The sequence below is a fragment of the Equus asinus genome, chromosome 19 (genome assembly GCF_041296235.1).
Source record: "Equus asinus isolate D_3611 breed Donkey chromosome 19, EquAss-T2T_v2, whole genome shotgun sequence".
NCBI lineage: Eukaryota > Metazoa > Chordata > Mammalia > Perissodactyla > Equidae > Equus > Equus asinus.
The window spans coordinates 21,983,312-22,271,669 of NC_091808.1; the positions used below are offsets into that span (position 1 = coordinate 21,983,312).

At 42.9% G+C, this 288,358-nt stretch overlaps 4 protein-coding genes across 9 annotated transcripts; 2 read left to right on the forward strand and 2 right to left on the reverse strand.

The window, feature by feature from the left end:
- Window positions 1-3,320: 3,320 nt before the first annotated feature.
- Window positions 3,321-95,248, reverse strand: XRCC5 (X-ray repair cross complementing 5). Of its 5 annotated transcripts, none has more exons than XM_044751257.2 (21): window positions 94,968-95,248; window positions 91,425-91,538; window positions 88,665-88,848; window positions 87,734-87,782; window positions 86,682-86,804; window positions 83,562-83,753; window positions 80,384-80,498; window positions 79,046-79,184; window positions 75,867-75,979; window positions 71,823-71,885; window positions 67,924-68,061; window positions 66,976-67,066; window positions 64,549-64,682; window positions 59,259-59,455; window positions 51,165-51,249; window positions 49,642-49,711; window positions 25,368-25,477; window positions 23,665-23,761; window positions 21,787-21,854; window positions 4,302-4,376; window positions 3,321-3,545 (listed from the first exon to the last, which is right to left on the reverse strand). In XM_044751257.2, the coding sequence occupies exons 1-21, from the start codon at window positions 94,986-94,988 to the stop codon at window positions 3,531-3,533; spliced, it is 2,193 nt and encodes a 730-aa protein (XP_044607192.2). In that variant the 5' UTR covers window positions 94,989-95,248; the 3' UTR covers window positions 3,321-3,530. The 5 variants fall into 5 exon arrangements, 4 of the variants coding, with proteins under 4 accessions (XP_044607192.2, XP_044607191.2, XP_070345868.1 ...); XM_044751256.2 differs by having other exon boundaries at window positions 94,809-95,101; XM_070489767.1 differs by lacking the exon at window positions 94,968-95,248 and adding an exon at window positions 94,060-94,177.
- A 7,649-nt stretch (window positions 95,249-102,897) lies between these two features.
- Window positions 102,898-129,572, reverse strand: TMEM169 (transmembrane protein 169). 2 transcript variants are annotated; one of them, XM_014843574.3, is made up of 3 exons: window positions 129,481-129,572; window positions 107,744-108,108; window positions 102,898-105,374 (listed from the first exon to the last, which is right to left on the reverse strand). In XM_014843574.3, exons 2-3 carry the CDS (start codon window positions 108,012-108,014, stop codon window positions 104,752-104,754), a joined length of 894 nt encoding a protein of 297 aa, XP_014699060.2. In that variant the 5' UTR covers window positions 108,015-108,108; window positions 129,481-129,572; the 3' UTR covers window positions 102,898-104,751. The 2 variants fall into 2 exon arrangements, with proteins under 2 accessions (XP_014699060.2, XP_044607427.2); XM_044751492.2 differs by having other exon boundaries at window positions 102,907-105,374; window positions 129,485-129,559.
- Window positions 129,573-129,612: 40 nt separating this feature from the next.
- PECR (peroxisomal trans-2-enoyl-CoA reductase) lies at window positions 129,613-154,729 on the forward strand. The gene is made up of 8 exons (XM_014843575.3): window positions 129,613-129,833; window positions 132,389-132,522; window positions 133,052-133,217; window positions 137,857-137,938; window positions 142,989-143,085; window positions 144,959-145,069; window positions 150,772-150,883; window positions 153,885-154,729. Exons 1-8 carry the CDS (start codon window positions 129,641-129,643, stop codon window positions 153,968-153,970), a joined length of 981 nt encoding a protein of 326 aa, XP_014699061.3. The 5' UTR covers window positions 129,613-129,640; the 3' UTR covers window positions 153,971-154,729.
- A 32,320-nt stretch (window positions 154,730-187,049) lies between these two features.
- Window positions 187,050-242,145, forward strand: MREG (melanoregulin). The gene is made up of 5 exons (XM_014843576.3): window positions 187,050-187,561; window positions 204,153-204,312; window positions 238,175-238,265; window positions 239,515-239,678; window positions 240,466-242,145. Exons 1-5 carry the CDS (start codon window positions 187,467-187,469, stop codon window positions 240,598-240,600), a joined length of 645 nt encoding a protein of 214 aa, XP_014699062.2. The 5' UTR covers window positions 187,050-187,466; the 3' UTR covers window positions 240,601-242,145.
- Window positions 242,146-288,358: the final 46,213 nt, after the last annotated feature.

A 288,358-nucleotide genomic window follows, 5' to 3' on the forward strand; every position in this document is an offset into this window, starting at 1 on the left:
CTAAGCAGGGACTATCCACTCTGAGTAGGTGAACTGACCTATCCGGGGGTGAAAGTATGGGGGAGGAAGCCCCCTCCCCACCACCCACCTAATATTCCCCTGCCCACTACAGGGAAAAGGACTTACAAATTTGACCGGTGACTGGGCCATATTTATCAGGTGCCATTAAATAGGTTATACGTTAAACTTCAAATGCATTTCTACTTTCTGCTCCATGCTGCCAGCCAGGCAAGGAAGCCAAGACCTACTCTTTCTGAGCAGGCCCAACAAGATGCTCTTGCTCTGCCCCAGGCTTGGCAGCCAGTTGGTGGCAAGATTTGGGTGTGGGAGGCGGACTGCAAACCGAAGCCACGAGCTGCAACCTAGCTGTTCCAGGGATCTCCTAAACGAGCGGGTACGGAAGCACTATGCTGGTTCCCCTTCTGCTGTTTGCTCCTGTGTTTTCAGCGCCAGCAGGGAGTTAACAGGGGAGGGCTGGCTGACAAGGCAGGATATGGCCATTCCTGGGTTCCTGGCTTTGATACTCCATTTAACATGATCAAAACCTAGAGGGGCCGCATAATTTATCACCCATATCAAGAGGACACTTCTGAGAGTGAGAGAGGACACTATTAATTATGCCAGCACAACTCCCACGTAAACGGGGTGTGCGGTCACTCATCGAAAGTATCAAAACCCACCTTGGGCCCTAACCCGCTACCTTGACCACAGAGAGACCTTAGTTTTCATATAATAACTAGATAAGGAAACCTAAGTGCAATAGCAACAGATAATTATGAAACTCAGCACCGCAACACTCAAGGTTCTAAAAGAAATAAGACAGCAATAAAGACAGGGAGCAGTCCCATTAAAAAGTTCTGCCCATGCCTCCTGTGTGGAGTGTTCGTAATACCACAATGCTTTATTTATGTAAAGCCTTTGTAGTTCAAAGTACTCTCAGGGACACGCTCTTCCTTAACAAGCCTGGGAGGCAGGTACAGGTTCAGCATCTCGACAAAGGCCACAAGCAAGCAGCAGAGGCAGCACTCGAACCCAGGATCTCGGTGAGCCTACTGTTCTTTCCGCTACCCACACTGCATCCCCTCACAGCATCTACTCTGAATGGGCTACGAGCTTGTGTTCTGCACCTACGACACCTGGGGAAGAAGAAAGGGACAAGAAAAAATGGGGCCAATGGGAGACAGTGTAGCAGTTTCTGTTTCCTGAATCAAAATTAGCTGCAAAGTCAGTCAGCAGTACTGTGCCTATTCAAAATGCAAGCATATCCGTGCCCATCTATTTCCGAAACCATCCACGACTATGTAATAACCTGCCTATCCCCAACATGGTTTTCCGAGGAAGTTTCCAAGAGTCTAAATTTTATATGTAAATTACCTGGCAAAGGACCAAAACCCAACATTTCAAATAGTGGTTCGTAATAGGGGGCGGCACATACCCTTGAGGGGGCATTTGGGTTGTGATGGGGGTGGGGCCCTCCTTTATCTCCACCTTCTCTATAAGTCAATACATTTTGGTGACGTAGAAGACCAAAGGTGACAGGGCCGATAGTCAGTGACTCCCAATTTCCACACAGGCCTATCATTTGCAGGACTAACAGGCTCCTGAGGCCCCGCCTGTGGCTGACTGATAGCCGAGCGCAGCCTGCTGCTCTCCTGGGCCCCAGAGGGCAGAACACCTGGGAGTCCTATAGATCCGCAAATCTCACTTCCTGGAAATGGGGCCTGGGTGTGTTCCTGCAAAACACGATGCCCTTACTCAAAATGGCCTGCTCTGACCAAGTCGACACAGCACGTATGTATACTGTGCCTGCAGGAAATGGATTAGAAATTACACGGCTAATTCAGTCCTTTGTGTCCCTAGCCTGTTACATTCATTTCTTCCTTCAGGTATTCAGACAACTGAGGTAAAAGTGGGGTTAAGGAAGCATGAATAATCCCAGCATGTACAACATAAATCAAAACATATCAGAAGTTCTAAAGGACTAACTTGATTTAAACTTTCCCTGGTTTGAGAGAAGAAGTGATGTTTCCAAGCGGGAATTTCCCAAACTGCCAGAGACAAGGGATGCTTAACAAGGCCATACTCACTGAACTGATTCCTTCCGCCAGGAGGATCTGATGAGAATAATGTAGGATTTAGAGAAAAAGTTGTCCTCTTGATTCTATGAACTGCCTTGGTTTTATCCTAGTCATAAACATCCCTTGGGCTTTAACTATTGCATCAGACTTTAAGATATGGCATCCTTCGTTGGGGCTGCTTTCAAAGGGCACCTGCATGTCAAGACTAACTCAAGTGTGCAAAGTATCAAGGGGATCACTCTTCTTTTTCTCTCCTCAGCTGACTGAACGATGTTCTGTCGTGGAGCTCCATTTTCAATCAAAGCACAGAGGATCTGTAATTCTCAGCACAGTACTGAAGAATTCTTTTGCAGACAATTAGTAATGAACAGTGATCCACAGGAGGAAGGAGTCATTTATACCTTTAACATTATGTTTGGAAAATGAAGTGAATCAGTAACATTTATGGAGCTGCTGAGACTATGGGAGATGGGGCATCACAAAGTTTGTGACACCAAGGAAGGAGAAGTTAGAACCTGGGGAAGGAATGAGGATAGGAAACAAAGTAATGGTTTTGCTATTCCTTATTTTTGGAAAGGAACATCATCCAGAGGGAGAGGAAAGGAGACTTGGGTAGAGACGGGATAGACTGGGAAATTAAGACATGCTTTAACACAACCAAGCTTTCTCTCGGTGAGACCTGCAAGTGGAGAGCAACAAAATGATAAAATTCTAACTACTGCTGGTGAATTTCTCACTTTCTGTTTTTGTTTTTTTTTAGGCTTCACTGGTATATCAGAGGCTGGGCCAAAAGCACATCTTTTCTTCATGTGAACACCACTATAACTCACTGCTTAAAATGGGTATGCAGGGCCACTGTGCTCCCCCTCCCACCCTGCTGAGGGAAAACCACCTCCACATACAGGCAAAGCCATGTGGTGACTAAAAGGCTTCACTAAAAAGAGAAGTGGGTCAACCTTTATCTACGATTTTCCAAAGCCCGCTTTCTGTTGGTAGGGGACAAATGCCATCGTCTGATCAGCCTAAGTTGTGGTCACTGTTGGAGACCAGACAGCGCATGACCCCTCCTGGGAGGACTGGGAGACTCGCCAGTGCCCAGGCCTGAGCTCTGGAGGAGGGAACTTCATGAGGGCTGCAATCCACCCACACACCAGGTCAGGATGAAATCCATTTCCCAGAAACTTGAGAGCACGCACATAATATCCTGAGACCAGTAAGACCACAGAAGTAGTAACACACTGATGAGAAAAGAACAATGACTTTTATATACTCATACGGGGTCTAACTATCCCTTACACATGCGTACATTCATCGCACGAAAACTGGACGATCCACTCCCACGTAACCTGCAGGGACAATCTTCAGAGCCTCGGCCGCCTCCAGGCTGATCTGTACAGAACTCCCAGCACAAGAGTGATGGCAACTCTCGTAGTTTCTCCACACATCCACGACCTATATCAAGTCCAGCTGCAGACAGGAATGACATATTTAGAAAGGAACCAGGGCCCTTTCAGACTGCTCCTTTTCTGGGGAGAGAGTTCAGTGACAACAGCTCCCTTCACTGGGGGCATGCACAGGCCTGCAGACCCACTCACTGCCCACGACCGAGCGTCTCCTCATTACAAGACTAAGAACTTCTCCACAGACAGGCTGAAAGTGCTCACTAGACAGCTGTCACGTGAGGTTTGAAGGTGGGAAGTTTCCAAACGTGAAGGATGCGTATAAAAGCCAACACGTCTACACAGCCTCCCACACAGATGCAGTGTGAGGTCCAGCAATCTCCAGAGGCCTAGCAGCCTATTCTGTTTACATTTAGTTAACTGAGAACATTTAAGAATTAGGCTTCTTAAAGGCTGTTTTTATTTGTCAACCCACACAAATTGCATGTTCTATCACTTATTTTGGTTGAGAGTAATTTCAGTAAATTATGACATTTTGCTACTTAAGGAATAGCCTCCCCAGCTCTTTATAGTCCTTCAAAGGAGAGGATTAAACTGAATGAACAATATAACTAAAACCACAGAGCACAGAAATTTCCATTATGAAATTACCTATCTGATTAAATTTACAATGGCAATAAATAATTGTGTAGGGAACGTCTGGTAGGTTAGAAATTAAAAGACAAATAAGAAACCAGTCAATGACAAGCAGTCTTTGTAGCTGTATTTACAGCGCAGGCGAGTTCATTCATCAGAACAGCTGGTATATATGAAAAGCACTTACCAAATCATCCACATCACCACCTTCTTCAAATATGGCTGCTGCGTCTTCTTTTGGGTTTTCTCTGGGGGCCAGAAACTGTGAATAGAAAATTAGGCAAGACACCAAAATAACATTTTTGCCTCTTTTGATGGAGGGAACAATCTGCTAGCGTTGCCACAGGCAAATCTAAGAAGACTTGCTTAGCTAACTCTCACTTCAAATAGCCCAAAAGAAACATCACTTTGACGTACGTTCCTTCATTTGGCTCTGGAAGAGAGGACCAATTTTGAGGTTGAATAGTCCATACTAACCAGTCACCAGAGAAAGCTCTTATACAGAGGGAGGAAATGACATGGCTCACCGAGGCAGTGACCACGTGGAAGGTCCCACGTCAGACACTGAGGACACTTGATACTCACATTCGTGCTTCCACAGGGGAGGGGATATTCGGGCTCATTCAGGTTAAGAAAAGAACCAAAGCCCCAAACCCAGTAGGTCTCAGTCTCTTCTGAAGGGAGCATAAGAATCAAGGGTCTGAACTTAAAGATTATAATTATCTATTCTTCAACTCCACTGAGGACAAAAGAGTTTGTAAAAGGAAGGACTTACTGTAAGAGATGTGAAACAGAAATGCATGAGCTTGGGAAGTGTTCAATTTCTTTTCTGGAAATCCTTCAATTAGTGTTAGGAATTGTTTGGAAACAGGAAGGTGGACGAGAAAGGTTCTAGCGTCTGTGTGTCCAGCATCAGTGCCCTAGACCCGGAGCCTCTAAAAGGCAGATACACAGAAAAGCGAGGGCCGGAGTTGAAGTCTGCAAGGATGCAGGAATGAAGCTCACACTTTAAAAGGGTAGTGAGCGCCCTTGAAAACTATCTGCACACTCCTCTTCTCCATCCGGTCCCTCTGAGAGATGGCAGTGGGGACGCTTCTCCTTTAAGGCATGTGGTGACCGCATCTAAGAGTTGGGTTCCGTAACCACTTGTCCATCCTAACACTGGAAGGTGAGGTGGTAGCACAAGGGCTTAAAACGGGAGCAGAGGCGAGCCTGAGGGAGCGAGCGGGAGGTGGAGGTGGGCATGCCTCTGGGTCAGCGTTCCAGGCTCAGTGTGCACGGACTGAGTGTGTGCTGAGCGAGCCTTCCAGTCCACGTCTGCTCTCCTGCAGCTGTCTCCCCCTGAGAGGGAGAGGTGTAGTTATACTCCTCTCACCTTCTCATAATGAAAACACGGCAACAACTGCTTTCCCTACACATTCCTGTTATTTATGGTACAATGGACACAATCAAGGGCTGTGAAACGTAAGGTTTAGAAACAGACTAAAATACGTCTCCTTAACAAATCACCAAAGTCACCCTTTATACAGGCTGTGTGCAGCAGGTCTCAGGAAGCGGGCACTGCGCCTCCGTCCACTCCTCAGGCGTGAAGCCTCACACAGTAAACAAAACAGCACTGGCGGAGGCCGTGTCAGCAGAACTGGGCCCTGCCTTGGTTGGTGGCGTGGACACGGCCACGACGGTTTGTTTGGTTTTGACTCAACCTCCCCCCTTGACTATGTTTTCCTCAGTCAAAACCACCTCACCATTCATTAACTTCCATTTTGACTGAGAGATCAAGGATTTCTCTTCTAAGGACACTGATGGATCTTTCCACAGCCCTTTGTTGACTCTAAACTGGACTGCATCGAGCGCTAGAAATCAATGGTGTGAGAGACAGAAAACGCTAGCAATGGGGGCACAGTCTGGAGCACAACTGTAACACAGGTTCTGCAGTAATTCTATTTATTTATCCTGGTTGATTATTAATAAAGATATCTGAGGGCCACATGCAGATAAATGAATGAGAAATCCACATACATATTTGTATATGGTTTATGTCTAAAGATTAAACTCTGTTCTATCCTAGATTCCCAAATTAAACTTTATGATTCTCCTATTACCACTATTAAAAATGATTTTTATTTCATTCCTCTCCTCTCCTCCTCATTGTCATTAACCCCCACATGATTTTCCCTACGTCAGGAATATATGGATAAAGGATAAGCCGTCCAGCTGGGGTGAAGAGAATACAAAGCAAAGCTGTGCCCTGCCATAAACCACGGTGGGGCGACGAATGACCTGCACCTTGCAAACACAGACACATTCCATGGGCTCAAGGGACATGGCAGGTACTTTTGATGAATCTAGAAAACCCCTGATGTTTTGGGCACACAGCCCTACAAGCTCCAATCTCCGTCCTCCCCAGCTGCAGAGCCCTTCACACTGCAACTGCAGGATAAATTAAGAGAGGACCGTCTGCACCGTATGATCGTGGTCTTCACAATTAAACACAAACGGCACATCTCTGAGACTACGCCCGATTCCTAGGAAGAGCGGAGCAGCAGCAAACACACTTTCACTCCCATCAAGCACTGAACATCTGCCTCTGACGTTCCTGACAGATCTGCTGCACGTCTCTGCATAAGCAAGTTATGGCTAAGAGCTGGGCTGCCAGCCATCATCCTTCCCAAAGCCCCAGGCAAGGCTGATCTCTTACACATATCGCTCATCATCTGAGTTCTTAGCTGCAAGTCATTTCCAGGCTGTGCAGTGGCGGGGAAGCCAGACACACAACACAGAATCCCATGATGGGCCTGCCTCCTCAACAAAAGCAACAGATTCTCTGACAGCAGCAGAAAGGGGTAGGAGTCAATTCTCGTCTTTTCTTGTGTTCTTTCCCTCTGCAATATGCTCAAAACACAGAGAATAAAGAGAGGACTGTGACTGTGTGACATACTCCCCCTTCCTCAAACCACCGTCATTCTGGGCTTACCAAGAGCGAGCCTCCTGACTTGGAGATCGTTATGGAATGGATACACTACCACCTTTCAAGTATATGAAGTATAATCCTGGCCACAAGCAGAGGAATGGAAACAATAACCTCTGTACAGAAACTTCCAGCCCTATCCCTCCATAAGACTAAAAGCTTGGCTTGTGCTCCCACCCTTACCAATCCCCAAATTAAAAACACAAGGCTTCCATTGAGCTGATTCTAGCACCATCAGGAGATTCCAGAGAATGACCCAGAATCCAGATGGTCAAAATTATCAGGAAGAATAAAAGTCTGTGTGCATGTATTTCATCTAAAATGACATAGATTTAGGTTTCATTAATGCCACCTGTAGCTTCTTTCATGCTATAAAGGCAACATAGTGCCACAGAGAAATCCTGGAACCCAGTGTGGGAGAACAGAGCCATAACCTCAGCTCTGTCGGGTCCTCAGTGACCCTGGCAAGCCACTTGACCTTTCTACAACTAATCTCCCTCAAAAGCAAAATGGGAATACTACTGCTTACCCTCTCTATCTCATGGGCTGCATTGAGTCTCAGATGAAATAAAGTATACAAAAATGCTTTGTGGTGCTGCAGGTTTCATGTTCCAGTTCCTAGGAATGTACCCAATATATGCTCGCCCAATGATATGTACAAGAATATTCGTAGTATTTTTACTCATAATTGCCAAAGTTTGGAAACAATCAAATGCTCATCATCAGGAGAATGGGTGAATAAATTGTGGTGTACCCATAAAAGGGAATACTACATAGTTATAATAAAGAATGAACAACTCTGACATCATGGATAAATCATAAAAGGGATGACTCCAACGATATGGAGGTTAGAACAGGAAACACTACTCTCAAGTGTCAGATGACGGAATAGTGGTTACCTAGGGGGACGAGGAGGTCTGACTGGGAAGGGTACCAGGCAGCCTTCTGGGGTGATGGAAATGTTCCATATTTTAACTTGGGTGGTGGGAACCCACATATATGAATTGCACATTTAAGATTTGTGCATTTACTGTATGTATGTTCCACCTCTATAAAAATTTAAAAATTCTATCTTAAAAGAATCAAGCTCTCAAGCCAGCCCTGATGGCCTAGTGGTTAAAGTTCGGCATGCTCTGCTTTGGCAGCCTGGGTTCAGTTCCTAGGTGCAAATCACACCACTTCTTTGTCAGGAGCCATCCTGTGGTGGCAGCTCACACAGAAGAACCAGAAGAAGTTACAACTATACACAACTATGTACTGGGGCTTTGGCGGGGGAAAGAAGAAAAAAAGAGGAGGAAGATTGGCAACAGATGTTAGCTTAGGGCAATCTTCCCCTGCAAAAAAAACAAAAAAGTATTAAGCTCTAAATAAATATAAGGAAACACTGTGACATTCTCACTATTGCTTTTCTTGTACAAGCATATGGAACAACACAGGAGATGTAAGGCAGAAAAGCAAAGTGGAAAAGAGCGAAGGAAAATATCATGGAGTCCAACAGGGCCCAGCAGTTAGAGAAAACTGTTCTCAAGAAACGATTCTTAAATTTTATCTCATAATCCTCCACATGGCTTTGAGATCTCTTACACACTCACACATAGAAATCTGGTTGTATTCTGGAAGAGGGAGCTTGAGCATCTTTCTTTATGTAGATGTGGCTGGTGGCATTCTAAGGTGGAGGTATGGAGAGGTGGTGTCACGGTGTGGTGGAAATATGACTGTAGTAGGAATGAGGGGTCTGGATTCTAGTCAATTCTGCTAGCCACACCCTTGCTGTGCAACACTGAACAAATCAACTTCACTTCTCTAGACGGCATCTGTAAAACGACCAGATCACTAAGCTGGAGCATCTGTGACGCTAAGGTGGAAAATCAATACCTGTCAACAGCAATAAAGGAGGCTAGATTAGGCAGCGACAAGGAAAGTAAGTACTAGAAAGACGATTCTTCCCCATAGAGTTTATATCAAATGATTACTTAGACAGCTCAGCGTCTTGGAATCCCGTGAGAAACAATATCCCACAGGGGAAAAATCCTCTTTCCCTCTGCGTTCTTAAGATGGAGTAAAAAGAACAGAGGACTGGGGTCAGTCCTACAACTGGGTTCCCGGTGACTTATTACAAGCTCTCAGACGTGTCATTTTACTTCTCAGGGCCCTGAATTTCTTCATCCAAAAAAGAAGGAGTCTGGACTAGACAGAGTTTTTCAGGCTTTGTTCCTTGAGGTCCTGAAGGTTCTTCTGAGTCCCCTGGGCATGAGGAATCCCAATCGATCACTCCACTGCCCATCAACTGAGCAGCGCCACCTTAATCTATATTCTATATAGGCTTCCTTTTAAGCTTCTGTTTTATAAATAAAAACTCAGCAAGAAGAACATTACTATTCTTTCTAGCCGAATAAAATTCTAGACAACGTAAGCCAATGTCCTCCGCCTTAGTTAAGGATCTGGTTTATTTAAATTCTTCCAACCCAGGGCTTCTCACTGTGTCGTTATCAATACTTTGGGCCACATAATTCTTTGTTGAGGGGGCTGTCCTGTGCACAGTAGGACGTTTCACAACATCCCTCCTCTACCCTCTAGGAGGCAGTAGCACACCTTCTGTATTAACCACCAAAAACATCTCCAGAGGGGCCGGCCCCGTGGCCAAATGGTTCAAGTTCCACGCCCTCTGCTTCGGCAGCCCAGGGTTCAGATCCCACGTGCGGCATCCCACATACAAAGTAGAGGAAGATGGGCACAGATGTTAGCTCAGGGCTAATCTTCCTCAAGCAAAAAAAGAGGAGGACTGGCAACAGATGTTAGCCCAGGGCCAATCTTCCTAAAAAACAAGTCCCCCCAGACAATGGCAAATGGCTCCCAGAAGCAGAACGCCTCCTGGTTGAAAACTACTGTTCTAACCCTAACACAGGGTAGCAAGAAGAAACCTGAAAAACACAAACCTTCTTGACAAAGAAGATAAACTTCAAGTGAAGAATGAGCACATCCTGGCCTCTACAAGTCACAAGTAGACATAAAAGAACATGACTACCTAAATTTATGTCATGGAGGAACTTTCTATTTCTGCAGCAGGGTTGACTTCCCTATATTTCTCAAAGAATCAAAAAATGCACACGTTTCTAGAAAAAAGTGGAGGGAAATGGCTCTCCTTCAGATATACAAGTGTAAAGTTATGATTTAATTTTTATTTAAAATGGACATCCCTGGATAATTATTTCCTTTTAAATCATCAACATTTAATAGCAAGAATCTGACAGCTTGCTAATTCTAAACAACTTATGGTAAATACCTCGAAAGAGTTTAAATGGACTGTGAGGATGGTTCTTCCATCTCTCTAATTATAGTGAAGTTTCCTTAATTGATTATGTGGGAAGTGACCAAACTTAGCTCTTGCTTGGACGGCAATGTCAATGTACATTTCAGTGCACAGTCAAAAACGACCACACTTCCCTAGCTTGGCTGAGAGAAAGAGCTGAAGTATGTCTCTCCTATAAAAACCACAGGAATCGGCTTCCTCGAGCCAGATCTCGTTCAGTAATTCTCCCCATTATCATCTGTACGTGAACTCTCCCTTCTAAACTTCTCTCGAAAAATCAACATGGACCATTTAAAAACATTTTTAATACAAAGGATTAAATTTTCACAATGAAAAACAAAATCAGGGGTTCGTGTGACATTGAACAGACACAAACATAATCTTGCAAGTCAGACATGACAGCGTGTGCACAGAAGGTGAACCAGAGTACCAGACTCGACTCTACTATGTTTACTATGTCCTCTCCCTGGTCAAAGACAGTGAAGTGTCCAGAGTTGTCTTAAACTACAACTACTGAACTCCGTCCTGCTGATATTACAATCACGTAAGGACATCACCCCATACTTAGTCATAACTGAAATTCCTCTCTGTAGCTTAATTACCAGACATTAAAATTCCTGATGGTTAACATGATCATCTCAATAGATGCAGGGAAAGCATTCGACAAGATCCAACATCCATTTATGATAAAAACTCTCAATAAAATGGGTATAGAAGGAAAATACCTCAACAAAATAAAGGCCACATATGACAAAGCCACAGCCAACATCATACTCAATGGGGAAAAACTGAAAGCCATCCTCTGAGAACAGGAACAAGACATGGGTGCCCAGTCTCACCACTCTTATTCAACACAGTACTAGAGGTTTTGGCCAGAGCAATTAGGCAAGAAAAAGAAATAAAAGGAATCCAAACAGGCAATGAAGAAGTGAAACTCTTGCTGTTTGCAGATGACATGATCTTAGATATAAAAAAATCCATCGGAAAGCTACTAGAAGTAATCAACAATTACAGCAAAGTTGCAGGGTACAAAATCAACTTACATAAATCAGTAGCATTTCTATACTCTAATAACAAACTAACAGAAAGAGAACTCAAGAGCACAGTCCCAAGAAAAAGAATAAAATATCTTGGAATAAATTTAACTAAGGAAGTGAAAGATCTATACAATGAAAACTACAAGACTTTCCTGAAACAAATTGATGACGACATAAAGAGATGGAAAGACATTCTGTGCACATGGATTGGAAGAATAAACAGTTAAAATGTCTATACTACCTAAAGCAATCTACAGATTCAATTCAATGCCAATCAGAATCCCAATGACATTCTTCACAGAAACAGAACAAAGAATCCTAAAATTCATATAGGGCAACAAAAGACTTCAAATCGCTAAAGCAATTGTGAGAAAAAATAATAAAGCTGGAGGCATCACAACCCCTTACTTCAAAATATACTACAAAGCTGTAGTAATCAAAACAGCACAGTACTGGCCCAAAAACAGGCACACAGATCAATGGAACAGAATTGAAAGCCACGAAATGAAACCACACATCTACAGACAGCTAATCTTCGACAAAGGAGCTGAGAACATACAATGGAGAAAAGAAAGTCTCTTTAACAAATGGTGTTGGGAAAACTGGACAGCCACATGTAAAAGGATGAAAATAGACCACTTTTTCACGCCACTCACAAAAATAAACTCAAAATGGGTCAAAGACTTAAACCTAAGACCCGAAACCATAAGACTTCTGGCAGAAAATAAAGGCAGTACACTCTTTGACATCAGTCTTAAAAGGATCTTTTCAGACACCTTGTGTTTTCAGACCAGGGAAAGAACAGAAAGAATAAACAAATGGGACTTCATCAGACTAAAGAGCTTCTATAAGGCAAGGAAAAACAGACTTGAAACAAAAACACAACCCACCAACTGGGAAAAAATATTTGCAAATCATATATCCAACCAAGGGTTAATCTCCATAATATATAAAGAACTCACACAACTCAACAACAAAAAATCAAACAACCCAATCAAAAAATGGGCAGGGGATATGAACAGACATTTCTCCAAAGAAGATATACAGATGGCCAATAGGCCATGAAAAGATGCTCATCATCACTGATCATCAGCGAAATGCAAATCAAAACTACAGTAAGATATCACCTTATACCTGTTAGAACGGCTAAAATAATCAAAACAAAAAATAACAAATGTTGGAGAGGTTGTGGAGAAAAAGGAACCCTCCTACACTACTGGTAGGAATGCAAACTAGTGCAGCCCCTATGGAAAACAATATGGAGATTTCTCAAAAAATTAAAAATAAAAATACCATATGACCCAGCCATCCCACTACTGGGTATCTATCCAAAGAACTTGAAATCAGCAATTCAAAGAGACCCATGCACTCCTATGTTCATTGCAGAATTATTCACAATAGCCAAGACGTGGAAGCAACCTAAGTGCCCATCAACTGATGAATGAATAAAGAAGATGTGGTATATATATACAATGGAATACTACTCAACCATAAAAAAAAGGATAAAATCGTCCCAATCACAACAACATGAATGGACCTTGAGGGTATTATGTTAAGTGAAACAAACCAGATAGAGAAAGATAATCTCTGTATGACTCCACTCATATGTGGAAGATAAACAAACATGTGGACAAAAAGAACAGATTAGTGGTTACCAGGGGAAAGAGGGGGCACAAAGGGTGAAGTGGTGACCTATAACATGACTGACAAAGAATAATGTACAACTGAAATTCCACAAGGTTTTAAACTGTCATAACCTCAATAAAAAAATAAAATAGAAAAAAAAAATTCCTGATGGTTAGGTTCTGTGCCTTTAAACTCCAAAGAAGATACTGCATGTGCAACACAAAACAAACCTCAGACAGCTTGCAAGAAGCACATTATCCCTTCTTAGGCTTCTTTCCTCTCTAATATTCTGGATTCACTTAGTTGTGAGACCTTTGGTTAAGATGCACTGCTAAGAGGAAAAACTACCTTTTAGATCAGCGTTCCCCTCTTCCTCCAGAAATAGTAACATGGACTCAACCCTCACTTGGATGATAGATCTTTTTTTTAAACACAATAATAACTAAAATTAAATTATTAGTTGACTTATTTTACTTGTTTAGCAAAAATGGATTGATAAGGAGGGTGGATCCAAGATGGCACCATGAGTAGTCCTCTTTGTTTCTCCCCCTTCGAGTCTACAACTATTTGGACACTTATCGCTTGACAAAGGATATCCAGACAGCATCTCAGGACGTCTGAGAGACCCACGCGACTATACATCAGAAGGCGGACAGACTTTCCTCCGGGAGGATGTGGAAATAGGTGAAAACTCTCCGACCCCGACGAGCAGCCTAGTACCCGCAAGCGGCTTTCTTCCAATGGACGCCCCCAGAGGATCTACACACATCTAGGGCAGGAGCGAGCACACAACAGAGGAGCGACGGTGGAAACAGGTGACCAGAACCCTACCTAAACCCCCCGCAGTTACTCCTAAACGCAGAGGTAAACTTTGGAGTTGCACACCTGAGCCCGCGGGGAGAGTCTCCTGAGCCATTGGCGGGGAGATCCCGCCTGGTGTTCGCGGCGCCCGGAGGGTCCCAGAGAGAGTCGCTGCCGTTGCCCGCCCTGAGGGAGTAGGGATTGCCGGAGATCTCGGAGAGGACCGGGGCTGGGGGAAGTTTCAAAGGCCGGCTTTGCGACCCGGAGGGGAAGCGCCGGAGTTCCGCCCAGGCAGCAGACAAAATCTCTCTATCTGCCTTTAGCAGAGGGGACACGCACAGCATTCACGGCTCCGGGAGAGGCCCGGAGAGAATCCCAGAGGGCGGGGCGACCCCCAGCTGCAGTTGCCGGCCCCGTGGGACTAGGGATAGCCGGAGATCTCGGAGAGGACTGGGGCTGGGGGGAATTCCAGAGACCCAGCTTCGTAGCCTAGGGGGAAAGCCTACAGGCTCACAGCAGCCTTAGGGAAAGCCTCTGCACAGCACCAGTAGAAGGCACCCAGCCGCCAGCCATAAGGCTGGAAGACCCCAGGGCAAAAGCAGCATAGCTAGGTGAACTAACCACAGACTGTAGAAGATGCCAATAGCTCTCCTGCGACCCATAGAGGACAAGTGAGATTTTGTGGGTGCCGTCAGCAGCGGAGAGACAAATATAAGTGATCCCACCCCTGGCCGCTGGAAAAGCCCATAACACCGTTGCAGACCCCAAGGAGAGAGCACATCTAGGTGGGCTGCAACAGTAGGCACCAGCAGCCTGAAGCCCCCCTGTGACGGCCCCCACGGCAGAGGAGGGAATCCAAAGGGCCACTGTGGCTACGAGGAGGGGCCCAGGCCCAGTTAGCAACTGCGGATAGAGTTCCTGGTTGGTGCAGTATAAACAGCTGCTCCCCTACCGCAGCAGCTGAAACAAGTGAAAGGAGCAACTAAACTCTATCTCCATGCGGAGGCACAAATCAACAACATCAAGCAATATGAAAAAATACATTAAATCTCCAGAACAGAAAGAAAGTAACAAATACACAGAAAACAACCCCAAAGAAAATGAGATATATAACCTAAATGATGATGACTTCAAAACAGCCATCATTAAAATTCTCAATGAGTTAAGAGAGAATTCTGACCGACAACTCAACGAGTTCAGAAGCTATGTCACAAAAGAGTTTGATACGATAAAGAAGAACCAAACAGAAATATTGGAAATGAAGAACACAATAGAGGAGATTAAGAAAAATCTAGATGCTCTGAACAGTAGGGCCGATAATATGGAGGAAAGAATTAGCAATTTGGAAGATGGCAATATAGAATTGCTGCAGGCAGAGGAGGAGAGAGAAGCAAGACTAAAAAGAAATGAAGAAACTCTCCGAGAATTATCAGACACAATTAGGAGATGCAACGTAAGGATTATAGGTATACCAGAGGGAGAAGAGAAGGAGAAAGGGGCAGAAAGCCTATTCAAAGAAATAATGGCTGAGAACTTCCCAAATCTGGTGAGGGAGATGGATCTTCAGGTGACAGAAGCCAATAGATCTCCAAACTTTATCAATGCAAGAAGACCAACTCCACGGCATATAGTAGTGAAGCTAGCAAAAGTCAACGATAAGGAGAAAATACTAAGGACAGCCAGGCAAAAGAAACTAACGTACAAAGGAACCCCCATCAGGCTATCAGCAGATTTCTCAGCAGAAACTTTACAGGCTAGAAGAGAGTGGAATGATATATTCAAAAATCTGAAGGACAAAAATCTACAGCCGAGAATTCTCTACCCAGCGAAAATATCCTTCAAATACGATGGAGAAATAAAAACTTTCCCAGATAAACAAAAATTAAGGGAGTTCATTGCCACAAAACCTCCTCTCCAGGAAATCCTCAGGAAAACCCTCATTCCTGAAAAATCCAAAAAAGGAAAGGGGCTACAAAACCAAGAGCAGAGGAGATAAGTAGAAGGACAACAACAGAGAGTAGCAGCTCTACATCAGAACAGATTAAACCATGGGACGAGAAACAAAGGAAACTGAAGAAAACCGGAAAACAAGACACAAAATGGGAGTGGTAGGCCCCCACGTCTCAATAATCACTCTAAATGTAAATGGATTGAACTCCCCAATCAAAAGACACAGAGTGGCAGGATGGATCAAAGAACAAGATCCAACAATATGCTGCCTCCAGGAAACACACCTCAGCCCCAAAGACAAACACAGACTCAGAGTGAAGGGATGGAGAACAATACTCCAAGCTAATGAACAAAAGAAAGCAGGTGTCGCTATACTAATATCAGACAAGGTAGATTTCAAAGCAAAACAGATAAAGAAAGATAAAGAGGGACAGTATATAATGATAAAAGGGACTCTCCACCAAGAAGACATAACACTTATAAATATATATGCACCCAACACAGGAGCACCAAAATTTGTAAAGCAACTCTTAATAGAACTAAAAGAAGACATCAACAACAATACAATAATAGTAGGGGACCTCAACACACCATTAACACCAATGGACAGAACATCCAGACAGAAAATCAACAAGGAAATAATAGAATTAAATGAAAAATTAGACCAGATGGACTTAATAGATATATATAGAACACTTCATCCAAAAACAGCAGGTTACACATTCTTCTCAAGTGCACATGGAACATTCTCAAGGATTGACCATATTTTGGGAACCAAAGCAAACATCAATAAATACAAGAGAGTTGAAATAATATCAAGCATCTTTTCTGATCATAATGCTATTAAACTAGAAATCAACTACAAGAAAAAAGCAGAGAAAGGTGCAAAAATGTGGAGACTAAACAACACGCTTCTCAACAAACAATGGATCATTGAAGAAATTAAAGAAGAAATCAAATTTTATCTGGAGACTAATGAAAATGAGAACACGACATACCAAATCATTTGGGATGCAGCAAAAGCAGTCCTAAGAGGGAAATTCATCGCAATACAGGCTCACCTCACTAAACAAGAAAAAGCTCACATAAGCAACCTCAAATGACACCTAACAGAACTAGAAAAAGAAGAACAAACAAAGCCCAGAGTCAGTAGAAGGAGGGAAATAATAAAAATAAGAGCAGAAATAAACGATATTGAAACAAAAAAGACAATAGAAAGGATCAATGAAACAAAGAGTTGGTTCTTCGAAAGAATTAACAAAATCGACAAACCCCTAGCGAGACTCACCAAGAAAAGAAGAGAGAAATCGCAAATTAATAAAATTAGGAATGACAGGGGAGAAATCACAACAGATACCAATGAAATACAAGAGATCATAAGAGAATACTATGAAAAACTATATGCCAACAAATTGAACAACCTGGAAGAAATGGACAAATTCCTAGACTCCTACAATCTCCCCAAACTGAATCAGGAAGAAATGGAGAATCTGAATAGGCCAATCACAAGTAAGGAAATAGAAATGGTAATCAAAAACCTCCCCAAAAATAAGAGTCCAGGACCAGACGGCTTCTCTGGAGAATTCTACCAAACATTCAAAGAAGACTTAATACCTATTCTCCTCAAACTGTTCCAGAAAATTGAGAAAGATGGAGAACTCCCTAACACATTCTATGAAGCCAACATCACTCTGATCCCCAAACCTGACAAGGACAACACAAAGAAGGAGAACTACAGGCCGATATCACTGATGAACATAGATGCAAAAATCCTCAACAAAATTTTGGCAAACCGATTACAGCAATATATCAAAAAGATTATACACCATGATCAAGTGGGATTTATACCAGGGACAAGGGATGGTTCAACATCCGCAAGTCAATCAACGTGATACACTACATCAACAAAATGAAAAACAAAAACCACATGATCATCTCAATAGATGCAGAGAAAGCATTCGACAAGATCCAACACCCATTTATGATAAAAACCCTCAGTAAAATGGGTATAGAAGGAAAGTACCTCAACATAATAAAGGCCATATATGATAGACCCACAGCCAACATCATACTCAATGGACAAAAACTGAAAGCCATCCCACTGAGGACAGGAACAAGACAAGGGTGCCCACTTTCACCACTCCTATTCAACATAGTACTGGAGGTGCTGGCCAGAGCAATTCGGCAGGAAAAAGAAATAAAAGGAATTCAAATAGGTAACGAAGAAGTAAAACTCTCGTTGTTTGCAGACGACATGATCTTATATATAGAAAACCCCAAAGAATCCACAGAAAAACTATTAGAAATAATCAACAACTACAGCAAAGTAGCAGGGTATAAAATTAACGTGCATAAATCAGTAGCATTTCTATACACTAACAATGAACTAACAGAAAAAGAACTCAAGAACTCAATCCCATTCACAATCGCAACGAAAAGAATAAAATACCTTGGGATAAACTTAACCAAGGAAGTGAAGGATCTATACAATGAAAACTACAAGACTTTCTTGAAAGAAATTGACGATGACATAAAGAGATGGAAAGACATTCCTTGCACATGGATTGGTAGAATAAACATAGTTAAAATGTCCATACTACCTAAAGCAATATACAGATTCAATGCTATCCCAATCAGAATCCCAAGAACATTCTTCACAGAAATTGAACAAAGAATCCTAAAATTCATATGGGGCAACAAAAGACCGCGAATTGCTAAAGCAATCCTGAGCAAGAAAAACAAAGCCGGCGGAATCACAATCCCCGATTTCAAAACATACTACAAAGCTACAGTGATCAAAACAGCATGGTACTGGTACAAAAACAGGCCCACAGATCAATGGAACAGAATTGAAAGCCCAGAGATAAAACCACACATCTATGGACAGCTAATCTTCGACAAAGGAGCAGAGGGCCTACAATGGAGAAAAAAAAGTCTCTTCAACAAATGGTGCTGGGAAAACTGGACAGCCACATGCAAAAGATTGAAAATTGACCAGTCTTTTTCACCACACACCAAAATAAACTCAAAACGGATCAAAGACCTAAAGATTAGGCCTGAGACAATAAGTCTTTTGGAAGAAAATATAGGCAGTACACTCTTTGACATCAGTTTCAAAAGAATCTTTTCGGACGCTGTAACTCCTCAGTTGAGGGAAACAATAGAAAGAATAAACAAATGGGACTTCATCAGACTAAAGAGCTTCTTCAAGGCAAGGGAAAACAGGATTGAAACAAAAAAACAGCTCACTAATTGGGAAAAAATATTTACAAGCCACTTATCCGACAAAGGGTTAATCTCCATAATATACAAAGAACTCACACTGCTTAACAACAAAAAAACAAACAACCCGATCAAAAAATGGGCAGAGGACATGAACAGACATTTCTCAAAAGAAGGTATGAATATGGCCAATAGACACATGAAAAGATGTTCATCATCGCTAATCATCAGGGAAATGCAAATCAAAACTACACTAAGATATCACCTTACACCCGTTAGATTGGCAAAAACATCCAAAACCAAGAGTGACAAATGTTGGAGAGGTTGTGGAGAAAAAGGAACCCTCATACACTGTTGGTGGGAATGCAAACTGGTACAGCCACTATGGAAAACAGTATGGAGACTTCTCAAAAAGTTAAAAATAGAAATACCCTATGACCCAGCCATCCCATTACTGGGTATCTATCCTAAGAACCTGATATCAGAAATCTCAAGAGTCCGTTGCACCCCTATGTTCATCGCAGCATTATTTACAATAGCCAAGACGTGGAACCAGCCTACATGCCCAGAAACTGATGATTGGATAAAGAAGATGTGGTATATATACACAATGGAATACTACTCAGCCATAAAAAAAGACAAAATTGGCCCATTCACAACAACGTGGATGGACCTCGAGGGTATTATGTTAAGCGAAATAAGCCAGTCAGAGAAAGACGAACTCTATATGACTCCACTCTTAGGTGGAAATTAGTATATTGATAAGGAGATCTGATCGGTGGTTACCAGGGAAAAGGGGGGGTGGGGGGAGGGCACAGAGGGGGAAGTGGCGTACCCACAACATGACTAACAAAAATGTACAACTGAAATCTCACAAGGTTGTAATCTATCATAACATTAATAAAAAAAAATTTAAAAAAATGTATATATTAAAATGTATATTCTAATAAAAAAAAATGGATTGATAAGCCTTTACCCTATGTGACGGCTGATTTTATGTGTCAACTTGGCTAGACTATGGCGCCCAGTTGCATCAAACACCGGTCTAGATGTTGTTGTGAAGTTATTTTGTGGATGTGATTAATATTTACAATCAGCTGACTTTAAGTAAAGATTAAAGATTACCCTCGATAATGCAGGTGGGCCTCATCCAGTCAGTGGAAGGAGTTCTGCCTCAAGACTGTATCACAGAAATGCTGCCTGAGTTTCCAGCTTGCTGGCCTGCCCTATAATTTCAGAGTGGCCAGCCCCCACAATTACGTTAGCCAATTCCTTAAAATAATCAACCTCCCCCTCATTCCTACACACACTCTCACACACACACACACACACACACTCTATTGGTTCTGTCTCTCTGGAGAACCCTCAATGATACAGCCCAGTTCAAGGGGGAACTGCTACTGTGCCATTGTATAAAGTAATAAAGAGAAATAAAACCAAGCAGTTAAATGACATCCTCACAGTCCTGACTGCGGCAGAAGTGGGCACAGACAGCATGGGACCCCTCCCAAGACAATAATTGGCATCTTAGAGTATGCTTCTAAAATTCCAGGATCTTCCTGAAGGCAGGGACCATCTCGGCTCCTTAACAAAATGCTTTTGCCGGGCAAAGTGCTTAATAAAACTTCTACATTCTGACTGACTTCTCTCCCAACAATACTATGGTTTCTGTCAAATGTCTTTATTGAGTTGAAAATTGAAGGCATTTTAATTTGGCCTGAATTTAGCCATAGACTGAACATTTCCAGCCTGTTCCTGCCATGCCATCCCTTAACAGATTCCTGTCCGGCAGCCCCAGACCAAGCTGTCCCTCAGCCGGTGCACAGTTACCTTTGAGTCTCCAGCACCTCCCGCTGCTACCTTGTAACTGTCGTTTGCGCTTCTAGAGGGCAGGGACGCTGTCTTATCACCCGATCTGCAGTGTCCAGCAGAGAGTAGAGGCTCAGGACACAACTGACAGCTGCCAGTGCCAGCAGGGCGGGATCAGTCAGCGACTGTAAGTTGAGGCTGAATGCTATGCACATGCTTTCGAGCTATTCATTTCATTAAAATTTCATCACAAACCTGAGGTATAGTGAAGGACTACCGAGCTAAACAACCACAGGTATTTGACTCATAGCTGAATCCCATTCAATACTTGTACACCAGACAGACAGGCCTTAATCTAACTATCTGTGTTGACCTGAAGCTCATGGGGTCTGCATACATGGGGTCTCTTACTGAAAATGCCTGGATGCACCTCATGCTGGAACACTAGTGTTTCTCTACTTCGCCACATATTACAATCACCGGAGGGGCTTTAAACATTCAAAACCATGCCAAGGACCCATCTCAGACCAAGAGTCTATAGGGGAGGGGGAAGGGGGCCTGGGCATCAGTATTTTTTAAAAAAAAAATAGCTCCCCACATGACTAACGTGTGGCCAGGGTGGGAATCACTGGGCTGCAAAGACTTCATAGTCTTTCCCAGGGTCTGGGCCAGGCTTGGTATGCTCTGTGGACTCCCTGAGCTCTAGAGCTAGGCAAGCTGGGATTCCAGGTGAGTTCTAGAACCATGACCATGGCCTATGGAAAACTGAGATTACAATTCCTCCCATGAGGATGCTACAGTTGAAGCAATTTGCATGTTGGCTGAAACTAAGAATGGGTACACTAAATTAGATAACCTTAAAATTGAACTTCTCAAGGAAGACTGGGCATCAAGAAAAGAATATCCATTGCGCTAATTCATCTAAAGACAGGGAGTTATTCCTCAATACCTTTTTGGCTTCCTCAGCTGTGACAGAGCTTCCTGAGGCTTCATCTTGGGTGATGAGAGTAATTCCATCTAAAAAGTAATTCACAGAGTAAAATCCAAGTACAAAGAATCAATTGCAACCCACTTTCCTCTCACCACACCTCTGCCCATCTCTGCACTGGAGAGTTTAAAACCAAAAGGTACTCTTCTTCATAAAAAATATAAAATTATAAAGGCACTTAATTTACACTGTTCCTTCCATCTTACATTATCCTTTCTCCTATTTTTGCTTGTGTAAAATAAAGGCCACGTCTTAAATGCTACCTACAGCATGAAGCCTTCCTTACTTAAATCCAGATAGAAATAATCTCTCCTTTAGAATTCTCAGATCAGTTTGTTTATTCCTTTGAAATGGCTCTCATCATATCTTATGCAAATATAACTATTTGTATAAATTTTATCTCTCCTAACAGGACTATACTTTTCTCCAGGGCAGGGACAAGGTTTTATTCATTTTTATATTCCCCTCGATCTAGTGCACAGCAGAAGCTCAGTAAATAAATGATAAGTGAATGACTGTATACTTTGGCCCAAATCCATTAGGCACCCAATATGGGAATCTGCAGACATTCTGACTTCTAGTAGTGTTATTGGCTATTGATGGAACAGCAAGAAGGCTGGGGTCGGGAGGGAACACGCGCTTATCATGGCCATGTCTATCATTTAGTACACTCCATCAGTTTTAGCTCAGTGAGAGCAAATCACAGAAGGAAAATCTACCCTTCAGTTTTCTCTTCTTACGATTTTCTCCTGCATCAAGTGTCTGACGCATGAAATGCTTCCAGAATAGCACATGCATTTAACATCTGTTTGTACCTATAAACGGCATAGGTCACGTGTATTCTCAATAGGATAAAAGCTCTCAGAAAATATCTATCTTGTATATGTCCTGTAGGTTTCTTTTCAGCAAACAATTATGCTGGAGGGATTCAATAAATACCAAAACCAATCTCTTGCATCTACTGGGTTGGCAGCAGAGACACAAAAGTGATTTCAGTAAGCCTCATTCACCACCTATTCTAATTGCTGTTGCTCCCCAGTGCAGAAGTTAAAGGGTTGAAAAATGAACTGTCACAGAAATGGTTGCCTGTGTGATGAAAAGCTGCCTGCTAGAAGCTGGATAGATAGGCATGGAACTCCTTTATACAGAATTTGCACAGAAGGAGGCTGAAACTAATTTTGGGACCCTACTTCAAGTGAAAAGTTTCACAACTTTTCAACATCGTTTTTATGATATGTATTTTAATAGGTAATATCTTATACTTGGGTTCTGAAAGAAATTCAAGTCAGGTTAAAAAAAAAATAAGCAAAAAGCATGAAGGAAATCAAACAGCAAGCCTACAACTGAAAGAGTCTGTGTGGCCTTCTTTCTAAGCGTAATTTGCATCGGTCACTGTGAATAAGCAAGGCATGAGTGGCACTGGTGCATGAAGATGCTGGTCTGCTGATACGAAGCCCAAGGACATGGTAACGAAAGGCAGCAGGAGGGCAACGTGGGCGAGGTCAAGACAGTGTCGTGCACCCAGCAGGACTGAAAGGGTCTAACCATCTGAGAAAGGGGGCACTGTTGGCCTCACAGCTTCTTGCAGTAAACAGAAAGGCGCAATCCTGGAAACACGTCACGCTGCTCAAAGCATTTAAGATGGGGACTTATATGTTTACTTATTACTTATCATTTTCTCTTTATGCTTCTTAAGCAAGATTTTTAGTTCACTGAATCCTGAGCATTTCTCAAATCCACATGGAAAGTCATCAGGTCGCCCATAACACATCACACAATATAATTTATATTTAGAAAAATAGCATAACTACTTGAAGAAAATGACAGATGATACCTTACCCTGAATGACAATTTCCCAGAAGTGATGTAACTGTTTAGCTTCCACCCTCTCTCGAAGGGCTCGCAGGAAACTGTTGAAGCGCTGCTCTTCTGAGGACTGTGGGGCGGAGGAGGCGGCAAGTCAGGCACACACAACAACGAGTCACCCCCAGACCACAGTCCTACATACCCCGAATCCATCGCATTTAGAAAACAACATAAAATGCTCTTCTCTGGTAAATGGGGAACTGGCACCTCAAATTTCAGCCGTTTGCTGGGAGCTAGAAACCCTTCCATCTGTGGAAGGTACAGAGCTTCCCAGAGCCACACGGCTTTTTGGCGGGTGGTACTTTGGTTTTTAACCTTTAATATGGACAAATTCAAGGAAAGACAGAATAATTTAGTAAATGCTCATGTGCCCTCACCCAGCTTCAACGATGACCCACTCACCCAGGCTTGTTTCAGCTACACCTGTCTTCCCCCACAGCCCTCAGAACGTTTTGAAGCAAATGTCAATCATATTAGCTTACCTATAAATATTTCAGTAGGTAACATCTAAAATACATAGAAACTCAAAAAACAAAACCAACTCACAAAATATGGGAGCAAATAACCAGTCAGAATTCACATTTTCCCAATTATAAAACTTTCTTTTTGTTTTTCTTTCTTTTTTCCCCTACATTTTTACAGTTAAAAAAGGTCTCTACATTAAGATTGAATGATATGTCTCTAAAAGTCTCTTTTGATCCTCCCCCTTTTTTTTTAAACAAACCCAGGGACCTTGTACTTTGAAGGACATGTGGTGGCAAGAGTGCACAGAGTATTACCAGATACTCCATCTAGCCCAGGGCAGTGCTAAAAAAGCAATGCAACGTCGCCACCGTCTCCATCTTACCAAATCCTTCTCCCCGTGACTGTGGCTTAGTCTTACGCTGACTTGACTGCCAAAATTCTGTCTTTTATCTGCAGGGTCTTTGGGTCATCTACTTTTGAATATTTTATTCTATTCTAATTTTAACAATTTTCTCATTTTCTTATCCTTCTTTGTTAAGTACCTAAACAATCCAAGAATTAATTTATTCACTCAGCAAATATTTAATAAACACCCACATAGAACATACACTACAAGTATACCCACATTAAAAAATATACTTTTTAATTTAAACTTGCTCACTTTTTCCTAGAGTTTATGTATAAAAGCCCAGAAATGAACTGGAAGATTTTTATAAGTATTTTCTAAAAACTCGTAACACAAACAAAAACCCACACAAAAGATGGAGTGGGGTGCCAAGTAATTAATTTTCAGTGTTCTTTTTTTCTGGCATTCAGATCCCTACTCCTGTCTTCACAAAATTCTTCTCAATAATCACAACAGTATACATTTTGTATCAATCTCCTAAAATAGCCCATCCTTTACAATACTGACTGGGCCACCAGAGGTTACAATGGAAATTTCCCTGGTTCCCCAAATAGGAATCATACAGCCAGGGCCAAACGGTAATAAAAAGCTAACTCCCAGGGGTAAAACACCCCACTCAACGCCCATCTCTCCTCCCCCTAATGACACGGATAGAAATGCGTTAGTCGTTTCCACCTCTCTCGGCACACACGTTATTCACAGTGACAGCGGTTCCTTCCCAAGCCCAGCTGATGCGTGGAGTGTATTCTCTCCCTGTGACAGTGCTCCACTGCTGAGGAAGAGGGTTAGGCCAGGACAGCGTTACCTCAATGGCTTCTTCCCGGAAGACTTTGATGCAGTCCATGCTCTTCATAAAATACGGTGTCTCGTTAGTATCCAAAAACTGTTCAATGTGCTTTATCAGCTGGTGACTCGCTAGAACATAAGGAAATACATTTATCTTTCTTGACCTGAGTGATGCTCGTTAGAGAGTGTCTGCTTGTGTGCCTCTAAGTACAAGTCACGGTTCACGAGCCTCACGGGCAGTGAGCACGGAGCCATACTTCTCTCAGCAGGGTGGGCAGGAAGGGGAGGGGAGATGCAGAATGCTGATTCCAAAAGTCTGTATTTGACAAGTTTGGGTACTACTTATTGACACTTGTCAAGAAATAAAATTTAAGGGCTGGCCAGCTCACGTAGCAGTTGAGTTTGTGTGCTCTGCTTCGGTGGCCCGGGGTTCGCCAGTTCAGACCCTGGGTGCAGACCTACACACTGCTCATCAAGCCATGCTGTGCCAGGCGTCCAACATATAAAGTAGAGGAAGATGGGAAGAGATGTTAGCTCAGGGACGATCTTCCTCAGCAAAAAGAGGACTGACGGTCGATGTTGGTTCAGGGCTAATTCTTCCTCAAAAAAAGAAAAAATATTTTTTAAAGATTGGCATCTGAAGTAACATCTGCTGCAATCTTTTTTTTGTGTTCTTCTTCTTCTCCCCAAAGCCCCCCAGTACATAGTTGTATATTCTAGTTGTGAGTGCCTTTGGTTGTGCTATGTGGGACGCCACCTCAGCATGGCCTGATGAGGAGTGCCATGTCTGCACCCAGGATCTGAACAGGCAAAACCCTGGGCCGTCGAGGCAGAGCGTGTGAACTTAAACCACTTGGCCACGGGGCCAGCCCCGATAAATAAAATTTAACTTTTAAAATGTTTAGAATTATAGCTAAATGTTCCTTTTGGAATTTCAAACACTAAGCTGTTTTTGTTTTTAAAAATTGTTGCTGTTGCGTTTGACTTTCCACCCAGAATTTAAGGGCCATTTGCGTTATTCAAACTGCCTTTCCTGATACAGTCATAGAAAACAGACCCTCTTGACCCTCCTCTAATTCCACTCAGGATAACTGTCAAACAGTGCCAGACAGTGAAAAGCAATGAGCCAGGGATATGCCATCTTCTACCAGTCCCAGGTCAAATTAGCAAAGACCAACCCTCACCTTAATTTAATAACATCCCTTTAGAATGAGAAATCCTTGCTACACATCTTCTGCCCTTAGCTGAACCTGAATATTCCCTATGTCACTCAACACTCTCCAAGCAATGAATACTTAATAAACAATAACTGTCAGCAAGCAATGTCATAAACGCTACAGAAAGAGGAAAAATATTAATAATGTTACTGTTTTCAAGGAGGGTTGTAACTTGAGGCTGCCTCACAAACAAGCAATTCTTCAGTATGACAAAAGGCAGAGGAAAATAGAAACATGCAGGCATCAGGGAACTTAGGCTGCTGAGCACATCAAAACTGACCCTTACAATCTATGCAGAAGAAAAACCAAGGAGATGTGCACATTCATGGCCAAAAGGCTCCCTCTTACTTGTCCTCTGAAACCACTCGCTAGCTGGCTATTCAGCAATTTATGCTGAATGGTCAAGATATTCTAAGACTGCATGTCCGTCACAATCATGGCCTCATCTGAGCATTCTAATAGTTATGAATGTGTGTGTACACAATACTAATGAAAATCACTTTCAAGACTCGCCCTCAAAGGCCACTAACTGAATCAGTGACCTGAGCATTGCTCAATGCCTTATGAAAGACATGAAACTCGGTGCCATCAACTTATTTCCCAAGGATTCTGCAGCATGTAGAAAGGATTAAAAAACTGGATGAAGTATTTTCTAATATGATAATTTTGCAGCAAGAGAAAAATATCCCTAGTAACCACTTCATCTCTTCTACCAACTAGGAGATTAGGATCTCCATTATTATAAAGTACTTAACAAACCCAAGGGATTAAAGAAAGACAACCTTGAAATTTCAGAAATCTTTACCAATGTATCCTGCATCAGGAATTAATACCCCACAGCCATTCGAAAGAGAGAAAGAATGTTCAGATGGGTCTTTTTAAACAAGGTAAATAATACCACCCTGATTAGTAGGCAGAGCAGAAAACCAACAAGCTCAAAGCAACAGAAACTATCTCCTTTCTTCAGCCTGGAAGGTGAAGTAACAGGCATGCTTGATATTTCCTATACCACTTATATCAGCCTACTTTCTCAGATAGTTTGATAGAAAGCTCATTGAGAGTTACATATCTGGGCACAAATAAGAGCTTTTACACGCCAATGGTAATCCCAGAGACTCCAAGTTTCTCATTTCCTTTGAAGTAAGAATGGGGAATCTTAGCAAACTATAACATAAATGTTTCTCTTTGCTTGATTTAGTGATTTTCATTAATTTATCCTAGTATATATTTATTGTGTCACTGCTACATAAAAGACACTATGCTATGTCCTAAGGGAGATACAATTAAGGTGAAGATAAGATCCTTGCAACTGAGGAGCTTACAGTCTCATAGGGGATATAACACACACACAAAAGTAAGAACAGGAGGTAAATGTGAAGAGGCCCATGAGTATTATGGAAATATGTCAACCGACCTCAATTTTTAAAAATCTTTGGTGATTATAAGAAAGCTTTATGAATTAACATGGCTTTTTTGGCTGGGCAATGAAAAACAGAATTTGCCATCATACAGCAGAAACAGAATGAGCAAAAATATGAAGAACTGAAGTGGGAAAGCACAGGGCGTGTCTGAAGAAAAGCCAGTAGCCCAGTATGTGGAGCCCCTGGACAGGAGTAGGGGAAGAAAAAGGAGCAGGAATTAGTCAGGAAAAGGCTGGAGGGAAGGGGGTTCCAAGAAGAAAGAACAGTATGTGTGAGGGTCCTGAGGCAGCATGGAGCTTGGCTCCTTAGCAAGTGTAGGAAAAAAGGGTTCAAGACCAAGCCTTCAAGGAGCTGCAACACTTAGAGGCTGGGCAGAGAGAGGCAGGGGAGCAGACAAAGGAGGCGAAGGAGGAATGGTCAGGGAGACAGGAGAAAACCAGGAGGACATGGGAGCACGGATACCAGGAGAGGAGATTACGTGAAGCGGAGAGCTGTCTGCTCTGTCACAGAGCATTACATAAGTCATATCACCTACCATTATTACATAAAGACTGCAGGGAAGAGTATGAAGAACACAAGAGATGAAGGACTGAAACTTAGGGAGTCCTTGGACCTGGGAGGCCATGTGGCAACTGAACAGGTACTGAAATGCTTTGCAAAAAACACAGCTTCCTGACACATTTTTATCTTAAAATAAGATGGAACATACACACACACACAGTTGCCATCTTACAGAGAAAAATATTCAAAAGAGAATAAAATAAAGCAAATGCAAAAGCCAACAATCGATTTGCAGTAATGACGTGGGAAAGAAGGGATACAAAGAAAAGGAAGCGGGCGCCTCAGCACACAGTTTCTATTTAAGATCGAAGTCCTTACGTATCTGTTGGCCTATCGGGATTTAGTTTTCTTATGTACATGTTAGACTGTTCTGTCCTTTCCTCCAGAAGGTTCAGGAACACAGGTAGATAAACATATCCAAACCGCCAACAAACCCAATGAATACAAAGAACCAGAATTTGCCCTTTTAGGAATAATCAGTTACATGGCCTGTGCATCTGGCCCATGATTCTGAATTCTGTCCCTCTGTCTAGACTATTTTGTGGTTCACTGACTGTAATGAACTATTTAACACCAGCAAATAGCTGTGATGGATTATGCTTTAACATACCGAATATGAGAATGGGATGTGCACAAGGGATTTCTCTTCCAAAGTTTGGTGGCATTTCACATTTCCCTGCCATTTTTAATAAAAGTAAAATGCAGAAATGGCTGACAAAAATAATATTCTACTTTGGCTGGATTACACTTTTGACTCCCACTTCCTCCTTGCTCCCCATAAAGGAAATGCTCATCATCAGGGTGCTTTCCTCTGCTTCTACATCAATTACAGAGCTAAGGAATGGCCTGTCAGTCCTCAAACTCAGTAAATCACAGCCCCAATTATAACTCACCAAAATGCTTTTCAGAATTATTCAGAGGCTCAATAATATTCATTAGAAGCTAATATAAAAAATGGCCACTGGAAGGGCCATCCATCTTGGGATAGTAAGTCAAGCAAGGGTCATCACTTATCTCAAGGAGTCTATTCTGGATTTCAGAAACGTCTGCTCTGGATTTTGAGGTTTTAAATATGGGCATTATATACCAACCTAGCATCTTACCTGAGTACAGATTGCTGATACACAGAATGAGTCTCGATATAATAATACTTCAGTATTATACCAAAAATGCAATCCAGATTCTGAAGTGTTATGCAAGACTAAAATGGGAGAGTTTTCTTGGTTAATCTGAAACATTCGCTTTTCCTTTCCAGAGAAAACATTCGACAGCATCCACAGTCTAGAGAATGAATCACCTCCCTTCTTGCTGCACAGACACAGCAGCCAAAACCCCCAAGGCCACACGCCTGTCAGCCCAACTTCACACTTACTTACTACTCCCCCTGTCCTCTGCAAAGATGTTTCCAACAAAGTGAAAGGAAGTCATTTATTGCAGGTTTTTTCCCTCCATCACACAGAGCCAAAAAAGCAGTAGGTTCACTCATCTGTCACATAGTATGTAGAAAGGATTGGAAAGCCATCTCAAACGATTTTGCTGAACCCAGGCATCATTCAAGATGTTTCCCAATTGAAGTCTTCTCACTAACTCAGTGCCTCGTGTGAATTTTACCTCATGAAGAGGTGCACATTTTGCAGATGTTAGCAGTTAAATTATTTCTAAAATGTTAGGAACAGATTTACATAGCCAATGACAATGGCATCTTTATAAAACAAAATAAAAAAGTGACAATAAAAATCAAGCACTTAAATAAGTATATGGTCAAGTCAGTCATTAAGAAATAAAAAGGAATACTATCTATCAGCAAACAAAACTCTAAGCAAGTAGTCCAGTTTGCCACCAATTAAATCCACATGTAAATTATGATCACCGTTTTAAACTAGAAACTTCCAAGAAACATTTGCCTGATAAGAAATCAAGTCTGTGGTTTAACACAGACAACTGAAACAGAAACGGATCACAAACAGGCTTCCTTATGTCTCTTTACTCTAAGACATAAATCAGCCATTGTGGGTAGAGGCTATGTGTATATCAGTCAGGGTCCAACCAGAAGAACAGAAATCTCTCTGAATATTTAACACAGGAAATTTAATGCAGGCAATTGTTACACAGGTGGTGAAGAGCTGTAAAGCCAACTGAGAACAGTGCTGTCACCCAGAGATCAGCAACAGCGAGCAGCTCTTAGCATCCCTTGGCAGTGCAAGGAAAGGAAAAGAAAAAAGAAAGGCATAACCAGAGCTCAGAGGGCTGTGATGAGAGCTGCAGCCCTGGAGGACCAGAGATACTGCCCAACACAGAAATGGAGAAAGAGAAATACCCCGGCTTCTGCCTCCCTCCTTATTTCCCACCAGGGTCTCTCATCGGCTGAACCCAGCAGGAAGTCAGGAGATGTGAAAGCCTGGGAAATGCAACTGCAGAGACCAGCTCTGCCTCCCTCCTCCCTGCAGATCCAGTGCACACAGGGGAAGGGCGAGGAGTGGACCAGGGGCCATGGGCACAGTGTGCTATGATGAACCTACAGAGGTGGATGCCCCATCTTATGCACGGGAGGGATACTTCCAAGAGATAGAAATGAACAAGGTATTCTTTAATTTAAATAATAAGGAACGATCAAATGCATAGGTTTTCTTCTTTTCTTCTTTGTAGTGAGGTAGGATACAATAAAATTCAATTCAAAGTCATTGAAAAGGTTCACAAGTATATTTAAAGCTTTTCCTAGCCATTTAAATTTTTTAAAAGTTGTAATTCTATAAAAACAGAATTATGTAAAAAACATAATTTTCACTTCTACTTGAAACATCTTCAGAGCTACACACATTTCCCCTTCCTCAGGTTTAACACAGTGAAGCACCGCACACAGTGCCACACAACTGTGTGGACCGTGATGACAAAGCAGAGGAACCAGACGTGAACGAACCCTTCTCACAGTGCTCATGTCCTTTCAGATGTCAAATACACTTCTGAAAAGTTAAACGCAAAAAGAAGGTATCCTAAATATTTTTCCTCTAAATGACAAAAATACGTTGATTTATTTCTTAAAAATCCTTTCTGATTCCACTTTCAAAAGAGTTCGGATCTAAGATCCCAGGAAGAACCTGGCCTGAATGTCTGTGCTCCTTGGTCTGGTATTCCTGTTTTAAGTTTTGCAGTCTTTAGCGAAATATTCTTGTTGGGGAAAAAGGAAATCACTGGGTGGCAACAAAAGAAACCAAGAACTTGGAAAAAAGTATAAGGTTTATGAACCTGAAAATGACACGAAATGTTGTCTTGCTTTTCAGCAGCTGGCCTGTGAAGCAGACACAGTTCTGTTCTGTGCTTGCCTCCTCCCTGTCCTGCCCCCTTTCAAAAACTGTTCCGAGAGACCCTCTGCCCCAGACTTCCTCATCTAGCAGAGAGAAGCTGCCTGCCTCCCTTTCAAGAACAGAGAAAGTCAGTAGATAAGACACAGAGGTGAACACCACCGCCATAACATGATGCGTGAGCAGCAGCACAGGAAATTGAACTAAGGTACATAAAGTGCTGACCACCTCCAGAGACACAGCCCGGGCTGTTTATTATTATTTTTCTTACCAGTAACTAAAAAAGTCAATTAAAACCTTACTGTTAAAGCTCCACAAGTTTAGTCACAGCCCATTTTTTCATGCTTAACGATTTTCTCATTAAATGTAGTAATTTCCTACAAATTGCACTAATAAAAGTAAGTCCTGCTGGGTGTTTTCCCCCCTTTTTAAATGCTGCCTTTTCATTGATGTGTTAAATTAAAACCCCAGGCACAAGGAGCAGAGCAAATGCAAAGTCTTTATTGGCAGAATCCATTCCTGCAGACTATAAGATCTCTCTCGTTTTATTTTTGTTTTTATTTGAGCTAACTGTGTTAGTCCTACTTTGTAGCCACAGGAAGAATGACACGGAAGGTCTCTTGGTCTTAGCTCACTCTAGAGAAAAGGTGATAGCATTAGCTAATGAGAATCTAGAAAAATGGCATCCAGTTAGCCCACTGGTTGCAAACTCAATTTATGTAAGAGAACATTATGACATGTCTTTTTCATTCTGGATGAATAATATTTCTCATCTTAAATAACGTGGATGTAAGACCAGATCTGTTCCCCAGTCAGCTGGAAAATTTTAAGTGTCCTGTTCAATGGGTGGGTTCCGTGGCATTCTATGGTCTTTTAACTTTTTATCAAAACATGCAATTTAACCCACTAAACATGTCTCACAAAATCTGGAGATTATCACTTAATATTTACAGGGCATACAGCAATTAACTAAAGACCAAAGAACATCCACTCAGAGTAATTTCTCCAATTCCAGGAAGGAGTGCACTTAAAGTGCAAAACTGAGACATGATGCTAACATAAGAAAGAAAACTAAAGAAAGACTTTCTCATCAAATGAGAAAGTGATTTCTTTGGCTCGCTTACGTTATATGTCATACTCTTGGCAGTATGTGTTGGGGTGGGGGTAGGGAGAGAGCAGAAAAAGAGGGTCTCCACAATTTTCAAAAGACCTAGAATTCTAAAACTTGGCACAGCTTACTAAAATAAAAATGATATAGAAGAATTAAGAACCTTACCATCTAGACTTGATCCCATTCCAGATAGGCAGCAGGAGGGAGGCAGAAGGCAAGATGACAGTGTTTGGTACTGTAGCAATTTTACAGTATCTGTCTAGTTTCATACCTGGGTGGAAGTCATCAAAGGAATGCAAGAAGTGAGCAGAAGGAACCAAGTAGCCATAGTAACAGTGCAGCCAAGAGGAAACACTCTGGAACAGGAGACCGATCTGGCAATGGGATCCAATTAAAAGTTGGTAATTGAATGGAACTGAAATTCACGTATCACTTGAATAGATACAGTGAGTGGTGAGGCAGAGTCCTCAGCCAGGAGAGAAGCAGGTGGTCACTGGCTAACGTGCTTTCGTAGATGATGGAGGAGGGGAGGCAGCACACAGCATTTTACAATGTCTCAAGAATTTGAGCCATTCTTAAAAGGAAATACGAAGTACCAGATATTTCTAAACAACTGTATTCCATGTAATGAATCTTTCTAAAAATTGATAAATAATGATGCCGCCTTGTGTTTATACGGTATGTTTCCTTAAGGACCCCTCAGATCTTTCTTTTTTTCCCATTTCACTTTTTCTTCCTCTATCTTTTTCTGATTTTGTGAAGAAAGTTGTATAATATTCTAGGGCTCAAAATACAGAGATACTATTTTTCTCTACTTATTCTTTGATGGGGCTAAGATTTATGAATTGATCCAGTGAACCTGAGAATTAATTCTGTTGTAATTCAAAAATTCAAATTGTTATTATTCCCAAGCGCTACTTTGTAAAAGTCAACAATGGAAACAAAAAAATTGCTATTACCCAGCAGTATTCAGAGAACAAAAACAGATGGAGATTACGTGTCCCACTGATGGCAGACTAGCAGCAGCATCTCTGGTGATAAATCGTACTACAACAAAACCACTACTGGGCATTGGTATCCTAGGATATACTAGCTCTTAAATCACAAGCATCTCTCTAGAGTAGGACTGGGGGGTGAGAAAAAAGAATGGACATGCTTTGTGGAAGGGATATCATGAGCAAACACAGAGGCAGGAAAGCCAATGTCACAAGGTTATCAGCAGGAATACAGTTTGTTTGAGTACAGGGTTCACAGAAGGGACCTGTAGAAGATGGGTCAGAATGGCACGGTGGGACCAGATTGTAGAAAGCCTTGAATGGGGACTAATTTCAAGGACAAGGGAGTGATTAAGAAGGGCTGACCCATAATCAAATCTGCTAACTCTGTACCAACATACATGATGAGTGAAACAAGGAGAACTCTGAGCACAATTAAGATAGGATGCTATGCCTGTCCAATGGTGAAGTAATAAAAGCCTGAGTTAGGATAGTGGTAGTATGGAAAGGAAGAAACAAACAGATCTAGAAAATGATCAGAAATTAGAAGAGAATTAGAAATGGGTACAAAGTGGGCAGAAATGCTCATCAACAGTAAACTTCAGAGGCAAAACAGCAGCGACAAAAATCCCTTATTTCTGACAGAAGTCCCATTCGCACCCCAGCAGAAGCACGCCCCATCACTTGGGCTGCTGCCTTACCCAGGATCCCTTTCTTTGGGCCTTCTCCTATCCAGCCTTTCACGGCTCTGGTTATGCCAACCTCCTCCATGAACTCTTCCTTACAGTGGCCACCCACTTGTCTCTATAGCTACATGCTGCCTTCATGAACTATCTGTGCATCTACCTAGGTTATCCTGTGCTCTAGACCCCACAACTCTCCCTTACTCAAGGATCTCGTCTAGTCTCCTGCCTTTATAGACTGTCTCTATGGTGACTTCTCCCAGATTTGTATTTATAACCCAGACCTTTTTCCTGAAGTCCAGACCTGTTTAGCCAACTCAATATATCTTCCCCTTCTCAGCGAACAGCAATTCCTTCCAGATAAGGCCAAAAATCTTGGGAGTCATCCTTGACTTGTTTCTTTCTCTCACATCTTACATTCAAACCATCAGCAAAACCTGCCAATTCTACTTTCAAAACATATCAAAAATATGACCGCTTCTCACTACCTCCACCACTACCTCTCTCACTTGGATTACTACAATAGCCTTCTAACTCTAACTCATCTGCCTACTTCAACCTTACCCAATATCAGCCAGAGTACCTTTTAAAACAGAAGTTGATCAGATCATCACCTAATTAGAACGCTTCAGTGGTTTCCCATTTCACTCAGCATAAAAGCAAAAAGGTCTAAGAGGCCCTACGTGATATGTGCCCCAGCTACCTCTCTGATCTCCTTTCCTACTTCCTTCCTCCAGCCACACTGGCCTCTCTGATGCTCCTGGATGAAGCCAAATACACTCCTGCTTCAGATGAACATGATGCTCCCTCTGTCTGCAAAGCTGTCCCCAGAGATACCCACCAGGCTCTCTCCTCCACTTTCCTCAATTCTCTGTTCAGATGACACCCCAAAAGTGAGCCTTCTTTGATCTTCTACATAAAATCACAAGCCCATCTCCCCAGAGCATGCACTATCCCACTAGCTCGTTTTAATATTTTCTGTAGTGCTGTCTTGAGATGAACAGTGTTTCACCAAAATTCACGTCCTTCCCAGAACCTCAGAATGTGACCTAATTTGGAAACAGGCTCTTGCAGATGTAATCAAGTTAAGACGAGGTCATCAGGGTGGGTCCTAAACCAACATGACTGGTGTCGTTACAAGAGGTAAATCTGGACACAGACGCACAGAGAGAACTCCATGTGAAGATGGCGGCAGAGATTAAAGTGACGCATCTGCAAGCCGAGGAACACCAGGGACAGCCAGCTCTCACCAAAAGCTGGGAGAGCGGCATGGACTAGGTTCTCCCTCAGAGGAACGCATCGTTCCGGCACCTTCACTTTGGACTGCTAGCCTCCAGAACTGTGAGAAAATAAACTTCTGCTGTTTTAAGCCAGCCGGTGTGTGGTACTTTGTTACAGCAGCCCCAGGAAACTAACACAAGTGCTTATCACCGTTTGACATATATATGCTTATTTGTTTACTCTCTCACACAGGAGGATGCTGGCCGTTTGCTGAATGGACGGACAAATGATCTAGGCTCACTGGTTCACTCCTCTGAAAGCCTACGCAATGAAGATGACATTTTGTGGTCCTTCACTTCATACCCATACACTGCATATTCAGTATTGGTTATCTCTAAGGGGAACGGAAATTCTAGAACTTTTTAATCACCACTCCTCACCTTAATTTTACAGAGATAGAAATGGTTAAAATAAAGCTCTACAGAAGGGGGAAATACATAGACAAAGAGTAACGGGCTCTGTAAGAGACGTGTGCAGGTCCATGTGGAGAGACGTCATTTCCAACACTATCACGACTACGCGCCCGCAGGCACCTTTGTTGTTGTTGCTGACTAGGTATGACTTAGCCCCATCCCATTTTCTTTTAGTTCTTTTTTCTCCTCTTAGATCAAGTTGCTTGATCCCACTGGTAAAAGGGGGAGTTCTCCCAAAATGTACTGCCTATTGGCTATAACTCCAATTTACCATGCCTTAAAACCATTAACCATCTTGACTACAACCTAGAAGATTAACAGAGATTAACAGGGTTATTCCTATGAAGAGAAAGGGAGAAAGCAAGATAGATAGAGAATGCGTATGGAGAGGGTTCGGAAGAGAGGTGGCCAATGAAGGAGGAGACTTCTCCTTTTTAATTTCACATACTACCAGATTACCATTTAATTTTTTCCAATGAGCATGTACTTATTTTTTAATGAGGAGAAGCCTAAGGAGCAATTAAACATGTAAGAGGCTACCATATAAGTAGACAATAAACAACTGTTTCTATTTCTAACGAGTCCTAAATGGAAAGATTTTTTTTTATGGGTTGGATTTACTGATAGTAAAACTCAGAATATTTCTATGCCATTGACTCTCTTTTATTCTTTCTGCATCTCTACTTCTTTCTGTTTATTACTCATATACTTAAAAGGCAGGATTAAAAAGGACCTTAGAAATTATTTAATCTCACCTACTGTCCTCAGGAAAGTCTACTAATGTGAACCAGATTTGCTGCAGGCAAGTCTCATCTTTGGTTTGTAGATTCAACCCTCCCTATAACTCCATATATTTAAAATTCCAATGTATAAGTCTTGCTGACTTCATCATAGTCTACCTAAGAGTAGGTAGAAATGGGGACAAGTATGGGATAATTCAACCTTAGTTATTCCATATATTTTCTTCTCAATGTATGAGACAAATAGCGACTCAAACAAAACAAACTCGTGCTTGAGAAAAATGGCACCAAAGAAAAAACAAATGAAAGGAGGGAAGAGTGAATCTATAAATGTTCCAAATCTATAAACATTGACCTAAGACTTGATATACTAAAATTCCTATTGTCATTGACATGTAAATTGGCTTTCAACTCTCACAACTAACTTGTGCTCTAACAAGTTCCTGAAATCTGACAATTTTTCCTGTACTGAGTAAGCTTTCATTTCTTTTCATTTCATACTAATGTAAATGAATTCCTCCCACAAGCAGAGGATTCTGAATCACAAACATAATCCTGTGATACATGCATCTAAGTTTATTTTTTTTAAAACTTCAATACTTGAAGACCTTTATTTAAAATACACTCCATTGCCTGAACGGACAATGTTTTCTTTATTGGTACTCTGTAGAAATTCACTTGGCTCTCTAGTTTTTGCTTAGCTAGGCGAGGCAAAAATAATAAAGGTCTCACTAGCCCACAGGGTCTCAAGGTGAAAAACTTTCAAGACTCAGCACACTATGGAGAACATCTGGATAGAAAATCAACAAAGATACAGATCTGAACAGACTATCATCCAAATGACATGACATTTACAGAACCCTCAACCTAACAACAGCAGAATACACATTCTTTTAAAGGGCATATGGAACATTTGTGAGAACAGACTATATGCTAAGCCATAAAACAAGTCTCAATAAACTTAAAAGGGTTAAAGCCATTCAAAATATGTTCTTCAATTACAAAAGAATTAAATTAAAAATCAACAACAGGGGGCCAGCCCAGTGATAAAGTAGTTAAGATACTGTGCTCCAATTTGGCAGCCCGGGGTTTGCAGGTTTGGATCCCAGGCACAGACACACACACCATTTGTCAAGCCATGCTTTGGCAGCCTCCCACATACAAAATTGGCACAGATGTCAGGTCAGGGCCAATCTTCTTCACACACACACACACAAAAATCAACAACAGAAAGAAATTTGGGAAATCTCCAATATTTGGAAATTAAACAAGACACTTCTAAATAATCCAAAGATCAAAGAAGTAAACACAAAAGAAATTAGAAACTATTTGAACTGGACAAATATGAAAACACAATGTATCACAATTTATGGTGTGCAATTAAAGAACTGGCAAAGTGTACAGCTTTAAATGCCTACATTAGGAAAGAAATGACGTTTCAAATCAATAACCTAAGCTTCTACCTTAAGAAAAAGAGGAGGAAATTAAATTCAAAGCAAGCAAAAGGAAGGCATAATAAAGATCACAGCAGAAATCAATGAAATGAAAAAAAAAAAAAAGAAAGATAACGGAGAGGGGCCAGCTCCGTGGCCGAGCGGTTAAGTTCGCACGCTCCACTGCGGCAGGCCAGGGTTCGGATCCTGGACACGGACATGGCACCGCTCGTCAGGCCACGCTGAGGTGGCGTCCCACATCCCACAACTAGAAGGACCTGCAACTAAGATATACAGCTATGTACAGCGCGGGGGGGGGGGGGGGGGGGGGGGTGGGGGCGGCGTTTAGGGAGATAAAGCAGGAAAAAAAAAAAAAGATTGGCAACGGTTGTTAGCTCAGGTGCCGATCTTTAAAAAAAAAAAAAAAGGAATACAGGTTCAAGTTTAAAAAAAACAAAGATAACGGAGAAAATCAATAAAATTACAAGTTAGGATCTTCTATAATAGATAAACAAAAATCCTGGGGGCAGATCAGTGGTGTAGCGGTTGAGTTCGCCATTTCGGATCCCAGGCGTAGACCTACACACCACTTATCAAACCATGCTGTGGCAGGCGTCCCACATGTAAAGTAGAGGAAGATGGGCATAGATGTTAGCTTAGTGCCAATCTTCCTCGGCAAAAAGAAGAGGACTGGCAGTAGATGTTAGCTCAGGGCTAATATTCCTCAAAAAAAAAAAAAAAAAAGATGAAATCCATAAACCTTTACTTCTATTGACCAAGAAGAAGAGAAGATAGAAATTATCAAAATCAGGAATAAAAAAGGGGACATCATTATCAACGCACAGAACTTAAAAATATCATAAGGGAAAAACATGATCAATGTTATGCCAACAACATAGATAACTTAGATGAAATGCATAAATCCTTATACAGACACAAATTACTACAACTGACTCAAGAAGAAATAGAAAATCTGACATCTGAAAATCTATAAGTGAAATAACTGAATTAGTATTAAAAAGCTTCCCATAAAGAACCCAAGCCCAGAAGGCTTCACTGGTGAACTCTAACACATATTTAAAGAAGAAATAACATGAATCCTAAAGAGGAGGAAAGAATACTTCCCAGCTCATTCTATGCAGCCTGTATTTCCCCAATATCAAAGCCAGACAAAGACATCGGAAGAAAAAACTACAGAAAAGTACACCTCATCAACACATATACAAAAATCCTAACAAAATATTAGCAAAATGAATTCAGGAACACACAAAAAGGATTATATACATGATTTACTAGAATTTATCTCTGCAAGGCAAGGCTGGTTTAACAACCAAAAATCAAAGACTATAATATAGCCTATTAATAGAAGAATAAAACCCACATGATCATCTCAATAGATGTAGAAAATGCACCTGACAAAACTCAACACCCATTCAGAACAGACACTCTCAACCAACTAGGAACAGAGGAAAGCTTCAAGCTGATAAAGGGAATCTGAGAAAAACTTAGAACTTACATCACACTAATGGTGAAAGACTGCAAGCTTTCTCCCTATGATCAGGAACAGGAATATTCACTCTCATCAATTCTGTTCACCATTGTTCTGGATGTTACAGTCAGTACAATCAGAGAAAAGAAATTAAAGGCATATAAGTTAGAAGGGAAGAGGTAAAGCCACTTTACTTGCAGATAACGTGATCCTGTACGTAGAAAATCCTAAGGAGTATAAAAACAACTAGAACTAATAAGCAAGTTCAACAAGGTTGCAGGATACAAGATCAACACACAAAAATCAATATTTACACATGCCGGCAACAAACAATCCGAAAATTAACCTAAAAAATTCCATTCACAATAGCAATAAAAAGAATACTTGGCAAAAATTTAACAAAAGAAGTGCAGGACTTGTACACTAAAAACTACAAAACATTATGCAGAGAAGGTAAATAAGATCTAAAAAATTAGAAAAATATTTCATGCTGATGGATTCGAAAATTCAGTATTTTTAAGATGGACATTCTCCCTTAATTATTCTATATACTCAATGCAGTCTCTATCAAAGTCCAAGTGGGCTTTTTTGTGTAAATTGAAAAGCTGATCCTAAAATTTATACGGAAATGCAAAGGACCTAAATGAGCCAATACAATCTGAGAAAAGAACCGAATTGGAAGACATACTACGGTATTTCAAAGCTTATTATAAAGCGAAAGAATCAAAACAATGTATTAGTGAAGGACAGACAGAGATCAACGTAACAGAATTGAAGAATACAGAAATAAGCTCTTACATTTATGGTCAAGTGATTTTCAACAAGGTGCCGAGGCAGCTCGATGGGAAAAGGACAGTCTTTTCAACCAACGCTGCTGGGACAAGTGGTTACCCCCATGAAAAATACGGAATCTAGACCTCTCTCTCACACCCATTTACAACAGTCATCTCAAAATGGGTTATAAACCTAAACTTTCAGGAGAAAACCATTCTGACTTGGGCTAGGCAAAGATTTCTTATAATGACAACAAGACAACAGGCCGTAAAAGAAAAAAATGATAAACTCAGACGATTAAAATTAAGAATGTTACACTTCAATAGACGTCATTAAAAAGACAAACCACAGACTGTAGAAAATATTTGCAAATTATGTATCTGATAAAGGACTTGTATCCAGAATATATACAAAACTCTCTATCTCAATAAGACAACCCAGTTAAAAAATGGGCAAAAGATCTCAATAGACATTTCACCAAAGAAGATATATGAATGGCTAATAAGCACATAAAAAAACTGTCAGCATCGTTAGTCTTTAAGAAACTGCAAATTAAAACCACAATCAGATACCAACACATTGCCACTAGAACAGCTATAACTGAAAAGACTGACAAGACAAGTGTTATCAAGAATGTAGAGGGGCCGGCCTGGTGGCCGAGTGGTTAAGTTTGCATGCTCTGCTACAGCGGCCCAGGGTTTCACCGGTTTGGATCCTGGTGATCAAGGCACACTGAGGCAGTGTCCCACATAGCACAATCAGAAGGACCTGCAACCAGAATGTACAACTATGTACCGGGGAGCTTTGGGGAGAAGAAGAAAAAAAAAAGATTGGCAACAGATATTAGGTCAGGTGCCTATCTTTTTTTTTTTTTTTGAGGAAGATTAGCCCTGAGCAAACATCTGCCACCAATCCTCCTCTTTTTGCTGAGGAAGACTGGCCCTGAGCTAACATCTGTGCCCATCTTCCTTAGGTTTTGGTGAGGTCTCTCTTCCTGGCTTGCAGACAGTTGCCTTCTCCTGTATTTTCACATGGCAGAGAGAAAAGAGATAGAGAAAGAAGAGAGAAGAGAGAGCACAAACGCTGGTGTCTCTTCTTATATGCGCACTAATTCCATTCTGAGGGCTCCACCCTCAGGACCTCATCTAAACCTAATGACTTCCCAAAAGACCCACCTCCAAATACCACCACATTAGGGGTTAGGACTTGAATATATGAATTTTGGGAGGACACAATTCAGTACACAGCATGGCCTTTAATCATAACTATTTACCAAAGATTTTTCTCCAACTGTCTATAAGAAACCACACACACACACACACACACACAAAGGTTAATTTTCCTCCTGTGTTCACAGACATCTATGGTGATAATATTCTCAAGCCCTGCTGAAACTGTGCTCTAGCTGAACCAAGCTCTCTTCCTTTTTCTGGCCTTAGAAACAAGCATGCCATTTTTTAAGTTTTATGTTGACAAGGATAACAGGCAGGACTAACTGTACCAGATTATACTTGCCACTTCTTCCTGTGTCAGCATATTTTTTGCCTTGGGCTTGCAATTTGAAAGGGGAGGACCAAAACACTTTTATTGCATTTAAGTAGGACTCCAAGCTGTTTCCAGGCTCCTCTTAACATATTTCAGCTGATTAGTGACTATTTTAACAAAAGCCTAACATCTCTTCCTAAACATCTTAATTGGTTAAGAGCTTCTGTCGTTTGCCAAGAGCAGTCACTTGAAGTCATTGATTAAAGCAGTTTGCATATCAGCACAATCTGAAATCAGTTTCCTTTTTCAACCAGCTGGGCTTAAGAGCAATCTTGAAGACAGCCCAATTCAAGGAGAACCAAGTGCAATGCCCTGCATGACAATGATCTACCATGCAAGGAAGAACTGTAGAATTTGTAGGAGGTAGAAAACCAAACTGCCACAAGTACCCGCTTGCCACCTCACAATCACTCTCATTAGCACTCACTGCAAGGGTGAGCTCCAGCAGCAGGCTGGGTAAGGTTTCCTTTCTCCGAAGCACCCAGTATTAATTCTGTATTTCCAGCAGGGCCAACTGTGGGCACCTGTCTTGTCCCACTGCTGGCAGAGGTCATCACTGCAAGCCAAAGGTCACTATGTTGAATGCAGGCTTGAATAGACTGTGCTCTTGCAGTTGCTCCAACGCAGGAAAGAGTTCATATGAGTTCCACATTTTTGGCCAGAGAAAAAAATATAACTTCCATTTTTAACATAAAAAGGGAAAAAATACCCAGGAGGTTTAAGGCAAGCAACTTTACCACCTGGCGGGAGAAAAGAAAACACTGGGAGAAATCGGAACGCTGTCGCCTATCACAAAGAGACCTCCTTTAATGCTCTCAGGAAGGAATCTTCGTGCTCACTGGGAACACGACAACAAAGAGGCTTTCATTTTTATGCTATCAGTTGTGTCTCTTTCTTAACGGAGAGCCAAGCTTCATTTTCCAAGAGCCACAGCCTGTAATTAGAGATATTCTGATCCACAGATTGACAGAAACTTGAAAGGATTTTAGAAGCTAAGAATGGAGAAGCCTTTTAGGGAGAGTTGCTGAAAACTGAAAACACTTCTCAAGTGGTCATGTGTGTATGATGGTCTTTGGTTTTTATGTCATGTCTTTTTTATTTTTTTGTCTTCATTTTAATGATTTCATTTTAATGATTTGGCTGATGAGTTTTGTTACATAAACATGTAAACTTCAGGGTACTGCTGTGCCATCTAATGAAACGTATGCAACCAACGAAGACATTTAAGCCGAAAGAGACCAAGAACTGGCTCTCTGGAGTCTGATCCAGTGTCTTACACACACGCAGTAATCAGTGCAAAGTCACCTTACAGCTCCACCACGTGCAAGATGACCCAGACCCTAAGGGACCCTGAGACACAATCACCATGTCCAATAACAACACTCCTTTTCGCAGGTATCCTTTCGAATTCCAAATAAACTGATTTTTGTTTTCAAATGAGATTGTCATTGATAAATGAGGCATAAAATAAGCCTGGATCATCAAGTTCTGGGGTTTAACAATTTAAAACTAAACAAGTCAAAGGAATCCAGTGAAGAACAAGTGAGATAATTAGTAAAAAATAAAAAGTCTAGGCTCATCCTCTAGAATCTGTAATGATGTATTTTCTCTCTCATGATGAGAAACATCGCTGCTATTTTGGGAAAGGACTAAGTATGTCAAACAGTTAAAAAAAAACACCAAAACTTTTATAGGGCTAAAGATGTTTACTGTTTGTATTTAGTATTCTTCTTTCAAGATGCTCAAGGTATGTAACAGAACTTGTTTTTCTTAAATTTACCAGCTCTGTGCAAAACAACAAATAAAGGCCATATTTTTATCTTCCTATCTTTATCTGGAAAGAGCGATGAAAGGTTACATAATTCATACCCAAGATTAAGTCAGGGCCCATTAAAAAAAGAAAACACACATATGAAACCAGCAAAGAGTTAGCCATTGATGATTAAGTAGCTAGGAACTAAAGTTTTTTTTCCTTTTTGCAATTACTGATTATAGCTTTTAGCTGTTTAACCCACCTATTATTAACTGTGCTGTTTAGGTAATATGCTATCTGACTCCCACTAGGTTCCTAGGGAGAACATCTTCCTGGAGCCTGGGTCACCATGGTAATAGGCATGTCAGCTGTTCTTCAGGAATTAGAATCCTTTTGTCCACTTCAGGCTGGTTGAGGCCACCAGCTCATCAACTGGGCCTGTGCAGATGTCCAATAGGCGACCTTTTGACATCAAGAGGCTAAAAACTCCACCCCTCAGATCATGCTAACGACACCATTTTGTGAACATTGGTCCTAGGAAGAGGCATGGAGTCTGACTACGCTTGCGCAGATCACCAAATTCCTCACCTCCCATCACCTCTCTCCATATCTCAGACCACCTTGTCCCCCACCCCATAAGTATGCCTGAGTCTCTATTTTCGGGGAAGCAGATTTGAGACTCATGCTCTCGTTTCCTCACGTAGCTGCCTTGTGATGACACCCTCTCTCTGCTGCAATCTCATCATCTTGGTGTTTGGCTTTCCGGGAAGTCGGCAAAAACGAACCTGGTTCAGTTACAGACACACAGGAAATTTCTCCTAGATCTCAACTCTTGAGAATCCACGGTTTAGGGCTTGATTCAGGGCAGAAAATCATATAATGTATATAAGCAAACTGCTGTGCAAATGGGCTAGTGCTTTGGGATAGAACTGCAAAAATTGTTTATCTGACTTTGATGAACGACACAATTTTATTAGCAACTGTACCACATTCTATGTAGTGTTGGAAGGTCTTGCAGAAGTGAATTTTAGGAAATATCCTTTAAAATGGAAAGGATGTTTTATGAGTGAGAACAAGGTAGGTTGGAGAACAAAGGCAAAAGACTTGTGGATGAGACGTGATCCAGAGAGGAAACAGGTACGAGAAGAATGAAACACCTCAGGAGCCACAGAATAAAGTGATCATCACTGAATGAAATGGCTATGTGCACATTACTGCTCACTTGTACATAAATCTAATTTAAATATCAGACCCCAACTAGGAGTCCAGACCATTTCTCCCGAGGATGTCTTCTCTTGACAGGTTTGTTTTTTTGAACAATCATGCTCCTGAGAATTCAGTTTGGTGGAATGGAGCTCCGCCACCCTGTCATTACTCAGGCCTAATACAGAACCTGTAATCTAAGTGGCAAAAACAGCATCCATGGAAGAGAATCATCTCATGTTACAAAAAGTTACATTCCATTCTTTTGTGTCTCCATATACCTGTCTTTTCTGGCTCTAAAGGTCCTCAGAGAACCTGTTTTTGCCATACCAGGTACATTCAAGCTATTTTACCTGATAATCTGATATTCGGTGGGAACCTATAAATTGAGACCTATCTCAATCACACAAGAATTATTTGGAGGATTGCGGTAACATGGCTTTTGCTGTCTATCTTTTGACCATTTTAGCATTCTTCCTAAGTAAAAGTAGGGAAAGGTCAAGGAGTTCAAAATCCATGGTGCTCCTCCTTAGAAGCTCTGCGGAACGGCTGGTGGAGGAGTCTTCACACAGATGAGTAGCCTCGACTTGAGGAGCCCAAGAATTCGGTGGCCTCAGGCTCTAAAAACCCACAACTACAAACGAGAGACATCACACAGATGATGGCAGTGACGCGCTTATGAATACCATGTGAGGGAAACAACCCTACTGTCACAACTGTGAGATGACTGTCACACATACAGCTGTGGTCAAGTTTTCCTATTGTAAAACTGCAGTGACAGAATGGTGAGGTGGGTAGGGAGGGAGGAGAAAAGGGGCCAGAAAAAGGACACCGGAGAGAGAATCCAAGACAGCCTACAGCAGCACCAGCAGCCAGAAAGACAGCCTCCTGGGGTTCAGGATTAGTTACTCCTCTCTGCCAGCAAGCTTAGGACGGGGATCATCCCTCACCCCGAAACCACAGGGGAAGAAAACGTGTGGCTGCCTACAGACTGCTCCTGTCCAGGGAACTGGCTCACAATGCTCCCAGTATGACTACGAGACTATTAGGCCAGACAGGAAGGAAGGAACACCCACATTTTAGTTTATAGCAATAGGTGAAAGGGCTGAGTTCTAATTCAGGCTAAAACGATCTTACAACTATCTATCACTGATCATGCCTTTGGCGACTGAATTTAAAAAATGGATATACTGGAGAAAAGAGAGGGGCTTCACCCTCCCCTGCCCAAGGCGGAGCTCTCTAGAAGGGATAAAGGTCAAGACCAGGGAGGCAGCTCAAAGTTCAGAGGCGTACTTTGGGATTGCAAGGGAAGTGAGTCTTGGCTCACAAAGGGTCTTAGTAAAGAGATGCCCAAGGAGAAGAACAAAGGTAGGAAAAGTAACGAAGAAACAAATTTCTGGAGCTTGAAGCAAGAAAGGGAAGGATAAAAGGGAAGCCAAGTTAGGACCATGAAACAGAACTAGCTGCTAACAAGTGGGCAGTCTCATGGTCCCCCAGCTCTGCAGAAAGTCTGCTTTTGTGAGGTCACTGGAGAGCTGTGACTGACCAAGTCCTAGACGGAGGTACAGAGGGACATCCACCATCACAACACTAGCAAAGTGCCAGGACTCAGTCACATTTCAACACAAAAGGATGGCCTACTCATCAAAAATCCCATCTTATAGGCACAAAGGTTTGAGATACATGACCTTACAACGTTTAAACAAAAAACAAATGTGTAGGAAAGGAGGACATTAGGAACCAAGAGAAAGAGTACGGCTAAGTAGTAAAGTCCAGTATTTGAAAGAGACATAGATTTGAATCCCTGTGTGATTTTGGGAGAAGTTCATCTCTTCCAGTTTTATAGTTTTTCCCTCTGTAAAGAGGGGATAACATTACCTATTGTAACCTATATGCCATCGAGGGGTCACTTGCCCTTGTTATTTCCACAAGACTGCTTCAAATCCCCAATTCCAGGGTCTAGGGAAAACATTATGTTTTCCAAAGATGTGAGCAAATTCCCAGGAATTTGTGCGTTCAGGTCCTTTCTTGGCTCCGCTTGAAGTAATTCCAGCCTCAAAACTCTGCCTCTTCACCAGGTTCCCCAAATAGAGCACTGAGACCAAGCATTCCACAGGTTTACTGACACCGAGCATTACAGTCATGAGCCGGAACATATTGTAGAACGCTGAGCCCTAACAGAAATTTGTTCACTTCCTCTCCCGCGTACTTCTTCTCCTCAGCCCCTCCTCCTGACCTAGCTCCAGTTTTCCTACTTCTATGACGCTAGCAGCTTCTCCCTCCTCGGAACGCCGATACTGACCAAAAACGAAGCCTGGACACGAGACTCAGTCTCTACCCCAAGCACCTATCTAAGTATTTTTTCAATAAAAACATTTCTCTTTTTCAGGAAGTCCTGGCACCAGCTGTGAAAGCTCTAACATTTTCTCCACTTGCTCACGTGACTCTGCAGGACTGCCACGTGGGTAATTGAGACAAAGAACATAATAAGGTGCTAGTAGGACTTGAACACAGCAGACACTGACTGACTAGTGGAGGCCTTTATGATGGTGACGATGCAGATGTAGGCCCTGAAGAGATCACGCCGACCCCAACCTGGGAGGCCAACCGCTTCCCAAGGGAGGACCTTTGACTCTGGCCAAGGTAATCGACAACATATAATTGAAAACTGAGAAGGCCTCAGTCTTTCTTCAAAACCACAATAATCATGATAGACCATAGAGTTTACTGACTTGTCACAGTAGTGTTTCTGCCACCTTCCAAACACACAGCCACAATATGCAGCCAAACAGACAACAGCACAGGTACAATGCAGAGAAAGCCTCTTGTGACTACCCCAATATGTGAAGGAGAGAAATTCTGAAGTACTGTTCCCACCAATCCTTCTGGAAAGTGGTCATCCTAATCTTAGATTTCCTTCTTCTATTCAGATGTAGTTTTGTTCTGTGTTAAAATTCAAAAGCTTTTCTCCTACATGGAAATTCTTGGGCAAAAAGCTCTTCCCTGATGTTAAAACACAAAATATACATACCCCACCTAAAAGAATGCAGATTATCCCGCTGGTGGAGCTGGTCCACTTCAGGAAATGCCCCTGGGCTTGGCCTCTGGTGGTCCTGCCAGCAGGAATGGCCTGGGAGATGGCATGCTCCTCTCAAGGCTCAGCTGGTTAAGGCTGCCTTAGGGCCACAGCACAGCAGGTCCAGGCAGCTGGCTAGGATTCTCAGAATCTAAGGAGTAAGGTACCTAGACCTATGCTAAACACGACAGATCACAAAACTAATAAGTTGTAGTGTTTCTAGGCATTTAGGAGCCACTTGTCCTGCTAAAATGCCAAGAAGCTGGAAGAAAGAGCTGTGCACTCAGAACATAAACATTCACACAGAGGGCAGCTCACAGACAGCCCTGCCCCTCGGCAGCAGTAACGAATACAACACAGTTGTATTCTTGTTCTGTTAAAAGCTTCCTCTTTTTGTTTGAGGAAGGTTGTTGCTGAGCTAACGTCTATGGCAGTCTTCTTTTATTTTGTATGTGGGATGCAGCCACAGCATGGCTTGGGGAGCAGTGTGTTGCTCTGCGCCCAGGATCTGAATCCGCGAACCCCGGTGTGCCGAAGCAGAGCATGCAACCTTAACCACTGTGCCACCAGGCTGACCCCTGTAGGTCTCCCTTTTAAGGAAGCTGCGGACCAGAACCTTGGGGGTTTCAGTTCTACTGCATTGAAGTTCTTTGGGGTCTTGTGAGTGAGCTTAGAATAAAACACTGTTGTGTCGTATTTTCCTATTTTCAGAGATGCATAATGTTCTAGTCCTTGTTATAAGGGTCTGAGCCTCTTTATAGTAGTCCCAGCGAGACCTTGTTGCTGCCCCTAGATTTGATCCTTCTGAAATTGACTTCATCCTCGCATTTTTCTTATCATTTATAACGTAGAATTCCATTTAGGCTTGGGCTAGTATTAAAACAGCTTCCAGGAATGGACAGAGGGTCTGGGACCAAGGTTCGTTCACTTGCTTGCCTTCAGGTTCCTATTCATTTACCCTCTAAAGAGTGGCACTTGGCAGTTGTAATCTGGCAGGTTTGTGTATGGCAACAGTTATTAGCTCAGGGCCAATCTTCCTCACTGGGAAAAAAAAGGGGGAGAGACCCATAAATGAGCTCTATCTTTGGGCAGACCTGTGCTGGGTTTACCCTGAGTGCTCCTATTGTCGCCTCAGTGTGCTCACTAATAAGGGACAATCACAAAGATCTTTCCACTAGGAAAGAAAACTGCTATCTAAAGCAGTACAACAAAATGCTACACTTCTTAATCTAGACTTTAAATTTGTTACCCTTATTACACACCTTCCCTTAAATGCAGAGCCAACGGCATTCCACTCACCTTCCTCAAAGCTGGCATTCTTCTGCCTCACTAGAACACGGAAGTTTTCTGCAGGATTCACGCTTCCAACCTAGAATATACCCACAGACAATAAACCTGCACATTGCTTCTCTTTTGGCAGCAATACAAGATGGCTTAATGTAGTAAGTGTGATCTTATAAAAGAAAACCAAAGACAAAGAGAAGGCCCTTCCTACTCATTTTCATTTCCAGGGTTCTGTTAAAAGCTAGCAGATTCCTGTAGGCAAACGGCTGCCTATCCTTTCACTTACCTCTCTTTATGCAAGCTCACTTCTTTCCAGGGAGGTCAGAAGTACTACAACCCGAGCCACCGGCCAATGCAGCCTGACGGCTCTGTGGCAGTATTGTGACACCCACCCAAGGAGGAGGGGAGGATTCTGCGGTGTGGAGTCAGTCCAGAATGTACCTGCCCACTAAGATGACTTGAGAAGCAGAAGCCTGATGCTTGATTCACTAACTGCTCTTTTAGGGGACTGCTGCTGACCCTTTGACACTGAAGTTTTGGCAGAATGTACAAACATGCCCAAAGTGAATATGTCCCCCAAAAGTAAAAGCAGATCCTGTATAAAGATTCATGACAGTATGAGGTGGGAAAGTCTCAAAGATGAAAATCTCTAACACACTATATGGCACTTTCTGGTCATACTTACGCCTTTAATCTTTCGGTCCCAACCTTAATAGGGCCTAGGTATTATTCAGCTCACAGGAGAGAAGACAATGGGCTCCATTATGCCTGGTAAACTTTGGTACAAAATGTACTCGAGTTCCCAGTTTGCTTTGGTATAGCAGTCAGAAAAGCTCTCAGAACAAATAAGGTCATGATTTTTTCCTTTACTGTAAAACACTGAAATAAAATCCAAATCATTTTTCAGATGTTCAGTTATTCTGAGAGCATTTCTTTCTGAGGTGGGGAAAAGGCTCACCCTGGCGTTATCCTTCCTAGTGTGTTTCACTAGCAAGGGGCAACTTTTAAGATCCACTGATTCCAAATAATTCCACTTAAAATATGGCAATATGTTCAAGTTTCAAAAACCTTCTCATTAAATAAAGAATATCTCAGGTCTCAAAGGATTCTTGGTTTGGGGACATGCAGTTGTATATTAGAAAAGAAATAGGAGAGTTATACTCTTAAATTTCATATATTTGGAGATTAAGACTCCTATCATTAACCCCCACTTATCCTATCATTTTGACGAAACAAAAAGCTGCAAAACGAAGACAACAAAAGTTCTCTACAAAAAGTGCTACCACTGAGATATTCCATGCTCTATATATTATATAGTGCTCTGCGTACTACAGATCACACAGGTAATTCTACAGGTAATTCACTGATAATAATTACCTAAAGGAAGAAAAGAGGAGTGTGGAGAGGACCTGTACGGTTTATGTATTAAACGGACCAGAGAAAGTGATATGTTAAAGGACTAATATAAATTGATCCAATCTCCGCCAAGCCCCAACCTTCCTGAAAGGGAGCGAGCACACTGGAAAAGTGGAGCTTACACTGGTGATTCTGCCTTCAGCCAGGCTGAGGGAGACTTCCGCTTCCTCAGTCTTGAATTTTTTAGAGGTGGGTCCCTCTTCATGGCTGGAAGAGAAATAAATGGGTTTTCCACCTTAAAACACAACAAACAATGCAAGAACCAGAACTGCTGATGTGAAAAACATAAATTTATCTTTCAAGCAGCAAAAATAAATAGTCACACTTGGTCCTTCTTTACAAAGAGCCTGGCTCCTCTCCCAGCCTCAGAGCTCCTGTCGGCCTGACTGGAGCAGCCTTGGCACGTTTCACAGCAGCACGGGAATGACAAGGAGCAGTCGCATCACAAAGCCCTCTCAAGGGGAAAGTGCAGCACAGGTCAGCATTCCAGTAAGAGACCCATTTACTCTTCAGATAGTACTTGCGAGTTTCTGTCTCAGAATTCATGGCTATTAGCTTCCCACGTACACAGAAGACCTTTCCGTCTAATAACCCATGTTCTCCATCGTGTATGTGAGAGCTTTATAAGCTTCTACTTATAGCTGTCAAAACTAGACAATCCTTAATTAAATATGCAAGAGCTTGCTCTTCGAGAAGTCTTAAACTATAAAAAACCTTTCAAAAGAAAACTTTTAATTTGTTCTTTTATAAACCTAATTCTGTCTTGGACAATATGCTCACAGAGTCCAATAACGTCTGTGTGGTAAGGCAAAGCTGACTCCAAGGACATGTATCAGATATCTTGCCTCAAGTAACACGCTGGCTTGAACAGCCTGCCTTAGAGTCAAGAGGAGGTCAAGTTAATTGCAAAGGAGAAGAAAATCAAATGCAAAGACTCTGCCCGTGATCCCCTTAAACTGCTGAACACAGAGATAGGAAGATTTTTTTCCCTCAAATAATCAATCTGGGGCAAAAGCAGCTGTCAAGAAATGGATGAATGAGAAAGGAAATTAGTAACTAAGATTTAGTATTTCTAAATGTGATGTGTTTTTGTTCAAAAGCCCAATTTTCAGAAGTGAGGCTTGCAGAAGAAGTTATTCTAAAAATAAAGCAAAGAAAAATACGGCATAAACTGGCTTATTCAATAATATTTCAATAATGAATCTCCTCTTACAGTTATATGAAAGGACTGAAGTAATCATTAGGGCCTTTCAAATATGAATTAAAAGTTTTATTACTTGACATCTTGCCCATTCACCACTTGCCTTTTTCCCTTTGAGAAACAAAGAAGTGAAAAGTAGAAGACAGAAGGATGGGGACCAGGAAACATCAAAAGGGGTGAGTCATCCAGAGATCGTTCTTTCAAGGAGACTAAGAAATAAACACACATGGCCTTGATGGCAAAAATGGAGGGAAAATGCACAAACCCAAGGAAGCACGAAATTCCATCAGACTATGAGTCTGTTAAAAAAAAAAAAAAGTCGCAGCCACTTCAGTTAACCTTTGCCAGCTCTTCCCAAAAGACAGACAACACGGTACTGCTGAAGACGGGGAGACAAAGATCTGGATTCTAGTCTCAGTTTTGCCACTGACCAGCCCTGGAATCTTACACCTTCTCGAAGGTACTGACTGCAGATTCAGTTTTGTATAGCTAGAGTTTAGTCTTGTAAGTTACTCTCCTCTCTGAACTGTAGTCTGCTCCCCAGACTGAAAACACTTAGGAAAACACTATGATGAAAAGTACCATGAGTATCTCAACTGTGCACCTGTTCTCTTCCACAAATACACATTAACTCATATAGTGGTATTAAGAAGATTTAACATACAAAGCATGATGCTGAGTTCTGTGAGACTATGAGGTTGAATCACATGAAGAATTTCTTAAACCCTCCAAAATAAGATTCCAGGGAAGGAAGGATAAGGAGGCATGTATACCAATTCTGCAGAACTGGGCAGGTAAAGGCAGGCCCAGGAATAAGCAGAAAGTAGTGAAAATTTAATACAGTGAATATTCTCACGACTGAATCATTTAATGGCATTACTAGGAATTTTACGTATATTAAACTCATAAGGTCTGTCTGAAATGGGAAAAGGCAATGATTCTCATCCCCAAATTATGTATGAAAGAGCTAAACCCTGGAACGTAGAAATTATCCATGCTAGATCACAGCAGACATACAAATGTTAACAGCTGCTGCATTTGGATGTCAGAACCATAGGTAATTTGTTGTTCTTTCTCTTTTTATCATTTTATTTCTTTAATATGTACAAATTTTGTAATTCACTTATTTAGCCAAACATTTACCTAATACTTACTACGTAAATAAATATTAGGCCACTAAGCCAGGCTCTAGACTCTGAGTATACAAAAATTAATACACAATCAACAACTTCAAGAAGTTCACGCAAATAAAAAAAATTACACAAACAAGCAATTAACAAAATATTGTAGTAAGCAACATATCCCTTTGAGAGGAGAGCAAGCAGCTATACTAGGCAGGGCATGAGGTATGAACCAGGAAGTAATGAGAGACGAGGACAGAAAGAATCAAATTGTAGACAGAGAAACTGAGGAAGGAAAGTGGTTCTCTAGGTAGCTGGATTATGGATAGATACTTCTCTTCTTTCTGCTTATCTGGATTTTCTCATTTGTGTAACAGAATTTGATCTTGAGCTGAAGGTAAGAGAAAGCTATTAAAGCGAAAGTTTTTAATCAGGAGTCCGAGGATGGCATGAAGAATTTGTGAACCACCTAATTATATGCGAAACTTAGTATGTTAGGGCATTTTCCTGGGGAGAGGGTTCGTAATTTTTTATAAGATTACCAAAGGGTCCAACACACACACACACAAACATCTAACAAATTAAGAATGACTGCTTTAAAGAATTTTAAGCAAGGGAGTAATGTGATCAGATTTGTTTTTTAAAATCACTCAGGTAGCAGAATGCAGGGTGGACTGGAAAGGGATTAAGACTGGAATGAGGGAAATCAGATAAGGGGTTATTTCAGGAAAGGAGGCCCACGTAAAAGCCAGCCAGCCCTGGCGGTCTAGTGGTTAAGATTCCGCGCTCTCACCACGTCAGCCCAGGTTCCTTTTCCAGTCAGGGAACCACACCACCAGTCTGTTGGTTGTCACACTATGGTGGCTGCATGTTGCTGTGATGCTGAAATCTATTCCACCAGTATTTCAAATATCAGCAGGGTCACCCATGGTGGACAGGTTTCAGCGGAGCTTCCAGACTAAGACAGACTGAAAAGAAGGAACTGGCCATCCACTTCCAAAAAAACTAGCCACGAAAACCTTGTGAATAGCCACGGAGCACTGCCTGATAGAGAGCCAGAAGTGGAGAGGATGGTGCAAAAAGACTGGACAGGGTTCTGCTCTGCTGTCCACAGGGTCACTAGGAGTTGGAATCCACTTCACGGCACTTACAACAACATAAAAGCAATGGTAGTGGGCGATGCTAATAAGAGCTAACTTTTTTTTTTAATGCTTACCATATCCTAGTTACTATGCTAAGTATATTTAAAATGTCTCACTTAAACTTCACAACAACCCTATGAGTCAGCTATTACTATTGTCCTTTCATAAATGAGCAAACCAAGGCTAAAGCATGTAGTTAATAAGGGGTCCACAACTAATCCTGGGCTCTCAACCACTCTCCTGTCCAGCCCCTGAAAGGCAGGTATTTGTTATCACCGCTTGCCACAGAGCAACTGGCCAATTTTAACTACTACCGAGGGAAATGCTGGGTTTTGATCCAAACCCCCTGACTCCAAAATCAATGCTATGAGCCACTATACTAACCTGAAACGAAAGTAGTGGATTGGAGTAAATCTAATACAACTTGGTAAACCAATTAGATATGGAAAGTAAAGGAAAAGGATGACTCTTTGGAAATTAGGTGTCATTCACTGAAATAGAGAATAACAGCATGAAGGAGGGTCTGAAAGGAGCACAGAAGAAGAAAGAAGAAGTCATTTCTGGACACACTGAACTTGAGATATCTTCAGACAGTTAAGATACTCAGTGGAGAGGATGGAAACGCATTAGGATGGATGGAGAATTTAGTAGTTTTTAAAGACGTACATGTGAAACAACACAAGGTCTTAGGACATCATCGCCAAGGCAGTATGGCATAATGGTAGAGCGTAATCTCTGAACTCAGTGCTCCTGCCTTAAATCCTTACTCCAATACTTAACCAGCTGTGATCCTGGGCAAGTTTCGAATCTTCTCTAAGCCTGAGTATCCTTAGCGTTCAGATGGGGTTAATGAAAGAACCACTTCACAGGACTGCCAGGAGGATCCACACAGATAACGCATGCAAAGCCCTCAGCACACACCTGTGTCCAATAAATGACAGCTCTTTCTGAGGAGAACAGCAACATTGAAGGTTGGTGGGGAAAGAAAAGCAGCCCCTAGAGGAATCTGAGAGGGAGCTGTCAAAGGTTTAGAAGGAAAAATCTGGAGAAGACGAAGTTAAGGAAGATATATGAGTTCCAAGACAGAAAGTATAATGGACAATGTCAAGCTCTAGAAAGAGGTCAAGAAAGAAAAGGACTGTCAAACTGAAGTACATTCAGTGGTTAGTGTCTTTTGGAAGACCAGTTTCAGAGAAGCAGTGGGGGCAGAGGCCTGAGACGAGTGCTGGGGAAAGAAGCAGTGTAGACTACTCTGACAATAAGCCTGGCTTATGGGAGGAAAGAAGGTGATAAAAGGTAGAACGAGAGGGAGGAAGCTGAGGGGGTTATTTTATTTTGTTTTAGAGAAAAGAAATAAAATGTTAATGTGTGGAGGGAAAGGAGATGGTACAGAGGGAGAAGCTGAAAATATAGAAAGAGGGAAGAAATTATTAGTGGACTAAGGTACCAGATGAACCAGAAGACGGTACCCTAGGACACAGGAGAAAGGACTAGTTTTGGATAGGATGAGGTACCCTCTTCCACTGAGACAGGAAAGAAGGAAATGAAGACAGATGTAACACAGATGTTTTCAGACAAGATGGGCCAGAAAACTGAGGAGTTCCCACCTACTGGCCTCTATTTTCTCCATGAAATCATCACCACCATGATCATCACTGCCATAGTCAAAAAAGTGCCAGGGACGTGACTAGGATCTTGTAAATCATTTCCTCACACTGTATTCTTACCATGTGTTAGGCACCACGCCACAGTGGACAGCATGTTACTCTATTAACCCTGAGGACAACTCTGAGACAGAAATCCTATTCTTGTCATTTACCCAGGAGGAAACTGAGGCTTGGGAAGGTCACACCTGTGCCTAAGGTCACACTGCAGAGCAAGGAACCAACTCACAGTGACTCTGGAGTCTGAGGTCTTAACAAGTAACCAGGTGAGGCCGGCCACTGACAGTAAGTGAGGAGGAGTCTTAGGGAACCTGAAAAAAGTAGAAAACTTTAGACTATCTGTATCATAGAGACAAAAAGAAATCAAGATCACAGACAAGTTAGTTGCACAAGCAGGATTAGACCTGAATGTCCTAATTCTCATGCAAGTTCCTTGTCCAAGAGATGACATTTTCATTTCAAGCGTGTTCAGCAACATTAAAGGAAGCAATGTTTTTCTATGATAAAGGTAATATTTAGTACATTTTTGGACTAAGACGTCAGATGGTGCTCTTGAAATGAAATGAAAAAATCACTTCTAACACTAGGGATTCAACAGGTTCAGCATGAATAGTAGCTCTTCTCAAATGTTCAGTGTTTTTACTTATTTATTTATTTTTTTTTTATTTCATTATTTTTTTTTTTTTTGAGGAAGATTAGCCCTGAGCTAATATCTGCTGCCAATCCTCCTCTTTTTGCTGAGGAAGACTGGCCCTGAGCTAACATCCGTGCCCATCCTCCTCTACTTTATATGTGGGATGCCTACCACAGGGTGGCTTGCCAAGCAGTGCCATGTCCGCACCCGGGATCCGAACCGGTGAACCCTGGGCCACCAAAGCGGAACGTGCACACCTAACCACTGTGCCACTGGGCCGGCCCCCAGTGTTTTTTATTGATAATACTGTTATTGCTCCAGGTTTTGACTACTGCCTTCCGTCCAGAGTTCAAAGTGCTTTAATATCTGTGATTTCATTGTTGTAATACTTCTTGAGTTGAGACTGTTTTTAGAAGGAAAAACTCTCATAAAGGTATAATTATTTAACCAAAATCAGATCAAGGGTGACAAAGCTGTAATGAAAACTAGTGATGCCCAGCTCAGGGCTCTTGTCTTGGCCTCTGCCACTCCGTGAACAGACACGTGCCCACTCCCCGGTCTAGCCCCTCACCCCTACACTGGAAATACACACCCTGGGTGCAGGGTGCTAGATATACACAAAAATACAGTTAGTGGTTAGCTAGTTTCTTTTCCCTTTGGGAGACCACTTCTAAAGCTGGTGGGAGTCTTATCATAAACACTGAGGGCTTTGAGAACCTTGCAGAAGGGACTGAGTCATTCTTGAATACAGGAGGCACTCAATAAATATTCGTTAAATGCGTCATTTCTGCAGTTCTTAAACACTGAGATTTCTAAGAAGAAAAGGTAGAGAATAGGAGCGTGAGTAGGTGTGTGTGAGTGAGATAATTCTCAGGCCCCAGGCAGATAACTTGGCTGTGTCGCAAGCAAACCATTATGGGAGCCAAGAACAAGCCCAGCACGTTGCAGCTTCTGGAAAGAGAGGGGTAGGAAGAGAGCTTAAGGTGCAATCCCAGCAGGGAGCAAACCACACAACAACAGCCTTCTGGGGCTATGTGGTGGGTTTTTAACCAGCTAATTTACATTTTAATCAAGGGAAGGAGGGGAAAAGGGCCCATTTCTTTCCCTCAACACCAGAAGGTAATCAAGATCAGGAACCAGAGCTCTAATCCGCAGACAGAATAGCCATACGACTGCAGCGAGTCTGCAGCACGGCTGCCATGGGAGGAGAAGACTCAGAATTTTATTGAACTGTTCTAACACACGAATCCAGAGGGATATAGGTAAATGAGGATGGCAGAGAGAAAGAGGACTTTTAGTGACAATCTTCCTATGCAGAGGAAGGTATGACAGACTACAAAGAAATGCAAGACTCTCCAGGATGTGCTAGGCATGCGCACGACAGAACCCGTCAATCCCATGATTCGTTTTCTTTTTCAATTCTGACAAAGCTTGGGGTATTAACCTCTAAAAAACACAGAAAATACAAAGCTATCTATTTAACTTGGAAGATAATTCACTAAATTAACAATTTACAGAACATTGTGAAGGTTTTTGGAAATTAATACTCCTCCAATGGGGTTTTTACAAATAATAAGCTTTACTTTGTCAATAAAGATACAGCCGTGGGAAGGAAATCAAAGAAAAAAGAAAAAAAAAGTCGTCTAAAACTGATCTTAGAATGCAACATAAAGAAATGATTAGATCATTTTGATTTGGTGGAGAAAGTCACCAATAATCAAACCTAAACCTGGTAAAATCAACATTACACACCCAAATGACTCCAGATCATCAATAATAACTTCTTACATTTTGTTTTGCTTTGAATGGAAATTAATACAGATTCTGAACAGAATCTGAGGGAAAATATTTAATAGCTGCCTGAAAACGTGACTTGATTTCAGGATTATACGATAAGCATTTTGCAATCCTTAAATGACAAAGACCTCATTAATGGTATAACCAAGTACACCACTGACACAGTAATAACAGTAAATAGTAAATAGCTATCTAGTAATAGCTAAAGAAGGTCCACATTTTTCATTCTCCTTCCCACTTTTTCTCCAAAAATTTCAATGATATTCTCCTGACACCTAACGTCCCAACCAAAAAACCTTATGACCTTCACTCCTCTCCTCTCATCCGGGCACCCTACTTTAAAAATGGTAAAATTTAGTCTTAGATTTTCAAAAACTGTTTAGCCTGCCTAAATCACCAAGAATGTGATGCTGATCAACAAGTCAACAACCCACAAGGCAGCTCTAAATCCCAGGTGAAGGGCAGGGATAGAATACATCTACAATGAACAGATAGGAGAAACCAACACTGTCAACACAAGGGTCAAACACTGAAAGGTTTCTTCCTCCCACCTTTGTGCTTCCACAAACCCATAGGCAGCCCTGTAGTCCGGGGCCCTCTAGGACACCACTGATCGTACGTGCTCCAACACCGAATGCAGCCACATCAAGTACTTACTTGTCTGAGAAGATGTCCTGAGCAGTCACTTGATCCTTTTTCTTGATGGCTTCAGTCAGAGGGAAAAGGGTCTTTATTTTAGAGAGAGGAACCTGACATTTAGTTGTCACCTCAGTAGGGGGATCCAGCATATTCAGAATATGCTGCTGAATTGGGGGCAGAGGTTCCTGGGGATGTAAAGCTTTGTGCAGCAGACACTGTGGAAAAGACACAAGGATTTAAAATGCAGATGTAGATATCACAGACGGCTTCGTGATGCTTTTCTGATCGGGGATCCTCTACCCTTAGCTTGGGAGGGCTATAGGATTCCTAGCACATGGAAAAGAGAACAAAGAGGGTGGACTCAGAACCACCTAGCCTACTGGCAGGACGTTGGTGATGCCTAAAACCAACTGTAAAACAGATCCAGGCCTAGCAGCACTGCCAGCTGAAGCCCTCCTGGAAAGGAGCCTCATTTCATAGAAAGAGGCTGCTCCTTTTACTTGGAGAATATTCGAGGTTCCTAAGGCACGTAATTCCCAGAGCCCCTGACAATGCGGGATTATAATCTTTTGGTTAAAATCCTTTTCCCTCCCTTCAGCACACTGTGCTTTCTCCCCTGCTTAACCTTAGAAGAGGACATGTGTGGATGAAACTAAAGGGCTAAAGGGAAGCTGCCCATGTTCGGTGAGTCCAGGGAAGAAATCTGCGGAAGAGATAAGACCACGGGTCTGTCCCAACCTTGCCGGGGTGCTGAGTTTGGGCTGTTCTCCACCGGTCTACTCACTTCGTCCGTCTCCACTACTGTCACTCTTGTGCAGGTACCATCACCTCTCGTGTGGGGCACCACAGTCACCTTCTAGCTGGTCTCCCTGCATCTATTTTCACTGTTCTACTGCAACAAACATCGTCTTAAGCTCCTTACTATATCCCGAAGTCATACAGAACGCAGCCCCTGCATACCTCCCCTATCGATCACCACCCGCCCTCCTCCTCACGCACAACCCAGCCAGACTGGGCTCTTCCATTTATTCCCGCCAAGCTCACTGTGGCCTCGCGTCCTGTGCTTAGTGCTCCCTCTGCCTCTTCTGCCTTCCCCGAGATCTCAAAAGCGGGCCGTTTTTTATCATTCTGTTCTTTGCTCAGATACAATCTCCTCAGAGAGACTTTCCCTGACACTGTATGAAGAAGCCCTCGTCCCCATCCTACCACCTGGTCATTCTCTATCATTACCCTTGTTTTATATTTCTTACAGCATTTATCATTATCTAAAATTATCTTATCAATTTTCTAGTTTATTCATTATCTGGCCTTGTTCCTTGAAAGCAGAGATCTTGTTTGTTTCGTTTACTGCTGAATTCCAAGTACTGAAAATAGTGCCTGGCACATAAGCACCTCACAGACAGTGGCTGAAGGGATAAAGCGCTCTTTCTCAGGACTCGAGTTGCTGACAGAAGAGTCAGGAGGCAGCACCGAGAGTGGGGCCCAGCTCAAGCCAGGGCAGGTTCTCCACTGCTCACACAAGTGGGAATCTGGACAGGAGGCCACTTCCATCCAGTCCCCTGTACAGCATTCAGTCTGCTAAGCCAGGCCTTGGCAGCATTGGTATCTGCCTAGGAGAGTAAATACTCTAAGAGATTACAGGAATGTCAGCAATAGGATGGATACCACTGAGAAAAAAAGAAAAAAAAGAAAACTGAGTTCTTTGACCTTTTCCTTCCCTTGCTAGAGAAGAATTCCAAAATTAGATTGGAGAACCAGGCTCCTGCTGTTCTCACCTTCAAACAACTTGTACATTAATACTTTTGAAGAAAAAAACAGGGAGCTGAATAGCTCCTGCCATTTCAAAATACTGTTTTACACTACAAGGTGCATGATTCAAACTACCCCATGGTTTGTTTCCCTATCCGGTAGAAAATGTAAAGTAGAAGTCTCACTTCTAAAATAATAAAAGATACTCAGACTTAAATAGTAAACAGTATCCTGGGTGCGGACCTGCACACTGCTCATCAAGCCGTGCTGTGGCGGTATCCCACAAGAAAGAACTAGAATGACTTACAACTCGAATATACAACTATGTGCTGGGGCTTTGGGGAGAAAAACAAAATAAAGAGGAAGATGGGCAACAGATGTTAGCTCAGGGCCAATCTTCCTCACCAAAAGGCATATATTTAAAAAAACCAATTCCATCAAAAATCTCAATTCATTTAAAAAAATGAAGTTATTAGAAAGTGACACTTTTTAGTGCCGGAGAAGCTGAGAAAACAGCCCTTGATCTACTTATTTCTCTTTTAAGCAACTGTTGCTCCTTGATGTGATTTTTACAATTGGAAAAAGGCCAGAGAAAAAACTGCAGACCACATGGCTAACTCATAAGTTACTAATATGTTGATTTTAGCAACACTGTATCAATCATTTAAAAGGCAGTTAACTGTACACTTGACAAAAGATTACTTTTTGGCATTTCTTCCCAAAATTAGAGTTGAACCTCTTGCCAACAAACTGTCTCTCGCTCCTTCTGCCCCTACTCCCAGCTCATTTGCCCTCAGGTATAAATATTTCATTTTGGGTCCCACATCTCCTGTAGCTTCCTGGGTCCCCTCTCTCTCCCTTCTCCTTCATCAGTAAAGCTTTCTCCTCCAGCACTGTAGCCTGGCTCCCACGCCATTACTCTACTGCCGCTAGGCCCTCAGGGCCATCAGAACTTCACTGCAAACCCAAACGCCCTTTGCTAGGCTCGCCTTTCCTCACCAACGTGCAATGTCTGATTCTTTCCTCTGGACACTCCTCTTCCTCTGCCTTCCAAGGCACTAGCTTCTCCTAGTGCTTTCTACCTCTCCGACCTTCTTTGGAGGATGGTAAGAACATTTTGTTTTGTTTTTTAATAGCTCTTCTTCTCTTTCTCCTTAATTGTTCACTCACGTGTTGGTGTTCAGGACTTTGTTCTTTGCTTCTCACACAGCAGACTCTCGCAGGTGATCTCATTCACTCTGTTTCTATCTAATTGAGGAGGACTCTCAGATCTGTGTATTTAGTCCTGAATTCTCTCCTAGACTCTGAATCTCTATTTCCAGCTGCCCACTGAGTGTTTGTAGTGGGATTCCAATAGACAGCTCAAATTTAACACGTGCAAAAATACATGAATTACCTTTTCTGTTCATTCTATATTCCTTATCATAATTAACAGGGACATCATCCTTCTAGTCATCTAAGCTAGGATCCTGTTACCTTCCTCTTTCTCTTCAATGCCCAGCCAATCCCTTAAGTTCTATCTACTCTATCTTCTAGTGAAGAGATCTCCTCCTCTTCACTCCCTTGGTCACTGCTTTAATGCAAGCCTTCCCATAAGCCACTGTGTGTTTCCTAACTGGTCTCCAGTCCATCTGCTATGCTACCATCAGCGCTATTTTCTAAAAATCAGGTTACCTACCTGCTGACAAAATCCTTTAGTGATTGCCCACTGCCTAGAGGATAAAATCCAAACCACTAAGCTCCTCACGACCTACCTGCCACTTATCTTCCCTGCCACTTTTTCCATCATTTTCCCACAGAGCCTCTTCGCCAGCCAAATGGAACTATTTGTGGATTCCTAAATACAGATACCGGACACTTCTTCATATTTTCGTGCTTCTGGATATGCTACTTCTTCTGCCTGGCATGCCCTTGTCACAACATGCATCCCCTTTTATCCTCAGTGAAGCCTTCCTGAAGTCGCCCACTTGCAAGAATCTCCTCCTATTCCCACAGCATTCTGCACCTACCACTGCTGTACCTATCGGTTTTACGTCTCTCTACTCCTCTCACTCCTCTGGACGGGTCCTTTCAAGTAGGGAGTTTATAGTATCATTAGCACATGGTGCATTGCTCGTGTTTGATAAATATTTATTTTAAAAAAAGTGAACTCAATGTCTAAATGCCCTAGCAATGATACTTCTTTATACAGATAAGCCATACTAAAAACTCTTCCCCCACAAAAGAAAACAATGTGGGTAAGTCATAAAAATCAAAGCTGCCAGTGCTTGCAGCTTTGAAAGCTAGCAATCTCCGTTTATGGCTTGTACCTGTTCATCAACCAGATAAACATTTATTGAAGATAAACAGAACCCACCCTAGATAAATCTGCCAAGTATCAGAAGTTTCTAGTTTTCACCATAGTGACCTGTTTTTGCAAGCTTTCCACACCAACTGGTCTGCTCCTCCCTTCCCCACAAATGGCAAAGGCCTTCAGGTCTTGAAGTCCACTCGTCAAAAACACCAAAGGATTTTTACAAGTAATTTATACTTGATCACACTTAGAATACTAAAGTTTTCACTGAGTCAGGCCTTTACACGTTAAACTTCATAATTCTAATTTTAGAACAAAAGATTTTTTTTCACTAAAGGAATTACAAGCATCAAAAAAATTAAAAAAAAACAGTTTCTTTTGAGTAGAAGATTCCTCAAAATTACAACAGGCCCCAATGTGGACTTGAGTTAAGGATGCTTTGAGAAGTGAGTCAAAAGGGAAATCAATGGTCTCTCCATCACAGAGCCTCCCACCCCTCCTACCCGCCTCCCCACCCCCCGCAGGAGTACGCCCTCCACGCCCCTGCAGGTAAGAGTTTGCCTGAAGAAGCGGCTTGTGATGTTGGTTCAGCTTTGTGGGGTTCAGAGAAGCCTACGCTGTCACAACCCACAGAGGGATCCTTCCCCCGAGTCCTGGTCCACCCCTCCCCTTCCTACCAGCACGGTCGGCTCTCTTGTCAACTTCCCCAGCTTCCTTAATCCAACCTCCACCTTCCAAGTCCTCTGGCCCAAGATTCAGAAACACGGATCTTATATCTTTCTGTATTTCAGTTACTCTTTAATAATTCCACACGAGACCCTCTTTACCTGACCTCCATGCTACTTGAGGAAATTTCCAACAAACGTGGCACTGGAACACTTCTTCCCTAGGAGCGGTTATATTCTTACACAGTTCAGAAAAACTCTCCTACTATTTGCATATAAAAAACAAAGGAAAGTCTCATTCCCATAAAATAGAGGAGAAAAGCTTGTAAAAAGCATAAAAGAAAGACCTCCTGTTTTTTTTTTTAAAAAGAAACCAGCCTTCCTCCAGAAAAAAAATTAAAAAGCATCCTAACTTCTTTCTAAAAGCTCAGAGTTTTTTACCTTTTTTAACAGGAAGAGGAAAGCATTGTTCTTCCATTAAACAGAGCAACTGAGGCTCTCAGAGGTAAACAGGTTTTTATGGGAACAGCCAATTAACCCAACTTCACTCGGCTCTCTTGCATTTAAAACAAATATAACTGGTTCATCTTTCTTCTCTCACCTGAAATAATCTCTGAAATTCAGGATTTGGGATCTTGGTGGTTGGAAACAAGTCTTCAATGGTGTTCTCCTCTTCATCTTTCTTTACTAAGCTCATGGAGTCAATCAAAGCACCAACAGCACTTAACTGCGCCTCTAAAACAAGGACAGAGAGGCAGAAGGAAAAAAATGATTATCTCCATTATTCTCCACTCAAATAAAAGCCTCCATTCACAGATACTCATAGCAATATTGGCAGGTTATACAGGCCTGGCTCTGCCAAAAATATTCTCCAGTTATGCAAGTCATTTAACCTGGGTCTTGGTTTTCCAATTTGTAAAAAGAGCTATTTAGAGTAGCTGGTCTCTTAGGTCCTTTCTCTACCATTTAGTAAAGTTTTACAGTGGAATATAGTATCAAAAGCAAAGAGTTTGTCCAGAGGATGCACTGTAGCCACACAAAACCCAACTTCCATATGGTGATTCAAAATATTCAGTATTCAATGAGTTAGCAGTCAAAAAATTGGTAATTAGCTAGAGGAGAAAAATATTTTAAAAGAAAGAAAAGAAAAAGAAAATTCCTTTAGTAATGAAACATTAGCTTTATAGGGATTTAATATAACGTGTATCAGAGCATACCAACTTGACAGAAAGACACCACTGGACCAGAGTGAGCAGATTCCTCCACAAGCTCCCCAAGTCAGAAAGGGCTCTTTCTCCTCACAAACCTCATGGCACTAATCACACTCCGCATATATGCACGTTTGCGTACTTGTCTTACCCACTCCAGCCAAACACTAAAGATCCTTGAGGGCAGAAACATGGCGTCCTCTTCTTTACATCTCTGCTAATACCTAACAGAAAGCAAGCGCTCCTCAATAAAAATCTACCAAGTCAACAAAAATGGCACAGCCCGAAGCAATGCGGATGAAAGGCAACTCTCCCACAAACGCTGCTACCTGGACTACCATGCGTAACTTTCACTCTGCTGATTCATACAGCAGCTCAGCTCTGAAAAGCTGAAGCGCTGTTTTGGGATCATTCGCTAGGCAAAAGTTTTCGGAAAAAGAGTAAGCGGTTCCTAAAACGTCCATCATGCTTCTATTCTTCCCCTTTTCAAACATCCCTTTTGTACAGCTACCGCAAAATGACAGAGCATACAGATATTTATCATGAGACGTTTCCATCCCATTTTTGGACTTTCTGGGGGAGGTTTCAGGCACTGGCACAACATTACCACCCTAAGTCGACCACCGCAAGTCCACCTGGCAACAGGTAGGAGGTGGTACCTGTACGTGTGAACGTTCAGTGACTTTCACCTGCTACTGTAAGCTAGTAGCAGGCCAGATCGCTCTGGCATTGCACACCTCTACCTAAATGCTGACTTGGGAAATAAGCCAAACAGTTTTAATGATCCATTTTTCCAAGGGAGAAAATGCAAACAAAAATATGTCAACTCACAGAAAATAAATCAATAGACCGAAAGATATTTAATGTTTTAGATTCTCACTGAATTTCTCAACAAAGTTCTCATTTTTAAACGTTCTATTCCTTTCAAGTTTGGAATTGTTAAGAGGTAGAGACAGAATACTGTAACACGCCGGTGGCTTCTATACGTTCAAGTCCTTGCCTGGCTCCACCATGACGCAGAGGGATCCATTTCTAGAAGGTAAGGGTGCAGCACTAGGGGCCCACTTGACTCTTGGCCTTTCTCCCGCACACTGCTCACAACGGGTCTAACCAAAGAAACACGCAGAGAGAAGCCAGTTCTGAGACTCGCCTCGCAACTCCCTAACCCTACAGCGACATGATTTAAACGTGGAAGCTAGAACATCTACTTGGCACTGAGTGTTATTTTTACGTTCTGCACATTTGGCCCACTATTATGTTTTATTACCACTGTCTTACGCTGTGAGCTGCGACCATGAGAATCACTCTGAGGAGCACCCTGACCTTTGCAGCCACATGCTTAAGAGAGGCTTTTTTCATCAAGCGCAAAGTGACTCCTGGAAATAAGGAACAAGACTTGGACTGTTACTGTAAACTACAAAGAAAGAGCGAACAGCGCAGTTAATCTCCAGCACCGCCACCTTTCGTTCAACATTACATTGTGTTTTACATAGGACACTGAAGTCCCAGGTTTGATACTGCACGTCAATTCAGCAGAGGGCAAACCTGCTCACAGTAGAGAACGTACGTCCATCTCCAGCAAGCTGTTCCCTAGATACAAGCTCTAAGGCAGAAGGGGGCAACTAGAGGGGGCTTGGAGAGTTTTGGGCAAACCTATCCCGACTATTGGAGAAACACACGATGAATTCCTACGAGTAGATCTGAGTCCAACTAATTCCACTAGGTGAAATCCTGGCCCCAACCAATGATGCAGACAGGTGATTTGCCAAGAACAGCCTGCATTTGGAGCCAATTAGCGCGGAAAATGGAAACAAACTCACCTGTGGGAGTGCATTTCTTATTATTTTTCAAGGGTGAAAGCGTGTATTGCCGCAAGTCTTCCATGAACGGCAGCTGCACATAGACCAAACACTACAGAGAAATGGAGGGAAGCAGAAACAATCAAATTAATGGAAAAATATGAAGCTGGTCCCAAACGCTGCGAAAATGGTACAACAAAAGTATTTAAAAAATCAGACAGCTCAACTCTGGAACACAGAAAGTAAAGTGTTTTGATTTCTGTTATTAGCTGTACACAACTGCAAAGAGCACAAGAACATTAAACATATAAGAAATGTTTAAAAGAAAGAGTATCAAAGAATACCCACGAAATGCATGACCTACACAACAGATGAGGAGTCAAGGTGACCGAAGGCTGACATGGAAGTCAAGGTATTTGCCTTCTTTTTTTTTTCCAGTTCTGCCACAGAAAGTTCTCTGAGCAACAGGAAATGGTAAAGAATCTAGATCTGTATTTTAAATAGGAAGGCCCTGAATAAGCTGAATTTCACACGGATCACAACAGAATCACATCCTCAACCTTTATCCAGAGCTCACTTGTACAAATACAGGTAATCTCTATTCCCATCAGGTTCTGAGAAGTCAAGAAGGATGAGAATCAAGAGAAGGTTACTGGATTGGGCACACAGAAGGTCACGGTCAACCTTACTGAGTGATTTAATAAAAAGTTCCTCATAGACTTTTATAATTTATGTTCTTTCGTTGCAACTGAAGGGATGGTTCCCAGACCAGCAGCATCAGCATTATTTGGGAGTTTGTGAGAAATGAAGAATCTCTGGTCCCACCTCAGAGCTACAGAATCAGAATCTGCATTTTAACAAGATCCCCCAAGTAATTCCCAGGCACATGAAGAGTTGAGGAGCACTGTTTAGAACACAGGAACTGAAGGAAAGAAAAATTAACATGAATAAAACACCTGTGGGCTTTACCTCATAGGTGTCCTTGATGCAAGGAAAAGCCACGCCAACTTGAGGATTAGCTCTTCTGTCATAAACATATCGAACTACGGCCACCATGTCTAGTTCATCCAAAGCATGAATCAGGGAGGAGAGCGCGACTGCAGCTGCCTAGTAAGAAGGAGGCACACGTTTACAGGCATCCAATGCGCGAGGGTTCTCACAAGAAAGCTACAGACTTAGGATTAGGAGACAGACCCACTTTCTCTCTGCTCCAGAGTTGTTTTTAAAGCGCCCTTCTACCCATGTCAAGGCCACACTGTACACTTGTGCATTTGATCACATTTACGGTACCTCTTCTGGAACGTTATTATTTAAACTCCCTCTCTTATCACTTCAATCGTCCTTCTCCTTGTGCTTAATCCCCTTGCCTCTAAATAAACTCAAGCCTCAGCCTTCCTAAATAAAATCTTTCTTTGTGCCCCCCCTTCATAAATTACTATCTGTATCTTTCTTTCCCTTCACCTCTAAAGTTCATGAAATAATAGCCTTGCTGTTTTCACTAGTTAGGACACGATTCTGTTTCAAGCTAATCCAGCTACTGACCCCACTTCCTCACTGGAATTATCCTCTGAAGTCACCCATGACCTCCTAATTGCCTGGTTCCCATGCTGTTTGTTTGACTTCTCAGCGGCATCTGCCATCCCCCTTTCTCTACGCTTCCTCCTTCTTTGACTTCAGAAACCCCTCCCCTGACTACTCTCCCTTGTGGGCCACTCCTTCCCCAGTTCTTCTCTTCTTCCGACTAATCTGGAAATTCTGCTCTGGGCCTTTCTCTCCTCCAGTCACTCTAAAACTCTACTTGGAGATTATTTATCTAGTCCTATGAGTTGATGAATCAAAAATCTGTATATTCAGCTTTAAAACTCTCCTAAGATCCAGACATATTGCTTACTAGCTGGCAGATAGCTCATATGGTTAGACCTCAGGTATCTCAAGAGGGTTAGAAGCTAGAGAAGGGCCATTTTCAAGGCCCTCTCCATTTCAGATTTGCTTTTGGCAGCTCTCTCCCTCTCCATCACTCCCCAAACACTCTGTCTGTACTCTTCTCAGTATTATAGTTAACCCTTATCAAAGTTAGCCATGTATACGCCCATTTCCTCCACTAAAAACCTAGGACCTCAATACCGTGCCATCAAAATCCTCTACAGATTTCATGATAGATTCATTACCTTTTCAGTTCAACTCAAGGAATATTTACTTAATGCCTATTCTTTGCTAGGCACTGTCTTAGGCCTTGTAAGAAAACAAAGATAAGTCTCTATCTAACTGAGCTAATATATTCTTTACTAGCAGAAACGAGACGTGTACCAAATACAGAATGTATATATTCTAACAAGTCCCATAAGACAAACCAGATAAGCACAATGGGAGTCTGAGGAAGACATTATGTCCAATTTGTTGGCAAGTTTTTATGTGAGTGTCTTCGATAGGACTGATTGGGATATTTAAAGGAAGGAAGGATGGGGTCATGAATGACTGCTACATTGTAACACAACACTACACCTGTGGGAAACGCAACTAAAACTCCATTTCCTTCCCTTTCTCTTCTCCCCTTCTCTTCCACACGCAGGCCAATCAGCACATAAGTGTAGATCTCTATATAAAAAAACAATTATATGCTAAGGACCAGAGAAAACATATGTTTAGGAGGAATTATTCACAAAATCACAGAATATTTGAGTTGAAAAGCAAGAGTATTCATCTAGTTTAACAACCCACATGATGAGAGAATTCCCTCCGCAACACGTGACTGGTGGTAACAAAGACTCTGCTTAGAAACTTACAGGAACGGGGATCTGACCACCCCACAAGGAACCAATCCTTTTGGAGATGGTAATCCTTGTGGACAAAAGGATTCTGCATCTGAAATAAAACTACTACCCTTTGGTTCCAATTTACCCCTGGTAGGAAGCATGGTTTAATTTCTCTTTCTTTTTTTTTTTTTTTTCTGCTTTATCTCCCCAAATTCCTCCTGGTACACAGTTGTATATCTTAGTTGCAGATCCTTTTAGTTGTGGCATGTGGGACACCGCCTCAACGTGGCCTGATGAGCGGTGCCATGTCCGCGACCAGGATCCAAACCAGCGAAATCCCAGGCCATCGCAGTGGAGAGCGTGAACTGAACCACTCGGCCACGGGGCCGGCCCCTGGTTTAATTTCTGCTCCACACGATAATCCTCTAAATGCACAAGGAGGGCGATCATTTCTGTCATCCCCTACTCTCCAACTCACACATTCCCCTCCGTGCAATCTTTTACTGAAGTCCGCACACAACATAGTTTCCTTACTCCCCTGCTTCTCTCATAAGTTCTAATTAGTTAATAGTACTCTCTGACTATGACATCAAGAACTGACACCAAAGAGCAGTCTTTTGCTATTAGTAGATGAAACTTTTTTTTTTTTAAGATTGGCCCTAAGCTAACACCTGTTGCCAATCTTCTTTTTTCTTCTCCCCAAAGCCCCCCAGTACATAGTTGTATATTCTAGCTGTAGGTCCTTCTGGCTGTGCTATGTGGGATGCCACCTCAGCATGGCCTGATGAGCGGTGCCATGTCCACGCCCAGGATCTGAACTGGTGAAACCCTGGGGCACTGAAGCAGAGTGCACGAACTCAATCACTGGGCCATGGGGCCGGCCCCTGAGATATTTTTTGAGTGACCTCAAAGTGACCCCATGATCTATAGAGTCTGTAAGAGTCTGGATCTAAATTATGCAGGCCTGTGAGGCTGCCCTTAGCCAGGAAGTGTCTATAATCACATGTGCCTCAACACAGCTTTGTGATATGATACTCCTCACTCCACACCCAGCAAGCACACAGAGTGATCTGAATTTTCTTTAAAGGGACAATAAGTAGGAGTTAAAACTTCAGCAGAAGTTAAAAATGCAACTGTGTTGACAATACATACCACAACTGCATGATTCCCATCAGGATTTGACTCAGGAGAATCCATGAACTAGGACTCTCAAATTTGAGGATTCACACATGCCTACTGTGCTCTCACGAATCCATTCAGTACTGAGTGGAAGCCAGGTAGCTGCTTCTCCTACTTTTAACTGTTCTAACAGAATAACGGCATACCCATCCACTGGATCAGCAGCCTGCTACCCTTCAGAGGTGAGGAGAAAAAGAGGCCTAAGAGGCCCAGATCACTTAGACTACCACTCCTCCAACCCCAAACAAGCCTTCTGCATTCAGTTTACTAATTTCAAATGCAGATATTTCTCGAACTTGGAGACCTGCTTAAGTGGTCTTAGACACAAGACTGTGATCTTCTAGTCAATATCAGTATTTCCAAGGAAATAACAAGTTCTGACTTGGGAGCTACATAGAAAATATTTACAGAGAGGGCAGGAGTGAGTGTAGAACCTAAGAGTCATGAGCTGTTAGCCAGAAACCAGCCTGAAGACAGAATCTCTTAGGGAGGTGGGAAGAGAGCAAAGAGAGAGGGAAGGGCAAAAAGAGAAATTTCTCAGTGCGGGAAGAGGTCCACTGAGTCAGTGAAGCTCCTCTCCAGGATGCTCGGGCCAGCACTAAATGTTTAATGTATATGAAAATGAAAATGTCAACCTGACCCCAACCCTCCTGAACATTTGACCATGAGATTCCCACACCTAAATGCATTTGTTCAAATGTTTTTGTTTTCAGTACTCACCTGGCCTCCAATTGTAGGACTATGTCTTCAAGCCTTGTCCTCATGCTATGACAAATTCATTTATCATTTTTCCATTTTCAAAGTTAAAGGTCAGTGAATTTTCCCACTGCTGTTGTGAGAATTAGTGTCATTTTAAACTAGAAAAGCCCAAAGCAACTCACTTAAAATGACAATTCAATTCTGTGGCACTACCTCAAAGACCTACGGTCAACTCACCTTATCATCCCTCGCTGCAAAGACCTTTAGAACTTGATTTCCCATAAAGTATCTCCTGTGGACCTGCAAGAGTAAGGGAGGAAAAGAATTGGTTTTCATCCAAAATAAGTAACACATAAGACCATAATGCCACATTTTACTAAAAAATTCTATTCAAAACACTTACTGAAAAACACTGACAGGTACTAGAAACAACTTATTACTTGAGGTTCAATTCAATTCAAGACAATAAATATCTCAGCACCCAGTATCTGCCAAACACTGTTTCTGGGGACTATAAACACAATAATGAAGAGGATGTAGTCTTGGCCTGAGGAGCTCAGGTAGACAAACAGGAAATGAAGTGTAGTGTTACAAGAACCAAGAGTACAGTACTACAGTGCAGTCCTACAGTTCAGTGTGACAAGAGCACATAAGAAAGGCATTCAGGGGCTGGCCCCGTGGCTGAGTGGTTAAGTTCGTGCGCTCCGCTGCAGGCAGCCCAGTGTTTCGTTGGTTCGAATCCTGGGTGCGGACATGGCACTGCTCATCAAACCACGCTGAGGCAGCGTCCCACATACCACACCTAGAAGGACCCACAACGAAGAATATACAACTATGTATCGGGGGGGCTTTGGGGAGAAAAAGGAAAAAATAAAATCTTTAAAAAAAAAAAAAAAAGAAAGGCATTCAGTTTGGCCATGAGGGGTCAGGGAACGCTTCTGCAAATGGTGACACCTAAGTCACGACTGAAAGGATGTTTGGAACTAAGATAAAAGTCTGGGCACAAGTGTCCTGGGCAGAGATAATAATGTGATAAGTCTGCAGTGACACAAAAACATGTACATTTGGGGAACTGCTCTTGGAGTAGAGTAGTACCAGAGTGCAAGGGGAAAGGTGAAAAAGGTGAAAATTCGATCAGCAAGCTTAGCAAAGACAGATCAGAAAGTCTCTTATGAGCAAAGGTAAGTGGCCTGGACCTCATCCTAAGAGCAACAATGAGGCACTGATGAATTGCAGAGAGATCAGAGCAAAGAACTAATCTTTGGGGCAGGAGTGGAGGACGGAAACTAGTTAAAACAAAAGTAAGTGCTGCATGTCCTTTCGCCCCTTTAAGTTACTTATCTAGCAGAGTATTAGAGTCAAAGACTAGAAAATGAGTATTGAAGAGTTCCTAATATCATAACCACCTGCATCTACTGACCAAGATCAACTTCTCTCTGATCTATGTGATTGTAAGCCTGGAGCTTATTATGAAATATGCCATCTGCCACCCAGGGCAATGCTTGTCAAATGTTTTTTCTGCCCTCCCCCTCTAAGGCCAAGAAATCATGGGCACTTTCACAGTAACAGCAGCTCAAGAAGACTGAGTCTCAAAGGTGTGGGGTGAGGCCCATGTAATTCAAATACCCTCCATCTCCACTTCCATTCCTCATGTGAAAACCATTATTTGAAGAAATATGGGAATAATCCTATACGTTTAGTTTGCTACAGACAGTATTTGCCCTCCTATTAGAATCTGTAACATTCTTGATTGATTAAAGAACAGTTAATGATATCTTTTCCTAAGGCATCTAAATGACCACTCAAAGAACAGCCAGACATTTAGGGGAAGTTTTGGCTAAATTCTTTTCTAGAACACTGACATCTTGGAGGAAGTCAAATTGAACGGACTCTTGGAAATTTAAAAGAGAAGGGTATTCACAATTCAAAAAAACAAAAACAAAAAACCTATTTTATACAATGAAAAGTTTCACCTCAATCCAGAAATGTTAGTTTCCCTCACTTTAAGGGAATTTGGAAAAATATGTGATCTTATGCATTTACATGAAGGCATTACTGTAAAAACTAGACTATTCAAAACTGAGCCTGTCCCTCCGGTGGGCAGACGACAACTGACTAATGGCATACACAGGCTCTGGAGTCAGAGAGACCTGGTTTAAAACCCACCTCTAACATCTTCCAGCTGGGTGACCTTGGCCCAGTGACTTAACAGCTCTGAACTTCTATTTCCTAATGTATAAAACACATATCATGGCGCCTCCCTAAGAGGGTTGCAATAAGAGTTAAATGGGAACTTATATACAAAGCTCCGTGTACTGACTGGAATATTATCATCACTCAAAAAATGGTAGCTATTATAATTACATTCATTCTATCTGTCTCAGATTGTACTTAAGATAGAAATAATTGAGAGCTTAAAAACAACAAAAAGTTAATTAAGAGAATAATTCATGACTTAAAAGTTAATTTTAAGTTAATAAAAACCTTTTGAAATAAATGTCCTTTTTGTTCAGCTCGCTCTTCCTTGGCTAGTTAACAGGCCCTGGCTCCCAGCCTGGCACAGGTGACTTCCATTTTTTGAGTCCTGCATGATACTTGCTGGCGCTTTAGAGAGGGCTTCTTTGCCTGTCTGGAACCAGGCAGACCCACCGCCCACAGGCAGTTGCTACAAACAGGTCTGAATGAAGGCTCTGGTTCACTGAAGAGACTCATAAGCACCACCATTAATAACCAGAAGGTTTAGGTTTATATACCTCCCAAGGTGAATACTTTTATTTTTAAGAAAAGCATATTTTGTTAAAGAATTGTTAGACTCTCAACTTCCAAAAAGTATTTCTTCTCACCATTAAACTCATATCGACTTTAAGTAAATAGTCCCAATTTTTGGCTTACGAGTCTTAAAAACGCATCTAACAGTATAGGCATATCACGAAGAACATTCTCCCTAACCTCGCGGGATTATTCTAACACTGAACGACACAAGGACTATACGCTAGAGCAACACGAGGTTCAAATCCAGTATACCGGGCATACTTATTTTTATTCTAATTCTTGCTTGAGTTCTTCTAGAAGCAACAAAAATCTCTTCATTCCAACAGAGCCTGAAAAGATACACTTTATGCTTGTTCATCTTCTTTGGTTGCCCACCTCAAGAACATTTCATCTAAGGTCTCCAGGAATCTTCAATAACCCTTTCTAGATAGTACATGGTATCTCACAGCCTTCAGTGAATTACTGCATTTCCCATTGTGTCTATTTTGTGTGTCTGCAGTGGTGTCTTAAAAAAATATGATTTATTTTTAAGTTTCACATCCTAGACCTCTTCGTTGGGCACTGAGAAGGGTAACTGGCATAAATCAATAATACTTTAAAGAGGTCTATGGTCATTCAAAACCCAACTAGACCTCCATTCCTATGAAACAGTCCATTATACAGTCATGGGCCACATAAGGATGTTTCGGTCAAAGACAGACTGTGTATAAGACGGTGGTCCCATAAGATTAGCACCACACAGCCTAGGTGTGTAGTAGGCTATACCATCTAGGTTTGCATAAGTACACTCTGTGATGTGCACACTGCAACAAAACAGGTTAAGAATACACTGCTCAGAACACATCCCCGTCACTAAGCGACACGTGAACTATACAAAGCATACCTTGTTTTTTTGTGCTTTGCTTTATTCCACTTCCCAGATACTGCATTTATTACAAGACCCCCCACCAGCAAAAAGATTATGACTCGCTGAAGGCTCAAACGATGGTTAGCATTGTTTAGCAATAAAGTATTTTTTTAATTAAGATACATATATTGTTTTTTAGACATAATGCTATCGCACACTTAATAGACTATAGTGTAAATATAACTACTATATGAACTGGAAAACCAAAAAATTCATGTGACACTTCTTTACTGCAGTGGTCTGGAACTGAACCCACAACATGTCCAAGGTATGCCTGTACCTAAGTTTAGAGAAAGCCATACGATAGCAAAGAACTGATGCTGTTTCTTTAAGGCTACCATGAGTTAAGACCGACAACAAAGCTAAGAAGTGACTTTTAATTGAAATCTATTCTTCTGATTCATGCTGACTTCTCTACATCTTGGTTTTTCTCTTCAAAAATCAAAGATAGCAACTCTAAGCCCTAGATGACACTTTAGAAAAACTAGACGTGAAATAAATATATATTATAAAGAAAAGGGCCAAATTGAAAGCACACCATCTCAAATAACGAGGATAAAGCTCATTTATTTCATTTACAACTAGTAGAATAAGTGCTGTACCTGAGAAGATCTACAAAATCCCAAAACAGAGAAGCACTTCCCCTCCGATTTATATTTCATTTGCTCCTCGTCAACTTTGGAGAAAGGAATGATATCACTCCCATAGCGGTACCCTAGAGAAGATGAGGAGAGCAGCTGTTAGGCACATGGGGCCTCGTCTTCCACAAACTGAAATTAGCCCAACGCATACATTAACAGTCCACGCACACTCCAGATCAAGGTTCCATACACTATTCCCTGGAATCAAATTACTGCCCCTAGTGATCAACAAGGAGAAGGAAGAAGCAGATACACAAACGACATACAGAGACGATTAAAATCTAATCTCACTTTTAAAGTAGCATATTCTGTAATCTAGTCATCTTATGATTATCCAGCCTAGAAGAAAGAATGTAGCAAATGCAATGTACTAGCTATCCTCCAAGGATAAACCATGGTTGACTCAAGTACAATCATGATTTGTAAACATAATAAGAACGTATTTATTCAGAAACCTGGAGACCCACAGAGAAAAACACTCATGGGAAATTTTCAGGACAAAAATGTTCTCAAAAATGCACGCTGGGATAAACAAATGCCTAATGGAAGAAGCCAAAACTGTTCTATTCAGAAACATGCAGTTGATAAGCTGGATATGTTTCTGCATTTATTTTATTTCTGAGATTGGACTTTTTTCTTTTTTTTTAATTACTGAGGTTATTCATAAAAATACAAGCTCTTGGCTACTTAAAAAACACCAGCCCCGTGCCAGGGCCTCTGCTCTAGGGAAAGTCATGCCCTTGCTATATATAGTCTTTATGTTTGGCGGGAAGAAGAATCAAAACCCAAGGATTCTGGTCTTGGGTAAATGGAAAGGAAAAGCACGTGTACCTTTACTCCAAGAAACAAGAAACCTGTGTGTCTGGGCGGCAGATTCTGTGATCCAGTGTTTGTTCCTGTTAATCTGTTGCTGTCATATATTTAATTAAAAAGAAACACATTTCCATTTTCATATATATCTTTTTAAAAAATTCCAACAAAAAATTAACAGGAAACCTACAGCATATGGTTATGAGCGGTATCTAAACCAAATGTTTTTTCTAACTTTTCTCTGTCATCAGACATCTTATTTGAATTGTTTAACAGTAAGTTGAAAATTCTAATTAAAATTGTCTTATGTTTTTGGGTTTTTCTATTTAAAGGGCAAATCAGTAACTTTCATTTTTGTACATGGCAAAAAAGTATAGAATAGACTACAACATCAAACCATATTCCTTTGCCCGGATGTACTAGCCCCTCTGTCTAAGATAACAGTGCGTAGAAAGTGGGGGACAAGCAAAGGAGGCATGTGGGTACCTGCAAAAAGGGAAGAGAGAAAAGCTGCGTGTCTGTGCTCTTTGAACTCAACCATCTTAAACTCTTCCCTCTCCATTCCTCCAACAAGAAATTTCCTTTTTGCCTAAGATAACCAGAGCTGCTTTCTTTGCTTGCAACCAAAGAATTGGCACCCACATCTCCAGTCCCTTCTTCTTCTGATCCACCCTAGACGCAGCTGTCATATTAATCTTCCTAAATCACAGTCCAGTGACACCCTGCTCCTCAAAACTATAAACGGCTCGGGGCTGGCCCCGTGGCCGAGTGGTTAAGTTCGCGCGCTCCGCTGCAGGCGGCCCAGTGTTTCATTGGTTCGAATCCTGGGCGCGGACATGGCACTGCTCATCAGACCACGCTGAGGCGGCATCCCCCATGCCACAGCTAGAAGGACCCACACACAACGAAGAATATACAACTATGTACTGGTGGGCTTTGGGGAGAAAATCTTTAAAAAAAATAACTATAAACAGCTCCATGCTGCTTTCAACATTAAGAATAGACCCTTCAGCTTATCATGCAAAGCCGCTCCTAATTCAGAACAGTGTGTAGGAACACAGACTCTGAGGTAGGACAGTCCTGGGTTTCAGTTCTGCTAGTTGTTAGCTATGTGACTTTGAATACAGTAATGAATGCCTTTTGGCTTCAATTCCCTTACCTGAAAAATGGAAATAACAAGAGCGCCTGCTTCATTAGATTGTGGGAAGATTAAAAATAGAGCTTGTCTATGAGATGCTACCCTCGTGCACCAAGCTGTATATTCCCAATACACCAACCCAACTACTGAGATCACTGAGGAGGCCCTCTATTTTCCTGGTCTTATGCCTTTAATTAAGCTATTCCTCCCACTATAGGCAAGTCATTATACTAGGATCAAATGATTAGCAAGTGATGGAGCCATGATTCTGACCCAGGTCTGACTCCAAAATTCATGTTCTTAACTATACTATACTACTGAAATGAATTAAAGAATTAGTAGAGATTAGAGGGTATTATTTACATTCTACAAATAATCTATCAGGAGAAAGAACGGAACCATAACCATCGCCACCTTTAACCACTCTCCTGTCACTTCCTACAACACATAAAAGCTACACAAACATTGTAATACAGTGCCACAGATGAAAGGAATTTATTTCAAGGCTTGCAAATTAAAACTACACTGGGTAGCACATAGTCTGGCAATAAATTTATATAAAGATCCTTGTTCTAAGTTAACCATCATTTGGTACATCATAATTTTTGCTCTTGAACATTCAGACACTCTCAGTTTCTAAGCCTGTAGTGAGATGCCATCTAGACAGACTATACAGATCAGATGAGTATAATACATGAAGTACCACTTTAAAGATCCTAGTGAACACACAGCTATATAACAAACACAAATGATTTTTTCTTATCTCCTGAATTACCTCAACAGAGCATATCTGGCAGGATTTAAGACCTAAAATTGGCACTCAGAAAAATAATCACTATGGAAGTAAAAAATAAAATAGAGGAAACAAAAAACTTGCTTCAGGCACATTAATAAAAGTATTCGCCCAGGTAGGAAGTTTCAAACGTTAAAGCAAAGACTAGTATGAAGTCCTGTCACCTGACATTTACATCTCAGAGAAACAATCACGCAGATGCACTCCCGGGCACACCCTGCCGCAGACCCAGCAGAGGAGCTAAGGACCCGGCGTCTCACGACTCCTCAAACAGGTGTGTCTCCAGAACCCAGAGAATGTCTCTAAGCAAACAAGAACACAAATCCCAAATAATACAAATTCATGTCACCTTGACGAAAGTCCCTTTTAGGCAAAAGTGAAAACTCCTTATTGGCATACCTTGAATGGTCTCTTCTTTCGGAACTTCAGTTTCATCATCGTCATTCAAGCAATATACTGTTTCTTTTTGTACATCTTCTTTTTTTACGGTTCTTGCATCAACAACTGTCCAAGACTTTTTAACTTTCTCCTGTACAATCTTAGTTTCAAAGGAAAAATCAAGGGAAAACAAGGAAAGCTAGGACTCCAACTGACAAAAGATGAAAACCTAATATATTCTGTTTTACAGAAAAAAATCCAGAACAATTCCCCCAGCTAAATGGTTTTGTTTGCTTTTGCCTATTGTGAAAATTTTAGTTTATTTCATAACTCTGTCTACATTTCATTTTTCCCCCATGGTAATCCATGGATAAAAATTAATATTTGTATATATTCAAATACTTTCTACACAAAACCCTCAGACCATCTAATAAAAGAGGATTATACATTGTTACCACGGTTTTCCAATTGAGAAGGCAGGGAGAGCAGTCTATAAGTAGTCAGAAATCAGTAAGAAAGTTTGAAAAGAAAACTAGAAAAAAGAAGAAGGAAGGAGACTGTATTTCCATTCCCAAGGACACTATTCTAGGCCTTGATGGAACCTGAAACAGAATCTCCAAGGTCTTCACGGATGTAGAGTATGTTTTGGAATTAAGACCATGAATATACAAAAAACACTTGAATATATGAAAACACCTTTTCATATATTTTGTATATCTAAGTGACTTTATATATTTATTTTGTACATTTAAAGAAAAAACGCAAGGAAGATCACATGTGGAGGCAGGGATCAGAGACTTAAACTGGAATTTCATCAAATAATTAATTAAAAGCACCTCATTTTTGAAAGTTTGCTATTACATAAAAATGTACATATATTACAAAAGGTAATTTCATAGTAACAAGTCAACATTTCTTGATACCTCATAACGCTGTTACTACCCTATCATTAATCACTGAATCAGGTGACTGAGTTTTCAAAACTCTGAACTTAACCCTGGTGTATACCTATACTTCTGCTATGACACTACAAAGACACAATTTAATGCATTCCATTTTCTTTCTTTACAAAGAAAAGAGAGCAAGAGAAAGGCCTGGAATTGATGATTAACACTCAATTCTCAATGGAGAGAAGAGAAGGAAGAGGGAATCAACCTCTATTATAGACAAATCTTGAAACGTCCTCTCCTACCATGCCTTTTACATAAAAGCTAAATGGAGATGAAGCGAACAGGTAGAACAGTTAGAAAAGCAGTAATTATGGTACTAAGTAGCCCACACGTGAACTGTCAGTTCCTTATATAAGCATATCTGTCCGCCTGGTAACATTTCTTTAAACAATGTGCAGCTACTACTTACCGATTTATAAGCCACAATCTTTATAGACAAATTGGAGCCAATGGTCAGCTGACAGGCCCAGGGTATGGAACGTCTCTCAATTTTCTTAAAGACACACAGTCGTCTCAGACTCTCACTTAACAAAGAAAAATGTATAATAAAAGCAACAATTTTAAAATGTTAACTTGTGCTGGATGATGCGCTCAGTTTTCTAAATGAGAAGTGAGCTGTTGTTGATCGTAAAGAGAGAACAGCAGCGGAAGGCAGGAAAATGACAACCACAAGTTGGGAGAGAGCCAGGAGACAACTGGGTTGGCTTAGAAGGAGCTGAATTACTTTACTGACAGGTGACAACGAACATCTCTATCTTCCCCTATTCAATCTTTTCTTTCAACTCAGCCAGTTGTTCTTAACATTCTTTCAGGACCAAGGACATTTTGAGGATATGATAAAGCACACTCATAAATGCATCTACACACAATATAAAGGGTTCACCAACTCCCTGAAAACCATGGACCTGAGGATAAGAACCCCTGCTCGAGGATATCAAAAGGTGATATAAAGCTCTATGATGCTTTAGTTAATGCCAATCTTCCTAAATAAAAAGCGCATGTATATGCACATAATGGAGAGAGTTAAATAAAGACTCTCCAGAGGATAAAAGAATGTAGCAGCCCATATTGAGTCTCAAGGTAAAGCCGGTAACTCTGGGTTTCTGACTGGGGAGGTGGGGACTTGAGGCCACAAACACAATGGAGAATGCTACCTCTTTTGAACGTAAGTCAAGAATCAATTCTACTGCATCTGGTCCCTAATCAAAAACAGAGAAGATTATAGGAGACAGGTGGAATTGGCGGTATTCACTAAAAATAAAGAACAAAGGAATTAATGACCAAACACAATCAAGGCATACAGTCCAGGCTATGACTGATCCCCTTGGTACACATGAAAAACACATCTAGAACGAAGTAAAGAGAATTATCTGACGTTATCCAGAATTATGGACAAAGAGGCCTCAAGAGACTCAGAAATAACTTTCAGAAATAATTTACAACAAATAGTAGACATTCTACCTGACACGCTGCTTCCAAAGCTTACAGTACACCTTAGCTCTAGATGTTGGGGGATGAATATGAACTAGGTCTAACCTGTCTCGTAGTACATTCCCTGTCCAAGTATGAGTCACATCTAAAACCAGCATGAGGTTTGGATTCTGTTCCAGGGCAAGTTATAAGGACCAGCATCTAAAAGGTAACATCTGAGAACAACTGGATCAATTCTGCAATAGATTTGAACCTTCTCAAGTAGAAGTCGAGTTATCTTTCCAAGGTCTTCTAGATGAGGATGAGTCTAGCCCAGTGCTGTCTAGTACAACTTTCTGCGATGATGGAAATGTTCTATTCCTAACTGTGCCTGTCCAACACACTACTGAGCACTTGAAATGTGGCTAGTGTGACTAAGGGACTAAATTTTAAATTTTACTTAATTTTAATGAATTTAAATAGCCACATGTGGATAATGGCTTCCGTATTGGATGGCAAACCTTTGGTCTACACCTTCATGGCAGACCTAAAATCAAAGTAGCTTCAAATTGCTAGGACAATACATAGTTAGTAATTTCCTTCCTTGCTGGGCTATAGGAAAATGAACTCTTTTTTTTGAGGAAGATTAGCCCTGAGCTAATATCTCTGCCAATCCTCCTCTTTTTGCTGAGGAAGACTGGCCCTGAGCTAACAGCCATGCCCATCTTCCTCCACTTTATATGTGGGATGCCTATCACTGCATGGCTTGCCAAGCCGTGCCATGTCCGCACCCAGGATCCGAACCTGCAAACCCCGGGCCGCGGAAGCAGAACGTGCGCACCTAACTGCTGCGCCACTGGGCCGGCCCCAGAAAATTAACTTTTTTAACAGTAATTTGTATTGGCCTATAATTTTTCTTTATGAATTCAAAAGAGAAATAACTTAGGAACACATATTTGCACATATGATTACACCACATATTATGACAAGAAATATCACTTTACAGGATTTCTCACTGATTCCTTTGCCAATCTCTTGGGCGATTACAATTCAATTTCCAAAATTTCCATTTACCTATAATTTTTCAAGGGTGCCTATATTTAGAAAACCAGGATGTACTGCTTGTCAATTATAGCTCAGCAGAAATATTTAAAAATTGTGGTTGAGAAAAGAAGTAAGAGTAGATATACATTGTTAACTACTCAAAAAACATCCTAATTGTTGAACCTTTACTTCAGTTAAGAATTCTGCTAAAAATATCTGTATTTTGTGTATATATTGATAAACTAGAATTAACTGGCAAACATCAAGTGGTATTATCCCTGAAAATTTGAAACTGCACAAGACATACTTCATGATAAAGTATTCTATTTCCACTTTTACCAAATCAGGCCCCTCAAACACGTACTGTTCTAGATGCTACTGACGACTTCTCCTGAGTTCTTTGCTCTGAACAAGTATATGTCCGACTCTAGCCGAGAATAACACAAATAGAGGAAGCAGTCTCTCCTACAATCTCTAGCTGGACGGTGGAAAAAGCAGTTTGCTTTATTGTTATATGGTACTTCAGGGAGTTCACATTTCGTAAATCATTTTGCCTTTACAAAACCCACATGAAATGAGTAGGTTATAAATTCTTGACATTTTGGGGTTTTTTTATTGTTGCTGTTTCTTGCCAGACCAAACTATTTTGTCACCAAAAGGTCTTTAAAAAATCACTATGCTACAGTATAGTGCCTTCTAAAACCTAAGTCAGAGGATAAGAGGATACTGAACAGCTCAGATATGACACCACTTTTTTACAATTAAGAATGTTTTTAGTAGGTGTATGAAAAGGAAGGACCCAAGAAATGTGCCCCAAGTTTGGCATAAAAGAAATTACTAACTCGTCTTTTACATTCTGACTTATTAAATCTTTTGTGGTACCTACATATTTCCAAACTTCACTGACACAGTCCTGGAAATAAACATGAAATCTTGTGCCAATCACACAAACTTAAAAAAGGGGATTTGGGGCTGGTACACCATTTCTTTAATAAAAATCAGAGTATTTATTAAAGAATAATTGCTAATTCAAGAGTGGCCCACAAAAAGAAAAACACTAGGGAGCCCTCTGATCAAAAGAGAAATTTAGATGGGTACAACTGTAAATTGTAATCAATGCTTTCACTTCTTACCTGAAGGAATAAATTTCATCCAGCCCCTCTTCACCTTCTAAAGACATCATCACCTTTTTCACCATCCGAATACCTTCTTTTTGCTGCTCAGTAATTCCTTTTAGAGGAAAGTCAAGTCCATGGTGGTCCGAGCCCAAGTTGCCATCTCCTCTGTCCCCAGTTCCATCTTCCTTGCCAATTGGGAAAGGCAAACTATCAGGAAAAGATCAGCAGTAGTTAAGAAGATAAGCTCTGAACCCAAATAATAAGCTGGGTTCCAATCCTGTGACTGTCATTCTCTAGCTATGAGAAAATGGGCATGTCACTCAACCTCTCTGAGCTTCAAATTTCTCATCTGTCAAATGGCACTTATCTACCTTGGCCAATATTCTATCAGTTTCAAGTAACCAAAGCTGCTTTGATTTGGTAGAAGGGGAAATTTACTGGCTTATATAACCAAATAATTGAAAGGGCAGGGCTGCACATGGCCTTAGGATAATTAGACCAGTCTCAAACGCCACAAGGATCATTAGACCTCCTCACTCTCTATCTCCAGGTTTCGTCTCATTTGCCTTTATGCTGGCTTCCCTCTATGACTGGCGTCCTCCACATTGCCTCTGAACACATTCAAGCTCACAGTGCCTACTCCCCACCAAAGAGGGACTGAGTGCTTGACCCTCTACTCTCAAATTCACACCAACCAGGAATCAGGGGGAGCCTGGGGGCCAGATCTGGGAGATGCCAGCCTTCACCTAAGCCTTGAGGCTAAAGTTTAGGAAGGAATGCCTTCTAAAAAAGGCTAGATGATATTCTAGGCAGACAAAAACAAATAAATAAACACCCATTAATGATCCCTCAAAGTTATTATGAAGATTACATAAAAGAATGTGTATAAAATACTTAAAACTCAAATAATGTTATTATTACTGTAGATATAGAATTTCTATTCAGAAATCAGTTAATTGTTAGAAATAAGTAAAACCCATTTTGTTTTTGTGTTTCACTCCAATTGTTTGACTGAAATGAGACTAAAACTAGATTGGGATTACCAGTCATGTGAATATTCAATAATCAATATACAAATTGAAAAATCAACAAAAAAACAGATTTTATGATAATACTATATGGCACTTAATGAATGCTTGCATGTGAACAATATCATTTAATCCATATACTTTAGGAGGATAGAGATTTCTACCTCTATTTTCTAAAAAGAAACTGACGCTACAGAGATGGAATAATTTGGCCAAAGTGGCATAGCATAAGTGAGGGAGCCTCAGTCATCTCACTGAAAGAGCAAGGTTCTTTCTACCATAGCATATCACCTCACTTTGCCCCTGGAAACCTAAACAACTGAATTCAGCAATCTTTTCAGTTCACTCAACATAACCTGTTGGTCACCCTACATAGATGGTTATTTTTAAAGCGATTTCTCTATCACTTTATTTGCTACAGTTAAAACAGGGCTTCCTGCTTACATTTTTTCTACATATTCTTAGCTTGACTGATTTGTCTGTCCTGTATTACGTATCAGCTAAAGAGCTTCCAGGGAGCAGAGTATGCCACATAGGGTTTGCATCAGGTTCCTGCTCTTTCCATAACATCGACCAGAAAGAAGGGAAGAATGACATGAAAATGAAGAATCAGGAAATTACCCTGGAAAATGAAGTTACAATAACAGTTCTTTCTGCCCTGCATTAGCCAGAAATAAACCTTCTCAGGCGTCAGAAGAAGAAACTAAAAACGAGCCTGCTCGCCACGCACTGCTTCTTTGGCCTGCTGTTATTTTTTTAGTCCAACTAGAACAACCACTCACACATGGGATACACCAAACAATAAAACCTAAAACTCTACTTCATATGCTGGAGGTGTGTAGCACAGGAAGCATATTACCCAAGAAAAAAATACAACCGGACAAATAACAAGCAAGGAGAAAAAAAGGCTATGTTCCCTCTTCAGCACGCTTTACAGTATTGCAAATACAAAAAACAGTAGCTCTTTCCAATGACACTGACAGAAGTGCAGTATGCTTCAACCGTGGAAAGGCATCCTGAGGTTATGAACAGGGAACAGAAGCTGAGCTGGGCTTCTGAAGTGCTGAGAAAACCTCAACTCAATAAGAAGAGAAGCATCACTTTAAAAGCACTCAATTTCTCTGAAGTACCTTCTTAACAAGTACCCGATTGATGGGTTATTCTGAACTATTTTTCTACAGTTCCACAGAAAGGAGATGCCCCTCACTAGTCTTAAGAGGTACATAACTTGCAAGAAAGGTTCTTAACTTTCCTGGCAGACATTTTAAAGACACCAAAGGCTTACCACTCTGAGCTGGAGGCCTCTCACTGTAGCCCTCAATCTGAAAAATGAGTGTCCCCATAAGACCAAGAATTCAACATCCCATACCAGCACTCTGCTTTTGGCAAAAATAGGACCGAAAAAACAGGTTTCAGACGCAGCAGAAAGGATTAGTACAGTGAAAAGAACTTTCTGTTAGGATGTAAGGTAAAGAAAGCAAATGCCTGGAGGGGCAATTCAAGTTATTGAGGGAAGAGGGACTTTCTCCCCAACAAATTATGAGATACATTTCCCCCTTAAATGTGTGTATCTCCTAAATAAACAGAAGCAAATTATATTTTATATATGTGTTTGTATCCTTTAAATCTGAAAAAGAGTTAAAAATAAGCATTATGTATGTGTTTAAAATGATTCCCAAGTCGACATTCCTCTCTACCCTAAAAACATCTGTCTATAAGACGATTCTCGAGAGCTGTTTGGGAAGACACCATCAATCTGGTAATCGTTTGGGTCAAGTCCTCAGGGAGGCACGAGATGAACAGAATGTCCTCAAAAGATCCCTCTAATTCCTCAATGCTTTGAGTCCAAGAACAGTGAGCAAACCATCTGCTGCTGAGCTAAATTCCTGTGTTTCCCTGTGATGTTCATCCCTTTATCACCAAAACTCAGACAGGTTCCTGGAACACAGGGAGTAACCGGGGCAGGTGTGCTGAGATCAGCCATCTGAGAGCTTCTGGCTCAGAGCACAAAGAGAAGACCCTGGAACCAAGTGCTCTCTCAGGGGCCCCACTCACGGTGTTACGAGAGCACAGGGTTCATCTACAAACATTATTCTTACGGTCTTACAAGAATTGCAGGGAGATACTGGATTTCTTCAAGTTATGAATTATAATATCCAGCTGATCTTTGCTGAACGGGCTGCTGAGGTCAGTGAACACTTCAATATGCTTCTTCTCAAACTTCTTTCCTCTAAAAGAGAGAGTTATCACATGAAGAAATCATTCTCCTGAATTATTTCCTACGAATTCAAATGCATTTGGTCAGTGAGCAGAAAGAGGGAAAGGAATGAGCCCAGGCAGAGTTAACAAATGTGATTACATTCTAGAAGTCCACATATTGTTGATGCTTGGCTAAGTTCCTACTAAGCACATAATCATCTGGTTATAATTCATACTTTTAACATCTTGGACAAAATTTCTGAGCATTATGGAAATACCATGTCCATGGTTTCCTAACTCTAACTTCAGTTAAAGATGTGGTCACTATGATTAAAAAGGACCCCTGTCCAGCCTCCACATAGGCAGAATGTAAACAAGGAACTCCCCCAGAGTACTACAACTTCAGCCTTGCAAGAGTTCCCTTTCCAAACACCCTGGTCTGATTCCATTTACAAGGCTAGTGGCAGGATTTTGCAGAGGACGTACAGAGAACTGAGAAATGATATTATAAATTTAGGCCTAAGATTTGAGGGCAAGTGTTTTTGCTAACGGTCAAGGGATGTGTGCATGTGTGTATTCAAAGACACACATTTTAAAGGCACATTTATTAAATAAGTAATGAATTAGGAAGCTGGCCAGAGTTACTATACATCCAATTTCACTAACATATGGACCATACCACTTAGTATTTTAAAAAATTCCTAGTAATTAGCTTAAGTCAAATAGGAAGGAATCTGAAATAAGCCAACCAACACTGCTCCCAGAGAAATTCTCACCAAGTACAGCCCACCTTCTTTTTAAACTTTTAAAAAGAGAAGTTGAACTGAACCATTGCATTCTATCAAATGTTTTTTCAGCCACGCAAACATGCGGCTTGGTTAACAGTCACTCAGTACACTGAACACATCAACCCACACAACTTTTGCAGAGAGGCTCACTCTCTTCAGCTGAGATACTTACACAGTTTCCCGTTGAATCACATCCATGCACACGACGAGTGCATCCAGGACTCAGCTAGTTAAGGGCAGAAGATATCACCAACAGTCCCTTTATGCCAAGAACATGCAAGTTTTTTCCAGTGAAGTCCACAGTGCTGGAAATTGTGGACACCGGACTGACTACGTGATGACTTAAAAGGACTTGCCACTAATGGATATTCACATATGCTATGTATCAGAGAATACATCCTGAAACATATAACCAGGAAAAATAAAACCAAAAGGTAAGGTAATCTAACATATTCCATTCATTCAACCAAAACTGATGATGCCATTTTATAGTATCTGGAACCCGTTTTTATGTTTACAGTCCATCCTTAAATACGAAGTGAGCCATGATGTAGCATTTGTAAGCCACTCCCAGCACGGCAGAACCTCCCAGCAATCAGGGATGGCAGTACCAACTGTTTAGAAAAATGAGTAACCCCTTAAAATTAGGACACCTGTGGAAGAAATTGGAAATCTCAGTTTGGATATCAGTCTGATTTGGGGCACAAAAATATCCTCCGTCCAGGAAAGCACAGAGCATGCTAATGCTAGACTCTTCTAAAAATATCTTCTCTATGTCCAAACAGTTTTGTTACCACCATCTAACCATCCGCACGTAGCCAACACACACATATACCCCCTGGTAGCTTCCCCCTCCGATGCCTCCCAACCCGTCAGTATCTGGTGCAGAGAAGGGGCAAGTGACTGGTGGGCCTGGAGTCCAGGCACCCAACCCAACCTGTTTAATTTCACATTCAATCCTAAAACATATCACATCCATGAGCTCAGAGCCAAAAACGTCCATATACTCAGAGAAGGGACTCTTAGAGAACCTCACCAAACTAGTATGATTCCCTAGATGAAAGGAAAATTTTTAAGAGCCTTCTCTGGCTGAAAAAGGATACAGTCAGCTTGCCGAGAACCAGGTTGGATTTTGCTTTCAATGTCCTCCAGCAAGTCAAAATCTGGTAGCATCAGGTGTCTGTGCACTGTGATGTTCTGATACTGATCCTCACCAGCAAGGGCATTCTTAGTGCCATCTGTACCAAAAAGGACTAATGCGATTTCATCCTTGCTCTCAGCAAACACCTAAAGAAGAATGTGAGAAGGTTGAAAACCATGGAGTACCACCTGGAAGCCATCAGATGCCTAACCTTCAGAGAGCAAGACAACCATGCCTCCCTATGACAGATCCCTGGGGCTACTGTCAACAACAGAATATTGGGTTAGATAGCCCATGGGACAATGACAATCCCTAGGGTCCAAGCAGACTTTTCATTGACTATAGGTCCCCCTCTTCATTTCAGTACAATTTAGGGTGGGGAAATGGGAGGGTAGTTACCACTCTTCACGACCTCCAGCCAAATCAGACTCTAATTCTCAATGAAAACTAATTATGGATAATTTGGAGAGACTTTAGTCAGTCTTTCTAGAATGAGTATTTAAGGTTTAAATTTTCCAGAGATTAAAAAAAAGAATGTTCTGGTTCATATCCTATATCCCAACAATTTCACTTACAGTATATTACAGTATTACAGGTATAGAGACCATAGAGAAATTCTTGCACATGTACACAAGGAGAAAATAGACAAGTTCACTTCAGCACTGTTTAGAACAAGGCAAAACTGGAGACAAACTATCCATCAACAGGAGAATGCAAAAACACATTGCAGAATAGGTACACAATGAAATATTCTATCCCAGTAAAAAATGAATAAATCTGTGCAATGTTTATCAACATGAATAAATCTCAAAAACATAAGGTTGAGAAAAAATAAGTTGCAGAATTATATGCGCCATATAATATTACATACACTTTTGAGAGCTGCATACAATACTAAATCTTATTTATGAATATACTTATATCCAAAAGTATAAAATATGCATGGTAATAATTACGAAAATTCTGAGGAAAGAAGGGGAAGAAGAGGAAAAAAGAGGACTGGGAAGGGATACACAAGGGGCTTCCAGTTTATCAGTAATGTTTTATTTTTTAAGGAAAAAATCATATGAATATGGTATTACTGTAGCACTGTATAGAGCCATATGACAGGAAAATAGCTTTCCATTAAATTGTTCTCTGTATTTGCCTCCATTATGAAACATTTCGTAATATAACATAAAAACAAAAAATAGCATCTGACACAAAAGGAAAAGGAAATCGTGTTCCTACCTACTTATAACACATTTCCATCAATGGGAAGAACCCTGCATGAGGAGAGGGTGGAACTCTGTCCTACTCCATTCTTGTTTGGTCTGTTAAATTCCCCAGTCTGTTAACAATTCTAGTTACAATTTCCAGCTGTACGTGGAGACAAGGTCCCAGGTGCTGGGGTTCAAACCTGTCCAGCACACCAGCTGGGGCGGGCCAGCTAGATTCTGTCTGTCTCCTGGACAAGAATCCATCTAAGGCCAAGTAATCTTGCTCAACAACAAAACTTCAGTCAGGAGAGGGGAGAACATTTTGACTGCAGCATGAGCCTGGCACCAGGTTTGTCTCTCAGCCTTCTGGATTCACTTAGACTCCCACGGAAGGGGCAGAGCCAAAAATAAAAACTGAAAGAACCATTTCTCTCCTTAAAAAAAATCTATAGTACATTGGGGCACAGCACTGCTACTTGAATACAACCAATACAAATTATAATAACCAAGAGTGGAGTTAGAGGCATTCTCTTCTTCTTTGACACTTTAAGACTCCAGGTCATCAGAATTTGTTAAAATCTAGGATGACAGGTGGGAGGCAGCAGCGCCCAGTGAATGAAGCAGAACTTCATGGACTTAGCAAAAGTAGCAGTCAGATCAGCTACAAGGGGCAGAAATCAACAGGTGAGTCGAATCCCGCCCCGGCTTGAATGTGAGCTGGTCTTGGTGGCTTGCTGGACTAACAGAAAGCAGCAGAAATGATGTTCTGGGATTTCTAAAGCTAGGTCATAAAAAGCCACATAGGCAGGTCTCTTAGAATATCTACTTTTGGGATATTCCTTCTCAGAACCACACGCTACACTGAGAATCCCAAGCAACATGGAGAGGCCGCATGTAAGGGTTCTGATGGATAGCCCCAAGTGAGCTCACAGCCACCAGAAGGGATCAACGAACCGCCAAGGGAGTGAGCCATCTTGGACATATGGCCCACTGATCCTTCACATGACTCAGGCCCAGTCACCATCTGAAACACCTGCACAAGAGGCCTCCAGAGAGAATCACCCAACTGAGCCACCTGGTCATCCCACAGAACCATGAGAGATGATTTTTTTTTTAAATGCCATTTAAGACACTAAGTTTTGGGATAGTTTGTTACCAGCAAAAGGTAACTGGAATAGGCACAAAAAAGTTGAAGTACTTGTTCAAGATAGTAAATGACAGGGGAGAGCAAGGACTCAAACCCAGGCCTTCTGGTTCTAGAGACTGCACTTTTAAATATTATTTTACATTGCCTCGCTTCTGATAAAAACCATCATATCCAGTGGAGGAGCCAAAATGAGGGAAGGAAAAAGTATCAGGCTCTAGTGATAGCTGGACTTGCATGTGAGTATATGTAAGAAAACTCAGATTCCCAAAAACACTGGGGCTGGACACTGTAAGGAGGCTGGTCTCTTGCTTTACTAAGTGGAGGCAACAGGCAGTTCAACCATGAGCTCCACGCCCAAGGCCAATCCGAAACTTACCTGTCGCTGCACAAACATGGTCATCACTTTCTTTGCTAGTTCAAATGGGGATTCTTCACCAGGAAGGGAGTTACTCATAGCAAAGCCCACATCCATACACAACACAACAGCTGCCTGGAAACAAAGTCCCAAAACATACTTGAGAAAATGTTAATAATGCTCATAAGAAAAAAGAGAAAAGAGACATGTCCTATGCTTATTTCATTCCCAGAACCTGTACCGATATTTCAGGGATATGTGATAAAGGCAGGGGAAGTGTTCACTACGGAGAAACTTTAAATAGTCTCGATACTTTATAAAAGCTGGAAAGCATCTGCCAGGACAGGAGCATGCTCCAGAGAGCTGCTGCTCCTTTAGCCCGAGCCCCAGAATAAACCCATGGCGAGCAGATGTGAAAACAACCTGCAGGCTAGAGCTAAGTCCAGCCCAGCTGAGCTCAAAACACAAGCTACAGTTAATCTGCAGACCCACAGCATGAGAATAGCTGCTACTGCTGTTAGCCACTGATTTGAAGTGTAGTTTGTTATACAGCTTTTTTGTGGCAATCAGTGACTGCCACAATCTATATATACTGAAATGATACACCCCAACAGTTTGAATCAGTTTGTAAACTGAGGATCTAAAATGAAGACTAAGACGCTAAATCTATTCTAGTAGGGCACACAGACAGCTAAACCAATAATACTAGCACAATGTTCCATGACAGAGGTATGCAGTAGGCACTAAGAGAACACAGAACAGGAGCATCTGCCCAAGACTGGAGGAGGAAAAGGGTAAGGAGGCAGAAAAGGCTTCCTGGATATGATCTTTGGGTGAGTCTTAAAAAAATGAGGAGTCAATCACGTGAACAAGGAGAGTTACAGGCAGAGGGAACCACATAAATAAAGACGCCAAGTGATTAGATAGCAGTCACATATGCAGGGGACTAAGGAAATAGGCGAAAATAAACTCAAAGTAAAAAGGATACACGTAAAGTTCTATATCTGGCATCCAAATTTTAACTGAAGAGGAGTTGGAGGAAACCTGAACTAAGAGCAACTCGCAACTTCAGGGTGGGTTGTCAAACGAGTCACCAGTGTGACACAGCTACCACATTCCCCACACCTATCACTCCATCCTCCAAAATATTTTAGGTTCTATCAATGCTGTAGTGAACTCAAGGAAGGAAAAGAAAGGTTTTATGGTGAAAAAAGACTGTATTAGCAATCTGGAGACCTGGGATCCAGTCCCATCTTTATTAATAATTAACTAAGTCCGCGGGCATGTCACTTAACCTGTTACTTCACGGGGTCTGGAAGCAGTTGTTGGACTAGATGAGATCTAAGTTGTTTTCCAGAGTTAACATTCCTTGACACTGACAGTCTCACCTGGGCTTTGTACTGATCAGACCACATACGACAACTGTGAACAGTTCTGAGCATCACATCTTAGGAGAAAGACTAATGACAATCGAACATGAAATGAGCAGGTTAGAGAAGGATCTGGAGAGCATGTGATGGGAGGAACAGTCGTAAAAAAAAAAAACTGGCTATTTGAGCCAGGTGAGAAGACTTAGCAGAACATTATAGTTCCCCCCAAATATGCAACAGCTGTGTTATAAAAGGACCAGTCTACAAGAGAGATAATAGGATCAATGGATGGAAGTTACAGGGAGATTGGTTTGACTCCATATAAGGAGGAAAACTAACATTTAGAAGTGATCAATAAAAGAACTGTTTTCTGAAGCAGAGGTATCCTAATCCTAGAAGTGTTTGAAAAACCTAGATAAGCTCCTATCAGGAGGTATAAATGATTTCTAAATTTGGTTGTATCTCAGCCAACACATGGAAAGAAAAGACTATTTAAGTTTTTCCCTAATTTACAAAGAATTGAATGTAATGCACTAATGTTAAGAGATTTCCGGAGTAAAGATAGCATGTCTGGAGAAAAGGTAGCAATAAACTATAAAATTCCTTTGAGAGCCATAAAACTTTCATCCCATAGTTTCAAGGCCCTGAGCATAAAAATCTTTTAAGAGTCTCAAAAACTTGAGTCCAAAATATGCTGCTGCATTTATTTAATACACATTCATAAAAGCTACTTATTTTAAACCAGAAAACTCTGTGAGAGGACTAAAGGTCTTTTGCTAGCAATCAGGTACCCAAAAAATGGCATCACAAGTTTTCACAATATGGAACATCTTGTCTGGAAGCAGAAGAATGACCTATGTACTATTTTAAGTTCCTTTCTGGCAGGAGTAAGAAAACCAGGAAAGGCAGCGTGGCAGCCCCTCACTTATATACTGAAGCGAGACAGGCTGTCAGAATTTTGCTGCAAGTCCACCTGCCATAAACAGCTGCTCCACAAGAGCTGCAAAGTTCTCAGCAGCTGAAAGAAGGGTAAAATGGGAGGTGAGTGGCATCATATGTTTGTAATCATTTTAATCAACATTTCCCAACGGACAGTTGAGGGGACTAGGGATCAGTCACTCAAACCCCTATCTTGTTTAGTTTATCTATATACCAGATGCCTAGTAAGGGGTCTAGTCTTTGGATAGATAGATGGATGGACAGATGGACAGACGGATGGATGAATGAACAACTACATGGATGGATGGACACATAGATGGATGAATGAACAACTCCCTGGAACACACCTCCCTCTAGTGCCTGATGGACAGATGGATGGATGGGCAGATGGATGGATGAATGAACTCCTCCCTGGAACACACCTCCCTCTAGTGACCGATGGACAGATGGGTGGATGGATGAACTCCTCCCTGGAACACACCTCCCTCTAGTGACCCTGCAGAGACAACTACCACTCTCCAACTATACTGAAAAAATCATTTAAAAAATTCACCATAGTATCTGTTACTAATCTGGGACACTGAGGGTCATAGATTCCTAGCAACACAGACACTCTCCAGGGCTCTGAAAGCAGTTAGCCTGGGTACAAATCCGGGTTCCACCACTAATGGGCTGGGTGACCCTGGGCTAAGCACTTCACTTTCTTTATGCCTCGTTTTCTCACGTGTAAGCTGGGGTGGTTGTGAATATTAAATGAAATAAAAATAAAGCGTTTAGCTCACAAATATGAGATATATATATTATAAAGGTAATAATATGACCCTTTACAGTTCAAATTATTTTACTCAAAGGCCCTCTCTGAAGCTTTACAAGTCTGTGGGGAGGTGCTAGCCACGGCTAACTTCCATTCTCAAATTCATTTTAAAAACCCAGGCTCAGAAGCCACGAGGAGGTGGGGTCGGGGGGTGGGCTGGAGAGCGGGACAGAGCGGGACAGTGAGGGGAAGTGAGAAGCGGGAGGGCTGAGGGGGCGGAGGGTGGGGGGCGGCGGGGCTCGTAGTCTGGTCTGGGGACTCCGAATCCCCAGCCCTTCTCACAGCGCGTCCCTCGGTCCGGCCTCCTGATCCAGCCCACCACCATGATCTCCCCGCTCTCTTCGCTCCTAGGCACCGCCGTGACTTCTCGAGTCCTGCTTCCACACCGCCCCCCTCCGGATCCCCGGCACCGGCAAGGCCCAAGCCCATTGATCTTTCTACCTTACTCCCCCACCGCGCCATGTTGCCGATCCCGCAGGCGCAGCCGCCGCCTCTTCCGGGCGGGAACCGGCAGCGCTGCAGCTCAGTTCCGGCGGACTAGCCGGATCGTCGTAGGAAGAACCGGTTCGTCGTAGGAAGAGCCGCTTCTCAAGGAGCCGGCCTGGGGCGGGGAGACGGTTCGCCGACGCTCTGAGCATGCGCAGAGTCCCTGCATTCCGCCCTGATTAGGAGTTTGCGGCCTTTGACATGCGCAGGTCTCTAGAACTAGATGAGCGTGAATCAGTTCCCCGAAAGAGTCACTTCCCTTTTCTCTCGTTGAGAGTAACACCTGTAGCGTTTTGCGTCAGAGCTCTGGAGTTAGATTTTCTTGAATATGAGTATGAATCCGGAAAGTCACTTAACTTCTCTAAAAGTCTGTTTCTTCCAAAAAAGAGAGATAATGAAAGACTTAACAGATGCGATGATTTAGAACCAACTGCTGAAGGAAGAATAGGAGTTTTCCAGGCAATCAGAAGTGGAAAGAGCATTCTTCTTTGCAGAGGAAATGGGATGTGCAGAGGCTGGAGGCATGAAACAGCGTTCGTTGCTAAGGGTCTCCCAGTGGTTTGGAGTGGCGCTAGCTTGGAAGGGAGGAGGTGAGGTTTAATTCAGAAGACAAGCCAGGGAGATCTTCTAGACGTGGTGGCTCTCGATCACAGTACCTGATATTCTCACCACCCCCTTTCAAGGGAACTTGTCCGGCCTGCAGCCCCTGCCTCTTGGAGGGAGGCAGGCCCAAGCTGAACCTTGCACTGAAACGGCTGTCTTCTACACCAGATAGGCTGGCAGGTGACTGGACATCCAGCACCCTGCAAAGTGTCCACAAACGTCTGCCCTAACTGGAAAATCACATCCAATCAGGTTCTCTCCCTGTTGAAAACTGGACCTGGGAAAAGCAGAAACTAAAGCTGGAAAGATGTGGAGAGCCATGAGGAGGGAGGGACCTTGAAGGAGTGGAAAGGCTAAGTACACTGAAGCCAGGAGAGCCAGACCTTTTCAGACTGTGCTCATAGAGCCCACGAGGTTCTTTAAGCTTTGATTCAAACTCAAGGAATTCTTTTAAAGCTGAAATATTATTTTTAAAATATCTTTTTATATTACAGGTCAGTAGAATTACTGGAGACTCACCATAGTGAAGAAAATTTGCATGCATTTTTTTTATATCCATGATATTATCTTGTACATAGTCTCTCTTTTTTTCTCTTCCTCTCTTTCCCTTCTTTCTCTTTTCTCTCCCTTTTCCCCTCTCTCTTTCTCATACCCACACACCCACCAGTACAGGTTTGTTTCCTGGGAGAAATAAAAGAGATTCTAGTGCCTAGGCTTGTCTACATCTCAGCCATCTTATAGAAGGCTTTAGAATCATGCACTTCCAGACAGGTTGGCAGCTGTGGTGCTGAGAATGCATAAGTACCTTAAGCACTGCTTCCCCTGGCAAAGGCCTCCCCTAATGAAGGGTGAAGGGGCAAACATTATTAATGTGACAGTATGTATGGCTACTCCCTTCTTCCTCCTCGACAAAAGGCTTCTGGCTTTGTTGGTTCTGTTTCTCCTTGTCAGTCCAAGATTCATTTGGGTTTGTATGATACAGAATTGGGTGTAAAGAGGGAGGACAAGAGGTTGATAGGCTACGGCTTGTAGGAGAGAAGGAGCATTTTGGACAGAGAGAGGGGCATGGGAGTCACTGTGGTGTATGAGGGAAATGGATAGGACAAGAAAGGGAGAAGGACACTGTCATTTTTGGTGGCCCCATGTGCCATGCCTCCCAGCATTCACACCCTTATGTAGTTCCTTCCCCTTGAATCTGGGCTGGTTTTGACACCTGCTTTCACCAGTAAAATGTGGCAGAAGTGACACTGGACTGGTTCGGGGCCAAAGCCTTCAGAATGCCTGGCAGATTTGGTTTCTGCCAGATAGAAGCCAGACAACCATGTATAAGGACTGACTACTGTAAGACTGCCATGCTATGAAAGCCCAACCTAGCCACGTGGACAGGCCACATGGAGCAGCACTGTTAGGGGTGAGTGTTTGTGCCCCCCCCCCAAATTCATACATTAAAGCCCAAACACCCAATGCAATGGTAGTTGGAGATGGGGCCTTTGGGAGGTAATTAGAGTTAGGTGAGGTCATGAGGGTGGGGCCTTCATGATGGAGTTAGTGCCATTATAAGAAGAGACACCAGAAAACTTGTGAGCTAGCACTCACGCCCCCCCCCCCCATTTGTACAAAGAAGGAGTCATATGAATACACAGATAGGAGGGCAATGTGTGCAGCCCAAGGGGAGAGCTCTCAACATGCTTAACCAACCACGTGGGCACCCTAATCCTAGACTTCCAGCCTCCAGAACAGTGAGAAAATAAATTTCTTTTGTTTAGGACACCCAGTCTGTGATATTTTGTTACGGCAGGCCTAGCATACTAACACAAGCAGTGAGCAGCAGCAGCCCCGGGGGGCCACCTAGATGACAGCCAGCACCAATTTGGCAGCCGTGCCAGTGAGGCCATCTTGGGGGTAAATCCTCCAGCCCTGAGGCAGCTACCCCAGTATTAAAGACATTGAGTAGAGACCAGTCCTCTCCACCAAGCTCTGTCCAAATTACACAATTATGAGCAGATAAATGAAGTGGTTATTATATTAAGCCATTAAGTTTTAGGTGTCCCACAGCAAGAGAGAACTGAAACAACAGGGATATTTTAAACTAGTGCTGTAGTGTGGACGATGCATCCCCTTCAGGGTAGTTAATAAAGGCTAATAAAGGGGGTCGGCCCAGTGACGTAGTGGTTAAGTTCGTGCACTCTGCTTGGGCAGCCTGGGGTTCGCAGGTGTGGGCCTACACACCACTATCAAGCCGTGCTGTGGTGGTGTCTCACATACAAAACATAGAGGAACATTGGCACAGATGTTAGCTCAGGGCCAATCTTCCTCACCAAAAAATAAATAAAGGAAAGTAAAGAATTTGATTTATTTTGAAATTACAATTTAAGTTGTGAGAATGTGTTTGAGTTTGAAATCACCCTGAGAGTGAACAACAAAGTGATGAATCTGTGGGCATTATACACAACAAAAATGTGCAGGCTTTGTGCTCTGACAGAGAGCTATAATAATGGTTATATGGGCATTTTGGAAAATTCGTTAAAAATCTTAACGGTAAAGGTTTATATCTCAGAAAGATGTGAGTTCTCTATGTACTTTTGAAAAATACCATAAAAAATCCATGTAAAAGGCCTATGTGAATAATTAAATTAATTGAGGAAGAGAAAACATTTTGAAAAAATTTGATTGAGGTCATAATAGTTTATAACATTGTGAAATTTCAGTTGTACATTATTTTTTATCAGTTGCCATATATATGTGCCCCATCATCCCTTGTGCCCACCCCTCAAACCTCTTCCCCTCTGGTAACCACTAACCTATTCTCTTTGTCCACGTGTTAGTTTATCTTCCACATATAAGTGAAATCATATGGTGTTTGTCTTTCTCTGTCTCACTTATTTCACTTAACATAATACCCTCAAGGTCCATCCATGTTGTTGCAAATGGGACAATTTTGTCTTTTTTTATGGCTGAGTAGTATGCCATTGTATATATATACACATCTTCTTTATCCAATCATCAGTCCATGGACGCTTGTGTTGCTTCCATGTCTTGCTTTTTGTGAATAACACTGCAATGAACATAGGGGTGCATAAGTCTCTTTGAATTGTTGATTTCAAGTTCTTTGGATAAATACCCAGTAGTGGGATAGCTGGATCATATGGTATTTCTATTTTTAATTTTTTGAGAAATTTTCATACCGTTTTCCATAGAGGCTGCACCAGTTTGCATTCCCACCAGCAGCATATGAGGATTCCCTTTTCTCCACACCCTTTCCAATATTTATTATTTTTTGTCTTGGTGATTATAGCCATTCTAATGGGTGTAAGGTGGTGTCTTAGTATAGTTTTGATTTGCATTTCCCTGATGATTAGTGATGTTGAACATCTTTTCATGTGCCTGTCGGCCATCTGTATATCTGCTTTAGAAAAATGTCTGTTCTTATCCTCTGCCCACTTTTTGATCAGTTTGTTTTTTTGTTGTTGAGTGGTGTGAGTTCTTTATATATTTTGGAGATTAACCCCTTGTCGGATATATGATTTGCAAATATTTTCTCCCAGTTAGTGGGTTGTCTTTTCTTTTTGTTCCTGGTTTCCTTTGCCTTGCAGAAGCTCTTTAATCTGATGAAGTCCCACTTGTTTATTTTTTCTTTTGTTTCCCTTGTCCAAGTAGACATGGTATTCCAAAAGATCCTTCTAGGACTGATGTCAAAGAGTGTACTGCCTATATTTTCTTCAAGGAGTTTTATAGTTTCACATCTTACCTTCAAGTCTTTGATCCATTTTGAGTTTATTTTTGTACATGGCGAGAGATAATTGTCTACTTTCATTCGTTTCCATGTGGCTGTCCAGTTTTCCCAACACCATTTATTGAAGAGACTTTCCTTTCTCCATTGTATGTTCTTAGCTCCTTTGTCGAAGATTAGCTGTCCATAGATGTGTGGTTTTTATTTCTGGGCTTTCAATTCTGTTCCATTGATCTGTGCATCTGTTTTTGTACCAGTATCATGCTGTTTCGATTACTATAGCTTTGTAGCATATTTTGAAGTCAGGGATTGTGATGCCTCCAGCTTTGTTCTTGTTTCTCAGACTTGCTTTAGCTATTCTGGGTCTTTTGTTGACCCATATGAATTTTAGGATTCTTTGTTCTATTCCGTGAAGAATGTCATTGGGATTCGGATTGGGATTGCATTGAATCTGTAGATTGCTTTAGGTAGTATGGACATTTTAACTATATTTATTCTTCCAATCCATGTGCATGGAATATCTTTCCATTTCTTTATGTCATCATCGATTTCTTTCAATAATGTCTTATAGTTTTCGTTGTATAGGTCTTTCACCTCCTTGGTTAAATTTATTCCTAGATTTTCTTCTTTTTGTCGTGATTGTAAGTGGGATTGTATTCTTGAGTTCTGTTTCTGTTAGTTCGTTATTAGAGTATAGAAATGCAACTGATTTTTGTAAGTTGATTTTGTACTCTGCAACTTTGCTGTAGTTGCTGATTATTTCTTTTAGTGTTCCAATGGATTCTTTAGTGTTTTCTATATATAAGATCATGTCATCTGCAAACAGTGAGAGTTTCACTTCTTCATTGCCTGTTTGGATTCCTTTTATTTCTTTTTCTTGCCTAATTGCTCTAGCCAAAACCTCCAGTTCTATGTTGAATAAGAGTGGTGAGAGCAGGCACCCTTGTCTTATTCCTGTTCTCAGAGGGATGGCTTTCACTTTTCAGTTTTTCCCCATTGTATGATGTTGGCTGTGGGTTGTCATATATGTGGCCTTTGTTATGTTGAGGTATTTTCCTTCTATACCTATCTTATTGAGAGTTTTTATCATAAATGGATGTTGGATCTTGTCAAATGCTTTCTCTGCATCGATCTGAGATGATCATGTTGTTTTTATTCCTCATTTTGTTAAGGTGGTATATTACATTGATTGATTTGCAGATGTGGAACCATCCCTGTGTCCCTGGTATAAATCCCACCTGATCATGATGTATGATCTTTTTAATGTATTGCTATATGCATTTTGCCAATATTTTGTTGCAGATTTTTGCATCTATTTTCATCAGTGATATTGGCCTATAATTTTCCTTCTTTGTGTTATCCTTCTCTGGCTTTGGTATCAAGGAGATGTTAGCCTCATAGAATGTGTTAGGAAGTATTCCATCTTCTTCAAATTTTTGGAATAGTTTGAGAAGGATAGGTATGAAATCTTCTTTGAATGTTCGGTATAATTCTCTGGAAAAGCCATCTGGTCCTGGACTTTTATTTTTTGGAAGGTTTTTGATTGCTGTTTCAATCTCTTTGCTTGTGATTGGTCTATTCAGATGTTCTGTTTCTTCTTGATTCAGTTTTGGGAGAGTGTATGAGTCTAAGAATTTATCCATTTCTTCTAGATTGTCCAATTTGTTGGCATATAGTTATTCATAGTATTCTCTTATAATTCTTTGTATTTCTGTGGTATCCATTGTAATTTCTCCTCTTTCATTTCCAATTTTATCTATTTGAGCCTGTTTTTTCTTCTTAGTGAGTCTGGTTAAGGGTTTGTCCATTTTGTTTATATTCTCAAAGAACCAGCTCTTAGTTTCATTGATACTTTCTTCTATTTTTTTGTTTCAATTTCATTTATTTCTGCTCTAATTTTTATTATTCCCCTGCTTCTGCTGACTTTGGGCTTTGTTTGTTCTTCTTTTTCTAATTCTGTTAGGTGTAGTTTAAGATTGCTTATTTGAGATTTTTCTTCTTAGTTAATGTGGGCCTGTATTGCTATGAATTTCCCTCTTAGGACCACTTTTGCTGCATCCCATATGAGTTGGTATGGTGTATTTTCCTTTTCATTTGTCTCCAGATATTTTTAGATTTGTCCTTTAATTTCTTCAGTGATCCATGGGTTGTGCAATAGCATGTTGTTTGATCTACATGTATTTGTCACTTTCCCAGCTTTTTTCTTGTAGTTGATTTCTAGTTTCATGGCATTATGGTCAGAAAAGATGGTTGAGATGATTTCAATATTTTTAAATTTATTGATGCTTGCCTTGTTTCCCAGCATATGGTCTATCCTTGAGAATGTTCCATATGCACTTGAGAAGAATGTATATTCTGCTGTATTTGAATGGAGTGTTCTAGATGTATGCATTAAGTCCATCTGGTCTAGTTTTTCATTTAAATCCAGTCTTTCCTTGTTGACTTTCTGTCTGGATGATCTATCCATTGCTGTAAGTGGAGTGTTAAGATCACCTACTATTATTGTGTTGTTGTTAATATCTCGTTTTAGGTTTGTTAATAGTTACTTTATGTACTTTGGTGCTCCTGTGTTGGGTGCATATATATTTATAAGTTTATGTCTTCTTGGTGGAGTGTCCCTTTTATCATTATATACTGCCCCTGAGGAAGAGAAAACTTTTGATGTTGGCCATTAGTCTTTTGCAACTCTCTAAAACTTAAGCCCTGGTGTCCATCCGAAAATGGTACAATGAAACTTTAAGATTTAGAATCTTGTTTTATTGTAAATCTTGGAGAACAGGGGTTTTATTCCTCTTGGACTTGAACTGAAATGAAGGGTGCTTCCTAATGTTGATAGATGAGATGCCTTAACATCACTATCATCACACCAGATCAGACATAGTTTATCTACCTCAGCATATTATGGCTGCAAAGTAATTAGAAAAAAGTCTTCCTCCTTGAAATCCACCATGAAGATCAGGAAACTGGGGGCTAACAGGAGGTTCAAGTATGGTATTTAACTCTCCAAGTTCTACTCTAAGGTTCTCTAGGTGTTTGCTGAGAGCGAAGATGAGATTGCTTTAGTTCTGTTTGGTTCAGTTTTCCTTCCTCTAGTCTAAGCTTTCACATACCTCCATCAGAGACCTTTTAACATGATTTTAGTTTACAAGACTATTTCTCCCACTAGGTGGTGAGTCCAACTAACATGAGGGCCATGTCAGCTTCATCTGGGTATTCCTTGGGCCTCACCTTCACCCCACCCTCATCCATTGTCCCGTGACCACCTTACCCTTGTCTTAATCATGACTATTTTGGGCCTTGGCCATTGGTTTCCCTAACTCCAGAAAAGTGTGACAAATGTGGTTGCAACTTCCCAGTGGAGTCTTAGGTAAATATGTGATCTGTGAAAACAGTCCACCTCAATGGAATCCCCATAAATTAGTGGTATATGGAAAGAATCAAGATATAAATATCCATATTAAGATGATTATACATATATGGGACAGCTACCACTCTCACTCTTTCTCTGCAAACTGTAGAATTCAAAGCACTTTTAGAGAAACTCAAAGAAAAAGTGAGCAAATGTTAATCAGAGTTTATTTTTATTTTCTTTGTCTTTGTTTATGTCTCTGCAAAAGCACCAGAGAGCACCAAGGTTATCTTCAAAAATGCTGGGCAGAGTTGTTTTTTTGTCAAACGAATAATAGTTATTTGAAAAAAGAGGGGGAGTTCCTCTGAAGGTGGTGTTCAGCACCATACACTAAGCAAATGTCCTTGGCCTTCTGTGGGAGAGCATGCCTCACCCATTTGGTTTGATTCACAACAGTTCTTTCCACAGCTTCTTCCTGAGATGTGAAGAAGAAATGGGCGCAAGCTATTCTTGTAAGGACCCAAGCCTCCTGACCTCTTAGGATTCAATTTTTTTTGAAATTAGGAAGACACCTTCAGGAACAAATTTTTTTTAAAAGTTCAGAATCTATTAATCATCTGAATTCATCTGGTTTACACCCCCTAGTGGCCAGGAAGACACATGCTTCTCAGAACAGCAAAGATGGTATTTGTTCGTTAAACTCTAGAAAGGTCCGAGTGAGTAAGGCTCTGAGTGAGATTTTGCCAAACAACAGAAAGATGACTCTGTCTCCTTCATGCTTAGGGCTACTGATCCCCGGTGGGAGGGGAGCTTGACAAATGCAGTTCAGTGTTTAATCTGTAGATTAGATTAAATATCACCACCTAGTCCCCCCTTCACTCCCAGGAAAACAGTTAAACTATTATATAATTGTACTCAACCCTTCACTCTGCCTTTCTAAAAATCCTGAAACTGCATGACATTACGGACATTTGGTTGCAAAGTACATGAGTTGCTAATATCTATATACAGCATATACATAGTATATGTGGCCAGTATCTATGTATAATTTCTCTATGTAAGATTCAGGCCTAAATAAATAAACAAAACTATATTAGCAGTTTGGGACCTGAATGTATTTAAATACTGTGAGGCGGAGATTCTTCCTTGCCTACCAAAATAGCCATTCTTCCCTTTTCTCTTAAAATAGCATAACCCCAATATTTAGCCTAGAATATAGCTGCCCAGCCAAAAAACATTTCCCAGCCTCTTTTGATTGTGAGGTCATGTGACTAAGGTCTGGACAATGAGATATAAGAAGTGTTGGGCGAGACTTCTGGAAGTCTTCTTAAACGAGGAGGGTGCGCTCTTCTTTGCCCCTTCCTCTATTCTGCCAGAAGCATGGATGTGATGGCTAGAGATGCAGCCAGCACCAGGGTGTTGAGGACAAGGGTGATGAGGGCCACATCCTACTAATGGTAGGGGAATAAAGGAAGTCTAGGACCCCGATGACTTCATCGGGTCCCCTGAGGGTCTGCCTCCAGACTTGTATACTAAAAAGAGAATATTTCTTGTTTAAACCACTGATATTTTAGGATTTTAATTATACGCTAAATCAAAATCTAAGTGATACGCACAAATCTTTACATTCTGCTACACTGTGGTAGCCCTGCTTCCTGAATGTTTCACTCCATCTCTATCTGTTCTCTCACTTGTGGACTGTCTCCCCAGAGCCTCCTGATTCTCCCGGTCACATTTAGTGTCCTGGGTTCCAGGCACCCATAACACCTTCAAGTTCCTGAACTGATACACAACTGAGCTTCCTATCTCAGATAAATGGTCATTTTAGGTCAGGGAATGAAGAAGGGTTTGTCCACTGGATGGACTGCTTTGGCACAAATTGCTTTTCTGTTCCCTGCCCTCCCAGAACCATCAAGATGGTAGGACAGATCAGCATGGGCTAGAATTTTCCAGATAAACTGTGAGGGGAAGGGGATAATTTAAAGACAGAATCTTCTGGAACTGGAAGATGATATACAGGCTACTGGGACCAGAGAAGGAAGTAAGTTGTTGGGAGTTTAGACAGTAGAAGTTTCTACCTCCTGGGTGGGTTCCTTGTTGGAGAGATTGCTTGAGATATTGTCAGACTCAAGCAGCTCCACAATGCTGTAGGGAGAACAGTCCTCCAGACCCAGCTTGCTGCAGAGCCAGCCACAGAAGCCTTTCTCCATGTCCCGGGCAGCTTGCCACCATGCCCCCCAGGACCAAGAGAGCTGGACCACAGCAGCATAGAGGCCCAGGGAAGAGGCCATGGCCATGATGAGCACTGGATAGAACAGAATGAGGCAGGGGCAACATGAGATCTTGTGCCAGAAGGTCCTCTCCTCGTTGTACACAAGGAAGATGTTATACCAGGTGATAGTGCCATAGTAAAAAGAGACAACGAAAGAGAGGATGAAAACCACAGGCAGGCACACCAGCGTCCAGAGGACCACGTGGGGTCCACGGTCTGCTGCCATCTGACAGGCTTTTCTGCCTTCAGGTGTTGTTTCCCTTGATGACTCTTTAGGCTTGGTCAATTCCTGCAGCTCCTTCTCTGTCAATGTGACATGGATGTCCACCATCTGACCCTTTTTCTTCCCTCGTGTGATGGTCCCAGTTAATGTGACATAGCGGCTGTCCAAAGGCATATTCCACATACCTGTAGGGAATAAGGAGGTAAAAGTCAAGATCAGAAGAGTGGACATTTCATCACAGTGTTGTCCTGAGGCTGGGGCTGAGTATGAGTGTCCACTTTTACAGCATCTGGCACGGTCCTGGAGTCAGCGATTCAGTGATGGACTGAATGGGGCTCCATCAGGAGGGTGACCCCAGGTATTATTTATTCCCACAGTGAACTCAGTCTACACTGATAAAATTGTGAAGCAGGTTAAACTTGTTTTTCCTGTTCTTTCTTCCCTTTTTGGGCCTCAATCTTCTCACAATCTCTGTGATATTGAGGTATGTAAGGAACTTTACTACCTCACTTTGTAATGATCTTATTTCTGGTTTACAAGAGCTGTGAAAATATTATTTATGAGTATCTACTCCTGTGGGTTAAGATTGTACTATGTGTGTGTTATACTGTGGGCAGCCTACCCCCTTCCCTCCTCATTCCTTTCTCTATGCTTCCCTGAGAGGGGGCCTCCTCACATGCCTGTGGACATCCCAGCCCTCATATCCAAGCTCTGCACACACACACACACCACCAACAACTACCAACTAGCCCTCCACCACCCTGGAAGTGAGGTTGGAGACACTGAACAGGGAAGTCCATGGTCCTTGCATGTGAAAGGCAGTCTGTAAGTGGAGGAGGTGGGAGAGCAGAGGCTTTAGGTCGGCATGTCTTGTAGGCCCTGTTGGACTCCTTGCCCCATGTCTGGAAGAGGGATAAAATAGAGTGACCTAACGAGTAGGGCCCAGGATATTGACAGGTACTCTGATTGCCCAGATGGAAGAGTTAGACTGTTCCCCCCAAACCTCCTGGTTTCATAGTCTCCCTCATCTCAGTAAGTGATACTGCGATCTAGCTGCTCTATTGTTCTTGTCAAAACCCCAGGAGTCATTGTTGACTCCTCTCTTTCCCCTACGCCCTGCCTCCTATGCAGCAGCAAGTTCCAAATTGCATTATGATCAGCCTCTCTCCTTTAGTTCTCTCTCCTGCTGTCACCCTGGTCGAGGCTTCCACCTTAGTGCTAGTGTGGCTGCAGTGAGACAACGGCTTCCCATCAGCTTCCACTCTTACCCCTTGTAAGCCATTCTTTATAGAGAAGCAAGAGTGACTGTTTAAAAATATAAATGAGATGATGTCTCTCCTTTGCTTAAAAGTCCTCCGTTGACTTCCTCTTGCACTTATAACAAATTCCAAACTCTTCACTATGACCTGCAAGGCCAACATGATCTAGCCCCGCTTACCTTTCTGATCTCCTCCCACCATCCTCTCCTTTGTTCTCTACACTCCCTACACAGAAACAACTCCATTCCAGGAATAAGCAATGGTGCTTCCACCTTAGGGTCTTTGCCCTTGCTGCTCCTCCTTCTTAAAAAGCTCTGCCTGAGATCTTTTCAGGGCTGGCTCCTTCCTAGCATTCTGATCAGCTCAACTGTTGCTTTTTCAGAGATGCCTTGCCCGACCAGGTGATCTCTCCCCCACCACCCTCCTCCAGTTATCATCTTCCCATCCCTGGTGGTTATTGTCTTCAGAACTCGTGCCACTACCTGAAATTATCTTTTATGTGCTGACTTGTTCATTGTCTGTCTTGCCCTGATTAGAAGGCAAACGTCATGAGAGCTGGGACGGTAACTGTCTTGTTCACTGTGGGTGTATGTCTTAGGGATCTACAGATCTACACAAATAGATCTACGTCATCCACCTATTGCTTCCCAGTGCCACTTAAGTTTCAGCAGCAGCAACAAACTTTCTGACACATGCCTCCTTGTGCACATGGGCATAAGTTTCATGGGGCAGATACTGAGGATTTCTGGGACATAGGGTATGCATGTTTTGAATTTTGAATTTAACATATATTTACAAATTTCTCTACAAAGTCATTAAAGCAGACTCCACTTCCATTTGAGGTGTACAAGAGTAAGTTTATCTCCTCACATTGATGTTTTGATGTTGTCATATTTTACCCAGTTTTTGGCCATCCTATATGTGAATGAGTACTACAACTTGTTATATTTTGCATTTTCCTGATTGTTGTGAAAGTCAACTATTGTTTCTTCATTTTACAAATATTAAGTAATTAGCAGAGCCTGCTTGTATTACTAATTTTTTTTATAAATTGGTCTCTTCCGTTACACTAGGAGTTCCAAAAGGGCAGAGATCTCCTCCATATCATCTAGAAGAGAACATCATAAATGCTTAATAAATATTGTCAATTTGTTGAGTGAAAACTGCAACATTGTGTGAAGAAATGGATCAAAAAGAAAAAATAGGTCAGTGGGTAAAGGCCTGTCTGTCTTCTGGAGGATCCTCATTTGGTTTCCTTCCCATGGCTTTAAGCAAGTCGCCCCAGAGAGACTTACCATCGTCTGCAGGATAGTTTAGGAAATCGTCTCCCTCCTCCTCTTTGGGCTGGTCTCCACCTTCTGATTCCTCAGGTTCTTCATCCAGTTTCTCATTCTCTGACCGGTAGATGATGATAGATTCTGGGCGAGACTCTTTCTTCTTCTTTTTCCTGCGACCCATCGTGGATTCCCCATCCAGGGCCAGGGCAGCAGCCACAGCCTTCCTCAGAGAGCCCTGCTGGGGGCTTGGGAGCTGGCCCTGGTCTTCCATTGGTGCTGGCTCTTCCATCTTAGTCCTCGTGTCTAATTATTCCTTGTGAAGACTGTGGTTTGCTTGAGCAAACTCACGATCTACACATCACAGAGCTTCTTCCTGGATGGGGCTATGCAAAGACATCCCAATGATGAGTTCCACTTGAAAGATAGGAAGGCAAAGCCATCAACAGGGAGCAAATAAGCTGAGATGGAAAGGGGTTTGGGAAATGATCCTCAACTTGTTAGAAGCCTTCTCCTCCCTGTAGTTTTCATAAAACTTTATTTCGGGAGGGCTGTGGAAATACTTTTACAAGAATGGATGGCTGTGAATAAAATATTATTTGTGTTGCAATAATATTTTTGTCATTTACACAAGCATATGATATTATGAAAACCCATCAGTCTAGCTGGGGGATGCCAAATGTAAGAAAGTTGGGTGAAGAAGTCTTACAGACAAATGGGAGTTAAGAACAATTCTTACTCCCACCATAGATGGAGATTCAGATGGCTGGGACCGGTACTCCAGGCTTCTGGCTACCAAGTCACACGTTACAACTGTACTCAAATGGATGAGTGCAACTTTGAGTAAGCCACCCAAACATGGCACAACTTCACCAACCACACCTACCCTAGTATTCTATAAAGGACACCTGTCTTCTGGCTTCTTGTTGGCCCAAGCTCCCAAAAAGTTCCTAGGATCTGTCTTATCACATGCAGGGAGACAAGGGGAAAGGATGCACACTTTTCAATTCTTTTTTTTTTTTTTTGAGGAAGATTAGTCCTGAGCTAACTACTGCCAATCCTCCTCTTTTTGCTGAGGAAGACTGGCCCTGAGCTAACATCCATCCCCATCTTCCTCTACTTTATACAGGGGACGCCTATCACAGCATGGCTTTTGCCAAGTGGTGCCATGTCCACACCCGGGATCCGAACCGGTGAACCCCGGGCCGCTGAGAAGCAGAAAGTGTGAACTTAACCACTGCACCACTGGGCCGGCCCACACTTTTCAATTCTTAACACTCTCCTCTTTTTGTTCTCCAGGTAAAGAGAAGTGGGGAGAGAAGAGAGTCTATATAACATCTTTTAAAGAGGACACTGATTGGCCTGTGTTCTTGGTGTATTGGGCCATTCAGAAGAGAGAAATGCTTTGAATGCTGCTACTAAAGAGATGCAAAATAGCAAAGATCCAGCTAGTCATATTTAGGCAGCTAGCAGCTCATACGCTTCTTTTTAAAAAAGTATTATTATGTAAAGTTTTGAACATATGTAAATGGGAACCTTTTTATTATGAAAAGTGGCAAACCTATACAAAAGCAAAGAGAATAGTTTTAATGAAGCTTCATGGTATCTATCACCCAGTTTCAACAGCAATCAAAATAGTCATAGCCAATGTATTTAAAAGCAAATCTAAGACAGCATTTCATTTCATCTGTAATATTTCAGTATGCACCTCTTACCTGTAAGGACTCTCTTTTTTAAAAAACAAAATCATGATATCATTATCACACCTAAATTTTTTTAACCATTCTTTTTTTTTTAAAGATTGGCCCTGAGCTAAGATCTGTTGCCAATCATTTTTTTTTCTTCTTCTTCTCTCCAAAGCCCCACAGTACATGGTTGTGTATTCTAGTTGTAGGTCCTTCCGGTTGTGCTACGTGGGACGTCACCTCAGCATGGCCTGATGAGCGGTGCAATGTCTGTGCCCAAGATCCAAACCAGCGAAACCCTGGGCCGCCAAAGCAGAGCACACGAACTTAATCACTTGGCCACCGGGCTGGCCCTGACCATTCTTTAATATCATCAAATACCCAGTCCCTTCAAACTCTCTATCTGTTCAACATTTTAAAGTCTATTTTCTTAAATGAGGATCCAAATAAGGTCTATGCAATGAAAACAGATGGTACAGCTCTTTGTCCACAGTAGTGCTGTCCAATAGAGCTTTCTGCCACTGCATCTGAGATGAGGCCAATGCAACAGAGGAAATGCATTTTTAATTTTATTGAATTCTAACCAATCTAAATTTAAATAGCTACATGTGGTTACTGGCTACTGTATTGGACAGCGCAGGTCTATATGTTCGCTCTCCAATTTTTCTTCTTGCAATTGATTTGTTAAAGAAAGGAGGCCATTTATCTTGCAGATTCTCATAGCCTTGATTTTGCTGATTGCCCTTCCCACAGTGTGTTCCTCTGAATCATATATTTCAGGCCAAGAGAGGCTTGATCAGATTCAAGTTGGAATTTTTTTGGTTGGCTGGTTGTTCCAGCAAGACAATGTTATAGATGGTGTTTTGTACTTCCTTCAGAAGGCACCTAACAGTAATTTGACTTTCTGTGAAATTAGTAGCCATTGATGACCACTGGCTAGATCCATTAATTCATTGAGAATTTCAGGAACTGAGAGTTAACCCCTTGTCCAGTTTAGGCCAGTTGACACCACCAACCCATCAACTGGGCCAGCACAAATACTCGACAAATGACCTTTTTGACATCAAGGAGGAAAAAACTGGAGCCTCAGATCATGGGAACGCTGCCGTTTTGTGAACATGTGTCCTATGAAGAGGCATGATGCTTGACTATGCTTGCGCAGATCATCAATTATCTCACTTCACCATACCTCCAATCATCTATCCCCACACTTCAGGCCACCTTGCCCGCTTATCCCATAAATATCCCTAAGTCCCCACTTTTGAGGAGGCAGATCTGAGATTGACTCTCCTGCCTCCTCACTTGGCTGCCTTGTGATTAAATCCTTTCTCTTTGCAAACTTGTCATCTTGGTAATTGGCATAGTTGCACAGTGGGAAAAATGAACATGGTTTGGTAACAATTTGGCAAGCCAGCCAGGAGGAAAGTCCAGATGGACGCTTTCGCCTGCAGTCTGTTGGCCCTTTGCCAGTTTGGAGAACATGTGGATGAGTCTAGCAGCTGTCCAAGACCACTCGTCCCAGGGACCATTCTAGGATTTTTTCCTGACTTGGTGCTTGCCAACTCCAGTGCATAACTTCACTTTTCAATAAAGAAATAGTTTCTAGGTTTGGAAGACATCTTTCTGGTGAATAACTTCAGTACAAGTAACCAGATTCTTATTTCTTCTTCCTTCTGGTTGACTTCTGAAAAGGAAGCCTTGGTTTGGCCTTTGTTGCGAGGGTCTTGGTTTCCAGGATTCCTTCACTTTTTGAGGTCCAGTTCTAGCTGCAGCACAAATACACTTTTGACTGGCTGTGTCTAAATTCTGAAACAATGGGAAACCCTAATTTGATCCCTACCTATGGCCCTTTAGGCTGCATTCTCCCAAACTGGGTGACTTTTAGCTATGAGTGCATGAAACAGGAAAAGGTGATATTCTTTTATAACACTGTATGGACACAGTATTCTTTAAACTTTGGAGAAAATGACCAGATGATGGATCATTCAGCGACTCCGAGAATTTTGGTTTGACTACACATTGGTTTATTGACCCTTCTCCTCCCAGAGATGGTCATTATTTTTCCTTGTCTCTGTCTTTTGTGTCACTTGTCATAAAAAAGAAAAAACTGTAGGGCAAGACCCTGATATTTCCATAGCTTGTTGTCTGGGCAGGCCCTCGGTAAACTTTGCTGTAGGTTAAGTATGCACATAAGGTGAAAGCTATTGCTAATGGGCCTCTTGGAAGCCAAAAAGGTCTCAAAATTGGTGGGCATAAGTTTGACTCCAAGAGACCCAAGTCTTAGCTAAAGCTATTAACGTGCATATAAGATAAAGTTTTTTCTTCTGTCTTGTTCTATGTCTTGAGAGCTTGGCTTTGTGACCTTTCTGGTGTCCACCATCAAGAGGCTGCATGTACTGGTGTGAATCTTGGTGGCCAATCAATTAGACTGGGGTTCTGAGATGCATTCTCTTTGTCTGGCTGTATCAGCTCTCAGGGGAGTTTATCATAAGGGGTCCTAGTGCACAGAGGCCTTTGTCGTCTCAATCTTCATTGCTTGTTAGTGCTCTCTGCCTGTGCAATGCAGGCCTTTGCTTTCTTAGTCTATTTTTGGGAGTGAACTTTCTGGATCTTGTGAGGCCTGCTTCTTTTGCACTTTCTTTTGGGGATGCTTCTCACTCCATGGTTAAGCTGCAAAAGTCTTATTGGTTTTGTTACTACCTAAAGGGGGTCGTCTGCCCACTGCAAGACATGCCAATAGTGGAGAGGCAAGGTGGTAGGAGAGAAAGGGCTTTATTACAGCTTGCCAGCAAGTGAGAAGATAGCTGACTAATGTCTGAAAGAATCATCTTATAGAACAAAGACTACAGGCCAGTTATATAGGGGGCTGGTCTCCGGGTAAGGCAGACATCTAGAGTTAGTTCCTGATAGTCTTTTGTTTTACTGGATGTGCATCAGAGACAGGAGCAGCGGCCTATATCCTGATCTTTCAGTTGTCATTGACGATGGCTATCAGCACAGGCTCTCTGCCTGGGGTCATCACATTCCTAAGGAGCTCAGAAGAACAAAGTTATCAACTTATAGCAGCTAGGAGGGGCCATAAAATCTACAGAGCATGTCTTGGTTAGTTACTCAGAGATCATTCAAAGTTACAATATGGTTTCTTTTCTACAATATGTCTTCCCTTATGTCAACTTGTGTTAAGCCTGTATCAGTTTGAGTCACTATTAAGATCCTACTGATCAATGTGGCCAGATGATAGATCATTTAAATTGGAAAAAATTCTAAATTGGAAAATTTTTTTGAAAGCTCCGTCATAATTGTTTTATTGGTACCTATGAAAAGATCAAATTAAAAGGAAATACAAAAAAAAAAAAGAAAAAGACTAGCCTTAAGACCCTGACACAGGCTACAATTAAATTGAGAAAATGTAAAAGTGTAAGTGTTGATAAGATTACGAAGGCTAGAATGTTTGAGCTAATTTTATATAAAGAGGTTATATCAACTTTGCCTGAGTGTGTTTTGAAAATGGATAGTTATGTGGGGCTTGGAATGCTTCCCCACCCAGTATTACAAGACCAAGACCTGTTGATGAAGTCCAAATGGAAGCTATGATTAAAGGTATAAGAGTAGATGGAATTCAGCTGAAATTTTGTAGAAAAATTGATATATTTACAGGCTTTATGTGAAGCGACTGCATCTCTCTTGCCCGATTGCATTATAGACTGTATTGTGGGGATAGCCATTGTCTCTCACTGAGGGATGTTTCTCCTGCCTAACTGTAAGACAGCATGTAAATCTGACCTTCAGACAATGTTAATTAAGCATACTAAAAGGAAGTCAGTAGGTTTGCCCGAGCCCACACGGTATGAGATAAAAACTAGAGACTAATATCAGGTGCCAAAAACTCAAGACAATAAAAGCTCCCCACGCCCACAGTAAAACGCTCTAGTGTTCAATTATGCACTTGGAAAGAGGGCCTTTATTAAACACCTTGTGCAGACTTTTTAAAGGTGTGATACATTGTCCTGAAGTTTTAGAACATAAAAATCTTTTGATTCACCTCTTCAGTTAAAATCTCCTTGATATAAAGAAGCAATTAGGAAAATGTAGCTGACAGGGTGGGTCAACCTCTTTTATGATTCAGACTGCAACCCAGTTCTTTGGGGAACTGGAAACAACCACCTTTGCTTTGCAAATCCCAGCAGGGTCAGAGTTGTGGCTCTATAAATTGGTTCAAAGTTCACTTGTCCTTTTGCAAACCCCAAAGCCTCCTGTGTTCCTCTCAACATGCTCATTCATGGTGGGACTTTAAAGACTGATAAGGCACATGTGCCCCAGAAACTCCATCTTGAAGAAAACTTGAATGCTTTCTCTGTACCTTTGTAATGTAGATTTTATGCTCCCATCTTCTCTAGGACCTGAGAACCATTCTTTAGAATGCAGATGTTTCTCTTCAGAGAGGAAAAAAAGATTAAAAATACCTTAGGCATTTAAGCACATAACTTAAACTTTCCAGCTGCGAAAACAGAATTTGGCTCCAAGTATTTTATAAAATACTGAGTTTTGTATTGTACCTGATTCATAGCAAAAATTTAACAGAAGCTATAAGGTCTCTGTCTATGTCTACCTGCATGCTCTTCTATATCTACATGTATATGTTGTATATGTGAGATATTTTTCCACTTCCGGGATGGTATGGCCAAAATTAGGAGCTCTATTTAATTGGCTTAAAGTAAGTACTTATATAAATTACTCCTAAATGTAATAGAAACTAACCCAAATATATTTTTTTAAAGATTTTATTTTTTTCCTTTTTCTCCCAAAGCCCCCTGGTACATAGTTGTATATTTTTAGTTGTGGGTCCCTCTAGCTGTGCCATGTGGGATGCCACTTCAGCATGGCTTGTCCGATGTGCCATGTCCGTGCCCAGGATTTGAACTGGCAAAACCCTGGGCTGCCGAAGCAGAGTGCGCAAACTTAACCACTCGGCCACGTGGCCAGCCGACCCCCCCAAGTATTTTTCAAGCTAATATGATAAATATAAATAAATCTTTGGTAAATGAAAGCTTATTTAAGTTTGTTGGTTTGATGGAAAAAGGCACATCCTCAAAGTTATTAACATCAGATATGATGTAGACATGTAGACTTTATTAGTCAACTAAGCTCATGTTATCTCTTATAAAACTGGTTAGCAAAAATAATAACTTAGGGGCCAGCCCCGTAAAATAAAATCTTTTAAAAATAATAATAATAATAACTTAAAATGATAGCTAATTTTGTCTAATGTCTCAGGAAGTTTTGTAGGCAATCTAAATAATTATTGGAACAAGTCAACTAAAAGACCTGAAAAAGATAAAAGTTTTTGGGCAAACTTTTTAACAATAACTATGTGTTATGGCATGTGTATTTAAAATAACTTCCCAAATCTCTTTGGAACTTGAAACTTGGAAGTTTAGCTAGGTGAAATTAAATGATACAAATACTTCATTGAGGGGCTAGCCCCTGTGGCCTCGTGGTTAAGTTCAATGTGCTTCACTTTGGTGGCTCATGTTCAGTTCCCAGCCATGGACTTACACAGCTCTGGTAGCAACCATGGTGTGCTAGCAGCCCACATACTAAAAAATAGAGGAAGACTGGCACAGATGTTAGCTCAGGGTGCATCTTCCTCAGGAAAAAAAATTCATTGAATATCTAGGTTATTTTCAAATAAGAGATACTGAAATATTATTGCTACACACATCTAAGTTTATCTACTTTTGTCTTCTTATTGAAGCTGGGTACCTGAAAAGCTGGTTGCCTGAGAGTTACTGTTAGCATTCAATAAGATTACCTTTTGACCTTGTTAGGAAAAGAAGTTAATCTTGTCAATTTTCTGTTTTCCTGTTTAACCTGAGGGATAACTCAAGGGTCACAAGGATTTATGAGCTTATTTTAGAGAAGAAAGAGAATGCCTTCAAGGATCACCAGATAACCAGCCCCTAGCTGCCACTGATACCTAGAAGTCAGATTGCCCAGGGACTTATGGGGGGTGAAAGAAACATGGATTATTCCTTTGTTTTGCCAAAACTCCTCCCATCACACCCCTCAGCTCTATAAAACACCCTGCTCTCTTCTCTTGTTAAGGTGGATTTGAGAGAACCCAGGCTCCTTCTCATCTTGGCCAATTCAAATAAATCTTTCTCCATCTCTGAGCACCACTGTCTCAGTGTTTGGCTTACTGTGCCTCAGGAACATGAACTTTAGAATTAAGAGGTTAGGTATCATTGTTACAGAAAAAAAAAAGATGTGTGGGTCTATTAGAAAACACGTCATATTTTATTAAAATTGCACTATGAAATAGCATATTTCTAGAAATTATGAAAAGTATCTATAAATCTGCCAAGTCACAGAATGTTAATGTAAAAGACAGTTCATAATTGCTTACTTTTTAGTTTTCACTAAAAATAAAGGTCTGTGAGGGTTAAGAATTCTAATATGTGTAATTAAACCTACTAAAAACTAATAAGGAAAGCATCTTTGTATTCAAGGAAAGATGAATATTTTCAGTAAAGAAGGTGTAAAGAATAGAAATATTTTTGTTGGTTTTGTTAAGAAAGATAAATTTGTCCTAAAGTACTAGAAAGAAAGAAAGAAGAATGGGACAAATTCTGAATGTAAAAAAGAAAGTTATAGAACGTGTGTGGAAGAGGAACCCTGAGGAAAGAGTTTTGTACATGGTCAAACTGGCTAAGATTGAAACGAATTTAATTAAGTCAATGTACTAATATCAAAAGTAAGCTGGTGCAAAAATTAGAATTTGGTTTTCTCTCTTTTAAAAGAATAATTTTTTTGAACTTTTAGTCTGCTCTTGATAAAGAGACTATAATAGGTTTTTCTTTACTTTTGAGTAAATCTACCTAAAAGACAGAAATTCTATGTTTTGTCAAAATAATTTCCTATGTTCTAAAAGGCTAAAATCTATTAAAATAATTAAGAGTTTTTTTTTTTAACTGTTTGCCTTTAACATCTGTTGTCACTTTGGTTAAATGGATAATTAAGCATTGTTTCATAGAGACTGTAGGGGAGGAAGACAATTCCTCTCCTCTCTAGGTCCTTCTGGCTGGTCTAAGAATTTAATTGACATGAGACAGAATAATAGGAGAAAATCAAATAAAGTTTAATAATATGCATACATGGGAGAAACCCAGGAAAACTGAGTAACTCTCAGAATGGCCAAAACTGCCACGTTAAATACCATTTTCAGCTAAAGACAAAGGAGGATGTTGGGGGTAATGGTTTGGGATTTCAAAGGGGAGGAATGCAATTTACATGGAGATGGAAACGCAACTGTTTATTAAACAAGTGTTTGCTGGGCTGTCTATAGACAAGGGGACCTGAAAGAGATCTTTTGATAAAAAATGGGCTTACCGAGGACCTTCCCAGTTTACCAGTACTCAGTTATCTATGGTGATGGTCTGTCCTGGGATAGGCCTTCTATCTTAAATTCCTTTAGGCCAAAGTTAGGGTGAAGGTCAAAGTTTCTTTCAGTCTTGTATTCTTAAAATAATCAAGGCTAAGGACACATTTTGGGGTGGCCAATTCTGATCTCCCACAGGACCTATGATATTATGTGGGTAAATGTTATCTACATAAATGTTTTAAAATTATATAATATTCCTAAAATTCTGATCTGTTTGGGTTGTCAGCCATAATTCTAGTTATTATCTTGAAGTGTTGTATGTCACAGAAATAGCCAAGTTTCTTTGCCAATTTCCCTTTTTGGGTCTTTTGTCATTTGCAGATAGTTGTTGTTTCACTCTGCTTTTGCAAATATGTTTCACCTGCAGAGAGATTCACGGAAAGCACTCCGACACTTGCTCTAGAATGCAAGTTTCTGCTAAACTTTCAGGTTACAAAACTGAGCTGGGTAAGAAATTACACAACTCTTGTGGAGAGGCTGATGGTCTCATAAAACTTCTAACAGTATATTAAGATCAAGAATCGATTACACAGGACTGAATGAACTGATGAGGTTGATTATAAGTTTTATGACTGTTTGTTTGAGATATTGCTGATTTTTTTTTAATGTTTTGTTTTCCTAGGTTTAAGGGAACTATGATTTATAGCAATTTGGTAAAATTATACCCTTGCAAGCAGAATTGAAACACTTTTCCCCCTACCTGATCCCTCCAGGATTTGAAAACTCTTAGTGAGTATTCTTTTCATGTAAATACAGTTATTTGCATAAGTTCAAAAAGAATCTGTTCTCCTTATAGCAGGACAGAATTAGAAACATCGGTTATATTACCAAGGCTTTGACAGGAATGTCATACTGGAGAGAAATATGCAGACTCAGATATATGGCAAGACAGCTTTGAGGAACAGAGGTTGGACTTTTTATTTTTCTGAGGAAGATTAGCCCTAAGCTAACTACTGCCAGTCCTCCTCTTTTTTGCTGAGGAAGCCTGACCCTGAGCTAACATCTGCTGGCAATCCTCCTCTTTTTGCTGAGGAAGACTGGCCCTGAGCTAACATCCGTGCCCATCTTCCTCTACTTTATATGTAGGACACCTGCCACAGCACGGCTTGCCAAGCAGTGCCATGTCCGCACCTGGGATCTGAACCAGTGAACCCCGGGCCACCAAGAAGCAGAACATGCACACTTAACTGCTGTGCCACCGGGCTGGCCCACCCCCCCCCCCCCCCGCCCCGAGCTTGGACTTTATGGAATAAAGCCGCTTGAAATATTAGCCTGGTACCTTGCTTACTGGATTCCCATCAACTTTACCAGTTGAGTAAAGAAGGTCACTTCCCTGGCAGGTACAAAGAAACTCAGGATATTTTGGGGACCTTGACAAGAGAGGAATTCACCCAAATCTATAATGCTTCTTATTAAATACCTGGTTACTTGCTTATACAATATAGGACTAACTTTGGGAGCCCACCTGCATCACCACCTTACTAAGAGACTGGTTTAATGAGAAGGAACAACCTATGCTCCTTATCAGCAGGAAGAAGCTAGAGAGGTTGTTGCCCCAAATCCCTCAAGATTGAGGAATGAACCAAAACAAGGGGGAACTGAAACTGAGGCCAATTCATTTTAACTATACTCAGTTGTCTGTTTGCAAAAGTAGCTAGATAATGCATTACTAACACCCGCCCTATAGACAACATCTCTGAGGCTTGGGTCACCATGGTAACAGGTGGAGTGCTTGAGCTTTTCAGGAACTGAGAGTCAACCCCTTGTCCAGTTCAGGCCAGTTGAGACCACCAACCCATCAACTGAGCCTGTGCAATGCTTGACAAGTGACCTTTTTGATGTCAAGGAGCTAAAAACTCTACTCTCAGATGAGGGTAACACCACCATTTTGTGAACATGCATCCTATGAAGACGCACGAAGCTTGACTACACTTGTGCAGATCATCAATTACCTCACTTCTCCTTACCTCCAATCATCTATTTTCACACTTAAAACCACCCCACCCCCTTATCCCATAAATATCCCTGAGTCCCCATTTTCTAGGAGGCAGATCTGAGATTGATTCTCCTGCCTCCTCACTTGGCCACCTTGTGATTAAATCCTTTCTCTTTGCAAACTCATCATCTCGGTGATTGGCATAATTGTGTGGTGGGCAAAAGGAACCTGGTTTGGTAATATGGTGCTTTTACTCTACACATCTTTGCTGCACGTGTTTTTGCTGCATAACTAATTGGCCATAAGGTGATTTTGCCTTAAGAGATAAGTAAATAACTGGTTGACAGTTTGTTTGGTTTTTTGGGTTTCATTTCTCCACTGATGAATCAACCACTGTAAAAGATAAAAACAATTACTTGTTGATAGTTTATTGCTTTTGTCAGTTCAGTTTCATTTCTCCATTGACAAAGTTCTTGCATTACTCCCCTTTTTATATGATATAAATCTTAGCTGGCCCTCATAATGGTCTATATGGTGATGAGCAGATATGCTGGTAGTGGTCTTAAAATAGTTGGCATTTCTTTCAGTTAACAACATTTTATTGATGGCTTTATTGAGCTGACAGATTATGTGATGATTTTCCCCCAGAGTTGGTTACTTATTTTCAAACACATTACATTGGAGGAGGAAAAGAAGGCCAAGGGTCTCTCCTTTGAGGGTGCAGAGTTGAATCCACATTTCCAATAGAATGAAGACAAGTGTTAGTTAAGTAAACTTCACACATGCAATAAGATAAAATCAGTTATTTGTGCAGTATTGACATGAATCTGCATTCAAACATTTCAAATGTATGCAAACATTTTGTATTTCACAATAAAGTCTTTAATTTTGTTATTCATTTTTTCATGTTTCATCATGCCATTTTTAATTAGTAACCCTCTTTCATTTTTTGTGATTTTATCTTTTATGGAAAAATTGCCTTACAGCCAATTAGATATGCAATGAAAATGTTTTTGGCAATGCTGTCTATACAACATGCTTCTAGTGAGAGTATCTAGAAACATCGGGCTCATCCATGTCAAGTAAAGAACTGAGAGAACTGGGATTTAAATCTATACTTGCAGAACTCCAAAGCCCAGAATTGTCTCCTCATGATGTCGAGGAAGTCAAGTGTTAGTGGCTGCATTGGACAGCTGATATTTTTGTTTTTGCTGTCCTAAACTCACTCCTCTCTCCTTTCGTGATGAGTCACTCTTTTCTGTGTGGGCTGCAACATTGAAAATCACCAGTGTGACCACAGTGACTATTTCAACATTCTTGGTCTCTTTGTCCATACCAGAGCCTTTGTTCTGCTTATTTCCAAGACTTCCTTGACTTTTCCCTCTTCTCCTTTGACTTACTACCTTCACTATCTTGCTAACTCTCAAACCCTCCTTCTCTTTCTTTTACTCTCTTATCTTCCTTTTCCAACCCACAGTTGCTGGTGTTTTTGAGACTCAATTCTCAATCCATTGCCGTCTATGCTCAACAGCACATTCTCTTCCTCTGTTGAAATACACAGCCTTCCTGCCTAGGGCTATAGGACCACCTCTGTGCCCAGAATGCCCAAATATAGATATCAAGGATTGATAGATTACCCAGATGTATTTCCAGCAGCCTAGTTGAGATTTTCCACTTGAATATCTCATCATTTCTGGGTAAGCATGTTCAAAGTAAACTCACGATTTTATTTTCAGCAGATGAAACGTCTAGTTTCCAAGAGGAAAGGAGAAGGGGAAAGGGAAAGGAGAAAGGAAACCCCACAACATTTATGGAGTACCTAGTCTCATAAAAGAGAACATTTACTGATTACATCATTTGGTAGGCTCTGTGCTAGTTGCTTATACATGCATTACCTGTGAAAAGTTGACACTAGTGGAGTCATTTTAAAATAGAGCTGGAGTAGTGATTTCAGATGAACTGCCTGCACTTCTTACTCCTGGAACCTTTGGACTGTTTAAACCAGGCCAGACCTTTGGCCTGAGACAAACCAGAATTGTCTTTCAAGCAATTGTTTGTAAAGCAAACAGGAAAGAAGACATCATGACCACAAAGACTGATAATTATGGACTCTCTTTCTGAAGACAGAATCAATAACCAGCCATGTATAGTTAAAGAATAACCTAGCTTGGGGCCGGCCCCATGGCCTAGTGGTTGGGGTCACACACTCCGCTTCAGTGGTCTGGATTTGCAGGTTTGGATCTCAGGCACGGACCTACACCACTTGTTAGCCAGGCTGTGGCAGTGACCCACATAAAAATAGAGGAAGACTGGCACAGATGTTAGTTCAGGGCAAATCTTCCTCAAGCAAAAAAAGAAGAGGAAGACTGGCAACAGATGTTAGCTCAGGGCAAATGTTCCTCAGCAAAAAAAAAAAAAAAAAAAAAGAATAACCTAGCTTATTTTTCCCTCTTCTTTTCATGTAAATGCCCCTTTCATTTCCCCATAAAAATCCTCCTCTTTCATCCTGTAATTGGGACCCCATTTGGGTTTCTACCTGAATCTGTGCTCCCCAAATTGTAATTCTTTGATCCCAAGTAAACACTTTGCCTCTTAAACTGGTTTCTGTTTTTGAAGGTTGACAACTCCATTTAATTACACATTAAATAAATATGTTTTAACAATATTATGTTCCAGATATTGCACAATGGTTCTAGGCACAACAATTTTAAAAAGGATGTACTATTTTGCAAACGAGGACATTTAGACTTAATAATACTAACAACTAAAACTTATTGGATGTTTACCGTGTGCCAGGTGATGTTCTAAGTGCTTCACAGTAATCATATTGTTTAATCCTCACAACAAACCAATGAAGTAGGCACTATTATTATCCCCTTTTAGAGGAGTAACTCGCTCAAGGTTATGCAGTGGTGGGTCTGGGACTTACATCCAGCTTTGCTAATTTCAAAGCCCATGTTCTGTTCACCGTGCCACGCTGCCTGCTAACGTTTACCCAAGATTCTATACTTAAACCTCTAGAGTTGTCTTTGATGAATCCAATTCCGATATTAGGGATATATTCCTATGTCCCTAATACTAACCTGTCTCTAGGTCCTGCCAATGGTTCCTATGAAATCTCTTTGTTAATCTGTCCATTTCAATTTCTATTATTACTATATGATAGAAGACAGCCCTCTCACTACTTCGATCAAGCTGGTTTCTCTGCCTTCCATTTCAGAATTCTTCATCCACCATTTTAAATGATTTTGATTAAATGGAAACATCATTTTTATCTTGTCCAGTATTCATCACTATCTTAACATTTCTGCCTAAAGTATATACAAAGTGTCTGCCTGGTGTTTGAGTCTCTCCATATTCATGCCCCATCCTAGGGTTTAGTAGCAATTTTTTCCCTCCCCCACAACATGGCTAGTCAACACATCTACTTATGTGTGTGAAAATAAAGGAAATTTCATTCAAAATGGAGTCAGGAAGCTGCGAAGGAGGAGCTCTCAGGCACGTACTTTCCTTTACACCTTCCTTTACATGTCTGGGCAGGAAGATTACTTTACATAGCTCACCTGGAGGAAGGAAGATCTTCTCCTTAACCAGCAAAAACCCAGCCATTGAGAAGCCACCTCGACTCAGCCAATGAGAAGCTGTCAGAACCGTAAAAATCTCACTCTCCTCCAATGGACTTTTGTTCATAACACTCTCTCCCAATTTCCTCCTTTCTTCCATAAAAGAACACTCCCCTCCGTTGTTCTCCACACTTGCCTATGGTTCACCACAGTTGTGTTTCCCAAATTTCAATTCCTCTGCTACTCCCAAATAAACTCGTTTTGCTTGGAAAATAACTGGCCATTTTAAAGGTTGACATTTGCTTCCTTCACCCTCTTCACTCTTCTCCACCTCTTTCAAGCCTGGCTCAAGACAGACTCACTTACTCATGCCCCCTTCTGTCACTTCCCCAGCCCACACATGTCTCTCCTCAACCCCAATCCTGTTGTTGCAGGAGTGTGGTGAGAATGAAATGAATGCTCAAGTGCACAATGCCTAGGATGGATTGGTACTTTATAAATGTCAGTTTCCAATCCCTTTCTTTTGCCTTCTCCTACTCTGTAGTTCGGTGGCATTTGTCATCTGCACCGTACTGTTAAGGCTTCACTATGCAGCATTTCACATCATCTTGTATTGATTATGGGTGGTTTCATGATTTTCATTCATCTGCCAAGGGAGATTATAAAATTTGAGATATCAGGAACTGTCTTCCACTTCTTCACCTCCAGGGGGAAGCCCCCAGGGCTGACATGTAGCAGATACTAACATGTGTTTGTTGACCTGATAGGACAGAGGAGAAGGGAAAATGCCTATTCCAAAATAAGATATAAACAACTGTTAAAAGAGGAAGGCTTATCTTCCCTATTTTTGTACCCTTTATTATGTTGTTAGTATTTGACCTGAGAAGCAGGTTCTGAACATTTCTCCTTCCTTTTTGATTCCATAAGAGAGAGGGTAAAAATAATTCCCAAGTTTTAAGACTTTAATCAACAGGATTAGGAAAGGTGACAGGACTTCGCTCTTTTCTCTGGAAGTTAGGCTTCACCCATCCTCCACGCCCACCCCCATCCAAAGATTATGAACGACTGTGATACTGTAGAGTGGGAACCCAATCGACCATTAGCTAGGGGTTCTCAGTTATCCTAGCGAAAAAATAGCTTTCAAAGAACATGCTCAGACTCTAAAACTCATGCTAAAAAGAACCGGTTTTAAGTCATTCTTGAAGGAAATTTTCCAGATAATTCTTAAATTCATTCACCACTTTTTCCCATCTCCATGTTACTACTCTAGTCTAAGAGCCTATCATTTCTTATCTAGGGTTCTCACAAATGCTCCTCATCTTCCAGCTTCTACTCTGGCTGTCTTCCAATCAATTCTCCACTTAGCAGTTAGAAAGCCCTTTTGAAAGAATTAATAAAATCATGCCATTTTCTGCTTCAAAACCTCCAGTGACTTCTCACTGGTATAAAATGAAATCCAAACTCTTCATGTGGCCTAAGGACCTGCATGGTCTGGGCCCTCCCTGTCCTGCCATCCTCTGCTATACCACCTCCCTCGTACATACCTCCTGTGCTCTAATCCCACTGCTGCCTATGTATTTCTCAAGAGCTCCAAATGCTTTCCCACTGAGGCCTTCTTAAAAGAGGGCTGTCTGCTTTGGCTGGTATGCTGTCCCACCCCCACCCCGTCACATACCATCTCCTTCGTATCCTCTAAGTGTCCGTTCAAATGTCACCTCCTCCAAGGCTTTCCTGACACCAAACCTAAACCAGGCTCCCTGCCTTGCCTTTCATTATCCATTATCACAACAGCCTGATTCCTGTATAAGCCTTATCAACACTTTTAATTAGGTATTTATCTGTTATTTTACTTGTTTATTATCTATCTCCTCTACTAGACTATAAGCTCTACAAAATGGTACCATACAAATAGGCCAATAAGCAGGTGTTCAATAAAAAATTTGCGACTGGATTAATGATTTTGGGGGGTGCTGTTTGAAGTGGTAGCAAGTAAAGATTAGCCTGATTTTGCCAAAGACTGAGACCAAAGGAAAGTTTAATAAAAAGACATTAATAAGCTCCTTTAAGCTTAATAAGCCCAGTTATGGCACAATTGCTAAATGCTCCTCCTATATCTATTTTCTTCTTCTCTAATAAGATGTTTTAGCTGGTCACATGACTTCCCTGGTAAAGATAACGCTTCCCAGCACCCCTTGCAGCTAAGTGTGATCACATGACTAGTCTCTAGCCAATGGGATGTGAGTAGACATGATGAGTGCAACTTGCACGTCTGCCCCTCTCCTTCCTCTTTTCACCTTCTTGAGGGATAGAATGTGAACTTGATAAGCCCTCTTCAGCTATGCAGACAAGGGCAAACCCCTGGGGATGGCAGGGGAATGAGAAAGAAGGAATAAGAGTGACCCTAACGGCCATAAACCCTCTTCCTCTGGAGTGTAATATGAGAAAAAAAATATATATTTATCTTGTTTTAATCCAGGGTTATTTTGGTTCTCTTAAGGCAGCCACATAGAAACCCTACCTAATATACTGGGATTGTCCAAAGTTATTTTATGTGTCAACCACTCTTCTGTGTCCCAATTTGTCAGCTCTGGGGCACATGCGGATTTTGATATGCATTTCAAAGTTAGAGCATAAAATGGCATAATCCCTGATAATGGGTGGTTCAAGCAATTTTGATTCTCCTGGACGAGCCAGGGATTCTGAAACTCAGCTGTCCAGTACAAAGGATATCACAGTGATGCTGGCTAAAGCCCCACTGGAAACCCATTGAAGAGCTTAATACACTATATGATACCATTATGGACTAATTCTGTGTCCCTCCAAAATTTATATGTTGAAATGTTAACCCCCAGTGTGACGGTTTTAGGAGGCGGAGTCTTTGGGAGGTGATTTGGTTAGTAGCGTGGGGCTCTCATGAACGAGATTAGTGCCCTTACAAAACAGACCGCAAAGAGCTTTCCTGCTCTTTCTGCCCTGTGAGGACACAGCAAGAAGATGGCTGTTTATGAACCAGACTCTCACCGGACACTGCATCTGCTGGCACCTTGACGTTGGACTTCTCAGCCTCCAGAACTGTGAGAAAAAACTTTTGTTCTTTAAGCCACCTAGTCTATGGTATTTGTGAGGTAGCAGTCTGGAGAGACTAAGACAGATAGTATTGTCTGCTTGTAGTGAGACAGCCAACAGTGTACCAAAAGAGAGTTTTATTAAAAGAAAACCAACAGCTCTTAGGCATTCAGTAAAAATCCAAAGACTTGCAAGATCACAAAATGAGCATATCTACCCAGGTATAGTGCCTTTGCAGGGCTGAGCCATCAGTAGGAAGCCTCGTAATTACTCCCTGCTGGTCAGTGCCCACCCAATCAGTCCCTCAGCCACTAGCTCCCACCCCTACCTCCACAGTGTTGGTTCACAGACCTCTCACCAGCGGGCATGATTTCCCTGGGGTCTGCTCAAATTCTCTGTTCCCAGGTGGTCACCGGAGCAGACCTGATCCAGTGCCTTCTCCAAACCCATCCAGATACTCAGCAGAATTTGTGGACTTGGCAGGTGGAGAAGCCAGGAACTTTGGAAGCCTCTGGCGTCATGTTCATTGCAGGGACACATGTAACACACATGGATGAAGTATGGCGAGAACAAGCTAACCAATGACAATGACACCAAGCCTTAGCATCTGGACACATGAATGCCGGGGGCTGAAACAGGAAGTTACTATTCCCCTCTCTTCCACCCACCAAGCCCACTGTTCAGCCAACTGCTTTCACAGAGAACCGCAGGCTCATTTGGTACAGGTTGTCTGAGATTTCATGTGAAAGTTCCGATTTTAATTGTTGCAGTGAGTCTAAATTTAAATAAATCACCATGTGGACAAACAACCAAAACAAAACACAAATGGGCTGCCATTTTGCCCCCTCTGGCTTATAAAGCTTCTAAATCAGGGTGCCCTGCTCCATTGATTTAGGAACAATTGGGAGTTGACTTTCTGCACCTTTGTCCATATGGACACATCTCCTTCTTCCAAGGAATCCAAACTGGAGCTGGGAGGGTGGAGCAGCATCACTTTCAAGTGAATTTACTGTTACTACAGTGAACTGCGTCTTGCTCCCATCCCACTATTCTTTCAGTTCTCTGATTTGTGTATCTGTCACCCAAAAGGCCAAACCTCACCTATCTAGGGTGGCCAGACTCTCCCAATAGCACCTTGGTTTACCACCGTTAGATGTATTAGGCCAACTTGGAAATAAAATGCTTGCCATTCCACCTCTGAAAATTACCATTAGCCTCTCTCAGGGCAACAGTCTCACCAGTGTAAAGATGGAAGGGAATTCGGCTCAGACTGGTGGGAACGACGATGGAACAGCAACTTAAAACTCCCAGCCTCCAGCCAGTTGCTGTGAGCACAGTCAGGCTGCAGCCTGTTCCCTCGTGGTTCGGTAAGCAGTATTTCTCTTGTTATTGCCGACCTACCTGGTCCTGAAAGGCTCTCACATTGAGGCAGGACCAACATCTAGGGAGGATCTGACTGTCTGCAGAGGCAGTAGTTCCTGGCAGCGAGGGTAGTTGGTTACAAGGAACTTGAGCATCTCCTTATTGTAAGAGCTGTAAGATCTGATCTTCACTCTCTGATCTTTGATTTGTTACTGCCCTAACTCTCATGGCACACACACCCCTCCCACCCCCGACTCCTGCTCCCAAGATACATACATCCTAGAGTATAAACTCTACAAAGGCAGGGACACTTAACTGTCTTGTCCACTGTTCTGTATCCTCCATGCCTAGAATAGGACCTGGCACATGGCAGGTGTCAGCAAATATTGGCTGAATATTGTTAACTGGTTAACAGTCTCATTTACGTAAGTTGGCTCACGAAAGCTTTTACTTCAAGATGGGGTGGGGCTAGATGCCTCATTGACATTCCTTCAGCACCCAGTTTCTGTGAATCACAATGCTGAGAATCCCACAGGCGGATGTCAGTCTGAGCCACCAGCTGCTTGGCAGAGGGAAGCAAATGAAATTACTAAGCAGAGGGCGGGGGAGGGGTGGGAAGATGCATCTCAGAAGACGAAGGGCGTCAGTACTAATGGGGTGTGACAGAGTCGGGGTGTGGAAGGATCATGGCCATGGCGAGGCCTTTCTCCCTAGGACAAAGGGGGCAGTGATGCAGAGCGCAGGGTAGCATTGATTCAGCCAAAGCAGCAGTCGAAGCAGCATGGCATGCTTGCCCTGAGGAGAGATGGCTCAACCAGGAGACAAAGTTAAAATCTGAAAACAAAGAGCCTCTGAGAGGCAGAACTATTGCTGTGCCTCCAGGCCTTTTGGGGTTAGCAGACTTTCAAACCCCGACTGAGGACAGAGGCAAAGAAAACATGCCTCTTTATTTTTCCTAAAAGACCTCTCAAAGAGACTCCACCTCTCTCGTAATCACAAGCTCACTCTGGACTCAGAAAAAGAGCTTTCGGACTACTCTTCCTTGCAACTTCCTTGTAGCTGAGAAATGGCTCCTTGTCATCCTCAGCAGGCAAAACGGGTGGGCAGCCAGTCTAATCACCTTTTCCCTGGAGGACCGCAGAGTCCCTCTCAGTCCCCTCAGCCACCACACAGAGGCAGCAGTAGAGCCAGACCCACGCTGACCCACCCTGGAAGAGCTCCGTGGATCCACAGGTCCAGACAAGGACACAAACCACATTAAATTATATCTTAGATAAAACGATCTTTAAAAGAAATTGTTCCTTTCTTCCAAGAAAGAAAGCCTGGAATTTTCTGGAATAAGAAAACCCTCGGAACTGAGTCCACATTACTCTTCCTGTTAAAAAAAATACTTTGTCATTGGGATCAAGCATTAGGAATTACACTTTTTCTGCAACAATAACTTGAACTTTCCTATTTAAATTTAGTTCTTTCTTAAGGAGGTGATGGTGTAATTTTTAAAAATTTGGTCATAACTATATAACTGACTTCAGTGGTAGAAGTAAGTGATTCCTTGATTAACTATCTAGCAAATGGGCGGTGGCAGGGATTTCTTCCCTTCTTTAGGGAGTGTAGGTTGGAGTCTGTCAGCAACAAAGGTAGAGGGGCAAGTGTTTCTTAAAGGAGGTCAGAGAAGGGCAGGGGAATGGAGGAACAGGAAGTGATGTCGGATTCCACTCTCAACCAGATCCATTTCCAGCTTGCTTTGTGAATTACTAGGTGGTGGGCCCAACAAAAGAATAACGGTATTTGATTGCTTTTATATTATTTTAACACCTGGCATGGGAAAATACAATACTCTGGCAACAGACTTAGAAACAGCATCCTGCCTGGATTGTTAAGACCACAGCACCTGATCTGCCAAGTTCCTAGGCAAAGTCTCACTGGGCCAGTCCAGGTGTAATCTCATCCCAGTGGACTGGCAGCATGAAAGAAGATGAACAATAAGCTGGAGAATTTGAGTAATAAATCACTGTCCCTGTGCACCAAAACACGGATGAGGAATCTCCCCCATTCTCAGGAGGCTAGCCCTCCTGCATAAGGAATGAACGAGAGGACAGGATCTCAGACACACACCTACAGATGTGTTCTTGCAGGAAGCATGCACCCTTGAAGGAAAGATCCTCTTTTGGACCCATCAATTTATGCAGCCCGGCTGAAATGGATCATATCTCGAATCTGGTAAAGGTTGCTTCTTCCCTTGATTCCTGGATGGGGAGACGGAGATGAGGTGGAGGTGGGCTGCAGTTTCTTTTTAATATCATTTATTATCTTGGTTCTGTGGATGACTGCAACTGTACTCCCCTCCCCTGACTCTTATCCCCAGGGTCCCTCCCGGAGGATAAAAGGATCTGGAAGCCGGATTTCTTCCCCCTCAGCTAAGCCTACCCTTCCCTTCGCAGCCAACCGCACACAGCATCTGGACTCAGAGCATCGCCCAACGCCCGATGCGGGAGGGCGCAGCAAGGATCCCGAGCTGCAGCCTCTCTTTTCCCAGATGCAGTGGAGATTTAATTTTAATTAACCGTGAGAGCCATAGCACTGAGGGTTGAATTCTTCAAAATAGAGCACACTCCTGCTTTTTTGTCTGCTTCCCTTCTGCCCCGCCACCCCTTGTCATCGAAATAAAAGAAAATTAAAGAAAAAAAATGAACCAAAAGTCTCACCTACATGTGCCGGGGACAGAGGCTGGCAGAGGATGCTGCGAGGAAGCCGCCGCCTGGAGCGGTCCTTCCCTTGGAGGATGGGGAGCTGCCGCGGCGCGCGGGGCGGGGCGGGGCGGGGCCGGCGGTGACGTGGGCGTTGTCTTCTGTCCTGCCCACCTCGATGGAGGCGGGCACCCAGTGTCCCAGTCCGACCTGGTCTGCGCTGTTGGCGCTAAGACGCTCCGCGGCGATGGGTGCTTTGGTTAAGCGCAGCAGCTGCCTGGCTGACGGCTTGCTGCAGCACCAAGTGGCCATTGTCAGCGGCGGGAGCACGGGCATCGGAAAGGCCATCGTCACCGAGCTCCTGCGCCTGGGTACGTGAGCAGGACCCTGGGCCAGGGTACCCAGATCGAGGGGTTGGTGGGGAAACAGGCTGGCGTCACTGGGGGTCGCGAGTCAGCAAGGCGGGGTTGGCAGGGCGTGGAGTTGCAAAACAAAGGAGGTGTAGATATGACCGAAATTAAAACCGTAAAGGAGAGAGAAGAGAGTTCTTCTAAGAAATTGTAGAGAAGTGTGGGATGATGAGCCACTGTTTGTAAAGTAAAGGGAACTTTTAGAGCCAAAGATACTGTGCCCAGGTAGGGAATAAGGAGATCTGTGGGACAAGCTATGGAATTAGTCATGGATTAAAATCAGGCCATCCTATATATCTCTTAATGAACGGCTAGGAAACCTGGGAAGACGTTATGTAACAGGAAAAGGTTGCAACGTAAGGAGAGGCTCCCATTACCAATCTTCCCCCTCTCTTACAATATTGAACTCAACTTGGGGGAAGGGAGGACTTTGTAAGCACATAAACAAGGAAAAAAACCACCAAGTGGAAAACAGATACATTTACCTATATGAAAGTCTAAATCCTCTTTGAATTAAAAAATGATATAAATAAAGTTTAAAGGCAAGTAAAGAAAAACATTTACAATACACCACAAATTGATTGTATAAAGAGCTCTCACAAACAAATAAGGAAAAGATCTAACACACTCACAGAAAAATGAGCTAGTGATAGGGACCAAGCATTCCAAATGAAGATCTCAAACTGGGCGGTAAGTATGTGAGAAAATAAGCAACTTACTGGGGAATAAAATGCAAAACAATACTGTTATAAGATGCCATTGTTTTTCTACAAAAATTTTAAAACATTGGGGAAAATGAGAGTCTTGGTGAGAGAATGAGAAGGCGGGCAAGAATGTAAACTATTACAAGCTTTCTCGAGGGCAGTTTGGAAAAAGAAGATTCTAAAGTGTTAACAGTATTGGTGCTCTAGGGCCTAGTCATTCCTCTCAGGAATTTACTCTAAGGAAATCATCAGAGGTAAGCACAGATTTGTATACAAGGATGTAGTGGTGAGGAGTGAAATGTTGGAAATAACCTAAATATCCGTTAGAGGGGAAATTGTTAAATCAGTGACAATGAAATATTATGCTGTTATTTAAACATCTTGCTATTGTAGACTTATGTGGAGAAATGCATGCCATATTATTTCAAAAAACATGATTCTGGGGCTGGCCTGGTGGCACAGCAGGAGGTTTTAAGTTCATGTGCTCCACTTTGGCAGCCCGGGGTCTGCTGTTTTGGATTCTGAGCATGGACCTATGCGCCGCTTATCAAGCCATGCTGTGGCGGGTGTCCCACATATAAACAATAGAGGAAGATGGGTACAGATGTTAGCTCAGGGCCAGTCTCCCTCAACAAAAAGAGGAGGATTGGCAGTAGATGTTAGCTCAGGGCTATTCTTCCTCAAAAAAAAAACGAAAAAAAAAAACAAGAAAAAAGCAGGATTCTAGACAAAATATAGCATTCCAATTTGTTAATGCAAAATATATATGCAGAAAAAGATGAGAAGGAAGTTTATAACATTGTTAACAACAACTACTTTTCCTGGAAATGATTGAATTATGGATGTTTAAATTGTCTTCATTTTTCAGATTTTTCTTTTAGTATCTCACAGACTCTTTTCTTTGTTTGACTTTTCTCATTTTGGGTTGTATTTTCCTGCTCCTTTGCATGCCCAGTACTTTTTGCTGGATGCCACACCTTGGGGTTTTACCTTGTTGGATGCTGGTTATTTTTATATTCTTATAAATATTCTTGAGCTTTGTTCTGTGATGCAATGAAGTTACTTGGAAACAATTTGATACCGTTAAAAGCGGCTTCTTTATGTTAAGAGTTGACCTGAACAACCTTTAGTCTAGGGCTAATTTTACTGAGGCCATACCCTTCTGAGTCCTTTACCCCATGCCCAATGAAAGGCTTTTTCTGATGGGAACGCTAACGCTTCCCAGTGCTGTGTGAGTGCCAAGGTTTGTTCCCTCTGTTCCTTTTGGGTGGTTCTTTCCCCAGCCTCAAATGGTTTCCTGACTCACACGCATTAATCAGGGCTCAGCTGAAGATCCGAGGGAACTCTGCAGATCCTGGAGTTCTCTCCCCGTCTACCTCTCTTCTCACTGTGCCGTGTGTAAGCTAGCTGTCTTGGCCTCCCCAGACTCCGAACCTCGTCTCTTCTGCCCAGGAGACTCCTGGGCTCTCAGTGGGTTCCTCCTGCCTGCAGCGCAGCCTGGAAACTCTCCAGGCAGCAAGCTGGGATAATCAGAGGCCTCACGTTGTCTGTTTCTACTCTCTGAGACCACTGTCCTGTGCTATTTGATGTCCGATGCCTGAACATCATTGTTGCACAGACTTTGTCCAGTTTTTGAGTTGTTTTCGTCTGGAGGGTAAATTCAATTCCCATTATTCCATCTTGACCAAAAGCAGAAGTCTTAATTCATCTTTTTTACAGGAACACATGAAATATTTTCTAAACTTTGTTGTTTTTGGAGTTTACACAACTAGTGGAAGCTTACTGATTTGTTCTTTGCTGTTTTCTTCTCAGGGTGTAATGTGGTCATTGCATCTCGGAACTTTGATAGATTGAAATCTGCTGCAGCTGAGCTGAAGGCCAGCCTGCCCCCCTCCAACCAGGCTCAAGTCACTCCCATAAAATGCAACATCCGGAGAGAAGAGGAGGTAGTGTGCTTTTAAATGCAATGAATCACGTATTCATTCACGTTAACTGATAGTAGTGGTTCCCTGACTGCGCTGCAGTTCCCCGTGGTGGCTGTCTTGGATGAGATTCATTAAGGGAGAGCCTTCTGCTAATCAATTCTGAAGTCAGTGACCTCAGGAGAGTGGGAGGGAGCAAGGTGGGGAAGCTAAGAAAGATGAGGAAGTCTCAGCGACACCATCTTTTGTGCCTTTTGCCCTTTTAGTCATTTCTTGATGTTAATTTTAAGCTGATTTCATCACTATCCATTATTCTGGATTGGTAGTTCACAAATTAATATCATGGAGGCCTGCCTTACTTAGGAGTGATCCAGGCCCCTGGATTAATCTTGTCGTCAAGATTGCAAATTTGGCTTTATGATCTGTGGGTCTTGTAGTTGGAGTTACCGCTCACTGTGCGAGACTGCAAGTTCTGTTACTCTCCTAGAGCAAGCCGTCAGTCCATGTAGCAAGTTAGGTTATTAACCAGTTTACTTTTAATGTTTTTCTTTAGGTGAATAATTTGGTCAAATCCACCTTAGATATTTACGGTAAAATCAATTTCTTGGTAAACAATGGAGGAGGCCAGTTCCTAGCTCCTGCTGAACACATCACTGCAAAAGGGTGGCATGCCGTGATCGAGACCAACCTGACCGGGACCTTCTACATGTGCAAAGCAGGCAAGTGTGATCAGCAGCCCCAAAAGTCAAGATGTCTTTATTTAAGGACCTAAGAGAATCCTGAAAGAGAAATTGTTAGGGGCTCGGAAGCTCCACGTCATTAACATTTACTGCCCTGATTTGTTCACATACAACATAGGAATGTAGATTACTACATTTGTGGAGGGTAATTTGGCTACATTTAGAAAATGTGGGTATCCTTTGATCTTACAATTTTATTTGTAGGCATTTATCATGAGAAAATTATGAAGGAGCGGTACAAAGATGTTCATAAAATTAAAGAAAGCCCTGACGCTTTGTTTTTAAGAAATGAATCTGTTTAATGGCCTGGTAATTAAGTCAGTCACACCCTCAAGGAGAATACCAGACAGAGTCCACATTCTTTCTGACTGACCCTAATTGGCATGCATGCATTGTCTTTGGATTAAACGTTATGTTTCATAGGTGGTAATATTAAACTTCTGGAGTTGAGTGACTCAAGGGTTTCCTTACAAACTATCAAAGACGTTTTGATGATGGAAAATGTAGACTGAGTATAATTCTGACCCAAGGGGTCTTCACCTCATCGTGGGGTAGGCTTTGCATTCTTAGTATCTGTAAGTGAGACATCTTGGAGGCAGTCCCAGGCTTCATCTTTATCTACTAGTAAGTATAAAGCTCTGTATTAGTTGTGGTATGCGATTGGCTGCTCCTCTGTAGAGACCCCAGAAAAAACAGGAGCTTAAATAGGACAGTTTATTTCTCCCTCACATAAAAAGTCCAGGTAGGTAGTGTAGGAATAGTATGGTAGTTCCATACCCATTAGGGACTGTGATATTGTGATTTATAATCAATACTATATAATTTGGTCTTCTGTCCACGGTTCCAGGCTCACAGCTCCCCAAACCCTCGGCATTTCCTGAGCTGTAAGAGCAATGGGGGTATCTTTTGTTACATTTGGTCTCTTGCCCTCAGCTCCTAAAATGGCTTCAGAACCATAAAGGTGAAAGGGTGTCTTGTTATTCAATAACAGGCTCCTTTCAATCACAACTGAGTTTATGTTAATGAGGTGAGTTTTGGAAAGGCCCTAAGGATGGGGAGGACTGGTTGCTAGGGGACCAACCGTGATTAGAGGGGTGGAACTTTCAGTCCCACCCCCTGATTTCTAGGCAGGAGAGAGGGGCCGGAAGTTGAATCAGTCACCAGTGGCCAGTGATAAAACAGTCATGCCCATATAGTGTAGCCTGCATAAAAACCCAAAAGGCCAAGGTTCAGAGCACCTCCAGGATGGGGAGCCAGAAGCTTTCCAGCTGCCACTGGGCCAGACCCCAAAGTCCACGAGGACAGAAGCTCGTTTGTTGAGGACCTTGCCCTATGTATCTCTTCATCTGCCTGTTGATCAATACCCTTTAACATCCTTTGTAATAAACTGGTAATCTAGTAAGTAAACTAGTTTCCTCAGTTGTGTGAGCCACTCTAGCAAATTAGTTGAATCCAAGGAGGGAGTCATGGGAACCTCTGATTTATAGCCAGTGAGTCAGAAGCACAAGTGACAACCTGGACTTGTGATTGGCATCTGATGACCATCTGAAACATCTTGAAGAATACCCCTGGAGAAGTGTTAGGGAAGATTTCAGAGTTACAAAATGTGTGGTAGTATTCAACCAGAAGCAGAAAGTCTGTGTAGGTAGTTTATATAAACTTATTCTCCTTCCTTCTGCTAGTATCAAATAGTTTTATAAGTTTTTAAAATATTTGATATGATACATATGGCTTTATTTGTATTTCCAAACTTTTCTTGGCTATGCATGACCATTTATTCTTTCAAATGAATTTTATATTCATATTTCTTCCTCAGAAATCTTGTTGGGGAATTTGATTAGAATTGTGCTGAACTTAATAATTTGGAAATAATCCACATGTTCAAATATTGTCTCCACATCACAATGTCTTTTCATTAATGGACTCTTCTTTTGATCTTTTGGCAAAAGTTTGTGTTTTTTTGTCATGTCAATCTCATATTTTTTATTAGGGTTATACCTAGATATTTTTGATGGCTATTGGTATTTTGAATGGACTCTTTCTCCAATTATTTTTCAACTGGATTGTTGTTGGTTTACAGAAGAATTATTTTTTCAAATTGATCTTCTAGCTTTATCTAATGATTTGTAGCTTTATCTAATGGTTTGTCAAATGAGTCTTTTGGGTTTTCTGAATATATAGTTATATTATCTAAAAATAACTACTGTATTTAATACAGCCAATTGTGAAATGTGCCATCATTTTATATATATATATTTTTTTTTTTTTAAGATTTTATTTATTTATTTCCTTTTTCTCCCCAAAGTCCCCCAGTACCTAGTTGTGTATGTTTTTAGTTGTGGGTCCTTCTAGTTGTGGTCTGTGGGACGCCACCTCAGCATGGCCTGATGAGCGGTGCCATGACTGCACCCAGGATTCGAACCAGGGAAACCCTGGGCCGCCTAAGTGGAGCACGTGAACTTAACCACTCAGCCACGGGGCCAGCTCCTGTATATTTTGAACAATAAAAACCTTGCTATTTGTAAGATGCCACCAATTGTAAGACATATCCCGATTTCAGCAATGTGAAAAAGTTGTCATAGATTTAAAACATATTGCATTGTATGTCTTTTATAGTGACTTTACCTTCTTTTTTCTGTTATAAATTATGAATTGGTCAGCACTCACAGGAAAGCATTAAGTATTAATGGGAAGGCATCCTTACTTTTGCTTAACCTTTTAATAGGAATGACTATTGAATTGTTCTCTGGTATTTACATTTTATAAATTAGATTTCTGTTGAAGCAAGTCCTGAAGTCCATCTTTAGCATTGTCTTGATTTATATGAATAGGATGGATGCCTAAATTTTAAATGGAGCTTCAAAAAGGATAAAATATTTAAGAACAAAGTTAACATACCAAGTGTAAGACATATGCTTTTAAAAACTACAAAACATTGCTGATAGAAATGAAATCTAAATAAGTGGAAAGACGTTCTGTGTTTATGAATTGGAAGACTCAATATTGTTAAGATGGTGGTTCTGCCCAAATTGATCTATAGGTTCAGTGCAATCCCTATCAATTTTTGCAGAGATTGACAAGCTGACCCTAAAATATGTATGGAAATGCAAAGAACCCAGAATAGCCAAAACAATTTTGTAAAAAAAGAAAGTTGGAGGATATATACTTCTTGATTTTAAGACAGTGTGGTACTGGCATAGGGACGGATTTATAGACCAATGGTGTAGAATTGAGAATCCGGAGATAAACCTTATGTTCATGGTCAGTTGATTTTCTTTAAAGGTGCTAAGGCAATTCTATGGGGAAATGATAGTCTTTTCAACCAATGGTTCTGGCACAATTGGATATCCACATGCAAAACACCTTTGCCTCACAGTGTAAATAAAAGTGAACTCAAAATGGATCGTGGACCTAAATGCTAAAAGTAAAATTCTAAAACTTGTAGAAGCAAACAAAGAAGAAAATCTGTATTACCTTGGGTTAGGCAGAGTCCTAAAATACACCACCAAAGATACCATCTATAAAGTAAAAAAAATTGATAAACTGGACTTAATCAAAATTAAACACATTTGTGCTTCAAAAGACATCATTAAGAAAATGAAAAGTTAAGTCACAGACTGGGAGAAAAGATTTTCAAATCCCCTATCTGATAGAGGACTTGTATCCAGAATACACAAATAACTCTTATAATTCAATAATAAGAAAACAACCCAGTGAAAAATTGGGCAAAAGATTCAAATAGATATTTCCCCAAAGAAGATATATGAATGGCTAATAAGCACATGAGAAGATACTCAACACCATTAGTCGTTAGGGAGATGCAAATCAAAACCTCAGTGAGATAACCACTTCACAGCCATGACAGTGGCTACAGTCCGAAAGTCAGACAACAATAGTGTGGAGAGACTGGAACCCTCATGCACTTCTGGTAGGAAAGTAAAACGGTAGAGAGAGTTTGGAGAACTGTTTGGCAGTTCCTCAAAAAATTAAACATAGAATACCGTATGACCCAGCAGTTCCACTCCTAGATGTCTTCCCAAGGGATGTAAAAACGTATGACCACCCAAAGATTCATACTCACCCAAAAGTGGAAACAACCAAATGTTCATCAGCTGGTGAATGGATAAATCAAATATGGCATGACTATACAATGGAATGCCCTTCAGCAATAAAAAGTAGCTATTGATATATGGTACAAGATGGGTGAACCTCACAACATTATTCTGAGTGAAAGAAGCCAGACACAAAAGACCACATATTAAGTGATTCCATTTATATGAACTGTTCAGAAAAATCAAATCCATAGAAACGGAAAGTAGCTGAGTGTTTGCCTGGGAATGGGTTAAGCTCAGATCGGCACAAAGGAACTTTTTAGGGTGATGGAAATGTACTAAAACTGGATTGTGGTGATGGCTGCCCATTCTGTATATTTATTAAAAATATTGTACACAAAAATTGGATGAATTTTATGATATGCAAATTGTACTTCAATCAGGCTTTTTATAAAAAAGAGAGAATTAAATTTTTAAAGTACCAAGGAAGCAGCATGTTGGAACAGAGGATCAGAGAAGGGTCAGGACACTATTTCATATGATTGTCATTTTTCTGTTTCCTGCAGTTTATAAGTCCTGGATGAAAGAGCATGGAGGATCTATTGTCAATATCATTATCCTTACTAAAAATGGATATCCGGGAATGTCGTAAGCATTTTTATATATTTTTTTCCTATGTGTTTGGGTTTTGCCCCCTAAATTGGGAGAGTAGGGTAGGGAAAATTCCTTAAGTCAAGATCATTAATCCTTTAATGAGTTGTAATCTCAATACTTAGCATTTCCCTTTATTTGAACTTTAAAAAGGTACTTCTAAAAAATTCCCATTCATGGTAGCATTGCCAGATTTACCAAGAAAAGAAAAATAAACACGATGCTCAGTTAAATAATTCTTTTTTGTAAGTATGTCCCAAATATTGCATGGGGCATAGTTATGCAAAAAATTATTCATTGTTTATCTGAATTTAACTGAATGTCCTGTATTTTATCTGGCAACCCTAATCCAAATGTTACTCAACTATCCATTGTATCTGGGGACATCTTTTTTAAATAAAATGTGGAAATGAAATTAATCTATGTTAATTTAGGTTTGAATACTGTGAATATTCAGTTTTCGATAGGACTGCTCAATTGTTACTCCACATCGGAATTTGACATATATTTGGCTCTTATTCTGATTTTGATAAATTTTTACATTGGAAACTGATTTTTTTTTTTTTAAAGAAAGGACGTCAGTGAACTCCTTTGGCCTTCTGTCTCAGCAGCTTCTTGCATAATAGTCTAAAAGGCCATTCAAATAGAACAGTTGAACAACAACAAGGTGCCAGGAAGCTACTTGAAAACCACAAGTTTAGCTGTTAAAAGGTCTGGTTTTTAAAAAATTAGTTTTGCTGATTTTTTAAGTATCTTATAGTTCTGATTCCTTCCATTTTTTAAATTAAAATTTTAAAGAAGTTTTTCCAACATAGAATCTCTATTTTTCTGAAATGGATCTATCTTAGTGTTATAAAAACTATATATCGATTTACAAATATAAATATATTTATATAACATATAAATATATGTTTTATATATATATGTAAAACTGTATAAGGTACAAAGTCAAGTCCTCTATACGCTTTTACCCCAGAAATAACCTGGGAACTAAGTTAAGATAGTGATCTTAATTCCTTTATAATTAGTAAGTAATCTGTAGGATGATATTTTGGCACTGTGTTAATATTCTTTTTGCCATCAGAATTTTAGCAGCCATTGTTGACTCTGACTTGAAATACTTTTTACATTAAGGATGTGAAAATGTTGATTTTTTTGATTTTATAATTGCTTCTATATTTATTAGTTGATCTTCCATAAAAAGACTTTTCCGCCATAACCATCCGTTCTCTCTCTATTTATTATTATTATCGTTATCGTTATTAATCTTTTTGGTATACCACTATGGAATCATGGATTTCTTTTCAAATTCATTGTTCAAATGCTCGCATTGTCTCAAATTTAATAGAAATTTATGTTGTTTCTATGTTTTGCTATTACAAATAATTCTGCAATGAATAATATTGTATGTATTTGTTATCTTTGTGGAGGTCTATCTTCAGGGTACGTCCTGGAAGTTGGATTGCTGGGTGAAGGGTAAATGCATACCGTTAGGTATTTCCGAATTTCTTCCCATTTTGCATACCCACGAGCGATGTATGAGAATGCCTGTTCCCCGCAGCCTCACCCAAAATGTATCTTGTCAGCTTCTGAACAACTCTGATGGGCAGGAAATGATATTCTCAGTAGAGCATCTTTTCATTTGTTGAAAGGTTATCTGAGTGTCGATGGGGGGGGGGGGTTTGAACTATATTGCTGTCTTTATACAGTTTTCTCTGGGAGTTCTGATCGTTTTCTTTTCAGTGCTGTCTAAGACTAGTCTGTTTCCCATTACTATCTGTGCAGAGGAGTTTAGACTGACCTCATCTTTTAGATCGTTGTCAATAAGTACAAGGGCAAGAGATGAGCCAAAAAGCAACTCGTACCTCCCATGGAGAGACAGTTTGTGGCCCAAATGCCCATCAGTGGGTGAATGAATAAGTAGATTGTGGTATGTTTATATGATGGACTACTACTCAGAAATAAAAAGGGATGAATTATTGACTCATGTACCAAAATGGATAAATCTCGAAAGAAATTATTCTGAGTGAAAGAAGCCAGATGAAAAAGAGCATATAATGTATGATTTTGTTTATGTGCTTAACTCATAGAAATGTTTAAAGGATTTGTTAGTGCTAGATTCACTGAGAGTTCTACATCATTCTGCCTCCTGTTCACCAGCCACAGGAGGAAAGTGGAGCGATGGAACAGCCTTCAAGGCAGCTTATCACTCACAATCTGTAATTGCACAGATTGTAAGAGGTTTTAAATCACATCCGATAAGAAAAAGGTCATAGGACTTCAGAAAATTTATCAGCGAAAGAATGGATGTGAGACCTGTCATTCAAATGGTAAAATGAAATCTCACCCAATTCCTAGTCCAGATAAATGCCAGTCCCTCTGGGCTTTTCTTGGAAGAGTGACGAACAGCGCCTCGTGTGACAAAGTCCCCATTCGGAATCGTCCACCATCTGTTCTGTCTTGAATGGGGGCACTTTCTCTTCCTGGAAAGGGAGTCTTTACAGACCCCCATGGTCCACTCAGGCTCATCATCCTCCTGGACCTCGCAGTAATGCCGGCTGCAGTCGAATCCTTCAGAACCCAGGACTCCTGGATAAGCCCCAAATCCCTATGGATTCCGATGAACTCTTTGCTTTTTCTTCACAAATGTCAGATGTTTCTGTCCTCTGCGACAAGCAGATTAAGATGTGCAGTTTGGAGATCCAGAGTACCTCTTTCAGTTTCTGCATGGTTTTCTGCAGAGCCAAATGCTGCAGAGGATGACCACGTCTTCCTGTCCTAACTGGAACGAGTAGAGAGCTGGGGCTTCTAGGCTTTCACAGGTCGCTGCTACTCTTGATATCCATCAGCAGTTTCACTTCTGGCATCACACTCTTCTCTGCTACCTCGTTTAGTAGATCTTTGAGTGTGGAAATGTAGTCTGAAAATGCTGTTACGTTTGCACTGAGTTTCTGTTGAATGTCCCCTTCATCAGCTATTCCTGAGAGAACTGTATAGGAGAGGAAAAATAATTTTCCCCCTACCCTTCTGAGTTCTTGGCTAAGACCCTGTAATACAAGACAGATTAACAAGAGAAAAGTCTTTTCAGAAGTTTGTTCACATGTATACGTCATGTGTACATGGGAGATAACCAGGGAAACATGAGTCACTCCCAAGGTGGCTTAGAATTCAGACTTAGATACCATCTTACTAGGGAAAGGGAGGAAGATGGAGTCGTTTTAGGGGAGAGTAGATGATTTTTCGGAAAGATGAATGGGCTCTTGGAACGATAGACGGGAGATGTGAGAGTTTCTCACAGTTCGTCTGGGTGTGCTATGGCTTCTAGACTCCTCTCCTGTGACCAGAGTCCATCTTCCTTTGTTAATGAGACTCCCGGGGAGGGGCCTGATGACCGTTGAGTTCCTTTGGAGCATCTGTCTTTAGGCAGATAAGGAGGGTTCAGAGAAAGCCTCTGCCTGCATTTGCTATTTTCAGGTGCCTATAGCTCAAAATAATCAACATGCCAAAGCAGCGTATTTTGGGGTGGCATGTCCTGAACTCCTGTAGTCGTATTTTGGGGTGACAGTCTGCTAATCTTCAACTGTCTCTTGCTCATGTTCTCCAAACTGGTTCAGGTGCTCAAATTCAGAGAATGATTTCTCTCTCTGGTTTTCCACTTCGCACTCTCAGTCCTAGCGGCCTTCTCTCTTGGGCAGCTCCTAGTTTCTGAATGTCTGCCCCTTGCTTCTTCAGGAGCTCCATGTAACTGCTGAGTCTTCCTGTGATGAGAGACAGGACATCATGTGGTGTCCTGGTGGTCCCAGGGCTGAGTGCAAGGGGACACAAGTCCTCTACGTCCTCGTCAGGGAAAAGGGTCAAGACTTGATTGTGCTTCTCACACAAGCACGTCTGTTCCTGCCCTGCCTCTTGCTCCCGCTGGTGTGGAGGAGCTTGGCCATTTCAGTCATCCCTCTCAGCTGAGTGTTTCTCCAGAAGGGCTCCTCTTAGCATTTGTGGCCACAGACAAGGCAAGGGAACCTGTCCTGCTGATCCACGCAGGACTGTTGGATGCGGTAGCAACAGAAGTTGTGGCCACATATGATCGTGATGGGAGTCACTCAGGTCATTCTCACAGATGGAGCAGTTAGCTTCTGCCTGGAGTCCCACCAGGGCTGCGTAGCCAACACTGGGACCGAGGTGGGTTTTCTTCAGGAAGGTTGGGCTCTGCAGGTGCTCTCTGGTGAGAAGTGGATACAGCCCCAGATCTCACACACTTAGTTCTGAGGACCTTGTAATTAGAAATTCTAAGCCATAGTATAACAGTACCTTTTTTTTTTTCAAAATTTTAAAAAAATTTCTTCTCCCCAAAGCCCCCCGGTACATAGTTGTATATTCTTCGTTGTGGGTCCTTCTAGTTGTGGCATGTGGGACGCTGTCTCAGCGTGGTCTGATGAGCAGTGCCATGTCCGTGCCCAGGATTTGAACCAATGAAACACTGGGCCGCCTGCAGCGGAGCACGCGAACTTAACCACCCGGCCACAGGGCTAGCCCCATATCTGTACCTTTTTCACAAGACCCCATATCGATGCAGTCCTAAGTGTTTTGAACCTCCTATGTGGAAATATATGACAATTTATTTAAATTTTGGTATGTTTAGAAAGTCTATGGATACTGCTTCCAGCCTGATATATGAATTTCATATCTCTTATTATCTAAAATTGATTTAAAAAATAACCACACTTGTAAGCTTCAAAATTACCAATTTGTTTGTTTTCCTCTGTAACAGAAAGTTCTTCAAACATTCCTCTTCTGCTCATGGTGATTTGGGGGATCTTACATGGGCCTACACATGGTGACATTTGTTCGACTATTAGACAGCTGTGGCCTGGCTTTAGGATCGAAGGACTCAGTTCTTTCTCATTATTCAGACAGAGACTCAAAAAGATACAGACTCATCATAAGAATGCTCTCGTGGGCTCTGACAGGTCATTGACACACTTTTCAGTTTCGTTAATGAGAGAAATACTCAACAGAAGCTATTGTGATGTTTCTGTTTTGTCTTTGAAAGGCATAGCGGAGCTGCCAGAGAAGGTGTTTACAACCTCACCAAAACCTTAGCTCTGGAGTGGGCCAGCAGCGGAGTGAGGATTAACTGTGTTGCTCCTGTAGGTAAATGTTCTAGATAGATGAAAGCTGTTGACAGACTGTGCTCTTCCGACTCCATTCGTGTTGTTAATTTGTTAATATGCATGTATACTGGAAAAGATTTGCTTTTAAAAATATGTAAAATCAGAAAGAAGTATTCTTTGATTTGCAAATTGTCAAGAAGGGTAAATTAAGGCAGTGATTCTCAGTCCTGGCTATATATTGGAATTATCTGTGAAATGTTTAAAAAATTGTGATATATAAGTTTGACTCCAAACTATGGAATCTGGGTGTTGGTATTTTTAAAAGCCTCCTAGGAAATTCAAATGCACAGTGAAGGTTGAGAACCATGACTCTAGAGAATGAATTTTTACAGATTTTGTGTTATTTCTTGGTATATCATCAATGCTTTATTAAGAGAGAGAGAAACTTAAAAGTCAAAGTTCTAGGAAGGAGCTCCCAGTTAAAGATCAACTGGAAGTCAAGAGAAAATTTCACTGAAACATAATGTAAATGATAGGGGAAAAAATTCACAATATGTTCAACTTAAAAATCTGTCATTTTTTGTGCACTAAAGATAGAGCTTAAGCTTCCTTGCGTATTACATATTGGCCGTATACTCCAAGAGAGACATTAAATGCGACATCTCACTCATCCAACAAAACTCGGCTCAAATCCCCTTCTCTGTCATCCCCTCTCTTCCTGGTCATTGCTGAGATAGTGATCACCCCTCCATTGGAAACTCTCTAATATCTGTGGATATTATCTATAGACTTATCTGTGTGATATCTATGGATGTTATCCATGCTACTCAATGGGAACTAAGTGCAAACTGACTTCTTGACGTTAGTAGAGAAATCTCATCTCTAACAAATTGCAGGCTCCTTGCCAGATACTTCATATCCCTTGATTCCTTCACAGCTGACACTACCTTACCCATATTAAGCTCAGATATTTATAGGACAAATTAAATATTGTCCCATTCTTAATGTTGATACCTTGGAATAACCTCCAAAAGTGCATTTATTGAAAACTTGAAAGGGTTGTTAGTGTTATTGCACAATACTAAAGTCGTGTTTGTCCTCCAGAGACATTTTTAGGTTTAATAGCTAAACCTTAATACTTCTAGAAGATTCCATCCTCTTTAAATATAAGGTTACGAATTGTTTAATTGGAAACCAGTGTATCGCCCCAGTCTCATTTGGAGTAATTAGCACCGCCCGCAAACTTTGCTCATCTTACTTTCACTCCTCCTGTTTCCTCCTCTGCTCCCCATAACCTCTGTTGTAGTTATCAGCCAATAACAAATAGCTTTATCCTGTGTTATACAGTTTTCTGGGTAGCTTCCATGGCTTTATAAACCCTTCAAAGCTAATGAAAGCTGAATAAAAGAATTCTTAAATAATTAAAATTTTAGTTTATTTATATTGGATTCAAATGTGTCATTTGTGATTTCACTCTAGGTGAAAAGCCATGAAAATATTACCTTTGCTAAGTATCACGTAACCACAGCCCAGGCTTCCGTCGTAAAGCGAGAAGCTGGTGGGAGACAGAATCCACTCCCCCGCCCCGTTCTTCCCAGTGAAGGCCTCTCTGATCTGCTCATAGAATTGTGCTTTCGGAAACCACGTCTTTTATGAAAAATTCCAGGGCTTGGCCAGTTATCAGGCGAGGGGAGGTCAGAAGACGAGCATTCAGAGAATCCATTTGTGGTAGTGGTTGACTGCACTTCTTTGACAATATTGAGAAAAATTAGTATTAGAAATTTTAACTTTCTTATTAAACTTACACCACTTAATTTTTGGTATTGGTCAACAGACTGCCTTGGCGTCTTTATAATTAAAATGTAATTTTATGTACTTTGTTTCGTTCCTGTTTTATTTTTAAATATAGGGAGTCATTTATTCCCAGACTGCTTTTGACAATTACGGAGATTTGGCACACGATCAATTTGGAGGACATTTTCAGAAAGTCCCAGCTAAAAGAATTGGAGTTCCTGAGGAGGTAATGTGTATTTCTAACATGATTAGAATTACTTTGTTTTATGCTTCGGACATTTGTAACATTTTGGTGTCCTTTTTACGTTGTCTGGTTGCCTGGGAGAGATGATTGCCCCCACTGCCACCAAACCATTTCCCCTGCACCTTCTGGCTCTTGGCAATATCCTGGCTGTGGTTTGAATATTGACAGCAGTCTTTATTCAAGAGCGAATGCGGTGTGAATTAAGCACTGCATGTTTTTATTATTTCATGGCACTTTTTAACTATATTGTTTTATCACGTGGCATTTGTCGGTACACAGGACCCAGAGCAAGTCAGACAGTTATGCCCCTGTGAAGTCCCATATGTGATTTCTGTAAGGGAGCCGGATTTAAGTATGTAAAAATCAATAGCTGTCTTAAATGCCAGCAATATTTGTCTTAAAAGGTAATGAAAAAAAGAGAGATCTTTTCCACAATAATTGTGAAAACTAAAATATCTGGAGTAAACTTAGCTATAAACGAAAAAAAAATTATTACTGAAGAACAGAAAAAAAGACCAGAATAGAGACGAGTTGTATCCCTCAATGGAGAGAATCAATTTTATCAAAATCTAGTTTCTCTAAATTAATGTATAAATTTAATATATTTTTGGAATTTAACACACTGATTCTAAAGTTTGTCTAGGGGCCAGCCTGGTGGTGTAGTGGTTAAGTTTGAACACTCCGCTTAGGTGGCCCGGGGTTTGCAGACTCCAATCCCAGGTGCAGGCCTAGCACCACTTGTCAAGCCACGTTGTGGCAGCATCCCACATAAAATAAAGATTGGCACAGATGTTAGCTCAGCAACAATCTTCCTCAAGCAAAAAGACAAAGATGGCAACAGATGTTAGCTCAGGACCAATCTTCCCCACCAAAATGAATAAATAAATAAAGTTTATCTAGAAAAATGTTCTGAAAAAGAATAATGGCGGGGATTTGGCCTTCGTTATAGCGAAACATACTATAAAGCTATACTTATTTACAATATCTTGTGCTGGTGCTGGAATAAATTAAAATCAGTGGGACAGAATAGACTCTCGTATCAGTACCGTGTGTTTATGGGGAGTTTATAGGATGAAAGTGGCATTTCAAATCTGTGAGGAAAGGGTAGACATTCAGCAAAAGTCTTGCAGCCATTGGCTGTTCATTTAGAAACATATTAGACCCCGTATCTAGTTTCACTTACAGAATAATTTTTGAGATATATTAAGGTGCTAAGTATAAAAGCAAAACCATAAAATTCTTAGCAGAACATGTGGTCTAATTCTTGGACTAGCTTTCATGATCAGTTTGATGTATATCTCCAGAAATGTATTATGCATACACAAAAATATCTATATTTATTGACTTTTTCCAAAAATAGGATTCTACTGCGTGTTCTTTCCTGCAACTTGCTATGGATATGCCATAATATATTTAATTAGACTGTATTGTTGCACATTTAGATTCTCTTTATGTTTTTGATATTGCAGTCATTCTGCTGGGAACATCCTTGAACATGATCATGCCCTCTTGTGTGAGGAGGTACCTTTCTAGAAGTAAAATCCCTGAACTAAATAAATATGCATATTAAATTTTAGAAGATACTGTTAAATCAAACATTTGACGAGCTATTTTAAACAAGATGTTTGGATTTATATTCTGAAAACTAAGAGAGGTTTTAAAACATTTTAATCAAAGGAAAGATATGATTACATTTTTATTTTGGACAGAACATTCCTTTTGTTTATGTGAACTATATTGTCTGTATGCATTAGAAATTGAAATTGAGAAATTTAAGAAATATTTATCAATTTATTTAAAATAATAGTAATAAAGGCAATACATGTGAATATGAAGAATATTTTTAATGAAAAATAGCAACATTTTAAAAAACAGAAGAGAAAAATTTCTTTTACATTTTTACAGATCTCTAACGTATGGCCGAGTAGAATATAGGTGGCCTCATATGTGCTCTGCGTTCAGTCTGTTTTAATATGTCATTTTGGTTCAAGTGTATGAAGCAAATCTGGCTTTGTGCAGATGTTTAGTTGGAAAAGGGAGGAGCGTTTTAACAGCTTTTTCAGATAATTCTGGATAGTCGTCTTTGATATTCGACAAGTGGCTTTTTCTTAAAGACTAGTTGCAATGCGGAATCTGAAACCACGTCAGTGAACTTTCTATACTCTGTTACACTCGGATCTTCTAAACGTTGACACTGTTGACACACAATCCATGGCACAATATCAGATCACATTTGTGAGTATCACCACCTATCTCTTCAGAAAAAATCCTTAACTATGAGGAAACAGTAAAGCTCAAGGTGACAAGCGCAAGTTTTCCAGAATTCTAACTTTCACTTGAAAGCTCAGATCTTATCATTGACAACAAATCCTGTCAGCTGTTTTCCTTTGAAGTGACAGTCTTACTTTGTTCATTTTTGGAAAAATGTTTGCCAATACTTAAGTGTGAATAACCATAGTTTGTTAGTCATTCTTTCAAGTGAAAAATGGTGTTTCATGGAAAAGTGACTAGTTCAGTGCACAGCTCAAGCGCACATTCTCCTCCTCTGACAACCGTTAGACTGCTCTGTGCAGCGGAAGAGCTCCGTGTTTAACTCCCATTTCATTACACAGGATATTAGAAAGACGTGTACTCAATGGTCGAGATTAATACAATTCACGATTTTTACCGCTTGAACAAGGACATGCTGAAGTGAAACAGGCTTTCCCCACCGTCAGTGCTTGCCGGTGAAGAGCACACTGACTCCTGGTGCATGACCACCAGCTCAGCTCCACCCGCCTGCCGTGATTGGTGCTGAGGCTCAGCACTCTTTCCCACCTTGGCTTTGGCACCATTAGTACAAATGTCAACACCCTGAAAAAGACAAATAAGGACTTAGTGTTACTTTGAATATAGTTTTGACCTTACAAATCTCCTGCGAAGGTCTTAGGTGTGCCCCGGGTGATGCTGACTGTGCTTTGACTAATGTAGGTAATACCTTTGAAAACTTTAGTTGTGAAGGGGAGGAGAGATGATGCTGGCTGTTGTGAAATGAGGGGAGAGTTTTGGCCTCTGCCTGATTGTATCCTAGCTTCGCTTGGTCAGGTTTCCAAGATACTCTGATTGCCCCGGCTAATCACTAATGTCCCTTTTGGGGCAGAACTTTCACACCAGGCCATTGGCCTCAGTGGGTATCAAGGAGTTGCCTTATTTTGAGTGACAGTCCCTGGGGTAGAATCAGGAGGGTCAGAATTAAAAGGAGTTGCCTAGAGCTCTCATGATATCCCTCAGGGCTATTGGGAAGGGAAGGCCCTTCAAATGGCTTGTGAGATACTGTACACTCATTTTACAAATTAAGAAACTAAGGGCCAATGAGGTAATTTGCCTAAGGCCATACTTGGCTCATGGTACTGGGGTTCAAACCCAAGCCTACTTATTTAAAACCCCCCGTGATCTTTAATAAACAAAGCTGAAAGTAAGGAGATAACTGAGCTAACAGAGGCATTATCCACATAGATAAAGTGGGTACCAGTTGCTAGTCTCTGATGGTGTTTATTCATTGATAAAACTCTTGTGAATGACTAGTAACTTCAAGTCCATCGTCAAATGGATTCCATTACAATGAAAGTTAAGAATCTATCTGAAGATGTCACAATAGTGCCTAGTTAATTTGGTAATTATAAAAATTTTATTAGTTTATTTCAGCTCCATGTTGGGCTCCACAAGTAAACCAGGCATCTTCAATATTTATATATCTTTTACCTAGCAAATAGTTTCAGTTCAATTCGGTCTTATTTAATGATGCCTCATCTGTGGGCAAAACACTGTATTAGGAGCTCAGTGATGCAATATCCCCTTATTTGGGGGGAAGAGATGCATAAAGATTCCTTCATTCTGTAAACATTTACTAAGTGCTTATTTTACACTAAACACTGTCAAAGGATGGGGCCACCGCTCAATATTTGTAACCAAGTTCAGCACAAAGCCACATGTATTGCGTCTTTCAGGAAGGCAGTGCTGTGCTGGTCAGGCACAGTCTCTTTGAGCAGAGCAGATGACTCATCTTTTTCTTTTTCTGGGGGAAGTGTGGTTTGAGGGATTTGCAGACTCCTGGAGGTCACCGCTCCTTGGGTGAGAGGGTTGTTGTTTGGCACTCAGAAAGGAACTTACTGGAGCGAGTCTTCCCGACGGGCTGACTTTCAGAGTTGAGGAGCTTGCACTGATTGGTTGGCTAACAAAACATGTCCACAGGGTCAGTTATCATTGACGAAGCAGGGCAGAGTATACTTGCTACCATGGCTCAGAGCCATCTGCCCTTGCCCAGGAATGTGGGAACTTTTAAATTATTAATTCTGTACCAGCTCTGTCCAACAGAAATATAATAGTAGTCACATATGTGATTTTAAACTTTCTGGTAGTCACATTAAGAAAACTAAGAAGAGGTGAAATTAGCTTTAATAATATATTTTATTGAACCCAATATGTCCCAAACATTATCGTTCAACACATAATCAATATAAAAATTATTAATGAGATATTTTGCATTCTTCTTTCTATAACAAGTCTTCAAAATCTAGGATGTGTTTTAGATTTACAGCACAATTTGATTTGGACTAGTCACATGGACCATGTTTTGGTAGTGCCATATGGCTAGTGGCCACTGTTTTACTGCAATTCTGTACTAAATCCTGGGGACACAGGATGGAGAGAAGCTATGCCTGCCTTCCAGGGTCTCAGAGTCTCAGAGAGATTGTAACCAGACATGGCTACAGTGCCAGGTACAAGACCAGGCCTAGGGTGAGGCAGCCAGGCCTGGCGTGCAACATTTCAGCAGCCGTCCCTCTCAGGGCTGTGCAGGGCTGGGTCTGCCCTGGGAGTGAGCCCCTCCTTAAATGGTGCACCCTCGGTGCCTCACCCGAGCCCGGCCCTGCGTGGGAGCTTGAGAAAATTGCAGCCTCTGGCGGCTCAGCCCCAGAGCTTACGATTCCGAAGATCTCAAGCAGGACTAGGAGTCTGGAGCTTCAGTAAGGATCCGCGGGGTTCTAGTGCAGGCGTGTGGGCTGACCCTTTGAGAAACTCCACCTGTGCCAACAGCCTCATGGGAGAGTCCCTTCCATCCAGTGACATAATTCCTCTTTCTCTTTGGTTTTGGGAGTAGGTGTTGCTGACCTCATCATTAACAATCTGAACTTTTAGGGGATGCGGAGGGACTCTGAAGTCCCTCTTGTAGAAACTCCCCTGGTCTGAGTTGCTAGGCTGTCAGCCCGCAGGACCATGGACCGAACAAAGTAGAGTGCCAGTTGATTGCTCTGCGGACACATTGACTATTTCAGGGGCAAAAATACAAAAGGCATGCGGTGGTGGTTAAAAGCGGGGTTGCGGTGGGCAGTGCAAGGTGTGGAAGGAACCAACTTGTTTGAAATAGGAAAGAGCAAAGATTAAGCACGCTCTTCACTGCTGGCTTCTTCACATTGTGTAGCTTATTTGACACTGTCTAAGGCTCCTTCAAATCTTGCCACCCTGGTCACTGACCTGCTATTAGTGATGCTCACAGCAAAAAAGGCAGGTGTCTCTGTCCTGTCACATTGCTGCGCACACACTGTGGAAGTCACGTGCCGCTTCTGAGATGCGTTGACTGGGGAATGGGAAGCACCCCAGATGGGGAGTGTCTGCTTTTCTGTATGTGTGTGTGCTTCTGTTTCCAGGTCTCCCCCTTGGTGTGCTTCTTGCTGTCTCCTGCAGCTTCCTTTATCACCGGACAGCTAGTGGCCGTGGATGGGGGCCAGTCTCTGTACACTCACATGGAAGAGATACCAGGTGAGCAGGCCAGAAATGAGTAGGCACTCACTTTATGCTGCTTCCTCTTCATGTTCTCAAAATTTCTTGAGTAGTTACTGAAGAGATGAAGGTTTTCTCTTGTACCATATCAAAATGTGCATAATGTTTGTATTCACGATATGATTTTTAAAGGAAGTGTTCCTAGTCACAGAAAATACCTAAATATTTTTATTATAGAAGTGAGCTTATATATTGAAAATTTTTGTGTGTGCATAGGTTGGTGGAATGGGAACCTTGAAAAATATTTGCACTATGAGCATGTATGTACAAGGAGGAGATAGAAAAGAGGCTGCCGTAATCTTTTAGAATTAATTCCTCTTTGTTCCTCCAGTAATTGGCTTGTATATCTGAGCAGAGGTGTCAGACCTGTTAAGTGGACAGGGATGGTATGGTGCTATTTTTGACTATCTTTGGGATATATATTGAGGGAAATCATATGATTTGCTTTACTCATTTATTTTTGATGCACAAAAACAATGGTTTTTTAAGGCTCAACCAAATGTAGATATTCTACACAAAAGTCTGTGTCTGTGTCTATCTCATGATGTGCGCGTGTGTGTGTATCTCATGGCTAGATCATAGAACTTTAGGGTTGGAAGGGGCCTAAAAAATGAGTCCAGGATCCTAATTTTACGATTGATAAAACAAATCCATGGAATTTAAAAGGCACATCCAAGCTAATCACTCCCAAAACGTAGAAAAGGACATAGAATTCAAATGTATTTGAACTATTGCTAAAGATAGTTGATTAAGTGGCTACTATCACATTAAAATGTGGTAACCACTGTAATGCATGTATATTTCAATTTCATGTCAGGGACCAAGGTTCAGTCTACTCTGTCACATGCTAGCAGTCTAACTGAGGCCTAAGACCTTCTTTGCATTAATGAAAAATCAGTATTGAACTTTAATATTACTTATTATTTTCCCCTCCCATACATATTTCTTTACTAATAACATCAATGTAGTGATGCGCATCAGATCCTGTGGTTTTAAGGATGTGGGTTGGAAAGACAGGAATGGCTACATGGTTATGCAGTTTTGCTTTCTGATAGTCTTTAAAGTATGGAGGGCAGGAGAGAATCTTTCCATTTCCCTCCGCGGTAGAGTTGAGTCAGTATTTGTTAAGGTGAGTTGCATTGTTTTTCCTTTACAAAGGAAGAGAAATTCCTGGTGCCTGTTTCTCCAGGCCTCCAGTGAAATGCTTTTCTCTGGTAATTCTCACACTTTATAAATATAAAAATGTTTTTTCATTTTTTGAGGAAAGCAGCCACCTCTGTCTTTCAAGAATATACTCCCCCCGGATTATGAGTGGGAATATTCATCCTTTCAGCACAGTAGTCCCCCCTTATCTGTGGTGGGTCCATTCCAAGACCCCCGGTGCATGCCTGCTGATGGTCCCGAACCCTATATACCCCGTGTTTTTCCCTACACAACATGCCTATGAGAAAGTTGAATTTATAGATTAGGCACAGGAAGAGATTAACAATAGTAACTTCTCTTTGGCATATCTGAATGGCCAGCATCACTACTCTCGCGCTTTTGGGCCATTATTAAGTAAAATAGGGTGACTTGAACACAAGCACTGGGTACCGCGACAGTCGATCTGATCATGGAGATGGCTACTAAATGACTATCGGGTCGTGACTACAGCGTGGATCCACTGGACAAAGGGATGACTCACGTTCCAGGCAGGACAGCGCGAGATTTCATCGTGCTAATCACAATGGGGTGCAATTTAAAACTTATGAATTGTTTATTTCTGGAATTTTCCATTTAGTATTTTCAGACCACAGTTGACTGTGGGTAACTGAAACCGTGGAAAGCGAAACCACAGATCAGGGAGGACCACTGCATAGTATCTTCTTCAAGACTGCCAGCCCTGAAGTGAGAGTGTCTGGATAGAAACTTGACCATCTCCTTATAAGTTGTATGATTTTGGGAAAATTGATTTCCGTAAGCCTCTATCTTCTTTTCTATAATGTGGGGTCACTTATAGTATTTATTTTGTAGGCTGTTGGGAAGGTTAAATTAGATAATGCACATTTAAAGCCCTGTGTGAGATACAGTGCTTTTAGCTGCAACTTGACCTGCCTTAAGCCATAAAGGGGTTTGTTGCCTTGAGTACCTGAAATGCAGGTAAGACTGGCCTCAGCAGCTCAGTGATCTCAGCAGGCACAGTTTCTTTTTTGTTTCCCCTCCGTTTTTGCTTCTGTGATGTCGGCTTTACCTTAGGCTGACTCTCCTGGTTTCAGGACGGCCGCCTTCCACGCCTTCTGCCATGTGCCCCTTGGTTCACATCCAGCTGGACAGAGAGGGGAGGGGAATGACTTTGTTCTAGCATTCCTAAGAAAATTCTGAGATCCACTTTGCTTTGGACTAGCTTATACAAATGCTCATCCTCAACCAGTACCCACAGCGGGGTTCGGGGGTGGGGGTCCAGGAATGGAGTGCACTGACTGACTTTGATCAGTCAGTGATCTGAGTGGGCTCACTTCCCCCAAACCTCATGGATTCCTAAGTGGAAACTGAGTCTATTGGAAAGGGGAAATTGGAGCCTGGATGCTGGGGAAGGAACTATAAATGCCTGGTACAAAGTAAGCATATTTTTAAAAATTATTATTATTAAGGAAGTAGTATTTATTGAATGTCTGCATTATTTGAAGTGGTGTACATAGGGTGTCACATTTAACTCTCACAACTTTAAAAGACCAAGGGTGTTATCCCTTTTAATAGATGAGAAAAGTAAGGCTCAGGAAGAGGAACTTGTCCAAATTTGGAAAAGCTAGTAAGTGGCGGAGCTGGGATTCAAATCCAGGACTTTCTCAAAACCTTTGCCATTTGTCCTAATGATTTCTTTTTTTCATACTGCGAAAAGGGGTGAACCAGGGAAAATAACAAGAGGGTTTGGTGGAAACTGAGAGGACGAATGAGGTTAATAGATTTGCAAGTGACATGCGGTTTTCCACTTACTTAACAGATCATGACAACTGGCCTGAAGGACCAGGGGACCTTTCTGTCGTCAAAAAGATGAAGGAGTCTTTTAAGCAGAAAGCCAAGCTCTAAGCCAAGGAAACAAGGAGGTGTCCTTTGTGTCCAAATGCCTTAACATTTTGAGAATGCACTTCTGGACTTTACAGGAGCTGATAATTTGTATGGAAAAATCACTTTCTGCTTTTTTTACTGTTAACAGTTATGTCTATGCAAAAACTATTCCTGAAAGAAATGCATTTGTAAGTCCCAACAAATGCCCTTTAGCCTGTGATTAAAAAACAATTTTAGGGGCCCGCCCCGTGGCCGAGTGGTTAAGTTTGAGCTCTCTGCTTCGGCGGCCCAGGCTTTCCCCGGTTCGAATCCTGGGCGCTGACATGGCACCGCTCATCAAGCCATGCTGAGACGGCATCCCACATGCCACAACTAGAAGGACCCACAACTAAAAATACACAACTATGTACCGGGGGGCTTTGGGAGAAAAAGGAAAAATAAAATCTTTAAAAAAACCCCAAAAACAAAAAAACCATACTCAGGCTCTAATCACAATAATAAGAAATTAGAGAAATTAAATCATTTAAAAAAAATTTTAGGAATGGAAATTAATACACTCTTATTATACTTTTTATTTCTAAGAAAGGTATTTGAAAAGTGAAATAATTGCAAATTAATCATAGAGGTCTCATGATCTCCCAAAAGGTTTTAATATTTAATTGTAAGGGTAAGCAATAAATCCAAGTTATGGCATCGTTATGATTCTTACTAGAGTTATGCTGTCGCTCATTTTTGGTGGCAAATACTTTCGAATCAATAAAGCTTTATGGTAATTATCAATGTGTGGTTTGTTTTGTTCACAAAGTCAAATTTGTATAAACCTTCTTAATTCAAAAGAAAAAGTTCTATGTAGTATTTCTTTGCAGTGCTTAATTTGTGTCTTGATTTCCTATCCAAGGTATTCCTTTTTCTCCATGTTTCTCCTTTCCTATGCAAAAAAAATTTTTTTAATTAAATTTTATGCAAGTATGTTAAGGTTCAGTATTCTGCCTTCCGCTCATCCTTTTTGGCAGTTATCCTGATTTCTGAAATGCCATTTACAAATTACATATGTTTGTTTTTTGTCCTAATCAGTTAACTCGGTTGACTTACTCCCTCTTGAAATGAAGTAGATGGATTTCCCTTTCTTTATCAGTAACTCTCAGGTCAAAGTGTATGATTTACTCGGCTCTGGGGTGGGGCCCCTGAACCTGTGCTTGATAGGCTCCCAAGTGGGCGGGGACCAGGGAGCCCCCAGAGATGCCTGGGGTGCAGCATTTAAGGGGGCGCTTACTCTCGGGGTTGCACAAGTGCAGAGTCGTCCCGAGAGGAAGCGGGGTCTGAAATTTTGAGTCCGTGCTATTAACATGGAAAGATCGGAAATCTTTTCCTCCTGGACACCATTTTACCAGTGGCCTTCTGGAGATGGTAATATCACAGTTCCGAAGAATTACAAGCCACGCTGGAGGGCAGGGTGGCCCTAACACAGGTTGGTGGGGAACAGGGAAGAGGCAGGGCTTGCTTTTCAAATACCTCATGTTGATGACAGCTGACAACCCCTTAAATCTCCATGGTGCTAACATTTGATTATTTCTGCTCAAAGCCTGGAGCCCACCCTGCTAGCACTACACTTAGCTACAACTCCGTATTAGATCTTGTGAGACTGTCACCAGACAGCTGATCATTATCTGTGTTCTAGAATTCTAAGTCTGCTCGCCCCAGGATTTCTGTATGTAACATAATGGTGTCCTGTCAATTGTGTTCTTTTGCTACTAAGTAAATTTTGCTGTAGACTGAACATTCCTGACCAGGCTTAATCATTCACTCAGTTAATAATCTTGAGCCTCTAATATGTGTTCAGCGTTATGGTAGGAGTTGGGCATGCAGTAGTGGAAAAAATGCACGTGGACCTTGCTCTTGAGGAGCTTACAAAAGAGAGAGAGAGAGAGAACCATTAATCAAACCACACACAGCAGTTTAAAATTCCCAAATGTTCTAAGTGCTGTTAAGGATAAGGTCACAGTGCTAAATGCATATAAGAAGAAAAAGACATCTAGAAGAAAACAAAACAATTCTACAGTTATTCATGTTAAAGGAGTTTGTGGATTAACGTGACCCCTGTGGATTGTCCCTCCCACACACACTGCCCTTTTGGTTCGTGGCTTGTGTTAGCTCAGGTCCTCAGGGAAGCAGACGCCAAGACGGAATAATGTCCATGAAACCCACTGGGGAATGTGCCTGTGGAGGATGCAGGGCAGGGAGCCCGAGGAGGCAGCCAGAGCCTTCGGACTGATGCGAGTCTGACACCCGGCAAGGAAGAAAAAGGAGAGGAGTGGGCAGGAGGCGTTGCGGATCGCAGGAGTGGGATACCCTTTTAGGCCATGGATGCTGGCCTTCATGGTCACAGTGGGGTACGTCACAGGCACTCAGTCACAGTGGAGCAAGCGGGTGCCGGGAGACCTATGCCTGTGCCTATGGATCAGGCTTTGTATAAGCTCCCCAGAAGGCCCTGGCATCTGTGTCCCTGCCAGCAGTAAAGGCAAACTCTTACCTGGATGTGGTATCTGTCACTGTGAGGAGTGACACAGATGCCACCCAGTCATTTGAACAGGGAGAGCTTAATGTACAGAATTATTAACTGTAACGGGATTGGAGTAATGAGGGATTGGCTCGTAGGAGATAAGGAGAACCTTAAAGAATGCGGGAATAGCAGGCAGAAGGAGCAGTTGCTAAGCCGCTAACAGGGCTGAGATGAAGAGCGCTCCCCCCCATTCCCACCCCTGGGCAGACACCCGGACCTTGTTGGGACGGCATGGCTGGGGCTCATTTGATGGCAAAACCGTTACTGTGGTGCTCTCTTGGTGGAACTTGCTAGAAACCTGTCCTTTGGAACTTGCCTGCAACCCGCCCGCTAGGATGCTGGGAAAACTGCACAGGAGGAGTTCCTCCCAGAGGCCTCCTGCAGAACTGCCTGAAGGAGGCACCCACCCGGGAGCAGCTGCCCAGGACCAGGACGGCCAGCCCTGCAGTCTGGGAGCAGACACCTGTCCTCCTGCCCCGTCTCTCCGTCTCCCTTTCCCGACACAGCGGCAGTTGCTGGCTGGCAAAGGAAAAGCTCCTTCAAGCGCCCAGATCCATTTTCACAGAGCGGAGGAGCAGTCTAAACCTATAACTGGCCCACTTGTGGGCTTGCCCTCAGGCCGTGGCCCGCTGGGCTCCTGAAGGGAACAATGCCATCTCTGGGCCCCGCCGTTGGTCTCTCTTGTGGACAGGCTGGACATTCAGAGACGCACTAACTACATCAGCTTGGTTAAGTGGGAGTCCATGCTCCTGGGCCGTCTGTGGCTCTCCTCCACTCGTGAGCCCATTATGCCAATTCTGGCAGCCGACGAGGAAGGCCCGGTCACGCCAACTGGCCGAGTCACCTTGTCTACGTGGTGTTCTGTGCCTCTTCCACGATGGGTGCTTTCTGGGGGACATCGCTGTGTGAGACGAAAATAACACTTTGTGCCGCGCCCCTGTGTTTATCTGTGTGCCTCTATCCCGGATCTCCTGCTTCCCAAACTTTCAGTCCTTTTCCTTCCAGGTTCCAGAACAAACACCCAAGGCATGGGCCACGGTTCAGGAATCTGTATGCATTCTCACTTCGGGCTGCTTTTCTTTTCAGTGTGGATGCCAGGTGTACCGCCCACAGATTGCCTCCTAGAAAGATTTTCCCTCTCTGCTGTCTTACAGGGCTGGCCCTGAATGCGGCAATAACCGAGCTCTGACCACTGGGAGGGAGAGAGGGAAGGAAGAATCAGAGACTGCAGAATAGCCCAAGAAAGCATCCACCAGGCTGATGGCAAGTCCTTGAGCCAAAGCCACCCATTGGCGCAGCCCCACAGCTCACAGGAATAGGTCTGAATGAATAGCTTGGCTGGGCTAGGCCACTGGCTGGGAGCAGCTGGCTGGTGAATGCTGTGGTGGAGCCAGAAGGGCAGCGGCTGGGGCTGTTGGTCAGTCGACTATGTTCCCCATCACAGGAGAGCTAAGTGGTGTGTTTTCACAGCTGCCGCATGACTATATCCTGTGATTGTAAAAGTTACCATTGGCCCGTTTATTTTTAACACTATTCAGGGGCTTGACTCCAAAAAAGTGTCATGGAACACCAGCCTGTTGGGGACAGTGCCGTCTTCGGATTCCAAGACCTGGCTGCAAAGCTTCAACATGAGTTGGTTTCTTTTTTTTTTTTTTTTTTGAGGAAGATTAGCCCTGAGCTAACTACTGCCAGTCCTCCTCTTTTTGCTGAGGAAGCCTGGCCCTGAGCTAACATCCGTGCCCATCTTCCTCTACTTTCTATGTGGGACTCCTGCCACAGCATGGCATGCCAAGCAGTGCCATGTCCCCACCCGGGATCCGAACCGGCGAACCCCGGGCCTCTGAGTTGGTTTCTCCTCTTAGCATTTCCTCTGCACTTCCTGTTTACAACGGTTTCACTTCACTGAAGTAGCTGCCTCTTGAAATCAGACCCACGAGCAGGGAGATTCGAAACCATATTCAAAGAAGGTCTGTTAGGTCAAAAGCTAGTGATTAGCCTGACCTTGTTGTAAGACAGTTATCTAAAGGGACAGTTAAATCTTATCTTGTGGTCAGTGCTATCTATGATCTGCATGGTCACCAAGGCCCTGTGGGTCAGTGTCAGCTTTCACCCAGCCGGTCCACGTCGAGTGACAGGCACGTCTGCAGTCTGCCTAGTGGGAGTCAGACCGTGGGGACCTGCCAAGTCCTGATGCTGTTGGCTTCAGCACTGCCTTCCCGGGGGTCTCCTCACTCCTCCTGTGCCCTCCCACCTGCTTCCACCTGCAGCCTCCAAATTTGCTCTCCTTGAGGTTGTCAGGTGCCTAAAAGGAGACACCTTGGAAACGCCTTCCGGTGGAGGCCACCCTGCTGAGTTTCCTAACCACCTCTCTGCTTACCGCGTCCTTGCATCTTCTCCCCGGCTTATTTTGCCGTTTTCTGTCCATTCCTGCGGAGCTCTTGGTAGATTCTCTCTTTCCATCAGTTATGGATTTCAGAGTCCACTGGAGTCCAACTGCCTGGGTTCAAATTCCATCTTCTACCACTTACTCCCGTGACAGCCTGGAGACAATTGAGGAATTTGAATATCGATTGCGTATGAGTAGATAATATTAAAGAATTACTGGTCATTTGGTTAGACATGATGTTGGCATGGCAGTTACTTGTTTTCTAATTGAGTTCATAATAGTTTACATCAATGTGAGATTTCGGTTGTACATTATTTCTTGACTGTCACCACATAAGTGCTCCCCTTCAGCCACTGTGCCCACCCCCCACACCCCATTGCCCCTTCCCCTGGTAACCACTGAACTGTTTTCTTTGTCCATGTGTTTGTTTGTATTCCACATATGAGTGAAATCATATGGTGTTTGTCTTTCTCAGTTTGGCTTATTTTGCTTAGCATAATTCCCTCCAGGTCCTTCCATGTTGTTGCAAATGGGATGATTTTGTTTTTTCTTTCTGGCTGAGTAGTAGTCTATTGTATATGTATACCACATCTTCTTTATCCAGTCATCGGTCAATGGCCACTTGGATTGTTTCCAAGTGTTGGCTATTGTGAATAGTGCTGCAATGAACACAGGGGTGCGTATGTTACCTTGGATTGTTGATTTCAAGTTGCTTGGGTAGATACCCAGTAGTGGGATAGCTGGGTCATATGGTAGTTCTATTTTTAGTTTTTTGAGGAATCTCCATACTGTTTTCCATAGTGGCTGCACCAGTTTGCACTCCCACCAGCAGTGTGTAAGGGTTCCCTTCTCTCCACACCCTCTCCAACATTTGTTATTTTTAGTCTTAGTGATTAGAGCCATTTTAACAGGCGTAAGGTGGTATCTTAGTGTAGTTTTGATTTGCATTTCCCTGACGATGAGTGATGTTGAGCATCTTTCCATGTGCCTACTGGCCATCTGTGTATCTTCTTTGGAAAAATGTCTGTTCATCTCCTCTGCCCATGTTTTGATCAGGCTGTTTCTATTGTTGTGTGAGTTCCTTATATATTATGGAGATTGTCAGATATATGATTTGCAAATATTTTCTCCCAATTGGTGGGTTGTCTCTTTGTTTTATCCTAGGTTCTTTTGCCTTGCAGAAGCTCTTTAGTCTGATGAACTCCCACTTATTTTTTCTTTTGTTTCCCTTGTCTGAGAAGACATGGTATTCGAAAAGATCCTTTGAAGTTCGACGTCAGAGTGTACTACCTATGTTTTCTTCCAGGAGGTGTATGGTTTCAGGACTTATATTCAAGTCTTTGATCCATTTTGAGTTTATTTTTGTGTATCACGTGAGATAATGGTCTACATTCATTCTTTTGCATGTGGCTGTCCAGTTTTCCCAACACCATTTATTGAAGAGACTGTCTTTCTCCATTGTATGTTCTTGGCACCTTTGTCAAAGATTAGCTGTCTATAGATGTGTGGTTTTATTTCTGAATTTCAGTTCTATCCCATTGATCTGTGTGCCGGTTTTTATACCAGTACCATGCCATTTTGATCACTATGGTCTTGTAGTACATTTTGAAGTTAGGGATTGTGATGCCTCCAGCTTTGTTCTTTTTTCTCAGGATTGCCTTAGCCATTTGGGGTCTTTGGTTGCCCCATATAAATTTTAGGATTCTTTGTTCTATTTCCCTGAAGAATGTCATTGGGATTCTGATTGGGATTGTGTTGAATCTGTAGATTGCTTTGAATAGTATGGGCGTTTTAACTATGTTTATTCTTCCAATCCATGTGCATGGAATCTATTTCCATCTCTTCATGTCATTATCAATTTCTTTCAGTAATGTCTTATAGATTTCATTGTATAAGTGCTTCACCTCCTTGGTTAAATTTATTCCTAGGTACTTTATTCTTTTAGTTGCGATTGTAAATGGAATTGTATTCTTGACTTCTCTTTCTGTAAGTTCGTTATTATAGAAAAGCAACTGATTTTTGTAAGTTGATTTTGTATCCTTAAATTTTACTGTAGTTGTTAATTATTTCTATTAGTTTTCCGATGGATTTTTTGGGGTTTTCTATATATAAGGTCATGTCATCTGCAAACAGTGAGAGTTTCACTTCTTCACTCCCTATTTGGATCCTTTTATTCCTTTCTCTTGCCTAATTGCTCTGGCCAAAACCTCCAGTACTATGTTGAATAATAGTGGTGATAGTGGGCATCCTTGTCTTGTTCCTGTTTCTCAGGGGGATTGTGTTAGTTTTTGCCCGTTGAGTATGATGTTGGCTGTGGGCTTGTCATATATGGCCTTTATTATGTTGAGGTAATTTCCTTCTATCCCCATTTTGTTAAGAGTTTTTATCGTAAATGGCTCTTGGATCTTGTCAAATGCTTTCTCTGCATCTATTGAGATGATCATGTGGTTTTTATTCCTCAATTTGTTAATGTATCACGATTGATTTCTGGATGTTGAACCATCCCTGTGTCCCTCGTATGAATCCCACTTGATGATGATGTATGATCCTTTTGATGAATTGCTGAATTTGGGTTGCCAAAGTTTTGTTGAGGATTTTTGCATCTATGTTCATCAGCAATATTGGCCTGTAGTTTTCCTTTTTTGTGTTGTCCTTGTCAGGCTTTGGTATCAAAGTGATGTTGGCATCATAGAATGTGTTAAGAAGTGTACCATCTTCCTTAATTTTTTGGAATAGCTTGAGAAGGGTAGGTATTAAATCCTCTCTGAAAGTCTGAAGAATTCCCCAGGGAAGCCGTCTGGTCCTGGGGTTTTATTCTTTGGGATGCTTTTGATTACTGTTTCAATCTCTTTGCTTGTGATTGGTCTATTCAGATTATCTGTTTCTTCTTGATTCAGCTTTGGGAGGTTGTAAGAGTCTAAGAATTTATCCATTTCCTCTAGATTATCCATTTTGTTGGCATATAGTTTTTTGTAGTATTTTCTTATAATCCATTCTATTTCTGTGGTGTCCATTGTTATTTCTCCTCTTTCATTTCTAATTTTGTTTATCTGAGTTTTCTCTTTTTTTTTCTTTATGGATCTGACTAGGAATTTGTCAATTTTATTTATCTTCTCAAAGAACCAGCTCTTTCTTTCACTGATCCTTTCTAATGCCTTTTTTGTTTCAATAGCATTTATTTCTGCTCTGATTTTTATTATTTCCTTCCTTCTGCTGACTTTGGGCTTTGTTTGTTCTTGTTCTAATTCTGTTAGGTGTATTTTGAGATTGCTTATTTGGGATTTTTCTTGTTTGTTAAGGTGTGCCTGTATTGTGATGAATTTCCCTCTTAATATGGCTTTTGCTGCATCCCATGTGAGTTGCTATGGTATGTTATCATTTTCATTTGTCTCCAGATATTTTTCGATTTCTCCTTTAATTTCTTCAATGATCCATTGTTTGTTCAATAGCATGTTGTTTAGTCTCCACATCTTTGTCCTTTTCTCAGCTTTTTTCTTGCAGTTAATTTATAGCATTATGATTGGAAAAGATGCTTATTATTATTTCAATCTTCTTAAATTTATTGAGGCTTGCCTTGTTTCCCAACATATAGTCTATCCTTGAGAATGTCCCATGCACACTTGAGAAGAATGTGTATTCTGCTGTTTTTGGATGGAGTGTTCTATATATGTCTATTAGGTCCCACTGGTTTAGCTTTTCATTTAATTCCACTGTTTCCATGTTGATTTTCTGTCTGGATGATCTATCCATTGATGTGAGTGGAGTGTTGAGGTCCCCTACTATTATTATTAATGTCTTCTTTTAGGTTTGTTAATAGTTGCTTCATGAAATTTGGTGCCCCTGTGTTGGGTGCATAGATATTTATAAGTATTATTTCTTCTTGATGGAGTGTCCCTTTGATCATTATATACTGCCCCTATTTGTCTCTCTTTGCCTGTCTTATCTTGAAGTCTACTTTGTCTGATGTAAGTATTGTGACACCTGCTTTCTTCCGTTTGCCATTAGCTTGGACTATCGTCTTCCATCCCTTCACTCTAAGCCTGTGTTTGTCATTGGAACTGAGATGTGTTTCCTGGAGGCAGTACATTGTTGGGTCTTGTTCTTTAATCCATCTCACCACGCTGTGTCTTTTTATTGGAGAATTCAATCCATTTACGTTTAGATTGATTATTGATATATGAGGGCTTAATGCTCCCATTTTATCACTTATTTTCCAGTTCTTCTGCATTTCCTTTGTTTCTTGTCCTGTGTGTTTTGGTCTACCCATTGAATTATGTAGTTTTTAATGCTGTGTTTCTTTTTTTTCCTCCTTAGTTATTATTTGTGTCTCTGTTCTGCTTTTTTGTTTAGTGGTTACCGTGAGGTTTGTATTCAGAATCTCGTGTATAAGATAGTCCATTTTCTGATGGCCTCTTATTTCCTTAGTCTAAACCGATTCAGTCCCTTTCCTCCTCCACTCCTAAATTGTTTTTCTCACATCTTATTCCATCTTTTGTTGTGAGTTTGTGGTTAAAATGACAAGATTGTCTTTGTTTTTGGTGTTGTGGTGTTTTGTCCTTCCCTTCATCTTTAATGCTATACTTGAGTATTTGCTATCCTATTCTGATTCTGTCTACCTATTTATCTCCTTATTCTGTGCTTTGTAACCCCTTTCTCCCTTTCTATTTTTCAGGTATTAGGACCTTCTTGAGGATTTCTTGTGGGGGGGGGGGTGTCATGGCTACGAACTCCCTTAGCTTTTGTTTTTCTGGGAAAGTTTTTATTTCTCCATCATATCTGAAGGATATTTTTGCTGGATACAGTATTCTTGGCTGAAAATTTTTGCCTTTCAAAGATCTGAACATGTCATTCCATTCTCTCCTAGCTTGTAAGGTTTCTGCAGAGAAATCCGCTGAAAGCCTGATAGGGATTCCTTTGTAGGTTATTTCATTCTGCCTTGCTGCCCTTAGTATTCTTTCTTTGTCATTCATTTTTGCCAGTTTTACTACCGTATGTCTTGCAGTAGGTCTTTTTACATTGACATATCTAGGAGATCTGGAAGCTTCTTCCACACAGATTTCCATCTCTTCCCCAAGTTTGGGAAGTTCTTTGTTATTATTTCTTAGAACACACTTTCTGCCCCATTCTCCTCCCCTTCTCCCTCTGGAATCCCTATAATTCTTATGTTGCATTTCCTAATTGATTGGATATTTCTTGGAGACTGTCTTCATTTCTTTTTAGCCTTAGTTCTCTCTCCTTCTCTGTCTGGAGCATTTCAACATGTCTGTCTTTGATTATGCTGATTCGCTCCTCTATGATGTCCACTCGAGCATTCAGGGAATCATATTTTGTTTTATCTATTCCACTGTGTCTTTCATCTCTAATATTTCTGATTGATTCTTCTTTATAGTTTCAATCTCTTTTGTGAAGTAGCTCCTGAACTCTTTGAATTGTTTCTCTACATTCTCTTTTATCTCCTTGAGTTTTTTGATAACTATTTTGAGTTCATTGTCATTTAGATTACATATTTCTGTGTCCTCAGGACTGGATTCCAGGTACTTATTGTTTTCTCTCTAGTCTGGAGATTTGATATAATGTTTGATATTGCTAGAGGGGGTGGGTCTTGTCTTATGCATCCTGAGATGATTTGGTTGCAGTTACTGCCTATCACCACTGGGTCGCGGTCAAGAGCCGCATACTCTGAACCCTCTTCCTTCAGCTAAGATCTCAGGCAGTGGAGCTGCAGTGGATAGGTGGGGGGAGGGGCACTTTCTCCTTCATGCTCTTGGGGTTTTCTCACTCTGCTTTCACTATCTGCTCTCCTGGGGTATTGGCTTGATGAGGTCACCCCCTGTGAAAGCTCTCTTCCCCGTAGAGGTCTTCCCTCTAGGCTGCACAGACCCTCCGGCATCCTTGATGTTCCCGCAAACGAACATCCCCTCCCTCATTCCTTCCCTCACGGATCCTCCCACGGTTGCGGATCACAGTCTTGGGGGAGGGAGCGAAGTTTTCTCTAACCCCATGCCAGCTCTTCTAAGGGGGGCTCCAGTCTCTCTGCCCTCCATCGTACGGCTGCGTGTGTCTCTCCAACGTTTTTGTGTTGTGTTAGGATGTCCTCTGTTGGAGTATGAATGTCCCTTTTCATTGTATGTTGGAGGGGGTAGAATCCTGGGCAAGTTCACTCCACCATGATGCTGACATCACTCTGGCAGTTACTTTTTAAAAAAATGTCCTAATCCATTAGGGAAGAAATGTTGGCATTTGGGATTTGCTTTAAAATACTCCAGTTAAAAAAAAATGGGGGAGAGGATAGGAGCAGGTGAAATGAGACTGGAAACATGGTAACAATTGTTTAAGCTGGGTGACAGATACATTATACATTATATGGTTAATTCTACTATTCTCTCTACCTTTGGGTAAGTTTGGAAATTCCCAAAATAAAAAATTGTAAAATAAAAATGGTCTCATTAATTACTTGGAGAGAGGTAATGTGAGGACGAGTTAGTTGATTATAAATAAAGGTTATTTGGGAGAACCAGGGCGGGGGTTTCACTGAACATCTGTGGTTTATGGGAGTATACAAGTGAGGCAGAGGGAGTGGAAGATCAGGTTCCAAATGGAATATGTATTTGGTGGTACAAAGATATTGCCTCTTGACCTGAATTCTGCCCTGCAGGCCCTGGGCATAACCCATGTGCTCCTGGCCAGCCTCCCACAGTGGGCTAGTCAGCATTATCACTTAGTTGGCTCCATCACAAGCCAGTTGAGTCAACATGTAGGGTTGCAAGAAATGGATAGCAGCCCAACCATTCCCGTAGGACTGATGTACCTGAGTTCATGTGTTTCAATCAGGAAATAATATTCAATCAGTAAATTTAGAAAAAACTCAAACAAATCAGCAAAGTGAAAACAATATTCCTTATTTCTCTTGAATATTTTGGACCATTAAGCTTTTGTTTTCATCTGTCTAGACTGAGTCACAAATTCAGTTAGAATTTGTAGCTCTAAGTATGATTCAACAGAATCACCTTTTTCAAATGCTAATAATCATCATGGACTCAAATAGCAAATGTTTTAAAAGGTGGCCATTTCTATGGGTGATTCAGAGTAGATGTAAGACAGAATTTCTTACCCTGGCATTTTAACCTTCCGAAATAAAAGCTGCATACCAAAGCTTATTTTGTTAGATTTCTTTGGCTTCTTGTTTTCAGATGAACCAAGAAGAGAGGAATAATGTATTTCTTCCTGGGAGAAGAGTCACCTGTGAGGCATTGCGTCTAGATTTGGGGTTAGTGGGACTGACTGTGGAGGGGAGGGAGAAGGGCCTGAGCAACCAACCCTCTTCCATGTGGTTGGGATGGAGATGAGGGGATGGGGCAACGTGGATGCCTTTATCTGATTCTTCCTCGTTAGTTCTTACTCCTTCACTCGGGGATTTCAGTGAGATACGGGGGAGAACAGTTTGATGAGCAAGCAAAGTGTGTGTGTGTGTGTGTCTGCGTGTGTGTGTGTCGGAATGGGCCTCGTAGTCGGCTTGTGAGTTCAAACTGGAGAGCAGAAATAAATTGCCAATAGAATTAATCTATAGACTCAATACATGGACAACACTAGCTAGCATTTATAGAGTGGTTACCATGTGCCAGATGCTGCCAAGCACTTCCCTTGCACGATCTCACTTTAACCTTATGAAACCTGCGAGGTGGGGTTCATTAGTCCTAGCATTTTACAGTTGGGAAAACTGGAGCAAACAGGTCAAGTAACCCATTTAACATCTCAGTTAGCAAATGGCAGACGTGGGATTTGAACTAAAGAAGTTTAACATCAGAGTCTGTAACCACTGCAATATCCTGAGAGAGACAGACCAGCACCAAGACATCAAGAGATAATTTTTAAAAAAATGTTTAATGGAACTATGCAAACACACGCTAAAGTAAAGAGAATAGTGTAGTAATACCCACTACCCAGCTTTAACAATTATCTATATTTAAAGAGAATAGTGTAGTAATACCCATTACCCAGCTTTAACAATTATCTATATTTTTCCAAATTTGTTCTTCTCTCTCCCCTATTTGATTTATAAGTATTTTAGAGCAAATTCCAAATATCCTGTCACTTTGCAGCAAGAGTTAATTTTAATCTGATTGAAAATATTAATGTGAACAGAAGAACACGTGAGTCTCAAACGTGGAAGAGGGACCCACATGGTAGCATAAGAGCCCATGTGGTAACACAGGCTGGAAGACAGGCGCCATCCGTGCACCACAAACATTTGGTTTGCTTGGTGTGTACATCCTCTTTTGGAGCAGGATGCTCCAGACTCTCAGAGCTAAATTTGTTAAACCACCTCCCTTTCCTCTGAATCCATGTCCAAAAAAAAAAAAAAAAATCTAAAAATTTGATTTTCTGTGAAGCTTTGCCTACAGGGAAATACTGGGCTGGGCTAGCCCACAGGAATTTTCAGCCAGTCTGAGTGTTTTGTCTAAGTCTAGAACATGTACTTCAACTTCTGGTGACTTTGTGAGCATGACTCCTCTTTGAATGCTGAGAACTCTGGAGAGAGGGATAAGAAGCTTGAGTTTCTAGACCCGTAAGCCCGAGGGGCAGCCTCGAGGCCACGGAGATGCCTATCACCCTTCTGCCTGGGTGTCATCATCGGCCTTTGCTGCCTCCACTCGGCAGCCTGAATCCTTCTTCACATCCCCTTCCATGAAGCTACCTTCATCCTTCTATTTCAAAAGTAAATTATTAAGAACATAATATGTCTTTCCGGTGTTCTAGTATTTTGATTGGAATTGCTATGATATATAAACGCTCACAGAGTTGCATCTGTTGAGTGGTCTCCACTTAGTTCTATATTTTGATGGGGAAAATCATCAGAACACCTGTCTCTCTCTCTTTCTTTTTCTCTTATAGCTAGATAGATGATAGATAGATCCTTATTTCCTATATATATAACATAAAATTTGCCATTTTAGCCATTTTAAGGTATATGATCTTTATTTTATTTATAGACAACTCTAAGGTAGAATTCCAATTTCTCAGATAACCGAGGATGAATTCAAACATGCATGACCTCAAGGCTATACGAATTCAAATTTCCAAAATCTAAGTACATTTGAGAAAACATCCAGAGTATGTGTATCAAGATAAAATAGAATTAAATTTATACACACTTACTGGAAAAATGTCAGCTAATACACGTTTAAATCCTGCCTAGAAAGATCAAGTGGAAACTTTTTTATTGATTTGTATATATATTCAGGTTATCTAGGTTTTGGGAACCAATTAAAGAAAGACATTTTTGGGGCCGGCCCTGTGGCATAGTGTTTAAGTTCAGCACACTCTGCTTTTGTGGCCTGGGTTCGTGGGTTCGGATCCAGTACCTACAGCATGTGTCAGGCATGCTGAGGCAGCGACCCACATACAAAACAGAGGAAGATCGGGACAGTTGTTAGCTCAGGGCTAGTCCTCCTCAAGCAAAAAAAAGAGGAAGATTGGCAACAGATGTTAACTCAGGGCCAATCTTCCTCACCAAAAGAAAAAAAGAGAGAGAGACACATTTGGTTTAGAAACGTAACACGCTTCAAATGTAGTTGATTTCAATTTAAACCCCATGTTTTATTCCATAATTAGATGAAGCTTTAGCAATTTAATTTTAGTGCAGAAATCCAAACTCTTGTATGGAATTCAAAATGACATGCCTCAAAATTTAAATTTTCATTCTAAAGTAATAGTACTGAAGACAAAAAAAAGAGGAAAATTGCATTCTTGAAAATAGAAGTAAATATTAAAATTTAAAATTTCATTATGAGATAGATTTTAAATGTTTTGAAATTTAGAAAGAATTTTATACAAAATCCACAAATTTAGAATGCTTTAGAAAAACAATGAAACTTATAAATGAGAATGACAGAGGGGATATTGGTTTGCCTGTCACTTGTCTAAAACAAGGATTTTTGCTATTTTAGGCAAATTTTAAACTGATGTTTCCTTTTTCTTTTCCTTCTTTGAAGGTCCTAATATCTTAATTATTTTGTAGTTTTGAGACTATTCTTTTCACCTCAAAGTTAAATTTCTCTTTTGGAGTTAAAGGCTCTGCTGGGTAATACAGGTGGGGTGGTCATGGGGGTGAAAGTGCTGTTTGTTTACACATAATTTAATTCACATACATTTTAGCTTTAAACAAATATATTCACAATGTTATTCTGTCTTTCTGTCACCAAACAGATTAAAGTAAAACATTCAGATAGAATTCTTCACATTTTATCAATAAAAGATAGAGGATTTTCATCAAATACTTTTTTAATTGTTTGTTTGAAGTGTGCTTTTCCAAATTGCTAATCATTTTGGAGGCCCTGGAATGTCTGAACATCATTTTTTTTCTTTTTTGGTGAGGAAGATTTGCCCTGAGCTAACATCCGTTGGCGATCTTCCTCTATTTTATATAGGAGGCCACCAGAGCATGGCTTGACGAGCGATGCTAGGTCCATGCCCAAGATCTGAACCTGCGAACCCTGGGCCTCTGAAGTGGAGTGTGCGAGCTTAACCACTACGCCACTGGGCTGGCCCCTGAACATCATTTTTTGTTTCAACTAACTTTTAAGCCTGTATGAATCACAACACTTCAAATTCCTTTTGAGGGAAAATATTCTTTACTTGTAAACAGGAATTACCTCCCACGTTTACATGAGTTGCTTGTAGTTAAACACAATTTTGTATCTATTTAGCGTCTGCTACTTGAATAGGATGCTTGATTTTAAATACAGATGGTTTCACCCGACTTGCCTTGTACAACCGAAGTTTACACCAAGGACAGAGTAACAACATTTTGATAATTTCCCTTTACTCCAAAGTGAAGGCTCCCACCATAGAGGGTTAATTTTAATATAACAGACTGCTTCCAAGGAAGAGGGATTTTTTTAATCCATTTAAAAAACTTTGCATGAAATTGACATGACATAAAATTAACCATTTTTCGATGAACCATTCAGTGGCATTCAGTACATTCACAGTGCTGTGCAACCACCACCTCCGTCCACTTCCAAAATATTCCCAGAAGGAAACCCCGTATCCATTAAGCAGTTGTTCCGCATTCTCCCTCCCTCCTGCCTTGGCAACAACCACTCGGCGTCCCGTCTCTGTGGATTACCTGTTCTGGATATTTCACGTAAACTGATTCATACACTATGTGACCTTTTGTGCCTGCCTTTTTTCACTTACCATAATGTTTTTGCCGTTCATCCGCATTGTAGCATGTATTTTTTTTTTCTTTTGGTAATTTATTTTAGGGTTTATTGACCCTTATTGTCAAGAAGCTGTTCTTGGTTTCCAATCACAATACTTTGTCTTACCTCAAGCTGGTGGGTTTGTCCCATGAGGTGATAATTTTATATTTATCTAATAATATTTTATAGTCTTGAAAATTGATGTTTTCTTTCAGCCTATTCTTTTTTTTTTTTTAATGTTATGATAGATTACAACCTTGTGAGATTTCAGTTGTACATTTTTGTTAGTCATGTTGTGGGTACACCACTTCCCCCTCTGTGCCCTCCCCCCACCACCCCTTTTCCCTGGTAACCACCGATCAGATCTCCTTATCAATATACTAACTTCCACCTATGAGTGGAGTCATATAGAGTTCGTCTTTCTCTGACTGGCTTATTTCGCTTAACATAATACCCTCGAGGTCCATCCACGTTGTTGTGAATGGGCCAATTTTGTCTTTTTTTATGGCTGAGTAGTATTCCATTGTGTATATATACCACATCTTCTTTATCCAATCATCAGTTTCTGGGCATGTAGGCTGGTTCCACGTCTTGGCTATTGTAAATAATACTGCGATGAACATAGGGGTGCAACGGACTCTTGAGATTTCTGATATCAGGTTCTTAGGATAGATACCCAGTAATAGGATGGCTGGGTCATAGGGTATTTCTATTTTTAACTTTTTGAGAAATCTCCATACTGTTTTCCATAGTGGCTGTACCAGTTTGCATTCCCACCAACAGTGTATGAGGGTTCCTTTTTCTCCACGTCCTCTCCAACATTTGTCACTCTTGGTTTTGGATGTTTTTGCCAATCTAACGGGTGTAAGGTGATATCTTAGTGTAGTTTTGATTTGCATTTCCCTGATGATTAGCGATGATGAACATCTTTTCCTGTGTCTATTGGCCATATTTATATCTTCTTTTGAGAAATGTCTGTTCATGTCCTCTGCCCATTTTTTGATCGGGTTGTTTGTTTTTTTGTTGTTAAGCAGTGTGAGTTCTTTGTATATTATGGAGATTAACCCTTTGTCGGATAAGTGGCTTGTAAATATTTTTTCCCAATTAGTGAGCTGTTTTTTTGTTTCAATCCTGTTTTCCCTTGCCTTGAAGAAGCTCTTTAGTCTGATGAAGTCCCATTTGTTTATTCTTTCTATTGTTTCCCTCAACTGAGGAGTTACAGTGTCCGAAAAGATTCTTTTGAAACTGATGTCAAAGAGTGTACTGCCTATATTTTCTTCCAAAAGACTTATTGTCTCAGGCCTAATCTTTAGGTCTTTGATCCATTTTGAGTTTATTTTGGTGTGTGGTGAAAAAGAATGGTCAATTTTCAATCTTTTGCATGTGGCTGTCCAGTTTTCCCAGCACCATTTGTTGAAGAGACTTTCTTTTCTCCATTGTAGGCCCTCTGCTCCTTTGTCGAAGATTAGCTGTCCATAGATGTGTGGTTTTATCTCTGGGCTTTCAATTCTGTTCCATTGATCTGTGGGCCTGTTTTTGTACCAGTACCATGCTGTTTTGATCACTGTAGCTTTGTAGTATGTTTTGAAATTGGGGATTGTGATTCCGCCGGCTTTGTTTTTGCTCAGGATTGCTTTAGCAATTCGCGGTCTTTTGTTGCCCCATATGAATTTTAGGATTGTTTGTTCAATTTCTGTGAAGAATGTTCTTGGGATTCTGATTGGGATAGCATTGAATCTGTATATTGTTTTAGGTAGTATGGACATTTTAACTATGTTTATTCTTCCAATCCATGTGCAAGGAATGTCTTTCCATCTCTTTATGTCATCGTCAATTTCTTTCAAGAAAGTCTTGTAGTTTTCATTGTATAGATCCTTCACTTCCTTGGTTAAGTTTATCCCAAGGTATTTTATTCTTTTCGTTGCGATTGTGAATGGGATTGAGTTCTTGAGTTCTTTTTCTGTTAGTTCATTGTTAGTGTATAGAAATGCTACTGATTTATGCACGTTAATTTTATACCCTGCTACATTGCTGTAGTTGTTGATTATTTCTAATAGTTTTTCTATGGATTCTTTGGGGTTTTCTATATATAAGAGCATGTCGTCTGCAAACAGCGAGAGTTTTACTTCTTCGTTACCTATTTGGATTCCTTTTATTTCTTTTTCCTGCCGAATTGCTCTGGCCAGCACCTCCAGTACTATGTTGAATAGGAGTGGTGAAAGTGGGCACCCTTGTCTTGTTCCTGTCCTCAGAGGGATGGCTTTCAGTTTTTGTCCATTGAGTATGATGTTGGCTGTGGGTCTATCATATATGGCCTTTATTATGTTGAGGTACTTTCCTTCTATACCCATTTTACTGAGGGTTTTTATCATAAATGGGTGTTGGATCTTGTCGAATGCTTTCTCTGCATCTATTGAGATGATCATGTGGTTTTTGTTTTTCATTTTGTTGATGTAGTGTATCACGTTGATTGACTTGCGGATGTTGAACCATCCCTGTGTCCCTGGTATAAATCCCACTTGATCATGGTGTATAATCTTTTTGATGTATTGCTGTATTCGGTTTGCCAAAATTTTGTTGAGGATTTTTGCATCTATGTTCATCAGTGATATCGGCCTGTAGTTCTCCTTCTTTGTGTTGTCCTTGTCAGGTTTGGGGATCAGAGTGATGTTGGCTTCATAGAATGTGTTAGGGAGTTCTCCATCTTTCTCAATTTTCTGGAACAGTTTGAGGAGAATAGGTATTAAGTCTTCTTTGAATGTTTGGTAGAATTCTCCAGAGAAGCCGTCTGGTCCTGGACTCTTATTTTTGGGGAGGTTTTTGATTACCGTTTCTATTTCCTTACTTGTGATTGGCCTATTCAGATTCTCCATTTCTTCCTGATTCAGTTTGGGGAGATTGTAGGAGTCAAAAATTTGTCCATTTCTTCCAGGTTGTTCAATTTGTTGGCATATAGTTTTTCATAGTATTCTCTTATGATCTCTTGTATTTCATTGGTATCTGTTGTGATTTCTCCTCTGTCATTCCTAATTTTATTAATTTGCGATTTCTCTCTTCTTTTCTTGGTGAGTCTGGCTAGGGGTTTGTCAATTTTGTTAATTCTTTTGAAGAACCCTTTGTTTCATTGATCCTTTCTATTGTCTTTTTTGTTTCAATATCGTTTATTTCTGCTCTTATTTTTATTATTTCCCTCCTTCTACTGACTCTGGGCTTTGTTTGTTCTTCTTTTTCTAGTTCTGTTAGGTGTCATTTGAGGTTGCTTATGTGAGCTTTTTCTTGTTTAGTGAGGTGAGCCTGTATTGCGATGAATTTCCCTCTTAGGACTGCTTTTGCTGCATCCCAAATGATTTGGTATGTCGTGTTCTCATTTTCATTAGTCTCCAGATAAAATTTGATTTCTTCTTTAATTTCTTCAATGATCCATTGTTTGTTGAGAAGCGTGTTGTTTAGTCTCCACATTTTTGCACCTTTCTCTGCTTTTTTCTTGTAGTTGATTTCTAGTTTAATAGCATTATGATCAGAAAAGATGCTTGATATTATTTCAACTCTCTTGTATTTATTGATGTTTGCTTTGGTTCCCAAAATATGGTCAATCCTTGAGAATGTTCCATGTGCACTTGAGAAGAATGTGTAACCTGCTGTTTTTGGATGAAGTGTTCTATATATATCTATTAAGTCCATCTGGTCTAATTTTTCATTTAATTCTATTATTTCCTTGTTGATTTTCTGTCTGGATGTTCTGTCCATTGGTGTTAATGGTGTGTTGAGGTCCCCTACTATTATTGTTTTGTTGTTGATGTCTTCTTTTAGTTCTATTAAGAGTTGCTTTACAAATTTTGGTGCTCCTGTGTTGGGTGCATATATATTTATAAGTGTTATGTCTTCTTGGTGGAGAGTCCCTTTTATCATTATATACTGTCTCTCTTTATCTTTCTTTATCTGTTTTGCTTTGAAATCTACCTTGTCTGATATTAGTATAGCGACACCTGCTTTCTTTTGTTCATTATTAGCTTGGAGTATTGTTCTCCATCCCTTCACTCTGAGTCTGTGTTTGTCTTTGGGGCTGAGGTGTGTTTCCTGGAGGCAGCATATTGTTGGATCTTGTTCTTTGATCCATCCTGCCACTCTGTGTCTTTTGATTGGGGAGTTCAATCCATTTACATTTAGAGTGATTATTGAGATGTGGGGGCCTACCACTACCATTTTGTGTCTTGTTTTCCGGTTTTCTTCAATTTCCTTTGTTTCTCGTCCCGTGGTTTAATCTGTTCTGATGGAGAGCTGCTACTCTCTGTTGTTGTCCTTCTACTTATCTCCTCTGCTCTTGGTTTTGTAGCCCCTTTACTTTTTTGGATTTTTCAGGAATGAGGGTTTTCCTGAGGATTTCCTGTAGAGGAGGTTTTGTGGCAATGAACTCCCTTAATTTTTGTTTATCTTGGAAAGTTTTTATTTCTCCATCGTATTTGAAGGATATTTTCACTGGGTAGAGAATTCTCGGCTGTAGATTTTTGTCCTTCAGATTTTTGAATATATCATTCCACTCTCTTCTAGCCTGTAAAGTTTCTGCTGAGAAATCTGCTGATAGCCTGATGGGGGTTCCTTTGTACGTTAGTTTCTTTTGCCTGGCTGTCCTTAGTATTTTCTCCTTGTCGTTGACTTTTGCTAGCTTCACTACTATATGCCGTGGAGTTGGTCTTCTTGCATTGATAAAGTTTGGAGATCTATTGGCTTCTGTCACCTGAAGATCCATCTCTCTCACCAGATTTGGGAAGTTCTCAGCCATTATTTCTTTGAATAGGCTTTCTGCCCCTTTCTCCTTCTCTTCTCCCTCTGGTATACCTATAATCCTTACGTTGCATCTCCTAATTGTGTCTGATAATTCTCGGAGAGTTTCTTCATTTCTTTTTAGTCTTGCTTCTCTCTCCTCCTCTGCCTGCAGCAATTCTGTATTGCCATCTTCCAAATTGCTAATTCTTTCCTCCATATTATCGGCCCTACTGTTCAGAGCATCTAGATTTTTCTTAATCTCCTCTATTGTGTTCTTCATTTCCAATATTTCTGTTTGGTTCTTCTTTATCGTATCAAACTCTTTTGTGACATAGCTCCTGAACTCGTTGAGTTGTCGGTCAGAATTCTCTCTTAACTCATTGAGAATTTTAATGATGGCTGTTTTGAAGTCATCATCATTTAGGTTATATATCTCATTTTCTTTGGGGTTGTTTTCTGTGTATTTGTTACTTTCTTTCTGTTCTGGAGATTTAATGTATCTTTTCATATTGCTTGATGTTGTTGATTTGTGCCTCCGCATAGAGATAGAGTTTAGTTGCTCCTTTCACTTGTTTCAGCTGCTGCGGTGGGGGAGCAGCTGTTTATACTGCACCAACCAGGAACCCTGTCCGCAGTTGCTAACTGGGCCTGGGCCCCTCCTCGTAGCCACAGTGGTCCTTTGGATTCCCTCCTCTGCCGTGGGGGCCGTCACAGGGGGGCTTCAGGCTGCTGGTGCCTACTGTTGCAGCCCACCTAGATGTGCTCCCTCCTTGGGGTCTGCAACGGTGTTATGGGCTTTTCCGGCGGCCAGGGGTGGGATCACTTATATTTGTCGCTCCATTGCTGTCGGCACCCACCAAATCTCACTTGTCCTCTATGGGTCGCAGGAGAGCTATTGGCATCTTCTACAGTCTGTGGTTAGTTCACCTAGCTATGCTGCTTTTGCCCTGGGGTCTTCCAGCCTTGTGGCTGCTGGCTGGGTGCCTTCTACTGGTGCTGTGCAGAGGCTTTCCCTAAGGCTGCTGTGAGCCTGTAGGGTTTCCCCCTAGGCTACGGAGCTGGGTCTCTGGAACTCCCCCCAGCCCCAGTCCTCTCCGAGATCTCTGGCAATCCCTAGTCCCACGGGGCGGGCAATGGCAGCTGGGGGTCGCCCCGCCCTCTGGGATTCTCTCCGGGGCTTTCCCGGAGTTGAGTGCTGGGAGTGGCCCCTTCGCTAATGGCAGACAGAGAGTTTTGTCTGCTGCCCGGGCGGAACTCCGGAGCTTCCCCTCTGGGTCGCAGAGCCGGCCTTTGAAACTTCCCCCAGCCCCAGTCCTCTCCGAGATCTCCAGCAATCCCTAGTCCCACGGGGTGGGCCTGTAGCATGTATTTTTAATCCATTTAACGTGGGTGGGATTGTCTCTCTGGTGGACAGAATGTCCCGAATCTTATTTCTAGAATGTTCCCTTCTAAGAGCAGAAGGTTTTAGCGATAATGCTTGGAGGGCTTAATATATTTTTTACTGTTGTTAGCGCCGTTGTGTCAATTCTGACTCCCAGCGACCCTGTGCAGAGCAGAGCGGAACCCTGCCCGGACTTTCTGCACCATCCTCTCCCCTTCCAGCGCTCTATGCGACAATGCTCTGCTGCTACTCACAGGGTTTTCGTGGCCAATTTTTTGGAAGTGGGTGGCCAGGTCCTTCTTCCTAGTCTGTTTAGTCTGGAAGCTCTGCTGAAACCTGTCCACCATGGGTGACCCTGCTGGTGGTTGAAATATATTTGAAAATATTTTACCACAATAAAAAAAAGGAAGAGAAAAAAACAAGGCTTTACCTATCTTCAAGAGAAGCAATCTGATAAAAGAATTCCTGGCATTTCCAGGGCAAGGAAATTCTGAGCCTGTGGAACAACCCACAGGGATGGATTTAGGTCTAGGGTTGCCAGACGGCGGATGCTGTGATGTGCCACACAGATCCTCCCTCAGGAAGGAAGGCATTATTGGGCCAGGTGCTGGCAGTGCTCCAGCAGACAACCCTTGTCTGTCAGTCCCCGGCCTAGACAAGCTCAGCCAAAGAGAGCTGCTCTACCCGAGGTCATAGTCCCTTCTCAGGGGGCCCTCACCCAGAGGTTGCTTATCATGGGGTGGAAAGGCCCAGTCCTCTCACACCAACCCAGAACAGCTTAGAAGGGTCCTTCTATGTCTAGAACTTTCCAGAGGGCTGGCTGAGGCCCAGTCCTGCGCCCTTCTCTTCCTTTCTCTTCTGCAGGTGCCGATTCCTTGCGCACTCCCTGCCAAACCTCCTGTCCGCTGACTCTATCTGGAGCCCAGTCTCCGGTGCCAGGTCTCCTGCAGGTGACACCAGGTGCTGCACTGGGGGAGGAAGGCCACCGCCTCCAAGCTGAGGAGTTCGCTCTTTTGCTGCTGGAGGCTTGCTGTGGGCACTAGACATCTTGTCTCCAAGTTTTTAATGTTTTCCCCTCAAGGTCTTTAAAGCAGCCTCTTCTGGGTATCTGTGGGGAGGGGGCAACTAAGGATTTTACCTTTATTTGTCAGTCTTTCCTGCAGAAATCATTCTCCCATCTGGCCAAGATGTGCATTTTCAAGGATTCTCTCACTTTTTCAAGGACACCAGTGGTGCCAGGAATCTTGAAGCGGATAGACTCAAATTTGGGGTCAAACTGTTATACCCGTTCTTCATCTTTCTACCACGTTTTCTGAGGGCAAAGAACCATCACTGTTTAACACAGCGTGGGCAGGGCTGGGTCTCCCTGTGACTGAGGCGTCCTCGCGAGCAGTCGGAGTAGCCTATGGCCTTAGAACAGGACACTTCGTCTTGTGGGGCGTACGGGAAAGAGGGGACAGACAACGGTGGCTCGGGTGCAATCCCTACCTGGTGCCGAGGGCTTTCCAAACTGAAAACAGCCAGGCGGAGAGAAGGGCGAGCAGGACAGAGCCTGGGGGCTGGGCGCTGTGGGAGAGGCGCGGAGACGAGACTTAGCCAACCTCACAAGGTCACCGAAGGGCATTCAGGGCCCGGACTGAAAGGGGCCTCAGCGCGGGCCCAGGAGAACATCAGGCATCCTTCGATTTGTTGAGCGCGTGACCTGTCCCCGTCTGAGCGCTGTGCCCTGCGGGGGACCGCCCAGCCCTCCCGGACCCGCGCTCCCCTGCTCGCCTCTCGGCTCCTGCTCCCCCTGTCTGCCCGGCCGCTCCCTTCCCAGCTCTGCGCCCCCACTCACGCTTTGCCTCCGTTACTGTGCCCAACAAAACAGTGCCAGCCGTCCATCGGAGGGGATGGCAACAGGGCCAAAGCGGCCCACGCACGTGCTTCCCCAGAGGCAGCTCTTTCTCTGGGGAACGGCGCTCCCACCATTTAATTTATGCCATCAAACTGTTTCCAAGATGGATTTATTTAAGTAGATAGAAACCAAAATAAATAATAAAATTGAAAAACACACTCTTCAATTTTCGTCATCTATTTAAATTACTTCCTTTATATAAGTTAAGAAATATATGTAATGGCCTCTGTACTTTTCCACGGTTTTCAGGCTAATAAATCAAGCAGCAACGCTTACGACATCAAATGGAAGCGTAGAACCATAACCAGGGTGTTGGGCACCTCTTGACCGACTGCTCAAGTGAGCATCGCCCCAACAGGTTAGCGGTCAGCTGGAGCCAGGTTCAACCTCCTATTTGAATATTGCGACGGCCCTTTACGATCTCACAGACACTGTAGCCGCAGCCGCTTGTCTGTTGAGTGAAAGCAAGCTTTCCAGCTCGTTTCAGATCCCCAGCCCCATCTCCAAGAAACTCCAGTGCGTTTACAACGGAAGCCCACGAGGTGGCAGCAGGAACTACAGGAGAGTGTATACACAACCCTCAGGGAGATTTACCTGCTGCTGTTACTTGTGCAGAACTCACATGGGAAGGTTGCCGGGTCTGGCCTGTTTATGAATCTCTGAGTGTTATGGAGCAAGAAGTAATATAAATGAATGGAAAACTAAAAACCCGCTGGCATAAACTTGGTTATCTATTAACACTCGGATTGCTAGAACCTGGGCTTAAACTCGAGGCAAACCTTTGGGGGCCTTCACAGCAAATAGGAATGGTGCTCGTGATTTCTCCAATGTTATGGCTTTGGATGCATGTCTTCTCCTAGTTTGTAACTTTGTGTCACCTTGCATGTAGCAGGTGCTTAATAAATGGTTATTAGTTAGAGTTTGACTGGAGTAGGAACAAGCTGGCATGACTGATGGCTCCAGGTTGAGGTTTGTTTCAGTTACCTATAAGAGGGAGAGACTTCGGAGCGTGCAGAATGCTTGGGACTGCAGGGGGCGTGGTCTTCCAGAGGAAGAGGTGGGATTCCAGGGCACATCCAAGGGGCTGAGAATGAGACTGTTCTGGGCGTCTGAAACGTGTTACAGAGGAGACTTAACTACGACTGGAGAGCTAAATGTAGGACCAGAATTAGGCGCGGCAGGATAGTTCAACATCGGAAAGGCAGGGTGAGGCAAAGGAGGACACACCGTAGGAATCAAGATGACGGGTGCCTCGGGGCACAGATGAGTGCAGACCATTTCAGTTTGTAATTTTCCAGTTTTGCTCTGGGATGAGTACTGCTTCTTTTCCATCTTTGTGCTCCACGAGAGTTTGAGCACTGCGCCGTGCTTATACAGCTGACACCCAACAAATATGAGTTAAGTGGAATAACCTTAGGTGGTCACAATTGGCTATGGAGGGTGATGGGCTAGGCTCTGACCGGGGTGTGTGTACTTTATTGACAAGAGTAACGACAGCCAGCCTTTGCAGAGCGCTTCCTCTTGTCCATGACCTGCAGTGCCTGGTCGCCATGTACTGTTTCAGCTCACCCTGCCTGCAGCCTCGCGGAGGCTCTGTGATGCCGGAGCCCAGGCGTCTACCAGCCTGGCCATTGGCACCTGTATTAGTTTGCTGGGGCTGACAGAACAAACATCACACACTTGGCGCCCAGGTGACAGAGATGTATTTTCTCACAGCTCGGAGGCTGGGGTTCTGAGATGAGGGCGTCGGCAGGTTGGTTTCCTTCTGAGGCCTCTCTCCTTGGCTTGTGGACGGCTGTCTTCTCCCCTTGTCGTCACATGTCCTCCCTCTGTGTCAACGTCCTAATCTCCCCTTATTATGGGGAGGCCAGTCATGGTGGATTAATGACCTCATTTAACCTTAATCACCTCTTTAAAGGCCCTGTCTTCAAATACCGAGGTACTGGGGTTAGGACTTCTACATAGGAAATTGGGAGGGGGCACAGTTCAGTCCATAACAGCGTACCTCAGAATTCCCAAGCCTTGGGAGCAAGGCTGGGAGTAGGATAGGGGAATGAGGGGCCTGGCGTGCAACATTTCAGCAGCCGTCACTCTCAGGGCTGTGCAGGGCTGGGTCTGCCCTGAGAGTGAGCCCCTCCTTAAATGGTGCACCCTCAGTGCCTCACCCGAGCCCGGCCCTGCGTGGGAGCTTGAGAAAATCGCAGCCTCTGGCGGCTCAGCCCCAAAGCTTATGATTCCGAAGATCTCAAGGAGGGCTAGGAATCTGGAGTTTCAGTAAGGATCCCCAGAGTTCTAGTGCAGGTGTGTAGGGTGACCCTTTGAGAAACTCCACCTGTGCCAACAGCCTCATGGGAGAGTCCCTTCCATCCAGTGACATAATTTCTCCCTTTCTGTTTGGTTTTGGGAGTAGATGTTGCTGAACTCATTGGTTCACTGTTTGAACTTTTAGGGGATGCGGTGGGATTCTGAAGTCCCTCCTGGAAAACTCCTGTAATCTGAGTCGCTGGGCTTTTGACCTACAGGGCCATGGACCAGCTCCTCTTTGTGGAGGCCTTTCTGTCCATCCCAGATGGCAGAAGCTCTTGGAAACACACAACCGTGTTGAACCAGTGCATCAGCAGCTGCCATTACTGACGGAGTGGACGTGCATTGTTTTAGCTTTGCCAGCATCCATTCCCCTTTCTGCGGCTCCAGTTGGTTTTCCTTAGGAAACTCTCCCACTGTTAGTCCAACTGGCTTGCTTTTCCTGTCTCACTTGAGCACTGCAAGGGTATGCATGAGACTCAAGCCTGCTCAGGAGGCACGTTCCCTCCCTCTGAATGAGCAGTGGGTTCCATTTCAGGCCAATGAAAGTCGGGCCCAGGTCTGTTGATCAACTGAGCGGGAAGGAACTCTTCTCTTTCTGCTGAGATTATCACTGGAAAAGATGGTGAAACCCAGAGCTACTGGGGGCCTGAGAGTGTCACCAACTCAGAGCCCAGGGAGGAAAAGAAACTGTCTTAGTCCGTTCAGGCTGCAATAACAGAAATACCACAGACTGGGTGGCTTCTAAACAACAGATATTTGTTTCTTAGCGTTCTGGAGGCTGGAAGTCTAAGATCACGGTGCCAGCAGATTCAGTGTCTGGTGAGGACCCGCTTCCTGGTTCATAGACGGCCATCTTCTTGCTGTGCCCTTACATGGTGGAAGGGTGAGGGAGAGCTCTGGGGTCTCTTTCATGAGGGCAATAATCCCCTTCAAGATGGCTCCCTCCTCACGACCTAACCACCTCCCAGAGGCTTCACCTTCACAGACCATCAGATTGGGGATTAGATTTCAACATACGAATTTGTGGGGGACACATTCAACATTCAGTCTGTGGCAGAAACCAACCCTTATTTTATCTTTTGAGTGTCTGGATACAGTTATGTCTAAAGTTGGCGTAACTTCTGACTTTTGCAGGTACTTGAGCCAAAAAATTTCCTTTTATACTTAAACCAGTTTGAGTGATGGTGTTGTGATTCACAATTAGGAACTGATTAATACCCAGAGGATAAAGGTCACAAAAATCTAGACAAAAAAGTGCTAGAGTTGACACACACTAGGGCTGGAGTCCCTTCATGGTGGAGCTATAGGAAGCAAGTTTTCTTGAGGAAGAAGCTCCTGATGTATTCTATGCCTCTTCTAGCCTCCCTCGTGTATTTTTTTTCTTAAAGATTTTATTTTTTTCCTTTTTCTCCCCAAAGCCCACCAGTACATAGTTGTATACTCTTCGTTGTGGGTCCTTCTAGCTGTGGCATGTGGGATGCCGCCTCAGCGTGGTCTGATGAGCAGTGCCATGTCCGCACCCAGGATTCGAACCAACGAAACACTGGGCCGCCTGCAGCGGAGCGCGCGAACTTAACCACTCGGCCACGGGGCCAGCCCCCCTCGTGTATTTTTATTCTCTCCAAGGACATCCTTTTGAAAGGGCAGACTTATTCTCAAGTATGAAGGAGTTTAGAAAAGAATCTCTACTAAATTTTGAGGAGAGCCAAGGTGTTTGCCACTTGAAATTGAAGAATGAGCAAAGACTGATTATTAGGGTTTTCTCAGAGTCCACGTTTGGGGGGAGGGAAGGAAGTGAAATCGATCAGTGGACTGCACCAAATAAAAACAGTCTGAAAATGTAGAAGGTATTTTGCATTATGGGAAACCACAGGGTGTGATGACAGGATTCTCAGATGGCAGATAGGATCTCTTTCTCTTTGGGGAGGAGAAACCACGCAGAGAAACAGAAATAAAAATCTCACCTGACTGAATCAAACTTTGGACTGTTGTGTCTGGCCTGAAATAGAACTGCTCTTTTATAATTAGCTCTCTCTTGTCACAATTACCCTTTTCTTGCCTCTTAAGCTCTCTCAGTGGGACTGTATGGTTTGAGTCTGAAAGTTCAGAATCCAGTTAACTTAAGTAAAAAAAAAAAATAATAATAATTGACAAGTGATGGAGTAGTTCACAGAATGATGGGAAAACTAAACAGCTAGAACAACTAGATTTTGGAAAATGCTGGAACAGGAAAGCTCCAGGCATCTAAATAGTAACTACTGTTAGACCTTCTCTTGAAGATGCTATCTTGAAAATAATTCATGTCTCAACTCCAACCATGTTCCATCTTTGGGTCCTTGTCCTTAAGATGCAGATTTCAGGAAAAGTGTCTGATTGGCCCACCTGGGTCACATGGCCACCCCTTGTTGGCAGGTAGGGGTGAGGGAAGGGGGGCGTACATTCATTGTTGTGTCCAACCCATGGGACTGGAGGGGTGTTCTTCAAATGAAAGCAAGGCGCTGTTACCATAAGGACGGGAGGCATAAAGCAGGACACCCGATGGGAACCCTTGGCTGGCTTTTACCTTGGTGACATCCAGTCATTCCACTCCCCGAGGTGACCTCTCCAGAGATAGGCGGCATGCCGGGTGTCCATCTTGGGTTGCTTGGGGTGAGTGGCGATGCTGGCTCAGGGTCCTGGCTTGTTTCAGAAGATGTCCGTTTTCTCTAAGGAAGACAAGGCTCTTTAGCTTTTCTCTACTGGATTTGGGCAGCTCATAAATAGACTTCAGAAATTAAAAATAACTTTTTGTACAAACTCTTGGTTCACTAAACAGCTCTTTTCCTGCTTTTATGCATTTATTCAACACGTTTATGAAGTGTCTACCATGTACCTGCACTGTTCTAGACATTGTGATAACGGCACATCCTTCTATTTACTAACTCCCTACCATGGGTCTGCACTATTCCAGGTGGCTGGGATATTGCAAAAACAAAACAAAGTTCCTGTCTTCATGACTGGAACCTACATTCTAGTTCACCATTGTATCCCCAGTGCTTGGCTCAATAAATATTTGTTGAATAAATAATGGAATGACACCAGCTTGTGCAATTGTTGCAAGCATAGCTTTTCTGTGCAATGCACTAATGATGTGCTGTTGGAGCATAAGTATTTTGATGTCTAATTTTTCCCACCCTGCACATGCATTTTCCTCCAACTCTCAGGAGGCATCAGTAAATTCTTAAAGAAAGAGGACTTCAAACTATACTAGTTGTTTTCAAAGCAGACTCTGGAGTCTTCCCCACTGTAGAGAAATCTAAAAATAAGGGCCAGCAGTTCTGCCTTGAAAACAAGCAGCTGATGGCTCTGTGAGTCACCAGTTTCCCCCGGGGACTGCCTACTCCCCCGACATCAGGTGCCCAGGGGCTCTTGGTAAATGTCAGATGTTGCTGCCTGTGGTGGGTGGTGTTGGCGTCAGCTTGGGCAGGAGGAACAATCTAGCAGCACTCTAAAAGAAGGAGAGCCTGCGAATGATGTCTGAAACAGGAAATGGGGTTGCCAAAATGTGGTTTCAGCCGCCTAGAAGCTGAAGCTGGAAGGTTTGGCCACATTTGGTCCAGTTTACAAACAAACAGGGAAATCAGGAAGGTAGTCAACTTCTGGGAAGATGAGTGCTATGAACACACAGATCTAATAATCCTTAGAAAACTACTAAATAGAATACTCACATCAGTTAAAAAGAATGAGGCAGTATTATGTGTCCCAATAAGGATAGATCGCCAGGACAAGTGGAAAAAGCTTGCAGATAGATGAATGCATACCTTTTATATTAAAACAAAACTCACTACCAAAAATAACAACACACACAGTGATCCTATGTATACATCACAGGGGCACATATGCGTACATGTGTCTGGAAAAAGGTTTGTACCACACTTGACAACAGTGGTTGCCCTGGGGAGGGTAGAAAGGAGACAGGATTGTAGATGGTGGTCAGAAGGAACTGTAACTATTATTTCCATTTTCTAGAGGAATGTTTCATTTATAAGTTTTCAAATTTAAAGTTAGCTTTAAAGAAAAACATTAACAATTGTTAGAGCAGGAAAACAGTACACATGATTCTTAGTAAGGCAAGCATTAATCTCCTGGTCATGTTTGTTAAATAGATATGGTTCTATGACTTTCTAGAAATATCCTGTCTGAAACAGACCACATAAAAGATGCTCCCACATTGCAGAGGTACAAATGTGAAAAGAAATATTGTCATATGTGCGCCAAGTAGTACTGGGACTGACATTTGCCCAAAGGGCCTATATTATTTGGATTTAACCAATAGTGTTGAATTCTGATATTTCTAGAGTGCTTTATAGTTTATTTGTTTGTTTGTTTTTGAGGAAGCCTGGCCCTGAGCTAACATCCATGCCCATCTTCCTCTACTTTATATGTGGGACACCTGCCACAGCATGGCTTGATAAGTAGTGCGTAAGTCTGTGCCCAGGATCTGACCTGGCAAACTCGGGACCTCTGAAGCAGAGTGCGCAAACTTAACCGCTCTGCCACCGGGCCGGCCCCAGTGATTTATAGTTTTCAAATGCTCTCATTTGAGACTTACAACTGTGTCTAGTAGGTAGAGCCGGCCTGATCATCTCCACTTCTCAGATTAGAAAATTGAGGTTCACAAAAATTAAGTGATTTGTCTAAGATTGAAGTCAACACAGGGGCAGCCAGAGCGCCTGTATGTTCCAGGAGCTGAAAGCTTTCTCTGATGTCGTCATTCTTAACAAATCCAACTCAAATAGTTAACGTGAACTGTCACATCCTAAATTTCATCTTCTTATCGGGCGAGTTTACATTTTGGCAGCTCCCTCTACCACTTTCCCCCTGAACCTAGATGGATTGCTCAAATGTGACACCCCATTCCAGAAAGGAGTGCATTCTCCCAAGGGGACTGCCCGGCCAGCAGGAAGTCTGCTGTCAAGAACAACGTTCGGCCTCCAGCCTGGCACAGTTGCAAGTGATAAACGACATGGCGCCTGGCTTGATCCCGCAGCCGTGTGCTGCCTGGGGACGGCTGCAACCCCGTTGGCTCCTACTAGCTTTTTATAACACCTCCATAGCCCGTCTTAGCCCCGACTAAGTCAGGGTCCCAGGGACCTCCTCTTATTCTTCCTTATCCCTCAGCAGCCAGCCTCTCAGTGAATATGGCCTTGATAAGTGCCCTTCCTCATAATGTAGTCAGAACAGGACAAACTTAGGTGGAGTAACACACTTTTAAAGCTAACACACCATCCATGAGAATTGACACTTCCGAAAATAAACTCTTGCTCTTCCTCCTCACCCCTGCAAACCTGCTCCTCCCACACTCTTCTCTGTCTGGTCAATGGCAATTCAACCTTCACCACTTACACACCCACAACTTTGGAGTCACTCCTTTCTTTCTTTGTTTTACACCCTCCTTCCAATCCTTCAGTAAATCTTGTTTGCTCTGCCTTCAAATTCCATTCAGAGTCCAACCGTTTCTCACCACCTCTATTGCTACCTACCTGGTCCAAACCATCGTCATCCGTTGCCTGGGCCATTAGAATGGCTTCCACTTGCATCTCCCTAAAATAGCCCTTGGCACCCAGTTTCTTCTCAAGACAGCAGCCAACGGATCCTATTGCCATCTAGGTGGACCGCCTCACTTCCTCTCCTCAAAAACCTGCGAAGTTTGCTCAGCTCACACGCAGGGAAATCCAGAGTCCTTGCAAAGTCCTTCAAGTTCTCACATTCCAGTATCTCCTACTACTCTTCCTCCTGGACCACACTTCTCTAGGGCCCCCAGAGTCCATCCTCTTTCTCAGGCACCCTGTCAGACAGCACATTGTGTTGGTGGAGCGTGGGGAAATAGATACTTTCACATGCCGGCTGTGGTCAGAGTGACAATGAGAATCAGCTGTTCGGAGGGCAATTTCTCAAGATCCGTCAGAATTAAAAAAGGCATCCTACCTATGACCCAGTAATTCAACGGCCAAACATTTTATTCAGCAGATATACATGTCCAAACGCATAGTTCCAGCATGTTTATGCAGCATTATGTCAATACAAAAGGCCAGAAGGAACCTGCACGCCCACCCGTGCGGGTCTGGTTCAATAACTGCGCGATACGCCGCTGTTAAAATGAGAGGAAGACGTCCAGCGCTGACCCCGAACAGACTCCAAGACGCACTGGGTGAGACGAGCCATGGGCAGGAATGTGTGGAGTCCGCCACTGTTTGGGTAAAAGAGAAGGATATGTGTACATATCCTTACAAGTTTGTACAAGCATAAACAAACAAACACAGAAATGGCTCTGCAGAATCACAGGAAACTACGGTAGGTTGTCTTTTTTGAGGAGGTTATTCAAGGACTGGGAATCATTGTGAATATAGAACTTAAAAAAACTCCCCTCTCTAATGCGTCGATCCGCACTCTCTTGCTGACTTTTACTCTGTGTGGGGCTGAGATGTTAAAAATACGCCCTAAATTCTGCTTTGAAGGCATGGGGTGTGGGTTGGGGTGGCGGTGGGAAGAAGGACTTTTATTTCCTCGAGGAGTGAAGCCAATAAAACGTATGAATAGATGCAGCCCAGCCTCGTGCTCTGGGACTCGAGGGCTCTCTCCCCTCCCCCCACCTGGCGCCCGGCGGTGCCCTCGGATTTGCCATCTGGCTGGAGTCCCTGCTTCCTCCTTAGAGGGCAGCAGCGGAGCGTCTCAGGGACGCATGCGCTCCTATTTGCGCCCGGGGAATTAAAAGAAAGAGGAAAAAAAGCCCCAACAAAACACGCGCCCCAAACAAAACGCAAGTGGAGGAGAGCGCGCCACTCCGAGACCCCGGGCCGCGGAGGCGCCTCCGGCCTCGCCAGCGTCCCCGGCCGCGGCGTGATGCGCACGGACCGGCCCGCCACGCCCGGACTGTCCCCGCACCTGGACGCCGGCCGGGTGGCCGCGCCCCCCCGCGCTCGCGCGCCACCGCCGCTTTCTCGGAGTCTCCCGGCGCCGGAGGGGCACCTCGCTCCCCATGGGGCCGAGGGACTGGCTGCGGACCGCGTGCTGCTGCTGCCCGTGCAAGTGCCTGGAGGAGCCCGGCGTGCCCGAGAAGGAGCCCCTGGTCAGGTGGGTGCGAGCCTGGCCTTGGTTGGGGTCCCCGCGCCGCCGCTGGGCGTCGCGGAGTGGGACATCTGTGTGCTTGTCTGAGCTGGGGAGGCGGGCTGGCTTTAAGGTCACACTGAGGCGCAAGCTAAGCCTCTTAGCCCCTTACAGGTTAGCCTGCTCCTTGGGTTTGTTCTTCGGGTGAAATTTTTTGCCCTAAAGCACAAATCCTAGGAGGTACCTGAGACCCTAGTGGATGCCTGTGAAAAGTACCGAGAAATCGGGTGCAATACCCAGGCAGGCAAGTACGGAGAGAAGTTTGCTTAGGAGTGCGATTAAATACTACTGTGACTGTGCGTTTGATGGGTATATTTCAGTGAAAGAAGCAATGCGAGTTTCTGTTTCACCCGGGGGAAAAAAGCTGGATACTTTATCATTCAATTTTATTATCAAAAGAAGACAATTTCAGTGACTGAGCACAAGGAAATATCTTTCACATTAAAAAATGCATATTTTACCCAGGGGCAGCCTGTTCAGTAGGATGTTGATTCATCATGGGTGAGGATGTGAAGTGTGAGGAAATTTAAAACCCATTAGCAATGTGCTAAGTGGCTCTGTGGAGGGATGGTACAACACAGTTTTGTTCAGGGCTGTGATTGTAAGCAGTTATGTTATATCTTAACTCTGCTGAAATGAAGGTTCCACTAGGTTGTGCCTTGGGGGGTAGATAGGACAGAAACAGAATATTCAAAATGAACTCAGAAACAGCACAGGAGGTCGAATTCCGGGGTTGGGAAAGGCACTGCCAAAGCCAGTGTTTCTTTCTTACGAAGTATGCAACTAAAATGGGGAAGCTTTCATGACTTTTCTTAAAGCATGATTTACCTTTTCTTACTTTATCAGGTCCAGACACTGCCCTTGACTTTTGTGATCTTACGTAACCCCTTCCTGCCTGTCCACTCTGATTTCCAGCACGTTAAACGCTGTACACTCCTTGATTTAATCAGACAGGCATCCTTGCTGCTCCAGGAACAAGCCAACCTTCCTGTTCCCTCCAAGCTTGCCTCAAGTAGTGACCTGCCCCTTCCTAAATGCTAGTTCTCAAGGCCCCTCCAGCAGTCTTCTTTAATTACTAATTACCTTTATTTTATTTTTTTTGGAGGAAGATTAGCCCTGAGCTAACATCCGCTGCCAATCCTCCTCTTTTTGCTAAGGAAGACTGGCCCTGAGCTCACATCCGTGCCCATCTTCCCCTACTTTATATGTGGGATGCCTACCACAGCATGGCAAGAAGTGTCCGCACCCGGGATCCGAACATGCGAATGCCCGGCGGCCAAAGCGGAACGTGTGCTCTTAACCGCTGCACCACTGGGCCGGCCCCGGCTAATTATCTTTACCTACTTATTCATCTCTCTGTCCTGTGACTTAGGACTTCGAACTTAGCATCTGTCCTTCACTGCTTAGTGAGCCCACATGTATGGAAACATGTATGCCATGTTGTTTTGTACACATAAACAGTCACATACACAATACACAATGTTTTTGTCTGCTCTTGCCATGGTGCTCCCACTTAGATTGTTAGATTATTGTGGGCAGGCAGAAGCCGGTAATCTACCCCCGGTCTGAAGAGTAGCTGGTAACAATCTAGAATTTCACGCTTGGGTTGTACACTCCACTTGTCTGCCTTCCCGGTGCCATGAAATACAGCCGTCAGCTTGGTCTCATTCTCAGAGCCTGGGGCCTTTCTAATTTTCTGTCTGGGACTGCTATTTGAGTTAATAGTTCTGATTGTTTTAAAATCTCGACCCTCTCTTGCCTTGGTTTACACTGTAAGGCAGTGAATTTTGCAAGTGATTTTAGGAAGACTGTTGGTTGGGGCAGAAGAGGATAGTGCTCCTGAGTCAGACTGCCTGGGTTTAAACCCTGACTGGTCACCTGGCACAAGTTACGAAACTGATTTGTGCCTTAATTTCCTTATCTGTAAATTGGGGTGATCATAGTGTGCACCTCAAAGGATTGCCGTGAGAAATGAAATGAACTAATCCATGTAAAGTGCTTGGTATAGTCTGACGCACAGTAAATACCCAATAAACGTTAGTTCTTATATTAATTATCGTTGTTATTCTTCTGAGCATGTGAATATGAGTGGACTGGTCTTTTGTGGTTTGGTGTCATTCTGGTATCGTTTCAATATAACAATATTTGGGAAGAGCAGCTTATAATGGATGTGTGGAGCAGTGATGTGTGTGCGTATGGGTGCCTGCGTGTTCTTTCCTACGCATCGGAAGGTCTAGTTTGAAATCTTTTTTTGTTGTTTAAATGCGACGTTCAGTGGTTTTTAGGATATTTACAAAGTGTGCAGTCGTCACCACTATCTAATTCAGAACATTTTCATCACTCCAAAAAGAAACACCATACTCATTAGCTGTCACTTGCCGCCCCGCCCCCAACTCCCCAGACAACCAGTAATCTACATTCTATCTTTACAGATTTGCCTGTTCTTGACCTTTTGTATGTATAGAATCATAAGATACGTGGCCTTTTGCATCTGGCTGCTTTCACTGAGCGTGATGTTTTCAACTTTCAGCATGTTGTAGCGTGTATCAGCACGTCATTCCTTTCTACAGTTGAATAATATTCCATTGTGTGGATAAATTACATTTTATTGATGGGCATTTGGGTGGTGTTTACTTTTTGGCTCTTCTAAGTAATGCTGCTGTGAACATTGGTGTATAAGGTGTTGGGTGGGCATATGTTTTCTATTCTCTCGGGTATATATGTAGGAGTGGCGTTGCTGGGTTAGACCGTAATTCTCCATTCAACTTTTGGAGGAACTGCTGGACTGTTTCCCACAGTGGCTTGTTTGAAATCTTGATGTGGTGGAATCATGTGGCCAGGTGGTCTTAATTTTTAGTTTATTGAGAACTTCATTCTTCATGTCATCTTATTTATTTTCATTTATAAAACAAGATTTTGTACAGACACCCCTCTCTCCCAACCACATCCTTTGCTCTGTCATTAAAACAATGGGTTTCAGGTTTTATTTCACGCCCCAAGGTAACGGTGCCTGCAAGAGGTGTGGTCAGAGATGAACGATGTTTGTTATTTGTGTGCATGGTCAGCTCCAGTCTTTTTCCAAAATGCACCAGGATTCTTGTTAGTTCATGAAAGACAACTCTTGGTCCCATCTCATTCGCCATCTGCCGATGCCACCCATGTTTTTGTCCTTGCTCCTTTTGCTTTTCCTGGACCCCTGGACCTGAAGGGCACGCCTGTCTCTTGTCTGGTTTGCATCTGTATTTCTCTCTGTCCCACTAGTTCCTTCTTTCTCCTTTCTCTAGAAATATGCAGAGGCCTCCCCTGACTGAAAATTCATCCTGATACTGCCTTGCCCTTCAGCTATATCCTCTGCTTCCTGTGTGTCGGGCACAAATGACTTTAAAGAGTAGTCAGCTATGCCCGCCACTTCCCTCTTCACCACCCACTCACTGTGAAATCTGATTTCTGCCTCTTGTGTGATTACATGAAAGTTGCTCTCTTGAAAGCTACAAGAGAAAGCAATCTGGTGTTCTTTTCTTGGTGTACACAGAATACCTCTGCGCCGCCCGTCCGTGCCTCCTTTTGCATGCCCTCTGTCCCTGGCTTGTCTGATTCTGCATCCTCTGTGTCTGCTGTGGTCAGTCTGTGGTGCTGCTTCCTCTCCTGGTGTCTTTGCCATTACTGTCAGCTAGACATCTTTTTGTTTTCCCTACTTCCTAAGATGCTACTCAGTTTTTAAGGCCCATTTCAGTTGCTACCGAAAGTCTCCCAGGCAGTTGTGGAGTCTCTTTTCTTCCCCTTTCCTCCTCGGGTCCCTCACGGCCTTCTGCCTGGGGTTGCAGTAAGAAGGCGGTTGCGCTAACCCCTCCCATCGGAGGTGCTGATCTAGACTGGAGGCACCAAATCTGCCACCCCTCAGTATCCCTGTTGTGCCCAGCACAGTGCTCGACATGGAGTAAGAACTGAACAAATACTTGCTGATTAATAAAAAGTATAATAATAGCTGTTCATTTATTGTTCTTTCTATGTGTAAACTTAAAAAAAGAGTTTAAAACAAAATGTTATGAAAAATGATGGAGCAAACACCCATATCCCCAGCACCCACCTAGGCAAACATTAGCAAGAGAGAAAACATTAATAACAACGTTAACAATTAAGCCCCACGTATCCCTCCATGAATGCGCCCCCTCCCATCTCCGAAGGTGACCTCTACATTGCGTCTGTTTAGTGTTATTGACTTTATAGGAATGGGGCATACGGCAGAAGTGAGATTTCTCTACATGCATTCTGTCATTTAATTGTCGCTCTGACCAAATGAGATAGGTGTTCTTTGTCCCATTTTATAGATGAGGAACCTAGGGATTAGAGAGTTTAAAGAATTAATTCACAATCACAGTTGATAAGTCAGAGAGCCAGAAATCGAATCTATGTCTGTCTGACTTCAAAGTCCATGCCTTGCATTGTAGAAAATTCAGAAAACTACCAAATATTTTCAAAAAGTCACTTATCTACGTACTAGGAACTGGTGGACATCACCAGCCCTCACTCCTGCCCATCATGGCCTCCTGCTCCTTTCCTCTTCCGTGTCCTTCATTTCGTGTGATTCTTCTGCCTGGATGTGGACGCAGCCTGGCCCTGTGAACCAGCCCAGCGGGAGTCCGGAGACCTGAGTCCTGAGTACCAGCTGCTAACCAGCTGTGAGATTTTGGAGAAGTCTCTTAACTTCCTTGAACTATAGTTTTTTCTCCTGTAAAATGAAAGGTCAGGTTTTAATGTGCCATCTTGGAGGGCTGTTCCAGACTTGACCCAGATTGTCCTCTTTCTGTGGGCTTGTGTCAGCTGAAATTCTGCTTGACGTGGAATCCAGGGGCAGGAGGTGTCTGTAGTGCTGGAAGGAGCCGGAGGCCCAGGAACGTGAATCATGCCCATTTGTCACACTCTTCAGCTGCCCAGGGCTGCTTCAGCAGCCAGGAGATGAGTAGCCATTTCTAACGCCAGGAAGCTTAGACAAGTCTGGGCCTGGAGAAGCGACACATGGCCTGACCTTAACACAGGCTTCAGCCCCAAAGCAAGCCAGAGGTTTTGTTCAATATCACTGTTTTCTCACCTTCCCTCCAATTTTAGGACTGAGTCCTGTCACATTCATCTTGTCCATCGTCTCTGTGAGGTTTGAGGTTCTGCATGCCATTTCTTCCCTGCACTGGCTGCCTTTCCAATGTAGAGTAAATAGTGATCAAAACAACCGCAAAAAAACGTGCCTTGGGGACAGGATAATAATGAAATGGATCGTTTGGGAATGGCTAGATCATTGATCATTTGTAAAATAGTGGATGACTTTTTGGTTCAAGATTTCGTGTTACTCATTAAAAGAAACATTTGGGGTATGTGTGATTATTAGTTTCCTAGGCTGCCGCAACAAATTACAACAAACTTGGTAGCAGAAATTTATTCTTTCACAGTTCTGGAAGCCAGAAGTCTGAAGTCAGCGGGTTGGCAGGGCCGTGCTCCCTCATTAGACTCTGGGGAGACGCATTCCTTGCTGCTTCCAGCTTCTGGCGGCTCCTGGTGTTCTTGGCTTGTGGCAACACCACTCCCATCTTTGCCTGTCTTCTTCCACATGTATCTCCTCCTGTGTGTCTCAAATATCCTTCTCTTTTCTCTCATAAGAATTCTAGTCATTGGATTTGGAATCCGCCCTAAATCCAGGATGGTCTCACCTCAAGACACTAAGTTTAATTACATTTGTAAATCCCCTAATTTCCAATAAAGTCACATTCCCAGGAACTGGGGACTAAGACTTGGACATATTTTTGGGGGGGAACATATTCAACCCTCTACAGGGTACTTTTGGGAAAATGTAAAAGCTCAAGCACTGGTTTTTTATTTCACTTTTATAGCATGGCTTTCTTCCATCAGTGATAAAAGCATGCTCTGGCCATATAAAAATCCACCTGAGCATGAATTGTGGCCCCTGACATTATATGATCCTGGAGGCACGGCTGCAGTCACCTTTAAGCAGAGAGATGCCCAGGTCCCCTGGCACCGTAGAGGCAGCTGCCGGATGACATCCAGTGCAGACGTCAGAGGCCTGGAAGAGGCTAGAATGGACCGTGAAAGAAGTGCAGTGTGAATGTCACACACTAAAGTGTCTTCATGAGGCTCTCTTTGAACTTTTTCGGGAAAGTATAATTCTTAGTCTCTCATTTTTATTGGCTGTTAATAACTGATAAGACCACAACTGTCCGGTTGTTTGAAAGCAAAAGAAGAAAGAGAGAGAATTAATGACCACAGCTCTGGTTTTATTCGTGGCTCTCTCTTAAGCCCTCTAAGTGAACCTCATAATGAGCTTCCATGTCTGTTTTGCTCCCTGCTCCACTCAGTGCCCACGTGCACCTCCATTCATGACAACGGGATTTGTGCACAGATCTGTGGGCAGTGAACGGCGAGCAGACCTCAGTGTTTCATTTTTCTACAGCGCCTGGAATTCCCGTTGGGGAAAAATAAAAGAAAACCTTAGTTTGCTCTTAAGGATTGTTTTATGCCCACAATGAGGGGCCGTTCTGAGATGGCATTGATTGAGGCCTGTGAGTGTTAGCCACAGAATTGAATTTCCCTGACCGTAAAGAAATGGTTCAGTTTGAATCATTCTGCTCCAGCGTGCAAAAGAGGGTGAGTCTGAAGTTGTGATGTGTGCCTTGCCTGCCCCAGCTCTCCTGATCCTGTATAGAGCACTTGTGCTTACAGGAGCCAGCCCTGGTGGGCTAGTGGTTAGGATTTGGCACTCTCACCCACACACTCTGGTTTATTTCATGGTCAGGGAACCACACCGCTCATCTGTTGGTTGTCGCACTGTAGCAGCTGCGTGTTGCTGTGATGCTGAAAGCTACGCCGCCAAGATTTCAAATACCAGTAGGGTCACCATGGTGGACAGGTTTTAGCAGAGCTTCCAGACAAGACAGACTAGGAAGAAGGACCTGGCCACCCACTTCACAAGAAATTGGCCAAGAAAACCCTGTGAAGAGCAGCGGGTTAGAACCCTGTATGTAATATATGTTGTTGATTGGTTAACATTGAGCTCACGGTCAACAGCACTGCAGCGGGTGCCTGAATGACACCTGTCTAACACACGGGTTTCAGTGCTTCAGTACTGTGCTTATGGGCCATGCTAAACAGCAAAATCAACAAAAAGCACAAAAATGTGAAATGCGGCACTGAATAGACTGCGACAGGACCCTTGCGTACAGTAGGAGAGCTGAACAAAAGGGCGGCTGTCGCCTTGTTGGATATCTGCGGGGAGCTCAGCTTCGGGCCCTGTGGAAGCACCCCGAGGGTTGATTTTGGGATTACAGATAAATTTTAACGAGTTGGTGAACTTGCAGATACAGAATCTAGGAATAATGTGGTTCGACTGCAGGTACATCTGTAATCCACTTGACAGTTGAGGAAACTGAGGCACAAGAACTTCAGCACCTTGCTCAGGGCACCTGTGGCCGAGCTGGGGTCCGAATCCTGTTGTATTCCAGTGCCGTGGATGAGCAGAGGCCCCTGCATGCACAGGGGTCTGCTTCGGCGGTGTATGCTAGAAATTGCTTTTGAAGTATGAGATTTGCCCTGAATTATTATGGCCTGGGGCCCAGGGTCACTGGGTCCATTTTTTTGTATTAAGGCGGGTGGTGGGTTTAAAACATTTGAAAGGGCATCGCCATCAACTCTAGAATGACAGTATGTTTTCCATGGGTAGAGTTTTTCATTTCACAACATGGACTCACATGACCTCTGAGCTGATCGAATTATCTGCTGTCCTTGGAAGGGCTTGGCAAAAATGTTGGCTAATGTGTTGGTGCCAGTGAGATCTCTTAGACTGGCGCCCAGATGGCCTGACTCTTTTCCCATCGTATGCTGCTGGATGCCTGAGCCGACACAACTCACCCATGGCTTCCTGCAGAACCTGCGGGTTACACAGCCTGCGGCCCTGGGCCAGACGGTGATTCATCGGAAGTGCCTGCAGAGGTGCACGGGACTCCTTCTGCAGGAGGGTGTCCTGGCTCGGAGAATCCGTTCCAAGGCTTGTCCTTGAACCTTCTTGAAAGACAGAGGAGAGAGAGAGGAGGGACCTGAGTGCAGTTCCAGAACAGGGCCTCAGGTCCACTCAGTACGAGATAGAGCCTTTACCAAGAAGTCAGCCACTCAAAAGTCATGTAAGGATGACTTGTAAAGATCTCTTTCCAGGCAACCCACAGCATCCCTCTTCCTCTTTGGGCACTTGCATTCGTCACTCTTAGTGACACTGGTAATTCCCCAGAAGATGAAATTTCTCTTAGACATCATGTGATCTAGGTTTCCTGGAACTTTTTGTTTTCTAGATATCTTGAAGTGACCTTATCACTATACTTTTGTCGGAAAGGTAAATTCTGCTTCAGTCTTGGGTCAAATAGTTTCTCCTGTTAGCGGTTGAAGTCCTCTTTAGTCTGGTTGATAAGTATTTGTTTTGTGCCAGTTAGAAACTGCGTGCTCTCCTCTCGTGTGTTTTTTTGAAGGAAATCATTTTGGTGAGACAGCGTGCCTCTCAAGAACCCCTGGACTGCCCGAAAGGTGATAGCTGACTGAATTGCGTCTCATTTATTTTTTTCTTAACTTTTAAAAATTTGTGTTTGTGTATGTGATGTTAGAGACTAAAAACATACAAAAATATGTACAGTATCAAGAACTACTGTAAAGTGGATGCTGCTGAAACCACCTCCCGGGCTAGGACGTGGCTGTTCCAGCCCCGTGTCCCTACCCCTGATGGTATCTAGACTTTCGTGATAGTCACTTTCTTGCCTTTTTTGGAATGGCTTTACCACCTATGTATTTATGCGCCTTAAAAATGCACTTCAGTTTTGCTTTCTGTAAATGGGATCAAACTGTGTGTGTTCTCACTTTGTGAGGTCCATCCAAGTTGTGTGTAGTTAGTTCTCATGGCTTTATTATAGTATATTACATTTTTTTAACCCATTCTACTGTTGGTGGACTTTTGGGTGGTTTCCAGCTTGGGGCCATTATGCACGGTTTAGATTTGAAAGTCAGCACATGAGGTGAACTTGTTCATTCTTCAGCCATGCTGGGCTCCCCGGAGTCCACAGGTCCATCCAGCATACCCTGCCTCCCGGCCCTCCCGCTCCTGCCCTCCCTCCCTGGGGTGTCCTTCCTCCACTTACCTATGTGGGTAACTCCTCCCCTTATCCAGGTCTCTGCTCAAAGTCTCTGGCTTAGAATGTTCCTCCTGACCACGCTCATTAACAGTACCCCACCCCTCACGTCCCTTGTTCACGTGTGTTCCGTCAGAGCTCTGATCACCACCCGACGTAATGTGCTTGTCGTCTGCTTCCTCCCACAAGACTGTGAGCCCAACCTTCACACGTTTAAACAGCTCAGAAATGTTAGGGGTCTGTCTGAGTCTGGGACACGGATTCCGGTCCCCTTTCTACCATTCGGAGCCTGTGAACTGGGGCAGCAGCAGTCCATTCGTTGAGCAAATATTCATTGAGCATCTCCTAAATGCCAGGGCCCCTTCTAAGCACCCGAGATACATCTCTGAGCAAAATAGATGCAGATCCTGTCCTCGTGGGGCTTTCATTCTCTATTCTGTCGTGAGGGAGGACCCACAATAAACAGTAACCGTAATGAGTAAATTAAAAGATAAATAAGAGTGAGGGAAAAGGAGAAGGCAGAGCATGGGCAGGGGAGCATGCTTGCAATTTGTAATAGATTGCTCAGGGTGGGCCTCACTGACGAGGTGATGTTGAAACAAAGGTTCCAAGGAGGGGAAGGAGGGAGGCCAGTGGATATCTGAGGGAAGCATTACACGTAGAAGAAGTGGCCAGTTCAAGGGCCCTGAGATGGGGTGTGACTGGTGGGTTCAGGGAACAGCAGAGAGGCCAGAGTGGCTGGGGTCTCATGTGGACCTATAGACCACTCTGTGACTTTGACTTAGTCTAAGTCAATGGGAGCCACTGGAGGGTTTTCGGGGGTGACATGATCTGATTGACATATTAAAAGGATCCCTTGGCTGTCCTGTTAAGAATAGAATTCGTGGAGGCAGTGGTACGAGAGGTTAAGTCAGCGAAACACAGGCCTATAGGAATTCTTATGCAAGAAGTAAGCTGCCCTGGCCCGGTGGAAGTGGAAGAGGTGGACATTTTTTAACATAAGCCAACAGGATTTTGTGATGGGTTGGTTGGAGGGGATGAAAGAGCCAAGGACGACTTGAAGGGTTTTGCCCTTTGCAATGGGAGAGATGGAGTTTCCGTCATCTGAGTGGGGAGACTGCTGGTGGGGAGGTTTGGGGGGAAGATCAGGTGCTTGGTTTTGACCGTGTTGAGCTTGAGCTGTCTGTTAGACATCACGTGGAGATGGGAAGAAGGCAGGTGCTGTAGGAGTCTGGGACTGGGAGAGACGTCTGAGCTGGGTACCATAATGGATCTTGGGCTCTTCCTCATGGAGCTCGTATGTAAAGCCACGAGACCAGGTGAATGACCAGGAGTGAGTGTAAGCAGAGAAGAGACCCAGGACTGACTGAAGCCCCAGCAGTTCCTCAGCTGGGAAAAGTAAAAATAACGCTTCCCCTGCCTGCTTCACAGGGTTCTCGTCAGGATCATCTTCAAGCCTGTAGGCGCTTAAAGCAATGTAGGAAGTACAGGCTGGTTCAGCCGTGGGAGTGGAAGATGTGAAGGGTGGGAGCCCATTGGAGCGCGGTGCCCAAGAAGAGGGGCACGGCGTTTTTCTCCCGCACGTTGAGGCAGGCCATACCTGTGCTGCTGAAGGCAGGCGGGAGCCTAGGTGGTTAGGTGCTGAGAAAGCTCCAGGAGCTGCGGAACCATGTTTAAACTGGGGTTAAATGATGTTGAAGCATTGGATCAACTTGGTAAGAGAAAGGAGCCAGGGTGTTTGTCTGGGAAGGAAGGAAGCATGGAAAGGGGGTGGGGGACGGGGAGAGAGACATGTAGAGGCGGGAGGGAGGGAGGAAAAGAAGGACAGAGTGGGGATCTTAGATGCACGTGCTCCCTCACCGGGAAGTTTCCATGGAGGGAGGAAGGGACGGACCTGGAAGCCAGGGGCCAGTAGGCAAGCCAGTTCCTAGGGGACGTCAGACGGGAGCCTTAGGGAGTGAGGAGTGGCACCAGACAGCCTTTTGAGGTCTGTCTTTGAGACCTCTGGTTGCTGTTACCCGGAGATCTGATCTCTTCGCTGTCTTCAGACTTCAGTCTTAAACCAGGGATCGCCGACGCCGCCCTGTGTGGGGAGAGCAGTGAGTCACTGGAACGGCTGGCGTCCGCAGCCAGCCTGTATGCGGGGTATTTTGTGGGGCTTTCTGAAGTTTTTCCCACCCGGTCCTTGTTGGTGGCCAGGACTCACAGGAAGCTCTTGTGAGCAGCTTTAAAGCTGACCAGCACTTCGCACGGCCGCCCCCAGGCCAGAGGCCGGTGTCTCCAAGCCAGGTCTCCTTTTAGCTCTGGATCCTACTGACAGAGAAGACTCCCCAGGGAGCTGGCCTTGTGCCTCAGGTGGGATGGAGGGTGGAATCTGACACCTTCCTCATCCCACCTTTTGGGAGTAAAAGCAGGGTCTGCTTTGTATGTAACTTCAGAGCCACTTCTCAAATGCCTGCGGTTAATAAAATATTTATCGTCAGCAGATGGTGGCCAGGAGCGAACAGCCGCTCTTGCTTTCTGCAGAACCTTCTAGAAATCATTATGTGGGGGAAGGAGAGAAAGTGAAGCTCCTGATTCAGTGCCCCCTCCCCACAGCCTTCTGTTCTCCCTGGGCTTCTTGGGCCGCACCCCCCCACCTCCGCCCAGGGCCTTGCCCTGAATTCTTTTTACACAGCCCAGAGTCCTCCACTGTCTCTCGGCGGCACAGAGGTTCCCAGGCTGCTTGGTTAGTCGTTTGCTTGAGGCTCTTTGTTCTGGTCTCTCCACCCTAAGTGCTCAGAGTTTTAAAACAAAATAGGTTGAAGCCTTGACTGGGAGGTGGTGCGGGATGAAAGGAGCAGGGACCAGGCTGCCAGAGCACAGAACCAGGATCCGGTGGGCCAGGCTGGGCTGACAGATGCTTCTGAACGAGCTCACACCCTCATTCACTTTCACCTGGACCAGAATTTTGGTAATATTATTAATTTAATGGTTTATTTAGAACTCCACCTTTCCTATGTCCCAGAGAAACCTGACTTGTAATTCTAATGAATAGGAAGAACGTGGCAGAGTGAGGTCCAGCTCAAGGAAGACTGTGGACCCGAGGGGAGGCTGCTGCTCTGCAGAGATGAGCAGGCCGGGTCCAAGCTGAGGAGGCAAGGAGCTCGCAGGCAAACGGAACTGGTGAGGGTTGTTGCTCACCCAGAGGCTGGTTTTCTAGGTTCTCTTCCCTGTCTCTTCTTGTCCCCCGGGTGTCAGTGACTAGGCAGAGGCTGAGGCTCCTGGGACACTGGGGACACTGCTCCTCATTAGGGTGGGCTACGTGGGGGGGGGGGGGGGGGGCACCACCCGTCTGGAGACATCAGCACCTCTAACAAGGCCCATGTCGACTCTCCCATGGAGCATCACTCGAGTCTGTGGATGAGTGACGAGTGGCTAGTGTTTTATGTTGGCTGGAGTCATGCATGTTCGTGTGTGTCTGTGTGCGTGTGTGTGTGTCTGCTAGGGAGAGAGAGAGAGAAGACAGGGCGAGGGGGAGAGAGAGAGGTGGTGAGAGGGTAGGAGGGACTGGTGACCAGGGAGGCAGATGTCATCATCGTCTCAAAACGTGCAAAGAAATCGTGGGTCCTTAAGCACAAAGTGGCTCGATTATTCATGTCAAATGTTACACTGATGATTCAGGTAGATATCGGCTGATTTCGAACCCTCCTGCCTAGGGAAGTTTTTAGAAAGTAGTAACAGTGAGTTGTGTCTGGGACTCCTTTCGCACACTGGGGTCTCAGCTCACGTGCCTCCATTCAGCAAGGACTTGGAAAGCAGCCGCCCGGTGCTCGACCTGCTGGGTGGCCTGGGTGTGGAAGAAATACTGGCTGCAATCCCTGCCCTGGAGGGACTTACCAACTTGTTGAAGAGGCAGATCTTTTACAAATGAAACAAACTGAGGGAAAATAAAAGACCGGTTTCCGGAAAGTACTGGAGTTCCATTGTCTGAGAGGTACACCTACTGTGGCGTCCCCGGGCGGTGGTCCCAGTCCCTGGTGAAAGCTGTGCACCGGGTCTGGATGCCTTGAGAAGCCCCAGGGGGATTTGCCGGTTTGTACAGGGAACATGTCACATGTGTAGTGTGATCTGACCTGCTACATTTGTGGGGGCATTCCCGTCCCAGCATTGGGATATCAAGTCTTATGATACGTGGCTACTTGGAGATGCCCCCTTGGGGATCTCCTGCTGGGAGGACCGTCAGCTGGCTGCCTGACCTGGGAGAAGGCCAGCAACTCCATAGTCTCTTCCCGGTCTGCAAAGTGGGATGGCGTCGTCCACCCTTTCCACCTCAGGTGGTTGCGTAACTTGAGGGATGGACCGGGGAAGCCCCTGGGTCGAGCACTGTATCATGGAGTCGTGGGTTATCATTGGCCGCAAAATCTGTTTAGGCAAAAAGAAATTGGAGTCAATACCCTTCACGTTGTGGACACCTCTCCTGTGTCTGCCTGCTCTTGGGCATTCCTCTTCATCTGCACGTCCTCTCTTCCTTGGCTCTCACCTGCTCTCTCCAGGGTCCGTCCACCCCTGCTCCTCCGGTCAGGCTGTTCCCCAAGGTCTCTTCCCTCACTCCCTGCTTCCAGACCTCTCCTCTGATCCCATGTCCTCCACGGTGGTGGAGATGTATGTGCGTCTCCCCCACGTCTAGCCCTCCAGCCCTGTCCTGGCCCCTAAGCCCACATCCTGACCTCTCTCTGCATGTCCTGCAGGCTCACAGGTCAACCTCGGCTTCCTCCGTGCTGTCCCACTTAAAGGCGTCCCCTACACATACTATGTTTTTTCCTATACACACATACCTATGATAAAGTTTAAAAATTAGGCGCAGTAAGAGATTAGCAACAATAACTAATAATAAAATAGAACAATTATTACAATAATAAAAGTTATGGGAATGTGGTCTCTTTCTCTCAAAGTGTCTTATGTACCGTACTCCCCCTCTTCTTGCGATGATGTGAGACGATACGGTGCTCATGTGATGAGGTGAAGTGAGGGCAATGACATGGGCGTTGTGACGTACTGTTGGGCTGCTGTTGACCTTCTGATGGTACGTCAGGAGGAGGACCATCAGCTTCTGGACTGCGGTTGACCGCAGGTAACTGAGACGCGGATAAGGGGGGACTACTGTATAGGCACACGCAGGGCAGGGGCACTGTCCTATTTATTTTAGAGTCCCCAAAGCACCCAGCCCAGGACCAATATACAGCAGTTGTCCATTCCACATTTGTTGAATAAACGAATGAGTGAATGCATGAATGAATGACATGCTGGTTAAAGCCCGTGTGGGCAGGGCAGAGGTGTCATTTGCCTCCCCTGTCATCGGCACATCGTTCTTAGGAAGAGCTGGGCCACGGGCTCTGTGTTTTTCAGCCTTTGTAGTGTCAGACAGCCCAAGTGGACACAGAGCAGTCTGAGGACAGGGCGGCTGAGCTGTGTCTGGTTCCCCATAAGTTGCTCCTTTCCCCTCTGCCCTGATCGCTCTGTCCAGCCCCCGACCCCACACTTCTGAGCTGCAGCTCAGGGCCTTGAGGAGCCCTGTTCAGCACCCAGTCGCTCAGCCCTCTGCCTGCGTCAGGTGGCTGACTGGCTGCCCGCCTTGCTTCCAGGTCCCATCCCTCCTGCCCAGTGTCACTAGTGTTGGCTCCCAAGTCTGAGTCCTATCATTCAAGCGGTGGAGCGCCTCGTTTGCTGTGAGGGTCCCTGCTGCTGAACCCCAGTTTGGTGACTGGAACTTACTTGCTGTTGTAAGATTTCCCGAGCGCCACCTCTGAGTATCTCATGTTGGTTTAAACCTTAGCATTTCCCTTCAGCCGCCTGGCCTTTGCCGTCTCCCTCCTGCCCAGGTGCTGTCTGCTCGTCTGGGCGTCTTCTGCCTGTCCTCATCGGCTATCCTGTCACCCCTGCAGGGCTGTGTGCCACCCCTGGCCATGGGCGTCCTGCCTCTGCCTCGGGGAAAGTCATCCCACCCATCCCAGTGGAACGCCGGAGAGCATCTGCCTTCTGCAGACTCCTGGACAGTGCGCTTTCCTTCAGCTGCACACCGTCACTCTGATCCTGATAGCTACCAGGTCTGCCTGAGTGACCTCAACAGTGTCCTACTGACCCTCCCACGTTCACTCTTGACCCCTTTAAAGGGTTCTCCACACTTTAGCCAGAGGGATCTTTAAAGATGCAATACTGTTCATGTCACATCACTGCCCTGCTTCAAACCTTTCCACATCTTACCTTGCTGTTAGGAATAAAGACCACGTTTCTAAAGAATGTTAGAAAACGTGAATACAAACCGATACATATCTAGCCCCAGCTACCTCCTGAGGAAATGTCCCCTTTCTTCTAATGCATAAGCTCTGCTTCCTCTCACCCCAGGGCCTTTGAATATGTTTCCTTTGCCTGGAACTCTGTTCTTATCTTTCACCTTAAAGCTCAAGCCCGCCTGCTTCAGGATGCCTACCTGACGCCCACCCCCACTAGCTCTCTCGGCTCCCTAAACTCCGCCTTTATAGCGCCGTCAGTTTTTAATCATACAGTCGCGTGATCATTCATTAATGGTTTCCTTCCCTTGACTGTAGTGCGGTCCAAGGACAGGAACCATGTCTGTGTTGCTCACCATTTTATTGAGCCCCGTGATTAGCGTGGAGTCGGTGCTTCACACATATTACTAGATGAAGGGAATAGCCCAGCATGACCCTACCTGTCGATCCCATGGAAGTTCACTGGGGCTGTGTACGAGCACATCCTGGATAGACGCTCTGCCACTTGTCTCCAGGAGCCCAGGCTGCATACCGCCTGACAAAGGGTACATCGTAAAACAGACGTGCAAAATGGGCACTCAACATCCCGCACTGTTTATGGACAGTATTTGCCCATGCGTGCTTACTACTTAATTTTCTTGTTCTAAGGAATTAGGTAGATATTGCATACCGTGGTAGTCTAAATTTACTGTGCTCCCTTGAATTCAGAGCCAGTAGAAAGTTCATCTCTTCACATGAATTGTTTTCTTCTTTTAATCACAGAGAGTTCTCTTCCCTGTTGGATTCCCTTTTTTGTTTTAGCGGCCAAGTACTCAGTGCAGAAATTCATATTTAACATAGCAAAATTACTTCTGCCCAGGTGTCTGGTTACATCTGCTCTCTGCTGCTTTTAAAGTGATTTTTTTATTCTATTGTGTTATGTGTGCTTAATTATTAAAGACGATTCAGACTTTTTTGTTAGAAATATATATATTTACATATTACATTGTATGTTACATAATATATAAAATGTATACAAGTTTTATTTATGTTATATGTTACACACATATGAAGTATATATTGCATATAGTATGTTCTATATATTACAAAACCCTTATTCCTCTCTGTTTTGTACCATAGTGATAACAGTCCGTATTCCTCATTTGGAGCAACGTTGGCGAGGGATGATGAGCAGAATCTGTGGAGCACGCCTCGCGATGTGTCCCACACAGAGGCGGACGACGACAGAGTCCTGTACAATTTGATAGTCGTTCGTAATCAGCAGGCCAAAGATTCAGAGGTGAGCACCTTTTGGGATCTCGCTGTGAGCAGGTGATGACGTCCAGTAAAACTCAGCCACGACTGAGAAGACTGACTCGGAACAAAGGAAAAAATGAAGGGCGAGGTGTTGGAAATGAAGAGCAGGTGTTTCAGCAGCATATAGTTGCTAATTATAGCTGGTCCTGGTAGACCTGCTTGATGGACAGATGACTGACTTCTTACCTTAATGACACAAGTTCCAGTGATACAGAAACAGCAAGGCACTGCTGTTGAAGATGCTTAGGATAGTTGATCCTCTTAAACAGCTTAACCAGTCCGTCTCTGTTCTCTCTAGTTGTTTAGCAAGCCACAGTTAAAAGACTCAGACTAGGGTTCAAGGGTACTTTGTGTTATCACTAATTCTGAATTAGTGGGGCCTGAATTAGTTTCATTCTTCTTTTTTTCTGTTTATAGCATCTTAAGTTGTCCTGTTGATCAGACAGCAGCCTGTCTGCCATCTTTGAGATGATTTTTGTGACAAGGCTTGAAACCACTCTTAGTAGACTCAGCCCAAAGTCATTGGTATGGGAAGGCTAGAATATTGAAAAGGAGAGGACTTAGGAAGTTAAGAGAAAACAGCAAAGGGGATTGAGTTTTATTTTCTCCTTTATTTCAAAAGTAGTATTATGGTACTATGCATACAATATGATGCACTACAGTGTTAGAGTATCATTTTCCAAATAATAGAAGCAAGCTTTTCTAACTCCTGTGTTCCTCAGTGAGTTCTGAGTAGAGACCTCTATTAAACAGAGATCACCGGTTTTACCTTGTATCTTGTTGGAATTGGGAAGAGTAGGGATACTTGAAAGTCCAGGCTCTCGTTCTGAAGAAAAGCCCTGGAGTGTGTGTGTATGTTGGCCGGGCCATGGGAGGTCACCTGTTCCTTATCTAGATTTCTTTATTTTTGCCAATTAATTGCTAACTTTTTTCTCCAAAAACATGCTTTAGCAGGAGGTGATACATTTGAGAAGCGCCACGTGCCCTGGTCCGTTTGTTCATGTGGCTTGGATGCCTCTCGGGGTTAGAGGTGGGCTCTGGTTGAGGCCTGGGCGTAGGGTGCCCTGGAGAGTCCTGCACTGGCTTCGATGAGCATCCTTTCTCAGGTGTGGGGTGCTGACGGGGACAGTAGTGTGGAGTGCTGACGGGACAGCTTCTGCTCAATATCCATCACAGGGCTTAACTCAGAGGCATCGCATCCCTCTAGTGGCGGTGCTCCACGCCATCCTGGCTTCCCGAGACCCGAGCGTCATACCCCCCCTCCACTGGTAACACTTGAAGCGCGTCACAAATCCGGCTCCAGCCAAGAACAGCCGCCCTGGCTGCCCTTCCTGAGCAGGTGGCCAGGAATGCGTGACCTTGCTTTCCCTTTAATGGAAGAGCCAATCCTTTCCTACTGTTAGGGCTGACCAGTTAGGGTTTCTGCTGGTGAGAGTAGACCCAGGGCTTCTCTTTTCTTCCCTTAGTCTTCCCAGAGCTGTAACAGCAATAGGGAAATAATGTATGGTATATGCCCGCCTCCCGCCTCACTCCAGGGCGCCCTGCACATGTACAAGGGCTTCAAGGGGTGTTTGGACCGAGCCTGACAGCTCACCCTGGTGGCACTCCTGCTTCCCTGCCCTGTTTGTCTTTCTTCTGAAGAGACAGTAGAGGAGGCTACATGAGCCACAAAGCTCTGAAGTGGCCGCCGTGTCGCTTCCCTGCTGCCCGTGGCCCTGAGCGAAGGGCCATCCAGAAGGCTCTCTCCTGCTTGCCTGGGACACCACATCAGGCTTATCTCTAGAGGACCCTGTAACCAAGACAGACAACTGAAGAAATAATCCGAAGATGTGGTGATGATAATTATATGTAAAATGATTTGAAATGTTTCTGTTCATGGTGCTTCCTTTTCGTTTAAGTGTAAAATATATATATACGCAAGGGGTGTATAAAATATATATAATATATTTTAAGGTACATATATAATACATACATAATATATATACAGGGTTAAAAAAATTTCTTATATTTTCTTCCAGAAATTTGAAATGTATGTAAAAGCATATCTTAATATTGCTATTCATTTTCCCCACAGATTGGATCATATATTCCATACCATTCTGCACTTTGCTTTTTTTCTGCTTAATGTACTTTGGACATATTTCCATTTCAGTATGCTTAGAGTTGCCTTAGGCTTTTGGGGGCTCCCTAGCATTCTCCTGCATGGATTTACCATCATTTATTCCACGTGCCCCTGTTGTTGTTTGGGTTGATTCAGGCTTTTTGTTGTTAGAAGCAGTGCTGTGGTGGATACCCATGTATGCTTGCATGACTTCCATAGTTTTTTCAGGAATAGAATTGCTGGATCAGAGATAATGTGCGTTTAAGATCTTGGAATTCTCACAATGCCTCCTTCTTGGAGGACCCTAGGAAAGCACTTCAGGGTGCAGAACTGAGTAGGGCTGGAAGCCCAGGCTGTGTTTAAGGGGAGCAGCTGCTAAGCCCCAGATTGCTGTTTGCCGTTTGCCACGTGGAGAGTGTGGATCCAGAAGCGCCAGAACTTTGGATTTTTAGGAGAAGCTGAGAATCCAAATTTACTTATAAAATGTCTAGATTTTTAAATGATAACTCACATTTAAAAATGTGTCAGTTAAACAAAATATTTTTCCACTGGTTTGTACGGAACATTTACAATAAGGACTACTGCTACTTATTAATATGGTTCTTTTGTCCAGTATGATTGAAAGATGAGCTCACCTTTGGTTTAAAAGGTGGAAGTAGGAAGCTGGTGGGGAGTGTTTTAAGTTTGAATAAGTTCCATTTCTATTAATATTGCTTATTTTCTTTTTCACACAGGGTAAAATTGATACAAATTTTACTAAAACGGAGGATTTTAGTTTTGAAAGAAAAACTAATTCTACCTACTAAAGAACAAGGAACCCTAGATATTTTTTGTGATACAACTTAGAAGCTCAAGCAAGGTATTAAGGAGAACGGAACCTTTTGTTTTTCCTTAAGTAACAATAGCACAAAAGACCTAGGAACGTCCGTAGTTGGAATTCTCTGAAAAATGAAAAATAATTTCCAAACAGTGTGTGTACTACCTATAGCCTTCTATTGAATCTGAAGCTGGTGGAGAAAGGGCTATAAATAGTTAAGGCTAAATTTGCAGTGTTTTCCCAAACTGAAAAAAAAAATCAGAAAAGAAGACATATAGGAGAGCAGAAAATGAAGCAAAGGCGTGAACTGAAAAATGGCTCGCAGTGTCAGAAATTGTAAAGAGGAACATTATTTAAATCTAATAGAATCCGCCTTCATTTACACAAGCCTTCAAAAGCGGATGGAAAACAGACTTTTAGCAGAAGAAACGGTGCATTTGCAGACCTCCAAGCACTAGAAAAATTATTGCTCTTGTCTTTGAATGATGCCATAAAATGCTTTGTGTTTGACTAAGAGGTAGGAAACAGCCTCAAAATCATGTCACTAAGTCATTATCTTCATGTTTGTTCTCATTAAACTAGTTATATACTTCACATAACACGCTGTGTTCTGGGCAGCTTAATAATGCTTAATGGAATATCAGTGCACCTTATTTATTTCGAATTTGTGTAAATAATTTAATCATATGGAACGATCTTGTCCTCCAAGCTATTAATAATAATGAAAACAGTGCCAGGCACTGTTCAGCCACTTTACGTATATTAACTATGTCCTCTTTGCAACAACTCAGTGAAGTGGGTGCCGTTAGTATTTCTTTTTGAAGCAACTTGTCCAAGGTCACACGGCCCAGAGTGTGGAGCCAGGGTTTGACTCTGGGCTCCGTGAATGCAGAGACATATTGATAATGAGCTCCATGATTGAACTCGTGAGAGAGGAACAGATAGCGGCTGTGATTCAGTGTAGATTTCAAAATGCACGAGCAAAGTCTGCACAGCCTCTTTCTGTGACGTGATGCCAGTGATGTGAAAGGCATTCTCCCATCAGTGGGATGAGAGCTGGGTTTGGTCCGAGGGTCGTGACCGCAGTTCAGGAGGTGTTCCCAGTTGTAACATAACACACTTTTCCCAAGTTAGGCTTTTCCACGGTAAGTGCAGCTGGTTAAGATTCCTGCCCTGGGCTTCTGTTTTATTAGCTTCAAGATGTTTCGTCTTGCTGCTTTCAGTCTCTTGTTCACTTTCTTTTAGTGTTCTCTGACTTATGGTCTTTGGTGTCCCTTCTGATGGTCCAGAAACATTTTCAACATTTTTACTTTGCTAAAAAAGGCTTTACATTTTTTATTAAGAAAATAAGTGCTAAAAATCAAATCATTCTCATAAACACTTTGAACTACTATTTTGGTTCAAAATAGGTGATGTTTATTGGGTGTAAGTAGTGATAGAAATTCTATGCTTGTTTTTAAAGCTATTAAGTAATTGCTTGCTCAGAAATGTATGTGGTTCTGATGTTGAGTGCCTGCCTTTCTGTCACTGAGCAAGGCGGTATTTCTACACCAGCAGGATCTGTGTGAACACCAGGTGCTTGTGTGGCTCAAGTGATCCCATGAAAACCATACTCTGCAGAACCCCAGGGAACAGCTACATGTTATTATTTTCTAAAACTATAGAGGCAAACACATAAAATGTTCCTGGTGTACAGTTGGCTTGCTCTTCCCCTGTGTCGGGGCTCCCTGCTGTGGAGTGTTGCCAGGCGTTGTAAACAGTTGCTGTAAAATGTTTAAAATAGCAACGGACCTTCCTAGGGGTTGTTTGCAGTGTCTGGATTATACACTTAGCCTGTCATATCCCTAGTACTAAAAGAAAGAACAAAACAGAGTGGACTGGAATGTTCGGTGGGAGGCTGTGAGGAAGTAGGAGAGAGGGAAGAATGGATCGTGTTCCGGCCACATCGCTGCAGCGCTTGGAGACGGGATGTTCTGGTTCGGCTCTGCGTTACTGTCTTAACTCACCTCTGTGCACGGGACGAGGCCTGCTCTGGCAGGGCCATCTGCTTTCTCCGCAAAGGGGTGAACGTTGGCTTCTGTTGGAGATAGGACTGCAGGTTTTACACAAAGCATGACGGAGCAAAATAACAGTGGAAAATGGAAGCAATTCTCTAGATAGTTCAGGGTTTCTCCGAAGGCCTTTTGGTTCGGGGACCAGATGATCTGGATTGTTGAATGCGACCATTCTTGATTTTACTTTGCTAGAGACTGTTTGGGTCGGGGGGGAGAGAATGAAAATAGTTATTAGGAGCTGAGAATCAAGTGATCTCACTCTCTGTTTTCTAGGAAATAGGGTTTATTGAGTACGATGTTGTGTGCTAAGCGTTGTGCTGCGTGCTCTTCAGACACATGCTGCATCCTCACAGTAACCCTGCACAGGAGGTGTTTGCCACATAATGTTGGAGACTTGCACTCACCTGTCCAAGGTGTTGGAGGAAATGATTGGGCGAATTGGGGTGGTCGTTCAATCCATATTAAATCCATATTCCTTTTTAAAACCGAATAATATTCCCTTGTTTGTGTAAACCACATTGTGCTTATCCATTCATCCACCAATGGGCACTTGGGTTGCTTACAACTTTTGGCTAATGTGAGTAATGCTGCTATGAAAGAGGTATACAAATATTTAAATTCTTTGGGGTATGCACCCAGAAGTGGAATTGCTGAATCATGTGGTAATTCTCTGTTTGGTGTTTTGAGGAACCATCATGCTGTTTTCCACAGCGGCTGCACCATTCTACATTCCAGGCATCAGTGCGCAAGAGTTCTAATTTACACACATCCTCACCAACACTTATTTTTAAGATCACTTCTTAACCTCCAAATTGATTGATGAAACAGCTGGTGGTTCCAAATTGATCAGTTTTCACCCCTTTGTAGAGTAGATGCAGTTGAAACTGGGGGCCAGTCACCGCCACTGAATGTCAGCAGTTAGGAATGTAAACCCGGAAGGGGCTGTGTCCGGCAGAGCCTCCCTCTGAGCTGCTTGGCCATGGAAAGAAGGTGGAGAGGACGTAAACCTGGCGGGAGCTTTTAGTACCTGAATTCTTCTCTGTTTTTCTGAGTGTCCATATCCTAGAATGTAATGGCCAGGCTTCTTTTTTTTGCTGTTCTGTAGACTATTGTGCTCTTTGGCCTCCTTCCCTGTTGCCCCAGAAAGATAGTAGATAATATACTTTGGGAGTACTGACAGATCAGTGAAATAGGATGGACAAGAAGTTGGGGACCTCCGCAGAGCCTACAGGAGATGGGCAGGAAGCTGGCCAACTTTCTCCATATCCCGCACTTCACTGTCACAGTAACAGATGGCTGCGACTCTGCATTTCCTGAGTTATTGTGCTTGTAATGGTGGAAATTTCCAGAAGGAAGGCCACCTATTTATTGGCAAGCATGTGCAGAATAATTCGCTGGTAGGAATTGTATCTTTTCATTAATTTCTTTACAACTTGCATAAAGCAGTTGGGCCTGAGAAGAAACTGAAACCATAAAGCTGCCTCAAAAGTTGGTTTTTAAAAAAATTACAATTGACTACTTATAAAGTTGAAACACCAGGGATTAATACCAAATTAAGCCTCTGGTAACCTCCCTCAGCATTGGCTTTGGTTTTCTCTGGAACAAATGAGATCATCAGAAATGCGTGCCTGTCATGCAGTCAAGATGCTTCCTACATGCATTACCCGGCTTCTCACAGCAATCCTCTGATGTGATGAACTATCTATTAAAAAGAGAGAGAGAGAGACCCAGACAAGTTTTCTCTTCTTGATAGTGTTTAAGCAGAAATGGCCTCCTGACTCAGGGTTTATTTAACGTCCTTGACTATGGAGTAGAAAAGGAAAGCTACAAGGTTCTGAGGATTTAGGGCAGGTACCCGAATGATTTTCTTAGTCCTTTGTTTTAAATGTGAACAGGAACAATCGAGTGGTAAATAAGTTTATAGGCACAGAACTTTGTAAAGAAAATGTAAGACACTGTCCAACTTATTTCTCTCTTAAGAAAACTCTCATGTGTGATTGTTTCTTCAATAGTATCTAGGCTGTTATCTTCTACAGGATTTGTTTCAACAAAAGCTCAAATTCTGCCTGAAGTGCCTATTTGTTGATTAATTTTATCAAAAATGACATGTCTAATATACATCGAGCGGGTTGATTTGGCGTTAGAGTGTTGCCAGTCTTCATACACCTGGAACGCTAATATTTCTTAGCCTTGTTGTTAACTTAGTGTCAACAAAGTAAGAAATTCTTCTCTGTTCTTCCCAGATCCCCCACTTCTCAACTCAATATGAGAACTAACTGGTGGATGTTGACATTAAGTTAGGGTTTCTACTTTCATCATAGTAAGGACCCACTTCTGGTTTCACAACTATTTTTAGGTCAGTGTGATGGATGTGTTGGTCAGGGAGGCTGGTTGGTTGTTCATGCAAAGGTCACAGGCTTGCAATGCCGTGGGTGTGTCACTGCTGCCAAGATCTGGTGATCGCTTTGCATGTCTCTGATCTTGATGTTTTCAGGGCACCGGGAGCTATTTGAACTTAGAGAGTGTATTAGTCAAGAGTTCTCCAGAGAAACAGAACCAACAGGACCTGTCTGCCTGGCTGTCTAGCTGCCTGTCTATTTATCTATTGAGATATTTCTTTTAAGGAATTGGCTCACACGATTTCATAGGCTTGCTGAATCCGAAATCTGATGGAGGGAGCCAGCAGGCTGGGGAGTCAGGGAAGAGTTGCAGTTCAAGTCCAGAGGCAGCCTGCAGGCAGAATTCCTTCTTGCTAGAGGGAGGTCAGTCTTTGTTCTATTAAAGCCTTCAAGTGATTGGGTAAGGTCCAGTCACTTTGTGGAGGGTCCTCTGGTTTACTCAGACTGCACCAATTCAAATATGAATCTCATCCACAAAACACGCTCACAGAAACATCCAGAATAATGTTTGACCAAATATCTGGGCACTGTGGCCAGTCAAGATGACACATAAAATTAACCGTCATGGGGGCTTTTGCTAACACTAACTAAATTCACATGAGCCTGCCATATAAACTCAAATGCATACGTCCATCTGGTGGGCCATCAACTTGAATGGGTCGGTGCAGTATCTCCCTTATAATAAAATCTGTATGGGAAGCCGGTGATCATAGCAGAAGTTGGCTTGGTGGAAAGGAATCAGACAACGAGAACAGTGACTGCTGAGATTTATGGATGTTGACACAAAAATATCCATAGTTAATCTGTAAGTTAAAATTGGGGTGAGTTTATTATGAGCCAGATCTGAGGACTAGCCCTGGGCCTTCCTTCCCCAAGGAAGGAAGGGCACCAAAGAAGTAGGGTGTACAGAGTAGTTATATACTGTCTTGGAACAAAGAGCATACATCACATATGATAGGAATGTCCCTTTTACAATTGTCATACAATAGTTAGCTGGGGCAGCAGGTCGGTGGTCGGCAGGTCAGTGGTCACAAGGTGAGCACAGCAGGTTGGTAAGTAATTCTTAGTTACTGGGAAGAGATGCTTATCCTTAGAGAAATGCCAGTATGGGGGAGCTACATCCCTGTCTTTAGGGGCAGCATTCTTGTCTTTGGGACACAGTAAATGTTTAAAGCAGATGTACAGTGCATGCTCAACAGGCCACATCAGGTCCTTTTGGAAAAACAAGGTCAGGCCGAATTAGTTTTACACCAAATGGCTTCCTCATATATCCTGTTGCTTTTCCTTTATTTGTCACGGAGTACTTACTGTATACCAAGTGCTGTTCTAAGTACTTTACGTACGCTGTGTTAACTACCATTGTCCTCAAGATGTGGTCACCTGCTGCTTTCATCTCCAGTGTAAAGTTACTCCTGTCTTTTGGTTAGGACACCTGCCCCTTGGTGGCAGGTGGAGATTTCTGAACGTCACCTGCAGGGGAACAGTAGTCTCAGGCACTGGACACAGGCAGGGGTTTGGGAGGGCAGGCAGCGGAATGCGGACTCGGGAAATCCAGAATCATGGAATGTTGGAGGAATCTGGGCCTGAGAGCAGGGAAGTATTTCAGCTGAAGACGCCACTGTATGAGGAAGCTCGCAGATACCCAGGCAGAGCCGGCAGAGCAGGGATGGAAGGTAGAGAACTCTAGACGGTGCAGGTGGAACGAAACACGCAGCTTATTGCAAAGAGAACGTACAGCGCTGCCAAGGCCCAGCAAGTCCTTCTGTCCTCACTTACTCCCGTGAGACCTCTTGACTATTTTCCCAATAAAGTAACGATGTCATCTCTGTTGCCCATAGATAGCTACACTTCTCCAGTTGAAGGCTTATTCATTTTCTTCATTTATTATTTAATATATAAGGCTGGACTGAGGGCACAGAAACTGATGTGGCTGTTGAACTTGGAGGACTCTCTGCCCAGACTGTGGCAGCGTTCAGTAAAGATCTACATTTCTCTCTTGGCTGAGATACAGAAGCGCCCACGGGATGTGGTTGCCCAGAATGTCATCCCTTGTGACCAGCAGAGCTCCTCTGCTTCCTCATCAGTCATTTTGGCTCCATTCACCAGTTTGAAGTTCTTTTTAAGGTGGAGTAGCCTAAATATTGAATCTAAAGTCAGCTCATCAATTTTGCTGTTGGCATCCTATGACCCCATCCTATGGTCATTCTCATACTGTTAAACAAAGATATGTGTTCTTTGTACTATTGTTTTGAAACGTAAAAATCTGGAAATAAAAATATCCAATGAAAGCATGGGTTAAATATATTGTAAATAGCTATACTAATGATGCTATGCAGCTTAAAAAATAATGAGGTAGGATTTATAAGTACTGGCGTGGAAAGATAGTTCTGATCTATAGCTGAGTGGGTATGTATAAAGCTATCCCACTTGTGTGCAAGATATCCTATTGGTATAAAAGCATATTTTGCTAATAGGTAGCAGTAAAATTTCTAGAAGGTTACCTCTGAACTTGTTAGCCTTAGTGACCTCTTTGGAGTATAAGTGGGTGCAGAGGGGAGACCTACTTTCCTTTAATTTTATGGTCTTCTGTGCTGTTTGAAAACAATTTTAGACCATATGCAGGTATTACTTCATATGTGTATACTTCGTATAAAAAATTATTTCACAGCACACTTTATGGTGGCTGTTTCCTGGGTCTTTCTGAACTGTGTTGCTCTGTCTTGCTGTGGGTGTGCTGGAGAAAGGGGAAGGGGAGGGAGAATGAAGTAGTTTAGGAGGAGCATGGAGCAAGCTTTGAGGGATCCTGCCAAAATGGACCGAGGAGAATGTGCATGAAGTAGTCAGTCGGGTGTTTATCTTTCCAACATTGTAAGATTCAGCTGATAAATCAGGCTCTTTCTCGGGTTCCCCCCCTACCCCCAGCTGCCTGGGAATTCATATGGTAATTAACAGAGCTGTTTGTCAGCTTCTTCACACCCCGACCTGCTCAACCACCCCTGACCCCGCCCCACCCCCGCCCCCCCAGCGCCTTCCTTTGATTGGTGTTACTCATCTTGGAATAACAAAAAACGGCTCTTAATTGCACAGAGCCGGTGAGAGCCCTGGATACTGCGCACTGGGACCTCAGGATGTGAGTGTGCTCAGCTAGGGAATCTGGAAGGTTTATGAGGAGTATTCCAGAAGAACAACTTGGCTTGCCTTCTGGTTTTGATTGAATATGTGGGGGCAATGGTTGCACCCATCCAGTTCTGATGAGGGCCCAGGTCTGCTGCTTCTTAGACTTAAAATCCTCAAAGTGTTCTGGAAGGAGACCGTATTTTTATTGATGTAAAACCACCCTTCCATGTGGGAGCCTGTCCCTGGCTACCTGTTGGCACATAATTGTGACACATGATCACGCTATTTACAGCGCAGGGGTGAGCTGTGCCATTTAATGGTTTTGCAACGTAAGAGGCAGGCTGTGTGGCTCATGAATACAAACTGGGTACGCCCTCTTGCAATAATTGTCACGTTTAATTACAAATTACTTGAAGTCAAGTCACACCCAAGCTCTTTGACCACATTGCTCTTGTCATTGTTGTTATTAACTTGGAACTAATTTCGGTGGACCTGAGTTAAAATTCTTTCCGTCTTCCGTAAATAATGTTTTGCAATAGGAGGCCACAAGCGTGTGGGAAATATGTTTGTTGGTCACAGTCCTGGTTGTGGAATCGCGTTTTTCAACCAAAAACCGGAAGATCAGGTGCTCTGGCCAGTTAACAGGCCCAGATGTTGGGCGGGTCAGGAGAGAGGAGCACTGCAGGAGTGAGCCTTTCATAGCACAACCAACGTACTTTTTGTTCATTTAGTTTTCATCTTTGCTTTTTTGCCAGGCTTGGTGAGTTTACCAGAAAGTTTTGAAACCAGGTACAAGTGGTAGAGATAAAAATTTGCTGCAGTTGAGTTTGTTATTAAACACAGGACATGTTCCGGGGACGTGCCCTTTTATCCATTGGTCCTGGTCTCTTTCCTCGCAATCACTTAAAATTTTGAGGGCTCCGAGGAAAGCTAGGAGTGGGAGTGGCAACAGCTTGTAAGAAGCGAGAGGCCTTCAGAGCAAGGACCGGTCAAGGTGTCTACTCTTTCAACCCAACCCTTGCAGTCTACAAAGGTAAATTTTAAGATGCCCTCTGTGGTCCTGTACTGCATATACTGTAATCTGTGTAAAGTCAGCGAGGTGGCCGTGTTTTTTCTAGTGGAGAATGACTGCAGGCCATACTCTTAATGTTCTCTGCTTGCCTCTCCAGGCAGAAGTCTGGAGGGGATGGGTAATGTGTCCGCATGAAGTAGACTGCTTGGAGTAGGACTGAACTGCCCAAGGATGTATTTGTGATCAGCCTTCACATGCAGAGCCCTTCTCTCTGCCTTTCTGGGACCCCCTCTTAACTTCTGGAGGCCCCTGCAGGGTTCTTCTCATGTTACCCTCTGGCTCTGCCCCCTTTGGTTGGCTCCTCCCCAAGCCTGGCTCTCCCCACCAAGCACCCCATCCCTAACATTTTTTTCTCCCATCTTTCCACCCAATTAAACATACTCTGTGTAGGCTCGGCTCAACCAGAAGTTAAAAAGAAGCAGGTGTTAGGACGAAAGTAGGGGAATTCAGTGAAGAGTGTGAATGATTTGAAGGAGGAACTTGTGAACCCAGATTCATCCTAATTGGTGAAATGTGAGGAAGAGGAGAGGTTTTCTGAGCGGAGAGGCCAGCTCAGCTCAGTGCTTTTTTGCTGGGCTTCCAGATATGTCCACGTATATTGGCACCGTGGTTTCTGGTCTTTCCTAAATTGGATTGGAGCAACCTTATCACCTGGGAAACGCTGCCAGAAGCTAGACATCCAAAGTCCCTGGGATGGGGACAGCATCCTGCTTGAAGATCCCAAGGGTGGAGGCCAGGGCACTGGATGAGCCAGACCCCTCTTGTACAAAAGGATTTTGTGGGGCCCAAGGGCTGACTTGTTTAAAGGGGTGAACCCTGGCACCAGCTGGCAGTTAGCATCGAGCACCTCTTTGAGTTGCACAAGAATGTGGACAACTGTCTGGGCTTTCCAGACGTCTTTCCCCTCTGACTGGGGTTAGGTAAGGCAGGGGCATTTGAGAAACCATCTCCCTTCCAGCCAGCAGATCCTCGGCTGATCTCGAAACACTGACTGCCGTTCATACCACTCACTCTACCTGTTCTCTGCCCTCGTTTCGAAAGGTCTTTTATTCCCTTGTTTCCCTGGCTTCCAACCCCTTTTGACTCTTCTTCCAGCCACAGAAGGTCGAGCGCAGGGCTGTGTAAAACAGCCTGGAAGGGAAGGCAGCAGCCCTCTGCTGGTTTCCTCCATTTTCTTCTTCCCTTTGCTTGCTCAGAATGTTTTCACCTGCCTGTGCTTGTCTTCCTGAGAATGTCTCAGCTGACGCAGGGTGAGCTCTCATCATTGAGAGGAACTGGCTCGGGACCAAATGTGTCCAGGCTTTTTGACTGCTGGGTGTTTGAAAACATAGCATTTCATTGACGCCTCAGTCCTTGCCTTAACATTTTAATCCGTGACATAGTAGTTATCCTTTACCCATTATAAAGTGACATTTGGGGAATAGGCAGCGCCTTTGGATATACACAAATTAGAGCGAGCGTGTACTGGAGTGTTTCTGAGGGAGGATTTTTTGTTGAACTCCTGCCTCCAAGTGTGGGGAGCCGTTGACACTGTTGTCTTTTAACCAACTGTGGCTGCTGACACCGTGCTTATCGTGGCCAAGGTCCCCTTCTCATGAGGACACCAGTCACATTGGATTAGGGCTCACCCTAATGACCTTGTTTTAATTTGATTACCTCTCTAAAGATGCTATCTCCAAACAAGGTCACATTCTGAGTACTGGGGGTTAGGACCTCAGCATGTGAATCTGGAGGGGGTCACAATTCAGCCATCATGGTAGGCGTGCCATTGTTAGGATTAAAAATAGTTGTTTTGGGGGTCAGATCTAGGCCCTGAGGGCACAGCAGTAAACAAAGGGTTTGTAGTGAGGGAGCCTCCGTTCTACAGACGGAAGACTGACAACAAATAAACACCATGGCGGTTGTGATAAGCACTTTGAAGAAAAATAAGACAATATGAGGGAACAGAAAGTGATGCTGGGCTGGGGCGTGGAGACCTGGATGAGGTGAGGAGGTGAGCCTTGTGAAGGACCTTCCAGGCAGAGAAAACAGCGGATGTGAAGGCTCTGAGACAGGAATGAGCGTGGTAAATGCCAGGAACCGCGAGAAGGCCAGCGAGGCTGCAGAGAGAGCAAGGGAAGGAGCTGTGGGGTGTGACGCTGGGAAGACCAGCAAGGACCAGATCATGAAGGCCTGGTAGGCCATGGAGAGGATTTTGAATTTTGTTCTAAGAGGGATGGGGAGCAGTTTTGAACTAAACAAGCAGAAACTGCTTATTTGTCCCCTTTGCAAGGTTTGTTCTTTCCCTCTGGCCCTGTTACTCCTGACTGGGGAAGCTCACATTCCTTGGGAGAGCTGAGCAGGCCTGGCCTTAAGCCACACCCTCCCTGCCTGTTGAGAGAGAATTCCTCATGGGCTCTTGATCTCTGCACATGTTGTGAGCAGAGGCGCTGTCTGCTCTTCATTCTGAACTGTCTTTTCAAGGATGTTTGTATCGTGAACAGCCCTGGGAGGCGTAGATGGTTCTCTCTCCAGAGTGAAAGCCAGGCAGGCCTGTTGCCGGGTATGAAACAGCCCGGTTCCTTAAGTGCAGGGTGCCTCTCCTGTGATGCAGCCTGCTGCCCAGGCAGGTGTCATTTGGCCCTCTTCCCGTTACCATGTTGGAATTAGGGCTCAGACAACTGGCATAAAAAATGCTGATCTGCTGCTGCTGGGTCGTTTGCCTCTGAGCCAGGAGTCTGATGTCTTTCGTCAGCACCCACGGAACGGCGGCAGGAGAACTTGTTAGCGAGTAAGGGAGTCACATTTCAGACGCTTCACAGTTCTTGACACCCTTAAAATATTTCTGTGTTGGTATTATGACAGATCTTGACCATGAGCCAGTGCTTTGGCGTATGTCTGTGGTTTTTAAACCTTTTTCTGTTATCTTTGGAACTCCTTTTCTCCCCCCAAATGAAGTCCTCTAGATTTCCCCATCTAAGTCAGCTCCCCAGGCATCTTTGGAAAAGCCAGCCAACATAAATTCAAAAACACTGTGTTGAGCTACTAAAAGGCCCCTTTAAAACTCAAATTATGTCTGGAAGTAATAATACATTAGTCCTTATCAGAGACTGATTAGTTGTGTCTTAGCAAAAAAAATAATTTACCCATCATTAGTAGGACAGCACAAATTACTTTTCAAAGCAATGGGATCCAGGGCTGATAAGTTTGATTGCAGGATCTGGAGGGGGTTGGGAGGAGGGGGCGTGGCAGTGCTGGCCCTGGGCGTTCGGGCAGGACGGAAACCTGGAGGAAGGAGAGCGCTGGAAATGATAGCAGAGGACAAATAAAACTACACTTGAGCTGCTTGGTTTCCTTGGGCCTTACGATCCCTTCGAGGTGCCCCCCAAGCTTTGGGTGGGACCAGGCAGAGGGAAGGAGCACCCTTACTTGCACATACACTTCATGATGGGGCTCTATGTGAGGTATTTGGAAAATGACTCTCCTTCTGAAACAAGTTCAAAAGCTTACCTACTTCCCTCTGTTACCTGGGGCTCTGGCAGTGGATGTTAAAAAGTAAAAAGTATTCCTGGGCTTCATGCCCAGTTCTACTACTGTCTCCTGACTCTACTGCTAATTTGCTATGTGACCTGTGGCAGGCCACTCAACCTCTCTGGGCCTGTTTTCTCATTTGATGGAGGGAAGTATGGAGGACATGATCTTGAAAGTTCCAGTACTTAGAGGCCTGTGAACTATGCCGAAATGATGTGGCTTTTAACACCACTCCTGGGTGTCTGTATCTTAAGGAGCTGGACCTCACTCGTGCCCTCTGAGCGAGATGCACGCGCTATGCCTGGAATAGGGGTTGGAGGCATTCCTGAGAGTGAATCAGGTGGATTTGATTTCTCCACGCCACATGTCCCTCCACGGTCTAGACAAACTCTGGCCCACAGGCCAAATCCACTTTGATTGGACACAGACACACCCTCTTGTTTACACCTTGTCTCTGGCTCCCTTTGCATTGTGGTGACAAAATAGAGACCTTGTGTCTTGTAAACCCTAAAACATTTACTGTCTGGCTTGAGGCCATCGAGCTTGCCTCCGGTTTGGTGCTCAGTAGACTTGGCTCAAATGATTGTGTGGATTTAGTTTTTCATACAAAGAGGACCCGTGACTGGCCTCTTTGAGGACGGCTTCCGGTGTCCACTGCTCTTTAATACTGTGGGAGAAGAGTCCTCTTTAGAAACTGAGAGACTCTTCTAGCCTTTTCATTTATGGGTGCAGAGGGTTTTTCATCTACTGATGATTTTTTCTTTTGAAAAATGACTATACAGTTATCTGTCATGCAGTTTAGTCAAGATTTTAAAAAATACACTGTAATTTCTAAACATGTTAAATGTACCAGGGATTAGGGCCACACCACTGTTTCCCCTTCACATTCTGGGGTTTTAAATGCACAGGAATTGTGTTTGGGCTTTGCTGGAATTGATGACAGCCTGCCATGTTGGTAAGGCACCGGGCACCTGACTGATGAGGCAAAGGTCTTGAAAACCAGAAATGGTTGCTGAATTCAGGGTTCACCAGGCAGCTTGCTAACTGGCTTGGCGAAGGGTCATGCCTGGGTCTGTAACAGCCAGTAAAGAAGGGGGTAATTATAAACAAGCATGTTACCCGGTGCGTGTCGGGCAATTACAGGACGGCTTCCACTTAGGCGATAGTTTCCTTGAGGCTGTGGCGTGGCGTCCTGCTCAGGCTTTGTTGGAGAACCCACAACACGTGAGCGGGGAGGCACCATCTGGAGGCGGTTTTGAAGATTGTGGGGAAGTAAAAGGTGGACAGTGAATGAGATCCCGGAATGGTAAGGGAAAAAGTTTTATAAGGCTTGGATTTAAATAATAACTCTGAAGTAGGAATCAAGGGATGGGGGAGAGGTGAGGTGAGCAAAACACAGGTTGTCAGATCCTATTCACATGGATCCTAGATGGCACCCAGCATCAAGCTTCACTGATACTTTCAGACACAGGCAAATGAGAGGCTCAGATGAAGCAGAGAGACGGCCCAGATGCTGAGAGTGTCTCCCCAGCCCACAGGACATGCGCCTCTGACTCAGAATGTTAGTTGAGTCTAAGTGGGTTCACTGGGTGACCTCACACGGTGGACAGCATTTAGATTATGCCAGAGCTCCGTTGTATGCCCCTCATTATAGCCTGTGTGACATTCTCCAGGGAGCCATACCCCAAAGATGTTGGGTGTCTTGAGTCGAAGTAATCCTTTGGCCAGAGACGTCCTGCTAAGAGTGTTCTGTAGATAAGGTTTCTTCTTTCTAGCAGATACCGTTAGTCTAGCTACCTGGAGGTTCACTTGATAAGGAAATTAGATGGACTCACCTGCCTTCTTTTCTTTTTCCTGGTGGCTTCCCCCCCCACCCCAGCACACACACACACGCAGTCCAACTGCTTTAACTCCTTCCTGTGAGGGGGTGAAGATGAAAAGCACTGGGAGTATTCAGTATCGGGCAGAAATAACTTGACAGCTTTGAAATAAAGACAGAGGAGTTGTGAGTAGGGTCCCTGATGATAAGCTATGCAAGAAGAGTAATTACAAAAAGGGTTACCACTACGATAAGAAGTATTTGGGTTAAAAAATGGAAAACTTTCCGATTTGGGGGTTGTTAGTATATAAAAGCAAATTATAACTTCCTAATTTCTCCCTTTCCTCCCCTTGTGTCTTTGCCTGGCTCTGCAGAAAGGCCCCCCCCCCCGCCCCTGCCCCTGCCCCCCCCCCCCCGCCCCACAGGGATCTTGACTCTGCTGGGACTCCTTCCTCGTTGTCACCTTGTCCTTGCTTTGTCCCCCTGCTCCCCCTCCTCTTTGAAGCTGGCAGAGATGCTGGCATACAGAGTATATGGCTGCCGAAGCAACAGTGTTTTCAGCTAAATGCTGTGACATGCACAGGAACTTGCAGATTTATCGAGATGATTTTCAGTTAACAGAATCCATTGAAATCAGATGGCTAAGGGCTGTGCATATCCATCCAGAACATAGTAAATACTTTTCTAAATAAATTCAAATGACGATAGTACCCATAACTAGACTTCTCCATTTTGAGGTAATCAGACACGAGGTTAGGTTAACAAAGGAAACTGTAAAAATAATCCTTTGTAGGGATTTTAAAGTTTCTGTTGTGATTATAAAAGAAGTGCATGAACATTGTGGGAAATTTGGAGAGTATAGGAGAAAAAAAATCGCCTATATATAATCCTACACTGAGATAAACACTCTTATACTATTTTATTGCATTTTTCTTATGGTATTTTTGATGTAATAGGATATATACAGACACATATGTACATTATACATATATTATGTATATATACTATTGTGAATATATATACTATTGTTTAAAAAATACACATAATATGTTATAATAAATGTACATATTCTGCTTTAACACTCATCATCAGTGTATCATTAGGTCTTTTTTCTTCACCTTTTGGCATGTATAATTAATGCTTTAATCTACATCATCTACATTGACTTCTTTTGTTTTTGAGATTATTTCCTTAGGATAGATTCTCGGATTAAAGATTTTACCCATTTTTGTATATTTTGATACCTACTGCCAAATAGTTTTCACTATCTATGAAAAAATAAAGTGACACCAATTTTATAACTCTCAATCTTAATACAAAAGAGCCCCTTTTGCCATACCCTTCCTGGCAGTGGACATTCTCATTTTCTTTTATTTTTGATAGATAATTTGGCTAGACAACAACAGCAACACAAACTTCATAGTTTTACTGAGAATTGTTAAAGGATGGGTGTTACTGCCTAGTTGATCCTTTTGTGAATTATCTTTTGAGGTCTTTTGTTCATGAGTATGATTTTTCTTTCTGTATTAACCCCTTGCTAAATTCGTATCACTTTTTCCAGTATGTTCTTGGCTTTTTTATTATTATTTTGTTTCTTGCATGTACAAAAGTTTCAAGTTTTTCTTTAGTCAAATTATATACTTTTCTGTTGTCTTGAAGGTCTTTTAAAAGTAGTAAGACATTTGTCTAGGTATAGCTGTCAATTAAATGAGATTATGGGTATGAAAGCGTTTTTATCAAGTGAAAGACACACCACCAATAAAAGGAGTGTTACTGAACCAGGTTTGTTTTGCCCACCTCGAAATTATGCTGATCACCGGGATCGTAACTATGCAGCAGAGAGAGGGTTTATTCAGAAGGCAGCCAAGCGAGGAGACAGAGAACAAATCTCAAATCTGCCTCCCCGGAAAATGAGGGTTAGAGATGTTTGTGGGAGAAGGGGGCAGGCGGTCTGAAGTGGGGATGGGTCATTGGAGGTGAGGAGAAGTGAGGGAACTTATGATCTGCGCAAGTGTGGTCAACTTCCTGGCTCTTCACAGGACGCGTGTGCACAAAATGGCATCATTGCCATGATCTGAGGGTGGGGTTTTCAGCTCCTTGAGGTGAAAGGGTCACCTGTCAGTCATCCTGGCAGGCCCAGTGGATGAGTCAGTGGTCTCAACCGGCCTGAACTGGGCAAGGAGTCGACTCTCAGTTCCTGAGAAACTTAAGCACGTGTTACCATGGTGACCCAGGCATCAGAGATACTATCTATAGGGTGGCTTTAGTAATGCTGTTATCTATCTGCTTTTGCAAACAGACGACTAACTGAGTCTAGTTAACCAAGCTGGCCCTGGTTTCTGGAGCAGTGGCTTCTCACCCCATGATCACCTCAAAAGAACCTGCAGTCCTTAAAGGACCCGCACAAGAGTGTTTTCTGGTGGGGTTGGCTAAAGTGCATCTCTTTGCAAATTTTGCCGTGCTTTGAAATTAAACCATTAGGTGTAACATTATTTGGATCAGCACTGTCCAATAAAAATATAATGCAAACCACATAAGTAACTCTAAATGTTCTGGGAGCCACATTAACAAAGTAAAAATAAGTAGGTGAAGTTAAATTTAAGAATATATTTTATTTAACCAAATATATCCAGAATATTATCATTTCAATGCGTAATCAATATAAATGCTCTTGATGAGATATTTTACGTTCTCTCTTTTTCTTTTTGATACTAAGTCTTCGAAATTCAGTGTGTATTTTACATTTAGAGCATTTCTCAATTCAGACTAGCCACGTGTGGCCAGCGGCTGCCCTGTTGGATGGCACAGGGCTAGACGCTGAGATGCTGAGGGGCAGTCAGAACTTGGAGATGTCTTCTAGACTCTGGATTCAGACGTCCCCTCGTTAATCTAAACTTGCCTCAGTTCGTTGAAGAAGCAGCCTTCCTCGACGGTGCACACTTAAAGAAATTGAATGAACTGGCTATTTCTGCCTCACCAGAGATTTGAGTCCCCCTTTCCTCTCCATGGACAGGAATTTAGTCTTATTGTCCTTTTCCTTTAGTGACAGCAGCTAATTCTCCTCCCCTGCAGTGCCCAGAGCAGCAGAGCTGTGAACTGGTTCCAGCTGGTTGATTAGGAATAACAATGTCACTGGCAAATGCCAAGCCCCGGTTCTTCCCACTGGCAGCGTTAGCCCAATCACCTCCTGAGTTTGGCTCTCCTCCTAATTCTAAAGCCATACGTGGGCTGGAACCCCCCAAATTAGGCAAAACTGATGCGAAATCTCATCGCTTTGCAGCCGCATTCCTGGCCGTGCTGCTCACTTCGGCAGGAGCCGTGGGCTCCCCCTCAGCTTAATCTGGTTAAAGCCAGATAAAGAATTAGGTCAGGGGCCTCTGGTTGCAGATCAGTCTGTTTCCAGAACTCCAGCGGAGCTGTGGAATAAAAATACACCGAGAGAGGTGGCAAAGCATTACTTTTGCGTTTGACTTATTCTAGGTCAAAATTCTAGCTCTGGTTCTAGGTCAAAGCACATGAGCATCGCAAAGGACAGTGGGACGGCATTAGCTCCCAGGCGAGTGCTCCCAGCACTAACTCCAGGATGGGGTTTGGGGTTTGGGGCTCTGTGTGGTATGTAGAGTCACACTGCCCAGATGCCAGACCTTAGCAAAGTGGGTGGGCTGGACGTGCGACGCCTGCACGTCAGGAGGGCAGCTGTGGGCACAAAGGGTAGGCAAAGGGCATGGGGCAGCCTCCCCAGTCCAACCAGCTGAGATGCAGCAACCTTTGCCCCAGCTGCAGACTTAAAACCAGTAAGGTACTTCTCTGAACTTTGGATTGTATGTACAGGCTTTTTATATACCCAAAGTATTTTTTGACCAGATTGTTTGAAACTACCAGAATGATGCTGGAAATGGTTTTTCTCTCATTAAAATCCAGGCCCTTATACTTTACTTACAAAAAAAACCCAAAAAACTTTTAAATATCAGAGCATCTGGGGTGGGGCCTCAGGGCCTAGTGGTCAGTGCAGCCGACTGCTTCTAGACCTGGGGGTATCCTGAACCCCACAAAGGCCCGGCATCCCCTGGGGTTCAGAGAATGGGCAGTAGAGGGCTCTGGAAGGTGAGGAAGAGGAGACCCAGATGCACATCTGTAAGCTGGAGGCCCGTTCTTATCTGACTGAAGAGGCTGGGCTGAGGCAACTGGGAGGGAGCACTCCATCAGTTTGACTGACCCAACTCAAAAGGCTCGCTTCCATGGGCCTTGGTCACAACAGACAGACCGTTCTGGAGCGAGTGCTGCAGAGCAAGGAGATGTCAGGGATGATGCAGTAAGGCCAACCCTTGTTGGGAGCTTTTGGAGGGCTTTCCAAGTCTTGGAGCCCCCAGGCAACTAAGTGCCAGATCCCTGGGCACTGGCTCCTCCTTGGCCTCCACTCCCGACCACCCCCTGCTCCAAGGTTCATCTAGTCTGTCGTTCATCCTCTAACGCCCTGAGTTTCTCTGCTCTGTCATTTGATCCTCTGCCATTTGGGACCAGGTGGAGGCAGAGGGCTAGTGAGTGGATGGGCTGTCTAGCAACAGTGAAATACAATCCCGTCTTTCCCACTTACACACCATGTCTGGTGGATGGAGATAATAGGCTTTTATGGTCCTGAAAGAGGATGCCCCTCCTGGGTAGGTGGCCTTGACACTGTCCAGACCAGCTGTGCTGAAAGGAAGCTCTGAGCTTCCTCTTCATAATCAATTCTTGCCTCCCTTCCCCACCGCCGTGTCTCCGGGCCTTCCCCTCGCACTGGGCTCTGGTTGCGTTGTCCTTCCTCCCGCTGCTGGGCTGTGAGGAGTGTGTCCAGAGGGGTAGCTGGAGGACAGAGGAGGGGGCCTGTCTGTCTGCTGGACCTGCGTGGCCGTGCCAGAAGTTGCTTTTGGAATGAAAGTCCCTGCACGTTATGTTGCATTTCTCTCTTTGTGTCCCAGTTTCCACACTGGTGACCAGGAAGGACAATATAGTGGGCTAAATTGGGGCCTGACAGTGCAGCTTAGGGTACTGGGAGGAGAACGGGTTGTGGAGTCAGACAGACGAGTTTAAGTTGTTGGTTCCTCCTTAAGAGCTGTGAGATCTCAGTTGAATTGTTTAGCCTCCTGGAGCCTCACGTAACACGTCTCTAGAAAGGGATCCATAAGCGCGTTTTGTCGGATTTTCTGATGGATGGAATGACACATGGAACGCGTGGGATGGGGCCTGCCACATGGTGCAGCCTCAATATCTATTATTATTTAAAGAGACATATGGGAAGGTACTTTTCAAATATCAAATGCTTGATCAGGCAAGAGTAAAAGAGATGAATGGATTATTTTTATTTCATCTTTCTTGAATTTATTCTGTTTCCCAAAAATATGGGCCTCAAAATATGTTGATTATATAAACCTGTTTTGTTCAGAACACACATGGATTTGGGCCCACGTGGCTTTTTCTGATAAGATTTAGTGTTTCCTAGATTCAAAATAGGCACTCAGTCGCCGGCAGAGTGTGGCCTGTATGTGAATTGTCATGTTCATTTGAGTTTAGCAAACCCATTGGAACATGTGCTCTGCACAGAGGACTGTGTAAGACATGGATGAATCTAGGTTCCCCCAGGAGCCGATAATCTAGTAGTGAGGGAGGCATTACAAACCCCTATATAACAATATCAATACAGTGCATAACTCTGCAGCCAGCCCTGGGGGTCTACTGGTTAAGATTCGGTCCTTACACCACTGTGACCCGAGTTCGTTTCCCATCAGGGAACCACACCACTCGTCTCTTGGTTCTCACACTGTGGCAGCTGCGTGTTGCTGTGATGCTGAAAGCTATGCCACCGGGATTTCAAGTACCAGCAGGGTCCCCCATGGTTGGCTGGGTTTCAGTGGAGCTTCCAGATTAGGCTGACTGGGAAGAAGTACCTGGCCACCCACTTCCAAAAAAATTAACCATGAAAACCCTGTGAACAGCAGCAGAGCATTGTCTGTTGGAGCACCAGAAGGTGAGAGGATGGTGCAAAAAAGAGCAGGCAGGGTTCCTCTCTGCTGTGCACAGGGTCACTAGGAGTCAGAATTGACTCAATGGCACTAACAACAAAAATAACTCTACAACGGTTTTATAAAGGAGCTCAGGAATGTCAAAAGAAGCAGGAGTTACTTTCAACTGGTAAGAAAGGTGAAGGCTTCTCAAGGTGGTGGCTTTGGAGCTGAGCCTGAAGGGTGAAGAGGATTCGATGGCAGCAGAAGGAGGAGGGGAGAGGTGGTCCCCTGTGGCGGGGACACACTGTGAGAAGAGGGACATGGTCGGAACAAGACTGGGAGTCAGACCTTGGAGAGCCTGCTGGGTACTGAAATGTGATTCAGTCAGCCATGGGGAACCACGGAAGTTCACAGGGAGGGGAGTGACCCCGTGTGACCTTTGGGAGGACAGCTGGCTGGGAGGAGGTTGGAGACATTGGCTTCTGGAAGCAGAGGGACCAGTTCTTGTAGCCGTTCAGGCCAGCTAAAGCTGAGGCAGTGGGAAAAGAAGAGAGACCACCTGTGACAGGGAGAATCGACAGGACGAGGTGACTGATCTGGATTCAGAAGGTGGGATTGAAGGGGAAGGAGCCCTGTAACCAAGGTGGAAGTGTAAGAGGGATGGCGCTGGCGTGGGCGCTGGTGGGGGTCTCACTGGGCTCTGTCGAGTGGCCGGGTCAGCAGCCCATCCACATGGAGACATCCGGCAGACAGGAGGAAATCGGGACCTGGAGCTGGGGCCCGGAGGCAGGGCAAAAGACCATGACTTGGGGAGTCCCTGACAGAGAAGAGAGAAGTAATGACAACAGAAGTGGAGGCGTTAGGGGAAGTTACCCAGGGAGATGGAGATGAGAAGAAGGCCCAGGACAGAGCCTTGGGAAAGGGCTGCATGAAAGGAAGAGGCAAAGGAAGAAGGAAAATGAGCCAAGGGGAGGGAGGAGAGTGAGGGAGCTCGGCGGGAGGCGGCACTGAGAGGTGCAGATCCCGCATCTCAGACCTGCTGCCGAGGGACGCTAGCCAACAAGCTGGACCTTCCTCTACAGCTCGGGGATTCTAACGGCCGCCTTGCAGGGCGGTGGAGGCGTCAGTGCCTGTGTATGATGGGCACTGAGCAGATGCTCGTTCCTTTTTCCCTTCCCCAAAGAGACCTGGGGAGGCATAAGAAGGGGGTGGCCATCAGGATTCAATGCTTTAGAAAAGGTCAGGGCCTCTGGAAGGACTAGGGGACAGTTTCCCTTTCAGTCACTAGTGAGATGAGGAAAGTACCTTAGCACCTCCCCTGGGCAGCGGCCGATCGACGGGGCTGGCGTGAGGGAATGAGGAGGCAGTGAGACAGGCTGGGGGAAGCCCCCCTTTGAGCCATGTGGCAGTGAAGGGACGGAGGAGGGTGGATGGAGCTGAGGAGAGAGCAGGGTGAAGGACACGTATGGCTGCTGACGTCAGTGAAACCAGCTGTCCTTTTAGGAAGAGTGAGCTAGTTTTGCAAAATCCTTTTTCTCTTGGGTTTGGCAGATGAGGTTCAAGCTGTTGGGCATCTGTCCAAAGATGCCAGCTGATCAGCTGTGGGGGAGGAAGCCCATCATGTGAGCCAGTGAAACTGTGGTTTGTCACGTGAGTCTCTGGAGGCCTTGGCTGGATCTCAGACCTTGGCAGCGTCTGCCACCCCCCACCACCCATGCGTCCTGAAGGCGGTGGTTTTGCCTTCATCTCACTGCTCGGAGGTGAAGTGGGAACAAGGCAGACAGGAGAAGAAAGGGACAGGAAAAGTGGGAGGGGCCCGAGGTCCTTCCACCCGCTCTGGGAGGGGAGACAGAACTGAGCACAGCGTCCCACTGTGTCCACCCTGGAGAGGACGCTCTGGGGTCCGCCGCCTTCTGGGCTAGAGCCGAGGGATACTTTGCCTCTAAAAATGTTCTATTTTCTCCCAAGATTTCAATTGTGTTTTCTTAGTTCCTCCTCAGGGACGGCTCCTGTGGCTTCAGCTCGGTCTCCTCTTTAGTCAACCGCTCTTTTGTCCTCTGTCCTCTTTTCTTCCACCTCCCACCTTGCTCACCCCCCCCCCCCCACCCACTCTTCCTGTTTGAAGAGGCGGTGTGGACAGTGACTGAGTGCATTGACCCTACCGCCAGACGCCCACGTGTGCAGTCCCAGCTCCTCACTTCTGGTGTGCACTGGGCCAGTTTCTTCACCTCTCTGAGCCTCAGTTTCCTCGTTCTTAAGATGTTATAATAATATCCACCTCATGGAGTAGCACATCATGTTATGAGAACTAACCAAGTAAATAACACAGAGCTTAGAGCGTGCGTGGGACGCTCTATCAATATTATCTGTCTACCTGTGTATCCATCACTCTATTTCTGTCTATCTCCTTTTTTGTAAATGCCTTTAAATTCTTTTTGGATTTTTTCTGGTGATACAGGAAAAATGTATTATGTTGAAAGAGCCTCTAGAAATTATAGTTGTGGAAATTATACTGTATTTCTACATAAAGTATAGAAATTAGACCTTAGAGTTCCCGTGCTGGAGGGCTCCTTCTCTTTCGAAGCCTTCATTCCGAATAAAAAGTTCTTACTTTGATCTTTCTCGTGGCTTCCACCTCGTAGTCTTCGTTCTGCCTTTTGCAGCTATGTACGAAAAAGGAAAGGAATGCCTCTTCCATATCGCAGCTATTGAAGCTTGAAGGATGTTCTCGGGTACTTCCAAGGTCCTGTGGTTTGCAGATCTGTCAGCCCGGCCACCGTCACCTGGTTGCTGAGCCCTTCATCTTCGTCGCTCTCCTGGCTGCATGCTGGGTGACCGCATCCCTCTTCGGGCGGTTTCCCAGTTGCTCTGTGCAGACTGCATTGATTACCCCTTCCTTGTGAGCAATGCTTCTGTGAGTGTAGGGTAATATTACGTTAGTTTTTTGTCTACACTTTCATTCCTTTAGAGCAGGAGGTCCACGTGCTATTTATTTTTGTGAGCCCAGTGTTGTGCTTGGCACAAAGCAGATGCCCAATAAATGCAGACCAAATGCCACATTTTGGTTGGACCTAGAGCTTCCAGTTTAATCAACCCCTAGGTCTGTCTTTCACATGAACTGCTGTGTAGGGAGGTCCCTGCACCTGGTGCTTTGGGTGTGTTGATTTTTTTTTTTTTTCTTGCTGAGGAAGGTTAGCCCTGAGGTAACATCTGTGCCAATCTTCCCCCACTTTATATGTGGGTCACCACCACAGCATGGCTGAGGAGGGGTGTAGGTCCACACCTGGGATCCAAACCCATGAACCTGGACCACCAAAGCAGAGAACACTGAACTTAACCACCACACCATGGGGCTAGCCCCTGGTTGTGTTGATTTTTTTCAACCTGAGAGTAGGATATATTTTTACTTATTCCTAGTAACTTTTGACCTATAGATTTTATTTTGTAGGCTTTATTTGCTATATGTTTTCAAATCTTGATTTTCTCATTCTGTGTCTTAGCTACCCCTCCCACTTTGGTGATCTCTGACTTCACAAAGTCACTGATGAAAGTGATGACTAGCCCTGAAACTGAGCCCTTTCGTGTATCACTAAAAACTTCTCTGCAGACTGACGCCGACAGTTTTGAGTACTCGTCAGCGCTGCCCAGCTATCCTAGTCTGCATTATCCATCTTGCATTTCTCCATGAAGAGCAAGCATGAGAGAATCTGTTAGAGACATTAAAATCCAGACACCCGTGTATGACGTCTTTTTCTTACTTACCTGACATTTCCCACTACATACCACATGAAAGAAAACTAAATTGGAGAATCAGTCCATACGATTTTTCTGTCTTTTAGAGACTCTCTTTTCGTTTTAAATGGAAAGTAGCCTAAAATGATATGAATTGGTGAAAATTGAAAGGAGAGAGACAACAGTTACAATGTTCAAAGAATGCATTTGACCAAGAAGCTGTCACTTTCAAGTAAAAGTATTTGGCTACTATTCACTTTGTAGCTTCCTGATTTAGATGTTTCAGTTCTGTACTGCAGTGTTGTGATGGCCACAGTAGCATGATGTCTTCTTTCAATGTCGATGTTGCGTTGAAATAGAAATTCCCAAAGGGATGTATATAGTGCATGACAAATGTGGGTACTTACTACTTTTTGATGGTGGTGTTAGAAAGAATGACTAGAAGGCAGAAAGTCTTAAGGCATTTTCTAGTTTTATGGCACATTTAAGAACATATTGTGGTTTTTTAGGGGACTGTTTTCTATAAAACAAATATATATGTTTATTATAATTCTGTTTCTGTCTACACCAGATGGTCAAAAAGTCAAGTCAAAGAAGGATCTGGAACCTTATATTCTGATATACAGTGATTGCTAAAATATATTATTAAGTGAAAAGTGCAGGATATGGCATGCTACCATTTATGGGAAAAAATGGAAGGGTACAGGAGAAATTGGTAACATTTATTACTTGTAGAGAGACGCTGGTGGCTGAGGACACAGCCTTTAGTACTTTTTGGATTGTAAATTGAATGTATTACGTAACTTAAACAAACAAACAATAAATGCACAAGAAAAAAGCTGTGTTGGGGAAGCGACAATAGTCATTCTATTCTGTCTCCTTTCTGTTTCTTTCTTTCTTTTTTTTTAGGGTATGTGGCTTTGGAATTAGATGTACTTCGATATGAACTCTGGCATGGGGAAAGTTACATAACTTCATGTAAAATTTGGGAAAGACCTTCTTGCTGGGTTTTTATGCAGATCAAATATAATAGGGACCATTTCTTAAAGTTCTGTTTGTGATTTTTCTGATCTTGGGGTATGGAGTGAAGAAGATGAAGCAGATTTCAGCCCCAGTTTCAGAGCATCTTCCTCTGAAGATAGTTTTTCACCATCCAGGAAAGACAGTTGACAAGGTTGTCCTAATGCTTGGTTTCAGATGGTGTATAGATTTTGGCTCAAAGTTATTATGGATCAAAATTTAACTTTGAGCCAGCCCTGATGGCCTAGCAGTTAAAGTTTGGGGCGCTCTGCTTCGGTGGCCAGGGTTTGGTTCCCGGGCTCAGAACCACACCACTCATCTGTCAGTAGCCATGCTGTGGCGGCGGCTCATGTAGAAGAACCAGAAGGGCTTAGAACTAGAACATACAACTATGTACTGGGGCTTTGGGGAGGGAAAAAAAAAGTGAAAGAGAGAGAGAGGAAGATTGGCAACAGATGTTAGCTCAGGGCAAATCTTTCCCAGAAAAAAAAAAAAAGAACTGAGAACTGCAATTAAAAAAAAAGTTAACATTGAGCTGATCATTAGATCCAGCCAGAAGGATTCAACATGTCTTTGTAAGGAAGTTGAGTGGTTAAGCTAGTGATAGTTGGACCCTCTCCCCCAGATCTTTGGAAGAAGTTATCCAATGAGATATAAGCTACCTTCTCCCCTGGGTGGTAATAGCAGTCTTGCCAGAGTGAGAAGCTCTGCTCTGATGGACAGGATTCAGGGAGGTACCATAGAGTAATCCCTAGATACAGAGGGGCTGCTGTTACATCTGTGTCATTGCCTAAGGCATTCCTGGACATAAAGATTGGGATCCAGGCATAGCCATTAACACTGCATTCTCTGTAAGCCTTATCCAACCCCAGCTAAGTAGTCTATGTGCTGAACATTTTCCCCCAGGGCCTAGAGATAGGAAAATATGAGATTAATATTTTGTGCAGTGTTTATATTTTCATTTTTGTTTATGTACTCAGTGAGTGGTCTTTGTAGCATGAATTTTTCAAATGCAGGGATCAGAAAAAACTCATTGTCTAAACCTGAGTGGAGTTGGCTTCGATGATAGGGAGTTCCAGAAGTAGCACTGACTTTAGATGAGATTTGATCCTCAGGCCCAGGATGTCTTTTTTTTTTTTTTTTAGGAAGATTAGCCCTGAGCTAACTACTGCCAATCCTCCTCTTTTTGCTGAAGAAGACTGGCCCTGAGCTAACATCCGTGCCCATCTTCCTCTACTTTATACATGGGACACCTACCACAGCATGGCTTTTGCCAAGCAGTGCCATGTCTGCACCCGGGATCCGAACCCGTGAACCCTGGGCTGCGGAAGCGGAACGTGTGCACTTAACCACTGTGCCACCGCGCTGGCCCCCAGGATGTCTTTACGCTCTGTCTCTCTGTGATTCTTTCATCTTTGTCCTCCTCTGAGTGTTGAGTTCTTCCTTAGGCTGGATCTTCTCAGGATAGTAAAAGTGATGGGGGCAGTTCTGGATTTTGTACCCTCACACCGCGTCATCCATGGGAGGAGAGAACACCACTGCTGATTGCTTCCAGAGCCCCATGGATTTTGTTGCATCTCCTTGGCTCGAGTTGGGTATGTGTCCATCCTGAGCCAGTGGGGTATGCTGATTGGCTTAAGTTATTGGATTTCAAACCTGGCTCCCTCAAAGCATTCTGATTTCATTGGCTTGGAAGGTGGATCCCATGCATTGGTATTTTAAAATGCTCCCTGGTTGATTCTAATGCACAGCCAAAGGTGGGTTTGTTGGCTTAAGCCAATCAGTGTCCACTCGTGGGCTGAGAATGTGTGACTTTCTCCAAAGGAAAATCTGGATGAACTTGACAGATTGATGGGAGAAGGGGAAAACAGGTATTAAGGAAGCAAACGTCATATATCTGCTTGTGGCAAACATTAGTTGCTGACGTATTAGCCACCCCAGTGTCCGTATCCCTCCTTTCTTTCTTGCTGCCAGAACCCAGCTTTGGTTTGGGGCGGCAAAGTGCCAGCCCCAGGGGATGGATCGTGATTGGTTCAAATACTACTGATGAGGTTCCCCCACTTTTCCAGCCTCCCTTGCAATGAGAGAGAACAGGAGAGAGAGAAAGTGCAGAAGTACTAAATTATGCTTTGTCCATAGCAGAGAGTACAAAGAAAGTTTAAAGTTAATATGTGAGGAATTGGAAGTATGAGCCTATTATTTGGAATTATGGAAGTAGCTACCAGAAGAGAAAAGGAAGAGGAAGAGGAGGGGGAGGAAGAAGGGGAGAAAGCGGGGTGGGGGGAGGTGGGGGAAGAGGAGAAGGAGCAGGAGGAAGAGGTGGGGGGGGAGGAGGAGGAGGAAGGGGAAGAAGTAATGTTCAAAAGTAATTACCTCTGAGGAGTAAGACAAGAAGAGGATGGGAAAGCAGACTTTTAGTTTTCATTTTATACCTTCTGGTTCTCTTTGAGTTTTTACTTCTGTGTGATAATATTTTTACAACTAAAAAGAAATTGATCTCTTTTGAAGTTGTTCCTAACAGTTTAAGATGATTTAAAATATCTGTAATCTGTTAGAGTACATTTCTTTAAATCTATAAATCACCTTTCTAAGAAGAAATAAAAAGTACTTTTAAACTGTCCCATTTATCCACAACCTCACAGTAATATAGTGGAATAAGAATAAAATGTTTTAATTTCATGTGTGAGAAAATGATCCCAGCTGCTTAAATCAGAACTCAAGGTCAAGCTCAGCTCATGGGATCGAAAACTGGAGGAGAACGAGCTCCTGACGGCTGCAGGAGATTGAGCCTTCTTCTGCCTTTTGTGCTGTTGCCTCCACCTTCTTTTCTGGCGCCCTAATCTGATTTGGCTGACAGCTAGAGAGGAGAAAAACCTCAAGAATTCAGCTCTAAGCATCTTCAGTTATTCATTTTCAATCACATGTTTTTCAGTTTGACTTGGTTCCCGGGTATCTTATGACATTAATTCTGCATTATTGCTTTTATTACACCGTTGCAAATTTACTCATTGTTAAAGTTTCCAGCCACAGCATCACAATGATTATTTCAGAAATTATGAGAAAAGAAGCAAAAGATTATTTTAGAAGATAAGACTAACGTTTGATGTCTAGAGGATTTGAGTTTCCACTCACTGGTGAAGAATATGTAACTGATCTTTAAATGCTATTTTCAAATTATTTGTCTAGAAACAAATGGTTACAATGTAACATTGTATAAGGCCATCACAGGACTTGTTTTCTCTAATGCCAGGGAATTAGGTGAGTTAGTTTCTTTACTGTGGATAAGGTTTTGTACATCACCATTTCTCATTTGCTGTGTTTAGAGTCTATCCTTTGGGGTCATATGGTAAAGAGGAATTCATATTCCCTTCTTACTATTTATTTTATCAAAAGCCAATTCTTGGTTAAAATCTTACCCAAGCTGCTGCTGGCCTTAGAGCTTTAAACTTTGTACAAAACTTCCAGATACTTTCATATTTGATTATCCATGACTATTCTGTCAAAAAAGACGGCAATAATATGGATGGATGAAAATAGTTTATTCCACTAATCTTAAGAAGCACACACGCACCATGTGTGGATCCACGCTCACCAGATTTTTAAATCTCATACTGTTGCTTCTCCATCCAGCACTGTATCAGAGTAACAGACACTGAAATGGAATGAATTTGTTAACGCTCAGGCTTGGTCTTTAGGAATAGCAAAATAGCTGATACATGGACAGCAGGAAGAGAAAGATGGAAAAGCCTGGGTCACCAGTGATGAACGGGTCTCTGAAAAATTGCGATTGGGCTGCCCTTAGTTGAGGGAACAAGGTCTGAGGCATCAGCCTTAGGAGCTAACAGAAAAATTAGCAGAGACCTTTAATCGCAGGTTAGTGAAGCCACCTAGTGGTTTGTTTCAGAATTTAAGGTTGTGTGAATCTGTGAAGCAGCTCACCTGTGCTTGATGTGTGGGTCTCTAATCAAGTGTGACTGACAGTCTGATTACTCTTCATTCTGTCCTGCAAGGAGGGTCAGTTTCATTGAGAATAAGCCCAGCGCCGCTCTGTGTAATATTTCATTTACTTATATCCTTTTTATCACAAAGGACTTAAGGCAATTTACGTGAAAATACAGTGAGATAGCACAAACCAGAAGAAGAGGAGGAGATAGGAAAAACATGATAAAGACGTAACAAGTAGTAAAAAATTTTGATAATTCAAAAGTGCTTTCAAAATCCTACGAATTTTCCATGAAAGGACTCTACCTTTTCAGGTCAGCATGGAAACTTAGCAGTTATAAAATTCATAATGTCCAGAAAGGTGAAACAATTTTCATGAAAAGTGAAATCGGACCTGATGTCAAGAGCAGAGAAATTGGTCCTCCAGAGGTCCTCACAAATGAGATACTGCGTGGGGTCATGTATCATGGCCTCAAGCCCCGTAATAGAAACATCCTGAGTTTTGGGAGATTGTTTCTTAATTGTGCCTGCACTGATTTGGAGGAGAATGTGCAGCAAACTGCATTTTCAAGGCTTGCATTAATACATTTGGTCCTTACAGGAAGCGAGTGTGGTAGGTTGTAGTACTCTCCCCATATTGCAGACGAGGCCACTGAGACACAGTGATGTTACCAACTTGCTCAGACTCAGGCTGTTAATAAATAAGGGAGCTGGGATCCAAACCTGGAAGTCTGGCTTTAGCACCCACACTCCTACCAAGATGCTGCATACCGAAGGGTCAGTGTATGCCCATCCAATGAAAACCACAACACTTGAGTTTTTTCCCCATGACTGATATGTTCTGAGGGGGATTGGATAGGTGTGGTTTAAGATGATGCTAAAGATGAGGTCAGTGTTGCATATTTCTGAGATGACTCAGTTAACTTTGCTCTCTTCCAGGGTCACACACTGTCCCTGAACCCCATCACCATGCATGCATGCACATGCATATGCCTACATGTCTTTGGTCAAAAAAAGAGAACCAGGAAAGAATCTTCAAATTCACCACTTCCTGACTTCTAGAAAATAACTGAAATCCATGGCCTTTTGATGACATGTCTTTAGATAGAAGATGTAAAATGCAGTCATAACAAAACATACTTTATTTTGCTAGCTCTTCTTTTCCAAAGTGTACCTGTAAGAGTTTGTGAATGGCAGCTAAATTGATTTCTCTTAACCAGTCGTGAACACTGGTTAGCAAGCAAGCCTTGGAAGGAGCTGAGTAGTGAAATAATGGCATCACTGAAATGTTTTCAGTTAGAAAAGTCAAAATATCACATAACTTGCGTCTTAAATTGAGCATTTAGAATGATGTTCTTAAGCTGTGCATAAGGATAGTTGTATGGTTAATGTTTTTGCTAAGAGGAAAAGGTATGCTCTGTAAAATGACTGTTTTATATAGTCAAGCCTCCTTAAAAATAAATTTCCATGACATTTTAAAGGAATGCTTAGCTTCATAAAGATTCTAACGCTCCTGAAAGATTCAAATTCTGTTTAGGGACCAACATGATGGCCTATTCCTGATAAGATTGAAATTTTCAGAATGATAACCTTTTCATAGTTCTGCTGAATGCTTAAAAGATTCCTCCTATCGTGGGGATATAAATGAAAGAGAGCGATGCTGAGATAAGCTGAAGGAAACATTGGATGGAAATAAGAAGCTTGGGACCCCCAGGTCTCCTTTCTTCTGATAACAAAGGAAGACATGAATTCGTCGCATGTCGTTTTTCTCGGGAATTTTGGAGTCAGACCTGGATTCAAATACCACTTCTGGTGCCTATTAGCTGGATGATATTGGATTAGCCGCTTACCCTCTTTGGGACTCAGTTTCTTCATCTATAAAATGGTTTTAATGATACATGGATTTTCTTAGGTGCTCACTATGAGCAGATGTTGTGCTTTTTTCTCTGTTTAATCTTTAAAACACTCTTAGGTGGAATATGAACTATTGTCATCCTCTCTTTGCAGGTGAGATCGGTGAAGTTAAGAGAATAGATATGTGAAGAGTTTAATTAGGACAATTTGCGTGAGGTGTCATAGCACCTGGTACATCACAGATTCTGCAGAAACGGTAGCTCACGCGTCCCGGGGACTCCCTCTCACCCATCTCCTTCTCTTCTTTTAGATCTAGTTTAAAGATTAGTGAAGAGGAGAACCACATGTTTAAACAGCTTAAGTTTGGGACTTACATAGAGGTTTAAGCCCAAGATAAAAATAAAACTGAATTTTTATTTTCCTACAGGAGTGGCAAAAGCTCAACTATGATATCTACACCCTGCGACAGATTCGAAGGGAAGTGAGAAATAGGTGGAAACGCATTTTAGAAGATTTAGGTGAGTCTGCAACTGACTAGGGAATTGTAAAAATAACTAGTTGTGGTGTTATTCCTGGTCGCTTCCTTCACCATGGTTTTTAGGAAAGGGATGTCAGTAATTGACTAATTAAGGCTCCTGTGTACTAATTATTTTCCCGATCCTGTTCTCTTTGTATCCTCGAGCATAAACATCTGATATTTCTGTTATCACCAGCCCAGGCCCTAAGGACGTGCTCAGCCATATGCTACTCCATCTGTCCTCTGTGTTGAGCAGACAGGGCAGGGGAGTCATATGGGCGCTACCTTAAACTTTTTGGCGTGTACATCGAATGAATTAGATGAAAGTGAGTGACCGATTAGTGGAAGTTTTATAAGATAAGGTAGGCTGGGAGATATGTTGTGTGTAAGAAAGACAGCAAGATTCAGAAGGACTAAAAGGTAGAAAAGCTTCCCAGTTGGGAAAGGCACCCGTGGCGTGAGAGTGGCTGTTGGTGTTGGTTTTTCTGAATTCTTCCAGGTTCGCGATACAATAAGGTTCGCGATACAATAAACAAGCCCCTCACATTGTAAAATAAGCTTGTTTAAGGTTTAAAAAATGAATTTATCAATTTTGAAGTCCTCAGTCCTTCTGCTTGGAAAGAGATGACACCGTGGCATCATAAATTTTCAAAAGTTGGGTGCCGTGTTGCCAGCCCCTATTGCTTTGGCTGGGATGCAGTGGGCGGGGGTGGGCCTCTGCCCTATTTACGCACCCAATATTGTTGACTTAACAGTCTCCTTCTTACAATGTAAGTTATTCCAGACAGGTGTAAATCTGTGAGTCTTTTATACCTCTGGGTAAGTAATTTTAACCAGCCAACCATATTGCTCCAGGGAAGGGCATCTGGGCTTGGAGAAGTAGAGGCCTGGGGGTGACCACTTGGCTGTTCTCAAGCTACAAAGGCAGGTAGCAATTCTGGGGACAGGGCAGGAGTAGGGAGTGGGAGGAGGGTTTCAGTCCAGAAAGGGCAGCGAGCTGTCAGTGGGTGAGTATGTGAGGCTTAACTCTGAAGGGAAAGTTAACAAAGAAAATTAAACCGGAAGAAACATCAAACGAATTTTGAGAAAGACCCTGCCACTCACACTGAGCCGGGAAGCAGCGGTGGTGCCTTTGGCTGCAGTTTCCTGAGGTTTGTTCGGAATCCACATTCGGGTTCCTTCTTAATCTCCTGCAGGACAGTCATCTCCTTGTGACTACTTTACAGGAGCGGTAAATTTTTTTACTTTAGGTTTTCAAAAGGAAGCAGACTCTTTGTTGTCAGTGACGAAACTCAGCACCATCAGTGATTCTAAAAACACAGGGAAAGCTCGAGAGATATTGTTAAAATTGGCTGAAGAGACCAACATTTTCCCAACAGGCTGGGAGCTCTCGGAGAGATATCTCTTTGTTGTGGTAAGTGGATGCATTTTTTCATCTGCTCTGCTTTTGCTTGAAATGTGTGTTTTTGTGTTATTGCATATACTTATCGTGCCAACGCCACCAGTTCCACCACAGTATGAGGTGGCCGATGACGCTGGCAGCTTGTGTGCTGGTTTCTGTAGCCAGCAACATCAGAATCACCTGATGGGCTTTAAAAATTCAGATTTCGGGGGCTGGCCCCATGGCTGAGTGGTTAAGTTCGCATGCTCCGCTGCGGGCCACCCAGTGTTTCGTTGGTTCGAATCCTGGGCGCGGACGTGGCACTGCTCATCAGACCACGCTGAGGCAGCGTCCCACATGCCACAACTAGAAGGACCCACAACAAAGAATATACAACTATGTACCGGGGGGCTTTGGGGAGAAAAAGGAAAAAAATAAAATCTTTAAAAGAAAAATTCAGATTTCGGATTGCACTCAGACCTACTGAGGCTGGGTTGAGACTGTATTTTTCAGCCAATTGTGCTGTGTAGTCAGCTTGGACCATTTGTAAGGTGAGGAGGTGCGAGAAGTATTGTTAATATAACCTAAGACTGAAAAAGAATTTGAAAGGACTCTAAGGGCAGTGGAATATTCCTTGGATAATATAAGTAAAGGATTTAGGAATGTCTCTAAATTTGTTGAGAAAAATTTAATAAATGTTTTATTCGCTCATTATTATTTCAGGGTGGGTTTTGTTACTGTTAGATTGGTTTTCCCATTGATGTGGCTTGGTTCCTACCTTGACAGTTTTTTAATTGACAAATTTTTAATTTTTTGGCAGGACCGTCTCATTGCTCTTGACGCTGCAGAAGAGTTCTTTAAGATTGCCAGTCGCACTTACCCCAAGAAGCCTGGGGCCCCTTGCCTGGCAGATGGCCAGAAAGGACTGCACTACCTTCCATTTCCAAGTCCCTGAAAGAGAGGCTTGGAGGCAGAATTGGAATTCTTCTGCTGGAACTCAGCAGCCAACTGAAGTTGGACAAAAGCATATAGAAGAGAGTGAGCTAAGCTCACTAGGGCTGGCTAGGTGAAAAATGATTCTGAATCCTACAGAAACCTATGGGTTTGGATATCTGGTCTTCAGGAGGACTTTATGAAATGTTCAGGTCACATTGAACCATCTGAGGATCTTGCATCAGACAGTTGGGTCAGTGGGCTGTTTCATCTTGGGTGATTAGATTCTGAGAACCCATTGACCCTGTTTTGGTTTTGGTTGTACAATAAGCTCCAGTCATTAATCCTATTGGGATAATTGGGTATTCTAGTTGATAGAACAATAAGATTAATAGAGAGAGCTATCATTGAACCCAAATATGGGTTAGCAATTTTTAAGTAATTTTTATATAATGTCGGCTACCACCAAATTAATACCAGGCATTATGTGACCTTTCTTTGATCTGGAAGAACCTACAGAGCCCTGGAGGGTGTCAGAGGCATCATTGTGAGTATCAGTCATGATTATTCAGACGTCTGGTAGACCAGACGGTAGAAATGTCTAGGAGTCCTGCTCAGAAGTGAGTTCGAAGTAGAGTGATCCCAAGCAACTTCCTGCAGTTACGTGTAAGAAGTTCTGTCTTCACTTGTAGTACAAGCATCTTCAATTCCCAATATTACTGCTATCTGGTTACCTCATTTTTGGATATTGTCCATTTCTCCTCCATAAGCCCTTGATATTTTATATTTTATCTGGGATGCCATCTGTAAACTGAAACAGTTGACCCCCACTTCCTTCTCTTCTCTTTAATCTGTTTTGGGTTATCGGCTGACAGTTGCCCCTGCCCCAGGACCACTCCTGCAGACTGTCAGCTCTGCAGGCAGTGTTGCATTGAAGGTCGTTGCTGGACTCTCTTTCCTTCTGAAGCTGAGTTTCAAAATGGAGCAATGTTGTCAATACAGCTTGCTTCTATCCACGGATAGAGAAATCCAGCTTCAAAAGTTACTTACTGCTTAAGCAAGGAGCTGGCCAAGAAATCATGGTTCATTTTTTTTTGAGAAGACTTTCAGAACTTGTAGGATTTATCAGTACATTGCTGACAACAATGGCAATATTTTTACTTGCTGACAACAATGGCAATATTTTTACTTTTACATATTTTGTTGTTCTGACTTCAGGTTAAAAAGTAGCTGGTATTTAGTCTGTCCAGGGGACTTGAAAATTTCCATCTCCAGACCAGCTCCTTTCGCAGTGGACACAATGTTTCAAATAGTTGTTAGAGGAGGTCCATGCTCTCCATTTGTTAACGCGTTGTAGACCAATTTAACTGACATATTTCAGGAAGATTCTTTCTAGGTTAATAAGTAAGCTAAAAGTTTTATTTTTTATATTTGAGCTTAAGCCCTTTCGTGTTGTTTAAACTTAGCCTGCAGATATATTCCGATTCTTCTGTAGGCTCTTGCAGCTTACAAACAGTGACACAACCAAAACAAACAATAAAATAAACAGCAATGTCTTTGCAAATTATATTGTTTTCATCTCTGTCCTTGGAATGTGTGTTTTGTCTTTCTGCCTTTTTGATGTCAAAATAGATAAGATTGTGTGCACTATGGAGAATAAATTGTAACCATAGTCTTTATTTTTGGTAATGAATGAGTGAGTATAAGATTATCTGTGATTATAAAAACACATGGAATTATCCAGGAAATTTTCTTCTAAAGAATTAAAAGCTTTCTGTATTTACTTTTCACTTAGATGTGTTATGTTTCTGAGAAATAAGAAAGAGCAGATATTCTTTTCATAATCCCTTTACATTACAGGGTGAAGAAGCTGGGAGGCAGATGGGTTAAGGACCTCCCTTCACTCTAGAGCCAGTCAAGGGGCAGATCTGTGCTCTAGTCCAGTGGACACTGCAGCACATGAGAGAGGCTCGAGGGTGACCGAAGTGACCACTTCAGAAGTCACAAGATGCTCAGCAGGACGGACATCCACAGATGTGCAGGAGGCTGGAGGGGCTTCCAACTTCCTAAGTACCTCCCTGTTGACTGCTGTGGTGTTCTCAAAGCTTCATCTCTGTGTGCATGGCGATTTCAGGTGGTCGATGGATGTTTTTATATCAATAGTTATTTATTTTAATATGCACCAGGGGAAAAAACCCTGTATTTTGCAGATCACACACCTGATTTCCTATTTCATGCATATTATGACAAAGAGCAATAAGGTGGTCGTGTTTTCTTACGTTCCCCCAGGAAGGCACAGGGGCCGCATTCACTGCAGTGATAAGGGGTGCCTTGGTGAGGGGCACAGAATCACTGAGAACCTCAGTGTAGCTGTTCAGGCCAGATGCTCTTCCAGAAGTGGGTTCACTGATGGCAACGGAGACAGAAAAATAGGGGCTCAGTGGCAGTGCTTCACTGTCAGAAGCAAAGTGGGCACAATTGTCATAATGAGTGGCCCGGTTTAGGGGCTACCTACAGAGAGATTTGGAGGTGGTTAATAGAATATGGCATCCCTGGGGGCAAAACAGATGAGTAGCCAATAAGAGTATTGCTCAGGCTATCCCCTCAGAAGATCTCAAGGATGATGATCAGGAGATGGGTAAGGCACAGTCAGCCTAATAGAAAGTTAGGACCTCTTGCCGAGTTTCCAGACCTTGGCTATTTTCCAGACCCAGAAACTGAAGGAAAGGCTGGATCCCCAAGAAGGAGGACTTTGCACCACCACTGCAAGTGCATATGGCAATGATTCCTCTAGTCCTTCCACAAAAGGACCTATGGTTATTTACTTGGACAACTATACACTGGGGAAAGGAGTACACACAAACACTCTGAGGACATGGGACACAAGATCCAAGTTGACACTGATACTCAGGGACGAGAGTATCATTACAGTGTGCCTTTTAGAATGAGGGCATACGGGATTCAGATAATAAATGGAGTCCTATCCCGGGTCTATCTCAGTAGATCCATTGAGCCCATGGATCTACCCAATGGTCATCTCCCCACTTTCACAATAATGATTGGGTTGAACGTATTTGGGACTTGGCAGGACCACCATTAGTTTCTTGGCCTTTGGGTTAAAAACTGTCATAATGGGAAAGCTAAGTGGAAGCCTCTGAAATGGCTCTACTCCTTGGTTAAGACAGTAAACCAAAATCAATATTGCATCCCAGAGAGATGGCAAAGATTAGTGCTAGCCTTAAGACCTAAAGGATGCAGGAGTATTGGTCCTCATTGTAATTCCATTTAATTCACCACTCTGGCCTCTATGAAAACTAGATAGATTCTTGAGAGTGAAAGTGGATTGTTGAAAACTCAATCAAGTGTTAGCTCTACTTGCTGAGCTAGATGTGGAATCTTTGCAAGAATAAATTAACACAGATTCAGCTATGTGGAGTGTGGCCATTGATATCTTCTTTCCACATCCACCAGACACGCAGATTCGAAAGTGCTTGCATTCACTTGAGATGGACAACAGTATACATTTATGGAATTGCTCCAGAGCTATCTAAACTCTCCCACCCTTGTTATAATATAGTCCAAAGGGACCTGGACCATATGGACACTCTGCAGAATATCACATTGGTTATCTGTGTCACTGACATTAGATCTGAAGAATACAAAGTGGCAAATGCATTGGAGGTCTTGGCAAAGGTGCACTTCAAAGGATGGGAGATAAATCCTACAAAGTCTCAAGGACTTGTCACTGCAGTGAAGTTTTTAGGGGTCCAGTGGTCTGGGGTATTCTGGAACATCCCCTCCCAAAGGAAAGGTCAAGTTATTTCATCTTACACCTCCCACCTCTAAGGAGCCAGCAGAATGTTTGGGAGGCCTCTTGGCGTCCTCACCTGGAAATACTGCTGCATTCCATATAACTGGGTGACATGAAAAATTGCCAGCTGTGAGTGGGGTCCAGGGCAGGAAAGGGCTCCAAAGCCAGTCCAGGCTATGGCCAAGTGGCCTGGCGCTTGGATCATAGGACCTTGCAGACCCTTAGTATCAAAAGTATTAGAGATAAGAAAAGATGCCATGTGGAATATATGGAAAATTCAGTGGGAGAATGACAACACGGACCCCTAGGGTCCTGGAGCAAGGCCATGACATTGGCAGGGGGGAATTACACATCATTTGAGAAACTGCTCATCATGAGCTGTGTTTTTGTCAGACCCACTAAGCCATAAGGCCAAAGTCTAGCAGCAATCCAATGTTTTTCTTGTTATTTTTAAAAATATGCTTCTAATTTTAGAATAGTTTCAAATTTACAGAAAGTTGCAAAGATGGTGGAGAGAGTTCCTATATGCCTCGCACCAAGTCTCCCCTATTATTACCATCTTACCTTAGTTTGGTACATTTGTCCCGCTGAATGAACCAATATTGAAACACTTAATTATTAACTAAAGTCCCTTGTTTATTCAGATATCTTAGTTTTACCTACTGTCTTTCTCTGTTCCAGGAGCCCATCCAGGGCACCTTATTGCCTTTAGTCCTCATGTTCCCTTAGGCTCCTCTTGGCTCTGACAGTTTCTCAGACTTCCTTTGCTTTTGATGACCCAGATAGTTTTGAGGAGTAGTGTTCAGGAATCTAGAGGAGACATATGATAAGTATTAGTGTCGCCTTGAGACCAGCTGCAGCAATGGGGCTGTAAGTTGTCCAATTAGCCTTTTCCCTGTAATTTTCCTCGGGAAAAGAAATGTACCAGGCTCCCAGAGGAGCCTTTCCCAGAACTTGCCACAAAAAGCAAGTGGTCTGAGTAGCACAGGGGTGGACTGTAGTGGATGATGTGGGGTCCTGCTCAGGTCTGTCCCCTTTGGGACTGAAATACCCCTTCCATCAGCTGCTGGCAGCGTTGGTGTCTGAGCTCTCAGCTGAGTCTCTGGGAATTGCTGTCGACTGCTGAGAGTTGCCTTGCCTCATCCAAGCTTCCTCCCCTGTTCAGGGGCGTCCTGTATCTATTCCCTAGTTCGTTGGTGCAGGGGTATGAAGGGTTGCCCCAGCTCCAGAGCTCCCCGTTGGATTGGCTGAGGCCTTTTTGCGACTACATCTCAGTAAAATTTTCTGCAATCCTGCCTTCCCTCTCTCCTCCATAGTATTTGCTAAAAAACTACTTGCCCATCCATCTCCATTTCAGCATCCTTTCCCCAGGGAACTCAATTGTGACAGTATTTGAGTCAACAGTACAATCCTGGAGTCTGATACATACATAGTGATTCTGATAGTGTTATAATAATGAAGCCAGGGCATTTATCTATTGAAATATGTATTATTTTATTACAAATCATTTAAAAAATGTATTTACTTTTGAAATCAAGATGTTATTTTTAAAACTTTAGCTTAGGTAGGTAGCATTATTTGTAAATTCATTTAACATAAGTGATTAAATGTTTTTTAAAACCGTCATAAAAGTTACTTTTCTTCAGCTAAGAGATTAAATGTAAGTTTCTCTAGGAGTTACTTGTTTAAAGTCAGTAACTTCTGGAAGAAGACTGCATAGACAGCTGGGGAAACTGGTTTATCTGATTACTTTCCAATGATCAAAGGAGGATGACACAGGCCTGGCTTCCTTTCCACTGGATTAACGCATTTGTTCATTTCCTCAGACCGCTTTCTATTACTAATATCACAAGAAATATGTTTAAATTCAATTAAGTTGCACTGAAAGGAGTATACTCATGATTTCCACATCACTACTATGTACAGATGAAAATGGCCAGTCCCTTGAACTTTCTACTTACAGTGTCTCAACAATTGTTACTGTTAGCTTCCAGAGTGTTACTCCGCACTCTGTTTGGACACACTACAAATGGACACATGGCATCCCAGTTTTCAAATCCCTTAACATGTGGGTTTAGACCCCTGGCCTGTGGAGAATTGAGTCAGGGAACCAGGTGTTAGCTTGAGTCTTATCCTTTGATAATTTAGTAACTAAATGAAGTTTCTCTGATTTTTCTACTCATCTATATAGAAGTATTTAGTGAGATTAAATTTAGAGAGAACAGTATTATAAATATGAAAACAAAATTATGACATTTATAATAGCTAGATAAAGCATGGACCTATACTAGATTATTACATTTTTGAAAATCAACAGCTATAGTTTTTGGGTAGCAATTTACTTTAGAAATTTTTCATTAGTAGTGTGAAGTGTATAAGTGAAGTTTATCATATATCCTAGCAGTCATGTAGTTAGTGTTTGAAGTATCCTAATCAGGAATCCACTTTCCAAAGATGGTTGTTTAGTCATTCCAATTATCCTTATCAAAATGTACACCAGACGGTTCATTAAATTGCATAAAAGGTGTTAGGAATGATTTTCAATTATAAAATAAGCAGCAGTCAAGATAAGCCAGAAAGACTGGCCTCCGTCATCTTTGAGGGAAGAAAGTGTTAAGAACCTGTTAAACTCAGCAGTGCTTAAGGCCTAGGGCCCCACTTGTCCTGTGCCTGCTTCACAGCCCTAACACTATGGTGTCTGATTTGGTGATTGGAATATTGTGGTGTCTACCTAAAAATGAAACTTTCACTCACATTTCTTTCCAACTTTCATTTCATTATCGTGGGTTTTGAGAAAAGAAAGGGACAGTTCCATGGGATTACAGGAAGCACATGTGTACTTTCTGGCTAATAAGTGCTGTGTTGAGAAGAATTTGGGCTACGGTTCGCTTTCATTGTAACATACCTCCCGGTTGCGGGATTCTGGGGAGGGAGACACATGGCCTTCGCCCTCCCCTTATAATTGCTGAAGATCACTGATATTTACTAAAAGACTGGACATTTGATGAAAGCTCACATTGATTTAAGTCAATTTCTACTCCGTTTTTTAAAAAAGTAAATTATGCAGAAAATTTTAAAATAGGAAAAAAACCAAACCATAATATTAGAATTCTAATACAGCCATTCATAACATTTTGAGAGGTTTCGTTCTTTTTCATGTGCATATTTGAAATTTATGTGTACAATTTTACATCCTGATTATTAAAGTTAAGCCAGGGGTCACCAACTCAGATGTCTCCAAGGGTCGCAGGGTAGACACTGTGAATCAAGGGCGATTCTGTGTTCCTTAGTCTAAAGGGAGCACTTACTGCTCAGCTCCAAATGATTGTTATGTAAAAAGGGCTCAGTTTTGCGAGTTTATTATGATTTTTTGACAAGAGTCAAACATAATTTTTATGTAAATTTTAAAATATTGGTTACTAAAATAATTTAAAAACATTATGTAAGCCAAATATATATACATGAACTGAGAGGTCATAAACATTTTCTGTTACTAAGTAGCCCCTGAGAGCCACATTTTTACAAAGCTGCATAATATTAAACTGAGCAGACATAACAAATTTTACAATCTTTCATCTATTTTTGGACATTTAGAGGTTGTTTCCAATTTTTCTCTGCAATGAACATCTTCATGCATATTACTTTGTCCTGTGTGGAATTGCAGAATCAAAGGGTATGAATATTTAATTCTTTATGTACATCAGGAAATATTTTCCAAAAGGTTTGTACCAATTTATGCTCTTTCTAGCACTGAGGTATAAAAATATAGTTTCACCGTATATTTGTCATCATTGGGATATGTACCAGGAAAAACATTGGCCAAGAAAAAAGGTACCTCTTGTTGACTTAATTTGCATGTCTGTTTAGTAGTTAGGGTGAACATTATTCCATATGCTTGTTTACCACTTTTATTTCTTTTGTGGCTTGTCTGTTTGTTTCCTTTGTCCTTTGTCTACAGGGAGAACACCTACTTTGAAATTTTAACAGTGTCAATCTATGTAGCAGCCAGGTAGAAATAAACATTGACACCTGCTTCATGTTTAAAACATCTGTTTTATGGGGCTTTTCTTTTCTCTACTAGTTGTCAGCTTTCATCCGTGGTCTCTTCCTGTCTCACATGGCAGCATCCATAATAGAGGCAAAATGAATTGCAAGGCAGCTTTAAACAGGCTTTGACACTGGTCGTGTCTCCTTAATTCATTTTGTGGGATATAATTCTCAAGGACTTAGACTGCTAAAGTTTTACACCTATATTTTGTGATTAATTACTGTTATTAGTTATGAATTATTTTGAGTTTGTAAATACAAATTCTAATACTGTATTCTCTCCAATACTGATATTAGGTGCAAGACTAACTCCTGGCTTTGAGATTCCAGACTCAAAATTCCAGACCTTAGAGAGAACTTCCAAGCCATTTATTCTAAAACGTTCATTTTGTTCAATGTGGAAATTGAGTCAGGTTACTTCTCCAAAGTCAAACAGCTGGCAAGTAACTGCAACACGGCCTACTACCTGGGACCCCAACCTCTAGTTTAATATTCTTTCCATCTCACCATGCTACCTTCCACTGGTGTCGCATGTGCTGCTACATTTTGCGATATAATTCGATCCTGATATATGTGGATTCAGCTAATGAATGGCTGCATTTCTGTGTATTTACGTCAGAAATCCATTACAGAAAGTAATTATTTTGCTCCTTCAAGCCTGATGAAAAATTATAATAGAGCCATGGAAAAACTTTATAAATATTAGTTTTGTTACTCTTTTACTCCAAGAGATATGGTGGTAGCAGTGGAAGCCAAGAAGTAAGAACAATTAAATCACAAACTGTTTCACTTTATTGATAACGGAAGTACAAAAATGCAGTCCAGGGGCTGGCTCCATGGCCGAGTGGTTAAGTTCGTTCACTCTGCTGCGGCGGCCCAGGGTTCGGATCCTGGGCACGGACATGGCACTGCTCATCAGGCCATGTTGAGGCGGCGTCCCACATCCCACAACTAGAAGGACCTGCAGCTAAGATATACAACTATGTACGGGGCGGGGGGGGGGGGGGGTTGGGAAGATAGAGCAGAAAAAAAAAAAAAAGAAGATTGGCAACAGTTGTTAGCTCGGGTGCCAATCTTAAAAAAAAAAAATGCAGTCCAGGTATTTTATTGGAAGTAACTCTATTAGCATCATTACTGCAGAGGTTCAAATCCAATTTGGGGGCAAAACATTGAACTGGTGATTTCTATCCAAAGGCATTTGGTGTCAATAAAATACACACAACAAAGGAATTGCCTGCTTTATTCTAGAAGCTGAACATTTTCTGTTGGATACCCTGAACATCCCTCTCTGTTGGAGGGTCTTCCTCTTTCTTTGTGTCAGCTGAACAGGTGGCCCGAAGGGTCTTATCTTTCGAGTGTAGCAGGGGTCCCAGATTAGGCCTAAATTCGTAGTTTTCAAACTTGGGGATCTTGTTAGCTGTGTAGGTGCTTGGGTCCTACTCAAGATCGTAGGATTCTGTAGGACTAGCATGGAGACTGGGAACATTCATTTTAATAGACTTAATTTTAGAATAGTTTTAGGTTTACAGAAAAATTGAAAAGACAATACAGAGTTTCCATATACCCCACTTCCAGTTTCCCATTTTATTAACCTCTTACGTGAGTATGGTACATTTATCACATCTAGTGAACCAATATTGATACATTGTTACTAACTAGAGTCCATACTTTATTCAGATTTCTTTAGTTTTTACCTAATGTTCCTTTTCTGTTCCAGGATCCCATCCAGGACACCACATTCCATTTAGTTGTCATATCTCCCTTGATTCCTCTCGGGCATGACAGTTTCTCGGGCTTTTCTTGTTTTTGAGGAGTACTGGTCAAATATTTTGTAAAATGTACCTCAGTCAGGATTTGTCTGACACTTTTCTTGTGGTTAGACTGGGAGGAAGGCCACAGAGGTAAAGTGCCATTTTTATCACATCATATCAAGGGGACATGCTATCACCATGACTTACCATGACAGTGTTAATCTTGATCGCCTGGCTGACAGACCCTGCAGCTGTAACTCCTTCCCTCCAGGAGATTTCAGTGCAGGGATGTCTGGAGCACGTTTGCAGGAGGACCAGAGGCTGTGTTCGCTCTGGAATTCGGCTATGTCTGAGGATGTCTGAGGGATTTGTGGGTGAAGTAAGGATTGGATTCAGCTGTGAGGAGTCATGAGTCCTACACGTAAGGGACTTGTTTGTCTCATGCAACAAGAAGTCTTGGAATGCACGGTCTGCATCAACTGTGTAGTCTGTGGCTAGCTTCCTGCTCCTCATCCTCAACCTGTGACTTCAATCCTCTTGGCTCCAAAAGGGCTGTCACCTCCGGACTTAGCATCTACATCCAGGAAGGGGAAGGTGTAAGAGCAAAGGGAAGAAGGATGTGTCAGCTGTGACTGTCACTTCAAAAAAGAGTTCTACTCATAAAGTATGATTATCCAGAACTGGGTCACGGGGCCAGCCATGACTAAATGGGAGTCTAAGAAGGTGAATAATTTTGACTGGGCACGTAACCACCTTGAACAGAAATAGAAGCCTGCGAGTAAGCAAGAAGGGGGGCATGGCTGTTGGGTAGGCAACCAGCAGTATCTGCTTCAGCGGAGCAGCCACTGATGATGTATTCACATTCTGCAAATAGTTCATGCCCTCTCTTCATCCTGCCTGTCTGTTCTTTCATAGCAAAGTGATCTTCTAAAAATGCAATAGACTCATGTCCCCTCCTGCTTAAAGCAATATTCTTAGAAAAAAGTCCCAAATCCTAAACACGCCCAGGAGGTTCTGCAATTGTGGACTTTGCTCAACTTTTCAGACTCACTCTGCAAGCCAGCTACAATGGCCGCCTTTTAGTAGGGTAGACATTTGCTCCCTCTTCACACTTCACAGCCTACGCACAGGTTGTTCTTTGTTTGGAACCCTCTCCTGCTCCCTGCCTTCCATCTCCCTTCTCAGCTGGGTACTGCTCCTACCTCCGATGCATTCTTCACATCTTTACACTTTAGTTCAGCATAAGTTCATCAACCAAGCCTTCCCCAGCTCTGCAGACCAGCTCAGGCCCACCTATAACACACATAGTCTTAATCATCATGCACTTTGCCTTCATGGTTCTTAACACGGCCATCGTCTTGAATCTACTTATGTGATTATTAGATTAATGGGTGTCTGCTCCACAAACTGCAAGCTCCATGAAGCAGGCTGGCCCCACATCTGTCTTTGCTCATTATCCTGTTCTCAGTGCCTAGTGGAGTGGCTGGCTTATGGAAGATATTAAGTCAATATTGGCTGAGAATGAATGAGGAAAGCCTGTATCTTGAGGGAAGAGAGAGTCAAGAGGAAGAGTTTGATTCGAGAAAAAGGATCAGTGATGGAGGGGAGGCATTCTGAGCCTAGCGCTGTATGTCACTGACGTTTTCCTTCTCCTTTGCTACTATGGGCTCACACCTGACTTTTAAAGGGAGGGGACACAAAAAGAAGAGAAGACTAAACAAGCTATTTCCTGCATCCCCCATGGGACACTGGGAGATGCTTGCAGTCTTGGCATCAGTGGCGTTGACAGTGGCATAGAATTAGCCTTCTGTGCAAGGTCGGTTCCTTCTACAGCAACTGGTATAGTCTTAGCATGTCGGTTTCTGCTTTAGGCATGCGGAGCTTCAATTTCACCACAAAGACTGGTGACACCATAGGTGGCCAAGGAGACAGTTTATCTTCATGGTTAAAAGCACAGGCTTTGACATTCAGATCTCAGTTTTGTCACTAGCAAGTTGGATAACATTGGGCAAGTTACTGACCTGCTTTAATCCTCAGTTTCCTCTAAAGCAAAATGGGTAAAGTGCTTGTTATGAAGTTTAAACAAGCTGATGCGGGGAAAGCAATCAACACGGGCAGTGCCCCCTGAGATCACACTTGTAGTGGCTCCAGCTGTGGTCCCAGCGTGAATCAGGAACCTGAAGGTTTTGGAAGGAATTTCAGGGTGGACGGTGGAATTCCACAGTGAGTTCAGATGAAAGTAGAGAAATTTTGTGACTGCTCTTGAAACTTTATAGTAACCTCTCAGCTGCCATGGCCTGAGAGCTACAGTTTCAGGGCAAACTGAAAGGGATCTCATGTCACTTTCATGAGGCAGCGAGTCCTCACCGGACTGTGCCTGTGCCGGGCCGTGACCGGCTCTCCTGAGAGTTTGTGGATCCTGAGAGGTAAGCCGGCCGGGAACGGAGAGGAGGCTGTAGCAGAGGGTTGAGAGCATGCCTGTGGAGTTGGACTCCCGGGCATTAAACTGAGTTCAGTTGTGTAAAATTGGGGAATTTGCCCAACATTTTGTGCTTTGGTTTTTTCACCTGCAAAATAGGAGAAGTAACACTAATTCATAGGGATTTTTGCAAGAATTATATAATTAATTCATGTAAGGCAGTGGTTCTCAATGGGGAGGGGGCAATTTCGTCCCCCAGGGGACATGTGGCCGTGTCTGGAGACATGTTTAGATTGTCCTAACCGGGGGGATGTGCTGTTGGCATCTAGTGGATAGAGGCCAGAGATGTTGCTAAACATCCTACAATGCACAGGACAGGTCTGTACAGCAAAGAATTGTCCAAAACGTCAATAGTGTTGAGGCTAAGAAATCCCAAGGTGGGGTATTAAGAAGAAATCCTGTGTCATGGAAATTGCTCAGTGTCAACTCTCATGAGTAAACTTTGAGTAGGAATGATGATGCATTTGCCACCTAGAGCTGCCACGTGCCCACGCCTGTTTTGACCCAGAGAAGTGGATGGAGAAGAGTTTCTCTCATTTTATTTTCTGATAAAACCGTACACGTGACATTTCAACTGTAAGACCTGGCTGTCCATTTGTTGTTTAGAAGATGCTTTTAATTTCATAACCAAGAAAAATAAGTGGTTTCCAACCATAAAAATGCTGATCTTTTGGTTTGGATAGTTTGGAAGATGCTCATTTATGATCTCTTACTGAATGAAGAAGGGAGTGGGTGAATAATTATAAAGAAAGCTCCAAGGTACAAATTTTAGGACTATTTCACAGGCAGGCCTGAAGAATGAAACTCTGAGGGGAATGTGGTCCCTGGAAAATTGAGTTTGGGACACTGACCTTGGACTCTCCTTCCAGGAAGCCTTCAGAATTTTGTTTGCATTGTCACTAGTTACTTGTACCCATGAGAAGACGGGCTGGTATCCCTGGGAAGGGACCAGGAGGGTATAAAATCTCCCAAAAGAATGGCAAAGAGAGTTTCTCAATGAATTTGATGGCCTCCTCACCCAAAGATGTGCCATCAGCAAGGGGCTGAGGATGCGGGTAGGGTGCCTTTGTAGGTAGAGAAAGAAAGGGCTTGTCTTTCCGACTGGAAAAATGATGCCCAGCTTCCTGCTCTTTGTAGCTTTCTACGTTGAGAAAATTACGTCTTTACTTATATTAAAGTACGTGTATCCTTTTCTTTGCTCTGCAGGGGCCTTCTGTCAACTGTCGCCTAAGAAAAAAATCCAAGTTAAATGGCTTGTGTTGGGAGGACGTGGGTTCCCTGCAGAACAGCCTAAGAAGTTGCGGGTGGGGTGGGGCTGAGGTAGTAGGATGCGGGTGCATGGCAGAGGGGAAGCCAGGTGGGGAGAGGTGAGGGTAGGGTGGGCTCTGGGAGGCTGAGAGCCTGGGGATGTAGTTCTTCTGCCAGCCCTGCTTTAAATAGAGCTGCTACCTCATCTATTTTAATCTAAATGTATCCAGGCTTTGTAACATTGTCATTCCAAATCATATTTCATTTTTTTCCCCTAATGAGTTTCACTGCTAGTAAAAACAATATTGAAAATCACTGGCATATACAGATTAAAAATAGTCCCTTATTTATAGAATGTAATAGTTAAATGGTTTCCCCTAGAATTCGGTATTCATTGAGTTCACGATGTCAGGAAAAAGTTAACGCGACACCTTATCTCCAAAAGTTAACAAGACCTATTCCGTTTACTCCAAGAGAAGGCTGTTTTACAATCACTCCGGGCTCTTGACCTCCAGGGAGCCTCAGGCTTGTCATCCTGTCTTTGACCGTGGAATAGAGGGGAGGCTTGAGGCCAAGGAGATGGAACCAACTCCGTAACCTCGAGGTGTGCACCAAGGTGTGAGACGGTGGGTCTTTCTGGAGTTAGGACGACCTGCATCCTTTCCCTGTGAACGTCGGTAGGAGCAGCACCGTAAATGCTCAGATGAGCGCATCTCACTGATCTCGGTTGGACAAATGTAACAGACATGCATCTCACATTAACACGCGGATGCTCCCCTCTGCTAGAGGGCTTCGCGGAAAGGATCTGGTTGAACACTAGGTGCCGCTGTTGATTCACTCTGCTGCCTGTGAGCGGCAAGCATTCCCCTGGTCTCTGTGAGGAGACGCAATTAGAAAAACAACAAAAACCCTGAGTAAATATACAAAGTTCTGTTATTTTTTTCTCTCGTTTAATGAATGATTTAGAGTTGTCTTTTTTTAAAATAAATTTCAGAGGTTTTCTTTTTCTAGAGAACATTTGACAATTGGCAGAAAATGAAAGGATGAAGAGGCATCAATGTTTCTTAAGGAAGAAAGTTCAAAACTCACACTACAGGTTTAAAATAAGATCATTTTTGTACTTGTGAGTTTCTGCCAGGGAAAAGACTCAAGTTACCCTTCAGCCTCCTTGTTTCTCTAGTTCTGTGGCATACCAGATTGTTTTCAACTTTGGAATTTATTTGAATATTATAATTGGATATATGCCTAATGGTTGCCTTTCCTGCTCACTAGGCCGGGTTGTTGGTGTCATCACTGTTGTTGTTGTTTTTAATAGACTTTATTAAGCAATTTTAAGTTCACAGCAAAATTGAGCAGAAGGTACAGAGAGTTCCCATATACCCCCTGCCCACACACATCCACAGTCTCCGCATGGTCAACATCCCCCACCAGAGTGGTACATTTGTTACAATTGATGAACCTACGTTGACACATCATCATCACCCTGAGTCTGTAGTTTCTATTATTGGTTCATTCTTGGGTTTTACATTCTATGGGTTTGGACAAAGGCATAATGACATGTATCCACCATTGTATTATCTTACAGAGTATTTTCACTGTCCTAAAAATCCTCTGTGCTCCACCCATTCATCCTTCCCTCCTCACAACCCCTGGCAACCCCTGACCTTTTTACGGTCTCTGTGGTTTTGTCTCCATTACTGGTTTTTCACTTAAAAGAAAAAACAACAGCTTTTCATTTAAAAAAACTTTTAACACAAAAGTAGAAAGACTAGTACAGCGAACCCCATCACTTTATCCCATCACTTTAAAAACTACCAAATTTTACATAATAACCTATTTAATTCTCCTCTTAGGCAGGTTTTAGCATCTCCGTTTTAGAAATAGTGAAATCGAGGATCAGAGAGAAGAAGCGACTAACCAAATTGATACGGCTCATTGATGGTACAGTCTGATTTGAACCCAATTCTCTTTATTTCCAAAAAGTGTTTCTAGGACACTGCTCTTTAACTTGATTTCTGCCAGATCTGTGTGCATGTCTGAGTAGCTATATTCTCTTTTGAAGGCCAGTCTCAGATATATATTTTCAAAAGCTTTTAAAATATATTTTCAGGAATATTCTAAAGAGAAGAATTTGTTGTTAGATTTAGCTAAAGCTAGATTTATAATAGCTATGTATATTGTAAATGTGTGTATATTTAGGCATATTATTCTACAAAGGAATCCCAAACTACCAGAATATATTTGTGATCCCCGGGAAGCCCTAAACGGGCTCATAATTGGTTGTCACCAAAGGCAAAGACAGTGAAGTCCCCTCCAGCTTGCATTTCCAACCTGGAAATACCCCGGTAAGAATTTCCCTAGACATCCCTGCATTCACAGAACCCAAATATTTTGAATTGAAAGCTGTGCTTTCTCTATGTCTATCATCTTCCATCTTCCACACTGTCTACCACTCCTCACTTCTATTGAAGTTTCTGATCCTTCTTGTAGCAACCCCAGGCAACACCACAGGCCAACCATGGCAAATTGGCTACTGTTTCCATAGCGTGTAGTCTGGGATGCCATTTTACAAAACTTGTCAGGTACTTTTAGCTTCTTTTCATCATCGTCATTATTATTACTATTATTATTTTAGCAAACTGAGCTCTGAAGGAGCATGGGCCAGTGAAGACCAGTTTCAGATCCTCTGTGATCTGTTGATAGCTGCTAAAGGGGAGACCTCTCTCAAAAGGCAGATCACTAACATTATTTGGAAGCATAGAAAATTGCAAATAACATTGGAGAGCCCTTGCTCCATTTTAGTCCTCAAATTCCCGCATCCTTCCAGAACAAATATGACTCAGACTTGGAGACAGCTCTTACTCGACTCCTATAGCAACGTGCTCAGAGCATTTATCACATTGTGTTGAAATACATGTCTGTATAACTGTCACTCCCAGACAAGAGTTGTCTAGGGTAGCACCAAATCCTCGTCATCTTTGGACCCCTGTGAGCCGATCTTTGTTGTTGCTCTCACAGATGTCACGCTCCTGTTAGTCTCACGGGCGACTTCCTGGAGGAAGGCGTGCAGCCTGACACGGATCATGAGAGGCAGGATACATGGGGAGGGGAAGCCGCGTCAGTGAGGCAGTCCTGGGTCAGAATCCCAGCAGATTATCTAAACTTTCTGACCCTTGTCTGTGAAATGGCAATAGCCAGTAATATTTATCTTAGCCAGTTATTATTTTAGCCAGTGATATTGAGCCGTTGTTACGAGTAAATAAAATAATACTGAGCACCATCTTGGCACAAGGTAATTTCTCAGTAACTGATGGCGATTATTATGCAGCCACCTCTCCCTGGGCTACAGATAACATCACATGGATCTTCTCTCTGGTCAGTCTGGCCATTACCAAGTCTGCTTGTTATCACTTTCTCTATCAATAACACATGGATAGTAACACATAGCTCGTATATTATTATAAAGAGTGAATGCGATAAGGACTGTAAAAGACTTGGCATGAAATTTATCATCAATCAATGACAGCCATGACTGTTTCTTTGGTAAGCACATATCTTTTGAGCATCTGCTGTGACACACTGTGCTAACCCTGGGCACACAGCAGTGAACAGAATCAAGTCCCTGCTCTTGTGGAATCTACATAGTTACCATCATCATTATTATTGCAAATCTGGTCTGGGTTGCTATGCAGAAAGAGGAAAGCAGACTTAGGCATATTTTAGGTGATGCCTAAGAAGAAAAACTGACCATATTTCTACTTCCCCTAGAAGAACAGGCTCCTTTTCTCCTTCGAGGAGAAGATAAACAGAAACCTTCAAAGAACTCAAGCTGTTATGATCAGAGCCTGTGGACTGGCTCCTCCGGCCTTTCCCATAGCCCTTGTACGGCTCCCTGAAGAGTCCCACTGCTCAGCCAAGGCCGCCTGCTCACAGACTATGGTGTTGAATTCTGCTCTGTGAATACAGTTTTCAGTCAAATTGCCTACAAACTTGGAAATTATTATTGATGTTCTCAACAGTTTACTAATGTGGCAGAACTGTGATTTGTGCTTTAATATATTTTTTTCAAAATCCATTTACTCTGTAAGTGTAGTTCTAAAGTGCTCGGGGGGATTCCCAAATGGCTGATGCTAACGGACGTGTGTGCTGGGCGGCTCATCAGAAGATGGCAGCAGAGATGCGTTGCGCAGGTCTCCACCGAGGGGACCTGAGCCTTTTAGGCAGCGTTTCTCATGCTTGTCTGGTATTCAGAAACCGAATTTGTTGTTGCTCTTGTGGTTTTTTCATGTAAGCATGGCAGATAATCCCAGACACAGGACATTTTAAGGGATCCATTTGGAAAAGTGAACAAGATTGCTTGTGGATGGGGTCTTACATCCTTTACCAATTGCCCAATAAATTGTTGCTGATGGACCTGTGGTAGTAAATGAAGAGATTACCAAGAAGCAAAGTGATGGTTCCTACCTCACGGGGGTTTTACTAGAATATTTGAAGCATATTCACAGGTTTGTGAACAGTGGAGAACATTATATGAAAAAAGACTTGCAAGAAGAGGATAGAAGTGAAAGTTGACTTGATTTGATTACAGGTGTTGAGATATTTGCCCTGGATTGTTTTTGCCATCTCTGCAAAGGTTGTTGGAGCGAGCTCTGCTGCCCTGTGGGGAAAAACACCGGTCTACAGTCCCTAGAGCTTCTTTCCTGGTTCTTGAGACAATGTCTCTTTATGTTGCACAGTTCACTGCCTGCCCCTTGATGCCTTGCATAGATTTCCCACTCAGGTTGGTGAGGAAGAAGGGAATCCGCAGGCACTTTGAAATCCATGACATGGGTATATTTTTCAGCTTCAGCTCTGCCATAACCCAAAAAGGAGTTTTAAAACGGAAGAAGAACATGCACTCTTATGAAGTGGATGTTGGGGGTGAAAGGAGAGTACAGTGGAACACAGTGTTTTACTCCAGTAATCACCCCTAGTCTCTTTCGCGCACATGCATTTGCACGCAGTACTAGCTACATAGTTTGCAGGCCCAGGGTAAAATGCAACTGTGGGACCTCTTGTTCAAAATTATTAAGAATTTCAAGATGGTGACAGCAGAGGAGTATAGCAATCTAGGACTCTGCTGAGTGTGGAGTCCTCTGCAATTGCATGGGTTTCACACTCATGAAGCTGGCTGTGCATGTGTGTGTGTGTGTGTGTGTGTGAGAGAGAGAGAAACAGTGAGAGAAGCTTTTTCTTCTTTGATGAGGAAGATTGGCTCTGAGCTAACATCTGTTGCCAACCTTCTTCTTTCCTCCCCCCCCCCCCCCAAGGCCCCAGTACCTAGTTGTGCATCCTGGTTGTAAGTCATTCTAGTTCTTCTCTGTGGGATGCAGCCACAGCACGGCCTCATGAACCGTGTGTAGGTCCACGCCGAGGATCTGCACCAGTGAACCCTGAGCCATCAAAGCAGAGTGCACGAACTTAACCACTTGGCCGTGGGGCCAACTGCAGAGAAGATTTTTAAAAATTCTCTTTTCGCTGCTTAGTCTCGTTAAGGCAGTGTTTCTCAGCCTCGGCCCTATTGACGTGTAGACTAGATCATTCTTTGTAGTGGGGGCTGTCCTGTGCATTACAGGGTGTTCAGCAGCATCCTCATCATGGTCTGCCCACTAGATCCCAGTAGCACCTCCCAACCCCGGCTGTGACGATCCAAAGTATCTTCAGACACTGCCAAATGTTTCCTTGTGGGGCAGACACCCCGGTCGAGAATAATTGCTTTAAGGTAAGGTTTTATAACACTCCCAAAGATAGCTTAATGGCTTATCTTTCTTGTTTTTCCTTTCTTTTTCCTCTCCAAGGATGAAGGAAAATATGAGATGCACTTTAGACCTGGGCCCAGTGGGCGCAGAATAGCAAGCGTTCACAGCAGGCCGACCTGGCTTTGGGGCCTCCTGTGGCTTTCAGGCCGCCCTGGCTCTGCATACACCGTTAACACGTCCTAGTTGCCTTGGGTGGATATGCATTTCACAGAGTGTCTGTTTTCTGAGCCCTGAAAATGTATCCTTTAATCTTTGGCTCAGAAAACCCCTTGACTCTGGGAGGAGACACCAAAGGCCTTCTCATGACAGGCAGGGAGAGGGCTGTTTGGATTGCTAATTTGTTTTCGCGCCTTAGTCTGTTTTTCCTTCATGCCGATGTTCTCTGTAGGCCTTGAGTATGAATAATCTCGCGGCCTGAGGGGCGAAGCAGGAGGCCTGCTTTTGGAGTTGTTTGTACCGTAATGAAATAGAAAGTTTAAAAGCCTTGCAAAGCTGAGCAGATGGATGGGGAGGGCAGTCTAGAATGCACTTTAAAAATTCCTCATAGGGGCTGGCCCCGTGGCTGAGTGGTTAAGTTCGCGCACTCCGCTGCAGGCGGCCCAGTGTTTCGTCAGTTTGAATCCTGGGCGCGGACATGGCACTGCTCATCAAACCACGCTGAGGCAGTGTCCCACATGTCTCAACTACAAGGACCCACAACGAAGAATATACAACTGTGTACTGGGGGGCTTTGGGGAGAAAAAATAAAATAAAATCTTTAAAAAAAAAAAAATTCCTCATAAACCGTGGCAAACTCCGGAAGCCTCTCGGAGGTCAGGGAAATAAACTGCCCACTCACGTTAGAATGGCACCCCTCATCAGGACTGTCCCCCAATGTTGTCTCAGTGCAGAGTGTCCCCAATCACTTAAATGCTCTTCAAGAAAGCTTTCTCAACGTTGTATTTCATGAATTGTCATCTTGAAAACCAAACTAAGCGTTGATGTTTTCTGAATTGTGAGTGGTAACTTGATAACTAGCCATCTGAAATATCTAATCTCTACTATTTTGTGTTCAGCTAGGTTCCGGTCTGGAGATGGTTGGGTTTATTCGAATTGACTGCCAAAGACGTCAAGGACTCTGTTGAGCCTTTAGTTGTGTTAATTAGCCACAGGCTGGACATCTCCTCCATGACAGCAGTCCTGAGAATGGGCAGGTTTATGAAGTGTTGCACGACCACGTTGCATTATGACTGTTCAGTTATGTGGAGGTGATTCCCTCAAAACTGTGAGCTCTTTGAGGTCTCTGAATCTCCAGCAAATAGAACACTGCCAAGCAATAGGATATATTGGAGTACATGAGGAAGCCATTTGGTGTAAAACTAATTCGGCCTGAACTTATTTTTCCTAAAAGGCCTCACATGGCCTTGAGCATGCGTTGTATATCTGCTTTAAGTATTTACTATGTCTCAAAGACAAGAACAATGCCCTTAAAGATAAAGATGTAACTTCCCCCATATTTACATTTCCTTAAGGATAAGCATGTCTCCCTAGGCTAGGGATTGATTGCTGACCTGCCGTGTTCATGGAATTGTGGAAATGCTGTGCCAGCAAAGCCATCTTGTGACTATTGTAGAAGGGACATTCTAACCATATGTGTTACATGCTCTTTGACTATATAACCACTCTGTCTGCTCCCACTTCTTTGGAGTGCTCCATTCCTTTGTGAAAGGACTCTCCCGGGCTATATGGTCCTCAGATCTGGCTCATAATAAACTCACCTCAATTTTGATTTATAGATTGGTTATGGATTATGTGCGTTGACATTACCATATAGCAAACGCTCAAGTAATGTTGCACAGAGCTGGTTGAGAGCCATGAAAGAAACAGGATGAAAGAGTAGAATGGGTCCACAGAAACCATCCTCATTCATGGAAAGACTAATGGGTAACGTGCCCTCTTAATAGAAGGAAGAAGGCAATACAGGTGTCAGAATGGAGTTTTAGGCTCCTCCCTCCCACCCTCTTTCTTGGAGGGAGTCTTGGACAACTGGAATTAGTATAACACACTAGAGTTTTTGCCTGATGGGTCATCAATACTAGCAATAGAAAGGTTTATTTTTTCTGTCACTGTTATATGCTGAGGAAGCTGAAGAATCAGAATATTTTTCTCTCCTCTCTTTAGATGGGACTGGCTGGCTGAGAGTCTGTCACAGGAGTGAATGACTAAGAAGACAGACAACTTTAAGGGTGAAGTAGACTCCATGAATTCCTCAGAAAGGAAAGTAAAGGGCGACTTTGACTGCCTTCCGGATTCCTTGTGTGAAAGGAGAATTCTTAAGTTGGAATATAATCATAAATCTCAGACATAAACTGAATGGATTTTAGAGATGTTATTTAAATCATTAGTCAGTGAGGGAACCAGTAAGATGTCAGAAAAACCCAGTAAGATGGTTCAAAGGAGAATTCAAAGAATCAGCAACAATGCTAAAATCAACTTACAGATTGATCCAAAACTGGACTCAGTCCACAAGAGAGGAGGGAAATCAATTGCATTTTCAGGGAACAAAATTCATTTGCATGTCGATGGATAAGAATCACTTGCATAACTGTCAGTTACCTAGGATTTACAGAATTGTAAAGGAGCTCAAAGTCAATGAAAGGCAGAGAGGCCTCACACAGCCAAGTCACCTGGAAGACTGCTCAGACGATCCCCACTGCCTGGTTTTTCACTGAAGACAACTTGTAAGATCTTTTTGTCCATTTCAAAGTCTTTTACGATTTTTCCTGTGCCTACATATGTTCAGTTGTAATTGTAACATTTTCTTTCGGGACACAGACTGTAATTTCAGGAAAAGCAACTGATCTGTAACTTCCTCTTCAAACAGCTTCCACAAACCAGCCTGAAACATCTGTGGGAGGCATTTAGGCTGTGTGGGGAAGGTGAGAGAGAGGCAGTGTGTCACCATGGGGCACCAGGCAGACCTCCTCAGAGAGAATGGTGACGGCAGAGCTTTAGGCAAAGGGCTAGTAACCTAAGTGTCATCTTATTTAGCCTCTGCCCTACCTTGAGCTACATCCTGCCGGGACATGAATGTCTTGAAAGGTTGTGACTTAGACGTCCTTCAAGAGCGGAAAAGTGTAGCATTACCCTTCCATAACTCTTTGAGCACTCCTGTGGGCTTGGCTCTTTGCTAGGAGGTGGGGGATGAAGTGTCGTTAGAACAGTCCTTCATGTGATCTGGAGGGGGAAGGACCTGGATATGTCCAGGGGCCGAGGAGGACCTTCTAAGTGAAGGGAGCACCGGGAGAGGAGCGAGCTAAAAAGCATCCACAGTGATGGCTTTTGGAGAGCTTTCTTTCTTTCCTTTCACCAGAGCGTTCTCACAAAGAAGGAAAAAAAATGCAATATCTGAAAAGTCAGTTCTGACTGGTTTTTGTTAACCTCTTAGCTCAGACCCAAAGAGGCCATTTGAAATTGAGAGGTAAAAATAGGAAAGAAATGTATGCTCTTAAAGATGGACACACAGACATTGGTGGGGAACAGCTAGTCTGTGCCTGAAGTGGCCTGGTGTTTCTGAGTCATGGGACTCCAGACTTGGGCTTGAACAGTGACCCTTGAGAAATTACCTGTTTATGAGGAATTTAGCACAAGTCATTGCTTGGAGCCATAAAGCTTTATCTGCTGACTCATTTTTTCCCTCTTCCTCCAATAGGTAAACATCAGTGGAGAGATTTTTCTTCTCTCCTTGTACTTACATTTTTGAAAATCCATCATGAATAATAGTAGTTAACTCGACGCCAGGTCTTAGCACCGTAGAACTTGAACACATTAATCTGTGGGAAACGAAGGAAGGGCAAACCTTTTAAAACCATTAATACTGTTTTAACAAACAGTGTGGCTAAATTATATCTGTGCATTAGAGATAGTTTAAAAGCCAGACATAATTTGTGGTTATAACTAATTTTCATAATTTTAGCTTTAATTTAGAATAACTGGGGTTTGTATTGGCTTAGGATCTTTCTCTTGCTGTTAATTTAAAATATGAAAAGGAAATTCTAGACTTGATCTCCTTTTTGAGTAAATATACAGACAAAAATATGTCTGTGCAACTTGAGAGCAAATGATGATTTTTTTTTTTCCTTATGTGAATACTTAGGACAATAACAAAGTTAAGCCAGAAGGGAGAATTACTTCTCACTGCATTGTCTTTATATCCAGTCCAACATCTCAAAAAGAAGTTGGCTCTGAATCATTGATTTAAAAATAGGTCATTGGTGAATTAATAGAACATTACACCCCAAATTCTCAGCTGAATTAAATAAATAACTCAGTCAGGGCCCGAGGTAGGCACAAATGTCTGGTTTAGATCTCCCGAGTTACTAAGAGAGTGATTACTGAATCAGGGAAAAAGAACAGAGTTTGACACATAGAGTGATTTATAAGTCTCTGTTCCATGGAAAAATCAGGCTAAAATCAATTCTGGTTTTACTTGCGTTACGTTCTTTTTCAAACTGCATGAGGATTCAGGAATAGTGAGTGTATTCGATGTATAAAGATATAAATTCACATGGTGTCGTTGGAGGTGTTTCTCCTCCCATTGGTGAGTCTTTACTGCACACGAACAAGATTGAGGAGGGCAAATGAGGCGGTCTCCCTTTCTTGATCAATGCCAGAAGCTGAAGTTGAGGCAGGAGAGTGGGTTATTGAAAGCATCTTAGCATTCTGAGATTGTTTGGCGCCCAGAAAAAGTGTGAGTTATAGTTTCTGAGAACTCTGCATTTGGATTTACCACACCTACAAGAAAGTTCAGAAGAAAGAGCAGTGAGACAAACAGAGGCACCGAGAAGAGCCTCGATTCCTCCATGGTCACTCATCCACAGGCTCTTCAGAAACGGCCAGGTCCTCAGCTGCCCTTGGTTCTCAAGCCCTCTGCTGCTTGTGAGACATTAAGGACTAAGGTGTTCCCTGGTCGGGTGGCAACATCAATTTGCTTGAACTGAGAGAACTTTAAGGCCGGACTATCCCTGGATGGCTGTTCCAGAAGAGCCAAGCAGCCAAATGCTGCTGTTATTGTCACTATTAAAGATTTATTTCTGCTTGACAACAGTGGCTGCTGTAAAACCACCTCTGCAATGACAGTTGTCACCAGAACCAGAACTGCCTGAAGTCCCAGAATGTCTGTTAATGGCTGTCTTCTGGGTCCTTTCTAGATGGCTGGGGGATCGTGGTCTCTGGAATTTCCTCTTCTCTCCTATGATGTGAGGTTGACTGTTGAGAAGATGGTAGGTTAGGGGGCCCCTAAGGGAAGACAGTAAAGTTATTCTGAGCCTGCAATGGAAGTTCTGGACTTGTCGTGGTGCCATAAACGTGAAACTGAGTGTCGGGAATAGAGAGCTTGTGGGCACGGCTGAAATGATGGCATAATATTGACTGAGTGTTACTCACCCTAAGATGTCTCCTTCAACCTGCCTATAGGAACCGACTGGACTGCAGCTGGAGCATGTTACTGCTCACATTCTGAGACCCAGAACCTGTAGGACAGACCACTATTTCATGGAGCAGTCAGATTGTCCCACCAAACATCTCCCAGGTACAGCTGATGACCATCGTATGGCCTAAGAGGTGTGGATGTGAACTAACGAGGCTGGCTTTTGTGTATGGATTAAGTAATTGGTGCCTTCTTTATAGCAACACTTCGTTTAATGTTCGGAAAACAGCAAAACTCAAAACCTGTGGGAGGCAACAGAAAACCTTCTTTCATCCTAGCTGAAACATCTCAAGGTAGAGTTGGCTGACCCACGCCTCTCAAATCTTATAGCAACGCTTCATGCTTAACTGGGAAAAAGGTTTGAATTACAGCAATTCTTTATACTTAGTTGGGGAAAAGATGTTCAAGTTAACCCAAGCTTTAAAAAATTTCTTTTTGCTTAAAAATTAAGAAAAAATTTTTTAAATACTTGCACAAGGCAGAATTTTAAGTTAGCACACAAAAATTAGAGGAAAAGTTAGTTTCCTTTCCACTGCAGGCTCCCGGTCCCTAATTCCTCTCCCTAGACAATGGCTAAGAGAATTTTCTCGTATAAGCTGCCAGAGACAACCTTTTCAAATCCAAATGTGTATGCCTGTGTTTATGGGTCTGTAGTCTTTCGAAATGAAAGTGTGTGTGTGTGTGGGGGGGTAGACCCCTCCGTAAATATTAGCACACTAGACATATTGTTTTGCATTTTGCTTTTTGCACATCTTATCTTGGAGATCATTCCAGACCAGCCTGAGCTGCCTCATATTTTAAATGCTGCAATGAATATTACAGCACCCATTTCTTCGTGCATAGATACCAGTAAAGCTCTGGGATTAGTTCTAAAAGTGTGGAACTGCTAAGTCAAAGAGTATATGCATTTTTTTATTTTGATAAATATTGATGAATATTTATCCCCAAAAGTGTTACTGATTTGCACTCACACTAGCCATGCATCAGAGCGGTTTTTCCCTTCCCCTCCTGCTAACACAGTTAGCTCAGTTAACACAGAGCTAATAATTTCTTCTTTCCATCTCTCCTCCATCTACAGAAAGTAGGGCTTTGATTTAATATTAGCCAACTTTCAACAAAGAAATTGTTGTTTCCTAAATAACGTGGCTCTTCTCACTTCTGTTCTCTGAAGTTACGAGCTTCGGTGTTTAGATTGAGTGCAGTTGATTCCATTTGGCAGAAACGATTTGAATTCTAGTTCTTATTTGTTTCTAATTTGATCGCATCCATGTCCTGCTGAAAACAAGAGGACATAGTTCTTACTTCTAGGTTGCTCGAATTGTTTAACAATTAAAATGAAAACAAAGACCTGGAAAAATATTTAGTAAGGGTGCTTTGGAAAATTTGTGGATAAAAATGTGTATCTAGGTGTATATCTCCTCTTGGCATATGCTTGTTTGCCTGAGGTCCAGATGGAATTGGAACATGGTGAAAAATAGAAGAATAGACCAGCAGTGGATGGAAGCTGTCGTTTTGGTGGGCCATTTCAAGGGATGAGCGGCAGATGAGAACTGAGCAATGGGAAGAGTGTAGTTGGTTTTTCAGGGATTTGGCTGTGAGAGCAAACGAGAAGGAGGGAGTCAGTGGAAAGGAGAAAATATAAGATGCAGGTAAGACGGCTCCTGGAGGATCCTGAAGGGGCTGGGTTTCCAAGCACAGATGGAAAGGAGAGAGGACCCTTCTTGCAAGGAGAGGAGTGCAGGATTAGTGCTGCAATTGAGACAGCTCAGAGCAGAGGGCAGAGAAGTTGGGGAGCTCATTTAGTACAGAGAGTACAGGACTTGCAGAAGGCCCAGGTGGAGACCCTGCATCAACCCCTACAAGGTTTGTGACCTCTACCTGTCTGGGTTTTCCTGCTGGTGAAATGGGGACCTTCTGCTTATCTTAAAGCCTTGGGGATGAAAGGAGGTAGTGCATGTGACAGTGTCTAACACAGTGCCTGGAAGAGTCATCTCTAGTGAACCCCAGAGGATCCAAATCTAAAGGCTGAAGGTTTGCGGCACAGGAAGATGTCTGGGCCCAGAACCTGGGACACCAGACACAGCAGTGAAGACGGGGGTGGGTGTCGGGGAGGTGAGTGGTGTTGGGAGATGTGGGGAGGGACACGTAACATTTTGAAAGCAATTTTTAAAAATACCTTTTTAAATACATTCTTGTGATAAAGGCACAATTGAAAGGAAAACTGCAAGCAGTTAAATGAATATGGTTATTTATAGTCAATCAGGATCATTTTTTAAAAAGTGATCTGTTCTTGTCAGACAGGTCATGGAGGTGGCTTAGAAAAACTCCTGGCAGGACCTGACTATACGCAGGGAGGTGTGTCAGACAGACGGTAGCCTGTGTGTAAATCCCCCATGCGCTCTTGGTCCGTTTTCCACTTGTACTGCCCTCCACTGAGGTGTTACCAAACCATGAAGGCCTGCATGCTGTTAAATACAGACGCCGTGAAGGGTGGCGCCTGACCTGTACTAATATGTATTCGTGCAGCTCGATATGTTTTAAATCATTTCTTTAATAAGCTCTGGTCTTCAAAACACGATCTGTATTGTTTCAGGAAGAGAATTGCTTTATTTCCGTGCTAGGAGGACATGGTTTGGGCGACAGAGGCACAGAGACAAGCCATGTGGGATTTAGGAGATGTTTCTTCCGTATTTATCTTGCCTCTCCTTTCACGACGATCAGTTATCAGATGCAGTTCTCTCTTGTACTGAGATGTGTTCTTCAAGGCGAAAATGGACACAGAGCTCAGCAGAAATCCTTTGATACTGAAGGGTTGTTGGAATCAGGTAGGAGACCCCCAAAGGCATCCGTGATATCAGGGTTTCACGAATTCATTACAGATTACTCTTCCTGTGAGGACGTCAAAACACCCTGTGAGTGCTATGTTACTTATTCTCTTTTCATATTGACGATGAGGAGGAGCGTAAAAGAATGGAGATCAGGTTCTTGTCCACACTCACAGGCTCAGTCTAGAAAACATGTTACTCCCAGGGTGAGAACTCAAGGAATTTTAAGTTGTAGGAGCTCCCAAAGAAGGAAAAACCAAAGTTCCCTCCTCAAGGTTTATATTCATATCTATCTTTCCAGATGGCCGCAGTGCCAACTTGGCTGAAAACGTGAGAATGCAAACCTTCGGCCCTGCCTGCTACCTTAAAAAAATGTCATGGCCGTTGATTGAGGGTGATGAAGCCCAGCTGCAATGCTTTCCTCACCACCAGCTCTCGTAGGGGAAATGGGGCCATAAACCCGGCCCCGTCTTGAGGCACTGAGGGAAGAAAATGTCTGGGTCGTCGCTTGACACCTGGACCTCCCCGTGGTGCAAAGTGAAACTCATCAACTCAGGTGGCCAAGAAAAGCAGATGTTTAGCACGGCGAAGTGCAAAGTGTGGGGGAAATGGCTTTATGGGCCTTTGGCTGAGATGCTCACATTTGAATGTTATACACAGGAAGTCATCAGGTGGTGGAATAATATAGACAGACCTTACTCCATGAAGTCATTTATTTTGGGTTGGTGGCAGCAGCAGCAGCCTCTACAGGACAAAGGAACATAAGGATCTACTTTTTATTTAAAAGAATTTCCAACCGGCAAGGGCTGCTTGTAATGAAAAAGTCGGGGCACCATTTCCTTAATTTTAAACATTTATTTATCATCGGAGGAGATGATGTTGACTTGCGGCAATAATATTTCCCAAAGCAATTTTGATGGTATGATTTCCTTTAGTCTCTACACCCCTTATGAGAGAAATAGGGATAATCGTCTAGAGTTAACATGTGGGGAAACTGAGGCTTACACTGGTCAGAAAATTTGCTCAAGCCCACACAGCCAGTAAGGAGTGGAAAAGGAATTAAAATAAGTCTTATTCTCTGGGTCCAGCCTTCTTTCCACTCAGAAAGTCTTTCCTTTTTTTTTTTTTAAAGATTGGCACCTGAGCTGACAACTGTTGCCAATCTTTTTTTTTTTCTTTTTCTGCTTTTTCTCCCCAAATCCTCCTAGTATATAGTTGTATATTTTAGTTGTGGGTCCTTTTAGTTGTAGTACGTGGGACACTGCCTCAACGTGGCCCGATGAGTGGTACCATGTCCACGCCCAGGATCCGAACCAGAGAAATCCTGGGCCGCCGCAGCGGAGCACGGAAACTTAACCACTCGGCCACAAGGCCAGCCCCCAGCAAGTGTTTCTTAAAGTGTGGTATATGCTGCTAGGGGTGCATGAGATGACATTAGCAGTATATGAATTAAAAAGGAAACATTTTAATATCTAGGTCATTATTTTAATCTATATTCAAAAGGCAGAATGGCATAGTGGCTAGCTCAGGTTAAACTCGAGTGCTGGAGCCATCCTACATGGATTCCAATCCTAATTCTACTACTTAGTGTGTGGTTCTCTCTTCATCAATCTAAGCCTCAATTTTCTAATCTGTAAAATGGGGATAATAGCAGCCCCCACCTCATAAGATTGTTGTGAGCTAATTCAATGATTCAATGAGCTAATATTTGTAAATACTTAAAGTATGGCCTGGCACACTGTAAGAGTTTTGTTAAGTGTTTCTTAAGGAAATAATAAAAATAGCACGTTAGACTTACGACTGCATGGATATCTTGAATTTGGAGAGGGGAAATAGGAATTCACGTTTAAAGAAGGATTTTGAAATAAAATAGGTAACATTAGTTACCTGTAACATAGTACAGGTAGCAGTCATATACGAAGAATATGACTGGCATTTGGAAAGCATTCGTCTAAACCAGCAAGGACAGTGGCACAAAGAAGTTTGAGCCCAGTGGCTGGCACAGCTGGGCTGCAGCTGGTGGAAGGGAGAGACAGCAGTTGAGTCTCACCTGTATTAAGACATTTGCTAGTTTTCTGTATCCGTTTATCCTTCACCTTTTATAAGTAGGTCATCTTCCCAGACAGTGTTCCTTAGACCCAGAGAGCAGGCATGAAAACTCTCTTCAGCAAGAAATGCAGGTACCATCACCCAACCAGACCCAGGACAGGAAAGCCGCCTTGGTCTCTCACTGCTTGTTTTAGTCAGAGTGTCAGAAGCAGGACGGTGGAACCCAGACCTGACACAGGATGTTGGAGGTAAGGGATTTGGGGAGGCTGGAACAATTCAGAAACCCAGACACCATGACCACAAAAAGGAGTCAGGAGAAATGCCTTCAAGTGAGTCAGCCTGCCTCGCACCAGACGGCCACCTCAGTGAAACGGGGGGCACAGACCTAATGATGCCGTCATTCCTAGTCACTGAGTGGCCGGAGAAAGAAATGAATATGCCGTTTATGGTGCGTCTCCTTTAGGGACAGATTTATTGTGACCGACTCCTGCCTTGACTGAGGTCTGCGCCGTGGCCAAGGGTCATCCAGGGCGAGCATCCTGGTCTTGTTTGCCTGAGTGTTCACTCCCTGCTCCCTAATGAGTTGCTTAACAGCTGACCCTCTCTGAGACTGCACCCTACTTAGACCTGTGTCCCCTGACAACATTCCATCCTCAAGTCACCACAAACACGATGACCTACTCTCAGAGGTAAGAGGGAGGTGGAGGAACGTGGCTGCTTCTTTTTCCATCCTTGACCACAAAGGCACCTTAGGCTCAGGGCTGGAAGCCACCTCACCTTCAGGTTCCATGCCACTCTGGGCCATCAGGACATTGGATGTCTCAGGCTCTTGTGGGTAATTTTAGAAATCTGGCACTTAGGAGGGGGCCCGAGAGTCAGGTCGGGTGAGACTGCCTGGTTCAGATAGGCTCCCCCTTGGGCTACTCCGGGGTAATCAGAGTTGATAAGTTACAGTGGAAAGATACTCTGACCATCTTAAGCAAAAACTCAATTTACTGGAAGGATTATTGGTAGCCAAGAGAATTGAAGAAACAACTGAATGATCAGATCTTGTAAAGGAGAGAAAACACAGGCAGCTCCAGAAATCTACAACAGTAGCTGGCATTTATGGAATAATTACTATGTCCCAGCCCTTGCTCTAAGTCCTGGACACTTACTAACTCATCTAACACTCACAACAACGCTATGACCTGGGTACCATTATTATCCTTGAGCGAAAGGGCTAGCAAAACCCAGTTCCCCTGTGGCATCACAATCTGACTTGGCTTAACTGCCTTTTACTCTGGAAACCAGATATGGAGATATGTGTCAACCATTGTGCTAGGCAATATTGCTTATGGTAAAAATGACCCCTGATTGGTAAAAGGTGCCTAGACTGGGAGATTTAATAGGAAGCTATTGTTTTGGGCTTCTCTAAGCCCAAACGGGCATGTCCTTATGCTGAGACCGGCAAGCTCTGCCAATGAAATTGTTACAAGAACTACTAGCTCTTAGAGGGGTGGTCGTAAGGTTTTCAAGCCAGAGCAATTCCTCCTTGTACTTGAAAGCTACTGTGTGGATTATCGTAAGGGCTCCTGTGCTGAGGAAGAACATCCGATATGTTTCCGAGTAAACTGATGGCAAATGTAGAGCCTATTGCTGTTTTGTGAGTTTGAATCTTTATTTGAACCTAAGAAGACCCCTGATGGGCATTGCATATCACTTTTATACAGAAAAGGAAACTGAGGCAGTGAGAAGTTAAGTAACCTTAGGTAATCCAAAGACAAATGGATACTAAATGGTAGATCCGTGTTCAACGCTGGATGAGCTGGCTCTAGTACCCATGTGGCGCCATGCTGCCTCTTGGCCAATCTCGATAAGGAGCAGCCTTCTGGAGGAATTTGCTCCAATGATTTCCATTCTTGGCTCACTCAACTCAAGATGCAAACAAATCCTTGGAGGAGAGCGACCTGGATGGCCCAGCTGGACCATCAGCCCACCTCTCGGTCATGATGCCTTGACTGACAATCCCAAGGAAAATCAGAAGAAAGGGAATGGAAGCTGATTGGACAAAAACAATGAATGTCCACAGTAACTAGAGTCAGACAGGGCTCCAAGGACAGATACATAATGGGCATTAACCTCATAAGATATTTGCTGTTGTAATTATTGTTGTTATTGTTGAACACTTAGGTCACTCAAGTGAACCTCTATTTGGTAGTTTTCACAACACCCCCTGCCAGATCTTGTGAAGTGTTGAATTACTCATTCATTTATTTATCCATTCACTCGTTTAACAACATTTGGAAAGCAAGGATAATGAAAAGATCTGGAGTGTGGTTTTGTGACGTCATGGAGGAAAGGCATCCCTGGGTAAAACTAAGCCACTGGAGTTCGTGATAGGTGGGGGACATGGGGTCCAGCTGATGAAGAACCATTAGAGACAAGAGGGAGAAGACAGGGCAGGCTGAGGGGAGAGTCTGCAGAGCCAGAGCCTCGGGTCATGGGCACAGACTGGGCTTGGTCAGGACACCGGCCCCAGTGCCCTCCAGGAGGTGAGAGGCATGGCAGCCAGGCAGGCTTGGAGAGCGTGAAGTAAGGAACGGAAGACAGGGCAGGGATAAGGGGACAGGTGGGGTGCTTGGGACCAGATGATGAGCCCGCAGGTGGGGTTGTTAGAGAAGAAGAGAGAAGAGTTAGTGACTTGGCTGAGTCAAGAGCATTTGCTGAGGACGTGCTCTCAGGAAGTACTCCACTCCGAAAGGCCATCTCACCGCAGTGTAGACTGACGATGACAGCTCAGAACTCCTTGGAGGGTGTGTCTGGTGGTCAAGGCTGGTTACTCTGGGGGTAGGGGCTCGAGCAGTGGGTCTCTAATACCACCTGCTTTGGCCCTGTCCTTTCCTATGGCTCCGGTCCCTCTGCCACTTTGCCTCTGGGTCCTGCCTCCTGGTCATCTCATTCTTTGGATTCTTTTTCTTTTTTATTCCTAAGCCCAAATCTCCAGCTATCGCTGGTTGCCTGGCTAGCTAATTTGAGAAATGAATTCATAGAATGAGGTTGGTGTTGGTGACTGAAGGGTTTACCTGTTTTAGAGAATATGTTTATATTTAACTAGTCCTTGGGAGTCAAAGTGGGGACTTTAGACATGAGACATTTCTGCTGGTTGATGGAGAACAGCATTTTTGAGCAGAAGGATCTTTGGCCAGATTTCAAACTCTGTCAAAAATCTGGCTAAGGAAAACTTTCACAATGAAAGCTGGCCAAAAATTAGGCATATTGCTTTGTGATGTAATGAACTCCTTGTCTCCGAATGTATAGAAGCAGAGTGATTACCAGTTAGAATTTTCTCAGTGACTTCCTTTAGAATGGACTGGATCTGTGGCATCCTTTTAAAAACGAATTTTTCTGTGGATCTCAATACAACAAGGGAAAAAATACCACTGTATTAGAATTCACGGTCCTTCTCCTTTTCCCTACCTTGGTAGCAGGAAGGATTCGTACCTCTGCACCAGTGTGTGGGCTTTCCTGCATGGGGCAAGAGGGAAAAACCCACACCCCAGCTAATGAAGCCAGAGTGGGTAAGCTGAGCTATACAACGGAGGACTGAGCCGGAGCAGGGAGGGGCGCGAGGAGTAAGCCACACAGGCTGCGTGTCATGGAAAGTTTTTGGTCTGGCTTTGAGAGTGGGAAGGAGAGTAAGATTTCAGGAAGCAGCTGCCGTCTGTGTAGAGGATATTGAGAATGGCAGAGATTGGGGGTAAGGGATCTTACTGAGACCTTGGTGCACACTAAGAATGCACTCCAGCCCTTCGGCTTTTTCTTTAGAGGCTGCGTGTAGATTTGAATTGCTTTGGATTGTATTTTTTTGATGGACAGCCGTTTCTGTGAACATGACTCCATGCTGAGACCGCACCACAAGGCTATCTGGCATTTGCAAGGAAGAAGCCAGGTATATAAAGTAGAGAAATCGTCAACTACTCTTGATGAAGCCAGAACAGGCAGCCGAGAGGCCCCCTCAGCCCCACCCTTGTCCCCTGGGAGGCCTGCCCTGACTCTGTAAAGTCCAGTTTGAAATCACCCTCTGAATACACCCCAAAGTCCCTTTCAACTCTGAAAGTCATCGTGCAATGCCAGCCTGGCCTCGTTCTCCGTCGCAGACACCGACCACAGGGAAATGTAGAAGCTTTTTGGTTACACAGCTGAGTCGCCACATTTTGGAAAAGGTGCCCTCTGCATGAAGCCTGTCCCAGCCCTGGGCTGTGGGGTGTGGTTTCGTGACTGGGGCCCACTGTGGTTCTGTGGAGCCCAGGGAGCACGACCCAGCCCTGCCTTGCCTTGGGGCAACGTCTAGTTACGTGCCACAGCCAGCCTCTGGATGAGGTGCTCTTATTACTCAATATTTTCCTCTTGCCTCCAGACGCGACTTCTCATAAATCCCTTTGCTGTGTCCCGTCGGAACAGGGCTTGAGGGTTCAGACCAGTTTGTTCAGTGGGCCTCTGGGTGTCCTGCAAACAAGGAAGGATTTGAGATAGCCTGGGAGAGCCCTGTCTTAGGCAGGCAGACTTGCAGAGGACACAGCAGCCTGCCTTCCAGGCAGAACTGCTCGAGGAGTGGACGCTTGCACGTGGCTCTGCAGAAGCAAAGGACACACAAGATAATCCCAGGTGTGGCACTCCATTCCAGAGGACAAACTCTGGTTCCTGGGATGACATGGTACTGGTGTCTGCCAGTGGATGAAATAATGTGTGTTTCCAGGCTTCCCACTGAAGCAAGCTGGGATGACATCTCACTGAACATTTCCACACGGTCACGGCATATCTGTCTGAGAAGCCTACTTTTTTCTCCAACATAGAACTCTTAAAAAAAGACTCATGATTGATTTTTTTGTGTGTGTGAGGAAGATTGTCACTGAGCTAATGTCTGTGCCAATCTTCCTCTATTTTGTACGTGGGACACTGCCACAGCATGGCTTGAGGAGCGATGTGTAGATCCATGCCTGGGATCCGAACCTGTGAACCCCGGGCCACTGAGGCAGAGTGCACTAACCCAAACACTATGCCACTGGGCCGGCCCCCATGATTGATTTTTTTAAATGACAAAAGTAATGCATGCTTGTGTTGACAAATTTATGAAAATCGGGAGTGCGTGAATGTCTTCCCCTATGAGATCTGGAGATCTTCTCCAATGTTCTCTTCTCCCAGCAGTGACTGTTGATAACAATTTCGTGTATGCCCTTCCTGAGTTTTTTCCACAAGAAGCTTGCCTTCCTTCCCAGAAGACGGGAGATACAAAGTGCTGAGGCTACTGTGTTAGATGTTAGGAGACAAGTAGGATTTGAGCAATTGGGCTTGATTAAGCCTGGTGAGATGCGGGGCCAAACCCAGTCTCTTGTTCCAAGCCAATGATTTTTCCAGCAACCCCACTCCTGTCTCATGGGCTCCGTTTGCTCTTCTGTCTTGTTTTTCATGCAGTTTTAATAGCCCAGACCCACGCTGATTTATCCACATCTATGGCAGGCGGTGACAGACGCATGAGCTGCGTCTGGGGCTGCTGCGAGGTCCTAGGTGAGCAGTTGGCAGCTCCCAGGAGTTTCCTGAGAAAGAACTACTTTGAGTTTCTGGAAGCCTTTCAGATTTTCCAAACAACCTTGGGATGGAGGGGTGGAGGGGAGGACATAGGGTGTATGTCCATGATCGGGGCAAGATTTCTTTTTCCCTGTGGGAATTCCCAGGGGACTTGGGGAGAGGGCGTGTTCTAGCTCTCCTGTTGGCTGCCACTCAGGCCTCAGAACTGACTGTTAGGTTGAGACATGTCAGTCAAAGGTCCTTGTTCTAGAAACTGCAGGAACAGGGATCACTATATTAATAAACATGAATGCCTGTGCCGTGCCTAGCACAGACTGGGTCCTCCTTCCCCTCTCTCGCTTCTTCAGTTAACAACTGTGCTTTTCCAACATAGTTACTAGCCATCAATAACATGCAAACATTATTATTATTATTAACTGTTATATCACGAAGTTAATTAATAATTTAATTGATTTATTTCATCTGTCATATTATTGTTAATAACTATTTATGTGTACCCACTATGTGTCAGGCACACTTCCGTGTGCTGGGCATACAGTGATGGACAAAATCAATATTCCTGCCCTCACGAAGCTTACAACCAGTGGGAAAAGAAAGACATGAACAATAGACAAAAGGAACAAGTAGATTTTATGGTGTCTTGGTGTTGGTAAATGTTATGGCAGAAAGAATAGGGAGACCGAGAGTGCAGGTGAGGGGTGAGGAGCAACTGGTGTGGTTTCAATGGGGTTGCTCATGATAGACCCCATGGGAAGGTGAGGTTGAGCAAAGCCTTGAAAGAGGTGTGGGAATTAGGGAAATTTCCAGGGGGACAGAGACCTGGCCATTGGCCCAGGATAAGGACTTAACAATCTGAGTGCTTCCCTCCCTCATGCCGGTCCCAATCCTTTATGACGTTCTTAATAATTTTAGGAACCCCAAAGTAGTTCTTCATCAGGAAATGAGTGGGTGGTGGAGCTGGGGGCCCCAGGGAAGACGGCGAGTTACGGCTCTCCTGGAAGAAAGAAATGACCAGGTGTCAACAATGACAGGGCTGTGCATGGCTGCGTGGCACCTCAAGTGACAAAGGGCCAAGCCTGGCCAGGGGTGGGACTGCAGCACTGTGCCTCTTGGCCCCGGGGCTGCAGCATAGTTGCTCACCGATGTGATTGGAGGACCCAAAATGTTGCTCCCCTTCCCCCGGAAATTCCCTCCTGAAATTCCATCATTAGGAGTACATTCATTTGGTTTCCTCTTTTAAATTGCACGCTATGAGGAGTACACATTCATCTAAATCAAAATCACGTTAGTGATTGACCAGTGTTCTCCCTCTGCTGGGAGAGACTGAAGTATAGGGGTTTGGGGAGGGCTAAGGCAGGATGGACCCGGAAGGGGAGATCCTCGCACTGCAGCAAACCGCAGGGGCGTCTGAGTCCACCAGCTCCGTTGTATCCACGTACGTATCCATGGAGAGCAAGGGAAGGTCCCATCACTGGCTCTGATTGGTTCCTGATAAATGGAAACACAACTCCGTTCTTGAAACATCAGGAGAAGTCTGTTGATTGAGAACTGACGAGGAGAGAGTGGCTGCCTTTTTTAAAAATCCCTCAATCAGGGAGATAAATATACTCCACGGTCTCTTCTTCTAGTTGCTTGCTGATGGATCCCTAGAAGTCTCTATTACTAGAGATCTGGATCCAGAATTCTCAGTGTCCCTAGCTTGTGATTTCGGGGGACTGGTTAGCCTGTGTTGAGTGTGCCCACCGTAAGATGTGCCGAACAAATGCTCAGTTTGTCCCTGGCCCGGCTCAACAATTTTCTCCAGTCTCCTTTTTAAAGACCCTTCTGGACTGAGGACCCCTCCCTGCCTGTCATGGTGAGGAAAGGATTGCGTCTGATTGGTTTGAATGGCGGCAGCCCGGTGGCTACCAGCCCAGTGGCCGTAGGTAGTAGATGGTCGGTATAGTTACATGACTGAATGCTGTTGGAGGAATGAATATTTACGACAATTTATGCTCAGTTGGTGTTAGCAGATGTCAACAGGCTTTTACATACAGTACTTCATTTGATCCTCATACCATCCTGGTAAGTGTTTTGATTGCTCTCAATTTAAAAGTGAAGAACATGCTCAGAAAGGTTAAGGGAACCATCAAAAGTCACACAGCTGGTAAGTGGAGCTTCAGCCCAGTCCTGGGCTCTTGCTAGTACCCACTAGCCTGCGTGCGGGCTGGTCTTTCCATGATAGGCACTGTGAATGCGCCCGTGTCCTAGATGCTTGAACACACTCTATATCACAGATAATCCATAATGATGGGTCAGTTTCTGTCCTCATGCCCTAACTGTTTTTTTTTTTTTAACGTGAACACTTAACCTGGATGACCCCAAGGTCAGAAAAATAAAAAGCTGATCTGGAGGACAGGGAGTTAGTGAGAATCTCTGACCTTGAATAACCTCCAACCCTTACCGCCACCCTCCCACCCAGTTTTGTAGATATGAGACAAGTGATTGCAAGAGGATTTCACTCATATGTCACGTGAGGAAAAAGAAGAAGCGTTTGCTTCTGCCGCTGGACGTTTTGCGATTTGGGCTGACATTCAGTGCTGAGGCTTTGCTCGTGCAACATTCTCAAAGGTTAGTGGGCATGAGAAGCATCCCAGGGGGCCTGCTGAAAATGCACATTCCCTAGCCACTCCTGCCCTTCTGTTTGGAGGTCTGTTTTTAGCAACATCGCCAGGTGGTTCTGATGCAGGTGGCCCCGTGGACACCTCTGCAGGGACACTGGCTTAGAGTCACTCAGAAAACTGTGCTCCTTACGTGACTCAAGGCTTTCAGGACACCGGCGAGGAGCTCCAGAAGTCAGCACCTTGTTGACTCTCACCTGAAGTCTGGCTTTCAAGGTTTGCTCGCCTGCTTGCCTTGGCTGATGGCCGCCGTTCCTCACCGCAGACCTGCCGTGGTGTGTGGGATTTTTATTTGGTTGGAACTATGGGGCAGGAGCCAGGGATGAATGTCTTTTTAAATGCCTCCTACTTTTTATAATGATCACAAGCACTATCTGTGTCTGAAGGCCATTGACCTAAATGTCTCAGCCGTGACTCAAAACGGCGCGAGGAGTTTTTACCGATGGCCCAAATTCTGCACCTGCTGCCCTTCTTTCCTTGTTAAATATTTGCTGTCTGTCTGAATTGGGAAAGGATCTTTCACACCAAAAGCAAACGGGGATGGTTTTGGCTGATGGCTCTTTGTGCTTTTCTGAGGTTTCATTTTCTTGAGAAGTGCGCCGTGGGTAGCAGGGCTGTCTGTGCCTCCTGCTAATGGGCTGTTCAGAAAAGTGCCCCTCGGGTCTGTCAGCTTGTTTTGTCTGCTCTGTGGCTTTCGGGAGCTCTGTTTGCTCACCTGTAGCAGATGTACTTGGATTCCAGATGTTTCTACGGATCTTTCTGTGTGGCCCTGTATGATGTTATATAGCAGCAATAACTCTTTTGAAGGCATGTGACTTTGTAAGAAATTCTGATTGCTTATTGTTTAGAAAGTGTTTGTGGTTCCTAATTAAGCATTTCATTAGTAGCTGCCAAAGTCTTTTGGTTTATAAGTTGACTCCATTGAATTGATTTTTTTCTAACTCATTCAGTTTGTTTTTATGAATTTTGCTAAATTGAGACCCACACCTGAGGCACTTAGTAAATGATTTTTAGTAGATGGTGACAGTAAAAAACACATCCACAGAAATTTATCTCAGCCAAAAATATGCTTATTTTTTTAATTGAGGTATAATTGACATAACATTATATTAGTTTCAGGAGTACAGTGTAATGATTCGATATTTGTATACATTGCAAAATGATCACCACAATAAGTCCAGGGAACGTCTGTCACCATAGAATGTTACAGAATTTTTTCTTCTCGTGATGAGAACTTTCAAAATCCACTCTCCTAGCTACTTTCAAATATGTAATACAGTATTATTAACTATAGCCTCCACAAAAATATGCTTATATTTTCAAAGAAACTTGGAGAAAGCAAAATCTAGCAGGCATAGGGTTGTAGGAATCTTAGTCTTTAAAGAACGTTCTAGGAAAAATTTCCATCAAATACAGAGTAGACAAATAATATGTTGACCTCCCATGTATTCATCAGTAAGCTTCAAAAATAATCAGTTTATGACCAGTTTTATTTTCCTGTAGCTTCTCTCATTACTCTTACCCCTGAAGCAAATCCTGGGCATATCAGTAATACAATTTCATATGTAAATATTTCAGGATGTATTTGTAAAAGACAAAGATTATGCTATTAAAACATAATCACAGTATATATAATAATACACAATAATCACGCAAAATCAGCAGAAAATCCTTAGTAACATCAGATATTCAGTGAGTATTCATGTTTCCTTAATAATCCCAGGAATGCTCTGTGGCTCACATGCTCTCTCTTCCTTTTTCCTTTCTTTTTTTGGTATAAATCAGGATCCAAAAAAGTCCATACAATGAGATTGATTCTATATCTTTAAACCTCTTTTAATCAATAGATACCTTCCTCCATTTCTTATTATTTTTCTTGGATTTTGTTGTTGTGGTTGAAGAAATTGCATGGTTTGCCCTAGAGTCCCACAGCTTAGATGTTGCTGATTCCATCCCTCTGATTATGTTACATAAAATAAAATTTATCACGTGTTCACACTGATACTTCCAATTAAATTCAATGCTACGAGGTTTTACTTCGTCTCTTCTTACCTTTGCGTCTTCTTTCTCCCACTCCAAAATCCCAGTTCTTCACGATAGCAACCTAATTACTCACTTGTTTATCCTGTTCTGCTCAACAAGACGATCTCAGAATAACAATACCAACACCGCTACCAACACCATGATTACTGAAGCTAATTTGTGGTAATTTTGTTTTGTAATTATTTTTGTCTCTGCGTATGTACAGTTAAACTCAGTGGTGTGCTGGTAAATGTTTAACAATAGTGTTCCGAAAACAAAGAAACAATAACAACAAAACCAAAATAAGCAGAAGCCTGGTTTGTAGCATTTGCTGATTTCCGTGGTGTACGTACCCCTCGTGGCCACTTTCAAGCTACCGACCAGACGTCACTGAAGGCAGAGTTGGGAAGAGACGCGCACAGCCTGCCAGAGCCCGTGCTGGCTGGCTCCGGGTCATACTCAGAGAATTCCTCCCCTTTGGAGTCGCTCAAAAGGGTTCCTTACCGTGTGGTTGTGCCAAGAATTGGACACACAGGTTCAATTGTTTCATTTCACTTTAAAGTTTTAGGGGTTACCTTGTAAACTTAAATTTTGTCTTATAATTACACAAAATATTTACAGGTTTCAAAGTCAAATCTACACATATCTGAACAAGTCTAGCTTCCATCACTACCATCTTCACCCATGTCTCCCTCCACATTGATAGCCATTTATTTAAAATATTATGGTATCTGTCCAGTGCTTTTTAATTTTATTATATTTTAGGTATATACTACCCTTCTTAGGTAAACAGTGACTCTTTAATCTAAGCACATAGTTTTCTACGCTTTGCTTTTTCGCTTAACAATATATCCTGGAGGTGATTTCATAGCAGTGTGATAGACACACCTCATCCTTTTTCAGCTGAATAATACTCCATTTTCTGGATGGACCATAATTGTTTTAACCAGTCTCCTACTGAACGGTTGAGTTGCTTCCAATAATTTCAACTAAATTTTTTTTAACGTTCTAGATAGCAGATCTGATCGTTTAAAATTCAGATGGTCCAAGAGTATACAGTGAAAACATCCTTCTCACTTCTTTCCCCCGGATAGCTAGTTCCCGTCTCAGAGGCACCCTGGTGTTTTGTGTGTGTTTAGCATACAGACGCTCCTGTTTGTGCTTGCAAGGTGAGGACTGCTATTATCAATTTTGTTTCGTAAGGGGGATAAATAAGGAGAGAGCTCAAGTAGTTCAATCGATTTCAGTCCATGACATGTCACTGAATATGAGACTGGGCATGAGGCTTCTGGATTGCAGTTGGTTTTTCTATTATATGCGTATGCATCTGCTTTTCAGCTTCCACATCAGGATAGCAGAGTTACAAAGGCATTATTTGTTAAACTACCTTTGGATTGAAATCAGGGAGTAGTGATTTGAGAGGAATCGTCGCTCTTATCATTATGATCAGATGGTGGATTTTCTCTAATTATTATGTTCTAATATGAACAAAGATGGTTGCACGCTGAGAGTTAGATAAAGCAAATTAAACAAGAAACCATTTTCTAAAGTAAATGAAATTGATTCAGATACATCTTTGAAAATATGAAAAACAGACACATTTTGCTCTCCTGGAGGCAGTGTAACAAGAACCTACTACTAAAAAGAAAAAAACCGCAGACATATCACTGTTAGCAACTGTCAGCATCACACACATGGTAGCGAGGGTTTATGGGTATCTTGTAGGGAGAAAAGTGTAAGTGAGAGTCCCTTGTCTGTGGTAGCTAGCCTCTCAAATGCCCCACAGGGCCCATGCCTCCCAGGATTCAGGCCCCAGTGTCGTCTCCTCCTACACTGAGTCAGGGCTGACTCCATATGACCAATCGAATACCATGCGAGCAACAATGTGTGATTTCCAAGCCTGGGTCATAAAAGGCATCGCGCCGTCTGTTTTGGTCTCTTAGATTCCTTGTCCTGGAAGAAGCCAGCCACCAGCCTGGGAGGACACTCAAATAGCTCTTCGGAAAGATCCTCAAGAGGAGGAGGTGACCAAAGGCCAACATCAACTTGCCAGCCATGCAGGCGAGCCACATCAGAAGTGGATAAGATGAGGTGGTGTTGTGAACTAAGGTGACACGAGTGGTTTGAGATTACTAGGTGGATTCGAGACTCGGTAACGGATTGAATGTGAAGATGAGGAATGCTTGCAGAAATAAGCATCCGGGTGCGCAAAGCGGCATTTATGGAGGTAGGAAAGACTAGAGGAAGAGCACACGGGCCTGAGAACTCAGTTAAGTTAAGAACTCAGTTTTATATATTGTGGTCGTCAATTCCATAGAGTTTCGGCAAGATAAAAGAATGTGGCCAGTCCTGGGGAAAGGATTTATCTTATATCTACTCCTAGTTTTGACAGCAACCAGCTTCTTCCAGATAGCATCTATCAAACGTTATGGAGGTACCTTCTCGTGCATTTCTTCCGCTAATGATCTTATGTTTGAGGATCTCAAACTGCAGATAAGCAAACATGTTACTCATTAGCACAGCTCTGGCTGGACAACCCTTTAGGATTAAATGAGTCGCTGCTAACCACATTAGAGCCGTCACCTGGAGGTCTCCTTTGAGGAAAACACCCCTATGCTCTTCCTTTCGGTCACTGCCAAAGGATTGTGTTCTTCAAAGATCAAGTGTTTGTGATAAAAATCTGTACTGTTTCCTCCTCTCTGGCATGCTGTCTCTGGATGTTTTCCGAGTAAAACACACTCAGCTAACTGGCAGAACACAGAACTGTTTCATTACAGTGCACACACAGTTTAGGTAGATAAACCACTTTTATTTCACTATTTTAATATTGCTTGTTTCAGAGAGATACAGGTATGTAAATTCTGCCTCTCAGAATTTAGGAGGCTCATTCACCTTTTATGTATCTACCAGATCTTCTTGGGAGCAGGAAGATACAAATATAACTCTTTAAATCATATCTTTGGGTAAAAATAGGCCCTAGCTATTGAAATATAGACAAGAAAATATAAAATAATGTAATATTTTTAAAATGTAAAAAATTCCCTCAAAATAGAACTAGATCTTTCATGGAATTCTTTGGTTAACTGTTCTACAAGCGGCCTTTAGAATGGCATTATTCTCTGAACAACACAAAGAACTATTTTTTCTTTGAGAATTTCTCTCCCTTGCTTGGTCTCCTTGCCAGCGGGATTTCTCTCAAATCACACGTATTTTCTCCAGGTGTGGTTGGCGGCAGCTTCGCAAATGTAAGCTCGTTAGTTGCAGGCATCGTGGTCCAGTGGCAAGAGCACCAGCCCGGGCATGTGGCATCTCCCTGGGAGTGAACTTCTACCTCCGAGTCCACCACCAGGAGCCCATTTCTTTATTGATAAGTAGGACACTACTGGCGATACTTGCCTTGGTGGGTTTGTGTGAGGATTAATGAGCTGGGTGTGAGTTCAGAAACCACGGAGGACCACCCTCCCAAGGTAAGATGTTGTTCTGCTTCCTCCTGCGGGGAGGAAGTTTTCCTTCAGTCGCCCCTCTTCTCATCCCCACTGTCTCTGCCTTGGCAAAGACCACCTTCCTGTCTGCCCTGGACGCTTGAACAGCGTCTTCAACTCCAGCCTTGTCTTCCTGAAGTCTCTCCTCCATCATGCTGCCCACGCACTCTTTCCCAGATGCAAATCTCACGAGGCTGCCACCCTTCTTAAACTGAGGGGTTTCTCTGTATGTCTTATAGAAAAGTCCAGGGTCCATGAAATGGCTTTCGGGGCTGCCCCCAGACGCCCCGTCCTCCATTCTGCTACCACTGCTCTGGCCACACTGACCCACCTTCCATCCTCCAAACCTCCCCTGGGTCTTTGCTGCTTTCTCTTCCTGGAATCCCCTTTTTCCTAGCCAGCCGGATGAGTTACTGCTACTTACCTTTCTTGCTCTAGCTTAAACCTCACCAACTTTTCCCTGACTCCCAGCCCCCCGCTTTCCTCACCTCACATATCTCTTCTGCTTCCTGGTTGTTTGGGCTCTATCCCAGTTATAGCCCATGTCATACTGCTTTGTAATAACCTACAAAACCCAAGCGTTCCAAGCATTACAGGCTTTGGTAGTCTGAGGAAAAATGCAACAACCTTCAGCACAGTGCCCTCTCCAACGGCTTTTCTCTCTCCTGTGTTCACACAGGGGCCTCCTTGCAAAGCTTCCCTTTTCAAAGAATTTCTGGAAGTTCCAAGGGGGATCACAGGTGGGTCCAGAAGTCCTTGCTCTGTTTTGCTATCGTGGCCAGCGAGGTGGCTGGTGACTGACTGATTCCCTCTCTCTCTGAAGCTTCGGTCTGAACCATTGTGGAGGTTGGCTGCCATCGTGCTCATCGAGGAGGGATGTGAGAGGCCCTAGGGGGGCTGTGCTGTTTCCCCTGCACCCTCTAGCCAGGTGCAAATCCCTGCCTGCTCTGCCCTGGTGCCTTTTTGAGTCAGAAGAATGTTCCCTCCCTTTGTGGAGTGTCCACTGGGGGCTGGGAGCCTCCGAGAGTTACAGAGGCAGTGATGGCCACGCTGTCAGTTCACACTATCCTCTGCTCGGTCTTCCCAGACTCTTAGCGTCGTGGATCTGGGTTGAGGTAGAGTCTGGTGAAAAGCTATATTGATGGTCCCCACAAGAGGGGTGATATGCAAAGGTTAATATGAATATAGAAATCGTGGCTTGTCTGAAACATATGTTACCCTAAGTGGGGGAAAGTGTGGAACTTGTTGATCATCACTCTTATGTTTATGATTTTTTTAAATCCCAGAAACTATGAGAGCAGGCATGCTAGAATTTCCAGAAGTCACAGTCCAGACTAGAGTTAAGACGCTTTAGTCTCTCCAGTCAATCTTTTTCCCCCTTCTATCCTCACCAGGGGAGGAACTCGTTTGACAGCTCTGAGGTCTCTGGGGACATTATTCGGCCCGATAGAAAAGAATTCCTTAGATGAAAAAAAAAAAAGAAGATGGATCTTTCAGATGAAGAATTAGCGATGTGTCTGAAACTTTCTGGCATGGATGGGGAAGAAGTCCCAATATGTTTTTGTGGTTACACAGCCAAAAATTATGTTAACCACATGAATGATGTGACTTGACTGGGAAAAGGCAACCTGAGAGTATTTTAAGATTCCTTGGCTATGTAATTATATATCCAGAAGGTACCATATCCAGCAGAGTGATAGATTAAAAATTATAATCAGTGTTCTTAAGCATATAATTAGCATATTGAACATTGATGTTTCAGACCCTAATTAAGTACGTAGCCTGCTAACAGAGGGAGTTCTGATTTTTATAGTTACATAGGGGCCTTACTCCCCAGTGAAGGAAAATTTTAACCATACGACATTTCTCTTCCACATGTCTTAGAGCAAGAAATCAAGATTATCCCTTGTTGCTCTTAGATCTGAATAGTGGAGTGAATTTAGGGAGAGTAGCAGGGAATTTGGTTGCTCTATCAAAAAGATAAACCAAGTATGTGCGTCATCACAATTTTCTTCCTGTATCTGAAATAATTTCATATATGACTCTCTGGAGCTTGATGGATAACCTCTAAAATACTTACACTCTTTCTTATAGCACTGAAACCAGAAATCTTTTTTTTATGCCATGATCTATTTAGAAGTAATTTTGCCTTATAGCCAAGGGTAATCTCATCAGTCAGCAATGCTTCTATTTATAAGTCTGTCTCTCAGAGCCTGTCTGCATCTTGAAGAAATCCCCAATGCAGGAGGCAGGATATAAAATGCAATACCATCATCTAATATCCCCAAAGGGAGTTGTTTAGTGTTTCCTTATCCGGTTACCCATGGCTACAAGGAAAGATTTTTCAAAATTCAATACAAATTGTGTTGGCTTGTTTTTCTTCTTGAGACCCTTAAGTCTTCTTTGATCACAGATTTTAGAGGAAAGGAAAAAAATTCCTTTAGATCTCTCAGTGTCAAGGGGCACCCAAATAATTACTCCGTTTCCCTTGCAAGGAACTGTTAATTGTGTGGAAGGACAAGGATATCTCAGAGTAAGCATTCTAGGACCTCGATAAAAGCTATTCGGTCTGCTCAGTGGCAGAAAGGTCTTGGGCGCTAGCCAAGGGGAATTAATTATTGAAGGGCTTCATTAGGAGCTAGTTTTCTCTAAAACACAATTCCCTTTGTCATATCACTGATCAAGCATCAATTAATCAACAGGTATTTAATTATTGAGAAACTATTACGTTTTGTATACTTTGTCTTTTCTGTAAAACAGCGTTAGTCAAAAGCTTGGGCTTCACTGGCTTCATAAACTGTAGTCACTCCGTAAGGAGCCAGAGACTCCAGCATGTGAAGGTGGAAATGTGTACCTTCAGGTGTGGCAAATGGTCCCCTCATGGCTCATCAGGATGTGGAATTCCCCACATCTCACTGAGGACGTTAAAATGCAGTTATCTAAGAGACCATGTGCTCCAATTCATTGTGGTTTCCCAGAAATAATTTTATAAGAGAAGGAGTTAGTCCCCATGCGGTTTAGAAAGAGAAGGCCGAGAAAGTGAGGCGCTTGTCCTGCTGGGAGAGGAACCTCACTGTCTCCAGCAGACCTAGAAAGGTAAGCTGCTTCCTGAAGCAGACACGGTCAACCCCGCTACTGCCATCCGAGGGAAATTTGTCATGGAACCATCCAGTGCCCTTGGCTGTCATTCTGTGCTCATTACACAACCTTGTGCATGCATAATTTATGTTATCAGGGGCAGGAGGACCATGGTGTGTCAGAGTCTGCCAATATTAGGGGTCCTTCTCTTGCCTGTCCTAGAGCAGAGTTTGGTTCTTTAAATTACAGCTAGGTGAAAATTTGAGGACATAAGGAGACAGAAATCAATGGAAGGGATGCATTCACTTTTTAAATCCCTTTCAAATGCAATGCCCAAACTATGATACCCACAGTGCTTTCAACCCTTCAACCACAGATTGTCCCAGTATCCTAAGTGTCGGAAGCCCCTAACTAGTGTGGCTTTGCTTCTGTTTTCATGTAAAGAACAGAGCGGATGCCCAGAGCCAACAGCCAAACCTTGTGAGCTCTGGAAAATGGACGAGGAGTCCTGACTCTTTTTCAGACCTTTCTTCACAGAAGTGACTGCTGCCTGCCCATTTCTCACTCCGGTAGGCCCCACCCCTTGCAAGGCTACAATCCTCACCCAGACAGAGTTCATTAGAATTTGAACCAAACGGTCCGCCCTCTCCCAAATATTTTACGGATCAGGATATTTAAACAAGGGCAATTCAGGCAGGAATTTGTATGTTATTCATCTTCCTTCTGGCCAAACGTAGATATCTTATAGGAAAGGACAGTGTCAGTGTAGATCTGCTTGGCTTAAGAATGATAGTTACAATACTGATATTACTAGATCCCAGAAGAAGGAGCAATCTTTATTGGCTGGTGTGAAGGAAGACTCTTTATAGGCCTTTATTTGTAGGATCCTCCAAATATTTAGAGAAAACACAAAGAATCTTAGCCACTAGGAGAATGCATTCCTCTTTGATGTTGAATTTATTGTCAATAGTGTTGATAAGAAAATCTCTTGTGGGTTAGTGGGACTCAGTCTTCTAGGATCTGTTCCGTCATGGGTGATCTGGTGACCTGATCAAAACCCAGATCTTCAGGGGCCAGCCCGGTGGCGCAGCAGTTAAGTTCGCACGTTCTGCTTCTCAGCGGCCTGGGGTTTGCTGGTTCGGATCCCGGGTGTGGACATGGCACCGCTTGGCACGCCACGCTGTGGTAGGCGTATCACATATAAACTAGAGGAAGACGGGCACGGATGTTAGCTCAGGGCCAGGCTTCGTCAGCAAAAAGAGGAGGACTGGCAGTAGTTAGCTCAGGGCTAATCTTCCTCAAAAAAATAAAAAAAATTAAAAAACCCCAGATCTTCAAACAGCAAAATGGGGGACCAAGAAAACCAAGGACTTGTTGGAAACTTCACCAAGGTATAGACGTCCATGAAGCCCAGCCTGGGAAACCAGCCTTCAGCAGACACGTCTGTCTCCATTTTTTTTCCTGTCATTGTCTCTCTCACTCTCTCTATTCTCCT

What these genes read in the sequence shown, in the direction of transcription:
- XRCC5 (XM_044751256.2), bottom strand. Translation starts at nt 94,988, where the DNA reads ATGGCGCGGTGGGGGAGTAAGGTAGAAAGATCAATGGGCTTGGGCCTT. An exon ending in CCATGTTTGTGCAGCGACAG is followed by an intron (nt 88,849 to 91,424) that starts GTAAGTTTCGGA and finishes ATTCTTCTTTAG; the next exon opens with GTGTTTGCTGAGAGCAAGGA. An exon ending in TGGTTCTCGGCAAGCTGACT is followed by an intron (nt 87,783 to 88,664) that starts GTATCCTTTTTC and finishes TAACTAGCTGAG; the next exon opens with TCCTGGATGCACTCGTCGTG.
- TMEM169 (XM_014843574.3), bottom strand. Translation starts at nt 108,014, where the DNA reads ATGGAAGAGCCAGCACCAATGGAAGACCAGGGCCAGCTCCCAAGCCCC. An exon ending in AAACTATCCTGCAGACGATG is followed by an intron (nt 105,375 to 107,743) that starts GTAAGTCTCTCT and finishes TATTCCCTACAG; the next exon opens with GTATGTGGAATATGCCTTTG.
- PECR (XM_014843575.3), top strand. Translation starts at nt 129,641, where the DNA reads ATGGAGGCGGGCACCCAGTGTCCCAGTCCGACCTGGTCTGCGCTGTTG. An exon ending in CACCGAGCTCCTGCGCCTGG is followed by an intron (nt 129,834 to 132,388) that starts GTACGTGAGCAG and finishes TTTTCTTCTCAG; the next exon opens with GGTGTAATGTGGTCATTGCA. An exon ending in CTTCTACATGTGCAAAGCAG is followed by an intron (nt 133,218 to 137,856) that starts GCAAGTGTGATC and finishes TGTTTCCTGCAG; the next exon opens with TTTATAAGTCCTGGATGAAA.
- MREG (XM_014843576.3), top strand. Translation starts at nt 187,467, where the DNA reads ATGGGGCCGAGGGACTGGCTGCGGACCGCGTGCTGCTGCTGCCCGTGC. An exon ending in AGCAGGCCAAAGATTCAGAG is followed by an intron (nt 204,313 to 238,174) that starts GTGAGCACCTTT and finishes ATTTTCCTACAG; the next exon opens with GAGTGGCAAAAGCTCAACTA. An exon ending in ACGCATTTTAGAAGATTTAG is followed by an intron (nt 238,266 to 239,514) that starts GTGAGTCTGCAA and finishes TTTTTACTTTAG; the next exon opens with GTTTTCAAAAGGAAGCAGAC.